This window comes from Aethalodelphis obliquidens, unplaced genomic scaffold, assembly GCF_003676395.1.
Source record: "Aethalodelphis obliquidens isolate GAN/ISIS:26980383/991018 unplaced genomic scaffold, ASM367639v1 scaffold5, whole genome shotgun sequence".
Classification (NCBI taxonomy): domain Eukaryota; kingdom Metazoa; phylum Chordata; class Mammalia; order Artiodactyla; family Delphinidae; genus Aethalodelphis; species Aethalodelphis obliquidens.
This window is the reverse complement of record NW_020837949.1, coordinates 46,741,964-47,030,321: the sequence shown is the minus strand read 5'-3', so window position 1 is coordinate 47,030,321 and position 288,358 is coordinate 46,741,964. Positions and strand designations below refer to the sequence as shown.

Here is a 288,358-nt window from a genome sequence, read left to right as displayed (position 1 = left end):
TTTACTTTTATCAAGTGGCAGCACCTTGGAAGCATCTGTTCTACATTTATACAGTTGTCCCTCAATATCAGCGGGTATTGGTTCCAAGACTGGCCTCAGATCCCGTAATCCGCTTATGCTCAAACCCCATCCTCAGCCCTCTGTATCCGTGGTTCCGCATCCTCAGATTCTGTCAACTGCTAATCATGTAGTATTGTTATCTATGGAAAAAATCTGCACAGAAGTGGACCCGGACAGTTCAGACCCGTGTTGTTCAAGGGTCAACTGTATTTGTAGACGATGGTGCCAAGTACATTATTCCACAAACTATGAACCTATCTTTGTGAATTACTACATAAAGTGGAGATTTGTGGCACTTATCTAAGTAAATCCACAACACCCTGATATTGAGGAGGGAAAAAGTTTATAGACTGAAATTAGCCAAACTAGTTAATGAACCAGTCAAATTAACTCAGTCATGGCCCTAAACTCTATCGCACTTGGCCTCCCTGGGCTGACCTGATCCCACCAATCGAGGACCTGCATTTGCTCTGTATACTTCCATGCTTCCTCCTAAGTGGCATCAGGCAGAAGGACGTGCTTTGTTGAACTGTAGCCCATGAAGAACTTCTTTTGGGAAATCGGCTTATTCTGAGGGCATTTCAGTTTGAAGCCGCTCACCCTGCCACACAGTTCCTCCCCGTGCCTCACGTTCACCTTCTATTCGTGGTCAATGTCAAACCTGAACCTGTAAGATAGCATGGGGACTTCCCTGGCAGTCCAGTGGTTAAGACTTTGCCTTCCAGTGCAGGGGGTGTGGGTTCGATCCCTGGTCGGGGAGCTAAGATCCCACATGCCTTGCAGCCAAAAAACCAAAATATAAAACAGAAGTATTGTAACAAATTTCAATAAAGACCTTAAAAAAACATGGTCCATGTCAAAAAAAAAAAAAAACTTAAAAAAAAAGCCTGAAGAGAATTATTATGAGAGCTAAATTTATTGAGCACTTCATATGTGCTAGGCATTGTTCTGCGTGTTTTGCATGTTACCTCATTTAATCCTCACAACAACTCAAAGAACTCTGTACTATTTTCATTCCCATCCAAGGTTGCTAGAGCTTAGCTGGGTTATGTTACCTGCCTAGAGTCACCCAGTCAGTGTAGAATGGAGGGTCCCACCTAAGTAACTTTTAATAGGATTAAGCTCTTGAGTTAAAACCTAGTCTCTTCAGAAAGCCCCTGGGAAACCTGAGGGCCAAATCAAAGGCAAGCTACAAATTTTCAGGTGAATCCCGTTAAATAATATTATTAATGTCATTCAGACATAACAGAAAAGAAGTGTGCCAGTTACACTGTTGAAAGTGCACGGGGCCTTGGGTTTGTATTCTCTGGTCTTCTTAACATGACTTGGATCCGTCTCTTTCCAGAATGAAGTGTCCATGTTGAAAAACGAGGTGGCACAGCTGAAACAGCTGTTGTTAACGCATAAAGACTGCCCCATAACAGCCATGCAGAAAGAATCACAAGGATATCTAAGTAAGTCATTGACTTGTTTGCTTGTTTTAGTGTCCAGGTTTTTTGCCACCAATTTCTCATTGGATTTATTGAAAGAACAAAAGTAAAGCATAGACTGCACACCCAGGTGGATATCATGCTAGAATTCTTGAGTGGCTGCCAGACTACTGCACCAGAGGGAACCCTTCTTTTCTGACCCCATTCATCACCATGACCGCCACCTCCTAATAATTTCTGGCTAGACGTTCCCTGGCATTCCACATTGTAAAATCCCACCAAATTCCAATCCTGCAGCCAGTAGGAGCCCAGTTACTGGTGGGCTAGCAGTCTTTTATGGGCTGGGAAACAGGCTTTGGGTGAATTATATCCAGTGCCTCAGGATATGCTACATGTTATTCACCAGGCTGAAAAGCTAGTGAGCTTGTCTCAGTTTACCAGTACGTAAAGTGGATCTGTTTTTCTAGATCCCAATATCTGCACCTGGAATGTCAATAGGTTCAATGCTAATTGAGTAGGGGATGGTGGAAGAAGGGGGGATTCATGGCTGAAGGTCAACTTCTTTTCAAATAATTTTTTAGATTGAGCAACACAGATTCTCCCACCACATGTGAGTATTTTTCCACATTTGATATATGGATGGCTCTTTGAAAAGACAAGATGGGGACTTCACATGCCACAACTTAAACACATCAACTCATGTTGCTGATCTAGAAAGCATGGCTTTGCTTGTAGCTATAAACTGGGAAGGCATAGCTTTGTGACTTTAAAATAAAGTTTTGGAATTAACCTCCAGGAGAAAATGTGTGAAACGCTCCTATTTCTAGCAAGCATCTAGCAATATTTTTTGAGTAGTCTCCAAGTCCACCCAGGAAAGAGCTATATTGGTGTGTGTGTATATGTGTGCTTTTTCCTAGGTCCAGAGAGTAGCCCTCCTGCAAGCCCCGTCCCCACGTGCTCTCAGCAGCAGGTCATCCAGCATAACACCATCACCACTTCCTCGGCCGTCAGCGAGGTGGTAGGAAGCTCCACCCTCAGTCAGCTCACCACTCACAGAACAGACCTGAATCCGATTCTCTAAAATCCGAGGGTCAGACCTTGCCTCCAAGGAGAGCTGTCGCATATCCTGCGTCCTTTCTTTTAAGGGCATTTTTAGAATTAACTCAGACCTGGAAGACTCCTCAGCCCTTCAAAGACTGGCTTTCATTTTTATAGTTATTATGGAAATGTTGTCTTTTATACTCAGTTATATAAGCAAAAAAGGGAGTTATGCAATTAATAATCTATCAGCTTGGGAAATGCTTTGGTGCTTTTCTCCAATTTTCTGGTACCAGTTACTTGTTTATAAACTGAACTCTTTCTGTATATAGTCATGGTTTCATTCTTATCAGTCCAACCCTTTGCCTGAAACGTTGAATCTTGTTAAGCCACAGCTTTTAGCCAAAATGAGGCGTACCTAGATGTCCGGTATACAGACTGCAAGGCAACTGGGGGAGAAGTCTGATGATGTCATAGCTTATGTTGAGTTGGTGCTATGATGTCACCAGAATCCCAGATAAATGGAGAGCCTTTTCCACAACCCTGTTTCTCTTACTATAAAAAAAAGTATAAGCTCCACTGATGTCCAAATAAAATCAGCAAGCATCTCACCACCTCTCCTCCTACTCTTGGTCCACTTCCTTTAATGCCCAATTTTCCTTTCCATTTCCACTTTTACCTGGGCTCCCTATTGACTCTTTATTTTTACTTGCTGTTTTATTTTTTCCCCTTTAGCGTTGCATGCAAAGAAGAAAATAATGTTTAAAGGAAAAAAAAAAAAGCGCTAATGTGGACCTAGCCATGGCTTCCCTTGCCCCTGACCCATTCAACTCTTGCTTTTCACAAAAGAGTAACCGGGAGATGTTTAATGTGCCTGGTTTAATGTTTTTAATAATCAGAGCAAATAAAAGGTGGCTTAGCCGTAGGTGAAGCACCGTTGAATGCCAGCTGTGGAGACACTAGGGAAGGGAGCTTTATAAGCCTGAATTGTGGAAGTCCAAATTATGATGCAGAGCTAGAACATCATACCCTCGAATTACAGCTGGTTTTATATGGCCTGTCTGTAATGTTGAAAATCCATGTACTATACAATAATTCAGAAGGGCTCTGTTCACTACACAGATTATGTTGTTCAATCATTAGCTGCTAATAGCCTAAGATATATTATTATTTTTTTCTTAAGCCTATGGAACCGTCTTTGCTGTTCTGGTGGGTGAAAGTAGATGAACTACTGGAGGAACAGAGAGAGAGAGAAAACCTAATGTTTCCATGGAGGTGCTTCCCGCCCTCCCACAGCAGTTAAAGCACTCTGGCTGCTCAAAGTATCCCCTGGATATGGCTACTCCACTCTTCTGAATAATTCTGATTTATACTTTCAGCAACTTTCCTGGACTTGCCCATTATAAAAAGCAGATAGTCTGAACCACAGTTGTGCCTCCTTGAAACAAGCCATTCTACTGTGCTAAGGTTTTAACATCACATCTCACAAATAACTGGGGCTAATGTTCTTCTCTAGTTGTCTAGGCAGGTGCTGGTGTTTCATCTCCATTTGAATGCTTGACCTCCAAACATGAGTGTGTGTGTGTGTGTGTGTGTGTGTGTGTGTGTGTGTGAGAGAGAGAGAGAGAGAGAGAGAGAGAGAGAGAGAGAGCGCGCGAGCGAGCGCGCAAGATAATGGGATTTTAAAAAGTAGTATTTTACAAAAGGTGTAGCTTTTATAAGAGTTCGGAAAAGGGAAGGATGTGGGTTTTTTTTCTCTCAGTATAGTGTAAGAATCTATTTTGGAGAAAAAAAGAAAATATAAGGGTTATGAAGCATGGTTTTTATAACTAGTTTCAGTTTTATCTAATAACTTACTTTTTAAATCAATATTTATCAACAATCTTTTCATGTATGCAGTGCTTTCAAAAAGAAAGTTTTGAGTTTCCAGGGAAACGCATAACTTGGATATATGATCTAAAAAATCAAAACAAAAGCAAAAAAAAAAAAAGAGAAAAAAGAAAAAAATGCAAACAAGAAAAGGATTTTCTATTATATTTTAGACAAACATATCATTTTGAAGTATTTTAAATACTGAATTCAGTTATTTTGTTTTGTTTTGAATCCCAGCTGTAATAGCTGAATGGTTTAACCTAACTGGCTTCCTAAGAAGTTTAAGATTTAGCTAAAAAAGCAGTTAACATTCTTGTCTCTATTTTGAAATCAAAAATAATTTTTTCTAAACTCCTTCCTAGGACCATTTATGTGTCCCTCTAAAAAGGAGAAAGAGCTCATTGAAATATTTGGGTATTTTAATTTTTTAATTTTTAAAAAATTTTTGTTTTGCTTTAAGTGAAAAATATTTTCTTTCTTTACTGCATGCATAGCACTTAATGAAATGGATTTTTAAAAAATCCACTGGTGATATCAGAATGTCCAAGGAGCGGGCTGTCACTGAAATGACGGTTTACTTTACTTCTGTTCCACCTCTTAATTGAAATATTTAGTTGTTAAACCAAAAGCCTCTGCAGTTAAGAACTTGCCTGAGTTTTAATTCAGCAGCTTGACGGTTTGACTGACGTGCATTATAGATAGCTCAATTATGTCTGTTTTTTATGCTAAGAAGGCAAACCACCACACACAGGTTAGCAAACGGGCCTCCACGTATAATTAGAATAAACTTCTTCTTATACTTAGGGCCTTTAGGTATGTTCATTAGCAGTGTGGAAATACAGTGAATGGAGGATGCCAGCAAGTTGTCAGAGCTTCTTGAAATCCTGAACAGAAAGGCTCATTGGTCAAATCCAACACTCGACTTATCATTATTAAATATTTCACTTGAAGGCCTAGCTTTCACCAGACTGTAGAATAATGTCTGCCTGAAAATCTCTCCATTCTTGTCCCACACTTTTTGCCAATCTGGGGAAACATTCTGCCCCGTTCTCCTCTCCCACCCAGCTACTGGGTCATCCGTCCATATGGTCACAGATCAGTTGCAATGACCTTCAGAGCACCCATCCTGAGGAGGGAGGGCCCGCAGCGCAGCACTGCCTCTCCTCGTTCACAGGTGGGTTTCTGTCAGCAGGATCTGCTTCTGAAGTCACTGCCAACCTGCCTGGAAACTTCCACAGCGCCTCCCCTGCCTCCTGTGACAGGAATTAGCAGCCAAGATAGGGACACCTGATAGCGTTTCTACCAGGTCAGTCCTTACCTACACTGAGGCATTCCCATCTTAATTGTTTCTCCTTAAGACATTTCTGAACATATGCCAGGACAAGTAGAGTGAAAATCCTCCCTGTGCATGAATGGACTCGTTTTAACGCCTGGCGTGAGGTCGGATGTTTTCCCTTTACCCTTCCCCGCAGCCCTCTCCTATCTCCACATCAGTGTTTGCCAGTCACAGTCTTAACACGGCCCACGGGGACGAGCAATTTGTGTACTGTCACTGCATGCCTTCTTTTCATTAGGGTGACTTACTTGGAGCAGTTGCTCTTTGGAGCCTGTCAGGTCCAAGAAATCAAATGCAGTGCGTGTTCCGAATAGAGGGGCATCCGTGGTGAATGTGCAGGTGGCTGTGGTCTGTTAGTTCAGAAAATTGTCGTGTGCTAGTTGAGCTTGTCATTAAAAGTCAACCAGCTGCCATAAAAGACCAGCCTTTGGCTGGGGGGGGGGGGGGGTTAAGCATCTGTAACTGCTATAAACCTAGCCATCCAGTTAGGATAGAATGTGCTTCTTTCTGGTTAATAAAAAACCATCTAAGAAAATATATATGTATGTATGTGTGTATACAGTGGAATTCAAGGACCAAAGCAAAATTTGAACAGGAATCTATTAATTTAGAATTTATAAGATATTTATTAATAAATGTTATTTTTAAACATTCCATTTGAACAATATTCTTCTGTAGGATCTACTTGTTTTTAAAGGATTAGTTCATAATAAACTACTCTAGTTGTGTGTATCTTCATTTTACAGGGTTTCTAATGGCTATTCTCCATCATTTGGTGGAAATGTTTGTTTAGACCTCTGTGCATAGAAATTTCAAGGATTTGTATTGCTCTGTGAGTTATTTTTTAATCTATGTTCGGAACAGTTTTAAATCATCTATTTCTTTTTTCATTTTTAAAGTAAGCTCTTTCCTTTAGGAAGCAGAGTTCAGCTAAAGGGAATTGGTAACTATAACTGGAACAGCTCTCTTGTAAAAGTGTAAAAACAGCTTCATCTCTGCTTCTCCCCACCGCACCCCAACTTCCCAGAATGCCTTGCACTATTCAGCTTCCTTAGTGCTCTTCTCGTCCCTTCCCAAACCGTGTGCAGTAGCTTTAAGCCATTCAAGTTCCATTATGCAGTATATCTGAGAAGGGAAAGGAAATAACCCGTTTAAATTGGAATAAAATCGTGCCTATGCGAACAGTAGCAATTTAGAATCACTCTTCTGCTTTTAAAATAATTTATATTTTAAAATTGCACTTTAGCATTTGTAATCCCCGTCAGTTTCTCTCGTTCTCTTTCAGACCTCCTCCCTGCCCTTAAACTTGCCTTCACCCTCCCCTTCCCAACTACCCCACGCTTCCTCTAAGGCTCTGAGCTGCATCATTTAAAATACTTTACGGAATATTTGCACCAGGTACATTTGCGTGCGTTCACCAGTAGCATAGCCAAGACGCATTGCTCACATCAACCTAGATGAAGCCTGCTACGAGAATGCCAAGGAGAAGAGCCAGTATACTCTTTCTCCCTTTATTCACAGCATGTTTTTTAAAAATGTTATATTATGCAACAGATGTGAGGGAGCAGCTATGCTACACTTAAGAATTTTCTATCTTATCCTCCAACCAAAGTGTGCTGAACGAGCCAGGAGACATTCTTTTGTGCATCACCATGCACATCAGACTGTCGTCCTCGCCATCGTCTCTCTGGGCTGCTGAAAAAAAACGGTGACCCTAACTATTTCACTCCTAGGTCGCAAAAATACAATGTTGCCTTGTACCGCAATTAGGGACAGCACCTCTATTTTACAATTATAACCTAAGAAAGGACAAGAAGACGCTGAAGCAATAAACTTACAAGTAAGATCCAATACCAAAACAAAGAAAAAAAAAAAAAAACCCAGCTCGTCATGTTGTGAAAATGAAAAAGTGTATGTCCATTCAAAATATTTTACTATTTCTTGTGGAGTTTTTCAGTGATGTAATGCTTATAGCCAAATTGCTTAAAGAGTGTTTATATATTTTTTTCCTTATAAATTGTCTATTTTTTAAAAAAGCTATTTAACCACAAGTTGAAGAGGGGGGGTAAGGCCAAACTGCCAGCATTTCTTAAAAGATTAATGTTCTTAAGTGGCGCTCTGATGCCTTTCCAAGCTTATCGTCAGAGGGGGCTCAATAATGATCAGCTGTTATACTTAGACCAACTTACAATATCTAGCTCATTAGAAGCCAGGATTTAGAAAGCTCTTCTTAAGCCATTGAAGATTTTCTTGCATTGTGTTTCATTTTATAGAACTTTATAGGATTTTTTTTTTAACAGAATCATTTTAGCCTCAGGACTGAGAATGTGGAACCTGAATACATTAGCTTTAAATACATCATTAAAATCTTATGCACAATAAGCTCATTAGAGTCTAGTTTGCTCCTTTAGAATACCAAGGCTATAGACGCTACAGGACGTGATGAAAGGTATCAGCCATGCTGAAGTGGAGGGGGTTTCAGAGAAAGGACCCTTCCCCACCAGCCAGCCAATAGAACAGAAGAACTGCTCGCCCTCTTTCCTTCTGTGTTCTGCTAAATCACACCTGCCTCATAGAGAGAGGAGTTCTGCCTTTGAGGTTTGTCTTGGAGAAAAGATAAACTTGAAATGTCCTCCCTGGAGAGGACATGGGATTTGGGATCTTCCGAAAAGGCCCAGAAAAAATGGCTCAGTTCAAACACAGTGTTCTAGGACAATTGGAATATAAATATTGTCCAAAAGATAGAACTAAGAGAAAAAAGGTTAACATTGTGCAAAGTAAGTGTTAACTAAGGAAGTCCTCGGAAAAGGTGCTGTCACTTTAAGTTCTGGACTCCGTGGGGTGGGGGCGGGGGGGGGTTATTTGTAATTGTAAACAGCAAAGCATTTGTGTTTGTTTGTCTGTTTGTAAAGCAACCACCTTCCTTATTGGAAGGAGAAGAAAACTGGGGGTACATACATGTAAATACTTGCAGCAGCATTTAATATGTTTCATTTTATGTTAAGCTTTTTGTTGCATCGTGAACACATTTATTGTTACCAACGGACAATGAGTTCATTAAGACTGTTCAACTAGGTCAGATTTTTACATCTCTTTCTAGCAAGAAGAGACAAGATTTTGTGCATTTGTACAAATGTTAATAATATCACTGCAATTCCAATATAATAAAGCACTCAAATGCAAATAATATATGTACCCTCTGTATGATGAAATTTGGGTTGGGGCTTAATGACATCTACTCTGCACAAGGTTTTATTCATGCCTCATAAACCAAGGCTTAGGCTTTCAGGGTCACCATCATCTAGGGACAAAAGCAGGTGAGATTTTCTCCTTCCCAGACCATCACTACTCTCCCACTGCCTCTTCCATCCAACTTCCCAACTGAGGCCACGAGTCTAACACATTCACAGTGGGGTGGCCACATGACTTTGGGATCAGCAGATTTTAACAGTCAAGAAATACAGCCAGTGTAAATTCATGTTTAAGTTGTGTCTGTGAACCAAGAATCACTTGCTGGCTAGTCTGACAGTCACATCCTGGTGTTCTTTGTTTGACCTCCAGAGAAGTGCAAAGGACAGGCTTATTAGCCCAGTATGCATGCACTCTTATAAACATGAACCCCCGCCTTCCTCTTCTTCCTGCCTTCCTTCCTCTTCCTTATTCTTTTATTATTTTTTCTAGTCATGCTCCTCTTTTTCTTACACTCAATCTGATCCATCAGCATGGCCAGAACCCAACCATCCTTTATCACCAATGTTACTGTGCAGTTCTGTCCAAGCTACCAGCATCTCTTATCTGGATTAGTGCAGTGCTCTTCTAACTGGCAGCCACAGGGAGTGTTTGAAAATGGAAGTCAGACTGTATTCCTCTACTACTTAAAACCCTGCAAGGACTTCTCCACTCATTCAGAGCAAAAGCCAAATACCTTACTATCAGGTTCTATAAAGATCCCACCTGCCCTCACCCTGTTCATTCTGAGTTCATCTCTTACCATTTTCCTTCCCCGCTCACACCTCTCCAGCTCCATTAGTATCTTTGAGGTTCCTCAAACATCCTCTCAGTATCCACCGGAGAACCTTTTCACACACTGTTCATTCCCTCTATCCAAGATAGTCTTCCCCCAGGTGTCAGCCTAGCTCCCTTTCTCATCTGTCTCCCTCTCAGTAAAGCCTTTCTATCCTACATAAAATTATATCACTCTCACTCTTCCTTCTCATCTGCCTTGCCCAGACTATACTTTCTATAGAATTTACCTCCATCTAACATAATTTAGTTTTTTTTTTTTATTGTCAGTCTCCCCCAAGTAGAATGTAAGCTCCACAAGAGAAAGGGCGTTTTCAACTTTCTTCACCCTTGCAACCCAAGATCTAGAACAGTGGATACACAATGGGCACACAGTAAACATCTGCAAGATGGGGGTCTATTATTTCCTTTCTGCCTTCTCCTTTGTTATCAGAATGCTCCAACCCATCCACCTGGTTCTGTGGCCACAGCAGTCCGATTTTAAAACCAAGTACCAGGGCATGTCATCTGACACCTCGCCTGACCTTGGGACAGGATATTTGAAATTGGGACAGAAACAACAATTTGGGGTATGGGGCGATGATTGCTGTTCTAATGGCAATCCCATCTGTTACATTTGCATTAGGACCACTCAGTACACACATGGTTCCCAAGAGAGGCTTCGTAATACCCATCCCACACTCATTTGCAATTTTAAAGCCATTAATATTGGTTAAAAAAATTGTTATGATCCCACATTTATACTTTGAGGATAGACGACTCTAATCTCTACCCTTCCTTTCATCCCTGTGTGTCCCTGGGGCTTCATAATGTCCTTTTATCTCACATTTGCTATTGTGGTTGATTATTCGTTGGTTACTGGATCACATTTTAATTTTGCATTCCATATTTTCTTATCCAAGAAAAATAGTTTTTTAGCAAGACAACCTTGTGGTTTGGGACCTAAGTATCTTCATTATGAGATCATAAAATTCTGGAGCACAATGGGCCCCCTTTTTAAAGTAATTGAAAGCAAGACGTTTTGTGAGACCTGTTCCCATGGCAGTAACATCAACTTTAGCAGAACAAGCATGAAAATTTCAGCTGCAAAAGAGAAAAAATACTGATTTTAAAAATATAAAGACAGAGTCTGGGTTTAGATTTGCCCACTTCAGAAGCTACTTCCTTTTAGCAACTGTAGATGATTTTTCAAAATGGCTGAAAGGATGGATAAATGATAACATCTGAAAAATAGTCTTTTAGCTGGTAAACCTAGCAAAACTATTATTGTTATTATTGTTGTTATTGAAAATGGTTATATTTATACCTGAGACTAACACAATATTGTAAGTCAACTATACCCCAATAAAATTTAAAAAAAAGAAAATGGTTATATTTAAACCTGAAAATTAAGTCATAAAACTTTCAGTAACCACTAAGTTTCATCTTATATGTTGTCAGATACTGTGTCTCTGCTCACATCGTATTTCCTTATATCAGCTGGAGGCTGAACTGCAGCAATTGTCAGTAATCTTCCATAAATTTCTTGAGACCAGTATTACTACAACATAGATGCAATGGGCTATAAAAAGTTCTCCCATAAGTCACTTGCACTTTCTCAGAAAGAGATCTGCCTACATGTTCCCTTAAATGAATAAAAAAAGGAAGATCCTACATTCACAATACATTCTAATTCCTCAATACTCTTACAGCAAGAAAATTGTTCTGAGTAAACATGATTGCTTGTATTGCATTTACACAGGATGAGTCCTTGATCTACTAATATTATATTCGAGTTACCTTAAATGGAGCACCCTCTATTTAAATGAGCTCACTGACTTTGACCTTCATCAACTCATCCCTTAGTCAGAGGGGATTTGCTTAAAGAAAGAAAAACCCTGTCAAGTATGCTTGAATGAAGGTGAATTTCTTAGGATGTATGAGGTAGGTCATGGAGCCCAACTAGGTATGGTGGCAACTATGACAATGACTCTGGAAAGTCATTAAATAGCTTATCTCTCTGGTTTGTCTTGGCCTCTGATGCCAGATGTTTTCTCATCCTGCTCCATGTCTGCTTCTCTTTCTCTCTCTCTCTTTCTCTGCAAACTCACTTAATTGCTTCTCTGTGGGCCCATCATTTCTGCTCCAAAGTAACAGCCTCAGCCTCCAGCATATCTATGGTCTTTTAGTTCTAACACCCAACACCAGCTCAGTTTCTGTCTTTCTGTTCCAATTTCTCAGGAGAAAGAATCCGATTGACCATATGGGGTCAGGTTTTTATCCCTGGTACAATCAACTATGTCTAGGGAAGCAGGGTTACATGGAATTATAGCTCCTACTTCTGGGGGCAGAGCAGGATTTCCAAAAAGGGAGTGAGGAGAAAATGACTGCTAAGAGGAATAGTTGTTATTTCTAAAACCACTTCATAGAAACAATTAAAACATACCAAGGGAAAAAAGTGCAGTGAGGAGACAGCATAAAGCTGGGCATAGAGCAGATGTTAACAAACGTTTGTTGAATGAATGAATGGTTAATAAATTCTTATGTTACTGGAAGCTTGGAACTGAAACAAATTGAATATTCATTAAACATTAAAAACTAATTTTACAAAGCAAAGAAATTTTCTGGATATTACGGCTCAGCTTGTAAGGCCATAATATCTAAAATATAAAAATTAACCATCAACAAGAGTGAGAAAGATTTTGCTTGTCATGTTTTATAACTTCCTACTCTCTTGCTTTAAACTGACTGATTACACTTAACAGTTTCCAAGAAAGATCATTGCTATATTTTTCTCATATTCTCCATAAGTGATTCCAGTGTGTTTGTGTTTGTAAGTATGTTGGCATAATGTCTCCAGGGATGAGGTTAGGAAACACTCTTGTCCCCAGACTCCCTCCAGGTACTATAGTAACTTTCTAAAGAAGGCTTTGTGACAAGGAAATAGGGCAGCTCTTAGCAACAAGCCTCCAAGAAAGCAATGAGAACTGCTACCAAGAAGGCTAGAATAAGTGAACATAACAGCCTAGAGTAAGAATGAATAGTTCTTCATTTTCATTCTAAATTGTCTATTGATTTCCTACATGACCTTAAACCAACACAGCTGTCTTCTCCTTACTTGTATCCTTTGTCAGTATAAATATACACAGAGTGAAGTGGGAATTATTTCTGTGGTGGCTACATAAGGAACTCTGCCCAATACTGCACCATACCCTTCTCTGGAAATTTCTCTTCCCCTCACTCCATCCACCCGGCTCTGGCAGGAGATTGATGGCCCAGCCCTCTGGCCATAGCTTCTCAGTCTAATACTCTGCCCCTGGCTCCCAATGAACAATGAGCCCCAGTAACTGGATATAGGGGCAGGGGACCTAGAGAGTCAGCCTGTCTCTCTCTGGTAGCTGAATCTAAAAGATGTAAACTTGGGAGCTACCAGGAGCTAAGTTCCCACCCAGTGAGGGAACTAGTCTGTAGCAAGAGAGAGAAATAAAGCCAAAACAGCAGAAACAGAAGCAAGAGGCAGAAAGAGAATTCTGGTAATGGTCATTTCCTGTTGACGTAGCCCTTAACGGCTCACTCCAACCGTGTCCCTCCCCATCGCATGGTTTTACCATAAAATAGCCCAACATCCTTTGGATAAATCTCTCCTTTCACTTAAACTAGGTGAGTTTCTTGGAGGCAAGAGAGGTCTAGTAAATGCTCTCTCCCCAACGCTGCCATGGGAAACCACTGGAAGGGCTCCTCCAGCCCTTTAAGACTGCCGCACCAACACAGGAAAGGAAATGCAACGTTCCCAGCCGTTGCAAAGCAGACACAGCTTAGTCTCACTCCACATACCAGGGCATTGCCACACTTGAACATGTGTTTGAAGTGGCACCCTACGCCTACAAGCCGCAGGTACTGAAGGATATCCACACCATCTATTTCACAGATGACATGTCAAGTTTAAGTTCTTCTCCTTAAGGAATGTTTGCAAAACTAGCATTACACTTGCCGAGAATGGAATTGTTTTCAATATTTTGTTGAATGGATAAAAACCGCTAATGTCCTTCATTCTCTATGGGTCCTTATATGCACAGTAAAATAAACAGGTAAGTCATATTTTTCACTACAAGTAACAGACAGCTCAACTTCCAGTGGCTTAAACAAATAGGGATTTCTTTTTCTGACATAATAGGAAATCTGAAGATTGAGCTCTTGGCATTAATCTAGAAACTGAATGAAGTCAGCACCAGTAGCTCTGCAGTACTCCTGACCTCTCTCTGATACCTCTCTCACTTCTTAGTCACAAGATGGCTGCTGAAGCTCTAGAGCACATCCCCAGTCCAGGGAGAAAGGATTGGGGGAGGATCAGTACCAGACCCATTCGTTTTTCTTCTCTTTTACTTGGAAAACAAAACCTGTCCCTGAACTACTCCCATCCCTGGTCAACCCAGTTGTGTATCATGGACCAGAACTAGGTCATTTAGCCTCTCTTAGCTTTCAAAGAGGCTGCAACAGTGGGGAGCCAGATCGTCATGCTTGCTTGGACCCAAGCTTCCCAACTAGTGCACTGTGTCGAATAAGGCCTGCGGGTTGCAGTTAAGCCACATAAAGCTGTTCCCCTCATTTCCTGGTATAGCAGAAGCCTTCTGGCTGGTTGTCTTTGGCTATTAGCATGGTCTTCCAGAACTCCTTGCAGGGTGGTGTCCAACGACACGCTCTGTTGTACCTGCAGGCGGTGAGCACAGGGACCAGGTGAGCATGACTGCGAAGGTGCTGCCCCCGGGCGTGTGCTGGAGGAGCCAGCTGCAGAGTCCGCAATGGTGCACAGGGACAAGAGGCCTGTGGGCTGCTGGAGGAGTTTCTAAGGGACAAGCGGTTTCTAAGAGACACCTATAGCAGGCATCTAAGGAGGAGTTTGCATAGCCCAAGGTGTGGTCATTAGGGGTTGGGGATCGATCAGGGAGGTCAAATAGGGGCTTCTGGTGGGCCCCACTCTGGTTGGCTACCCCCAATCTCAGCCTTTACCTCTATCAGGAACTTCTGTCCCTGGGCAATTGATGTACCATTTTAGTAACATCCAACCTACCAGCAGGGCCGACTACACATTCTGAAGATTAGAACTTCATCATGATCTTTAGATACTTGATATGAAAAGTTTTACTGAATTTGAAATACATTCACATCATCACATAAAATTTTAATACTCGTCAAAGAAACATTAGACTTGAAAAAAAAACCTTTTCAACTATTATAATTTTGAATGGTTGTAAACATGTTTCTGATTATTTTTTTTAGTCACCAATTTTGTGTGAGCAAAAATTGTGATGGCGATCAAGAACTTGAAAAGAAAAATTTGGAAGAGAAATGACAGAATGTTTAATTAACCATTTCAAGCCTAAAATCTGATTTTTAAATGTTAGGTTTGTGGAAACACGATTGAGTTTCTTATTTTAAAATATTAGGAAATATCTTATTTGGAAATATCATCCAAATTTAACAATTTGTCTCTCTAAATATTTGTATTTCCTTTTTCTTACCATAATTATATAATATGGAAAGAATATAATAGATTTGTTTTTCTCCAAGCCCCATACTGATGCCTACAGATTCCCTCCAGGTTCGCGCAGCCTATTGTGAAGATTTAATCATTTTCTATGTGTCGAGTCATGAAAAAATGTTTGGAAGCACCGGGTGAGACCATCTACCATCCATCCCCAGAGGTGGGCACGCCACCATCCCAAACACACTGAGGTCCTTTTCGCAAAGAAGACTGGGTGAAAGAATGGCAGCTGGGCAGCCTGACAGCATCTGCCACGATGGGTTATAAGTTTCCATTATATTGAATTCAGAGCACTGAGTAGCTGTGTATGCTCATTTCCTTAGCTCTCATTTAAAGGTAAGCTAAGACTTGGCCCCTTGTACAAAGCAATTAAATGAAGTCCATCTGTGCATAGCTCTTTCCTCCAGGTATGTCCCGGAGTATGGTCCAATTACCTTAATAGCAACATTACAAAATAATTCCATTTTGAATAGACTATTTTGCCAGCCATAAGCCAAGCTTTCTGACTGAACTGGGACGGCTACACTGTTTCTTATTCCTTTGCCATCTTCCAGCCTCTGAGAACAAAGAGTTTCAAGAGAACAATGTCTTCTGCAAAGCCATTTTGTCTGCATCTCATGGGGGGTGCTAAGTCTGCCTTGATCACCTTAAATCTTGTATCCACGGCTCTCCCTTACCCTCACTTTTCTACCTTTTTCTACTTTTCAAATGAATCTTATTCAGTACGCAAAACCCGTGAGTCAGTACAATGGACTTGAAGTCAGCATTTCCAGGCCTGAATGCTGGCTCTGTCATTGGCAGAGTTTTTCTCCTGGGTTATAACCTAACTGAGAATGTAGACTGGTATCTCATCAGTACTTCAAACAAATAAGGTGCTCAATAAAAATGTACTAAACCGTCCTGATGTCTGGATACACATCAGGCATTGAAAAGGATTGAAACTGTGCAAATGAAGAAAGCTGGCGTGTCATGTGAAAAGAATTATCAGATATCATCCATTTTTTAGGCTGAGGGCTACTGGTGATTCAAAGACAGCCATGGGGTTCACCACCTGCTTTGTCCTGTTTCACTTTTGTGGTCCAGATTCAAGGGGAAGTTTCAGAAAACTAGAGTTGACTTCAAAACCCAGAATAATAAGATTCATTTGAAAAATGAAGTCCGACTAACAATTTAGCACAATAAAATGGTGCAGGTCTTAGAGAGATAGAGTTGTAAAATAGCAAAGGGGAGCATTTGCTAAGCCATCTCAAGATACAAAGTAGGCAGTGTCAGGATCACTTAAACAAAGGGAGAGAAAGATAACTCTGCTGGCTTAATATGTGGCAGCAGTTATGCAAGCCAACTAAACATTTGATGGCAGGGCTGTAAGACAAGAGGATAAATCAGAAGAAAGTAATGGGATACTTTAAGGCTTCACCTGAAATGAAGGGATGCACTGCATGACTGCACTGATGCATCCTGTGACCAGGGACCAGCCACATTGGAATCACCTGGGAGCTGGTTAGAAATGCAGAATGTCAGCCCTCACCCCCAGACCTAATGAACCAGAATCTTCATTTTGATAAGAACCTCAAGTCTCTGACGAGCAGTTAGAGTTTGAAAAGCATTCCTTTAGGTAGACCTATTCCATCTGGTGGCCTTGATTTGGAGACCCTGATCATGAAAGAAAGTAACAGGAAAGGAACCAAAGGGTCTCAGAAGACCACATATACTCACTGGTGCTGATACAGGTTTCGTTCACTGGTAAACACACAGCCTCCTCTGCTTATTTCCAATTCAGCTGTTTTCTGTTCCTTTTCTGCCCTCCACTCCAACACTTGCCTCAGACTTTCCTTTCATAAAATAACACCATTTAGTTCTAACTTAGGCCTCCAATCTACATCAAGGGGAAATATTATCAATATTGATTGCTGACTTTAAATGTTTTGTAAAGCAGAAACTCATTCTGCTGATAAACCAAGCTCACAAGAAGTTCAGCAGTCGATTAGCCCTGTTCTTGGGAATAGAATCCAACATTTAAGGTTATAGCACTCTACCACTTTCTTTTTTACTTTTAAAATATTTATTTATTTATAATTGAAGGGACTTCCCTGGTGGCCCAGTGGTAAAGAATCTGCCTTACCATGCAGGGGACACAGGTTCGATCCCTGGTCAGGGAACTAAGATCCCACATGCTGTGGGGCAACTAAGCCCGCGCACCACAACTACTGAGCTGGCGTGCCTCAACCGGAGAGGCTGCGCACCGCAACTACCGAGCCCATGCGCCCTGGAAACTGCGCGCCACAACTAGAGAGAGAAAACCCACACGCCACAACTAGAGAGAAGCCCGCGTGCCACAACGAAAGATCCTGCATGCCTCAATGAAGATCCTGCCTGCGGCACCTAAGACCCCATGCAGACGAAATAAACAAATCAAATAAACAAATAAACGATAAACATAATTGAAATACGTTTGACTTATAACACTGTATAAATTTAAGGTATACACCATGTTGATTTGGAACGATTATATATGATAATACGATTGCCACTGTAGTGGCTGTTAGCTCTGCTGTCAAATCACATTTCTTTTTTGTGGTGGGAATAACTAAGATCTAGTCTCTTAGCAAGTTGGATGATTATGCTACAGTATTGTTGTCTCTAATCACTATACTGTGCATTAGATCTGCGGGATTTTTTTAATCTACTAGTTGTAAGTTTGTACCCTTAAACCACGTCTCTCCTTTTCTCCACCACCCCAGTCCATGGTAACCATCATTTTACTCTCTGTCTTTAGGAGTCTGATTTATTTATATTTCACCTATAAGTGACATCATATGGAATTTGCCTTTCTCTGCCTGATTACCTCACTGAGCATAATGCCCTCAAGGTCTATCCATGTTGCCACAAATACTCTACCACAGGGCTTCCCTGGTGGCGCAGTGGTTCAGAGTCCGCCTGCCGATGCAGGGGACACGGGTTCGTGCCCCGGTCCGGGAGGATCCCACATGCCGCGGAGCGGCTGGGCCCGTGAGCCATGGCCGCTGAGCCTGCGCGTCCGGAGCCTGTGCTCCGCAACGGGAGAGGTCACAACAGTGAGGCCCGCGTACCACACACACACACACAAAAAGAACTCTACCACTTACACTACACAAATAAACTTGTAAAAAATCTACTTTCTAGTAGAGATCAGATAGTTTTCTGATTAATAGGAAATCGGGACAGATTTCATTATTTTGAATTAATCAGTTATCATGACGGAAAAGCCTCCATTGAGTTCATCACATCGTTCAGAGCTACTAAGAGATCTTAGAAAACACCAAATTCAGTTGTTCTCAAAGTGTGGTCCTGGCACCAGCCCAGAAACATCACCTGGGAACCTGTAAGAAACAAAAAGTCTCAGACCCCACCTTAGACTGTTTAAACCAGAAACTCTGGGAGCGAGGTCCAGTAATCTGTGTCTTTAAAAGCCCTCCAGGTGATTCTGACGCCCACTCAAATTTTTAAATTACCGGTATAATTTAAGAACAGATAAATCCGTCAGAAAGAAAGATCAGGCCAAAGGAACCAAGGAGTTTTCATAGAAAAAAACTAAAGCATACTCACAGCAAGTATTTCCAACTAGGATCCTGACTCTCATCCTCAGCGCCAGCTTAGTCAAAGGCAAAACATGTGGGATTGCATTGTTTAAAGAGTCAAGTAGAAATACCTGTTTCCTCAGGTGATTTTAATTGGTAGCAAACATTCAAATACTCATTTATATGAGGGTGTTTTTCAAAGAAGACACTGTTCCGTAATCAGCTAGCAGCCTAGAAACGATCGAAAGGGATCCTGGCAATTTCGCTGGTGGTGTTGCTTCTCTGCTTTTAAGGTTTATAAAAAGTCTGCTCCCGGGTCACATCATTTTACTCTTGTTAACTTACACTTTCAGATTACAAAACGCTTAATAATCAGAGTGGCTCTTCTGTATCCTATAGTGCATTCAGGCCTTTCGGCTAATGGATAAATTTCCACCCCCCCTTTCGAGTGTTCACTTATCATAAGAAGCATTTCAACTCCATTTCGGTATGCAAACAGCCGGGTCCTGCTCAGTTCTCCCAAACCAGGGGCCGCTTAGACACAGGTCAGGACTACAGGATTTTTATGTTCAGGAGTTGATTACACTGGCTAAGGGAGAGGCACTTAAGTAAAGTGCACTATGCTTTAGTAGCTGTCTTTATGGTACAGGGAAAACCAACATCTTAATACCTGCAGTCTTTTTATCAAGTTAATCAAATTTTAATATGAGAATGTGTATTAAAATTAGGTCACTTAGTACAGGCTAAGACCCTTCTTCCTCCCTCCTTGTCTGTTCTGCAGGCCACACAATGCCATGTTATGAAAACTGCCCTTTAAACCTGATAAAATATTTAAGACATGTGTCCTGATAGTGTTATGTAAGCAAATACCAAGAAAAGTCCAACCATTAGTGAACCTGATCAGGCCAGTCTCCAAGGACTGGGAAAACAACCCAGCGATGGCTGCAGAGCTGACCTGCACAGAGAGATTCCGAGGTGTAGATGCCTACAAGCTCAGAGACCAAACGCCCCAGACCCTTCTTGAAAAGCGATCCTCTACTTTATCTCTTGTTACTTTAGTTAGGTTCAAGCAGTGCCAAACCTCGGTAACTTTACTTAAGAAAGATTAAATATTTGTGCCTATAGCATTGAAATCATAGGAAAAAACAAAGAACGGGTGATCTTGAGTGATGGGCAAAGATGATATATTATATATATATATATGTGTTTTTTTTCTCAGCAAAAGAACTACAAGTCACACCAAATGAAATTTTAGGATTGGAGGATCAGATAATTTTATGAGACCTTTTTCCCACAATGAACTTTCTCCTTGAGCCAGCACCTGGATTCACAGATCGCTTTTAGAAGGACAACTCCCAAGTCTATAACACAGAAACCTAATTACTGTCATGATTTCTTGACCCCAATTCCCAGTGCCACTGGAGCTCCATAGCTGTCTTAGTCCATTGGATCCCAGTCCCCACTCAGTGCCTGCAGGCGCTCAATAACGATTTGCCTTGTGCATTAATAAATGGATACATGGATATGCAAAGTGGTTCCTTTTTCTCCTTCCCCATCCCAAGCCAGCCTGGTGCCCTAGAACCCCGGTACCTATTTTGTACACCTTCACCATCATCTGTAACCCTCAGTTCTAATTATTTGGCAAACCCTGGCTACTTTGCCTATTATTTGCATAATAAAACCCAAATCTACCTCCTCTTCACCATGCCCTCGTCTTTCCTGTAGACTTCATTGTTTCTGAGCTGGGTCACTGCAATCCCCTGCTAACAGGCCTCCCTGCTTCCATTCATGTCCTTGCATTGCCCCAACTGCCAACCCACTTCCTTTTTAAGGCACAGATTGCCTCTCCCTCCCTCCTCCTTCTCTCCTCTCTCCCTCCCTCCTGCATGCAGATACACGCGCACGCACACACACACTCACTCACACACACACTCCTGCCCCAACTTATACATCTTCAATGGCTCTTCACTGGGAAACAAGCCAAGTCCAGATTTAGTAACTTGATGCCTCGATAGGATTCCACAGTATCACTTCAGACTACCCTCTCCTTCTATCTTCCCACATCCTCTGTATCTCCTCCCCACTCCACACTCTGTCCCCACCACCCCAGTGATGCCTTTCCCCACACAAGGCCTGAACCTTCTCCTGGATGACTGTTCCTCAGGAATCCTCCCACTGACCCCTCCAACCCGAGTGAGCCTGCCCAGCTCACTCATCCTCTGAGCCCCTGCCGCTACCCGTTCTTCCACAAAGCTTTTCCAAGATATTGCCAACTAAAATGCATCTATCCCTCTACCCTCCTCTCACAGTGCTTTAATCTTATTTTTATCATGGCACACTGTGCTTCATATCAATATTTATATGTGTTGTCTCTCCCACTAGACGATGGTATCTACTGGATCAGTGTTGTATTTTACTCATTTCTATAATCCCATATGGCTTGGCACTCAGTTTACTTAGCACTGAGAAAGAGCTCAGCAGAGCTTGAATATATGCCATGACTTCTATAACAGTGTCAGAGATATACACATTCTCTGTCTCCTGCTTCCTCTCTCTCTTTCATACACGCACACACACACACACACACACATAATTAGCCCCAACCCAAAATAAAAATTTTACGTAAGGACTCTGATATCCACATACAAGAATATTTTGTCCAGTGATGTCCAGCCTAAGGCCTTCATTTTTCTCATGTGACCTCCTCAGGCAATTAGTGAAATCATCAGTCATATGAAGAACATGTAACTTGCAAGCCCCCTTAAAAGCACATGTAGATGGAAACACACAGCACAGCTCCCGGCCATTTCTCTGGTGATGGGCATTAACTCTGCATTGGGAGAGCCATTCCAGGAGTCCAGCAGAGCTCTCTACTCCCACTCCACACTGATGCGCTCCTTCAGACCGTCAAATTGGGCTCCCTGGTTTGCATTCTACACTAATAGTGCTTTCATCCCTTTGATTCAGTGAGTCACTTTCTCCCAAATCAGCCATTTTCTGATTCTGACCCAATAGTTGCCTCAGGCTAACAATCTTTGCCAGATAAGCACGTGAATTGTTGTTGAAGCTGGAAGGAACCTCCTAAGTCTCCACTTGGGTTAGACCCTCTCGTGATCCCACAGACGTGGCTGCAGGGTACTGCTTAGAGCAGACTGACAACTTGCCCTTGTGATCTGGGCATCCCAATCTGTTTACCAACTAGCAAGCACAAGCATTTGTCTACATTTTCCTCAATTTAGCAAATACACTCTTCATTCTAGACACTGGGCAAACCTCAAAGGTGATAAACTGCAGAAATGGATTAAAACATCCCCCAAATTACATTAAAATCCTCTGAGTAAACATGACATTCAATCTAAAGGAAAGAAACAGACACTGGAGACCTGAGTATGGAATTTTAAAATTACTAAATATAAGACCAAAAATATTTGTTTTCATATTTTTCCTACTCCTATTTTCGAGGTGGAGAAAATTATTTTTCTTGCAGATCATTTCCTCTGTAGAGCTTGTGCTTGGCACCCAGAGCAGTTCTAATCCTTTGATTGGTAAGAGCTGTTGAAGAGAATGTGTCTAATTAAATCCTATATTCTAGAAATAAATAGGCTAGTTAGCTGCTATTCACAGCTCTTCAACTTCTCTCATCAGTGGTGTTAGTTGAGGAAGGTGTGGACTTGGTTAACCCCAGATTCCAAGGAGGAAGAGGTCTTCCTGGCCTTGTCCTCAGGTTTTTCTTTTACTGGGTCTTTAGTGAACCTACAAGGCCAAGTTCCTGGAATCAGGGTGACATTTATTCATTTATTAAGTCAATCAACATAATTCAACTGAGCTAAAATTAAAAAACTAAACACTCAGTTAAAAATCATAGAAATAAATAAAATACAGCTCTTGCCTCAATTCACAGACCATCAATGAGGATGGACAGGTAGCAGGAGAACAGGCTGACAGGTGATATAACAGAGGTGAGCCCAGCACTGGAGCCCTGGAAGAGGCATGACAATCTGCCTGGTGTGCTTCACAGAGGAGGGGATGCTTGAGAAGGGGTGACCTGCATGGAAATTCCCAATGGGCACAGATTCCAAAGCAGGAAGATTTACGACAGAAATTCAGCCCTGGATATCGGAATGGAAAATGAAGACTTTATAGGTTATGTCCTAACAACAACAAAACTTTCTCAAGCACAGCCTTTAGACATTTATTTTTCACTGTGACAGATTATAGTTTCTAAAAGGGACAACAGTACCTCCCATCACACATACCCTTCTGCAACATGATCTTGGCCATCTCCCGTTAAAAGGAGGAATCTGTATCCACACTCCTTGAACGTGAATAAGCCCTGGGACTGCTTTCACCAGTACAATTGCATTGAAGTAACACTGAGGTTATCCCAGGCATAGGCCTTCACTGGCTTGGCTTCTTTCACTTCTTACCTCTTGAAAGCCAGCCCCCATGTAAGAAGCGTGCCTCCCCAGCAGCCCACTGTGCTGTGAAAAGGCCAAGGCACATCCACATAGAGACGCCCTGGAGGATGAGATGCCATAGGAAGAGAAGAGAGAGATTGAGAGAGAGAGAGAGAGAGAGAGAAGAAGAAAGAGGAGGAGGAGGAGAGAGGCCCAGGGTTTTCCAGACACATGAATGAAGACGCCATCTTGGAAAAGATCCTCCAGCCCCAGCAGTCCCAGCTGACTTCATGCAGACTAGAGATAACTACCCAACCAATGCTTTCCGGAACGCCCGACCCACAAAACTGTGAGCAAAATAAAACGGTTGGTTTAAGCCACTAGGTTTGGGGATAGTTTTTTGTGTGTGCAGTGAAGCACTTACTGAAATACAGAGCTTCTAAGGTAGGTACATGATGCTTAGGGAAACAGAATCCTAACATGACGTAGGTTGTCATCTTGTTATCCCATAAATATCGAGATGAAAGAGAAACCCAAGTCCCTTTGTGTTCTCTGCTGTTTCATGTGTACTTCCATTCTACTTCTGGGACTGATCTTCTCCCCTTATGTAGGTCAAAGGCAAACAGTACAGCAATTCATAATATTCCTAATGCGTAAAAGACCTTTTGTGGAAGCTACCTGGGTGTTGTCCTCCCCGTGCCCAACGTCCAAGTAAAGGAGCTGTTTAAGTGTTAGCCTGTCAAATAATGGAGAAAACACTTTCCAACCGTTTTTCATCTTTGCTATAAATTCTAAAGGTATACTCGCACACAGGTTAATAAAGACTTGGGTATTCATCACTCATGTGACCCCAGAGGCATGATTACCTGCTTTGAAGGCTTTTAAAATCTCCCAGCGGTGGCCTCCCTGGTGGCGCAGTGGTTGAGAGTCCGCCTGCCCATGCGGGGGTCCGCCTGCCCATGCGGGGGACGCAGGTTCATGCTCCGGTCCGGGAAGATCCCACACGCCGCGGAGCGGCTGGGCCCGTGAGCCATGGCCGCTGAGCCTGCGCGTTCGGAGCCTGTGCTCCGTGGCGGGAGGGGCCACAGCTGTGAGAGGGCCGCGTACCGCAAGGAAAAAAAAAAAAAAATCTCCCAGCGAATACTGTAATACTTCACTGCACTGTAGGTAAAGAGTCACTCAAGTTTTGATGCATGGTTAATATGAAAGAGGGAGAAAATTCAGCTTAGGGCACTGAGATTTGTTTGTTTGTTTGTTTTTTGCGGTACGTGGGCCTCTCACAGCTGTGGCCCCTCCCGCCGCTGAGCACAGGCTCCGGACGCGCAGGCTCAGCGGCCATGGCTCACGGGCCCAGCTGCTCCGCGGCATGTGGGATCCTCCCGAACCGGGGCACGAACCCATGTTCCCTGCATCGGCAGGCGGACTCTCAACCACTGCGCCACCAGGGAAGCCCCAAGGGCATTGAGTTTTACATTAGGCGGGGACTAGTTTAGTCTTAGAAATAGCAGAGTAGGTTGGAATCACTTGCTATGGGACTATAAGTCCACATCTCCCACCAAACACTGAGGTGCCCCATAGAGCTTTCCAAAATGAAATGAACTCACCCAATACATTAGGAAGGTGGGAAAATAGACTCAATAGCTTAACTTTCTGTCTTCTTTTCCTGCCCTCATCCAGCCCCAGCCCCAGCTTTGAGTCCCGGATTCATGGACTCTGATTTCACTCCACTTGGAAATTAGCAAATGGCAACACTGACCAAAAAACTTGTCATCAGGCAGGACCTTTGTGAAATGGCTCTCTAATTAGCCATTTCATATTTTTGTTATTTCTTCTGCGATTCATGTTAAAAATATGTTCCACGGATGCCAGCCCGCTAGGACGCGAGGAGCCCTTGTCACTCAGCAGTAATTCAGTGAAATAATAAATAACCGCATCGGCAGCTCTGCCGCCCACATCAGCTCTTCCCCATACGCTCCCAGGCCAGGGGCCCGGGCTCCCCACACCAGTCTCCATGCTCTCCGCAGGGCACAAGTGGTCACCACAAACGAGGGGATCCTGTCCTCCCAGGAGCCTGCTCTTGGCAAAGAGAGAAGGATTGTGGGTATGTCTCCTGTGTCAGAGGTCACCCAAGGACTCGTGTAAAAAGCTGTCTTCTCTTACACCCTGTTATCACAAGCAGCGTATCTCTTGAGTGAAATTTCAGGAATGGAGGTTCCTAAGGGAAAGGTGCCATTTCATCCACTAAAGCCAGATCAGCTGGAACTGGGAGACAATGGCTTACATCTTCAGAAGAGCTTAGACCAGGACCTTGTGTTCTGTCTGCTTCTAGGTGGGATCCCCTCGCAGGCTCTCGCCAAGATTTCAGCCAGGTCCTCACCCTACCCTGGCCCATATTCGTCTTCCCTGAGCATCTCAAGAAAGAAACAGTAACTTCCCCTCAGAGGCTCACCCTTCCTCATCTGTGTTAGAAAAACAGTAGGGAACTATCAAAATATGACAGAGAAAGATGTTATTCAGACAACCCTGGGCTACAGTCATCATGTTCATGGTGGCAAGCCAAATGTGGCCTGACATACCAGGCAGTATGGAGATGACGGAGAGAGAAAGCAGCGAGGCAGAGAGAACTCAGCCTCCGTCCCCACCCCACAGAAGGCTGGATTCTCATTTAGGGCCAAGGGTTTTAATCCAGCCTATCGCTGGATGTCAAAGAAATAAGAGAATTCCATAGAAGCATTAGAATTTATGTCCACTCAGGGACACTCAGAAACACTCCTGTTCTTTTTAGAACCTTCTGTACACAATGAACAGAGTTCTGATGAGAGATTCTCACTTCCCTTATTTTTTGTACCCTTATTGGCACACCATCCCCAGGGAGTGGGTCTTGGATGCCTTTTACTCCATAGATTTCTAGATAATGTCAATCTTCTGATCTAGCAGCCATAGGTGAATGACAATGGAGACCACCACTGAAACAATCACACCTCCTGTGACAGGAAATGAGCAGAAAGGGTAGAGCAGTTCTGTTATTCTTCCAAGGCCCTGTAGGATGAGATAAAGAATAAAGGCAGTTAGTGAAATGTTCTAGCCATTCATTTTTCTTTTTGCTCTCTTGATTTTTTAAGCAATCATTGTGTGATGTGGACACCCTCAAAACATTAGTTCTTTTGAAAAGTCCCTTATATCCATCATGTATCATTTCTAAGTAAAGAATAGGTTTTTCTTCACTTCTCTTAAACTTCGTCAGTGCTGCCTGCATAAAAGGTAATTGATTTTAGAAATAGATTTTTTCATATAGTGATCTGAGGTTTCGCTGAAATCTCAAATTGTCAGTATTTTCTGATCATTTCGTGTAAGTTTGCTTAGGGCTATGTTTTCTGTATAGGCAGATTGTCTTAATCCAAGACTCATGAGGAATGCAAGCAGAACCCATGTGTTCCATGATTTCTTTTCTCGACACTCCAAACATTAAAGAAATTGAATTTACTTTAGAACTATACACCTTCGGAAGAAGATCCTTGGAACAATCTAGGAAAACAGAACAATGATGTGGCCACAAATGGCCTCTTGACTGTTTGCATGGAGTTTTTTAAACTGGTCCTTTCTGGGGAGGGATGAGGCACAAAGTCACTGTCTTAAAATTGCATTTCATACCAAAAAAAAAAAAAAAAAAAACCCAAAAGCAACATAAATGGCTAACTTTGGAAAGTCAGTTGAATTAATTTTGATATATTTATATGGTGTAATGCTCGAAAGCTTTTTAAAATGGTGATGACTTCTGTATTTATCCATAGCAAAGACGCTCGTGATACATTAAGTGAAAAAGTAGATTAGACTGTATAGTGTAATGCATATTTTGGTTTTTTTAAAGGTGCACGTAGATCCACAGAAAAATATCTGGACAAACATACGTCAAAATAGTGTATGTGTCAAAATGGAACAGTGCTTATGCCTGAGTTTTGGGTGTAATTATGAGGGATATTTATTTTCTTCTTTACACTTTTATTTATGGTGTGACTTTATTTTAATTCAGAATATCTATTACTTTGTACTAAAAATAATGAGATTTTCAATTATAATATTTTTCCTTAAAATGTGGATTCTTAGCACATTTCTAAACTGTGTTATCTCATTCTGTCGTTCAACACTGAAGATTCTGGGATGGCTAGGAAGGTGTCTGCCCTCAGACACTTTTACAGGGGAAGACGGTGCAAAAAAATCTAGAGGTGATAAAGAGATATTCAAGATATAAGGCTGGCAATAAAGAATGCATAGACCACATATCCAGGGTGTTTTTAAATTCTCGACCTAAACAGTTTTTGGATATGTTATAGAAACATTTTATTAATTCAAATCCCACAAATTCAGAACTTGTAAAATGTCTTTAGGAGCTGAATGGAAGTTACCTTTGGAAAGTTATTTATTAAGAAAGACCTATTAGGGCTTCCCTGGTGGCGCAGTGGTTGAGAGTCTGCCTGCCGATGCAGGGGACACGGGTTTGTGCCCCGGTCCGGGAAGATCCCACATGCTGCGGAGCGGCTGGGCCCGTGTGCCAGGGCCGCTGAGCCTGCGCGTCCGGAGCCTGTGCTCCGCAACGGGAGAGGCCCCAACAGTGAGAGGCCCGCATAATGCAAAAAAAAAAAAAAAAGAAAGACCTATTAAACAAGTAATTCTTTAACTTTCGTAAAGAGAGATTTGAATTGTGTCTTCTAGTTGACAAACTGCATCCTTCTTAATTCTTGTGTAAGCCCACTCTGTGCAGTGCAAGACATCATAGGTGCTCGACAAAAGGGTTGTTATTATTATTACTACATTTCATATTACTTTACTATAACGCACTTACAGTTCATTCCTTACATGCAAATAAGGCTATTTCTTACAAATGAATGTTATCAATAGTCATTTTGTCGAATGCACTTGGAAGTAACACTGTGAAAAAGGTTCCTTTTATACCGAAAGTATTGATAATACAACTGCATTCTAGTCAGGCTTTGAACTAAATTTCTTCTGCTGATTAACCTACAAGATTAACAGGTCATATAACTTCAGATTTTTTTTTTTTTTTTTTTTTTTTTTTTTTTTGCGGTACGCGTGCCTCTCACTGTTGTGGCCTCTCCCGTTGCAGAGCACAGGCTCTGGACGCGCAGGCTCAGCGGCCATGGCTCACGGGCCCAGCCGCTCCGCGGCATGTGGGATCTTCCCGGACCAGGGCATGAACCCGTGTCCCCTGCATCGGCAGGCGGACTCTCAACCACTGCGCCACCAGGGAAGCCCAACTTCAGATTTAATTAACAAAATTTAAACTGGTAGTAGAACGTCAAACGAATAGTAATCAAATACATTTCATCTGAAAATTGAGATTCTTCTACATATTTTGCTTCTCCTGACTGCTTACTATTTGATTAGCTTATACTAACATTTTCTTTTCATCCTAATGAAATCAAATAATTCTAATAAGAAATGTCATTTTCCTGCGAAGTATTCTTATGGTGTAACATTCTTTTCATGCACAGCATTGTAATTGGTATTGTTTGCTGCTCATTGAATTACATTAATTATATAGAGGTATCAAATTTGCAAATAAAGAACATTGGGATGCAACAAAGAATAAGATGTTATTCACAATTTCATTGTCAGCCAACAGTGATGATATTCAAAGAGAAAGAAAAGTTGTGTGTGTGTGTATCATGCACACAGTATAAGCCATAGAACAGAAACATTACATCTAAACAATAATGAAACAAATAACTGTGACCAATTTTGAAAAAGAAAGGAGGGATTCACTTCGTTAAATAATATCCTTCTTTAAATTCACTGTGAATAAGATAGTAGAAAAGAACATGTAATATTCTTATCCCAAAGCAGAGGGCTTTCTGCCTCCCCAGTTCTTTTTCTTCCTTTCCCCCCTGTTGCTCTGTCTTCTTTGCCCCACTTCCCAACTCACACTTACACACACACACACACACACACACACACACACACACACACAGCATTAAGTAGCTAGGAATTTACCAAAACATAGCAATACTAAAAAAAAAAAAAAAAAAAATTGAAGATATTTATGCACTCAGCTCTAAGAATAGTCTGAAATGATGTACCAGGAAAGTCTAGATTCAGACCTCTGGCCATGGCACGTGGGGTTTTTTTCAGGCTTCATTGTGTGAAGTCAGAGGTCTGTCATCTATGAAACACTAACACTGACTTGTCACTTAGAAAATAGCCAGTGGTATAACTATTCCCATCTTGATTCCAGATTTAGACAAACAACTGAAGAGAAATGCAGTCCTTCTTGAATTGGAGAATCATAAATGGGACAGGGGCACCAAAAATGCCCCTTCAAACCTCAGTCTTATTTCTATTTTCGTTGTTAACAAATGAAGTCCAAATTGCTATTTAAATATCAAAGGAAGATTATTCCAAAAATTCTGATAATTGAACCTATTTTACATTTTAATTTTGTTTAAAAGTATGAATATTTTCTTCCTTTTATTTATTTAAAAAATTTTAGTACCATGAAGTCAAGGAATTCCAGCATAAACTCTCATCTTCCCCAAACGTTTCATTAGGGTAAAACACGTTTTCTTTGTATTTGAGTTCATTTTTGGGGGGATGGGGGTGGGGGAAGAAAGGGCGAGATTCTGACATAAGAGAATGGCAGTGCTTCCCAGATGCTTTCTGCCATGCTTTAGGGCAGCTTACTTTAAAATGTACGTGGGAGAGGTTTCTAGACTGCCTTTCCACACCTAATAACTCACCCTTCGAGACTTCATGCCCGTACTTATCAGGGTTGGGAACAATTTTTTTTATTATTATTTAAAAGTCTTCCTTGCAGTTACTTCCTCTGAAACAGACCACCTCTTTCATTAGGAATATTTATGGGAAATAATATATTTGTACAGTTGAAAGCATCACCTGTTTTGCTAAGTCAATTCGTGTCTGAATGCAAATAGACTGTTAGAGGGTTTACTCAACAACATTTGCTAATGGAAAGTACTAATCAAAACTTTTCTACAGCAGTAAATTTTTATATTTTTTAACTACTGGATTCCAATTAAATGTATTCAATAGAGCAAGCTTTGATTAAAAAAATTTTTTAAGAGATTATGTATACAGCACTGTGGAAAACAAGGCAGACTAGGTATGCAGGCACTTGTACCTTCTTAATAGAAGTCTTTACCTGAAGGTAAAACCCAATAAAGTGTACCCTATAATGTGCTGTGGACTCTTATGTTGATTTACCTGAGTTACCCTGTCAGCAGAAATCAACTTTACCAGGTACACACTATGCTTATATATTTAGTGCATATAAAAGTGCATATAAAAGATCCTTTTTTCTTTTTATAAAGAAGTACTGAATTTCATTAGGGCACTTGTTTTCTTTAAAAAGTTCTTTGTTAACCATGGGATATACTGATTGCAAATAAAGGAAGTTATGGCACTGTGTTGATGTTTTTAAAGGGAGGGAAAATCCTTAATATGAGCCTCCAATTTCAACGAAAAAAAAAAAGCATAAATATAAGGTTTGGCCTTACTCGAATATACATTAGCAACATCTCTCAAAGAATCTCCTTGATTTCACTGATATATAAATATTTTCCTAAATGACTCAAAAAGATGTTATTTTATTTAATTGAAGTCTGTGAGGAGAGGATTGGGAATAGATGGCTGAAAATCATTTGGGTTTTGGGGGGGTGGAATCCCAATTTTTTTTCTCATCTAAGGATATTTAAACACAACATCTTTACACATTTCCTGTAAAAATTTCACAGACCTTTCATATGTAGGATTCTTGCCCCTATATTTAAGTTTCAGGATTAGTTGCAGTCTTAAAAAAATATTTAATTCTCTTTGCTCTGTGACATGGCTTAATGAATCTAGGTTGAGTTTCTTTAGGAAACATAAGAAGCTTCTTGACAACTGAGAAGTCTCCCAGACACTCATTCCTGTCAGAGTTTTCCAAAACCACACATAAGCTGAGGCCACGAGGTTCCTACATCAGACAAGAAAAGAAGACCGTGGCTTCCCTCCCTGACCTCGGTTATGATTGAGTGAGAAATGTGTTTATTGCTCAGGCTCGCTGAGTGTTTAAATGTCCCTATTGTGCGAATTATGAGTGCTTTGAGTGCAAATTATGAGCAGAGCAGCCACTCTTTATAATTTCCAACTGTCTGATCTACTCTATTTGTCCTTGCTCACCATCCACCCTTGAGAATTGCAAAATCCCAGGCCCATTATTATTTTTAATAATGCCGTTGCATTAAAACCTTGGTTGAAGTCCTCTAGTGATTTTTCTTTCCCTCAAAATCTATATTGCTTTTAAAAGCATTTCATTAAGACTGCGTTTTTAAGGAGGAAAGAGAAAGGAGAGATGGGTGACATTAGTCGGCTGCGGCAGACATCCTTTTTAGTCCTAAGATTAAAGACAAAACCCCCAAAACTACAGAAAAGAACTGCCTCTTTGCCTTGGGCCCCTGACTTTTAAGGGGGTAGCACTGCTGGTGAGAAGCGCAGTTACATAGGAGAGAGATGCAGAACGGGCTGCAACCCTGCAGCAGCCGGGCTGCGCGCGGCCACCTGGCCTGTGCCCAGGTGTCCTTGCGCACCCATGGGAGGGGAGCGGAAGCCAGGTGTCTTCCTCTCGGGACAGGGGGCCTTCCGACGCCCCGAGCACTGAGACACTCTGCCCTCGGGTTTCAGGAGTAGGAGGTAGGGGCCGACAGTTTGACAAATGAGGCAGGAGATACCTCCGGTCTCTCCTCAGTTGTCCTGGGGCTGCCGCCTCTCCCCAGCAAGCGCCCCTTCCCATCCCTTACAAAGGAAAGCGAATCTATTAGCTCTTCGCTCCCAGGAGTCCCGTCTGCCCCTCCCTGAAACATGCACATAAAGAGTGGCAGCCTTGATAGGGGTCCTGGGGAAGGAGAGGTATGAGTGCCAGGGGCTCCGGGTCACCGCCCCAGATTCGCCGGCGTCGCAGCACCGGCATCTTGGCCTCTCCTGGAGCCCCGCGGCGTTTTCCTCTGCTCGTGCGCCCTCTGGCAGCACTATGGAGAGATTCACCCGGCGCGGGGAGCCGTGGGGGGGAAAACATAGAGCAGCTGCGTGCCTTTGGCCAGGAAGAAAGCAAGGTGGGCGTGGATCTGGTGGCCCACCACCTACCTAATACACTGGACTGGGCTCTTCCCCAGTGTGTCAAGGTGATGGAAGCTGAGGTCATGGCTTCCCTGAGCTATATGTTAGTCACCAATGCACCCCAAACAGACTTTCCTAAGACCCCAGATTTGGAAAGGAGAGCAAGGAGGTCCCACCATTTCTGGTACTCACCTCCCCGCCCCCCCGCCCGCCCCCCAGCTCCATCTACACACACACACACACACACACACACACACACACACACACACGCCAACCACCTATTTTCTTTACTCATCCACAGCATCTCCAACACATTCTTAAACCCATGTGATGGCTTTTTTGATGTCGGCTTGGCTAAGCTAAAGTACCCAGTTATTCCATCAGACATTAATCTAGATGTACTGTGAAGGGCGTTTGCAGATGTCATTAAAGTCACTAATCGGTTGGCTTTAAGTAAGGGACAATCTGGGTGGGCCTGACTTAATCAGTTGGAAGCCCTTAAAAGCAGGGCCAAGACGAGAGAGACAGAGCGAGAGCGAGAGCAAGAGCGAGAGCGAGAGAGAGGGAGCTGGAGAAGAATCCCGCCTGTGGACAACAGCTTCAGCCCTGCCTACACAGCCCCACTCTGCTCGTGAACTTCTCTTCCTGATTGCCTGCCCTACAAATTCTGGACTTGCTCCGCTGGCTCCCACGATACTATAAGCCGGTTCCTTGTAATAAATCTCAATATATAAATGTATTGATTCTGTGTCTGAACCTAGATGATACAATTCATATGGCCCAAATCAGAAGAAAGTACTAAGGAAATCCACAGTGCCAGAAGATTACACCCCAGTTCCTCCCAACTGTCAGCCAATAGATAGTTTCTGAATGTCTATTGGTGGCAGGAACAAGGCACTGCACTCTGGAGATGCAACCGAGAGCTGACAGGGTTTCTTCCCTTGGGAAGCTCTCTCATACACACACACCCAGCTCCATATGGCAACTTTGGTCTTTTCAAACCTGGACCAGAAGCTAGCTCTAATTAATGGTTTGTTGTGGGTACCAGTGGCATGCTTGGAGCTATACAAAAATCTAGTAGGAGAACCAGAGCCTTAAGGGCTCTCCGTCTATCAGCAGGAAAGGTGAAATGCTCATTTATCCCATTGCCAAACATCCTGAGTCATCAGCCCCCACGGTGTTTTCTTTGCCCTTACGGTTTCTATATATGGCAAAGGGATGACACTTACTGATAATGGATTGGATTAGAGCTGTAGAATGTTGGCAAAAGCAAACTCAACTCAGGCTGGCAGAAGGGCGGCTCCTCTCTAGATTCATCAGCAGAACCCCTGGTCCTAAGCCAAACTGAGAAGCCCAATAAAAGACCTCATTCCTTCTCCAGCATCTCCTACCCCTGCCTCAAGGCTCAGGGCCTGTCCCATGATGGCAGGAACCCAGTGCATTTCAATCCAACAAATGTTTAATGAGTACCTTCCATGCTGCAAGTTTACCTTCTACGATCTCACGTCCTGAAATAGCTTTTGTAATCACCATTGGCCTGCAAATGAATTGCTATATTGAATGATAATTTCATGCGTATCCTATTGACTTCTCCATGTTGTTCTTTAACCTTTTATTTTCTCCTTGATATTGACACTTTCACTTGGGTTGGGTCAGAACTCTCTCCTGATTTTACCTTCTGTTAGTCTGTTTTGCTTCCTCTCAGCCCCATCTGGAAGGATTTTCTTCTCACCCTAGTCCTCATGATTATAAAGCAGGTGTGTTCAAGGGCTCTGTATTGGTCACTCTGTTGTCTGAATCTACTCCCTCGCCTCCAGAGATGAACCGTACACTGAAGGCCCCATATCTGTACTCATATACAGGAGAGAGGATGGACCTCTCTCCTGAGCCATATAGTCTATTGCTGTGGACACCTGGGTGCAGCACAAGCACCAGTTCCCCCAGAAGAACTCAGCATCTTCTCTCCTTCTTTTCTAATCTGTCGCTCATTCTAAAAGCCATAGCTGAGTTAATGGTGTTGAGAACCGTGTCTACCCAAAAGCCCACTCCAGGAACTCATGAGGCATTCCTGCTTTCCTCTTCCTTACCTTGTGCATTCAATTGGTAGCTGAGTTTGATCAATCCGTTGCAGAATGTCTCTGGTCTCTGATCCTCCGACCCACTGGAAGTGCCTTAGTCTAGGCCTTACGAAGTTCACATCAGGAGCAAATGGTCTTCTAATGATATCCCCGCTTGCATGTCTCTGCTCTCTCCCCCATTCATCTTTCTAAAATGCAAATCCTCTTGTGACACCTTCCCATGTCAGAAGTGTCAGTGGTTTCCTGAAAGCCTTCCATGACCTTCTGCCTTCCCTCCCCGTGCCCGCTCTGAGCTAGCTGACGGGTGGCCCTCCTCTGTGTTCCCACTGCATCCCAATCTCACCCCTATCACGGCACTTAGCACAATGTAGCAGTTTCTTCTTTAAACATTTCAAACAGAGAAAAGTGCAAAAAAAATAATGTAACAACTACCAACATACTCACCACCCAAACTGAACAAAACTTTGATGTACTGATTTCAGTACTTCTTTTTAAAAGAAATTAGCCATGATAAAAATAGTTGAGATCCCTTTGTGACTCATCTATCATTGAAGCCACCGCTGTTCAAGTTTGGGGTTGATTTGTTGCTGAGCTCTTACACCTGATTATTAACTCCCAATAATGGTTTCCCTCTCTTGTTCATCTATGAATCCCCGGGACTTGCCAGATGGAAATAAATAAAGGGAACGAGTAAACATTCATTAAACGATTGTATGAATGCGTAGGTCCACACCCATGCCTCCTGTGGCTCAATCCTCATCACACTGAAATGCTATCTCTTAAAATTCTGCCTAATTAATGTACAATACTTTTAGAGGCATTTGACCCTAAGAAGTTATCCCTGTTTTCTAGAGGTGTTACCCTTAACTAGTAGCTCTCTATGTTGACTGCACGTTGGAATCCACTGGGGAGATATTAGAGGGCTAATATCTGGATTCTGCCCCCAGCGATTCCTATTTAATGGATGAGATGCCTCCTAGGCAGTGGGTTGTTAAAAGCTCCCAGTGCTTATGACATACAGACGAGGCTGAGAACCTCCATTACCTCCTACGAGGCCTCATTATCACTAGCGTCATCAATAGCACCAGCACTGGCCATTGGTGAGTACTAACTTTATGCTATTTATGTACCTTATCTTGTTTATTTCTCACCACAACCTAAGTATTTTTATCATCCTCATTTTACAAAGGAAGAAAGAAAGCAACACTCAGAAGGGTTAAGTAACTTGCCCAGAGTCAAATAGCCCCTGGGCCCTGCTGTTCTCACTGCATCACCAGCTTCCACCATGACCATATAGTCCCATCCCTTAACTTGATGGCTCTTACAAAGCCCAGGATTAACAGAATCTCAAATACCCCTAAAGAAAGTCGTTGAAGCCTGGCATCACCAGTGCTCTCTAAAACCCCGAGCTTTCATTGCTAACCCTGCTTCTTTCTTGAGTCATTTCCTGAAGCTGGCTATAAACTCCTTGCCTGAGCAGCTGCCAGAGACTCAAAAAGGTGGAGCCCCTTCAGCCTCTGCCCACCACACCCTCTTTGACTACAGGAAGATTCCTCTCAATTACACCCTTTAACGCTCTGTTCCTCCCTCCCTTGTCATGCTGGACTGCTTTTTCCTTGTTCTTCCTTTACTGTATTGACATGATACCATTACACCAAAAATACACAAGACTTACAACTCGAGATCACACTACTGCCTCTTTATTCTCCTGCTCTGTCTTTTTAAGGCAAGCGTAGGAGGAAAATACACATCAGTATCTACTCTGTATACTGATTTCTTTATAAGTGTCAGGCATGTGCTTTCAATAGTGTTCACTAGTGTTTTTCAATAATGTTCCAGCAACACGATTTTACTGTAGGAGAGACCAAGGTGCGTCGTCTTGGAATCTTGGAACGTTACGGTGTGAAGGGATCTGGGAGATCACCTAGTCTGAGTGCGGCCATAACAAAAGAACTCAAAATGGAAATCTGTGGCACTGCCTCAATGGTTCAGCGGTGGACAGTGAGGAAACAAATGTCAGACTTGGGGGAAATGCTCCTCCTTGTTATGCAGTCTATTGGCTGCAAGAACGTAGGAGACCAAAATGTAGGCGATCACAGGGTAGTAAGCCTACCACTCCTGGGGAAGAGGTTGCTATTGACTCTGTGTGGCAAAGTGTAAGAAGAAAGAGGTGAGCTCAAGAAAGAACTGACTGTTTTACAAGCAGAAAAGAAAGGAAATACATTCCAAAAATTTGAGGCCTGATAAAGCTGGTCAAGGGACCACTTCCTGATTCCTGATAGTACTGAGAAAAGATTCAAGCAACAAAGATCCAAAGCAACTGAGGGAAAAAAATCAGACTAATGGTATGGTGCCCAATGAAACCTTTCCGCTGGATAAAAAGACCCCAGGTAAAAGCCTATGAAAGGAGTAGCTTTCCCACCAAAGCAGAAAAGCACCATGAAGTTGTGACATGGAGGGCCACGGAGGTAAGAAAGCAAGGAAGTAAAGATTGGATCATTTCTCTAAAAGAACGATGGGCGTGGTTGCTGGCTCATAGAATTGACTGGAAGCAGAGAGATGAGAAAACTGCTATTGGTTCGAAAGAATCTATTTGATATTTAATATTTTGCAAGCAGGAAATGGGCTGAGAGAGCCATTCATCTCTCTAACGGGACATGTCCCCTGACACCTACTTCGTATCTGACCAAGGAAAATAATGAAGAAGGAAGAAACTTCAAAAGGTGGAGCCACACACTGTGAAGAATCTTGAACCCTGTTATTTTTTTTTAAATAGATCTTTATTGGAGTATAATTGCTTCACGATACTGTGTTAGTTTCTGTTGCACAACAAAGTAAAAATCGGCCATATGCACACACATGTCCCCATATCTCCTCCCTCTTGAGTCTCCCTCCCACCCTCCCCATCCCACCCTCTTGGTCATCGCAAAGCACCGAGCCGATCTCCCTGTGCTGTGCTGCTGCTTCCCACCAGCCAACTATTTTACATTCGGTAGTGTATGTATGTCGATGCTACTCTCACTTCGCCCCAGCTTCGCCCTCCCACACCATGTCCTCAGGTCCGTTCTCTATGCTTACCTCTTTATTCCTTCCCTGCAACTAGGTTCATGAGTACCTTTTTTTATTTTTTAGATTCCATATATATGCGTTACCGTACGGTATTTGCTTTTCTCTTTCTGACTTGCTTCACTCTGTATTACAGACTCTAGGTCCATCCACCTCACTACAAATAACTCAATTTCGTTTCTTTTTATGGCTGAGTAATATTCCATTGTATATATGTGCCACATCTTCTTTATCCATTCATCTGTCGATGGACACTTAGGTTGCTTCCATGTCCTGGCTATTGTAAATAGAGCTGCCATGAACATTGTGGTACATGACTCGTTTTGAATGATGGTTTTCTCAGGGTATATGCCCAGTAGTGGGATTGCTGGGTCATATGGTAGTTCTATTTTTAGTTTTTTAAGGAACCTCCATACTGTTTTCCATAGTGGTTATAGCAATTTACATTCCCACCGACAGTGCAGGAGGTTGAACCCTGTTATTGACCAGATACTGCGTTATGTCTTACAATCTTCTTTTTTCCAAAAGGGAGCATGATTTGTGGTTGCCCCATCCCTGTACCACCATTGTATATTGGGCGTGGGGGGAGGGGGCAGATAATCTGTCATTTTAGTTCACACGTCTGGACCATCATGAGCTTTATCCTGACCCAGAAGAGATGCCACATATAGCACATCCCCTGCAGATCCAGGACTTAGAGCTGGATGCAGTGACTAGGTGGGACTTCAGATAATCTCCCTTGGACAGGTGTGAGTTGGTTTATGTGTGTTCAAGGTGGACTGTTGTAGAGACATTTTCCTCACCAAATAGTCATTCACTCCTCCATATTGCAAGCCCCCTTGCAATTAGGCAGAGTCTCGTGGGCAGCTCTGGCTAATGGGCTGTGATCAAAAAGAGTGTTTGTTCATTTTATAATCCCTTTTAACCTGGCAAAGATGTTCACCCTTTTCCCATGTCCAGTTATAAGAAAAGAATGGTAAATAGCTAATAAATTAGAATTAGGTTTATAATTTTATATCCAGGAAAATTACCGGTTTTTAATATGCATTTTAGCTTATCTGTAAATAACCTAAAAGTGATGTTAAGATCCAACCAGGTAAATCCCTTCTGTCATATTCAAGTATAAGCTGGTGGGAGCTGTGTGATAAATGACCACAATGTTCCAAAAACACGCAACATAATGTATCATATATTTTAAATGTTCAGTAAATATCCATTTATTATCCTTTCTTTTTAAAAAAAAAAAGAAAGAAAGAAAAAGAGTCTCTTGCTTCTGGGCCAAAGCATTTAGAAGCTGGTGTGTGAACTGCCGGCTCTCTCTTTGCTAGGAGACCAGGGAGCCATGGATTATGATGGCAGCACGATAACATCAAAACAGTCCAGATAGTGGAAATGCCTCATGGAGAAGAGGTGCCCTAGCGAGTGGCCCAGCCTGCAATGGAGTTTGTGTGAGTAAAAACCTTTTGTTGTCTTCAGCCACTGAGGTTTTCAGAGTATTTGTTACTGCAGCCTCACCTCACCTAGCCTATCTAACACAATGGCTATGACTTCTGGTGTGTCATTCTGTTACCCACATGACTGTGAGGCCCAGAGAGAGACACACAATAATGGGCTGACCCTGAATGCCACTCAGAAAATCATTAATGAGGCAATAGGAATGGACGTGACACATAAATGTCGGTGTGTGAGCCCTCTTTGATTCATTCACTCAGTGGTGTTTATTGAGGTTCTACCATGTACCAAACATTTATAGGTGCTGGAGATACGGTGCCCAAAAGAGGGGAGGTCTCTGGTCTCAGGTAGCTGACATCCCTGTTGGAGATAACCAAGGGAACACAAAGGACAAACAAGATCATTTCAGAGAGTGGGTAACTGCTACGGAGAGAATAATTGGGGCAATGTTGTAGAAAGTGAGTGGGCGGTCAGGGAAGGTCTCGGTGAGAAGGTGACAGCTAAGCTGAGACCCTAATACCAGGAACCAGCCATGCAAAGATCTGGAGGTGCAACTTCCAGACAGAGGGAACAGCAGCTGTCAAAGCCCTGAAGTGGATGAGTTCTTCTTTGGTGGGTTTGAGTTTTCGGTTTGACAGAAGTCTGATTTGGCTGGAAAGGTGTGAATCAAGAGTACAGAGAATGAAATCAGAGAAGTAGACAGGGGATCGTCTAGGACCTTTAAAGACATCTTGAGATGGTTGGGTCTTATTTTAAGGACAGTGGGAAGCTGTCAGATGATTCAAAAGAGGGAAGTTACAAGGTCTGATTGGAGACTGATTAGCAGCAGTGGCAGCAACCCAGGTAAGAGAAGATGAGGCTTCAAAGGAGGTGGATGATCGTGGATACATGTTGGAGAAAAACAGCCCTTGCAGATGGTTTGGATGTTGCAAATGAGAACAAGAGAGAAAGGAATCAAGGATGACTTGTAGGTTTTCAGCTTGAGTAATGAATAGCAGTGGTGCCACGTACAGAGCTGTGAAGACTTGGCGAAGCCTGGACTGGGCATCCGAGAGCATGCAAAATTCTCACTTTGAGATGCCGTGAGACATTCCCATGACTATGGGAGGGAAGCAGGTGGAGTTTCAGGGCAAGGTTTGGCCTGGAGATATAAATTTGGGGCCAATCAATTTATAAATGTTATTTAAAGCCAAGGAACTGAATGAGATCACTTAGAGAGAGTGTGTAAATACACAAGAGGTCCCAAGACTGGGGTCTAGGATCCAACATCTATCTCGAGGTCAGAGAGAGGAGGAGTCGTTCTTCCAGAATACTGAGACCTTTTCCACTCCAAAGGGCGGTTTGCTTTTTAAAAGATGTTCTAAGACATATAGATTTTTCCACATATCTTAGTAATAAATGTTACATCAGAGTCTCCTGTGAGTTTTAAGTCACACGTGTCACTGTGGGGAAGCAGCTGTGGTATAGTGGGAAGTGCATGCAGCCGAGGGTCAGAAAACCCTGGAAGCTTTCAGCCACTTTGCCACTTACCAGTGATGTGATGAGATAAGTCATAGGTTTGGGTTGTCGCCAGAATTAAAGAAAGTAACGGACGTGAACGTATTTTGTACGTTCTCAGCTGCCCTGTCTCTTACAGTAGTCTCTAGCCACATGTGGCTATTTAAATTTAAATCAAATCAACTTAAATACTCAGTCCTTCACGACTAAGAAGACACGATGAGTAACTGCAATGTGGGATCCTGGATTGTTGGATCCTAGGACAGAAAAACAGACACTAGTAGAAGAAACTGGTGATATCTGAATAAAGCCTGTAGGTGAGTTAGTAGTATTGTATCAAGGTTGATTTCTTCATGTTGACAAGTGCAATGGGTTATGTAAGTTGTTGATGTCAGGAGAAGCTGGGAGAAAGATATAGGGAACTCTCTGTGCTCACACAATAAAAAGTTAAAGAAAACTCAGTTTCTCCGCCACACCAACCACATTTTGAGTGTCCATTAGTCACATCGTCATGGACAATTTCCATCATGGCAGAAAGTACTATTGGACAGTGTTGCCTACAGTCGTAAACGAATGTACAGTTTTATTAAGTAGGGCACTTGACCACAGCACTGTGCCTCACAATGATTTCTGTGGGAGAAAGTCAATGGCTTCAATGAAAGGATTAAAGTCATGTCTAGGAACAAAACTCCAGGCTGCCCTCTCACACCCAAATTAACTGTGTTATTTTACACTAGCTTCTGTTTTCTCGTCCAAAATGTGACAGGGTTAAACCAAATGATGTCTGAAGTACCCTTTCCATCTAACATGCCATGGATTGTGAACAAAGAATACTATGAGGAAATAGTTCATTATTTCAGTAACCCATGGAGAAGATGCTTCTGTGGCAAAATTTAAGTCCGCAGGGGTGGGAGGGGAGCAGCAATTCCCCATCCCACCCCTGATCTGCCCCAGTGCCGGGTCATTCAGCCCTGTTGATGGTGCAGGAAGGATCTTGAAACACACCCCCCTTGACAGAGAGAGGCGGCACACACAGGGTTTTGATGAGTAGACAATAGAGGAGAATAAATAGGAAGTACTTTTCTTAATGTTAGAAGCATCTTACTTTATGCTAATTTTTTTGTTCATGACTCACAGTTTTAAAAAGTGAAATAACTCAGCTTAGACTACATAGGGATTTAGAAAACACTATTGACCAAGGAAGGTAGTGACTATTGATTTTTTTCTCCTCTTCATACCCCAGTGAGCAGTCAGTAATAGTAATCTGCTGTCCTAATGAAGCACTTTCCATCCAAAGACATTTAAGATGAAACATGAATATTAACCCATTTATTTCCACCATGTTCGTTGACATTAAGATACGGTATCTTAATCATTGACAATAAGACGTGGTCTGAAATTCTGAGCACTATTTATTTCCTTCCTTCCCTTGTTCTTCATTAAGTATACATCGGTTGGGATTCTTGGCTAAAACTTCTGGCAAATTTAAGCCAAAGGGATTCTTACACCACAGATCTCCTGGGAGACTTGCCCTGAGATTTCATAATTCCCCCAAAGGAAACTGGAGTGCCAATAGGAAAGGGCAGCCAGAATGAGAGAATGCCCACCACAGAGTTCAACCCATTTATATTTTGTGTTTTTTATGCATATTCATTCGTTTTATAAATTAATCATAACCTGAATGCATAAATGTGGAACTTTTATTACTTAAGTTACTGTTATACTCCCCCCCGCCACCAACCCTCTCTCTCTCTCTCTCTCTCTCTCTCTCTCTGTGTTCATCAGAGAAAGTATATGTAGTCATTGATACTCATCATTGTCTTGAATTAAACAGCAAAGAAAGATCCTATTAAGGGCCCTTAATCTCTAAACACTATATTTTCAATAAGACAGATATATGAACAAAGGAATAGATATCAGTATAACGTATCATTTGCCAAGGCTTAATAAATATTGGTTTGATGAGTTAGTAAGTCCTATAATAGAAACTGTTGTTTAAATAACCAACTATTAGGTTGAACAAATAAGTATTAAGAGATGCACTTTCTATCAATAACTTGATAATTAATGATCACTAACCATGGAATATATACTACGGCTAGGAGAAAGATGACAAGAGGATTCTGCTATCTTTTCAAATGCACCCTTGTACCTTACGTGCAGCTAGAATCCAAGTTCTCACTTGTAATGTAATAGCTGGTGCTTATAAACTGGGTCCTGTAATAACCTTTAAGAGTTTAAAAGAATTCTTTCTGTCCTATCCAAGCCTAGAAAAAGGCAATATTATATCTCTTTGTTACAATATTTGAGTTTATTTTCACAGCACTTTAGGGCAATAATAAAGAACAGTGGCTTCATACTTTCTCCATCTACACCCTTGTTACAATCCTTTCCACCAGCCCTTAGAAATGATTAGTTGTATTCGTTAAAGGCCCAACTACCATGGAACTGCATGGTTTTTTATGTCTTGAGATTAACAGCATCTTCTTAAGAGAAATGCAAACAACTGTTGAATTCCAGAGGAAAGGCAGAAAGCAGCCAGTGAGATTCCAGATGGTCACTGAGCATTAAGGTATATTTCTAAGGGAGGGGTGGCACTGTTTGTTTCCACACCCTCTTCTATAGACGGATCATCCAGAACAGACATAGGGAGCCATTGGTGGCCTTGAATTCCGTCTCCTGGGAGAGAGAGGACTGTCAATGACATTGCTAGACAAGTTCAATGTTCCAATCATGTAGAGGCTGTATCAGGGATGTGACTTAAGCATGCTAAGCAGAGACAACCCCCTCCCTCGCACTGCAATATCTTCTGCACCCTTTTAAGAAGCATGCCTTTGGGTTTGGAAATTACTCAGATATTTCTGACAGTGATGTTTTCTGGAGGACTAACACTAAGAGTCTATCAGGTAACACCTTGGCAAGGATTGTTGATGGCTAACCCATGCTGGCTCTGCTCCAGGAACCTAATAAAGTCTGAGGGAGCACCCCCGAGAGGGGGTCTGTGCCGTGGAGAACCAGATTCCAGGTCAGGTCAACCTGGTAGCCGTCGGCTGAGTGTCACAGTCAAGAGATGGCAAGGGCACTGCAGGCAGTCAGGCATAAAGGGCAAGATGAGAACAGCCCAGAGAGAAGGGTGGATGGCCCATAAGTCAGAGTTAAGACAAAAGCAGAGTTAAGGCAGAAGAGGCTCCCCAAAGCTCCTGGTTGCTAGATCCCTTTATATAGGAAACTGAGATCCCTCATGGCTTAAAGGAGCAGAGTCTCCCCCGACCAGGCCCAGGAGAACTTACCCAGAGAAGGCAGGAGAGCACCAATGGGTGAGCAGTAAGAGGAAAACCCCGCATCTGGGGAAGGTTATTTGCATTCCTCTCTAACTGTTCCTCTACCAAGCACGCTGCTGCCTCTGGGCCTTTGAACTTGCTCTTCCTTCAGCCTGGAAGCCTGTTGCTCCAGGATTCACCAGCCTCCTCCCTGGCCTCGTTCAGATCACTGCCCCATCAAAGAGGCCTTTCCTGACCGCCCTATCTAAAAGAGCACCTTCTGTACTGTCTCCCTCTCATCCTCCTTTATTTTTCTACATATTCTAGCACCAGCTTCTACATTAAGTATTTTCAAAAATAGAATTCAAGCTTCCCGAGAGCAGGAACTTAGAGTGTTTGGTCCATTGCTGTGCCCCTAACACTGAGCACTGTTCTTGGTAGTTGCTTAAGACATATTTTTTTGAACGAACGAACCAAGAAATTATTCTTGCATCTTTACATGGGTTTGGTTTACATCGTATAATTCATTCTCTTGTATTGGGGATGTAATTATATGATCCTTCTTTGCTTTTGTAAAATACTTAGGTTATACCTTGTAGTCCCTGTCTCTCTCTCTCTCTGCTTTTCCCGTGCTCCCTTCTATTTCTTCTCTCTCCTACCCACCCACTTCTAAACCTGGCCACCCGTAAAATATTTCTGCATCCTGCATTCATGAATCCATTCAACCAGCATTACTGGATGCTCACCATGTGCTAGGCACAGTGCTAGGTGCTGGGGATTTCATGGCAAAGGAGGAAGAAACAAACTCTGCCACCAGGAAAGTTATGGTCTACTGGAGAAGCCAGGAATTAATTTTTAAAAGCTCACAAATAAATGGAAAATCACCGCTTGATGGGGGTGTCCAGGATTGGCGCGTGTGCTAAGTGCCGTTTGTGGGGGATGAGCTGGTCAAGGAGCTCAGGGAAGATTCCAGTGGGGACACGGTGAGGCTCTACCATGGGGCTGAGGAGCTTGGGGAAGAAAGGCGAGAGGCCAGTGTGGCTAGAGAAGTTGGTAGGAGCAGGTCATGCAGGGCTGGGAAAGTGGCCCAGAGGACTTTGGCCATTATCCTGAGGTCTGAAGAACCACAGGAATCAATCCCCTGACAGGTGTGAGTAAATACGTGGGGCCAGTGAACACCGTGTGGGAGAGAAACACGATCACACTGGGCGGAAATTCAGTTGGGTCCACTCTAGACACTGGGGTTCATTCTTATAAAAAATACAAAGATAAATGAGCCCTGTCCTTAAAAGCCTTTAAAGCCAGGAAGCCCCATTGGCTAAATAAAGGAAAACTTGCATGGTACAAACAAATGATTCCTGGCCAAAGGCTCCGAAAAATAGTTGATCACAAAGTACCCTTGTTGAACCATCTTTCCGATGATCCCTAGATAGTCCCAAACCAATCCATTGAACCCTACTATTCTCAAATAATAAGGGAACATTTTCTTCAAAGATTAAAATGTAAGTTTTCTATGATTCTGAGATGGCAGATGGGGAAGAAACTTACCTGCCATTGCCTTTTATAGGATCAGCTGTGCCCGATGAGATTTTTGTAATGAAAGGCTCTGGGTTTGTTTGATCTGGACAAACCCCCTGGCCAAGTTCATTGCTAGCATTAACTATAATAGAGGAAACTATCAATTTTACTATAGAAGCGCAAGGGCACTTAGCGCCTTCTATGTGAGGGATATTATCCCTCTCTGAAGTAGCTTGGGAAAATAAAAAATGTTATTTTGTGTCAGACTTATTTAATGTATATTTATTTATTTGACTTTAAAGCTATTTAAGGGATAAAGGGGCTCATCTTTAAGTTTCCTCCAGCATTGGTGGAACGTTACCAAATAAATCTGAAAGACATAATAGGTGTGGAATAAAAGGAGGCAGAATTAAGGTGTGAAGAGAGGGACATATCGTGCGTGGTACACTTACGACATTTAAAAACTGGTTTCTTAATATGCTCTCAGATGTGATTACGGTTTATGTGCTTATGATATTATGTCTCCAGAAAAAAAAAAAAAGAAATGGGCTGAGCGTGGAGTTGTGGAAGCATGGGTAGGGAGACAATATACACTCTTCTTTCAACGGGGAGTCTCTCTCCATCACCTGAAGTCTCTTGTGCAAACTAAAGATATAAAGAGCATGGAAACCGTAGTCCAAGCATCCCCACAGTGATGTGTGTTTTGTGTGATGTTTGATTTCATTTTAGTTACTATTTAATATTTTCTTAATCTAGGCTGCCTTTTATCTGACATCCTGGAACATTTCCCTGTACTTTCTCTATTATTTCCTTCCCTACTAATGATGTTTCTGGAACTGAAGTATCCTCTTGATACGGGTTCTCTTCATTAACAAAGGGAGCACTGGCTTTGATTTATCTGTAAAACCCCTGGGATGAATTTTATGCTTAGATGTCAAAGAAATTCTCCATCTCCTTCTTGACCATTAATTTTATCATTATGGAAATAGCTTCCATAATTGATAAAACATTGTCAACTGAGTTTGACAGACTATTAAAACACTTCTGAAGATTTGTAATCTCAAGCTCCTGTCTCTTGGGGCTTGCTTAAAACATTCACACCCATATTTATATTCTCTCTTAAATGTCAGTGGAAAAAAATGTTTGTGATAAGGTCATTGTAATGCACACAGACAGTGATCAAGAATCATTTCCCTCCAGTCCTGGCGAAGTCGTGTTATTATTAATAAAACAGGGTAAGTCATTCATCTTTTCCCACTAGCTGAGAAAGTTGAAGCTTTTCCATAAAGAGGAAGAGGACCACCCTATTAAAGGCATAGCCTGTTGTGAAGTCTAGAGTATCTATTTTTTTAATTGAACTTTTTTATGTTGAGATAACTGTAGATTCACAGGCAGTTCTAAGAAATAATAGAGCTCCCATACGCCCTATACCCAGCTGCCCCTAAAAATAACATCTTGCAAAAACTACAGAACAATATCTCAACAAAACTATTGACATTGATATGATTCAGATTTTCCCTGTTTCACTTGTACTCATTTGTGTGTGCATGTAAGTTCCATGCAATTTTATCACATGTGCATATATTTGTGTATCTACCACCACAGTCAAGTTACTGAGTAGTTTCTATACTACCAGGATCCCTTGTGTTACTCTTTAATAATCATACCTACCTTCCTTCCTCTCCCCTCCCTATATGGTATCTATTTTTCTTTGAGCTTTTTTGAGCTTTTATGCGTAATAAAGAGAATTCAAATTATGAAAATTAGTTGCCTTCAATGAAAGCATTTGAGCTTTTAAAGAAAGGTGTCCCCTTGTGACGGATGCGGCCAGAGCTTGATTTCTACACCTGGTTTCAGCCCCCACTCACCTACCCGGATGGGCAGCTTTGTAAAGGGTCCAGCCTGCACAAGTGCGTGTGTGCTTTGCACTCAATGCGACAACAGTGATAAGAGATGAGGCATTATGTGTTAGTAAGCTTCATTTTTTTGCAAAATGCCATTGACAATATTCCACTGAAATGAGGAATTTTCAGATAAATCATGAAATTGTTGCCAATCTCAGGGGCTTCTTGGAAAGTTATAAGTGGTGGCGTCCAAGGTACACAATTACCTACTAGTTAGGATGAGGACAGTATAACTCTCTGGAATTTATACTTAGATGAACATGGATCACGAGAATTTTCCAAAATTCATTTTTAAACCAATGTGGAAAGTCAGCTCCAGTTTCTCTCTTTTGTTGCAAACTGAGGTTTTTTTTTTTTTTTAAATATGAACTCCCAGGCCAACACTTCGTACCTGCTAATGTAGGCATCTTTGCCCATCTGATATAAAATGCCAGCAAGTAAGTCCTCAAAGCCAGCTCAATGGCTCAATAAAATATGGTCTCCTTGTCACCCTTGGTGCTTAAATCATTTGCTGTCAAACTGGGTGGCTTTCAGAGTTGACATTTACTGCTGTTTGCTGCAAAAGAGATTGTAGCCGCAAGGAGAGGGCCAGAACTGTCATTAAGCACTGCCAACTATGAGAACAAAGGCCTTGGTTAATTTTTTGTGATTCTGTTGCAGTCCTATGGTTCTTAAGACAGATGGTTTTTAAATGATGGATTTTCAACAAGAGACACTCAGGAAGTGTTTACCCAGTGGTCCCAATGGCCTCATGCATATACAGACACTCAAACCCATACAAAGAAACATTATAAGATCTTTTATCTTCCTTCTCCCAACCCCCCTCCTCTCGCTGTCTTTCACTCAGTTCTTTTTCCAAAGTCTCTAAGTAAGTTAGATCCAACATGGATAGGCCATACACATATAAGGAATTCATATCAGCAGTAGGAATGAATTTAAGAAGCTTTCAAAGGTTCAACAAAGATGGTATCAAGTGCCTTATATGTTTGTGGCACTATGACAGTTGCTTTGGTGGACACCAAAATGAGTTTCATCCTTCAAAATGGAAGAAGCTAATACTTATCAAGCACTCATATGAGCCAAACCCTTTGTATTGGTCATTTCATGCTACTCTCATGAAGACTCTGTGATACTTCGGTGCTATGATTTTCCACATCGGGAAGCAGGAACCCAGACAGGTTAAAGGACTGGCCTAAGGTCACAGCTAATAAGAGGCAGAGCTGAGATTCAAGCTAGGTGTATTGGAAATCCATGCTCTTTCCATACTGTGTCCTTTAACTTGCAAAGAAGGGGATAATACAGGTTTGGAAATGCAAGTATACACACAACTGTAAAACAAAGCAGATTACAGTAAATTGTGTAAGAAATGTCAAATCAAAGAGTTACAAAGAGGGACTTCCCTGGTGGTGCAGTGGTTAAGAATCCACCGGCCAATGCAGGGGACACGGGCTCGATCCCTGGTCCAGGAGGATCCCACATGCCACGGAGCAACTAAGTCCGTGCGCCACAACTACTGAGCCTACGCTCTAGAGCCCGCGAGTCACAACTACTGAAGCCCACGTGTCTAGAGCCTGTGCTCCACAAGAAGAGAAGCCACCGCAATGAGAAGCCCGTGCACCGTAAGGAAGAATAGCCCCCGCTCGCCGCAACTAGAGAAAGCCCGTGTGCAGCAGCGAAGACCCAATGCAGCCAAAACTAAATAAATAAAATAAATAAATTTCTAAAAAAAAAAAAAGAGTTACAAAGAAACTCAACATAAGGTTGATGTGGTGGACATTTCCATGATTACCTTTCAATGACAGACTCATTGTCTCAGCTGCTGGGAGTGCTGATGACATACAACCATTCAGCTGTCAGCCCCTTCAGGGACTGTCCCATCTACAGAGTGCTACCTTGTCTAAAGTCATACCTTCTCCCAAGAAGCCACATCTATTGATTGTTTAATGTGGAAGCAAAAGCTTGGACATCTTGGCTCGACTCAGTATACCTCTTAAGGATCATTCTAGCTCCAGAGCTCCCCATGTGTTGCTGCATCTGTTGTTGATCCATCGCTAGAGCTCCTGCTCTCATCCCCTCCCTTCCACAGGGGTTGACCCCAAGGACACTCCTTAATAAACATCCTATATGCTAAGCTCTAACTCAGAGATTACTTCCCAAAGAAACCAACACATGACAGTTGGATAGATTTGAAAATTCTTCACAGGAAACAGCACATGAAGTAGGTCTTGGGTGACAAGTATGATTCCAACAGGACAACCATGTAGTTATTATTGGAAAGGCAATTGTGACTCTGCTATAGAAGGTCTTGAAAACTAGATAAGGAGTTTGTACCTAGCTGAGAAATAGAGCGCCTTTGAAGCCTCTGAGCAGAGATGTGACGTGAAGCAGGCTATAACTTAGAAAATGGTGTGGTCATTTATGAGGACAAATGTTGAAGATGGAGACAGAAGATTGGGAGTTCACAGAGGAGCTGGTGGCCCAGATAACTCCCATCGGCAGAATATTAGATAATTTGGCAGAAGACTTAGGTTTGAATCTTGGCTCTGCCACTTACTATCTGTGGGACTTTTGGAAGTCCCTTTATCCCTCCAAACTCAATTTCTTCTTCTGCCAACTAAGACAATACTTACAGTGTGGAATGGCTGTGAGCTTGCAAAACATTACACACACACACACACACATACACACACACACAGACGCACAAAGCAATCTATAAATCCCTAAACAAATGCAGGTTTTAGCTGTGAAGATAAAGAAAGCTAGCCTAGAGCAGGAGCTAGCAAATAACCCACCATATTCAGTCAGCCTGTCTGGAACACAGCCATGCCCATGCATTTAGGTATTGTCTGTGGCTGTTTTCAGGCTACAATGGCAGAGATGAAGAGTTGCTATATGACCCTGCAGAACCTAAAATATCTACTATCTGGCCCTTTACATTAAAAGTTTGCTACCCCTGACCCTGAGCATAGAAAGAAAAAGGAGGTGACTGATGTAAAAGACAGGACAGAGGCCAAATCTATAAGACCAGTAAATGCTTGGGCTTAGGGAAACAGAGAGAGCAAGAGAAAGGACCAATAACCTTGAGGGTTCTAGCCCAGGTCCCAGCAAGATGGCATTGTCATTAACTACACTGAAGAAATCGGAAGAACAGTTTCACTTAATTGTTGGTTTCATTCTGGACATTCTGAGTTTCAAGTGCTGGTAAGAATGTTCAGCAGAATGATGAAGACATGAACCTGGTCCTCTGGCAAGGGTTCAGAGGTGAGGTTTTGGCTTTTGGAACAGTGTGCATTGACATGAAAAAGAAATGAAGGAAATCTGGTGATTCTGTAGGCAGTATAATTTTGACTTTAGTCTTCCACTTTTAAATGGATTGAGTTCTGTCTCATATTTGAAAAGTTATCCAAAAGACTTAGTGCTTAAATTGGATAGTTAAAGCAAAGCTTTCCGATCATTATTATATTAAGCAGAAAATGAGAAAAAGACAGTAAAGTTCTATTCTTGCTAGAAAGGAAATATTTTAGAACCAGGCAAAGGCTCCTCTGCATGGAGGGCATCTGACCACGTTACTGGCCACTAAGCAGCACTTGAAAACCACTTCTCATGTCCCAACTGATGTGGGTCCCGGGAGATATTTAATGGTTTTCTGCAAATAAAAGGATTTCATGGTTAAACAACTTTGGATAAAACCAGGTAAAACAAAGTTAAGGCTTTCTTTAATTAAAGAACTTCTCAGAGCTTTCATTGTGTTAAGAGGCACTGGAATCCCCAAGAGGTAGACAAAGTAAGTAGATAAGAAAACTGGGGTTTAACGCAGTAACTTGCCCAGGATTACAGAGCTATTAAGAAGCAGAACTAGGAATCAAACTCAGAAACTGCTTCAGTGCTCACAGCAATTACTCTTTCCTAATAATGATGATAAAGGGATGATGATGGTGGTGGTGGTGAGAAGTGTGATTACTGCCAAGTGGTTCCTGTGGTACTTGCTATCCCTTGGAAAGCTGTGGTAATCCTTAGACCAGTGTATCAGTCACCTGGTGACAAAGGAATGTCATATCAACCACTTGAAACTCAGTGACATACAATAGTAAGCATTTATTCTATTGCATGCATCTGCAGGTTGGCTGGGCAGTTTTGCTGATCTCATTAGGGTTTGGCTCCAGCCTGTGGGTTCAGATCAAGTCTGCCATATGGAGCTCTCATCTGTCTCAGATGAGCAGGCGGCCACTGGCAGAGTCCCCTCACGGTGGAGGCAGAGAGCCTCCTTTTGCATCACAAAGTCACATGCCTGCACCCTAGTCAAGGGGCAGGGATTTCCCCTCCATCTCTAGGGAGAACTGCAAAGTCAAATGGCAAAAGGGGTAGATACCAGGAAGAATGAGGAAGAATGAAGAAATGGAACCAACATCTCCCATGACCCAAGTGTAAAATTCAGCTTGGGACCATACAATAAAAAATTTAATCTGTCTATTTAAATAATTCACAGAACGCTGGCACCATGAATTCAAGTTCAGTCAATGCAGTATGTAACAACAAATTTTTTTTTACTCTTATCCCTGCTTATTTAGAATCTGCCCAAGCCTGGGCTAAATAAAGTATACACTCTTGAAACAGCTCTAAGGGTTTACTAAATATATTAACAAATGGTCTGCAAGTCCCTTTGTGTTCCTTTGCCCAGGGTATTAGAACTGTTCACATGGCCTGTCTGCTGATGCTTCTCTGGGTCCTGCCATGCTTGGGGCCTGCTGTCCAACTGCCTCTCCCCAGCGGGTGAGACTAGAGGCTCAAACTGAGGCTGAGGTTTTAGGGGAACTGAGTAGGGCCAGCTTGAGTGTTTTTGAGTGTCCCTGAGCCTGCGAGGATTGCCTGGGCCAGGAGTCCAAGGGGGTGGTCAGAGAGAGGGGTGAACAGCAGAAAACTTGCCAAAAGGAAGGAGATCTGAAGGTGGAGCAGCTGAGAAAAAGTATGGAAGGAGGGTGAGGTTTTTGTGAGAGTCTTGTGGCCTAGTTCTCAAAAAGGAGCGAAGCTGGAGACTGTATCTCTGAAAGCTGTAAGATTCTTTGATGACAGTGATGATGAAATATCTGATACATGAAAGAGAAGATGTGTAATATATATTCACTTAGAAATATAAAATGATACCTGTCACCTCACTGCTCACCTTAGAAACCAGTATATTACAGCATCCACCTGTATGCTCCACCTCTTTCTTGAGGGAAACCACTCTTAGAATGCTGTGTTGATAGCACAGCAATTTGCTTTAAAACAAATTGTCATATCCTGTATGTACATTCTTGAACATGCAGGAGACAATGCTTAGTTTTCCTGGTATTTGAGTTTTATAAATATGGCATCACATTACATGTAATCTCCTGCACCTTGTCATTATTATGTCCCTGAAATTCTTCATGGTTTGGAGTCGCTATGTTTCATTCATTTTCACTGCTCCACAATATACTTTATTAGAAATATACCAGTTTATTCGTTCTCCTGTTCGTAAACATTTTAAGCTGTTTCATTTTTGCTATTATGAACAATTCCATAATTTGGATGTGTTTCCAGATACAGGTACCCAAGAGTTTCTCTGGGATATGTAATTCAGAGTGGAATTTCTGGTTTAAAAGCTTTTACACTGTTGTTTGCAATTTTATTCCAAAGTCATTCTTTCAGTTTGTAAGTCACTAGCAGGGTGTGAGAGTTCTTGTAGAATCACATTCTCAGCAACACTGTGTATTGTCGGACTTCTAAATTTTTGCCAATCAAGCAGGTAGAAGACAAATCCCGTTGTAGTTTAAATTTGTACTTTTTGATTACCGATGAGGTTGAGCATCTTTTCATGATTTAATTCACCATGTATGTTTCTTCTTCAGTGAAATACTCATTTCTTTCTTTTGCTTATTTTCTTATTTCTACTAGGTTTTTTCTTATTGATTTATTGTAGTTCATTATAAATACTAGATACTAATCTCTTGCCAATTATGTATAGTGCAAACATCTTTTCCCATGGTGTCGCTTGTCTTTTCATTCGTTTTATGGTGTCTTTTGACAAACAGAAATTTTCAGCTTTGAGGTCGTCAAAGTACCTCAAACTTTTCATTGTGTTTTCTTAGAGATATATCCCTGCCCCAAGTTTATAAAGACACACTCTTCATTTGTCTCCTAAAAGTCTTAAAGTTTTGTTTCGAACATTTAAGCTTTTAATCTATTTGGGATTTTGGGGGGTGGGGTGAAGCTATGGTGTGAGGTAGGGATCTGAATGAATTTTTTTCCATGTGGATAACCCATAATCTCAACATATTTAATCACAGTGACTCTCCCACCCATCCACCTCATTAATCATCTGCAAGGACACCTCTTCCGGGTAGCAAGGCTGCCTCATGTACAGGGGATGTTGCATTGATCAATATGCCTTCTCCTGTACCCAAACCATACCACCTCAATTACTCTGGCTTTACAATGAATCTTGATACCTGGTAGGACCTCCTGGTAACTAGGTTACAGTTTGACTTTGAGGCAAAGAATGAGGCTCAAACATTCTAACGAAGAGGATAAGAGAAAAGATGTTAAAGAGTTTAGTCCATTGTTTGCTTAAAAATAATATCTGTTATTCTCTTCTGTTCCTTAAGGCTAGACTAAGATTGCTTTCATTAGAAATGCATGTTAGTGATTCTAGCTGATATACAAAATTCAGACTCCCCGGTGATCCAGACGAAGGTGGTGAAATTTGGCTTTTCTCCTTTTGCTTCAAGCCATCAGCTGAGATATGCTGCAAAAATGATCAGCCCTTTATGACCCTTAGAAAATAAGGCCACATTAAAATGTTACTTTTGTGCTTATTCTCAAGTATCTCTAATGCTGTGACATGTCTGCATTTCTTCAAGGTTATTTATACAGGGCTTCATGTTTATAGAGCTAAGATAACTGGATGAACTTGAAGTTTCCTCGGGGCGGGGGGTGGGGGTGGGGGAGTCTTAGGGACTCTGCTATAAACTCTCTGCTCTCTATGGACCACACATTTTATAACTCATTCTGTATAAACAGCCCAAATCTTTTGAGCATTTTCCATCCAGTGAATGTTGAATAAATTCCTTTTAGTGGTGACATTGACTTTTTAGGCTGTTTATTTGGACTTCCTCATTGGAGATATAGTCATACAAATGGAAGAATCTTTTAAATGTGATGGCCAGGATGCACTGTAAGTCATGTTTATAAATGGGTTTTTTTTTTGTTTTGGGGATTTTTTTTAAACAGGACGAGACAAGGTGTAGTAAGTGTCGGGACTCAGGAAGGGCTTCACAGAGGAGATGCTTTTTTTTCAAGAAGATGTTGGGGGTAGGAGTTTATTAATTAATTTATTTATTTTGGTTGTGTTGGGTCTTCGTTTCTGTGCGAGGGCTTTCTCTAGTTGTGGCAAGCGGGGGCCACTCTTCATCGCGGTGAGCAGGCCTCTCGCTATCGCGGCCTCTCTTGTTGTGGAGCACAGGCTCCAGATGCGCAGGCTCAGTAGTTGTGGCTCACGGACCCAGTTGCTCCGCGGCATGTGGGATCTTCCCAGACCAGGGCTCGAACCCATGTCCCCTGCATTAGCAGGCAGATTCTCAACCACTGCGCCACCAGGGAAGCCCATAAATGGGGTTTAATATTCTCCATGAAGGTGCAGAAAGAGAGGCAATATATACTATACACAGTACTCACTATTCAGTCCAATACATGGTAGAGCACATAAAAAGTAGCCCTGGGGGTGGTAAATGTGTATCTATATAAATGTATATTTTAAAGAACTTTGAAAATTGGCTTACAAAGGAATATTAAAGTTGCAAAGAATTAGCAATATACGTTTAAGTATCACCTACTAGAGAACATACTCATGGTTGAAGAGCAGGAATCAATAGCTTAGAAAGAAGAAAGCCAGCCTTCTGGGTTCCTTTTCATTTCCCGTTATCTCTCTTACTCCCTTCCAAGCCCTGATACCCTTGTCTTCCCTTCGCCCACCCGCAGGTAGCAGCATTATCTTTCTTAAACATGCTCATTGAGCCCTTTCTGTCTCTTTCAGTTCTCCTCTCATGTTCCACCCCACTGTGGACCCCAGGCCTGTTCTTCCATTAGAAAGGTCTGTGCATATCCTGGTCCACCTCCTGTTTCCTTGATGGACTAAGAAGCAAACTTCCTGTGGGAGTCCTTAGCTCTCTCAAGGTTTAACCACCATGAGTATAAATGGTGACATGGCTGGTGTACCACTGGAAAATAATAAATCCCCAAAGAAGTTAGACCTTGGAGCAAAGATGCTTCTCTGTTGCCTCTGGCTCTTTTTCCTACTTGTACAAGGGAGGTGCCTGCCTAAGTGTAAAGTTCACAAAAAGCCTTGCCAGAAGCTGGAAGGGCTTTGAGATGAGGTGTGATTCTTGCGTCATTGAACTCCCACACTGGACTTCCTTTGGGCGTGTCACACATCTGCAGAGGGAGGCCCCACAGGAAAGTTTTACAACCTCTAAGGGAGGAACATGAACTAACCTATCTATACAGTTTATGAAGCTTATTTTTTACTTTTATCCATATATTCCCTTTTCTTCCTTTTCCCTCCCTTCCTTCCTTCTTTCCTTCCTTCCTATCTTTTTTCTTGTTCTCATCCTTTCATTCTCAACCTGTTTTTTTTCCCTGACTTAAATCTCTTTAGCTTTTCAAACCAGTCCCCACCTTGGCTCATGGCACCTATAGGATAAACATGATTCTTCCCTTGGACAGTTTTCATATTCTGAAACGTCAGTATTTAAACAGTCCTCTGGAGTCTACTCTCCCTTCTCCAGGCTGATGTGGTTCTCATTATCTTCTGGCCAGGTGTCGTCCCACTTTTATTCCTGCTGGGGTGGTTTTCTTCTCCCCTTTGTGCATTCAGAGGACTGAGAAGAATATACTCAGTGTCACCCAGCTGGTTATTTCATTAAGTTCACAGAGCTTGCTCCATTTTACCTGAAGGAAAATATTTTTCATGGCTAAATTGAAAGCTAGTATAGATTATGGTATATCGGTTGCAGAAATGAAGTTTACAATGGGAAGAGATTCTAATTGGGGGTCAGAAAGCATGATGAAAAATGTTTTAATGGTGTCGTTAGTATTGTAATTTATTCATTGATTCTTGGTTTGTTACTTATGCATTCATAAGTACCTGCTTGATCCATAGCCGTCCCCTACACTGAGAATCTCATGATGAGAAACTTCAAATTGTCTTCAGAAAAGCATGCATAGCATCAATTTGAAATTGATGGTGTATTAGTTAGGGTTATTAGTTAGGGTTAGGCTTCTGTAGCAAAGAGACACCCCTCAAATACAATGGCTTAAATAAGATTGGATTTTAATTCTTTCTCACATAAATAGGCAGCAGGGCGGTTCTGCTCAGATTCATTGAGGGGCTCATTTTCATTTAATCTTGCTGTTGCGCCCGCCATCCTTAAAATGTTATCTTTGTCTAAATGATTGAAACTGGGTTAGTGTTTTGTCTGATTTTAATCCCTTGGGAAAGGGAAAGAAAGGAAATAGAAGGCAAACAATTTCCTTTCAGATAAATGAGGTGGAAAATGCTCACATCATTGAAGCTTAGATTTCATTGGTGAAAAACAGCCACAGAGCTATTCCTAACTACAAAGGAGTCTGGGAAATCTAGTTTCCAGCTGCGAAGCCATATTCCCAGGAAAAAAGGAGGAGGAATTTAAAGAGATAAATAGTAGTCTGTAATAGGTACTCTGAGGTATCAATTTTGGAACCAATTCCAATTATCATCAGTTCTTCAAGGCACTATAGAATGATGGTCAAACGCTCTAGCTCTGGAGGCAGAGCTAGAGTTCTAGTTTGGGCTCTACCATTTACTAGTTGTGTGGCCATAAGCAGGTTACTTAACTTCCTTAAAACCTCAGTTTCCTCAACTGTAAAATGGGAAACATAATGGAACCAGTGTTAAAGATTATATGAGGGACTTCCCTTGTGGCGCAGTGGTTAAGAATCCGCCTGTCAATGCAGGGGACATGGGTTTGAGACCTGGTCCAGGAAGATCCCACATGCTGTGGAGCAGCTAAGCCCGTGCGCCACAATTACTGAGCCTGCGCGCCACAACTACTGAGCCCACGCACCACAACCACTGAAGCCCGCCCGCCTAGAGCCCGTGCTCTGCAACAGGAGAAGCCACTGCAGTGAGAAGACCGCGCACCACAACAAAGAGTTGCCCCCGCTTGTTGCAACTAGAGAAGCCTGTGCAGCAACGAAGACCCAATACAGCCATTAATTAATTAATTTTTAAAAAAGATTATATGAAATACACAAGTGCTCACATGATAAGTGGTCAATAAATGTTTCCTTGACTTAGTTCCCTGAAGGGAGGAATTGACCTCTTGTTAATAATAAGACTTCCAGGCCAATGAGAGGTCATCCAATAAACAGCTTCCTTGTTTCAGCAAAATTGATTTAACAAGAGTCTACTTTATAGAGGGCACTGGGATCGTAGCTATTAATTTATGAGCTAGTTCTGCACCTCAAATGACATGGATATAGCAATAGTCCTTTTCTCATTGAATTTAGAGGGATAAACAAGATACGTTTTTCAAGAGCATAACTCCCTCTCTGGCATATAGTAAGTGCTGAATATATGTTAACTCAATATGATATAAGGTAAATGCTAAATATTGTTACAGGCAGTGCTATGGGAATACAAAGGAAGAAACAATTCTGACTTGGAGGAACAGGGAAGGTTTCAAAGAGGTGATAGAACTTTAGCTGGGTTATTAAGGATGAGTAAGATTTCAAAAATTTGAGATTTTAAAGGGATGATTTCATCAGAAAAAACTACATGAGCAAAGTATGTAGGTGAGCTACAGTGTGGCATGTTCAAGGAGAGAATGTCTAGATCACAGATGCATGAAATAAGAATGGGAGAAGCTGTGGAGGATAATACAGTGTGAGCTCAGATAGTGAATGCCATGCTTATGAATTTACACTTCACTCATGAAGCAGTGGAGAGGTTTCTGAGGAAGAGATTTTCATACTCTGAGCTATGTATGAGGTTGCCCACCTCTGATATCAGAAAACAGGTAGATTAGAGGGGAGAAAAATGGATGAAATGAGAGGCTGGGAGTTCAGATGGGTGACCACTGCAGTAGTCCAGGAAAAGAATGATAGGGTCTGAATCTGGGCATTATCATTGATAATGGAAAGTAAAGGATAGAAAAGAGTCATTGAAGAGGTAGAATCAATAGGTCTTTAAGACTGACCAAATAAGAGATGTAAAGGAGAGAAGAGAGTTTAAAACACATAAGATTTCTGAGTATTATAACTCAGGGAATGTACGATAACTTCAAATAGATCTGCTGAAACTAAAATCTACTTGAACATAGCTATTAAGATTTCCAATATAAATGACCTGAGGCAATGGTACTTCTTGCATGATTGGTGCTGTAATAAGTTTGAGTAGAAAAAAAATGCATAAATCCCCAATGTGAATACCCAATTGTATTCAAAATTTAGCCTGACAGGGTCTTCAAATGTCACCAGAGAATAACATTCACTTTAAGAAACATGATATGAAGATGACTTCTGCTTCCAGTTTAATGACATACCTGGTATCAGACTACCCCTCCTGCTGGGAACAACTGTCAAGTTGGAAAAGATACAAAGAAAAAAATCAGCTGTTTGAAGCTATCAGAGAGTATCCAAAGAAAAGAGGACTTGAGATGCTCAGATCCTAGGGAGAGGAAAAGTACATTGAGGAGAGCCCAATACTCTGTACTGGTTGCCCCTCAAGGTATTTGCTGACTCCTGAGATGTGTATATGTGAGGTGAAATTTGTGAAACTAAACCCAAAGTACTTACTAGGTAGAGATTTTGACAGTTTCACAGCACAAGGAAGACAAAATTAGAGCTCTGAGCCTATAACAAGGAGTCTCCAATGATTTTTAGTTGAGAGCCCTGAAAGTGATACACCTTAAAAGTAAGAGCAAATGAGAACTCTACGGTCCTCAACTGGATCAAGGTGATTTTTTAATATGCTATATGCTTGCCAGAAGAAAATTAATGTCCGGGTTCAGGAAGATAACACAATCCAGATTCTCTACAATTTTGCATATTCAGTGTCCATGATCTTTCATAAAAGATATAACAGGCATTTTCACTAAGATAAGGAACAAGGCAAGGGTGACCACTGTCTCTTCTATTCAACATTGTACTAGAATTATTAGCCAGTGCAATCAGACAACAGAACTCAAAGGCATAAGGAGTAAAATGAAGTAAAATGATCTCTATCTGGAGATGATATAAAAGTATACTAGTAAAGCCACAAGGAATCAATGATGAAACTAACTTAAACAATAAAACAATTCAGTAATGTAGCAGGATATAAAACCGACATTAAAAATCAATAGCTTTCATATATACAAGCAATCTAAAGTTAAAAGCTATAATGGTAGAGGAAACTTCATTTAGCACCAAAAAAGCTAAAATACTTAAGAATAAATTTAATTATAAATGTGTAAAATTTATACATACAAGGAACATTGTAGTAAACTCCTGAAAGACTAAAAAGTAGATCTGAAAAAATGGAAAGACATCTTTTCTCGGACAGGATAGCTCAACATTATAAAGATGTGAGTTTTCCCTAAGTTAATTTACATATGCAGTGCAATCCCAATAAAAATACCAACAAGCTATTTTATGGAGTTAAGTTGATACCAAAGTTTATATGGAAAAACAAACATGCAGGAATAGCCAGGAAACATTGAAAATAAATATTTATGAGGGGGAACTAGCAGACACTAAAACATACTATAAAGTCTCTATAATTAAAACAGTGTGGTACTGGCACAAGGCCAGTAGAATAGAATAGAAAATCAAGAAATAAACTCAAAAACATAAGAAAATTTAATATATGATAAGGGTGGCATTTGAAACCACTGGAGTAAAGATGGACTTTTAAATAAATGATGTTGGACAACTGAGTGGCCCTTTGGAAAAAAGATAAAATTAAATCCATATCTCACATTATACATGAGAATAAACTCCAAATGGTCTGGGGATATAAAGAAAAAGAAATGAAACTATAAAGTACTAGAAGTTTATATGGGTCAATTCTTCTTTAGAGTTAATGTAGGAAAGGCTTCCTAACTATGACTCAAAATCCAGAGGTATTACAAGAAGAGACAGAAAACAAACTTGACTAATAATAATTAAAAGGTTTTTGCATGACAAAAACAACAAAATACAATTTTTAAAAAGCCAAAAGACAACTGACAAACTGGGAGAAATTGTTTCCCCAAAATATAAAAAATACCTAAAATGTGTAAATAAAGGTATTGATATTTCACAATGCATTACACATTGAATTCATTAATTCTCACAATGCTTTTAAGGTGGGTGGCCAGTATTATATGTGATACTTTCAGATGGAGAAAAAGGGGCAGAAATATTAGAAAATCAGCCTAAGTCACACAAAAGACTAAAGTATCAGCAGCCCTACTCCCCAGCTAACGCTCCTCTCTGTGCATATCCTTCTCATTGGGCATACACTCTCAAACCCCAAGTCTTTGTTTCTGTTTTCCTTATACCAGGAACAACCTCCCTCTTTCTGATTATTTCACTTCAATTCCTGGCCATGCAACCACGTCCCAGAAATTACAGTTCAAATCCCACCTCCTTTAGAGAGCTCCACAATCCTGACCCTTTTATCAGCCATGACACATTTTTTAAATGTTGTTTGCAAATTGATTTATCTCCCGAGAATCTTCATGTTATGTTGACATGAAGTTTTCATGGCTTTCTTTCCCAACTATACTCCTCCCTGTGGCAGTTTCTATGGGAAGAAAACTGTTTGGAATTAGAAAAACATAAATCTTAGCTGAATAAATGGTGGCCTTAAAAGTCATACTAGATTGAACAAACCAATCATTTATTTTTACTCTTGATATGATAAGGGTGGCATTAAACTACAGCATGTCTGATAATGACAATGTTATATTACGATCTAAGTTTTTTGAGGGCGACCACACGTATTCAGGCTGTGGTGGATAGGGACTGAAGTTTTGCCAGGCTAGGGTTCCCAGATCACCAGCTTAATTTCCTGCCAAGCTCTGCCAGTTCAAAGCTTCCAGACAAGTGGGGCTTAATTTAAGCCTCAGGGCCAGCTGCTGCCCCAGTCTACTCACTGACAGCTCCTGGGATCACAGGACAGTGGTTGGTGGAGAGTAACCAGAAAGACAGCAATTCCCCCACTAACGACGGTCTCTTTAAAAAAAGCTGGGAGGTGCTTCTCTAGCTCCTCCTCTTAATTTTACATAACTCTGCCAGTTGATCAGAGCATCAATTCACATTCCCTGCGAAAGCAAACAGCAGAGAGCAAAGAAATTGTTAGGGCTGCTTTGGACTCTGTTAGAGGGTGGAATTTTGAAAACATCTTACAGTGTTAAATAGTTATAAATTCTGTTTTGTTCAACCCAGAACTCAAAATTTCCTTTTGTGTATGTGTCATTCTATTAAGTTATTATGTAATTTAGTAATTTATTAAGTTAAGTAATTTTAAAATTCATTCCTATTATAAATTATTCAAGTAAATAGAAAAATATATACAGAGCAACACATAAAGGTCATCCTGCTAAGCCTTATAAAAACATCTTGATGGAAATTTCATTGAAATTAAACTGAACTTTTAGATTAATTTGGGGATAAGATTGTCACTTTTACAACTGATTTTTTCCTATTCAGGAACATGGTACATTTTTGTTTATTTAAGTCTTTTTAATGTCTTTCAGTAAAATTTTATCATTTTCATTTTTAAAGTCTTGCATATTTTTGGTTTCATTTGTACTTAGGTATTTATTTTATGTTTCAAGTTGGTATTTTGAATTGGATATATTTTTCCCCAATAAAATAGTGTATAAAAGCACAGTTGATTTTTATATGTTGATCACTATCTGGCCACTTATTGACCTTATTTGATTCACTTGCATTTTTTTTTTAAATAATGCTTCCTCTCCACAACCAGAGAGTTTATTTTTTTATAAATTTATTTATTTTTGGCAGCATTGGGTCTTTGTTGCTGCGGCGGGCTTTCTCTAGTTGTGGCAAGCGAGGGGCTACTCTTCGTTGCAGTGCGCGGGCTTCTCATTGTGGTGGCTCCTCTTGTTGTGGAGCACGGGCTCTAGGCATGCGGGCTTCAGTAGTTGTGGAACGTGGGCTCAGTAGTTGTGGCGCACAGGCTTAGTTGTTCCGCGTCATGTGGGATCTTCCTGGACCAGGGCTCAAACCCGTGTCCCCTGCATTGGCAGGTGGATTCTTAACCACTGCACCACGAGGGAAGTCCTCACTTGCATTTTTAAGTAGATATTTGTATTAGTTTGTTAAGACTGCCATAATAACTACCACAGAATTGGTAGCTTAAACAACAGAGATTAATTTTCTCACAGTTCTGGAGGCTAGAAGTCTGAGATCAAGATGCTTGACGGGTTTGGTTTTTTTTAGGCCCCTCTCCTTGACTAGCAGATGGCTGCTTTCTCACTGTGTTCGCATATGGTCACACCTTCATCTGCACATGTTTTGGTGTCTCTATGTGTCCAAATTTCCTGTTCTTATAAGGACACCGGTCATATTAGATTAGGGCTCACCCTAAAAAACTCATTTTAACTTACTCAGCTCTCTAAAGACCTTTTCTCTAAATATAATTACATTCTGATGATTAGGACTTCAACATACAAATTTAGTGGGGGAGGAGGGGAATGACAAAAATTCAGTCCATAATAACAATTATATCTGCAAATAGTGACAATTTTATTTCTTCCTCTTGTTCTAGTCATACTTCTAATTTCTTTTTCTTGTCTTACTACATTATCTAACTCCCAAATATAGTGTTGAATTCTATGGTAATAATGGACATCTTTTTCTTTTTTCCAATTTTAATAGGAATACTTCCCAGGTTTCAATGTTCAGTGTGATGTTTGCTCTTGTTCTCTAGTAGATAATCTTTATTAGGTTGAGTAACTTCCTTCTCTTATAGCTTACTAAAGGTTTCGTAGGGTTTTGTTTGGCTGGTTGGTTGTTGTTTCTTTTGTTGTTTTTATTTATTTATTTATTCATGTAGAGCTATTTGATCGTAGCTGTTTGACTTTTCCCCCCTACCCCACCCTGATTTCAATTAAACATTTAAAAAATTTCAACCACCAGTAAGGGGTACATGGAAGAGAGATTTGGAGTGACATTAAGATCTGTTTTCAATCTCACTATTTTTTTCAGTTTTATCCTCAACAAATAATTATGTTTGTGAATGACATGGGATTTATTCCAAAAATGTATTTTATAAATGCAGTGTTTCATACAACCTGAAAGCTAGACAATAGCACTGCAAAGGGTGAAGATCAGACCTCAAATATTCTTTAAACCATGAATTAGAAAACATTCCTTTATACTCTCCCTGCCTAAATCTTCACCATGCCCTCCATTCACCTTTGTCTTTTGGCTTCTCTAAAAGACAAATAGAAAGTCTTAGAGCTAATATAAGATTATCTTTACACATTGAAGTAGGAAAGCCCAAAGAGAAAACTATGCTGTTCAACCCTTTAGCAGTTGTTACTGAGTACCCAGTGATAATGCTAAGTTTCCACTCATTGGGTGCCTCTCACTTCCAGTGTTTTTCAGAGTGCCAGGGAACTAACGATGAGTAAGACACAAAGGGCTTACAGTCCAGTTTTGGAATCAAACTGCTAATGCAGGTTTGTTATATTTTTCCTTAGATTCTGTTCAATATGTTGGCAGTACTTGGGTAAGGACAGATAGCACTTAATTGCAAATAATTCTGAAGCTTCTTGGCAATGCAGAGCTACTTGAAATGAGAGAAAAGCAAGTGTACTTACATGATGAATAATATTAGAACCCAGGAGGCATTTAGAAGATGGAAAAAAAGGAGTGGGTTAATTTTGAACCATTTTCAATTTCCATACCAGTCATTACCCACATTAGTGGATTTATTATGTTCTTTTTCTTTCCCTAATAAGAGCCTTGTAAAATTCCCCACATCATCAGGCAACCTAATAATTACCATATTTAGGGGCAAATGTTAGATCTTAGACAGAGACTATTTATTACGTCCCATTCCCTAAAGTTTGACTGAATGGTCATTTTTCTGCTTCCTCATTAATAATCATAATAAGTAAACTGCAAATAAAGAGGAGGAAAGAACTCAGCAAATCAAAACTTAGAAAACTGGAAAGGTCAGAGCAATAAAGCATCCTGCCATTACTCACAGACTGTGTAAGATATTAGTTATGATTCTTAATTTTCATGACCAAAATTCTAAAGGGAATGAAAATGGCACCAAATGAATCCATTCAATTAATGTGGAAGCTCAGATGGAAAAAAGAGCGAAATAAATAATTCCCTGAATCTGCCTTTTACCAACTCAAGTCCAAAATTGTAGGCCTCCCTGGAGCCTAAGAATCACAAAACAAAAGCTTAATGTGACTGGTAATTTAAGTGTTTGCTAACCTTTTGTCCTTTAAGCTCCGTGGAACAACCAGAAAAACATTGCGTGATGAAGTTGCGCTGGTTGCATGTGCACTGGGTAATGGCATCAATCTTCGAATATTCCCGATCCAGGATTTGAAATACAGAAACAACTCCACCCCGAAGATTTTTTTTTAGAAAGCTCTTTTGTTTCTTTGGATTACACTCAAAGATTTTCTTGCTGATTTCCAAAAGCGCATTATTCATTTAGTAAACTTACCCCTTGCTTCATCACAAAAGATGTTATAGATACCTAAACTCTAACTCAATACAATTACACGTCAAAGAAATATTTTGGAGCTACCACATAATTTTTTGGTTACCCATTGTTTGGCTTTCAATTGAAAATGCCTTTTGCAACAGACATATAAAAGTCTGCTCTGGAAGATTTTGCATTTTTTTCCCCTGCCTTTCTGTTTTCTTATCCAAATGTGAAACCAATAGCTTTGTTCCCATTATAGTTTTCTTTCCTCCTCCTAAAATCTGGGCATTTTGGAGTGGGTGTTTAAGACACCTTCTTCAAGTATTCCCTAAGGCTAAAGCAACAAGAACTCACTCTCTGTTTTTGAAAAGTTAGAACAGTTGGAAATTTTGAACAACTACTTAGTGCCAACACTGCCCTTGATCTTCTTTTTACAGTACATGGGGTTTACACTTTGTGAGCCAGATTCAATCCCAGCGGACCTCTGCTGGAGAACACAGGAAGAAATCTCCCCGCATGTCTGCAGGGAGTATTTTCCGGCCAGAATGCATAAACCATTGAGAATATCTTCCATAGAGTCTGCAGAGAGGAAGATAATCCATTACCCTCCAGGCATTTGGCTGGGGTAAGGGGGTGGGGGGAGCCCCGCCTCCAGTGATACTAATGGGAGTTACATTTGAAAATCTCTCAAAAGTCAGATCCTGGAATACAGTCTTTCTCCCCACAGGTTTTGCATTTCTCTGAAAGCAACATTAGGAGAGCTAGGGAACCAAAAAGTAAATCATAAGCTTTAAGAAAATATATAAATCAAAAGAATGGATAAATATATTCTATTTGCATAGCCGCTCTGAAGAGTTGCATTAGCTAGATCAAGACAAACCTTCGTGCCCCGGTTGCAAAAACCCTTTCCACATTGACCAAATCAAATCAGCCTCTCCTAGTGACCCTCAACTTTAACACTTCAAAGTGACGCACTGAATTACTTTTATTGTTGCCACAGTATTTGACAGCAATCCAGAGAAGGCCAATGAAAACCAGGACCAGAGAGAGTTAAATGCTTTCATGGAAAAGAAATGCCCTTTGCTGACACTGAGTGCCAGCACATCTTTAAGGGAAAGATAGGAGTGAGGCCTTCTTAAGAGCTGACATTAAAAATTGACATCCATTCCGTAAAAGACAGGCCTTGTGTATTTTTTAAAGCCCAAAGCCATAGCAGCTAAAGGGTAATAAAAATTGCATATAAGAACATTATGGTGGTTAGACTGTTCCCAAGAACGCTTGATCCAGGATTTGGTATATATTATATAAATTTGGAATATATCTATATGAAAACTCCACCCAAAGCTAGTGGGACTTTTCAAATTTCAGAGTGGGGAAAACCAACAATCTGATTAAAAAAAAAAAAAAAAAAATGGGCAAGTAATCTGAAAGCATGCTGTTCCCAGAAAATAAGTAGAATACAAATATTTGAAAAGTCCTTGACCATAATTATAATGAAAGAAAATCAAATCAGAAAAAAAAGTATGTTTTTCACCATGAGATAAGCAATGATGAACCAGTTTGGTGACACACAAGTTAAAGACGTAGGGAAATGGCATGTTTATTCTCTATGAGTTGGCTGTGTATTTGGAGATAGTATGAACGGAAATAGACAATCAGTTTGGCAATATTTAGCAGAACAAAAAATGTATATATCCTTTGCTCCAGCAACTCTACTTCTAAGGGTTTACAAATAGATATACAGCAAGTTTTTAGTAATAGAAAACAATCTAAATGTTTAGGACTGGTTACATTAAATACAGTGCATCCATTCGTGAAATACTTGGGGCATTGCTAGATGTAATGAGGCAGATCAACAAATAAATAATGACTTGGAAAGAACTTCAAAGTATAGTGTGAACTTTGTGGGGGTTTATTGTAAGTGTGATAATACTCTCCCCTTTGTGTAAAAAAAAAAGAAAGAAAAAAGAAACATATATGCAAATGTTTATATACTTGCATATACATAGAAAAAATCTGGAAGGATACATAAGAAATCATTAATAATGGTTGCCCCAGGGAATGGGATTGTAATGTGTGTTTGATTGTATGTTTTTTGTAGAGTTGGAAACATTTTATCATATTATTATATATATATAATCAAGAAAAAGTGCAGAGATGCTCAAATTGGGATGAGGTGAATTGCCCTGGTTCTCTTGCACATTGCCCTGGTTCTCTTGTTTAAGTGGCTGAAAAACAATAGGTATCCCTGATGGACAACTTAGACATGGAGAGAGTGTTGTCCTCTAAGAAGCCACCAGAGGACAAGTTCAATCATGTATATATTATACTCCTGGATTCTTTCATAGGAGAAATTGTCCTAGACCTCCTTTTTTAAAAAAAAACTACAGTCACCCGGTGCTTTGTGACCGCCTGGAGGGGTGGGATAGGGAGGGTGGGAGGGAGGGAGACGCAAGAGGGAAGACATATGGGAACATATGTATATGTATAACTGATTCACTTTGTTATAAAGCAGAAACTAACACACCATTGTAAAGCAATTATACCCCAATAAAGATGTTAAAAAAAAAAAAAAAAAACTACAGTCACCAACCATGCTGTACATTACATCCCCAGGACTTATTTATCTTATAACTGGAAGTTTGCCCCTTTGACCACCTTTACCCCCCACTCCACCCACCCCCACCCCCGCCCCCGCCCTGGCAAAACCAATCTGTTCTCTGTATCTATGAACACGGGTTTTGTTCTTTTTTTTTTAGATGCCGCATATAAGTGAGATCATATATTTGTCTTTCTCTGTCTGACCTCACTTTTAATTGATGCCCTGAGCATAAAGAAATGATTTCCATGTTTAGAACTCTGTTTAAAGTGGTAAGTACATCAATTCAAACAAAGTAAATGTTTTACCAGCTTTCGTTTCTCAATGAAAGTACTCCTTTCGACAGAGATTTTTACCAAAGAAATGCTTGCTTTTCAGGCAGAATTTCCATGAGTGTCAACAAATATTTGCAAATGCTGTTGTCTTTAATTAATCAACTTAAGTTCTATGAATTTAATGTGGAAGTATATGGTGTACGTGTTAAAAAAGGAAGAGGAATTGACAACTAATAGACAGTGGTGTTACAGATTTTCATTTTTAAGAAAGCATTTGATGAAACACTGGACTATCATTTTCCATTGAAAATCTATTGTCAGTGTTATATGAAGAAATGACCTGTTCATCCAAACACCAGTCATCAGCAAACCTGGCCACCTATCCTACATCAACTTCATTTGGGCATACTAAAAATGAAATAAAAGGGCTGAAGAACAACAGAGCTATCACAAAACCATGAAAAATGCAAGGTGCATCTTATGTTTGTTCATTGAACAGAGAAAAGAATGAGAAGTGACAATAAGGGGAGGTAACAGAAGAGCATCAAGAATCTCTTCTAGAGGCCCCTGATTTCACGAAAAGATTCCCAAAGAAGCCAACTCAGATACAGGATAGAAGGGTTGTTTGGCTGCAGATTTGCAACCCCATGGATGGTCAAGGTCGATTCCATGTTTTTCTTTCCTTCCTCTGAGCTTCCAAATTGGAGGACGGTTATTCTTCCATTGTGGATATAAGTAGGGTGGCTCCATGGCCGGGTTTGCCAGGGGTGGTCCTGGTTCATTCCTGTAGTTTCTAAAGTCATACCCTCCCCTTTCACTATCAAAACTGCCCTAGTTCAGATGATAAATTATATAGTCACCCTAATATAAATGGATTAAAGTGGGGAATGAGGAACAGGGCCCCTTGGATTATGACTGCTATGCTGAAAACATTTTTTGACCACCTCCTTAAAAGCTAAGTAATTGATGGGATATTTAAAAAATTATTCTTGGAAATCAACTGAATTTCTCTGCAGATACCACTCTACATGGCTCAGAAAAGAGAAAACGATTCTTCTCTGTTATTTGCCTAAAGTATGTTGTCCATAGGGTGGAAACTCATCGTAGTATGTGAAATTCCACGTCCTGGAATTATGCCCTATATAATCCCCATCGCTTGTGCATTCTCATAAAATCCCCTCTCCTTGGCTAGACCAAGTGATTTACTTCTAATCAATCGAATATGAGAAAGGTTGTGGTGGAGGGAGGGTCAAAAGATAAGACTTGGCTTTTGTTAGCACACATACTGTTTTGCTGGTTTTGATGAAGAAAACTGCACCTTTAAGAGGCTCCTGCAGGGCTTCCCTGGTGGCGTAGTGGTTGAGAGTCCGCCTGCCGATGCAGGGGACGCGGGTTCGTGCCCCGGTCCGGGAGGATCCCATGTGCCGCGGAGCAGCTGGGCCCGTGAGCCATGGCCGCTGAGCCTGTGCGTCCGGAGCCTGTGCTCCACGGCGGGAGAGGCCACAGCGGTGAGAGGCCCGCGTACCGCAAAAAAAAAAAAAAAAAAAAAAAAAAAGAGGCTCCTGCCGCAAAAGATTAGGGGAAGCTTCCCGCCAACAAACAGAGACTGAAGTCCTCAACCCAACAGCCTCAAGGATCTGGATTCTGCCAAAACTACACAGATGAGCTTGGGGGCTCTTCCCCATGCAAGTTTTCACATGAGAGCCCAGCTCTGGCTGATATCTGATTGCAGCCTTGGGAGGAGTCCCCGAAGCGGAGGGCCCAGCTAAACAGTGCCCGATCCTGGATGCACAGAAACTGCAAGATGATAAGCCGTTTCAGGCTGCTAAATTGGGGGGTAATTTGTAACCTACACCGATAACGATTAGATTCTGTGTGACGTTGGTAAAAACCACTTAACACCTCTAGGCCTCAGTTTTCTCTTCCGCTTTGTGCAGAGTAAGGCCGAATATATAAATATTCGTGGCCTAGATGAATGTGACACAGAGGTGGACTAGTTAATCTCTAAAACTCCCCCTAATGCAAACACTTGACAACGTATTGTTTAGAGAGGGACAGCTCTTGCTGACAGATTTTAAAATATGTGTTGTACTACTTCTCCTTTGATGCTACATTTTTCAGTATTTTTATATTGCCTTCAATGTAGATGTGCTTTTAAAAAGAACCTCAAAACAGAGGCTTCTTGTTTGAAAGGTTGCCTCACCAAGTTTTTTTGTTTTAAAAATATTTTGACCTGCGCACGTCTGCATAGTTGAGGATCACTGCAAATCTTTGATGTAAATGGTCACACACCCTGCAACTTTTGAGCAGATACGGGTGTGTTTTACGATCACTGTCTCACCTGGCTCCAGAGCAACACCTGCCTCTCATTTAGGATGCAGGGCGACTGCAGCCTGGCCAGAGTGTTGGACACATTTCATTTCACCTTTCTCTGAATTCATGGTAGAACCTTTTTATACATTTTCCAGGTCATTTCCAAGAATCTCTGGTACTAAACTACCACAGGTCTGTGCTGACCCTGCTTTCGTGAGGACTAAACTTTGCTTCGTTGTGGGTAAAAATGGTGTTTTACAGGCTGGAAACAATGTCTTTGATGTTAAAATCATTCCCATGGTGAATCCAAAAATCTTTTTGGAGGCGACACTTTAAGATCTTTACCAAAACTTATTTGAACATTTTAAAAAATTATTTATTTTTTAGGGAGTTATTTAAACAGTGAAAGAAAAATGCTACCATCCCAGCGCCATCTTGCACGTGTACCCATACACAAGTTCCACATATGAGGCTCCAGACAGCCAAACAGAAAGAGGAAAACCAATTATGCCTCTGTCGCCAAGTGCCTGGGCTCAGAGGTATGGAGATAAAATACTCAAGGCTTGGGGCTTATTTTATTTGTATATGGATATTCCGGCGTTGTGTGATGACTCACTGATTATTCTTATGACGGTATTCTACAAAAGGGACTGCTTTTGGTTTAAATAAGTAAACAAAAACACTGCAAAGAAATGTCTCTTTTCTCGGGTAGAAGAGTAGGAAAAACAATATGAAATTTGTGTACATGAAAAAGGTTATAGGTTATAACTTCATGTTTTCCAGAATCACTGATGTCTCCTTAATATCCTTTATATTTTCAGAGAATTTAAACGCTTCCTCTTAACCCCCACTGCAGGATCTTACTTGTCCCCAAAGTATGGCTTAATATGTTAACCACACAGTTTCCACAGAGGCCTTGTGAGATGGCAATTTCTAAAATCTTATAAATAAGTGTACCTAGAGCCGATGCATTAACTCTACCATCCTAACCAATGAAAAGATGCAGAGCAGGTATATTTTGGGTATGAACAAGCACTTCACTGCCACAGTGCCAGGTGTTTCTGGGCAAAAGTCAGATAAAAGAAGTTGTTAGGAAGGAAAGGTCACTAATTCCAAGAACTGTGATTTCTGCAAGCTGGTTTTGTTTTGTGACTTTTTAGTGTAGTTTAAAAAATAATGACTGTACGACATTTCACATAAGCATGAGATTTCTAGTTGTAAGGCATCTTAGAGATCAGTTTAATTCAAACACCTCATTGTCAGAATTGAGGAATCCAAGACCCATTAGTAGGTGAGTGAGTGACTTAAACAAGAACATATATCTAGTGGAAGATTCGAGACTCTGGCTCATAAAGGAGGCTATTACAAGGGTGAGTGAATGACACTGAATAATTTATAAGGAATTAATGAGGATCCAAAGTTGAAAGATGGCCGAAACATGAAACCTCTAAATTTACAGTTTTTGTTACTATTTAAAAATATATTTGTGAGGGAGCACCTTAGAAAGATGTAGTATGTACAGTATTGGAGGGAGAGGTTCTGGTGAGGAAATCTCTCTCAATACTTTATTAGCACCTGTCCTACTTAACAGATAATATGAAATCTCACAGCCATAACCAGGGAAGGTTTTCCATTAACTTATGATGAGCATGAAGCTGGACTGAAAACACCAGCCCTTTAAGCCCAGAGAGTTTGCTAGCAACGTGGAACCAACCTGCCAGATGAAAAAAAGGTAGGAATAGGCTTTATTTCCTCCCTCGTGGTCTGATTCCTGGCTCAGAGGAAGAGACTAACCAAAACATTCAAAAACTATAATTATGATAGCAAAAATATAGTTAACAGTAAAATGATGAAGAGTAAAAATGTTGCTTTAGGACAACAAATCACTGAGATGAAAAAATCCCTTGAAGGACCAGGAGAAAGGGCAAACTGATGAAGAGAAGTGATAGTTATGGAGGCACAAGCAAGACTCAACCTATAAAGCACAGGGATTCCAACCTACAAAATGCAGAAAAGCTCAAGGAAAGCTGCAACAGACTTGATACCAAAGATATGACTGAAAAGAAGTTAATACTTGTGAACTTACTGATTTTAATAGTTATAATTATTTAGCTTTGGGGTGTTTTAGAAATAAGATAAAACAACGAAAAAAAGGTAAATATGAAATAAATAAAAACAGAGACATGAAACTAGGCCAAACATATCAACTATAACAATAACTATAAATGGCTTAGTAAAACCTCTTTTTAAAAGATGGGTTTAGAAAACCTAAATCCAGTTATATGCTGCTAATAAGGGATATGCCTAAGCCAAAAAGACACTAAAAAGTTAAATTATAGGCAATTAAGAGAGTGGGCTACTAGCAGAAGGATAAACAAATAGACCAGGGAACAGAACAGAGAATCCAGAAACACACTTATATAGTTGCTTCATTCACGACAATGTGACACTACAGTGCAGTGGGGGAAGCACAGACTTTTAAATCAATGGTGCTGGGTTAACTGGATAACCATATGGGGGAAAAACCTCATCCATTACCTCACACCATACACCAAGATAATTTCGGATAACTGATAAATGTGTGAAAGATAAAAAAAATTAAGTACTATGGAAAAAAAAAAAAAAACTTTGGAAAATATCTTCATGACCTGGGGGTAGGTAAAGGTTTCTTAAACATGTTACAAAAAAGTACTAACCACAAAGGGACAAATAAGTGTATATCATTAAAATTAAGAATGTCTGCTCATTAGAAGACACCATTATGAGACTGAAAAGGCAAATCACAGAGTGGGAGAAGATAGTTGCAATCTGTATATTGACAAAAGACATATGGAGAATATATACAGAATTTCTACAAATTAAAAGACGACCCAATAGAAAAATGGGCAAAAGTCTCAAACAGGCACTTCACATAGAGAATATTCAACTGGCAAATAAGCATAGAAAAAGGTGTTTAATATCATCAGACATCAGGGAAATTCAAGTGGAAACCATAATGAGATACGACGGCATATGCACTAGAATGACTGAAAGTCAAAAGCCTGACATACCAAGTGATGCAGAGCAACCGAAGCCCTGACCCACTACTAGTGGGAGTGAAGTTGGCACAGCTACTTTAGAAAATGATTTGACACTGTCCACTCAGTCAGAACACCAGCAGATCCAATCACCCTGCAGGCCCATCCAGTTTTATAGCAAAGTGAAATGCATGTGCGTGCACACCAAAGATGGGTACAAGAATGTTCACAGCAGAACGATGCAATTGCCCCAAACTGGAAACAACCCAGATGTACATTACTCTAAAGTGGGTAAATGGTGGTATAGTCATAGAATGGATTCTACTCAGCAATGACAATGATTTTGCTCTTTCTCCATGCCAACAAGTGAATGGATATCAGAAGCATAATGATGAATGGGAGAAGTCAAACACAAAACAGTACAACTGTATGATTTCGTTTATAAAAGGTACAAAAACAGGTGAACCTAATTTTTGCTGTTAGGAGTCAGATTACTGTTTATCTTTGGCGTGGGGTTGTGACAGGGAGGGAGCTTGACGGAACCTTTTGGGATGCTGGTGATATTCCATTTCTTGATCTGGGAACTGGCTACACCAGGCAGTTCACCGTGGCAAATTCCTCAAGTTACACATCCTCATTTCTGTATATACGTTATACTTCAACATAAATTTTTTAAGTGTTAAATGCAAATTATAGGCAGGTTTTTCAAGCAAATACAAACTAAAAGTAAGCAGAAGTCGCAGTCATAATATCAGAAAAGGCCATTTCATGGCATGCAGTATTACATGAATCAAAGAACATCATTTTCTATCTACTGGATCAATCCACCATCAAGGTAATCAGTTGCAAACCTCTATGCATCAGATGAACTAGAATCAAATCATATTAAGTAAAATCTTTGAAAAAGAAATTTACCAAAACAATATTGTTAGGTATACCACGTAGATTCCCACTTATAAACAGGTACATAGTAATTAATGATGGCAGAGGCAGGGTCTACAACTTGAACTTCCTCTCACTAAGGCTAATCGCACGATTGTCACCTCCTTGGTCAGAAAACCTGTAACCTAATACGTTCTGTTCCTCGTGAGGACCAACCAGCTGCTTGATGTCAGATCCAACGTATACGGACCCTCTCTAGAGGGTGGCAATTTGCCCTCACTGTGCACTGTACATCTGGGACAGGAGGTGACACAGAAGAGATGAGGCTGTATCAGGTAGGCCAGAGTGGGACGAGAAAGTTTTAGGGCAACTGGTAGCATTGATTCCTCCCCAAGACCATCACTGATTTTGGTTCATGTGTGCACACTTTGTAAAGTTTGTTGCTTTTAGACCTTTATCGTGCACTCATGACCAAAAATAACTAGAGGGAACGCCGATCTTCAAGAGAATCTCTGGACTTTGAACTGGCCCATCCATTACCTGGTGTGTGAAACTTGATGGACCCAGTACCACTTTCCTGTCTTATGTACAGAAAAACCCTAGAAGCAAAAAAAAAAAAAAAATGTCAGTGCCTACACTTTGGGCATTTGGCCTAATTTTCTAGTGCTGTCTGGGAAAGGAAATGTGGAGGGTTCCACCTACACCAACTCACAACTTTGTTTATTTTCCTTTCAAGACTCCTTTGGAGGCCAAGATGTTGATGAGATGAATAGTCCATTTATTGCCCTGGGTTAGGACATCACAGTCTGTCATTGCGCCATGTGTTTTTATGGGTGAACTTGGATGCTATATGAACCCTTAAAGTGGGGGAGGCAGTAGGGGGATGACAGCCGGTGGGAATGAATGGACTCGTTTCAAGATTGATTTAAAAGATGATGGGGTCGTAGTAGACCCTACCCTGAATATCAGTGGGCGACGGCTGTAAGAAAATAAACAAGTCTAGAATAAAATATGTGGAAGATAGCACTAGCACGCATTAAATAAAGTTGACACATTTAATCACCCGGGGTTCACTTGTGATCTGCGTGGCCAAAGGAGAATTTGTAAATACTGTGAAAAGTCAGAGGAGATGCTAACCGAGTGAAATGGAATAATTGTTATAAAAAATGACTAATGACACCCATCTGCCCAGCTGCCACTTTAAGAGAACAAAATATAAACACACATGCCCTAACTGGGGAGGGGGCACAACTGTATTACTGATCACTAGAGTAGGAACATGCAAGAGTCTTATAGAGCCATTCCACTGAGCACGGTCTGACCCAAAAGAAATGGAGTAAATGTCAGAGCCCTGGAAGCAGAGGGGGAGGCTGGGGTCCAGATCTGGGCAGACAGAAAATGGAGACAACTAAAAACAGATGATGAAAACTTCTGGAGGATTAGCTGACAGTAGCTGCCGTGCCTCCAGCCCAGGATAAAGGAGTGTTTCAGCACTTGTACCCTGTCTTCCTCTGCAAGGGATGAATAACATCTTAAGTTGATCTAGAAGCCACAAGCAGGGACAATTTTTTCTTAACAGCCCAGAAGCTGTTGTTTCTCCTTCACTACTGATTAGTTTGTGTCTTAAGGACCTGGGACTCCTGGAACTTACCATGTTTCTTCTTTGTTTCAATTGCTAGCAAACTCCAAACTAAACCTATGATTCGTCAAAAGTTTCACAGAACTTCATTTTCCTTAGGAGCTCTGTGGGCTGTCTCCAGTCTGGCTCTGTTTTATGTCCCTTTCCTTTTCTCCTTTTGCCTTATGCCTTGTGCCTATTTTTATTTTATGTTATTTTGTATTCTATCTAGATCTCAAAAAACATCTTAAATATTTTGACACGAGGTTCTGGTAAAAATAAAAGGCACCAGGGTGACTTTTCGTAATTGTGCTCTATAAAATAGGATTTGCCTTAAAAAGGACATTTTTGAACAAGATCAACAAATACGGAAATGGCGAAACTGGAACTTGGGAGAAGGAATCCACATTTCTTGCCTTCCGGGGTCATGCTCCTCAAAAGGTAATGAAACTATTTTAGATCTGTGGTCAGATAAGCTCCTCCATTTCACCTTAAGAAGCAAGAAAAATACCAGGGAATTAATACAAATTCTACCAAAACTAATATATATTTAAAAGTTTTATATAATAAAATAAAATACAATATTTCCCTAACCTGTTTACCTTATTTTCAGGGCGTGTTATGTTTCAGATGGGCATATGTTTGGATCTTCATTTTTTTATTTGTATATTTTAAGATTGTTTTATTATGAAAGATATACAAATTTGTGTTAATACATGAATGAAAGATAAAGTAAAAGTCTTCATTCTCTTGCCCTCATCTTCATCTCCAGAGGTTAAGATTATTGACCACTTCATGTCTGTCTTTCTTGAATTTCCTGTGTGTCCACACACACAAATGCACAGATTTGTGATGTTGCTGATACATTACAAAAAGCTTTCCATTGTAAATGGATCCTATTAATATACCACAGTTTGTTTATCCTTTGGGTGATCTAGTTAACGTTTTCAATGTTTGCTCTCATTTGAGTTAACAGCTAAAATGGGAAAACAGACAGTGGCCATGTCAGCCCATGGTCATTGGAGGCATTCCCCATTGAATCCTAACACATCGGTGGAGCTGAATTCACTTGCTGATGATCTCTTTCATCTACAGCAGGAATTTAATGAGAACAAACATGGCCGTACTTCACTGGTCACATGTCAGTGGCTTCAGGTTCCCTGGACAGGACTTGGCACTCACCAACAGGCTTCCTGGGTGCTAGAGATCATTGCTGCCTTAAATTTGTGTTAAATTAGTAACTTCCCAAAACGGCCACCAGAGGGCAACAACCACCCAGAGCATTCAAAGCTATTGAGCCCCTAGCACTGCCAGGCCGGTGTTTAGCTCCTAGCTTAAATGTGTGCTTCTGCTCACATTGGCTAGTTTGTTTTTTTTTTTTAATTCCCTTATAACATTTTAAAGGGACATGACTGACCTCCCCCTCCCCAATTACTGAGTGCAACAATGCAGGTAAAGTGCTTTACACGGTGCATTGCTAAATAAACATTTAGTTATTATTTTCTCTCTTATCCCATGGTAAAAAAACAGAGAATCATCCCTTGCTGTGATAGTCTCCCTAACAAATATATCCTTGTCATGATCTTCCATTTAATATCGGTCAAATGCAGGGTTATTGCGTCATTTCCAAAAGTGCTTCTGCCTTGAACTGTTTGATTAATTCACGTATAGATGAGTGAGTCTAGCTAACTACACTTTAAAACTTTGTTTTGATTCTTATTTCTTGTTAAAGATGTATTACCTTATGTACTCCCTGCCCAATAAAATATATTTTGTGGAATATACACATCATATGTACTTTTTCATCAGCATATTGGGGGAGATATCCTTTTAAAAGTGCATTTTCTTAGTTACCATCATCACAAAGGCAGAATTGTGGCCGAAATTAAGCTTGTTATCACTCACAAACATTATTCAATCACTTTCATGCCAAGGACAAATGAAAACTTCCTTTCACTAACAAGTGGTTCACAAATGCAGCTGAAGGGGGGTTCCACTGAATTTTTTAAAATTTACATTACGTCCATATATTTTATATGTAAATATAGGCAAATGTGTTTTAATTTAAACAGAAAATAGACTTTTGATACTTATCTGCCAATATTTATAATTAGAAATTCGAAGATTTAAATGAGTAGTGAAGACAGTAAACCATGAGACCACACGGTGGCGCTATTTCACAAACTTGAGAAATGCTAGAAACAATCCTGGTGAAAACAGGAAGACCATGACTATGCGCGAATGAATTGCCTTCATAGTATTACCCCAATTAGAAGGAAAGAATCCAGTAGAGTTTAATGTTTTCAATTAATTTCTATAACCTATCTAAACAATAAAGCAGCACCAAAGTGCAAATGTAAGGAGTATGAGGAAATCTCATTGTTGAAAAGTGAGTTAAGAAATTACGCATAACGGCTCCACGATGCTAACTTATACTATTGCTTTTAATAGCAATATCTTATCGCTCTCTCTAGATGTGCAAGGAATTTCCACTTGCATTGTTATATTTTGTTCTTCCAGTGAAGCAGGCAAGGGAGCTTTTGTCCCCATTTTACAGCTAAGGAAACTGAAACATTAAGAAGTTAAGTGATAGCTCCTGGCATTCAAAAATTGCAAAACCTTCTGCAGCGCTGAGGAGCATTTGGGGTCCTAACACCTTACTGATGTCTGAGAGGGAGTATAAATTCCACTGGCGCTTCACCTAAGCCACTTGGGCACTCTGGCTCTCAAGTGCTCCCCAAACCCCACCCAGGCGGAACTGGTTGTATCCTAAAGTTTCCATCCATTCCCCATCGGCCAGCACAGGCTACATCCACAGCGCTGATCATGAAGAAGACCACAGCTTCCACAATCACAGAATCCCCAAGGAGCCTGTCTTCCATCCCAGAAATGTGAAATGATTTATTATCTGCACCCTCCCTTTAGCCATGGAGCAGAAATCTGCATCCTGTGTCTAGTCTCATGATAGGGGACTGCAGAAAACAAAATACCATCCCCTCATTTCTTATTCATAGAGAAGGCAATGTATAATCTGATTACATACATGATGGATTGGATCCGACAGACAGTATAAAAGGCAAGCCAGAGAATATTAACTAGGGAATGGATTTTTCACTGATATTCAATGTCTCCTGTAGTCAACAGTGAAGGGAGACAAATGCAAAGAGGGGGGTGAGACAAATGCAAAGAGACACACAAATAACTTTCCGTTTCAAACTTTCAAATAAATCCCTCCATCAGGCAAAGGCTGTTTGCTCCATGCCAGGCACCTGGTTGTGTGCTTTATCTACTTCACCTCTTTTAATCACCCTTGTTTTACAGACACGAAAAAAAGAGGTTCCAAGAAGTGAAGTGCACAAACAGGACTTGGAACCCATCTTGCCGAGCACACCCAGACCGATATTCTTGACCACGAACTACACTGCCTCTCAGCATGTTTCCGGGACGCACCCTCTGATGCCGTTCAGGACCTTCCTGCATGGCCACAGGCTGCTTTCAGCTGCTGACCATTCTGAGTGATGGCTCCTGAGACTAGATGTGGAATTTGAAGAAGTGAATGAAGCTGAAGCCTTCTTTAGCTCAGGCCACTGTGAGTTCTAGGAGTCACTGAGGACTCCAGGGCACCAGAGGAAGCCAGGTTGCAATCAGAAAGCATTTCTAATTAAGCATCTTTGGTACACTGCCTAAAGAGGTCTTCAAGAGAAAGGACCGAGGCCTCCAAGTTTCTAGTGATTTGCTGCGATTTAGTTTTTCATTCTCAGTAAATATTCTCTATCATGCTTAATTTTGTACTTGTCATTGTATAGCTTTTTTTGGTTTGATTTTTTAAAGAGAGAGTTCCCCAAATTGTATAAGCTTCAGGTTTCACAAAGTCGGGATCTGCCCCTGCCTGTGCCTTTGTTAAATATTTTGCCTCTCATCTCCTAAGAGGCTGAAACAATTTCTCACAAATCTTCAGGCTGTCATGGCTCAACAGAGTGCCTGAAACACAGCTGTCCTGGAAAAGGAGAGGGAAGGAAAGAAAAAAGGAATGGAGAGAAGAAGGAAACGGACAGGATTATACGTAGTTGGAAGTCGGTTTGATCCATGGAGGGAGAGTCAGCACTGTTAAGAGCATTATTTTTTTTTAAAAAGCAACCTTCTAAATAAACTGGATCTCTGCTCTTCTGATAATTCTAGCACACTTAGGACAGCTTCAATAGACTATCCAATAATAAGCCAAAAGGCTCACTTTATCAGGGCCTCTGTATGGCTAGAGACAAAATCTAGACTTTATTCCTGTGATTTTTTTTTTGACATTTTGTTAACTAGAATTACCCGATTATGTTAACCACTCAGGATCAATCATGCATTATTTGGCCCCCGCCCAGTTGGAGGGTCTTGAAATTCCTTAAACAACTCAGCCACTTGTTCTGGAAGTTTGCAGCAGTCCTGTCTCCTTTGTCACACAGTAGCTGCCCCCAGTCATCTTGGGTGCTGTGTTTACAGAGCTTTAACTGTCATTTAGATCCTTGGATCTGAGGATGGGTAATGTAACTGCTATACCAACTTCACTGGCCCACGCTACCTGGGTTCACCATCTATGCTGACCATACTGACAAATTCATTGATGATAACCCTTCTTTTACACCTCCATAGATGTCATCTTTTCTTTTAGGTAGTATCTATCTCCAGAGTATTGGGGCTCAGGCTCATGTCAACTTGGGGTGTCAGAGTCATACTAAGTAAAATGACAAGGGAAAAATGGTTAAACAAGCTTCAGAAATATAAACAAACACATAGGAAATGCTTATTCTTTCCATTTTTTAAGTAAAACATCTGTGCTTGTTTTATGGTCTTAAAATACACGCTGCTGCTTAATCAAGTCATTCACATTAAGAGACAAGAAAAGACAAGGGAAGATTTTTTTCAAATGTGGGGCATTTAAAGGAAGTAGTGGAGTGTCTTCATCTGCTGTATGTTCATATAAAGTAGAAATAAACAAGGGCATGTTTATTCTATTAAGCGTATAAATCTTAAGGAAACCCAGCTGCTGTCCATCCCCAAGGCTTCTACAAATTTCCTGTTCATAATGCCTGACCTTCCAGGTTCTTTGTTATTTGTTGTTCTTTGTTTGTATGGCCTAAACTCAGAACTACATTAATAGCTCTAGTCTACAATTAAACTTCTGGGTCATTTGTTTTACCTAATTGTTAAGAGAAAGTCTAGTTCCCATAGTCTTGAATAAAATTTTATTTTATGGAAATAGAAAACACCCTTTGCAAAAAAAGTAATTATCTATCATGAATTCACCATCCAAGCTTGGGTGGGTTGATGTTTGAGCATTATATTTTGAGACAGGTAAATATATAATTGAAGCCCAAATGTAGATGTAAAGTTACTTTTAAAAATATCCTCCTTGAAGACGAAGTTTAACTCTGTAGAGTAGCTTTCTTTGTCTCCATTCTCTTGGTTTTCATCTTTTTTTTTTTAATAAAGCTACCCTCAAAAGCTTTATAGGATTACTAATTACCCAATGTCACCTATTGACAGAAGAAAGCCATTAGAATGGTCTCTAGTTACCTGAAATTCAAGTTGGCTTGCCAAAGCTCTTAAGGACAAATACATGCATTTGTTGGGCTGCTCCTGTCCCACGGGGTTAACTAAATGATCTGGAGGTGGGTGAGGATACAGGGGCCCTTGCAAAGCAGCGCTCTCCCCTGGGGAGGAAAGACATCCTGGGGATGTCCAGCTTAAAAAAAAACAAACAACAAATTATCTATATTTTTTCAGCTGAATCATATCTTTTCACGTAGCAACTCTCTTCAGGGCATTCATAAAACGCTTCTCGTCGGATATGTCTAGCTACAGGATGCTCTTTTTATTTAAAATGGAAGCAGCTTTGAATTCTCTCCGCAAAGAAGAGGCCCAGAACGCCGGCGGGAAGGAGCAAAGGGTCATGGGCTGCTGGGATGCGCAGGAGTGGGGTCGCAGGAAGGCCGGGTGGCGCTCGGGGAGGAACGGGCGCGGCTGGACGAAGGCGTCCACATATCACAACGAGGCTGAGCCAGAAGCTACAGTGTTCTTTGCACCCGCCCACTTCCCCAGTCCCCTCCTTGGCTTCATTCTTAAAAGCAATTTCAGGAGCGCCTTTCTTCTGCGCGCTACAAAACGAAGTGGCCGCTAGAGGGCAATATGGTGCAAGACAAGAGCTTGGTCTCACCCCGAGGTGAAATTATAGCCATATAGATAAACAAAATAAAACAGACAGGTATTGTAAAGAAGTGTGCTGAGTATGCTTTCCAATCCTTCTTCTCCATACACTCCCCCAAATATCAAAAATTAAATGAGTGATAAAGTACTGTGGACGCTAATCCATCATTTTTTCTCCTAGGTTCTGAGAATTAGAAGGAATTTTAGACAAAATCTCAACTCTTCAACCTCGAAACAGTCTAATTTCTGGAAGCGCTCTCTGCTCATAAACCCAAATTACACGATCAAAGAAGTGGAACTCAACCAGGGGGGTTCTGCTTCTCAAAATGTCGATAGCGCAGAGGTTGAGGAATCCTGGTCCAAGGCGACAGCACAGCTTTTAGATGCATTTCTACCCAGGGATGTAATCTAGTCCTGCAGCATTTTAAACCAGGCACACTCTTCTTGTTGTCTATATGCATCTCCTATGCACTGTGCATCTGTTCCCTAAGTAGACCTGTCAGTGTGACTGAAATGTATTGAGCAGATAAGCTGGTTTTTCAGATCCTTGCCAGACCCGCGAGACCCCTCCACTGCACTTCACTCCTTCATCTCAGGAGTGATGAAGCGCTCGGGGAGCCCTCCATGTCCCCAGAAAAGCTGTCACCAGCTGCCCCCTCACCACACCCGGACTCCTGGGTCCTGGACTGACAGCAGTGGATCCCCTGGCCCTGCCCCTGCAGGTGGCCAAGCCAGTGGGCAGGAGATCAACTCTACCCCAAGGCACTCTGGTCTGGGTTTCCACCACTTGTCGTCTGCGTGACCTTAAACAAGTCACTGAGCCTCACCTGTAAAATGGGGATGATAACAGCACCAGCCCCATAAGGGTGCTGTGAGGAGCAGATGAGCTAATATATGGAAAGCCCAGTAGGTCTGTAAACATGACGGGCATTTCCCTTCTCTCACCCATAGTGCACAATCCACTTTTTGTTTCTTCTCTCCCAGGGCTTCGCCCAAGTGCATGTGCAACTTCTGTCATTGTCTCATCGTTTAACTGTTTAAAAAATACTTATTTTATATGTCATTGCTATATGTTTCACCTTATTATTAGCACTTTCAACTATTTTGCCCAGAGACAGTGCAGAGCAGTGATTGCAAACTTTAGCCCCAGAATGCCTGAGACTGAATCTCTCTCTGCCTGTCTCTAGATTTCTGACCTTGAACAAGTTACTTAACTTCCCTATGCCTCAGTCTTCCCATCTCTAAAATGGGTGTGATAACAGTACCCATTATTATAAGATTAAATTAATATTGTTAAAGTACTTGGCGCAGTGCCTGGCACATAATAAGTACTAAATAAGATATATGTAAGTGAAAACAACAGTGATGAGGTTAATACTATTTCCCCAGTATCTGAAAACAGAACCCAAATGTGCCAGAATAACAAATGATGGAATAGCTGAGGCTAAACTTACAAGGCAAGAACTCTAGGGTCATCCATTCTCTGTGGCGGGGGGGCGGGGGCTTGAGGGGAAAGCTTCCTTTCCATCTACAAACATTTGTGTGCAGGAAATGCACGTTTGGTCCAATCCTCTAATTTTACCAAGAAGACAAATTGAGTACAACGTAGTCAGTGCTGCCTTGTTCAGAGGGAGGAAGACCAGGACCTGGGCTAGACCCGCAGCTGGCTGCCCTTCTCCCTCCATTTAGTGAGTTCCATAACGGTAGTATTGATCTGACACTGTTATGAACCTTCTCCGTGACTTGCAACCCAGCTTCCCCATAGCCTGAAGCAGCTTTATGTTTCTTACCATGTGGCCCTCCGAGGACGTTTGATGTCTCAGGGGCACAAAATTCAAAGTATCTAGAAAATAATAGCTGATTTTTTTTTCTTCTATCAGTGGGTTTCACCTCAAATAGAATACCATTAATACCACAGAAAGAGAAATTAAAAGGAAATAAAATCAGTAAACACACTACAAGAAGAACATTATGGAATTGTTCTTTAAAACTCTGCTGTCCTGGGCTTCCCTGGTGGCGCAGTGGTTGAGAGTCCGCCTGCCGATGCAGGGGACACGGGTTCGTGCCCTGGTCCGGGAAGATCCCACATGCCGCGGAGCGGCTGGGCCCGTGAGCCATGGCCGCTGAGCCTGAGCGTCCGGAGCCTGTGCTCCGCAACAGGAGAGGCCACAACAGTGAGAGGCCCGCGTACCACCAAAAAAACAAAAAAAAAAACCCTCTGCTGTCCTTCAAGGGTCACTGCAATAACACCCTGTACTTCCCAAATGCGTTTCGTATACTGCTGGCTTGTTTCTCTCTCCAGTCTATGAAATTTAAGGGCAGGGACTGTCACCATGAACTCTGTGCCCACAGCAGCCCGAGCACAGTGTCAAGCACACAGCAAATCTTACACATATCTGCTGCTGCCTTGGAAGATGATGTGGACCCAGGCCCAGGAGGACAGCATTTCCCAGAGTGTGGCATGTGGACCACTGCTCTCCCTCAGATTTTAAGTAGAAAGAGAGATGCTTTTAGATAGGACATGGACAAGGTATTAAACAACATTGAATTATATAATGAGAAAGCTATTCCTCTTTCATTCATCCTTCTATCTTTCTGATTCCTTCAGGGGAAAAGTTTCCATTTGTGCTAATATGTTTTAGGATGTCTTCAACTCTTCTTTCTCTCCCCTCCCCCCACCGCCAACATCTCAGACAAACTAAATAAACCTAAGAATCAGAATGTTTAGCAGGCAAAAATATCTACCAAGAATTTAATACACTGTCCTCATTACATCTGTTTATGACCATCCCTTATTCACAGCAAGTGACAACATCGGTTTTCCATTTTCCATCCTTGTGGCAGAAGCAGTTGTGCTTGGCAAGTATCCCACAAAGCTCTGCTCCCCTTCCGTCTGCAGTCAGGAGGGACCATGTGACTGACGTTTACCTGTGAGATGCGGGCGGAAACATCTGAGGACACAGCAGACACGATCCTGCACACTCTGCACATTTAATCCTCAGAGCACACAAATGCAGAAACCGCTGTGTGATTATCCCCTTAACACTGATGAGAAAACCAAGACTTAGCTGGAGAGGGTGAGTGACTTCCTAGAAGTTACTAGAGTCACTCGGTCACTAAGTGGGGGGCCGGAACTCAAAGTCAAGTGCATGTGGGCATGGAGCCCGCAGCCACGACGCTTCCCTCCTCCCGGAAAGGACAGGCTGCTAGGGAAGGCAAGGTGTGGGTTGTTACTAACGCTTCGATGTGGTTCTTTGGACTGTGACACAGCCCCAGATTTTTAAACTAAGTCTGGCTACACAGGGTTAATCTGAATCGGGTAGGGGTGGACAGGCATGCGACAGTCAGCACTGCCAGAGAGCACCACGCTACTTAGCAACGGGGAAAACAAGGGGCTCCAGAAGGAAGGGAAATGAGCCTCAGGGGTGGGTGGAGGAAAGAGGGCAGGCGGGGGGAGGGGCTGGACCCTGCCGAATCTGGGAGGTTGTGAGCGGTATGGGCACTGTGGGCTTTGGCCCTTGCCAGTGAGGAGAGGATCCTGTGGGGAGGTCACCCCCACTGCCAAGGGCTTTCCTGTAAAGCAAGAAAGGCCCTGCTAGCCTTGGAGGATGACGAGGCCAGCAGAGCCATCTGTTTTGACATCCAGACCCTATGTCTCTTTGGTGGTCTCTCCCTGGCCTTATGGAGGGTATAGGTGATACCAGGATCTTGACCGTTTTAACCTGAATGCTACTCACTTAACCAATCTGAACCCTTTCTCCTTATTCTTCTCAACCGGTCACTATGCTTATGAGGTGCCGAGGCCAAAAAGGAAGGCAGAAAACAGAAATCCCTGGTCATCTAAGTTCAACTTAACCCCGGCATATAGGTGGCCTGCAGATGGTGAGCAGAGGAGCCAGCCCTCAAAGGGACTAGACTGTGGAAGCATGGCCTGAGGATGGGCCAGAGAGAGAACGCAACTGTCCGAAGCCAAAGTCTACTGCGACCCCTGACAGGAGAGAACTCCAGATTAGTAAGAAAGCCCCAAGGAAGGCCCACCCATCCGGGAAAAAACTGGGCCGTTTCAAACTTCCAACTAAAATGTGTGAGGAGGTACAATGGATACCCCCATCCCTCCTTAGTGTGGGTTATTTCTGTTCTGTTACACAATTAGAGAGATGCAGAGAAGCTGCACCTCAAATACCTCCATGAAAATTGTATTACATTTCCAAGGAATTATCTTTAATTTTGTAAAGGGTGATAAAGATACTGTGTTTATATTTTTCTTTTTAAAAAGAGGCATTTTGAAGTAGGATAAGATGATGTGATGTCTGGGATAAGCTTTAAAATAATTCAACAGAGAATAAAAAAGAAAAAGGAAATGTTGCAAATCATTGATAATTGTTTATCTGAGTAATGAATCTTTGAGGCTTGTACTATCCCTACTGTTGTACTATCCCTACTACTTTTATGAGTGTTTGAAATTCATCGTGAAAAATAAAACGTATTCATGGAACAGACACCAAAAAAACTTGCCAGTGTGCCCAGGATATATTCCTTTGGTTTGAGTAACTTCAAAACAGCTGAAACAAATTTCCACAAAACCTTCATGCCTAAAATCTCTGTGCTTTAACAGGCACTTTGTGAAAATTGATTAATCAGGTGATATTGTTATTAATGTAGGGAATTAGGAGAATGACAAATGAAGAAAAATGTGTTTTTCAAAGAGAAAATAGAGGCTGGGTACCAGGAAGCTGGTAAAGGAGGATGTAAAGTGCAGAAACCACATTGTGGGTTTCAGGAAGTTGGCAGAATGTCTTCTCAAAGGAGTTCTCTGATGGAAATAAAGTACCACGGATGGAAGACCGGCATACCTGGGCACTACTCTGGTCCTTGCCACTAACTTGTTGTCTGTCTTTGGGCATCTCATTTGTGTATGTATTCATCAAACATCCGCAACACCAAGGTGGGGAGAAAGACCCAAATGGCACCAGCTAGTCCTGGGCTGCTCAGCGTCTCTGGGAGAGGATGCTGACGAACCAGGCCCCATTTAACGTGGTCCAGTGCTGAGCGCGCACTATGGAAGGCATGATGGGGTTGTTGAGGCCCCAGGGGAATGCAGAGGGATGAAGAAGGGAGTGGCATGTGTGAAAAGGAAAGACAGGGTATTGTAGGGGGAAGGAACCGCATGAACAAATTTATGGAAGCGTGATACAGATCTTCACGGATCTTACACGGCTGGAGCGCAGGGTGTTTTAGGGAGGTGCCAGGGGACACAGCTAGAGAAGTAGGTGAGGCTCAGATCCATATGACAATTCACTCAACACGTAACTATTGAGTTCTTACTGTGTACCAGGCAGTGTGCCAGGGATGGGATACGGCAGCGAATAAGTTAGAGAAAAATACCCAACTTCGCAGATATTACCTTGGCGCCAGTGAGGAAAGAGACCATAAAGGAGGCAAATGAAGATAAGAGTCTATCAACCAACAAGCTGACAAGCGCAGTGTGGTATCGAAACACACCAGTGGTGGGGGGCGGGGGCGGAATGAGGGGTGGGGAGACAGATAAGGAGTGTCAAGGGTGTTTGGTTTCAGTTTGAATATTTGAAACGTGTTCTGAAGGAAGAGAGGAATGAGCCTTGCTGGTAGCTGGGGGAAAAACATTCTGGAAAGAGCTTTTAGGACCTCGCATACTAAGAGGGAAACCTTTGTCCTCACAGCTATGGAAACAATGGATTTTAATCCAAGGATCCAAACCGTCAAATTTCAGTCTGTAGAGGACCATTTTCATAGTTCTATACGGCAGGTAGGTAGAAGGAGGCTGGGAGACCAATTGGGAAACAATTCCAGAAAAGACACTCTAAGGGTATAAATTAGAAGGAGTTGGGGAAGGGGGGTGCAGTGCAAGAACATACAGAGAAGAACTCCAAGTTGGTAGGATCCGTGTGACACTGGCTGGGAAGGAGGAGGGAGGATGGATGTTCCGATGACCCCTGTTCTGATTCTCACAGAGGGGAGGGCTATGGGGCATGTTTGAGTTGGCCACCTACTAACCTTGCCCGATCCTTGGTCACATGTCTTGCCACCAGGGACACAGCTCTCACCAGGACAAGAAGGGCCAGTCCACACCCAGGGCTGCCAGCAGCCACCCTAGCACACGAAGCGTTACTCTTCCTGCCTGTGGTCAGCATCTCTCCACGTCACACAGCATGGCCTCACTCCCTGGGGAAGGATGCACCCACACCACCAGCTGGAAATCTTGCGTATTTTGAAAGGAACACCCTATCCTAAAAGGCACATTGCAATGAAAATTTCCAAGGAGAGGAGAATGCCACTGTGTCTGTTAACTACCAGAGCCACGTTTTGTTTACTGGGGCAGGCTGCTGTACAGTTCTGCTCCATTAGGCTAACTTGTTTTCAGATATAAATTAGAGCTGATGTCCCGAACCCACGGTGCTGCCTCTTCACACAAACACCCCGTTCCCTGGTGAATGAGTTAGCAGGTTTGGTAGATGCAGAAGACATGTCTTTGATTTAATATTCAAGCTAAACAAGAAAAACCGCCCACTGGAGCACAGAAATAATGATGCAGTATAATAGCGAGTGGTCCACGCAAAAGCCACATGTCTGGGGCAGGTCAGAGGTCTAACTGCTTCCTGATGTGCCATTTGCTGTTACACTTTCTGCATCAAAAAGCACTTGGCCACTGAGAAGATGCAGCAGGAATCCTCCTGCCCCTGGGCCATATGCAGGAGTGCTCAAAGCGTAGGAATCACCCTGAGAGGCCTGTAGCCATCTGGGCAGGCAGGGCTGGTTAATATAAGCCCCCTCCATGACTGTAATCACCTAGAATGGCAGAAGGTTCTCTGTCCCTGACATCTTTCTACACATCTGCCTGGTTACCACCACCACCACCACTGGTGACTTCATTAAGTTAAGGCAATGGCTCTTGACTAGGGGTCAACAGGACTGGCTACATATTTTGTTGGACCCAGTGCAAAGGGAAAATACGGGGCCCTTTGTCCAAAAAGTAGGGAAAAAGTGCAGTTGAACAAAAGTATAATTTTTTTTCCTTCTTCTCTAGTCTCTACCTCAACTTGTTATGGTATTATTAACTTGCTATTTAACGCCATGCTAAGTAAAGAAAGCTTTAAAATTTAAAGAGTTCATGTGAATTTCACTGTTCATCTTCACACAATGCAATGCTAGTTTTAAAGGCAAATAGAAGTGCATTTAACTCATACATGAAACCATCAAAATTACACGGCTTCCGTTTCATAGCTCGTGCATGCATATGTATTTCATTCTTACCAGAATGGCGGAAATGTTGCACAAAATGAACTCAAATCGCTTCTTGATCACAGGCCTTCTACCAATGCTCTCTGCCTTTTGCTTACTGAGAATTAAGGAAAGAAAAAGGAAATACAGGCTGTCCTGTCTTTCCCTTTCCTTCTCTGTTATTGTGTCCAGGGTAAGTAGTAGCCTCATACAGTTCATAATAACTGATCAGTGTTAGTTTCTTAGTTTTGACAGATGTATCATGGTTGTGTAAGATCATAACATCAGAGGGAAATAGGTTAGAGAACGTATATGGGACCTCTCTGTATTACCTTTGCAACTTATATGTAAATCTAAAATTATTCCAAGATAAAAAGCTCATCAAAAAGAGAAAAGACTTTTGTAGCACACACCTTGTCAAGAATTACTGGGTTAAAAAGGAAAAAAAAAGCATTTAAGGCATGACAGCAGCATTTATCTAACTTGCCTGATAAGCTTCACCTGGGATGAATTCCTATACCCATTTCTAGAAGATTCTGATTTATTCGATCTGTAGCGGGTCCCAGGATCGGATTTTAAAAAATTTTTATTGGAGTATAGTTGATTTACAATGTTGTTACTTTCTGCTGTACATCAAGGTGAATCAGTTATACATACACATATATCAGGATGGGATTTTCAACAAGCCCTCAGCTGAGAAGTCTTAGCAGACAAATTCGGGAAATATCGCGAGAGTGCAGTGGAACTAGTATAGTTTTAAGAGTCAGGCGAACTTGGGGCCACACTCCAGCTGTGTGGCCTTTTCTTACCAGATTTTTTACTTACCAGCTATGTGACCTTTTAAGCACTGACTTAACTTCTTAGAAAATTAGTAGTAATAGGGCCTTACTGTAGTAACATTTAAATGAAGTACCTACAAAAATACCTAGCACAGGGCTTGACACGCCATGTGTTATAATTGGCACAAACACCTTGTATTCTGATTTCTCCTTCTAAGGAGAACGTGAGGTTAATGAACTGTGACCATAGTTCTTTAAACACGTTACACCAAGACCCATGCCTTTTTTCCAGAAGATAACTTAACACCAAGAAAATAGGGGGTATAGTCTCTTCTTCAAGCGTCCCTTTATTTAGAGATTGGCTTGCTCGTTCATTTTCTGGTAGACAATAGAGAGACAGCTGCCCTTCATCGTGCCAAATGACAAGAGAGTCAGACTGGACATGTCCACAGGCTTCTGCCCTGAGGGAAGGTCGCTTGCACAAGCACAGCTGTGGCAGGAGCAGAACCCTCTGTGTGTCCTCCTTCCCCACCGGCCACCCCAGTGCAGGCCCCAGCACAGCTGGGGCACTGGAGGAAATCCCTCCTTTGACAGAGGCCAAGAAGCAGTGTGGGTAAAACATGAACACTGCTTAGCGCTATATCTCATGGGAAATAAAAAGACAGTGAAATCCTTTGGCTGCCTTTTGTCTCCGGATGTCCTGAAGCTTCTGGTCTCTTTATGATGTAAAGAACTGCCCCCTAATTGAGACAAGCCCTAAGGTAGTGTGCCACAAAATGCTGGTTCTCTCACCCCTGATAAAATAATACATTAAATTTGTATCATGTCTGCACATCTTAGAGAAAAATCCTTCGTGGTGCTGAGAAGAGGGACATGTCGCAGGTATTGGCCAAGAAGCAAATGAGGTGAAGAGGTAATGAAGATTTGAAGCTTAAGAGGTAACATCTATAAACAACAAGGTCCTACTGTATAGCACAGGGACTGTATTCAATATCCTGAGATAAACCACAATGGAAAAGAATATTAAATATATATATATATCTGAATCATTTTGCTGTACAGCAGAAATTAATACAACATTGTAAATCAACTAGACTTCAATAAAAAAGTTTTTTAAATAAAAAATGTTTTTTAAAAAAGAGGCAGCACCTGGCACAAGGTCTTATAGAGAGGACACATGCAAGATCTCGGGGGAGACCAAAAGGGAAACGGAGGGTCATCCTTTATAGAAGGTTTCCCCTTCTACAGTAAGACCGCCCTCGATGCCGGGGCTATTCTAACCATCCTTTCGACACATATGGAATGGGGCCTACGTATTCCAAGTCTCATGATAGATAGCCATTCATGACACTGTTCTCAGATGCCATCCAAGCCCAAGGAAATGTTAGATGGTAATGTTGTAGTTTACACACACACACACACACACACACACACACACACACACACACACACACACTAACCTACTGAGAGCAGCCAAAGTAAAAAGGGAGACTTTACTGGGAGACCCTAAGGGTTCCCAATGAAGGGCAATCAGGCTTCACAAGGGTCTGAAAATAGGAAGTGGATAGTCACTCCGAATCAAGGAAGTGCCTCGCCTGGCTCTCCAGGGATGGGCAGTCTCTGGTATCTGCTTCCCTCACCGTCTCTGATTCACGGCAGAATTCCCCCACCCCCTCGCTTTCTACCTCTCTGGACACATGGCTGAAAATGGTGTCCCCGAACTCCAGAGCTCTGCCTTCTCCAAGCTCCAGCCCAACCAAACAACCAGCCCACCTTCCGGTTCCTGGAGCAAGAGTCTACTGTGCCCAGCTTGGGCCATGAGTTGACCAGTCTTGTGGGGTCTCGTAAACTAAGCACGATGCACACTCACAGCCCCTCCTGTGCTATGGGAGGTCAGGACCAACTCTCCAAGAAAGGGGCTTGGTCTCAGTAGATACCTCCAAAGACATTTATTTACTGCAGGTGAAAATGTTGTGCTGCTAAGTCAGAAATTTCTTCTAGCACCTTTGCCCTCTTTTTCATATCTCCTCTGTTCATCAGTTCTGTGTTGCACACTAGGATGTTGGCATCTGGATGAGAAAGGAAATAAAGTGAAGGAAGATAGCAATGACAAACCATTTTAACTTGAAGATTATCTGCGAAACAGAGATATCCAGACTGCCTGCAATGTTTTTTTCTCACTTCATGCGCTTGAAATTCATATTGGAGCAGAAACGTCAGTCAATTCTCCAAGTTCCACTTATGGCATGGAGGAGGGAAAAGGTGCCTTTTCCCCAGGAGTGGACTTCCAGGCCACAACTCACAGGCGGAAGGCACAAACACGGGAGGCTATAAACTGCTCACAAAGGAAGAAAGGCAGAGTGGAAAGGATAGGAATGAAAAAGGATCTGAGGGCAGGAAGGCTGGTTCAAATTAATGAGACAATGCGAGCCTTGACATTCTTGATGGATGTCAGTGGTTAAGTGCTAGCCGGACCTTCTGAGGTTACAACCTCCATTCAAACCTCAGCCCAGGATGGCAACCTGAAACCCAAGGCCATGGGCAGCGAGCATCTGTGAGCCCGGCATGGATTAGTGCCGTGGCCTTGGGAGGCCCCTCCAGGCGGCTGCTTCCTCCCTGTGTACCAATTACCCCCCAAGCCAGGTGTGCTCTGGGGCGGGGGGGCGACAATAATACCAAGTAATTAAGACAAAATGTTCTTGGCTGTGTCTCAGGCATATTCCTTGTGACAAGAACAAAGGGTTAGTTGATGAACTAATTTTTGGTGGGGGAAGCAGCAGCATCTATTATTAAATGAATGCTTAGAATTTTTGTTTGTTTGTTTTTCAATAGCCCCATTATAATTTCAGTTCAGATACTCCAAAGCTCATGTTTCCTAATTTATTATCGCTTGCTACAGTCCTCTGGGATCCAGTAATTGAATTTTACTGGCGTCATTACCATATCCACAAACAAGCGAGTCTTCCTGAACTAAATCAGTCAAAGCCTGTTGGCTGACCCACAGGAGATGTGCCCAGGGTGGGAGCTGATCTCAGCATAGAGAGGCGGGCATGTTTCCCTGGCCAGGGAGACTGGTTACTGCTGGGTGCCAGGGAGGCTGCACGTGGTCAGCTCTGAACATCTGCGGGAGAAGTAGGAGCAGAAGAAAAGAAAAATAGGAGGCTCCAAAGACCAGACCCCCCCAAATAACCAGGTTATTATCCCACTGCAGTCCAAAATAGATGAGCGCTGAGAGGCGGGATCTACATACTTGGTTGAGAACCAGGAAATTCCACAAGGAGATGTTGAAATTCCATCTTAAAAAAAAAAAGCAGATCGACAGCCTACATCCTCTCCTTTTTACATCCAAAACAGGAAAATAAAAATCATAACCTTAGATGCATTTTAGGGCTACATGGACACATGGTGATCATCTAAATAAATCCAGTCTCCTCATTTTACACAGGATGCTCATAGGAAAAAAAAAAAAGAATTCTTATCTCAGTGTGATATTTAAGATTTGTTTTTTAAAAATCCACGTCTTTCAAAGATTTACCTTCAAAAACTTAGGGCAGGACTTCCCTGGTGGCACAGTGGTTAAGAACCCACCTGCGAATGCAGGGGACATGGGTTCGAACCCTGGTCCAGGAAGATCCCACATGCCATGGAGCAACTAAGCCCGTGTGCCACAGCTACTGAGCCCATGTGCCACAACTACTGAAGCCTGGGCGCCCTAGAGCCTTAGAGCCTGTGCTCTGCAGCCAGAGAAGCCACCGCAATGAGAAGCCCGTGCACCGCAACTAGAAAAAGCCCGTGTGCAGCAACGAACACCAACGCAGCCAAAAATAAATAAATAAATAAATTTATTGAAAACAAAAAACAACAACAACAAAAAACCTTAGGGCAGCACGGAGGTGGAGTGCAATGAATACAGACAGAAATCAACTGCTACTTGATGCCTATAAGCCCCCGGGCAAGTCGCTGAACTCTAAGGCTTGATTCCTTCATCTGGAAAATGGGAATAATCATATTATTGGCTTCTCTGAGCACGGACATAATGCATACAAGATATCTCACAAAGCATCTGGCGCCCAGTCTTAGTGAAACATCATTCTACCTTGGCATTTGTTAAGGAAATAGATCACTTATTTTGAAAACACTGTACTACTAGGAAAATAAGTGGCTGAAAGGATAGGACTGTTTTGATGGACCTGATCCTTCTCGAATAGTTCCCACTATATTTGAGAGCCCAGGAAAGGAGAAAGGCCCCTCAGGTGAGCATCACCAAATTTATGAAGGCATCGGGCAAAGACTTTGGGTAACTTTGTCTGGGTGGCTGAAATACACACCACTGGGAGTTTGCAAAAGCTATGGGGACTTTGGTGCTCTGACCCACAGATCATATCTCAACTCAGATACCGCGATGCACAATTAGGGAATCCTACTACTTCTCCCCCACAGGCTTCAGTCTCCCAGGTCCTGATTTTTTGTCAGAAGAAAAAAAGCAACTGCTCCACCATTTCCTCCCCTGTTTCCATGCCCCTTCCCTATATCCTTTAAGTAATAATCAAGAAAAATACTCCCAACTAAATCAACCATCAACACGTTGAATTCTGTTAGGGGCTGAGTTGTGTCTCCCCCTTGACCCCAAAATTCAGATGTTGAACTCCTAACCCCCAGGACCTTAGAACGAGACGTCATCTGGAAATTGGGTCACCGCAGTTGTCGTTACTGTTAAGATGAGGTCATATGGAAGTAGTGTAGGCTTTTACTTCAATATGACTGGTGTCCTCATAAAAGGGGGAAATTTAGACACAGGCAGAATGTCACACGAGGATTAAGTCAGAGGTCAGGCTGATGTATCTACAAGCCAAGGAAAACCCAAGATTGCCCGAAAACCACGAGCAGCTAGGAGACAGGTGTGGAGCTGATTTTCCCCACAGCCCTCAGAAGGAATCAACCCTGCTGACACCCTGATCTTGGACTTACAGTCTCCAGAACTATGAGAAAAGACAGCTCTGTTGTTTAAGCCGCCAGTCCATGGTACTTTGTTACAGCAGCCCCAGCAAAGCAAAACACATGGCAACCCCTTTGTTACGGAAATAAAGCCTCTTTTACCTCCTCAACCTTGTTCCAGGACCACTGTGACCTGAGCACCTAGCGCCCTGCTACCCACACCCCCTTTTCCACAACACCTTCATAGAACAGGCTTGGTGGTATCTGTGAACTCAGGTCCCAGAGTTTGCCTCTAAACTCCAGGCCAGGAAGCAGTTAGTACCATGCTGGTGTAGGGGGCTGGGGGGAGACAGCACCAACACCATCCAAGGTCACATCCCTCACCCCTGGCCTCCCCTCATCAGATGGCTATCATAGCCTGAGAGATGATAACACAGATTATCCATGTTTTGCAGCCTTATTCAGCTCCCTTATAAGGGAGAACTATGCCCCTAGAACTCTTGCAAACTGGAGTAGCTATTATAAATCTGAGCTTGCAGATGAGAGACTGATGTCATCCTCTCTTTTCAGTAAAAATAGAAAAAAGTTAAAAGAGGAAAGAAAATGTAAGAAACCATCTCTAGCTCCCCACCCCCCTCTCTCTTATCAACACACACACACACACACACACACACACACACACACCACCTATACACACAAATTCTTTTCCACTAGCTTGTGTCTCCTTTTATGGATGTGTATTCACAAGAATACACATACTGGTTTCTGTCCCCTGGGGTAATGATGATAAATATGCCAAGGTCAGCAGCTCCATCAGTCATGGAAGCTGCTCGCTCTGGCAACTGCAGATAATCATTTACCTGGTGAGACTGGTTGCCTATACGACAATTCATGCTTCACCATATCGCTGAAATGTCCCTTATCTCACAAAAACACTTGTCTTATTGTGTCTTTCTGGTGCACAAAAAAATTCATAATGATTGTTTTGCTTTGGAATTTTTTTTCAAAGTCTTAGTCATGATTTTGTGGGGGAAGAAGTTACTAGAAAACAGGGACTAGGTGGAAAATAACATCAGGGTGTTGACAAAAATATTCTGTTCCACATCCTAGAAAGCAAAAACTCAGGCTTCAGTAGATCCAAAAGATCTTCGATGGAAAACTCCTCCTAGCCTAACTCTCTTCTAATAGGACTAATGCTTAAAATTAAAAAAAAAAAAAAATCCACCAGCTTTTATTGAGAAACTACTATGTGAAATGCACCATATTAGATGATAGGAATACCAACATAAATAAGACACAATTACAGATTTATTCTAAGCAACATGAAATCTGTACATAGTACACAAAGGGAAGAAATGTATGTTAAATTTCCCAAATGTTCACTGTTTGAGAACTATGCTCCTATATTAAAGGTAGAAAAAGTAGAATCATATGGTACCCTGAGTCAAATATACCATCTTAGAGCACCCATCAGTTTTCAACCATTGCTATATAAATGGACATTTGGATGGAATTACAGCTATTAAATGACTTGCCCCGATACACCGAGTGTATATGACTTACGTGAACAGTCTGGCATGTGTGTCTCAGTGGGAAAGGTTGAATAGCTGCCTTGCAGCACTCGTTAATAAGCAGGTATCCAGGAACTCTACTTTAAGCTCGCCAGGCTCTGTGGAGACACAAAGAGAAATGCAAGATGGGATTTTTGTCCTAAGGGAGCTCACAAACCAGTGGAAAGAACTAACCTCACAGCATAAGACAGTGACCCACCCATGTCAAGACAGAAGGAAGCGATTGTGGCTGTGAGATGGACTACCCGTCTCTCATTAAATATTTACAGATGAATAATGTAACTCTGGGTATTGTCCTTGACGTATAGTACAGATTAAGAAAAAGAGGCATAAATAAAGGCCAAACTACTTACAGATGATTTTTAAAGTGTTGTATTACGGAAGAAAAGAAATGTTTGCAGTGAACCTTGAGAACAATCCCCTGATGTTTTATCAGTTGTCCTGTGTGCATGCAAGGCCCCAGAGCGTCAGGATTGACAGCTAGGACTCGAGCCAGCCTGGCTTCCAATCGAGACTCAAACACCTCCCCACTCAGGGATCTTGGTCTGAACGTATAACTTCTCTGTTCCTCCATCTCTTCACCTCTAACGTGAGGAGAGTAATGGTACCTACCTCAGAGAGTTACTGTGAGGACTGAATGAATCAGTGTAGGGAAAGCTCTTAAAATAGTGCCTGAAACAAAACTAAACGCCCTCTGTCCCCAAATAGTCAATACTCGAGTCTTACATACTCGCTTTATGCAACACTCACTTTAAGTCTTTACATACAGGAAATAAGACAGATATAAAACCATATAGCACGGGGAGATCAGCTTGGTGCTTTGTGACCACCTAGAGGGGTGGGATAGGGAGGGTGGGAGGGAGATGCAAGAGGGAGGGGATATGGGGATATATGTATATGTATAGCTGATTCACTTTGTTATAAAGCAGAAACTAATACACTACTGTAAAGCAATTATACTCCAATAAAGATGTCAAAAAAAAAAAAAAAAGATTTAGACAGGAGAGTCTGGAAGGCAAAAAACGGAGAGTGCATTGCATCTTAAACCAGACAGCTGCTGGATACTGGAGTTAGCTCTTAGAAAAGAGCTCAGTGAAAATAACTGAAGACGGAAGACTAAGTGCCTTTTGGACCTTGCCTAGTTGCTGTTACTGTGTAGCACTTTGGAAGAAAAATATTGTGAAAATTTACTAAATAAAAAAAGCTTTGGCAATGTAAAAAAAAACAAAGATAAAAATCTCAAATAGAGCATCTCCCTTCTGTAAGATATTCCACGTTGTCAGTTAATAATAGGCAATATTAAAACTAAGTTTTTTTTTATTTTCTCTGTGACAATGAGCTATTTTTTGTCTATCTAAAATTTTGAGATCTGGTGATTATTACACAGTATCAGGTTTGCACAATCCTTGCCAGGAGTGGGGCATCTGTGGATTATTCCACTAAACAAGAATCCTACTGTATATAATTCTTTGTGTTCCTTCTCCATCAGTTTGGTTTCAGGTTAAGTATTTGTTTAGAGTCCAATGTGAACAATAGAAAGGCACTGGCTTTTACAAGACAGGCCTTCTTCCTAAGCAAATGAAGTATATAGTAAAATGTCTAATTGAGAATTCATGATACCATGATTGATGATGTTCTCAAGTTGACACTGAAAGCCCCAAACATAGGGCTTTAAAAAGTACACAACTCTTCACTCTCCTTCACTTGAACTCTTTCCGATGCTACCTGCATGTAATCCAATTCATAGAGCTGTTCATTTCAAAAGAAATCTCACATTAATCTTATTTGGAAAGGAGTCTCCATGTTTTATATAACGTTGGGGGGTTAAGAGTTAAGTAAAAATAAAACATATTCCTGGGTGCTAATTTGCATTATATTAACATAAATTATTACACAAACTTAACTTAAAAACATCCAGGTGTATAAAATCTCCAAAAACACAGTCTGTCAAATCAAGGAAATTTCTTATTTACTACACATAATAAATGCTTCTGAAAATAAACAATTTAAAAAATCAAGGTTAAACATGCTGTTTGACAAATAAATCTGCATATGACTGAATAAATTTGAAGTCTGTGGTACACTAATAGCAACAAGAAAATCCAAACTCAGCTCAAATACTGACTTAGTTGATTCAATTCTTCACTGGTATAGCCTAACAGAAGAAGAGTTGTATCCACTTCTGGGCATAAATACTGTTTGTCTCCGTCTTGCATAGTCTTCTGACATGACGTCTAGCATTCATTTATAAGACTTATAAAGCTCAGAAGAAGAAAGCATGATAAAACAGCCTATTGCTTAAATATAAAGCAATCAATAAAACTAGACTCAGATGCCTAGATGTTGAAACTATTAGACAGAGACTTTACTACAACTAAGAATTAACATATTAAAAGATCTAGTGGAAAGTTACACGACACAAATGAACAGACATGGAATTTCAACAGAGAGGAACATTTTTAAAAAGAAACCAGGGCTTCCCTGGTGGCACAGTGGTTAAGAATCCGCCTGCCAATGCAGGAGACACGGGTTCGAGCCCTGGTCTGGGAAGATCCCACATGCCATGGAGCAACTAAGCCCATGTGCCACAACTACTGAAGCCCGCATGCCCTAGAGCCCGTGCTCCGCTACAAGAGAAGCCACCGCAATGAGAAGTCTGCACACCACAGTGAAGAGTACCCCACTCGCCGCAACTAGAGAAAGCCCGTGTGCAGCAATGAAGACCCAGTGCAGACAAAAATACATACATACATACATACATTAATTAATTTTAAAAAGCATTTATTAAAAACAAAAGAAACCAAAGAAAATGCTAGGGAAATAAAAAGGTATCAGGGATGAGTAATTCCTTGAAGGGCTAATTAGCAGACTAGAACCAGTTGGAAAAAGATTAGTAAACTTAAGGATAGGCCAATAGAGATTATCTAAACTGAATTACAAAGATTTTAAACATGTAAAAGAAAAAGGAGTACAGAATATCCAAAAGGTACATAGGACAATAATAAGTGGTCTAACATACATGTAATTAGATTTCCAGGTAAAAGAGAGAAGGAAACCAGAGCAGAAGAAATATTTGAAAAACTATTTCAAATGGCTAAGAATTTCCTAAAACTACTGAAAGACAACCACAGATGCAAGAAGCTCAAAGAGACCTAAGCAGTTTGAACAATGTTTAAAACACATGGACACATCACAAGCACACTGCTGAAAGACAACTTAAAGAGAAAAATCTTGAATGCAGCTAGAACAAAGACAGACATTATATAGAGAAACCAATGTAATTAGAGCAGACCCCTTGCCAAAAGCTAAGCAAGCTAGAAGACAATAGAGAAACATTTCTAAAGTACTGAAAGAAAAAAAAGTCAATGAAGAAATCTCTACACCCCCAAAGAAATATCTCAGAAAATAAAGACATTTTCTGAAAACAAAAGACAAGATAATTCATTGCCAACAGAACTACAAGAAATGTTAAAGGAAGTTCTTCAGGTAGAAGGAAACTGGGACTTACTCTCATAATTATAGAGTACCAGAAATGATTTTTTAAAATAAGAATATATGTATGTATTATAAAACATATAATGTTATATATAAGTACATATATTATTTTATATAAACATATATATAATTTCCCCCAAAGAAAACTGAACTGGCTATATTTTTAGCAAGGATAAAGAGAGACATTACATAATGCAAAGGGTTTGTTAGATAATAAGAAAAAACAATCCAAAATAGAGCTTCAAAATACACAAAAACAATTGAGATAACTGAAAGGAACAGACAAATCCACATTATATTGGAGACTTCAACATTTCCTTCTCAGTAATAGAGCAGATAGACAAAAGAAATCAGCAACGAAATAGAAGAGCTGAACAATACTATCAACCAGCCGTATTTACTTTACATTTATTAGATACTTTACATAAAATAGCAGAATATATATTCTTTTCATGTGCACATGGAACGTTTATCAATATAGAAAATATTCTGGGCCATAAAACAAATTTTGACAAGTGTAAAAGAACTGAAATCTCTGACCACAAAGGAATCAAACTAGAAATCAACAACAGAATGATATCTGGAAGATCTCCAAATATTTGGAAATTAAACAACACACTTCTCAGGAGAAGCCATAATGGAAATCAGAAAATATTTTCAGTTGAATCAAAATTGAAATACAACATAACAAAATTTGTGGGGAAACTGATAGCCTTTATAGTACTAAATGACTATATTAGTAGAACAAAAAAGGTCACAATGATCTAAAGTTTTTACATTAAGCAACTAGAAAAAGAAGAGATCCAAAGCAAGGAGAAAGTTGAGAATGATGATGACGATAAGAGCATAAATCAATAAAACTGAAAAACAATAGTCAATGACATCAAAAGCTGACTCTTTGTAAAGATCAATAAAATTGACAAACCTTTAGCCAAACCGAAAAGGAGAAGACACAAATTTCCAATATCCAAAATGAAATAGGGGACATCACTATAGATTCTACTGATATTAAACGAATAATAGGAGAATAGTCTAAACAGCTTTATGCCAATAAATTTGATAACTTTGATGAGATGGGCAAATTCCTTGAAAGACATAAATGACCAAAGCTTATTCAATAATATTAGATAATCTGAAGAGTCCTATATCTATTTAAGAAATTTAATTCGTCGTTAAAAACCTTCCCACAAAGAAAACTTCAGGCAAAGAAGTGAACCACCAACATTTAAGGAAGAAATAATGCATATTCTACACAAGCTCTTTCAGAAAATAGAAATGGAAGAAACGGTGCTCACTTTATGGAGCTAGCATTGCTCTGGCACCAAAACCAGACACAGACATTACAAGAAAAGAAAACTAGAAACAAATACTCATTATGAACATAAATGAAAAAATTCTTCTTTACAAAACATGGAGAAGTTGAAACTAGCAATACATAAAAATGATAACATATCATGACTAAGTGGGATTCATCCTAGAAATCTGTGATTGGTTCAGCTCAAATATAATCAACGTTAATTCACCATATCCACAAACTAAAAAGGAAAATAATATGATCATTTCAATAATGGAGAAAAAGCAACTGACAAAACTCAACATACTTTCATGATAAAAACTCAGCAAACTAACTTCCTCATTCTGATAAAGGGAATCTGTTAATATATAAAATCTTGAGCTGACATCATACTTAATGTCAGTGATTGACTGTTTTCTCCCTAAGGTTAGCAATGAGTCAAGAAAACCTTATCTCACCACCTCTATTCAACATTGGGTTGCTGTTTCTTTTTTTTTTTTTTTTTGCGGTACTCAGGCCTCTCACTGTTGTGTCCTCTCCCATTGCCGAGCACAGGTTCCGGACGCGCAGGCTCAGCGGCCATGGCTCACGGGCCCAGCTGCTCCGCGGCACGTGGGATCCTCCCGGACCGGGGCACGAACCCGTGTCCCCTGCATCGGCAGGCCGACTCTCAACCACTGCGCCACCAGGGAAGCCCTAAAAACCAATTTGATTTCTATATGCTAGAAATGGACACCTGGGAATTGAAGTTTTTTAAAAGTACCATTTACAAAAGTATCAAAAATGTGAAATACTTAGAGATAGAGCTGACAATATAGGTGCAAGGTTTGCAGGCTGAAATTATAAAACATTTGTTAGAGAAATTTAAAAGAACAAACTGAATTGAGAGATATACTGTATTCACAGATCAAGAGTCAGTATTAAGATGTCAATTATCACCAGCTGATCTATAAATTTAAGGCAATCCAAATCAAAATCCCACCAGGCTTTTAAACTTTTTTTGGTTGCAATAACAAGCTGATTCTAAAATTTTTATGGAAAATTAAAAAAGCTAAACAGCCAAAATCAACTTTGATAAAGGAGAAAATCTGGATGATTCACACAACTTGATTTTGAGAAAATTTGGTATTGGCACAAAGACAGACGTATAGATCAACGGATCAGAATAGAGTGTCAAGAAACAGACCCACACGTAGGGCCAACAGATTGTTTTCAACAAAGTTGCAGAGATTCTTCAATAGAGAAAGTATTGTTTCTTCAACAAAAGTTGCTGGACCAGTAGATATACCTATGCAAAAAAAAAAAAAGTTATGGGCTTCCCTGGTGGCGCGGTGGTTGAGAGTCCGCTTGCCGATGCAGGGGACACGGGTTCGTGCCCCGGTCCGGGAAGATCCCACGTGCCGCGGAGCGGCTGGGCCCGTGAGCCATGGCCGCTGAGCCTGCGTGTCCGGAGCCTGTGCTCCGCAACGGGAGAGGCCCCAACAGTAAGAGGCCCGCCTACCACCAAAAAAAAAAAAAAAAAAAGTTAACTTTGCTGGATTCATACCTCACACCATATAAAAATCAATTTGAAATGGATTACAGTCCTAAATGTAAAGAAAAACACCGCTAGGAAAATGAAAAGGTAAACCACAGACTGGGAGAAAATATTTGCATAACATATATTTGACAAGGGACTTGTATCCAAAACACATATTCTTATAACCTCATAAGAATACAAAGAACCCAATAAAAAACAAAAGATCTGAACAAACACTTCCCCAAAGATACACAAGTGGCAAATACTTACATGAAAAGATTCTCAATATCATCAGTCATTAGGGAAATACAAATTAAACCAAATAAAAGAATACTACACACCTAATAGAATGGCTTTATTGAAACAGGGAAAAACCAAGTGCTGAGAAGTGTGAAAAACAACGTGAAATTTCATACATTGCTGGTGGGAATGCAAAATGGCAGAGAGCAACTTTGGAAAACAGTTTGGCATTTTCTTATAAAGTTAAACACACACTTACCAAACATCCTAGCAATCCCACTCCTAGAATCTACTAAAGAGAAATGAAACACATTTCCATACCAAGACTTGTATGCAAACGTTTTAGCTGCTTTGTTCATAACAGCACCAAATGAAAACAACTCAAATATCCATTAATTTGCAAATAGATAAACAAAGTGTGGTACCTCCACACAATGGAATACTACTCAGCAGCGGAAAGGAATGAACTTCTGATTCACACAATAAAATGGATGTATCTTAAAGCATTATGATGAGAGGAAAAGGCAGGCACAAAATGCAACATACTGGATGATTGCATATATATGCAATTATAGAACGGGCAAAACTATAGGGACAGAAATCAAATCTGTAATTGCCCATGGCTGGAGTCAGGGGGAAGGGGATTGACTAAAAAGGAACTTTTTGTGTCGATGGAAATGCTTTATATCTTGATTGGGGTGGTAGCTACAGGACTGTATGCATTTGTGAAAACGAATGGAACTGTACTCAAAAAGGGTAAATTGAACTCTACGTAAATTATACCTCAATAAACGTTACTTTAAAAAAAAGAAAACAAAATTGAAAAATGGAAAGAGAGGGAGAGAAAGAAAAGAAGAGAGAATAACATGACAACGAAATGCAATGCATGATTCTACGTTGATCCAAGGGGATAATAGCTAAGAAGGGCATTATTATGACAAATGACAAATTTTGAATATGGAATGTAGATTTGACAATAGCATTTTATGAGTGTTAACTTTTCTGATCTTGATAATTGTACTATGGTTATAATGAGTGACACCAACAAGGTATAAGAAAGAACAGCCTAAACAGAATTAAGCACAAGGCAAAAATAAACAGAAATTGGTGTGTGTGTGTGTGTGTGTGTGTGTGTGTGTGTCTCCAGCAATCACAATGGAAATAGAAAAAGCATACAACCAAACAAGGTGTGTGAAAGCACTAAGAGCACATAAATGAGATCTTCCAAGAAGCAAACTATATTCTTCTCAGAGCAAGTCACCCTTTTCCTTGGCACAAAGAGTGTCAGAAAGTCTTTCAAAAGAGATGGGAAGCAGAGGTCAACACCTTCTGAAAAGTGGTTCCAGAGCAGGTGGGGTCAGGGATATACTTAGCCCAGGGATGTACTTAGCCCTTTTTTCTTTGTGGAGCCGTTCCTGAGAATTGGGGAAGTAGTAAGTGTGCAAAGGTAAGAAAAGACACACAAATAGGTACAGTTTAAATGTATGATAAGCAGTCCTAAAGAAGAAATATAGAGATTCTGCACATGTAGCAAGGGAGCAAAACACTTCAGAGAGAATAACTAGAAAATATCAAACTAAAATTGTTTTAAAAGAAACCCTTCCCACTTCCAGCCTCAACACACACACCCAAAGCCACCATCATCAACAATACAACCACATGATGTGGTTACCATTTAAAAGACAAAAGATTGCTAAAAATAAAACTACTATATGATCCAGCTACCCACTTCTGGGTATTTATTCAAAGAAAACAAAAACACTAACTTGAAAAGATACCTGCACCCCCAATATTCATGGCAGCATTATTTACAGTAGCCAAGATATGGAAACAACCTAAGTCTCCATCAACAGATTAATGGATAAAGAAGATGTGGTATATATATATATATATATATATATATACACATACACAATGGAATATTACTTAGCCATAAAAAGAAGGGAATCTTCTTAGTGCCAAATTTTTTGCATTTTCCTGCTTTTTGTTGGCAATTTTGCTGTTTAAAAGGGCTCCCAAGCACAGTGCAGAAGTGCAGGCTAATGTCCCTAAGTGCAGAAAGGCTGTGACGTGTCTTAGGGGGAAAACACACAAGTTAGATACACTTCCTTCAGGCACAAGTTATGGTGCTGTTGGGCATGAGTTCAATGTTAATAAATTAATTATATATATTAAATAAGGTGTCTTTAAACAGAAACACACATAATATAAGGGTATATATTGATAGGTTGATGAAAATGGTGTGACCAGAGGCTCACAGGAACCTAACCCTGAATTTCTCCTGGGAGCAATGGTTCAGTATTTGCTAATTCAATGTTTGCTGTGACCTTATACAACATAACTTCTGTGAATGAGGAGAACTGACTGTTAGAAGGACACATATCCAACTCACAGTGGTAGTTACTTTAGAAGACAGAGTGTGCGGAAGGAAATCAGGGGTTTTGTCAATAAAGACATTTATTAAGGCTGAAAACAAACATTGCAAAATGTTAACTGTCATTGAGTGGTGCTAATATGGGTGTTTGTTATTATTTGCACTCAGTTTAATTTCCTAAAATAAAAATCCTTAGAAAGACACAATTGAGAAAGAAAGGAAATAAGAGGGTGGTCACCATTAAAAGTATGTCTGCACATGGTACAGTGTACATATACTAAGAGTTAAGTATACAGTCAGCTGTAGGGTAAGCATTACTTCATCAAAAACTGTAACTTGGAAAGGTGAATAACTGCTACTTGGCTACAGCTGGTCTAAACATACAACAGTGCTGCCTGTCTCAGCATTAACTATGGCACAGAGCTAGCATTTATAAAACTTTGGTGAGTTTGAAAGAAATGTTATGAAGTTACACAGCCAGGAGATGCTGTTGCTTGCAATGTTGGCACATGACAATTTACTCCTCTAGTGTCCGATGCCAGTTCACAGCCAAATTACAAAGCCACGTTTCTGTGTCCATACGGAATCACACTGCCTGGAGCTTAAAATCTCTCAAACATATGTAATGGGATATTTTGGTAGTCTGCCTCAAGTTAAAGCAACCAGGGTTCAGGAAGCTACATTTTTTCCTAATTATTTCAGTAGTCAATATAAGTAAGTATAATCTCCAAATACTTCAGTCTCCCGTGCAAAATGAGAAGAACACTATTTGCCACATGATAGAGAAGGACGAAGTGACCTGAAATCCCTAGGAAAAAAGCACTTGTGTGTGCAAAGTATCCTTCTGAGTAAACTAAGAGTAAAAGGACACTTGGAAATGTTATCACTAAATTAACAGGAAGAGGGGCCCTATGTAAGCAAGACCATTTACACAGCCTTAGTTCCTATCTAAAGGAAGAATTAACTTACGCCAACAGTTTACTAAACATAGGAAAGTTTGCTCAAGTAGTAGCATATTCACTTCCTTTTTTTAAGTAATGAGAAAGTATTTCAAGAGCTATCCTTCCACACTAAATTATAGAAGAGCCTCAATTAAACAAAACAAGGGGAAGGGAGAGGCACCTTAATCTCATTACATGAATCTTCTAATTGGTTAGGGCAGAATGCCTTGTCCGTGAAACTTCTAAAATGTATCATACAACTGTCATGCTACCAATAATACATCTAATATTTATTGAACACTTGCCCTGTAACCGGTGCTAACACTTTTTACCCATTTATTCCTTAAAATTGCACTATGGAGTCAGGACCCAGGATTCCCATTTTACTGCTGCAGAAGCTAAGGCACAAAGAGATTAAGTAAATGAAAAGAATGCAATCTCAGATGACTTAAAATTCTTTCACCACTTTAAAATCATTCTGAACCTTAGTGATGTTATAATTCTCTGAGATGATGAAGATATGAGGCTGGGTAGGAATCTGTCTTCATCCCGGGTCATGGTCTGGAAGTTTGAATACATTTCTGACATGAGAATGCTTCATTATCACTTATCCCCAACTCTCAGAGGCAAAGGGGGGAGTGGTTAAGTACAAACACCAGGTAATCCAGTGTCTATTGTAATAGTTTCTTAATATACAGTAGCTGCCCATGTTACTGTACTTCTGGTGAAAACCAGGTGTTTGGCAAATCAGTGAAGGTGGTCTGATCACACGCTAATTATTACCTGGCAGCATCACAAAACGATCTGCCCTCATGAAAGCAATAATCTTACTGGCTGAGCCGAGGACCCCAACACATTCCAGACTGTGTCAATGGCTCTTTAATTGAACACTCCTACCTCTTACAAAGTTTATTCTTTTTTTCTTTAGGAGTTTTATTTTTCATGTACTTCGTAATGGCAAAGATGGCCTCCAGTTCAAGGTAATTCCTTCTCATTGACCATGAGAGTCAAAGGGCTTGACTTCTAATTCAGTGTCCTTTAAACAGCTGAATCCTGCTGAGACCCATCATTTTGCTGTCACTGGTGTTTTAACAGCATTTTCACACCACAGCTGACCACCTGCTTTTAGAGTCATCTCATTGTTTCTTTGGCTAGAAGGTCACACAGCATTTCTTAAAAATTAAGTCCACACTCTACTGTGGAAATGGAAATTAAAAGAGTGAAAGAGGAAAGACTTCCAGCTTATGTTTCATTTTCTTTGATGAAAACTGCTGTAGAAAAATGCAGTGTACCATTACGAAGGGTATAAAATATTGGAAACTCCAACAAGAAAACATCTCCATTAGTAAGTGGGTTTATTGACATAACTGAACATAACAATGTATAACATTTATTCATTTCCCACTGAAAGACTTTCCAGTGAAAGTGTTTTTACATGGATTTAGGCATTAAGCATTTTCAGTGATTTTTGCAGTTGAAAGGGTAGGTGGTGGGAAGAACCAGAGGTCTTGTTCAGACTTTCAATGGGACTCACTTTATTACACTACTGTGTAAAAGCAAGAGCTAAGAAATGCAATTGCTTTCTGAATGAAAAAGCTAGGAGTACAAAAGGTGCAAGATAACCAAAAGGCTGCACATAAGAGCAAACAACTACACTTCTCCCAAGTACCAATACGCTTGGAATCTGAAGCAAGCCCTGGCAGCAAACTAAGAATAACAGCCTATTTCCTGTGGTTTATTAAGTTTGGACCCCACAGATAAGACTGCCAGAAAAACAGCTGTACTTTAAATGGTCTGGACATTTACTCATCTGAACATAAACAAAGATCAGCTCATTTAAATCCCTGTGTCCCGACTCAGCTGTTGGGACGACGGCAGGCCTGGCTCAGTGGAGGCCAAACATAAAAGGAGTGGAATGGGGTTGAAGGATCCCTGGACTATGATAGATTCCCTGAGTCTTCAGGACCCTCGGGGGCTTAAGGCCCTAAACAGAAGATTCACTGTTAGCCTTAGCACCTTTGCAGTGGCCTCCCCGGCACCCCACTGCCAATGAATCTACAACCACGGTGAATACAACCATCCTGTACATCTTCCAAGTGACTGCGTTTTTTGACCACACACAAAATTATTAATGTAAACCAAAGCACTACATTTAGTGATAAACATCTACTTCATAAATATCAGGGAATGAAAGTATCCCAAACAGCTGAAAACAACTGAACAAATAAAGGAGCCTAACCCTAAGTTTAAAACAAAAACATTTAAAAGAAATACTGCAATTATTAACTAAAAGATAAGATTTAATAACATGGAAAAAAAACACTGGGTAATGGAGGGATTCATTTGCAAAATATATAATTATTTCACAGTGAGGTTTAAGTACTCATAATCTTCTGGTTTTAGTAGAAACATACAACCACCGATGTACATTTTTTCACATTTTCCCCCTCTACTCTTTCATATAAAGACAATAACATGATCAAACATTATACTATCAATTGCAAGTCACCTTTTGCTCACTTCCTATTAGGAAATTACCTTGATCACTTAACTGTGCAACTCAAGAGAAGTAGGGCACAGTCGACTGCGTGTCACTGATGAAAACGTGAGAGGTACCACATCACATTTATTCCAATCTGGACAGGTTGTCAGAGATGTGGTAAGTGAACTAGAACACTGCCATTCCCTATGGGGTCATCGGTTATGTACACGTTACATTCTTCTATCGAGTCTGGCATTGACATTTCCTTTTCCACACATAGGTTTAAAAAAATAAAATTAAAAAGCCACAGGAGCAACCCTGACAGAGAAGTCTTGCATGCAGCCTTCTCCTGAGAAACTATGTAATCTTAGTTAACCCCAAGGTCAGCAAAAGTTTTTGTGGTGTTAATGTTAAAAGGAAAATAGTTGAACTGCCCGGCTCAACTAAAATAGTCCTTGAGTTTATTGGTCAGTGTGTTAAATGTTAGAGCTCTTCACATTGTTGAAAAAGAAAAATAGCGTCTCTAATTATTTAAACATTAAGTTTTCCTGAATGTGCTATCAACCAACAAAGAGTTCCTCTGCGAGTGTTAAACTTTACCACCTGTTTACAACATCACCCTTCTTGGCCGAGACCACCAGGCCAGGGGAGTCAGTTGCCAAGCCTCCTTTGTAATGGTAATAAGTTCTTTTTTCCTTAAATAGAAACAAAACTCCTCTGTTTGACACTGAACAAACAAAAAAAGCATGCATCCAAATCTCTTTCTGGTCACGTAGGGAGCAAGGAGCACCCTTTTCTATCCCAAAGGGGGCCAGCCTACTGCATTACAATGCCAAAAAAAACCCCCCAAAACATCCATTCTCATAGCTGCACCAATGTCTGCACGTTAAGAAGGCCTCCTACCTCTGGACCCCACCATCCATTTGTCCCCTACTCTTGCTCTTGACCACCAATACCATCCATTTACTTCACAAGTGAGCACTGGGATTGGAAGGTGGTGCAGAATTAGCCATCTGTCCCCTTTGGCCTCTCTGGCAAGCGCACAGAAGGGGGAAAAGAGGTCGGATAAAATGAGATCTTCCCCTGAGGGGGGCTGCGGGGGCCCGCGGAGAGGTGGCTCCCCTCCTCAAGGCCAGTGAGATGGTCTCCACACCCCTGGAGGCCCGGATCTACCTAGTCGGCAAATCGCTGCAGGAGATGGTCCTCCCGCCTCAGGCTGCCGCCCGCGCCGCCGCCCCCGCTGTCCATGAAGCGGTCGCACGGGAACTCGATGAGGTCCGCCTCGCTGAGTGCGCACACGGTGGTGCGCGGCCGGTGCGACTGGAAGCCAGAGAAGTCGGCAGACACGCCGGTGCCCATGGAGCGCAGGGGCCGTCGGGTAGAGTACATGTGGCGAACGTGGACGGGGGCCCCGCCCTTCCGCCTGGCCCGCAGCTTCCTACGCAGCCAGCGCGACGCCCAGGCCGCCAAGGCCAGGAGTACCAGCAGTGCGTTGACGGCCAGCAGGGCCAAGGTCAGCAGTTGGTAGTCGACGCTGCTCTGGCTCCCAGGCTCCGGCAGGGTGACCAGCCCCGCGCAGTGGTCCCGGGGAGCCACCGGGCAGACCCGGTCGCCTAGCACGCCCTCCACGCACACCAGGTAGGGGGTGTCTGCCCGCAGCTCGCGAAGCGTGGCCGAGTCGCTGCGCTCAGGCAGGTAGACGAAGCGGTGGAATTTAGGCTGCTGGCCAAAGCGGTCGAAGAGTAGGCGGAAGCGCGCGCCGCCCAGCGTCCGGGGACTGCGGTGCTCGCGCACCGCCCAGCGCACCGCGGCGCTGTTGGCGCCCACCGCTTCCACGGTCAGGTTGCACAGGATGAACTTGTTGAAGTCACACGGGTCGGATACCAGCGGCGGCAGGCCGACCCCGCCGTCGGACTGGGCGGTGCTCTCCTGCTGCTGCGCAGCCAGGTGCTGCTTCGCCGCGCGCTGCCAGGGGTCGCCGGCTGGCGCAGAGCCCAGCGTGGCCGTCGGGGTGGGCTCCGTGTGGGCTGGATCCGACGGAGTCGAACGTCCCCGCTCAGGCTTCTCGAGGAGGTCCAGGGGGTGTGGCGCCGGGCCCGCGGCAGCAGCGGCGTTGGAGCTCGGCTGCTGGAGGCCCGGGCCCCGCCGGCTCAGCCTTAGGGCGCTGCGGTTACTCAAAAGCTCCCTGGCGGCCCCATCCCAGGTCACCCCTGGCAGAAATCGACCCCTTTGCTGTGGCTGTGGCTGCGGCGGCGGCTGCTCCGCGAGGGCACCTGCAGGGGGCGCCACCTCCTCCCCCGGGGCTGTGGGTAGGGCATGCCGCTTGCTCTCGGCAGTCGGGGAAACCGAAGGTGAGGGATCTGTGCAAGACCCGTTCTGCAGTTGCTGGTCATCCAGGTAATCCAGGTACTTGCCCCGCAGGGCCGGAGGGTGGCGACACTGCACGAAGACGGTGAGGAGCCGGCCCTGCGAGTGCCAGTCACCCATCCAGCGCTTCAGGTCCCTCAGCCGGCAGTCGCAGGTCCAGCCGTTGCCGTCTAGATCCAACCGATAGAGGGCTGGGCTGGAGGCGAAGATGTCCCCGGAGAGGGCACTGAGCGCATTGTCGCGCAAGCTGAGCTCGCGCAGCCGGCCCAGGTGGCCAAAGATAGTGGGGTGCAGAGCGGACAGCTCATTGCCGCTCAGGTCCAGCGCCTCCAGGCTGTGCAGAGGCTCCAGCAGCGCCACGGGCAGCTGGCTCAGCCGATTGCCCTCCAGGCGCAGCTCGCGCAAGGCCTCCAACCCCCAAAAAGCCTCGGGCGCGAGGTGCGTGAGCTGGTTGCCCCTGAGCGAGAGTAGGCCAAGGCGCGGCAGGTGCTGGAAGACGCGCGGCCCGAGGTGCTGCAGGCTGTTGGCCGAGAGGATGAGGGTGGAGAGAGAGCGCAGCGGTGCGAAGGTGGCCGCGTGGCGTAGGGAGGGCTGCAACTCGTTGGCAGAGAGGTTGAGGAAGCGCAGCTTCCCCAGATGGGCGAAGGCGTTCTTGCCCAGAAAACGGATCCGGTTGGACTCCAGATGTAGGTAGAGCAAGTTACCCAAGGGGGCAAAGACGGCGTCCGGCAGCGCCCCCAGGGCGTTCCCGTCCAGCCGCAGCTTGACCAGGCTCTCCAGTCCCTCGAAGGAGCCTCGGCTGAGGCGGCTGATCTCGTTCCCGTTGGCGTAGAGGATGCGCAGCTTGCGCAGCGGCGCCAGCGTGCCCGGGGCGAGCGCCTGCAGGAGGTTGTTGCCCAGGTAGAGCTCCTCCAGCCGCGAGAGCTTCTCGAAGGTCTTGGGGTGCAGAGAACGGATCTGGTTGTACTGCAGGTCCAGCCGTCTGAGCTGCCCCAGGCGGTGGAAGTCGAAGGCCGTGATGTTGGTTATGAAGTTGCCGCCGAGGCTGTAGGTGAGCACGTCCTGCGGGCTCGGCAGCGAGCTGGTCTTGGGCACGGCGCGGAGCCCCCTGTTGGTGCACAGGAGGTGCTGGGGGTGCTGGCAGTCGCAGCGCTCCGGACACACCGGCTGGGCCCGCGGCGGGAGCGCAAGGCAGCCGCACACCACGAGCAGGAAGCGCAAGGCGCGGGCAGCCTCCATCGCCGCCCGCCCTGCGTTCTGCGGCCCGATCGTCCTCTTGGCCCGCCGGCTCTGTGTCTCCTCTGCATTCCCCTTGGCCTGGCCAGAGTCGCTAAATGGCCTCTTTCGGACTTAGCAGCGCCGTCCAGCCCCTCCTCCGCCCTTTGTCCGGTGGCTGGCCCGGGTCTCTGCAGGCGGGCTTTGCCTGGCCAAGTCAGGCGGCGCAGGGCGCTCCGCGAGCTCCGGGTGCTACTTGTTGCATTTTTGCAGAACTTTCTCCGGGTGCGCGTCGGGGGCGGGGGGGCCGTGGAGGGAGGGAGCAAGACCTGAGCTTTTTGTTTGCAGCTTGAGTCCGGAGAGCTGGATTCCCTGGCACGGATTCTCCCCGCCAGCGGATTCCCCAGCTGCAGGCGGGAGCCCTTCCAAGAGCTCCTCCGGGCGCGGCTTGGCTGCTGCGCCGGGGAGGCTCGGCCCCCGCAGCCCGCGCCTCCTCGCTCCCAGTCCGGGACCGGTAGCGCGGCCTGGGTGGAACAGCCCCGGGAGGAGCCGGGGGTGTGCAGGCTGCGTCCGGAAGGGACCCAAGTCTGCGAGTGGCGAGCAAACCGGGCGGAAATTCGTTCTTCCCACACTCTGCCCCCCGGGGATGCAGGCGGGGGGGTGGGGGGGAAGGAGATGGCGGAGGGAGGACAGACCCCGGTAGGGGGAGGAGGAAACACTAAGTGGCTCCGCGTCTGGTCAACCGGAGCCCGGGACGCCAAGTGAGAAAAGTAGGGATTAAAAACAGCTGTACGAGTCGGACACGCCGGGCTGGGGGCGAGGGTGGATTACCGGGCGAGCAAACGGGATTTGCAGACAGAAACCTTTTTATTTTAGACGAGCACACCAGTCGCTTCGAAGCAATGGGATCGTGAGTCGTTTTATTAGTTTTTAAGACACTTGCTCTTCCAGGTGGCCCCCTGCAAGAAGTTGGGGCAGCACGGAACCTGCCAGCGTTCTACGGGAAGTTTCGGGCAGCAACAAGGCTGGCTGCCAAGAGCTGTCGGTGGGCTACTGTCAGAAGAGGCTAAATCAAGACATCCTGGCTGTTGCGTGCTTGGTTTTTGACATCGTTGTACTGGTGGCCAATAGCCGAGGAGAGGTTCCGCCCCTTCTTAGGGATCTAAACTGAGTAGTTGCTTGGCCCTGCTGTAGGCAAGAGCATGGAGAAAGCTCAGAACTGGTTCTGCCACCGTGAGTCTGTCAGATTTAGGTGATTTAGTCCCATTAATCCTCCTCCAGTCTTAGAGCCCTTGGGGCAGGCTCTGCACGTGTGCATGTATATGTAATAACCTTCACAGACCCTCTGGTAACTGCTACCTGCTGGGCCCTCCCCCTTTATGCCTGGACTTGTGGTGATCTTCAGAAGTTTTGCCCACAATTTTTCAGACCTGGTTTACTTGGGGGAGTCTTAACACCTATTATCAATAGGGAGTGGAGCATTTATTAATGGCTCCATTCAGGGCAGCCCCAGCTGAGAAGGAGAATGGGCAAGGAAGAGCTGTTAATTACTGTTTGTTCCTGCAAGCTACCCCCTACCCTCATCCCAGGGTGTTCAGAAAATGTAATTTTAAGGACCTACTGTGTGGAAAATTAAAGGAGAGAGACATATCCTCACCTCAGGAGGCTGACAATCTAGTGGGGAGGGCAAGACAGGAAAGGTCAAATAACAGTGTAAGGCTGTAGTATGAGAAAGCTGCTGAGATGCAAATGATTTTGAATAATTCCAATGTTCAATGGTGATTAATTGCCTCCTTCAACGATTCATATAGGCAAGTGAATTTAAAGAAAAATGAGACCGTTGGCAGCATAGTCAGTGAACACTTACGGATGAGCAGGGACCTTGGGTCCAGGGAGATGGGGCTGGAGAATGGAAGGTAGGTAGGTAGTGAAATGTCCATTCAGAGCACAGTGCACAGAGCAAGTTTGCTTGTGATTTGTTTTGAGATTTCTAATAAAGGATGAACTTGGGGAACCAAGTATCTTTCTGAACAAGGTGAAAGATGAAGTTGCCCAGGCAGTTTTGTAGTTTGGGTTTTAGTTCTCCTTGTGAGAAACCTCTGAAATCCTTTAGTTCTTGACTCCAGTCCTCCTTATGAAGGTCTGGCTGCCCTAGAGGGTGAGGCCCAAGCTTGTACCGTGTAGCACAATTTCTGATCTGGGCCCCAGAAGCTGCGAGGAGGACCTCAGTCCTTGGTGGCAACAGAGGTCATTCGATTGTTCAGAGGAAAGAATACTAAGAAGCTGCTGGCTTTCAAATTGAGCTACTAGATCTACCTGGGCTGCAGCTATAGCAGCATCTGCTTTTGAGGCCCTAGCCTTGGGACGCACAAACGGCCTTCTGAGCGGGAAGGAGGTCGGAAACTTGAGCGGTGTGATGTGGAAGTGGAAGGAGCAGAAATCAGACCCTCCTCCTTTGCATAAGCCTCCTCTTTTCCTGACTCTTACAAGAAAATTTTCAGAGTAAACGAGGCCGGGAGGGGCATTCCCTCAGAGCTCACTACAGTTTGGACTAATCACTTACTCCACCGAGGGTGTTGTTCCTTTGTAGATGCCTCTAAGTAAGATTAACAAAGTTATCAGACCCCTGCAGTTGTTCAGTATTTTTTTTTAATGTCTTGGGTATTATTGTCCAGTGCTTAATATTTCTACCAGTAGTCCTGGATTGCAGGTAAAAATAACATCTTCCATGGTTTCATGTCAAAAGACGATTGGTTTCCCATAACGTTCAGTTTTCTTGAAGTAACACATCTGCCCCATGTAGTTAGCCTTGCTTAAAATAAATAATAGTATGCCAGATTTCAAATAAGTAGAAACAGTTTCTGATAGGTGTCGCTAGCACCCTCAATCTAGTTTCAGTTAGGGTAAAATTTTGAGATCTGCAGGTAAAGTACGTGTGTGTATGGGTGCGTATACGTTCTTTCTGAAAAAGCGTGATTGCCATCTTTTAAGAAATGCTTCCCTTTTTAAAGGCATATAACCTGAGGTCAACTTTACAAATGAATGACATTAAAAAACTTCAGCGTACACATATGTGATATCCATATGTGCCCCCAATGGTCTCCATGTCTGTGGTGCTGTGTGTTCAGGTGTTCGATTTAATCTCAGACCATGTCTCTCTTCAGGAGTTAAAATTTTGCTTGAATTCGGTAGTAAAGAGCTATAAAAGTAACTCCGTATTGCTGCTGGTGATCAGGCAAGAAGCATGTAGTGAGAACTTAGCATGTGCCAAATCCCAGGATGAGCCCTGGGAAGGCAGTGCTGATAAGACACAGGGCCTGACCTTAGGGTGCAACAACGTAGTGCGGAGGCTGATGGGCGGGGAGCCATTGCCGTGGGAGCCCTGAGGAGGTGCACCTGGCTGGACTGAGAGCTTGAGGAAGGTTTCCAGAGGAGGGAAGTGCTGAGTACTACCTATGTGATGGCGAGCAGGGCAGGAAAAGTGCAAGAGACTGACTTAGAAACCTCCAAATCTTCTGTCTGAATCTTTGTTGGTGAGATTCTTTTGACATGTGTTTTTTTAATAGTATCACACAACCTGTTCATACAATGACTTCCAAATAAATAGTCCCTTATTCCCCTTTAAGGCTTTCAGCAGGGAGTTGACATGATCACATTTGCACTGCAACATCAAGAGGTATCTCTGCCTAAACAAAGTAGGTGCCACACAAAGAAAATGTTCTCTCTCTAGTTCTTGCCGCCTCGAACCTCGAAATCTCTGACAGATTTGTGTGGGACATGTGTTGACAGAACGTCCAGACCAAGGTATTCCCTTATGTAACATGCACGCAGGCATTATATAGATACTATAGATACAGTACACTCTTGGACCAGGGCAACCTAGGTCCCTACCCTGGACCCTACACTTTAGAGGGCCATAAGAGCAGGATTTTGATTTCAGGCTTCCAAAGATATGTAACCACCCACTGTCCACATCCCCACTCCTGCTCAGGATTCCTGGGACCCTGGAATTCCTTACTTAATTGCCTAAGTCTGTGCAGGCCTTTTTCCTATCTGTCCTCCTGGAGACCAATCATATCACAAGTGAATACCCCTAGGGCCAAGAGAAGGCTAAAGGGTAGCTGTCAAAAGAATCTGGAGGTGTGGGTTGGGATTTCAACTCTAATGCCTGGGAGACCTCCAGGAGACTCCTGGTAACGCAGGACCCAGAGCTAAGAGGAGGAACCATAGACCAGTGCTCTAACCCCAGCCTTCTCAAACATTGGAGATGTCTGTCCATATGTAGCATTTTAGGAGAAGAAAGTACATGTACTTGGATTAAAGAACAAGGAGAAAAATTACAGGAGTTTGAAGGAAAGCATTTTTTAAAACATAAATTCTACTTTATTATAACATAGCCCATACCTAATTTTCTATAAAAAGCAATAATTTTTAGTAAGAGTAAGGAGAGAGTTGTCTCCATTTAAATGCCTATCTCTTAACTATGTAATGTCTTTGTTTATGGATGGATCCCAGCTTGATCAGGTTCCAGGAGAGACAAGTATTGATTATGCTTAAATGTATAATTTGCATAATCACAAGTAGAGAAACCCAGGAAGGAAAGCTGTTGGTAAGAGAAACAAGAGTTTTGTCATTTCACTTTTGGAAAGTTTGCCCTTTAAATCTCAAGCACTCTGGGGGTGGTTTCAGAGGTCAGAAGCACAAGCAACTTTGGGCTGGTTTCATGATACATATATGTGGCCTAAAGGTTTTCAGCTATTCTTGCCCAGGCATGGAATCTTGGGCTTGCCAGGGATGTACACACTTCCTTCCCAAGCAACCTGTGGTTCCCTTGATCTTCAGATATAGAGGCAGGAAGGATTCCAGGCCATGTCTTCAGCAGCCCCTGGAGCTGGCATGAGTTGGCCCAGGCTGCCCTGGTGCAGGACAGGTTAGGCGAGAAGAGCTCAGGCCTAGCTCCCTGCTGCAGGGAGAAGTAGGCCTGCCACTCGCTGCTGGAGCGGCAGGCTTAGCTGACTCAGGGCAGCCTGCAGAGACGGCAGCTGTTTCCTCATCCCTAGTGAGCCCACCCCAGACAGGCAGTGTGGCCCCTGACACAGATGAAGTAGGACACCAAGAGTCCCAGTGGTTCCTTGGCATGCTATCAAATGACCCCCAAAACTCTCTTTATCCGAATCGAGCCTCATCTTAGCCCCAGTCTGAGAGGCAAGTTTCTTTGCCTTGGGGATTAGCAATGTGAATGAGAGAATCACTGGTTTACTGTGTATCTGCTGATTCTCCATTTTTGCCCTTAAGGAATGCAGATTCCTGGCGAGGTATCAGCCTGATTAAATCAGAATCTCAGGGGGCAAGGCCCCAGCACCTGCATTTATAAGCCACCAGATGATTTTTTTTTCACCAGATGATTTTTAGGCACACTGAAGTTTGAGAAAATTGATAGACACTATTTCCAGAACACCTGTTCATGACTGGCTGATCATATCCTAGTAACAACAGTAGTAACGCTGGCACTGATGTAATGCTGAGTGCCAGGCAGCAGCCTAAACACTCTACATAAGGTAGCTTGTCCATTTCCACACCTACCTAGGGAGGTAGGAACTACTGTCATCCCCATTTTACAGAAGAAGAAACTGAAGAGCTTATTAAAAATACAGGATCCTAGGCCCAGCCGCGGAGAATCTGATTCAGAACCTCCGGAACAGGGCCTAGCGATCTTTATTTAGCACATTCCCAGGTATCGCCTTAGGTATTGTGACTGAAGGAGAATTCTTATGGGCTTATTCAAACATTTCAGTGTCTCCTTTTCTAGGAGCCTAGGGATTGACAGAGTAGACAAGGTCCATGCCTTCTGGGAGCTAAGCATGGCCCGGGAGTTAAATGCATATAAAAATCCAGGAGCATGGTGGCATCATAAACAGGATGAGCACCATTTGCTATGCTCATAGCAATTATCTTTTGGAAAGAAAATAATAAAGAACTAAAACCTTTGTAGAAAGCATCAGTCCACTTAATACTGTATGTGTCCAAGGCCATTTACAAGGTGGAAGCTAGAAGAAAATTTTTGAAATGTTAAGTTGTTATCTTTACACGGTGAGAAGATGAATAATTGTTTACACCCTATGCTTTGGCATTTTCTAAATGCTATACAATTACTACGGATTTCTTTGAAATTAATAAAAAAATTTTAAACAAGTGCTTTCATATTTAATATCTGATTTCACCTCAACATGTCTCATAAGGCAATTAGGTGAGGGATATTCATATCCCCAATTTGGAGGCAAGGATGCTAAGAACGAAAGGAATTAGCTAACTTCTGGAATGATCGACCGCTGTAATGATAGAGTTCAGACCACAATCTAAACTGTTGACTTCTGACCCCGGGATTTTATAGTTAGACCTCGCTGGGCTCCCTGTTGATACAAGCCTATGTGTACAACTATTGAGGCCAGTTCGGGGTGATAGTCAAAACATTTAGCAACTGGTCCAATAAGAGCAGCAGCCAACAAGGTTTGCCGACCAGGTTTGGCGCTGCCTGGTCAGGAGAGACAGAGGCCGGGCCAGTGCCCACCAGCTGAGAGTGTACTCACCTGCACTTGACTAAACTTTTTTTTTTTTAATTTAATTTATTTTATTTTATTTGCGGTGCACGGGCCTCTCACTGTTGGGGCCTCTCCTGTTGCGGAGCAAAGGCTCCAGACACGCAGGCTCAGTGGCCATGGCTCACGGGCCCAGCCGCTCCACGGCATGTGGGATCTTCCCGGACCGGGGCACGAACCCGTGTTCCCTGCATCGGCAGGCGGACTCTCAACCACTGCGCCACCAGGGAAGCCCTGACGAAACTTTTTGAATGGTGCTTTAGGCATCTCTTTTTTCTCTTAATAACTGCATTATTAAAAACAATTTATGTAAGGCTTGGCACAATAATCAGTAACCATGAGAAACAACACACAAAGTTTTCCTGGGTCCACGTTTCTTCCAAACTGCAAACTTGCCTGAGGCCTGGTGCATTGCAGTCACTCAAACCTAACAGCAGGATGTTGGTGAGAGGGCACAGATGATCCACTTTGAGAAAATGCGAGTTTTGTTTTCAATATTTTAATTCAGAAATTGTCTCCCACTGTCTTTGGTGGACTGACAGACACATTTGAAGGGAATTTCATAAAAAAATACTATTTTTCTCACAACTTGATCCGAATTGTTATAATTAATGGCTTAAAAATATTTGTAGGGAAGACACCTCTTTTGAAGAGTATCAACTTCAAGGATTAGCCACTCATCCTGTAAATGTTCAGTGATTTCTTATCAAAATCTGGAATGTACAAGTGGCAAGTACTCCCCACCCAAGAAACCTCCCCCAGAACTGTAGATGTCTCCTTATGCTAACATCACTGTATGGGGCCAAAATCGTGGAGGCAGTTTCATACCCGTGTGGTAATTGGGCACAAAAACCATGACTCTGTTCTGGCAGGAAACATTGTCAATCTTAGTAATGGAAATAATCTTGGACAGTGAAATAATTGACTGTATACAGTGTAAAATACCCTCAAACTATTTGCAGATTTCATCAAAAGACCAAATGTTTTTTACTTAAGACCAGGAACATGGCAGGAAAGGAAATTAGAGGAAGGAAGCATCCGTCCCTTTTTCAGTCTCTGTAATTTCTATAAAGATTTGCACTTTGATTATGCTTAGTAGCACCATATGCTGGAGTGGGACTCAAGATCAAAGGTTCCAGCCACAGCACTGGAGCCTTGCTGTAGGCAGGATCAAACATTACTGTTGGTAGAATGCTAATGTATCTGTAAGGACACTCCTTCAGCTTCTATGCATCCCTATTTAATTTCCAAAATGTAATTGGTATACCTCAAACTTGAATGCTTTTTTATTGTCTGCTATGATACATTGTAGGTTGAAAAAAAAGTGGTTGTTACCATTTAAAGATATTTAGAACTAAAGAATTTTCAAAAGCTTAATGTAAATTGTCAAGTTTTATAGTGTGTATGACTTTAAAAACTGGGGGGAGTGAAGGATGGCTGAACCCTGCTTTGCTTTGGTTGATGAGAGAACAGTATTTTTTTTTTTCCATTCTCCTTTTCTCTGCAATCAAAATTTTCTGCGATGAACATTTTTTAAAAATAAATTTATTCATTTATTTTTTGGCTGCGTTGGGTCTTCATTGCTGCCCATGGGCTTTCTCTAGTTGCAGTGAGCGGGGGCTACTCTTCGTTGCGGTGCACGGCCTTCTCACTGTGGTGGATTCTCTTGTTGCAGAGCACGGGCTCCAGGTGCACAGGCTTCAGTAGTTGTGGCACTCGGGCTCTAGAGCGCAGGCTCAGTAGTTGTGGCGCATGGGCTTAGTTGCTGCTTGGTACGTGGGATCTTCCTGGACCAGGGCTCGAACCCGTGTTCCCTGCATTGGCATGTGGATTCTTAACCACTGTGCCACCAGGGAAGTCCCTGAACATTTGTTTTTGCAGTTAAAAATCTTTGGTAAAAACGTACATGATACCATATTCACTTTTGCTTTCTCCATTGTCCTGCCATGTCTTCCTTCCCTTGTTACAAATTGCTTTTCTCATAAACCTTTTTAAAAAATCAGTCTTAATAACGTAAATCATCTTGGATACAAACAATTTACTATATGCAGTGTAAAAACCCCCAAAGCATTTGCAGTTGTCATCAAAAAGCCAAACATTTGTCATAAACTGCCCATGTGATATGTATGGGGTGATGTGAAGATGGAATCCACTTGCTGGGTCTCGGACCTTGAACCGTGTCACAGTCTCTCTGATCAGTGGTTCATTTTCTCATGTATAAAAGGGACAAATAATACTTGCCCAATATATGAGTTTTGGGAAATATATGTGAAAGCTCTTACAAACTATAAGTGTTAGGAAAATAGGATTGTTGCTAACATTTCAACTTCCTGTGTGCCTTCTCAATGAGAATCTGAGGTCCTCCAGGGCAAGACCTTCAGTCTTATGCACAGCTTTTTGTCATCCTCTGTAACACGCAAGAATATCTTTCTTAAATTGTAGGTCTTTAATAAGTGTTAGGCTGAGCAGAAAGGCAAAGAGGAGGGAGGCACATTCTCAGGTGACTGTTTCTTCTCCCTTTCCTTGTAGGTTCTGTTTCCATCTTTTCATTGTTCCTTTGCTCTACTCCAGGCTGCTCAGGCCCAGGGCACAAAGTCTTCAGCACACGGCTTCTCTCCAGAGAGCTCTACAAACAGGCCTAGATTCTGAGCCAGCTTTGTGATCATTTAGTTCACCAAGTGAATCATTTGGCCGCTCTGGGCATCGTGCTCTATGAAATGGCTATAATACATCGTTGTTTGCCCGAAGGGTTCTTATCACCAGTAATGGCCCTTGTGAAGTTAAAAAATTATAAGGGCAAAAAGGAGGAGCTTCTGTGGTCAGGATGGGTCATATACCGGGTCTTGGTCTTGGAGAGTCACAGTGTACAAGAGCATGTTCAAGGCTTGGGGAAAAAAATCCCGCAGAAAACAAAAGAAAAAAGAAATGGGAGGTGGCAGGTAGGACCATGAATCTAGTCTGAGACACACTGAATTAAAATGATCACTAAGATCCCTTCCAGCTTTAAACATTAAAGAATCCATTGCATTTCTTCCGTGGAACATTATTCAGTATCACTAGAGTTTGTTAATGATAAAGTTCTTCAAATGTGGTGTTTTATTTGTGCTTGACTGATCTCAACAACTCACAGTATCCGATTGGTTTAATATCAATTCACAATGAGCAGGAAGATATATACTGAAGTTGTCTCCAGTCTCTCATCCTCCTGCAAAACTTGTTTTCTTTGCCCTCAGGTTGTCAAACTAGCAAATTATTAGACTCCTCTTTCTAACAGCTTACAGGTGTTAAGAGTCCCATAGTGGTAAGTGCCATTCGTCGTATTGATGATTCTGGGCTAAGTAATTGTTGATGCTTCAAAATTATTTAGCCACTGTACTGGCACTGGTGGGGTGTTTCCTGGGAACCCAGCCATTTGGGAAAAACTCCCAATAGTGAAACCCTCAGGGTAATTACTCTAGTCTCCTGTGGGTGTAAGAACGCTATTGATAATCAGTGCATGACTCTCATGATTTTTAGAGGTGACAGATTATAAGTACCAGTTTAACTAATCCAGAGTGATTTTCCATCCGAGACAGGGGGCTACAAACACCTGCCAGAAAAATAAACAAAAACGACTAGCATTTACAGAGTGTTTGTCATGTGCCAGGCATGGTTCTAAGCCCTCCACAGGCTTTAAATCATTTAATCCTTCAATAACACCATGAGGAAAGTACAGTTATGACCTTCATTTTATAGACAATGTAATGGAAGCAAGAAGAGGTTAAATAACTGGCACAAGGTCGCACAGCTAGTAAGTGATAGAGCTGAGACTTGAACTCACATTTTATGAAAATTGTCATTCACACTTTTCACATGAATCCTTGGTCACAGTGTCCTTGTCATCACTAGAGTCATTTTTCAGATACACAGCATTTTCCAGAATGTCATCTGCCATTTCATCCACGTTGTTTGAACTATAGGATTTTTTAATATGATTCTGTCAGTGGAAATTTTCCAAGCCACCAATACTTATTCACGTATAATTAGGTCACATGTTTTCTTTACTCCTACTATAGGTATACAGCCATGATCTCCAAAATACTACCACTTAATGATATTGTTTCCTCCCCCATCACTATACTTATTTTTCAATGAAGAATAGCCTTTTGTTATTACAGAAGCAGTATATATGCATTGTAGAAAACCAGAAAATACAGAGGGCAACAATAAGAAGATAAATATATATCATGTTCCCACTGTGGTAGGCTGGATAATGGCCCTTCAAAGATATCTGTGTCCTGATCCCCAGAACTTGTGAACATGTTAAGTTACATGGCAAAGGGGAAGTAAGGTTGCAGGTGGAATTAAGGTTGCTAATCAACTGACCTTGAGATGGGAGGGTATCCTGGATTACCTTCATGGAAACCGATTATCACAAAGGTCCTAAAAAGTGGAAGAGGGATGCAGAAGAGAAGTTCAGGGCGATGCAATACGAGAAGGACTTGACCTGCTGTTGCTGGCTTTGAAGATGAAGGAAGGACCATGAGCCAGGGAATGTGGGCAGCCTCTAGAACCTGGAAAAAGCAAGGAAATGGATTCTCCCCTAGAGCCTCCAGAAAGGAATGCAGCCCTGCCAACACCCTGATTTAGCTCAGTGAGACCACGTTGGACTTCTAACTTACCGAAGAAATTTAATCCACCAAATTTTTTGGTAATTCGTGTGCAACAATGGAAAACTAATACACCCACCAACCAGAAACTGTTAAGTGTTAATATTTTATTATATATATTTCTAGATATTTTTATACACACATATGTATTTTTTTAACTAAAACAAGATCATGATGCTGTAAAGAGTTTGTTTTCCTTTAATAATAATCTTTCTCTTTCCCTGTCAATAAATTTTCATAGCATCTAATACTGCAATCATATTGAAATTACCCTAATTGTTCCCCAGCTATTCCCCCAAAGCTGGTTTGTCCAAATCAGGATTTAGGTCTGGGCCATGCATTTTTTTTTTTTTTTTTGGGCCATGCATTTTTAATGGTTTTATGTCCCTTAGGTATTTTTAATCTAAAACAGTCAGTTTTTTCATCTACTAATTTTCCTTCTCAATGTTTGTCTGATCGCTTCCTCATGTGGTCACTTAGCTTGCTCCTCTGTCCCCTGTATTTCCTATAAATTGGAAGTTACATCAGAGAGCTTGGTCGATTCACGTTAATAAATTTTGTCTAGAATACATTTTGGGTGCTGTTGTGTGTTTCATATGGCACTCCATCAGGAGGTACACGCCATCTGGTTTCCACCATTAGATATCGAAACTCAGACTGTCCTCTGGTTATGGGATGGCAGCCCGAGCTTGCTGCTCTAGAGGGATGTTATTCCCTTGTAATCAGAAAGTATTCTGTGTGGATTTACTTTAATACCATACAGATGTGCAGTTTCCCCTCAACTACGCACCTACTGGCCAGCTCCATCGGACAGCCCTTGCCTGAATGACCGTTCATGAGAAATCACAAAATGGTGATTTTTCTAATGCTATCATTTTTTTCTACATTAATTAGCTGCCATTTCTTAGTGAAGAGACTCTTTCCCTAATCAACTAGGTCTGTTTGGTTACCCTGACAAACATTTTGGATTGGGGAAGCATTTTGGACTGCTTCTTCCTTTAGTCATCAATTCTCAAAGGGAGGAATTTAACAACAACCTCAATGATGACAACTAATATTTTTCTGCCTCTTTTCGAGTATCATTATGAGCTCACAGATTTTCACAACATCAGGGCATTTCTCTCTAGAATCCTCCTGCGTGATCATGTTACCAATTTGATGTATGTTTAGGTTTTTCAATTCTAGGATGTTTTTTTAGTTGTAATTTTTTAACAGGTAATGCATTTATGTAATTCAATATCAAAATTATACGGAAAAATACTCCCAAAGAATTCTTATTTCTACCCCTGCTCCCTTCCCTCCTACATAACAATATTTTATTAGTTTCTTATTTATATGTCCAGTGTAGTGGGGTTTTTTTGCATATATAAGTGTGTGTGTGTGTGTGTGTGTGTGTGTGTGTGTGTGTGTGTATGGTGTAGATATACAGCCTTACTTTAACCCCTCTCCAATTCGTATATATACCCCTTGCTTTTTTTCTTCCACTTAATGGTATATTTTGGAGATCTCTCTATATCAGTACACAGAAGCCTTTCTCATTCTCTTTAGAACTTCTTAGAACTTCATTGTGTGACGTCCTGCAGTTTATTCAACCGGTTGCCTGTTGTTGAACTCTTGCATTCTTTCTAACCTTATATTATTGCAAAAAAATGCTTCAGTGAATAAACGTGTACATTTATTATCTTGTACTTGAGCAGATATAAAGGTAATAGATTCCTAGACTTTGCATTGCTGGGTCAACGGGTTATTATATCAGTAATTCTCTTTGTGTTTCTAGATTATCCTGCAAGGACTCAATACTTTTAACTACTATGCTAAATTGCTTCTTGAAGGTCTTGGTGTCATCACACAGATGAGTGCATTAAAAAAAAAATGGAGCCTTAAAATAAAAACATATTAACACTAAGGTGAGACCATGTAGCAACTATCTATAGAACTCTTGTACAATGCTGGGAGGAGCATAAAATGATACAATCATTCTAGGGGACGGTTTGGCAATTTCTATATTAAGTTAAACATGCATCTATCCCATAGCCAAGAAATATCACCTCTAGGTATTTACCCAAGAGAAATGAAAACATGTTTTGAAAAAAGAATTTAAGAAGTATATTCAGAGTAGCCTTATTTCTAATAAATCTAAACTGGAAACGACTCAAATGTCCATCAACAGTAAATGGATTAACAAATAGTGGTATATCTGTAGAATGTCACTCAACCATAAAAAGGAATGACATGTATTGATACATTAATAATGTGGATAAATCCCAAAATAATTATGCTGAGTAGAAGAAGCCAGACCAAAAAAGGACCGTGGGTTCCATTTATATGAAGTTCTAAAACAGATAATGCTAATTTATGGTGATTGAAATCAGAATGGTGGTGGCCTCTGTGAGTGCTGGGAATTGGCTAGATAGGATCAAGGTACTAGGGAACTTTCTGGGGTGATGGCAGTGTTCTATATTTTGATTAAGGTTGATTACGTGAGTGTAAACAATGATCAACAGTCATAACTGAATGCTTAATATCTTTGTAGTCGTTTTATTGTGTCATGTAAATTATGCCTTCAATTTTTAAAAATTTGGTCCTCAGCAAGACTCTTTAAGAAGTGACATAGCCTTCTTCCCTCATCACCCCAACCCTGTCTCCTCTCTTGTTCTGGATCTCTTAATACTCTTTACCTCTCTGACCCAGGCTTACATTTGACTAGCTTTTACTTTTATAGGCCCAAGTCTTAACTCCCTGAGTAGGTTGTAAGTATCCTAAAACAGAGTTAGGATCATGCCACCTCAATACCCTTTACAACAATGGTTGATAACCTAGGCTGCATATTATTAGAATCACCTGGTGTCTTAGCTCAGCCTGCCATAACAAAATACCAGGGGCTGTGTGGCATAAACAACCGAGATTTATTTTCTCACAGTTCTGGAGGCTGGAAGTTCAAGATCAGAATGCCAGCATAGTCAGGCTCTGGTGTGGCCTCTCTTCCTGGCTTTCAGATGGCTGCCTTCTCACTGTGTCTCACATGGCAGAGAGGGAGAGCAAGCTCTCTGGTGTCTCCTCTTATAAGGACACTAATGCCACCATGAAGGCCCCACCTCATCACTTCATCCAAACCCAATTACCTCCCAAAGGCCCCATCTCCAAATACTATCACATTGGGGGTTACAGCTTCAACATAGGAATTTGGGGGGGCCACATTCAGTGCATAGCACTTGGGAACATTAAAAAAAAAATTAGCAGTGCTTGAGTCTCATGCCCAGAGATCCTGATTCTCTTGATCTGAAGTGGGACCTGGACATCTGTATTTCTTTTAGATTCCCCTATAACATGCAGCTAGGGTTGAGGACTACTCTGTACCTTCCTGTTCAAGGTGAGGTCTGTGGACCAACAACATCAGCTTGTTAGAAATGCAGAATCTCTGGTCCCATCCCAGACTGGTGAACCCAAATTTGTATGGTAACAAAATCCCCAGCTGATTCCTTTGCACCATAAAACCTGAAAAATGCTGGTTTACGGCATCTTGCATAGACTCTCATATAAGTATAAGAATGCTTCATCAGTCAATTCCTGTTTAAATCCAAATAGATGAACATTTTGTCAGCAAACCAAATTTCAGCTTTTTTTCATCTTGGAAGCCTGGCAGGGTGCAGATCTTGCCTACAAATAATTGCACCTTAGTGTGAAGCTTTTATATATTGCCCGTATATCACTGTCTATCAACAAAAAAGCAGCAAATAGACCCAATGTTACAAACAAAATCCCAATGTTTTTGCAAATATTTATACTACCATCCCAGCAATTCTATCACAATGAATGATTACTTCCTTAGCTTCAGGTGAGCTTTAAAATTGACAATGAAACAGAATAAGGTACTTGTACTCCAACTGAAAGAGAAGTGGCATTTAGCACGGAGTCTGAATACTGTGTAACTAATAAATAATTCAGTAAACTAGGGGAAGAAAAAACACGCAAGCTTAAACAAACAGCAGAGCATTCCTAATGCTTAAAATATCCTTAAGGTTGGGAAATGAGAAGATTATTATATATGATGCTATTTTGTGGCACAGAGTGCTAGGTTTCAAAAGATTTGATTACAATAATTATGCTTAATACTAAAAATATAGAAAGGAATGCAGTCTTACCTGATGTTTCAGAAGGCACTTGAAGGTCTTGTCATCCATCAAGATCATCAATGTGGTCTTCAATATGAATGTGGCTCATGAAAGTACTGAATAAGAGATTCCAGGCTGACACACTAAAAATGATGAATTTCCACTTTCCCTTTTCAGAAGTATCTAATGGATAGTTCTTTATTTTTAAGAACTAGTAATATGAGAACCTTTGTGCTTAAAATATCCTCTGAATTCAGTATAAATGTGTTTTTAAACTCCAACCTCAAGGATAATTTCTGCTACTGCCGATTGGTCACCTCATTTTCCTTTCTGTTCGTAATTGATAACTTCCTCATTATTAATGACATAATTAACTTGTTTGCTAAATTATATCAAAATAACCTTCTGGTTTAGTTCATAGCACCCTTATGTTCTATCCAATAAACTAAAAAGAAAAAATGCTAATCTATGTTAAGTACACATACATGTATACACACCTACAAATTCACCTTTATTTATTTATTTAAAACCTTACATATTTTTTATTATTTTTTTTGGCAGTGCCACAGCTTGCGGGACCTTAGTTCCCTGACTAGGGATTGAACCTACGCGCCCTGCGGTGGAAGCGTGGAGTCTTAACCACTGGACCGCCAGGGAAGTCCCACAAACTCACCTTTAAAAGAAGGGAGCCTCAATAATGTCTTGTATTTAAATTCCATTTCCCAATGCTTACGGTTGACATTCATCTAATTAGTGATCTGATTCAACCCAAAACGTTTTTATGGGATGCCTATTGTGTGCCCAACAGAAATACACTTTGAAATTAAAAATCTTTTTTTCTTGATTGAATTATAGTTGACTTAAAATATTATATTTGAAACTAAAAATCTTTTATATTGGATAAACATAAAGAGAATTTATATCCCAGTGTTGCAAATATTGACCTTGCTGTTTCAGTAAAAATCAATTTAAAAGGATTTTTTTCCCCATTCCTTCCAAAACAACCTAGAAGATAATGGCATTTCTCCCTTAAACATTATACAAGAAAATCTCCTTTACATTAATAAAGTAAGAGACAGAAGTTTTTAATTTACATTTTTCCTTTTAGCAAAGATTTTTTTCTATTTTTATTAATTTTTAATGAAAAATAATAAATACACTTCTTACAAACAATTGAAACATTAGAAAAGGATATCCAGTGGGAAGTAGGTCCACATCTCTCAGAAGTGTTCCAGGCACATACAAACATGTGTTTTATATCAATTTATAGCTCCATCTTTGCACATCATCTTATTCTCTGCTTTTTTTCACAGGTGCCATGTATTCTTCCGTACCCTGATGTTTTTCACTTAAGTAATTCTGGAGGTTTCCCCAGAACAGTACATGTAGATCAAGCTCATTTTCAATGCTGCATGGTATTCCAGGTATGGATTTAACCATCCACTATCCATATACATTTAAGTTTTTTTTCTAGGCTTTTGATATTATAGACAGTGTTTAATAAATAATGTGAAAATGTGTCCTTGCACCTAGATGCTAATATCTTCAGAATAGAATCTTGAAAATAAAACTGCTGTGTCCAAGAATATGGGCATCTATAATTTTGATACATGATACCATGTTTCCCTTCAAAACGCTTGACCCAGTATGCAGTATCTCCAGAAGTGTTTGAGGGTGCCTGTTTGCCTGTATGGGTGCCCATACATCGTTTTAGCAATTCATTCCTCACTCTCTTATATCATTAGTGTCTCCCGCTCTACTGGATCAGTCGGAATACGAACATGCTCTTGTTTCTTGCATCTTAAAAGAAAAAAACCATTTATTGGCCCCACTTGCCCAGTCCATTACAGCCCCATTTGTCTGGTTCCCTTTTGTGGCAAAACTACTAGAAAAATGATGTCTACACTTACTGTCTCTAATCCTTCTCTTCCCTGTCTCCGGACGCACAGACTCAGCGGTCATGGCTCACGGGCCCAGCCGCTCCGCGGCATGTGGGATCTTCCCGGACCGGGGCACGAACCCGCATCCCCTGCATCGGCAGGCGGACTCTCAACCACTGCGCTACCAGGGAAGCCCTTCCCTGCCTTCTTGAATCTTCTCCAGTTAGGACTTTCAGCCTCACCACTTTACCAAAACTGCTTCCGGCAAGTTGCCAATGACCATTGCTTCAGTAGTGGTGAATTCTTAGTCTTCATCTTGCTCTGCTTGTGAGCAGCCTTTGAGAGGGTTGATCCATCCATTATTCTTGGACCATTTCTCGTGGCTTCAGTGATGCCACACTCTCCTTCAACCATACAAACTGCTCCTTCTCACTTTCCTTTGTTGGTTTCTTCCCATCTCCATGACGTCTTTTCTTTCTTTTTTTTAAATAAGTTTATTTATTTATGGCTGCATTGGGTCTTCGTTGCTGCGCGCGGGCTTTCTCTAGTTGTGGCGAGCGGGGGCTACTCTTCGTTGTGGTGTGCAGACTTCTCATTGTGGTGGCTTCTCTTGTTGCGGAGCACGGGCTCTAGGGGCATGGGCTCAGTAGTTGTAGTGCACGGGCTTAGTTGCTCTGCAGCATGTGGGATCTTCCCGGACCAGGGATGGAACCCGTGTCCCCTGCACTGGCAGGCGGATTCTTAACCACTGTGCCACCAGGGAAGTCCCTCCATGACATCTTGATGTTGGAGTGCCCCAGGTCCCAGTCTTTGGACCTCATCCCTGTCTGTGCCTCTCCTTTGGCAATCCAGTCTACGCACATGGCATTAAATACCTTGTCTGTCTCAAAGACCTCAAATTGTCTGGTTGGATCTGGCCTGGATCTCTCTTCTAAACACAAACTTGTGTGTTGAACTACCTACTTGATATCCCTACTTGCATATCAGAGGGATCTCAAGTTAGACATGTCTAAAGTGTGGTATTTCCCTAAAACTTTTTTCTTCCACTTGTTCACACATCACATCGAACCCACTAGGAAACCTTGTTGGCTCTACCTTCAGAATATATCCAGATTCTGTCCACGTCTTGGCACTTCCACCTGCAACACCCCAGTCCAGGCAGCTGTCATCTCTCACCTGGATTATTTCAATAACTTCCCGCTTCCATTCTCGCCCCCCCCCCCACCATCTGTTCTCCATAGAACAACACAGCAGCCAGAGTGATCTTGTTATTACCTATCAAATCACATCACCCCCTGCTCAGAACCTTTCCATGGCTCACAGAGTTTAAAGGCAGAATGTGACTCTCCCCCCACCCCCTGAGAACATTCCTCTCTGATCTCATCTCCTATTACTCTGCTCCTCTCTCTGCTCTAGTCCCACTGGCCCTTTTGCTGTTCTTCTGGTGCCAGTGCAGGCATAAGCTAAGGGATCTAAGGGAAGAAAAGAACAGAATCCAGAAATGGACTTATCTGTGTATTTAAATGCTTTATTTAAAATGCTTGTTTTAGCATTTACTGAAAAGGGGGGAAATGATATACTTTCCAAGAAATGGTTTTGGGACATTCAGGAATGAAATGCAGGCAGATCTAAAGTCCGAGCCTCCTGGGTGATACTCTGTGAAATTGCATTTCATTTCACCCAATCTCCTAGTTAACACTCAGAAACACAGGGGTTGTTTTGCACCCCATGAGTGTGTAGGCACGTTAGCAGAGTCTCGGGAACAGACAGATGTGAGGCAGGGCCAGGAGGGAATAAAAGCCCACGAGTGTACTTCTAGGCTACAGTGGAACCCTCAGTGCTCAAGACAGTACCATCCACAGCTGCCTATCTCCTTTGGGGACCTGGGAAGCTGTGGCTGTGTCTGGGAGCACGCCGTCTTATCTCTTACCTTCTCTGTGGAGATATAACCACCTCTGTGTTTCCACATCATTTGCCATCATAACTGGTACATTGAACAAGCAGGTCTTAGAAGGTTCAATTGCAAAGCAACATTATTTGTATTTCCAAGTATCTTCTATAATCCATTCCATGGGATAGTTCTTTACCATAGCCTAGATGAAAATTCAGGCAGACCCCTGAGTTGTCTGGTGACTCTTCAATAATACAAATGGATCTGCAGTCAGTCACTTTAAATCGCAAAACCCCACTCATTTTAGTAATTAAATTCCGTGTAATAGTTAAAACCTTGCTTTGCAGATAAACCTTCTCATCCTCTAAGCCTGCAGTAGGGGTGGGGTTGTGATCAGCTTTTTCTCTTTTTGTCCAAGCAGGGCTTCTCCTCTTGTTACCCTATTATGCTAACCACAGTTTCTGGCTTCTCCAGGATGGAGATCTGGGGAGACAGAGTGGTAAGAAGAATGGAAAAGATCTTTCCTGATTGATATTATTGTGGTCAGTCTTCTCCAGACTCGGCAGATATTTTAAGGTAACTCTCTTATGTGGGGATCCTTCAGAAACCCACCGATGAAAGGAGACACCTTCATTAAAACAGACTTCCAGATTTCCATCAGTGACAGGCTTCTGGAGGGGCAGAGCCAAGTGGCAGCCCTTAACAGCCAGCAGCAAGGTGGGTGCAGTTACTATAATGGGCAGAGTGTCTGCAGCAGCAAAGCAGAGTATTTCAGCACACGAGAATCTTTGATGTTTGTTCATTGTCCATGGTGGCCCTAGGACCAAAACAGATCGGAATTCTACTAGGAATCACTTGATTTATGTAACTGGGAAATCTCTAGATCCAGTGACTAGAAACCTGAGCTCAATGTAGAGTCATAGCTCATCACCCAAGTCTCAGATCTGAATCAGCTGAAAGACATAGAAATGTCTGATTTTGCAGCTGGGTCCAAGGAGCAGCGACAGCACCTGGGAATTTGTTAGAAATGTAAATTTCCAGACCCTCCCCCAGCCCTACGGACGCAAACACTCTGGAGGAGGGTCCAGCAGTCTTTGTTTTAGCAGGCACTTCAGCTGAGTCCTGTGCATGCTAAGGTCTGAGAACTCTGACCTTAAGAGAAGGAGAGGCTGGGAAGCCTTAGAAGGGACCCTGTAACATTGCTGTAAGTACCTAGTGTCAATCTTCCTTTAAGTCTTCTCCGGAAGATCTGCAGCCATTAACTAGGGTAACTGCAGTGAGGAAGGGGGACTGTCTAGGCCTTTGGGAAATTTCTAGCGTGAGTTCTGAGTCGATGCTAATCTGTAAAGTTCCAACATGCCTCTGGACCACGGAGAGGGGTTGGGGGTAGGGGTCTCGTGTGGTGATCAAACAATAAATGAAATTTTGGGGTGTGGCTGCCTCACAGTGGGTCTACTCACCCCCACTATGGTTACTTTCCCATCCCTGAATAGAGCTGTAATAGGTGTCCTCAGCAACTAGAAGAACCCCTGTATTGATTCCCTGACCTGGGTGATGAGCCTTATTATGGTAGGCAGGACCATGCAGAAGCCACCTGGAATTTCCTCTTCTTACCTAAGAGTAAACTAAAAGCAATGCCACATCCCTGGGAGAACTGCAGAGATTAGTATTTCCATCTAATATTTGAACAATACAGGGGCTGTTCCACCACATCCTCATTTAACTTATCTGTTTGGCATGACAGAAGGAAGATGGTTATTGGAGAATGACTGTGGATTCTTATGGAATCATTCAGGTACCGGACCAGATGTAGCCTCTTTACTGGATAACACAACACTGCTTCTGGTGCTTTGAAGGCAACCATTGATCTGGCGGTTGCTTTTTTTCCTCAACACCAAATTAGCAAAGATCCCCAGGTGGAGTTTGCTCCCAATTAGCAGGATCAGCAAAACACCCTCCCTGTCTTACCTCAGACCTCTGTGACTCTTCCGCTGTCTGACAACATCCAGTCTGCAGGGGCCTTGATCATCTTGATATTCCCCAGAACACCATGCTAATATATTACATTATTGACACGGTGAGCAGGAAGCAGCACATACTCTCGATGCCCTAATAAGACATATGTAGGCCAGAGGATGGGAGAGAAACGCCAAGAAAAGTCAAAGGCCTACTACCTCAGTGAAGTTTCTAAGGGGTCCAGGGGTCTGAGAAACGTGGGCATTTCCTCTCCAAATAGAAGGGCAAATTGCTATACTTTGTATCACCTGCCACTGAGAAAGAGCTACAGTGTTCTCTATCTCCTGATTTTTGAGATAACATAGCCTCTTTCTGAGGGTATTGTTCAAAGCAACATTTGAGTGATCCACAAAGCTGCCGAGTTTTGTGTGGGGACCAGAGCAGAAAAAGCCTCCCTAGCAGCGTTTCTCAGCATCAGCAGTGTTGACATTTGGGGGACAAATAATTCTCCAATGCGGGAGGCTATCTGCGAATGGTAGGATGTTGTTTAGCAGCATCCCTGGCCTCTACGTCCGGTTGTGACATCCAGAAATCTCTACAGACATCGCCAGATATCCCAGGGGGAGCAAAACTGCTGTCACTTGAGAATCCCTGGCCTACAGCATGTCTAGGTAAGCCTCGGGGTGAGTAAAGCGCTGGCTGACGCTTAACTGCAACCTCGTGAGAGACCCCCGACCCAGATCTTTCTAACTAAGCTATTCCTGGATTCCTGACTCTCAGAAACCATGAGAGATAATGAATGCTTGTTGCTAAGTTTGGGGATAATTTGTTTTGCAGCAATACACTGATCTACCAAGCCATACGGTTGGCGTACACAGCAGCAATTGTCGTCCAGTGTAGGCAGTGTACACCAGACTGGAGTTGAGCAGGTCCTGAATGTGCAGGTGAGCTCCGTGAGCAGGCAGCTCCTACTCCCATAGCATCTCCTCTTGCTGCACTGTAAGTCTCCCTCAACCCACACCTTTGTCCTTTTGGGATTGACAGATGGTGGGGGAAGAAACTGTTTGGACCAGGTTCACAGATGGTCCCTTACAATTTGAAGGCATCAGATAGATGTGGACTGTAGAAGCATTATAGCCCAAAGCAGGAATGCGGTAAGAGAAGTTCTCTCAAGGCTGAACCCTGAGCAGTTGTCCACTTTGTCTGGATGGAGAGATGGCCAGAGTAGGGGTATTTGCCAATTCGTGGGTGACTAGTGGTTTGGTATATTGGTGGCACAGGAGTCTGAGGAAGACGTTTGCAGATGAATCTCTAAATATGGGCACCCTCCTATGTGAATGCTCACCGTAGGGCATCCGGAATGAGGCTCTCAGTAACCAATTGGACGGGATGCCCATTTTGTGGATGTCAGCAGGCAGCCCCTTTCCCAGCCACCCTGAGGCTTGCTCAGTAGGCTCACGTAGGATGTGGCCATTGTGGCAGGAAGCCAAGTCGCGTGTGGGCTCAACAATATGGACTTCCCCTCCGCAAGGCTGCTCTGGCTGTTGTCACTGCTGGATGCCTAAGCTGCTGACAGCAGAGACTAATGCTGAGCCCTGATGCGGCATCATTCCCCAGGGAGACCAGCCAGCCACCTAGTAGAAAGTTTATTACATTGAACTCTTTCCATTGTGGAAAAAAACGTTATTGGAATAGTCACACTCCTTAGAAAGGAAGGTTTAAATCATCTTGCCAGGAAGGAACCCCAAACAACTGAAGTGTTGGTTAAAGGCAAATGGAACGTGGGTTAGACACTGGAAGAAGCTCATTAACGATTATTATTCAACTATTATCATTATCAATCAACTAGTTTTGTTACCAGTTACCAAAACAAGAACTTTTGCAACTCTGCAATTTCTTCTTTGCTTGTTAAGCATAACACTGAGTGTCGTTGGTGGTTAAATTTACAATTTAGTCTTTAGGTTAAGGAATATCCAAGGTGCTATGGTGACTAAAAGAGAAGAACTGACATCACCCAGAGCTCAATACAGTGGCTGAGGCTGCCTCCTTATAGCGGTGCCACTCTGTGTTACCCCCCTTTTGGGGACAGAGTGAGCCTACATTCATTTATATGACGCGGAAGTATGACGTTGGATGGATACAATGGAATGTGTGGATCTGAGTAGCAAAAGAATGGATATACCAGATTGTGTCTCTTGGCTGTTAGGTCCGAATTCATCCTTCTAGATACTCTCCATCCCCTTTTCCAGACTCACTCATCTGGCCAATTTCTTGTTAGGTTCTTCCAATGGGAGGCATAGGTAGTAGGTCCCAGTGTGAGAGAAAGAGATTAATCATTTCCCCGGCTACTGGCAGCAGCAAGATTGTGCAGCTGGGCTTGACTGCTTGTGCTACAAGCTCCACAAGCCTGGGGGTGGTTTCGGCAACACTGGCAGTAAGTAGCCACTCATAGGATCCAGCCGAGGGACAGTGGCAGCTTCCCATTCTAGGTTACAGCTGCCTCCTTTCTCTGCTCCTAGCACTTCCAGCAGTTTTTAACCAGTTCCCTACACTGCAACCTTCTCTGCTTGAAATATATATAGTGGTTTCTACTCTCCTGTTTGGACACCGAGTGCTACAGAGGTCTTTCTGTATCAGAACAAAGTCAGCTTCCTCATTCTCTAGTTTAAAAAAAGAAAAAAAAGTGCACCATATTTATGTAAGAAGACCCAGATAATGGATACTTAAGTTGCTCTCAATCTTCTTTCTTCATCAGTAAGGGCAATAAAGACATTTCCATTTTAGGAAAGTATCGTCAAGGCATATATTTGGCAATGTTTGTCTCTTCCTCAATCTGGAACGATACCTGCTAAAGTTCTTATGCAGGGATCTAAATGGCTGTTATGAGATTCAACTAGACTGTAGAATCTAGAGAGTGTCCATCTGCAGCTAGTTATTTATTGCTTAATAAATATTCTAAAGTACTGTCCACATATATGCTAGTCTTATCTCTTCCAAATGAATTTCAAGCACCTTGAGGCTGGATCTTATATCACCTTTTGAATATGTTAATGGGGTGTGGAGAGAAGTTTTAGTAGTGCCTCTTCCCTTATGATTAATGTCATCTGAATGTGTCATCTGATTGGCAGTCTGGGAAGAGCCCTACATGCCTTCATGCGAATGGGGCTCAGGTTTTCTCTTGAGAAAGAAGCTGATGACATAGCTAACACTGCCACATAGCGTTGTGGCTCAGATCGAGGTCCAGTTAATTTTATTATTGGTCTTCCTCCAAATCCCTTTCCTGGAGGCAGTGCTCCTTAGAAACCATTTTCCCTTAATTATAAAATATTTTAATTGATTTGTGGGCAGTGCTCTAATTCCACCTGTGCGGCCTGTCCCCTTGGTCCACCTCGGGGCTGGAAGGCTGCCCAGCCCAGCACAATGCCCTCGTCCCCACGAGGCTGCCTCAGTCCCCATCTCAGCCATCTGATATTCTGCTTCCGCTAGACGAAAGAATGAAGGCCTCTTTAGCTCTTTGCTAACACCATCCTTCTACTCTGTTTTCTGATTGTATCTTCTTTAATTAAACAGCACTTCTGCTATCTTCTCATCTTTTAGGTATTCAGATCATTCTGGCATTCTACTTCCAGCTCTTAGATTTATTTGAGTTTTCTAAAATGGGAAAGGTTGGGTCCTGTTGACAGTTGCCATGCCAACTCCCAATCAGCCTTTTCCTTGGGAGGATTTTTCTTTAGCTGCTCTACACTTTCACAGCAACTTATAGTGTGACAGGAATCTTCAAACATTCACAAGCAACTTGGCCAATAGGGATGTGGGGCTGCAGTTCCTAAGATGAATATCCAGGCTTTTTCCAGGAGGGTTCTACTTTTATAATCTTCAACATAATCCCTTTAAAGCAAGAATCCCTGGCAAATCTAAGCTGCTATGGTATGAAAATTCTAATTAAAGGCAACAATCAAAGCTGCTTTTGGTGGTAATGCTGTTATACTGTCAACCTCATTGTCAGTCAGATTAACAAAATACACTTCTAATAACCCAGCTAATGCAGGGAGAAGTAAACAGCCAAGTCCGTTTAACTCTCAGAAGCTTAAATGCTGTTAAATCACATTTCCTGTTTATGAGGCTGAATCCGAGAAGATATGCATTAATTATATTTCCAAATAGTCCAAAAACATGATAAGGCATTTTTTATATTTCAGTAATAATCACACATAACAGTGATTTATGATCGCTTCTACTACAGTTAACAAAATAGTTTATACTGAACATTTAATAGATTAAACAGCAGTTATCCAAGATAAATCGTCCATTGATATGCTCATTTTCTCGATAGCCACATCCACAGGCTAAGTCCACAACTGGATCACATCCACATTTCATGGTAATTGGTTTTAAAACTATCAAAACAGGAGGAACATGGAAATTCCATCTGCAAATCCTCAACGGCCCATTGGAGATCTCTTAATGCATGTGCTTTTCTTTTCATGGGAATTCCACATGCAAGTTGTGAAGCAGAGGAAGGTGCTATTAGAAGTACCAGGTCTGACATCAACACGAATTGGTTTTACCTCTTGCTGGTATGTATTCCCTATGCTCACATTCAAAGAAAACCCAGAAAACTCTTAGATCTCCATCTGAATTTCAGTCAAAGGATTCAGCTCTGCCTCTTTCATCCCAGCCCAGTTTTCCTGTCAGGAGCACCACTGGTTTTCTCTGTAGCTGTCAGCACATTTGGAACAGATTTTTCTTTCTGGGAAAAGATTCTACAGCAGTCTAGATTTTAGTTTATAATTTCATTGTAAATAAGAGAGACTTTTAAAGAGTCACTTCAGAATCACTGCACAGCTTCATCTGGGATTTGGCCAACAGTTGTTAGAGTTCTATTAAATCAGCTTTCTTCTAACAGTGAAAAGAAGAGGTGGAAATTTTGTATTTTCTCAAATCCTCAACCACTGCATCAAATAGCTAAGAATGATTAAAAATAAAACAACATGGAGTATTTTGGGACTGTACATTCTACTTTTGTTTTGTTTCCCCAGAGATGAAGAGAATTGAGAAAATGTCATCTTAGCATATGTAATTTGAAGTCTGTCCCTTCTACCCGAGCCTAGAATCCTCTTGTTAGGCATAACATAGGGTGAGGAATATGTTGTTATTACAGACAGGGCTTAGCTTGTAGCTGACAAAGGAGTACTGCTATGACAGAAGATGGAGTTTTTATTTGTAATGGAAGAAAGGGTTGACTTTCTAAATACCTAGTGGTAGATCGAAATTTTAAAGAAAGCTAGATAAAAATCTATTTTCAGAGCCTTGTTGCTTCCTAAGAGTGAAACTAGAATTTCCCTTCTTAACCCCAAGCTAGAGAAACACTTCTGTTTCACACAAAACACCACAAATCAAATGATGGCCAGACTTTCAGTTTCCCATTAGAAAATACCTCGGTTCATTCAACAGTAAATATTAATGAACACTTGTGAAGTGCCAGCTACTCTATTAGAAGCTGTATGAGTCCGGGGTTGAACACAAGAGACCAAAGTCCCTGTCTCTATAGAGCTCACGCAAGCTTCTCGTAAGGGCTTCTGGAGTGAATTGAAACATTAACAAAGCGTTGATATGATGAACGAACTAGTGTTCTTCACTAAATGGGTGAAGTCGCAAATGTGATAAGAATCATAAATTTAAAAATACTACCTAAAGAACTTCTGCGACATTCTTTTCCTTTATGTAGCACCGAGGTCCCTGAACTTCTTCACTGTTGTGCTAATTGTAATGAACAGAACTTCTATATTCATTTGTCCCGTGCAAAGGGTTGTTTTCCGGAAACTATCTCGCTGAAGAGAAAAAAGTCTCTTTTCTGGGGAGGTTCAGACACGGAGCTGTAAATGATTCTGGCAGGATGAGTGCTGAAGGGAGAGGATATTAGCAATTGGAAAATGGCTTTGTTGCCAGAGGCTACATACGAAGGCATTAGAAGCCACATGATAGAATTAGACGGAGGATCTGTACAGGTCTGGTTAAGCTTAAAATGTCTAACAACCCACCAGGAATTGATTGTAGGACAGCCTTAGAGCAGCCAAATGTACCTTTTATTATCTCTGAGAAGGGAGTCTTATTTTGAAATCCAGAATTTTGGGAGAGTGATCATGACTGAAGTCCTAGATGCTTTGCTCTAGTCCACCCACCCCACTCCTCAGTTTTGGTACCCAGCTCCATCCCACTGTGCCTTCTCATTTAAAAGAGCTCCAACCTTGAACGTCCCCATTGCTGAAAAAGGAAAGAGGAGGAGAAAGAGGAAGATAGGAAATACTTCTCTGCTACTGCAAGTGATTTGAAGGTTTGGGACTGTGCTGGGGGATGTATAGCCGCTTCTGTCCTTAGACACGTCCCAACCATCTGGTCACTTGGGCTCCCCCCTCCATCTGGCTCTAATCATCTCAGCCAAACTTAGGGTTGTCTGTTGGTGGCTGTGATTTTCTTTTCTTAAGTTTCTCATTAATTTTGTCCTGCCTTAGTTTTGTTTTCCTTTTAGTAATGCAAGTCTTGAATAAATTAATTTGTTGCTCATGGGCAAAAAAGTGGCTTCAACAACCAGCCCAAAACATCCTCAAGCTATAACAATGTTGATTCACCTGTAAAAATCTGCATTTACTCTGCTCAAACCTAATGGTGTCTTCCTTTTGGGCCATGAACACACCCATTATATTTCTCCAGGGGCTAAGAGGACACCTCAGCACAGGTCCTACAGTTCTTCCAGAAAGAGCTGTCCCGAAAGCAGATGGAAGGATAGGAGGCGGCATCAGAGAAGAGCTTAGGCTTGATTTCTGTTAAGTCTTTCTGATTTTTTTTTTAAACCCATGCACACGTTTATTTAAATAGCTGAAGAGTTTATAATCCTGGACATTGAAAATAAATACATTTTCTCTTAGGTGTTTTGACTTGGTTTGAGCTATGTTTCCTTGTGTTACAAAATGGTCTGGTCTTTTAGGAAGCCACAAGTTGTAGACACTGAATTGAGCTGAATCATTTATCCAGCAAGAGCATTAGGAACAGGTGGGAGCAGTTACTAGAGGTAAAACAGAGACCCAAGAAGAACAAAATGACCCTCTAGGAAATGTTCCAATGCCTCAAGACCAGAGGGACAGGGGGAGAAGTCACAGGCACCATCTCGCTAATGCTGACCACACCCTCTGCACAGGGAAGCCGGGGCATTCCCTGTATTAGAGAGCAGCGGGCATCCTGCAGCCAGGAGACCCATGCTGTCACTCTGTCTCAGTCTACAGGTTTGGTGGCCCGTAGATCCCCCTCCTCATAAAATTCACTGGCTTCTGAGCACCTCCTGTGGCCCTTAAGAAAGAATCAGCCGCTTTGTGACCACTTTGTCCAAGCTGCTGCAACCGGTTAGAGATACACTTAAGTATCACTTAAGTATCTTCAGTGAGTTAGTGGATGATATTAAAAATCGCAGTAGGATTAAGTGAAGACAACAGGACATACTGTTGTCTCAAATGCAAAAAGAAATAGGATCTACAAATAATAAATGACTAGAAGGACTAGTATTAAAAGTTTAAAATTCGTTATATCTGGGCTATGAGCTTATGGATCGTTTTTACATCCTATATTTATTCGTATTTTTATGTGTTATCTATTACTTCTCAACATGGCATAAATAGCGGTGCTTGATGCTTGGACACCCCCCCCCCTTCAGTTAAATACTTCCTGAGCACACACAGTGCGTGGCACCCGGTGGAGGGAGCAAAGCTGAGCACGTTCCAGGGCTTTACCTTGAACTACTGCTTCCGTGAATCTGACAGCACCGGCCCCTCCTCCAGGATGAGATCCTGAGCTTTTATTCCCTTCACAGGCCCAGGACTCCCAGCTGGTCCTGCAGTGTTGGTAGTATACTCTCTCAGGTATGGGCGAGGCTCCCTCCTGCCCTTCCTTCAGACCCAGCTCGGATGTCAGCACATCAGGAGGGCTTTCCGCACCACCCGATGTAATCGTGCCCTCACCTCCCACCACACCGGATTCCGCGTCGTGCTTTGATTTTCTTTATGGCATTTGTCAATATGTATCTCTGTAGGTATGTGTGCACTTGAACGCTGACCTGCCACCAGAATGTAATGCCTTGGAGGAGAGGTCTCCAGGCTTGCTCATTGCTATATCTCTGTCCATCTAGAACAGTGCCTGTCACATAGTGGGCACTCAATAAATATTGTTGAATTGAAGTTCTCTTCCTCAAGGGAAAAGGAGAACAGAGATGCAAAAGACATTGCTGAAGTAGAGTAAACAGGATTTGACCACTGGTTGAATCGGAGAGCAAGGCAGGAGAAGGATGGTGATTGCAAGAATGGGTGTGTTCTCAGCAGACAAAGAAAAACTAAGAGGAGCTTCTGGTTTGGAGGGAAAGAGGACCAGTCTGGACATGTTAAATCTGAGTTTCCATCCGGAAAGTTGGAGTTGTGGGTGAGAGGCTCTGAAGAGAGGTCATGACTTTGCCATGGTAGAAAGGGAATATGGGCAGTGATGTTGCAGCAGCATGTTGGGGTGAAGGAAGAAAACAGGGATACACTGTCGGATCTTTTTGATTGTCTCAGTAGACTAGGAGGCAAGGCCACTCGCTGAGAGTAAGGACAGCAGTCAGTGTGTCATTTGGAACTTGAGCCCAGGCACAGTTTGAAACAACTGCTCTGGTGAACATACAGTCAACTCCTGAGGAACAGCAGGGCAGACCCATGTAGTTTTTCTCTCCAATAAATATAGAATCCTTTTATAGTGGTTTTATGAAAACTATTCAGGAAGATGTGAGAAGGAATAGCCTTGACATTGTATATCCATTTTGAGGCATATATTAGTTTTATCACTCTCTTTGTTTTCTGCTAGACAGTTTTTTTTACATATTGTTATGCCTTTCATTAGGAATTTGTTTTGGGGAATTTATTAAGATGCCAGAATCCTTCAACATCAGAAACATGGAAAAGTAGCAACTATTCATTGCCAACATTCCCAACTCCTCTGCTGTCTTTCCCAGTGTTGAACATCTGTCTCCAGGGAAGCCCATCATCACCTCCCCTCCACTCCTAATACCAAGTTGTTTTCTTTACTCGGTGGCTTTGGGCAGAGGGGAGAAAGAGCTCATCATGAAGACCGGTGGTACTTGGGCCTTCCAGGCCACTGTTGCATCGACAAGGGGAGCAGGGGAGAAAGGGGGACCCTAAAATCCATCTCACTCTCTGGGGAGGGCACCACATGCTGCCCTGGTGGTTCAGGACCCACCCCTATGTACCTCCTTTTGGTCTTTTCCAAGCATGCCTCCCCTATCTCTCTAGATCTGATCTCTTGTTTTTATTTGATGGTACCTCTGTTGGGAATTTAGGGATTTGTGTGGAGTGAGAAGCAGGAAATAATAATAATAATAATTTACATTCCCACCAACAGTGCAGGAGGGTTCCCTTTTCTCCACACCCTCTCCAGCATTTACTGTTTGTAGACTTTTTGATGATGGTCATTCTGACCAGTGTGAGGTGATATCTCATTGTGGTATTAACTTGCATTTCTTTAATGATTGGCACTAGTGTTTTTAAACCACGCAATTCCAGTTTTCATAACTGGGGGTATGCTAATAACTCAAGTTTATTGAATTGTTTTTCTTGTCTTTGTAATGTTTCCAAATTGAATATGTGACTAACAACTCCTTTTACTCTACTTAAGCCCAGGGAGAAAAAATTCCACTAAGGAGTTGAAAATCCCAGAAAATTTGGAATTGGGGTTCAAAATCACATGCTCCCTGGGCTGGTGCATCTTTTTTACTCTCTGACCACCCAGCAAGGGAAGAATATGATCTAGAAGGAAAGCTACATGGAGTATGGTTTATTTAAGAGGCCAAAAGAGAATTACATCTCTCAGTGCATAAGAAACTAGAACTCTTAAAGACCTTAGAACTAGAACTCTTAAATATTCTTAGAACCTGTTAGGTTCTAGGCTAACAAATGTTAAGATTTTTCAGGGGTAGAAGGAGCTCATTCGAGGGAGCCGTGTCTTATTAGAGATCCCTTTCCCTCTGTCCCTCACAACCCTACCCAGGAAAGTATATGCTGGTGAAATTTCACCCTGAACAAACAATTTACTAAACAAAATCCCTCTCCACTATTCCCTCTGTCCTGCCCAAGATCAGCTTCAATTTTCCAGTGCAACACCACTCCCAGTCTTTTTTTTTTGGATAGAATTGATGTGTTTTTTTCACTTTTGTTTATTTTTGCCCCAAAGCTTTTGGCATTTCCCTCCAGTGAGTCACACTCTGGGACCATCTCAAAATGACCTCCTTACAGGATGTTTCTCTTCCCTGGGGAGATGGGAAATTGGTATAAGACAGCCTGTCCCAATATGTTACTGTACAGTGTGTGGGGATTTCAGTAAAGAAATGCCACTTCACATGCCACCAAAGCCACTTGATGGATGGACTTACAGGCAGATAGCCTTCGAAATCTTTCCCCAACTCTATAGAGACAAGATGGAAAAACGAAAGCATGGTCGTTAGGGGTTTACTCAAATCAGTTGAATATGGGAATCAGTCCTTCTACTTTTTCCATCACAGAAGTTTAGAGTAGTTCTTTGAGAATTCAGATTTTGTAACAAAATAATTGAACTATCAGGGGTGGGAGGATAAAAACAGGAGGAGAGAAGGCAGGGGTGCCCAGAGCCTCACCATTTCCCCAGCACACTTGCACTCATGCTTTAGGCAAGCTCAATGCTACTCTTGACCTCTGGACCTCCAGCCTTCCTCCATCCCTCAGTTTGGAAAACTTCTCCTCCCCAGGAATAATTCATCACTCCCTATTCTCTGCTCTCAGAGCGCTTTGTACCTTCCTCTACGAAAGCACTTAGCACTCTGGGACTATGGTTATTTGTGCAGTGGTTACCAACCTTCCCTCTCCCATGCTCCCCTCTCCCCAGTTAGAGGGTCTCAGAGGCAGGGGAGTGTTGGCAAAAATTGTCTCTGTATCTTTAGCACCCAGAACAGGTCCTGTCACCTATGAGGTTTAATATGGCACATCCTAGTGCAAGCATGATGGCAGCCGTGATGGGGCCAGGGATCCAGGAGAATCTCTATTCATAATGTTGATGTATCTGGTTTTCCTGTTCTCTTCCAACAATGCTCCCCCTTCCCCCTCCACAATTCTGTCAGGCACTTACTTCCCTTCTCCCCTTGGATTCATGTAAGAAAATTTTAAGTATCAGCAAAGATTACTAGATGTACATGTGAGTTTTGATTATAAATATTCATTGGGAAATAAGGAAGATTAACAGTGTGTATTCCCACTGTATGTCAAAAGGTAGAGGTTGGCTTTACTCTTTCTACTGAGCTTTGACTTCTGCATATGGTGGACATTTTTTGGCTCTGGGCTGCCTGGCATCCGGGCTTCCTTTCTTCTAGTAACAACACCTTGTTTTGATTTTTTTCGGTGGGGCGGTAATTGTCTTCCCCCATTGGGTGCAGTCTTAGTGGTACTGAGTTCAAGGTAGCCCACCCTCCCTTAGCCTGGGATGAGTTATCAGTGGTCACCACTGGTATGGTGTGGAGTTGGGGAGGGGATGTTTTTACTTAACTTTTGCAATGAACAATTTGCAAATTAAAGATTTAAGAAAAAGAGTAATATTGACCCAAAAGATCTGGCTAGATGCAACGAATTTTCCTGTTAAATCCTTTTGAACAGCAACCACAGGCCTGGCCTCTTCTACTCAATTGCAGAGCCCAGGGGAATGCAGACAGCCCACGTCACACTCCTGAAGTTGCCAAAATTCCCTTTAAAATGATCCAACAGATGTCCTTCCTTGGGGTCGAGCAGATATAAATCACAATGGTCTGCTTTCAATTCCTAACTCGGTGTCTTAGGGGCAGCAAAATCAATCACTCTCAGGTTTGTTTTCTGAATGTTTTTTAAATCTTCTAAATTATAATAGCAATAACTATTAGAGTATGCAAGAAAAGGTAATCTGAGCAGGTAGTTGTATTTCCTCCCAGGGTACAAACTTCCTTTGTGATGGTGGAGTTGAATGGGCCCCCATCACTCATCTTTGCAGCTAGTCCCATGGACCAGAGAGCAACCCCGAAAGTGCTCAGCATGAAGAATGAAATGGTTTCTGAACTTAGAACCAGGGGCTTACATGGCATAAATATCGATACGGCCATGCCCACATACCATCAGCAGTAAGAGGAGGGGTCTTGTCATTCACAGGAAGATAGAAAGGGAATGCCAGACTTTCCCAGACAAATCAGGGCTCAAGTCAAGCAGTTTATTCCAGGATCTGTCTTTGGTTTCTGGCCTTATCTACCACGTTTCTGGTAGCATGAGAAAAGATGGCTAAAGAACTTCATATACATAAGTAATTAAATGAAAGCTCTTAGTACTTTCCAGAGAATCAGGATTCCAATTTAAACTAGTTCCTCTTAGACAACATCTAGTTTCCTATAATCTGGTGTATGTAATATTTAAAAATAAAGCCCATTTTTAATTCTGGTATACACTGTAACCCCAAATGGGGTCACCTGACACTTACCCATTGATGTCATCAGGTGAGAAAGCTTCAGGATCAGGAGGCAGGGTGCCTTCTCTGTGGAAAAAGGATGGAGTTTAAGGAGAGACACATGAGTTTGAATCTGGACTGGCTCTGCCATTGGCTGTAGGAACCTCAGGCAAGTCTCTCTGTATCAATGAAGTTCCATGACCTCCTCTGTGAAATGGGAAAACCATCTACCTGGTGATGTCTTGGTGAACATCTGGCACATTTTAGGGGCTTAAAAAGAATAGCTGTTATTATTACTTCTGATTCACAGAATCAGGTGTCTACAGCTGAAATGAATCCCCAGGGAAGGCCTATTTCGCCTCGTGGTAACAACCTCTTAGAGGTTGAGGCTGGGCCTTCCAGACCTACTCATGGGCCTCGCAATAGACTTCCACTGCAACAGAAATGCTTTTCTGCCTCTTTACAATTGCAACCCAAAGGTCAAATCAAGTCACTCCCCACCCCACCCCGCAGCACAATGCAACGACAGCATTCAGCAAGCTCCCCCTGCCCTACTTTGTGTCTAGTGGGGGTGGGGAGGGCAGGGCTAACACTGCTTCTCATTCCAGATTCTGCAGAACTCTTCACTTCTCTGATCTCAGCAGACACGTTGCCAGAGTCTCCCCCTCTCTCACCTCCTCAAACCCCACCTTTTCTTGAATTTTTTGCAGCATCTCCTCTCCACTGTCAGGCCGCCCAGGGAACCCAAACACTCTTCCTCTGGCCTTCTGCTGAGCAGACTTAGCCATGGACCTATCCTCAGGGCTCTGCTTCCACAGAAACATGACCCAAATGGCAGTTCTTTCTCTGAGAGCCTGGGGCCAGATTTTTAATATTTACATATATAACATAAGCACAAAATGGTATAAAAATCAAAATATACTTAAAAAATTGTCTCTTTCACACCCATGCCCAGTAACACATTGTCGACACTTCCTCCCCTACCGTTATTGGTTCCTTGTTTATCTTTCCAGAGGCTCTATTCCTTACAAAACTTCTGTGTGTCTCTCTCCCTCCCTTATTTATTTATTTGTTTGATTTTATTTCCCTTCCTTCCTTTCTCCCTTCCTTTCTTATAAATGAAACATACTATATTTTTAGATGCCTTGTTTTTTTTAACTTAACAAAATCAGTGCATAGTTTAAGGCCACTGTTAAATGTAGACTTTTTCTGTCCTCTCAGTGTTCTCCAAACCTTTATGCTATGTCACCCCTTTTGTTAAAAAATTGCTGAAGGCATACCAAAATATGTATAATTATTCACTCATTTATAAAGTATAACCATGCCACTACTATACTAAGAACATTTATACTATGAAATATTAATTAAAATGGAAACTTTAAAATGATAAAGGATGAAATTTTAAATACTTAATTCTTAAAAATTGATTTTTAGTAGTACAAAATATTTATACTTTCTAAAATATTACTGTTAGTATTTTTAATAGGAGCAATGTGTTGAATATGCTTTGTCATGTTTGAAAATCTTGGATTACCCTTTTGTGAGATAACATTCAAATGTCTGGTTATATGTTCAGTTTATTTTGACACTTGGTTTCCAAGTCCATCAGAGCTGAAAAAGACACATTCCAGAGATGTAGATCCAAATGGAAGCAATACCTCATTAGATGAGCTTGATTAACTCCCAACATGCATTTTTCAATCCCATCTTTTATGTAAAGACATTTGTTGAAATTTTTCCTGAGTTAAGGATTTTTTTTTTTTTTGGTAATGCACACACAGTAAATGGAAATATTTCCAAACATCTGTTTTCAAAATGCTCTTGCCATAGATTAAATTTCTTTTGAAAAGAAATTACATTCTCACTAATTTTTAAAGTATCACTTCTACCTTGAAAGGGCAGATTATGTGTTTACTTTTTTAAAAACTATCTGCTAGATGACATACTAACAATAGCCACTCACTCATCTGCAAGCCTCGTCTTTCTGTCAAAGAAAGAAAGAATGCAGGACCCATTCTCAGGTTCTACAGCTCCTTTAAATACACTGCCCTGAGATAGCCCATGTGGTACGAGAGACTGACCCGGCCATTTCCCATCGCATGGCAAAGAGTTATAGAGATACTACTATTTGAAGACTTTGTTTTTATGAAATGAACCACAATGATAACATCCTACAGGCGTGTATGTCGCAGTCACTGGCAGTATGCTGGACCCAGAAGCTTGAGAAGATGCCTCACCTGCCCTCACTATAATTCCCCTTGTTTATATAAGTTGTTTGCTTGCAGTAACGGCAGTCATGTGACACTTTCTGCCTGTCTCTTGTCTGGACTAAGGGAGGGCACCTTAATGGACTGGTGTGTCTCATGGAGGATGCCTACCCAACTGGGAGAGTCTTTCCACAAAGGACTCTCTCCAATTAAATTCAAAATTTTGCTTTTCTTTAGTCTCTGAACTACCCTCCCCTCCCTTCTTTTAATGTAAAATTCCTGCCAGATTCAGTCTCCATAGGACTGTAGCCTCAAGGGACTTGGCTAGGGTTGCTCTGGGAAGGCCTGGCATGTTGTCCCCAACAGTCCCCACTGGCCTAGTGCCTGGGACAGGGAGATGATAAAAATGACAACATCTAAAATAATGACAACATCTACCACTTCTACTTATTGAGCTCTGATTTTGTGTTGATTCCTACTCTAAGTGTTCCATAAGAACACTCCATTCTGCCTGTTCACTGTAGATATTTTCTATAACACCTCCCTAAACACTGAATTAGAGTTCTGAAACACTGCTCCCAGGGAAATCCAGGATTTGGTTCCTACTAGCCTTTGGTCACAACATTTTGGTCATCCAATCAAAACATAACCTTGTTTTATGTGTGTTAAAGAAACCTTATTTAACATATATCGTTGCTTCAATAATATTGACCTCATAGCCAACAGCATATAACTCACGCCTAAACGAACCTTATCTAACACACATCTTTTCGCCATAAGGCACATCACAGCCTTCTTGTGCTCAAGAACACTAGCACTTCAGCACTATGCTTGGGAGTCCTTTTAAATAGCAAAAGCACAAAGATGCAGAAAATGTGGCACTAAGTAGACTGCCAAAAGGATGCTTGTTTACATTAGGAGAGCTGAAACAAGAAGGCAGTGTTGCCTCGTTTGACCTCAGCTGAGAATGTGCACATTGGGTAACTCAAATTCGTCATCACTCTGTGCATGTTCACAAATGACCACAAAGTGAGCAAGTATTGATCTGGGGATTACAAGTCAATTTTAATCAGTAGGGGATGCAAATATGGAATCCACTAATAATGAGGCTTGCCTATATCGTCTCATGGTTCCTTGGTGAAACAAACATGGTTCCTTGTCAACTATGACAATGATATATGAGCTGGAAGGAACCTCAGAAATCTCTTCTGGCTATCTTCTTTGAGACTTTGGGAGGCCAGTACAGTGAGACGACTTATCCAAAACATCCAGTGCACGTGCGACACACCTGGGACTAAATCCCAGGTCTCCCAGCCACAGGTGGTGCTCTTTCCACTACATATTATTGGGACCAAATGCAACTATTTAACTTGCATGTGGGGCTATATGCAAAGCTTTGTGCACACTTCCCCCAGTTTATTCTCTGCAATAATTAAAATTTGCTTTTGATCAGAATGTTCAATTTGAGGTCTCACAGTATATGGGCACAATGAACAACATGTATAAAAAAAAAAAAAAGGAAAATCTCAACCCTGAATGAAATTAGGAACAAAATGAGAAAAGAACTCAATAAAATATCTTCAGCAAGAGGCTTTGACTTTTTAAATTTAGTTCCCCAGTGAGCCAATTCATAGATGGGTAATATGAGGGGGAAATGATGTGGAAAAAGCCAAATGTGCTGTAGAATTAGAGATGTGAGCATGTGATGCATAAATAGGAAAGATGTGCCGAGATGTGATATTTTAGTTGGAAAATTACTCATGTATGCATATTTATAGATGTATATATCTTGATGCAAGATGATCTCAAATTTTTTTGATATTCCAACAATTATTATACAAAATTAGGTTATTCTTTATTTGGCTAAAAGAAGTACAGAATTTAAAACCCAAATTAAAAATGGCTCATAACTAATGTGGCCTGCAGGCTGTTTGATAAATGCGTATATTTCAAATGAACCGACAAACTAAAAAAAACAAAACAAAAAGAAGAAAGAAAGAAAAGGCAAAGATTTAGTATGTTCTCTGTCCTCTGCTTATCGTCAATCAGTACATCATTTCTTTTACATATAAGATTTCTAATTCAAAGAATTCCAAGCTACCTTTCTTGCTAAGACTTTCTACATTCCAAAGTCTCTTCCTCACCACTATTATAAGGTCACCCATTCCTCTGGAATGATGTCAGATGTTCTTACCGGATATTTACCAAACACCTTCAGATGCATGGTATGATAAACTTTTCTGTTATTTGTAGAACAAGATGTAGTTACAACTTTATTCATTTACTGCACTTTTCACATCATTTTAGAAGGAATTTAAAATTCCTATTCAAGGCCCCAATATCCCATTTATTTATCCATTTCCGTCTGAATCGGTGTCTCAGAATCCATCCTTTCCATCCCTTAAGTTAAAAGATGTAATTCTAACTCATGCACAGCACCTTCTTACAGTTAATTTTGTAGTGATCCTCCAAAACAGAACCTCACTTGTTTCAAGGATAATTTTTATTGATGAGAAACATTTTGCAGATTTAAAAAGATAATTTTCCTATTTATGTGACATTTTCTGTTTTGAAAATTTTCTTTTCAAAGATTAAAATTTTGACGTTCTCTTTTAGGAAAGTAGCTGATCCATCAATAAGGATCCCATCCTCTTTCAAAAATGAATCGTTTAATCATGTCAAAAGATCTCAAAGGCTGATCATAGGGCAAAATGTGGCCTCCACCTCGAACAATTACCTTAAAGAAGAAAAACAGAAGAAAAACTGAAATCTAGAGAATCAGATATTCCAGATAAATGGAAAGTTTTAATTTGGATTTAAGTATTCTTAAAGCTTACATGAAATAAAGAACATATTATATCAATCCATGCCTTTGGATATGCTGACTGCTTTTGATAGCATTAATAATAGGTACCTTAAGGTAAGAAAGTTTGAAGATTGTGTAGTCATTCAATTTTATACCAAGTTGCGTTCATCTTTGACATGTATAGAACTGGAAAATTCCTCCTTGTCTTTTTCCTCTTGGGGCGAAGCTGTCTGCGCCTCCGTGCTGTGCTGTAATTCTTACCCGGTTATGCACTAAGGTGGGGAGACCTACCCCAGACCAGCTCTGCCTGCAACTGGGTGGAGGAATCTACCTAATTCCACCCTTCAGTTAGCTGGTCCACTTGGCTGTCACACTAAGCTATACCTTCCGCCTTAGCCTGTACCATTAATAAAGGAGATATTTTGACCCTCCAAAAAATTCAAACAATAACAAAAGAGAAATCCTTGATAGCTGAAATTTTAAGAGCCCATTTTTGAGCAGCAAAGAGTTAGAACATTCTATTTCTCCTGACATTTTATTATGAAACATTTTCAAACATATAGCAAATTTGAAAGAATTTCATATATGCACCATTTAGGTATTCTCATTAACACTCACTTTTCTTCTTACAGATGGATCTCACTATTCATCTATTAATCCACCTTATCTTTTTGATACATTTCAAAGTAAAATGGGGGTATCAGTATACTTCTCCCCAAATTCTGTGTATAATTTACATATAACGGAATCCACTAGTCTTAGGGGTAAACTCAACAAGTTTGGATAACAATGGACCCCTCTGTCACCTCTCAGGATATATAAAGCATCCTTAAAACTTCTGTAGTTGAGGTGAGTTCAGACTCACACAAGAGCCTACAAGGGGCCACCCTTAACGCCAGGCTCTGCACTCGGAAAGTCTGGCTTCAGCCAATGTCCCAAGGACCTCTCTACAACAAGGGCAGGACTTCATGATTCAAAAAGGGAAAGAACCGACACTGAGTGCTGGGAGGCCGCATGCAGGAGAGATCCCTGTGGCCTGAGGGGTCCTGTTGCACATGTGGAGAACGGACAGGAGTTAGTAGTGGCTGATGTAAGTGAACACATGCAGTAAAGCAATCACATTCAGTGACTTCTAGCTGCTGAATCACAATCAAGAATTAAAGGCTACTTTAAAAAAGTCCCTTTATTAGGGGCCGACCTTGTACCTGCATCAATCTGAAAAGACCTGAAGCAGAAAAAAAAAAAAATATATATATATATGTATATTTGCATAGTATGTTGATTATATTACCCCCTCCCCCCAACACCCACCATCTTCCAACCTTGCTGTGAGATAAGTGGATCAACGTTATTAGATGAATTTTATTTTGCAGCTTACAGCTGTAGAAGCTGTGCCCTGAACAACGGCAGAGAGCACCCTTCACAGCAGCGTCGAGGAGACTGTTTGGAGCTATAAGGGGGCTTGTCCAGGTCATACAATTGTAAGTGGAGGAAGCAGCTAGAACCCTGGCTTCTAATGCAAACACCAGTGTTTTTAATCAAATTACTTACACAATAATTCCTTACTTTGAACAGAACTTTACGGCTTAGTCACAGAACGTTTCACTCGCCTCTGAACAGCCCTCTGAGGTAGGTGAGGAATGAGATTGGCCTTACCCCTCATATACCACTGGAGACATCTGCTCTATGCTACCCTCCATCAGCCGTCGCCTGTGCCTTGCTGCTCTGACAGTGGCGTCCATCTACCATTTGTGTTCCAGCTTGCATCTGGAAACCCCCCGTGTCCCACTTTTTGTCACAGACTGAAAGTAAACACATCTGTGACAAGAGCCCGTGCATGTGGCTCTGGAGGGAAACTTCTGCTGCCCCCACTATCCCAGGCTAGAATTCTCTTCCTGTAGCTTCTCATCCAATTCTCCGGCCTTGGCAGGAATCCGATGAGCGATTTCTAGGCAGCTTCAGCTCAGCCGAGGACATTTGACGAAGTCATGTTTATGACAAAACCCAGCTGCTTAAGCTGGAAATGAGTTTGGTGGCAACCATCCAGAACAGTAATAAACTGAATACTCAGGAGCTAAAGGTCATCCTGTCTTCCAGACCAGAGCTGCCACTAATCGGGGAATAGCACAGTGCTTGATGGCCTGGGCTCGGGAGTCAAAGTGCAGGAGCACGACCAGAGGCACAGCAAGCTGTGTGACCTTGGGCAATTAACTTCATGTCTCTGAGTTTCTGTTTCCTTAACTGTACAACAGAGAATAAAATATTATGTCCTGGGATAGTTGTATAAGGAATTAATGGAATAATATTGGAATACTTGGCACAGTGCCTGGCCTGGGATGGTCCTTAAGAAATATCAGCCGTTGTAATTATTCTTCCAGTAATTATCTGTATTCAAATTCCAAGATCAAAATGCTTGCATCAACCTAACCAACCTAGAACATTGTGTTCCTACATTAGCATGGAAAAATCTTGGTTTAAGCGCGTTAACACAGTCGTTCTCAAACAAACGTGCATAAAAGCACCTGAGCTTGTTAAAGCAGACTGCTGTGCCCCCTGCATTGGCAGGCAGATTCTTAACCACTGCGCCACCAGGGAGGCCCCTAAGAATTTGTGTTTCAAACAGTTCCAAAGTAATGTTGGTGCTGTTGGTCCAAAGACTACGCTTTGAGAACTGCTATTTAAACCAACTTTCTATTTTGTGAGAAACCAGGCAGTTCTGTTTTTACATCAAGGGAGAATACAAAGAGAAATTTGGTTAACATCTACTCATGACCTCACCTTAGTGTATTTTTTCCTGATCATCTGCTCTCCTGGTGTTTATACACACACACACACACATGCACACACACACACGCACACGCACACACACACACAGTCTCTCGCATACACACATCCACCTTCTACATCCATGATAAACAAGTGGTAAAGAAGAGATGACAGGGGTTAGGTGTTATAATTCTTATTCACAGTGAGTTGCCTGATCCCTGGTCCAATTCTGAGCTGCCATATGTAATGACCAAATGACATCATAAATGATGTCATTAAGATTGGAAAGAAAAGCTCATTTAGGAACAAAGTCTTTTTCACATACCACAAAATTCTCGATGTTCTCTATCAGATTCCCATACAGCATTTTACTGAAGTTAACCTCAGAAATAAATTTATGAGTGCTGAAAAAAAACCCACTCTGCTGTTTATAGCCAAGCCACTCACCACTCACGAATCAAGAACACAAATCACTACAGAGTTTTTGGAGCTGTGTAAAAAAATGTGACAGGGTCATGATTACATATTTAAATGTGACAAGATTAATCTCAAGGCTTCCTGGATAGAAATGGTCTCATCACCAGAAACTGTATTTTTTGGGTGCTTTCACACTAGAACTGAAACCCCTAAACTCATGTGTTCCAGATGTCATGAATTTTCAAAGGGTTATACAAAACACTTTAAAGCTTCATTCCACTTTACGTTTTAGAAAACAATACAATGCTCCCTGCAACTAGAAACGTGGACCTGGCAATAAAGGTTTCTCAGTTGTGCCTTCTGAGATGAAATATAGAGGGAAATTCACAATGGGTGTGTTGACATAGATGTGTCAGGGGAGACTTCCTGGGAGTCTTGGAGGAGCAGATCACCGGACAATGGTGGGTGGGGAGGGGGAAAGGGATACAGTAAAGACAAAGGAAACTGTGAGTTCAAAAACAGTGGGGAGGGCTTCCCTGGTGGCAGTGGTTGAGAATCCTCCTGCCAGTGCGGGGGACGTGGGTTCGAGCCCTGGTCCAGGAAGATCCCACATGCCAGGGAGCAACTAAGCCCGTGTGCCACAACTACTGAGCCTGGGCTCTGGAGCCCGCGAGCCACAACTACTGAGCCCACATGCCACAACTACTGAAGCCTGCGCGCCTGGAGCCCATGCTCTGCGGCAGGAGAGGCCACAACAGTGAGAGACCCGCGCGCAGCAGCGGAGGGTAGCCCCTGCTTGCCGCAGCTGGAAGGAGACCGCGCATAGCAACGAGGACCCAACGCAGCCAAAAATAAATAAATTAAAAAAAAACAAAAGCAAAAAACTGTGGGGCATGAAACTGCATGGCACGTGCAGTAATCCAAAAGAGGTTCCAGTTGTAAAGAGTTAGTGGGAAAGCAGAAGGGACCGTTGAACAGGTAAACCCCGTATGACATGCTGCTGGGATGCATGGACCTTATCCTACAGGATTTGTGTGTGTGCGTGAGTATGCGTGTGTGTGTTAAAATACACATAATATAAAATTATCATTCTAACCATTTTACAGTGAACAATTCAGTAGCATTTAGTATATTCACAGTGTTGTGCAACCATCACCACTATCTAGTTGCAGAACGTTTTCATCACCCCAGAGGAAACCCTATACTCATTAGCAATCACTTTCCATTCCCTTCTTCCTGCCAGTCCCTGGCAATCACTAATCTACTTTCTGTCTCTATGGGTTTGCCTATTCTGGATATATCCTCGAGGGTTTTAAGCAGAGTAGTGATATGCTCAGATCTGCATTGTAGAAAGATGACTTAATATGTAATGAGGGGGCTGATTTGGAAGGAAGTGATACTGGAGTAACGAGGCAAATGAGGAGACTAGATCTTCAGGTGAGAGATGATGTAGGCTCATATGACAGATGGTGAGAAGGGGAAGGGAAGAGAGATGCTGGGGTAGAAATAATAAAATTAGTGATTAATCAGACACAAAGTTTAAGTGAAAGCACCCCCCGCCGACACACAAACATCCTCCCCATTTCAGGCTTCTGACATGTGCAGCTTTGCAAGAAGTGATGTTATTAACCAAGAAAGAAGAAGAGAGGCACATGGCAGAAGCAGATTTGGGAGGCAGGTGATACAGGATAGTTTATAGTCCTTGTTTTCTACTACAGGTTGATACAGACACTCAAGAGAATCTTGTTTGTTAGTTTCTGATTTACACTAAATTTCTTTTATTATTTTTATTCCATTCCACATTTACAAACTCTTATCTTTTTGTTTTCAGACACTAACCCTGAGTAGAAATAAAATAAATATGCACTCAAATAAAAAAACATACTAAAAAGAAAGGGTACTTGGTAATGAGAATAAAAAATAAGCCAAAGCTGTTAGCAGCCACCTCTTAACAAAGAGTGAGGCAAGTCACTTTCAAAAAAAAAAAACCAAAAAACAAAGTGAAGGTCAAGGCTCAGGGCTGCTCCCACAACACTCAGGGAAAATGCCTTCAGATTCACCACTGTAAGTTCTAGGGTAGCAAATAATTATTGAGGGGAAAGGGTGCTTTAGCTGACCTAAATGTAGCCATCGCAGTGGCATCGTTTCTAGAGTAGTCAATATAGAGCTTTGATGCTACCTTACAGTTCCCAAGAGGCTCTCTAGGTGCACCATCTAACTTAATCAGTTGCAACAATATCATAATTTAGGATTTCCACTTTTGATTGTGACACAATAATAGCATGGGTCAAACCAACCCCACTCTATTAAGAACAACAATACAAGTTTAAAGGCATGGACTCAGGATTTAGCAGATCTGGGTTGGAGCCCAGCTCCATGACTTGGGCACAATGACTTAACTAACTCTATTTTCCCATCTGTAAAGTGGAGATAACAATTAGGGTGACCAGTTGTCCCAGTTTTCCCAGGACTGAGGAGTTACTGCAAACATAAAACTTTTAGTGCTAACACTGAAAAAGTGCCAGGCGATCTGGAATGGTTAGTCATGCTAAGAATATTTAACTTTCTGTGAGAATTCATAGAAATAATGCATATAAAATGTTACATGGCACTTGGTCCACAGATGTGTATTAAGCTTGCACCACGTATCATACAGGCAAATAATAAGCACTCAACCAAAGGTCATCATACTATTATTATCTGAATTTTTATGGTCAAAGGAATATGTTTTCCCTTTAAGAGCAGAGAAAGATTAGAAGTTACTAGGAACTGTAAACTTCCTTACTTTTTTAGAAAGGTAGGTTATAATATTTTCTTTAGGAGGGGAAAGATAGCTTATAATATTTTCTTTAGGAGGGGAAATATTTCTCTTCCAGGCTTCTTTTATTTCCGTGCTATGAATCTTTCCTTCCCATGGGAAAGAATGTTCCAGTTAAAGTAAGAAAGCAACTTAAATAAGAAATCAAACCTCTGTCAATAGGCTTAACTGTCTAGAGTGAATTGTATCCCTTAAGCCTGACAACACCAGGATCCATCCCATTCTTTCTACCCCCTTTCACCTCATGCAATGCCCAACACCCTCTTCTCCCCACACAGAAATGTCAAGCAAGCAAGACCTTACTTGTCCCAGCAGAATGGCAAAAGCTGTTGTGTCCTTTTTCCCTTTTAAGAACCCACTTTACAACATAGGGTTTCATGCAATCAAAAAGTAATCAAAACGTTACTCCCTCCATGTCCAGTTTGTATATTAGATATCCGCAAGAGGATAAACAGCACAATCCAGTTCATTAACTACCCTTACTCAATATCTAGCTTTATGATCCACATTTGTAGTTTTCTTTGGGAAGAGAGAATGAGAATGGGGGAGGAGAGGGCAGAGGTTATAGCAGCAAATGCTCTCTGCCAGGAGTGTTGTGAGGACTTAGATCCTGGCTCACTGTCTTCTGGCTAACATGGAAACAAGAGCCAGCCAACTTGCCAAAATTTTGCTTCCTGCAAACAGTAGTGCAGGCTAGCTCCAGCAGTGGTGTGCTGGAATTCTTTCCCACTGGTTTAGGAGATTGGATTATGCACGTGGCTGCCCCACTCCACATTTGGTGACATCATGTTGGTAGCCTGAAATCAGCCATGGTGGGAGCATTTACACCACGGAAATCGGCAAACACTACTGATCAGTGGCTCCCCTCCCTCCCAAGCTGGTTTACTCTCAGACCACTGGTTCTCTGACATTTTGATGTTCCTGGGGAAACATGAGACATTAAGGCATTCTTCCCCTTTCCCAAAATAAATCAAAGAAATATCCGTCCAAATGGGTAAATTATCTTCTCTGAAACTTTGGCGCAGGATATCAGATGGTCTGGGTTTCAAATATTTGCAGGAAGGTAAGAAGGTCCTGTTGCCTGCTTCCATTCCTGCCTGTCCCCACTGAGTTCTAGTATTACTGGCAGTAATAGTTTCAAGACCACACCACCAAGTTGTCAGGATCCTTCTGTGTATCAGAGCCCCTAAGACACTCCAAAGGTGGTCTTTTTGGGGCCACTCCTGACCAGAGAGGTATCTACATTCAACTGTGTTCCTGACCCACAGCCTAAGGGGACCCCAGACCCGCAAATGCCCCCAGGTTCCAGGAATTTAGAAGACAAAATATGGCAAACGGTGCAACATTTTCAATGATGCCATTTGTTGAAACAAAACAAGGCACACTGTCTTTACTGCTAAACGAAAGAGTGCAAGGCAAAAATAATGCCCTTAGTCCAGCTGACAACGTAGCAATACTGCAACACAACTTTATTTTGTTCCTTCATGCTGCCCACTTCTCTACCCAACTCCACGCTCTACCTTGTTTGTTTATTGGCTCCATTTACTATTCCCACAAACAACTTTGTAAATCTGGTTATGCTTCAAATTGAAACAACGAAAAGTTATTGTTTAAAAGGTAACCCCCCATTCCTCTTTGTTCCTCAATAACATTAATTTTTAAAACCTGTTCTCCACGTGCAGATAATACTTTAAATGTTAGCCTTCTTAGTATTTATTCACTTCCCATAATGAAATGGTTCTCAGTTAAATTTCAATAGATTATTGAAAACCACTCAATAGCTAAGAGAAAATTATGCATCATTGCTGAGCTGTTATACCTCAGCAAATAGATCTGCCATCCAATTTATAGTTTAAATAATACAATAAATTAGCCCCCTGAGTATTAACTAAGTGCATATTTGGGTAGCTTAATTTAGTAGCCTTCTTTTTAAGCTCATCAGTCCTCTTTAATGAAATAGAACCACATGAACTAAGACGACTCTTGGCAAATAATCAGAGTAAAATTGGGAGGTGCTATTGTTTATTATTGCTTTTGTTTTCAAGAAGCAAGCTGTATGTTTTTTTCAGAAAAGGGGAAAAAAACCCTCAAATACTGAGAATTCAATTTTTTTTAAAGGACAGGACACACTAGTCAGCCAGTGAGATAATGAAACTTCTACAACCCCTTCCATAAATTTTTTTCCCCAGAATATTTCTCCTTTTTTCTCTTATGTAACACAGAAAGGAAATAGTCTTCAGTGGACATAAACAATGCATCCTTTCGTTTGATGGGCATTGTTTTGAACTATTCATCATCTCAGCATGTCTAGTCTATTTCCTAGAAGACATTCTGGTGTGTACTTGCATTCCTTGAGAATTGTAGTATTTGAATATACACACAAATGAGAGGGGTGTGGGTATAAGGTAGGGGACAATTTGATTTTAATTCTAATTCGCTGAACATTTACTGAGTGCCAGGAACTGTGCTAAGGGGGTTGCTACAATCATAAATCGTACATTATTCCTGTCCTCAAGGAGCTCAGCGTCAAATAGAAGAAGGCGGCAATTGAAGAGGCAAATGAAAACCCAGTGTGGTACATGCAACAGGAGATGTACATAGAGAGAGATGCAGAGAAGGAGGAATTCTGGGAGAAGGGCTTCCTAGAGGTGATGCTGGAACTTAGCTCTGAAAGGCAAATGGGGGTTTTCCAGGCAGTCAGAGGAGTAGGAAAGGCCTTATAAGAAAAGCGGAGGGAATCCATGGGAATTATTGGCTGACAGAACAGTAAGGTGTGCTTGGGGAATTATAAGGTGTTTTGTTTTGTTTTTCAGGATTCTAGTTAAGAAGGAGGGAGAGTGAGAGTCCAGGTTGAGGAAGGAAGCAGAAGCCAGATCAAACATCTTTACTCTTCTATGTAAAGAGTTCAGACTTTATTCTTCAGGTATCAGGGAGTTAGTGAGGGATTTTAAACAAGGAAAAACAGGATCGGACTTGCATTTTGGAAAAAGCACAGAGAGAAGGGTAGGTTGGAGAGAAAGGAGACTAGTTAAGACCAGTTAATGAGGCTATTGTAAAAGGGAAAAAGTTTAAACAACTTAAAAACACATATTCAGAGTGTTCTTGAATAGCATCTTTTAAAATTTGTGGCTTTTCTTAAAACACCACAAGGCAAAAACTGTTTCATTCTAGAATTTATAATGTAGGGTAGCCACTGTTTTTTTATGTCCCCCAAAATGCTGTACGTTTTTTTATTGGTTTGTATAAAATCAGTGTTTTTCTTTTGAAGTAGTTCTTTGTGGTTTCTGTGTCAAGCAGTAGGAAGTGAGTAAATCAGGTCAGTGAGAAGGATCCTATAAAGCAGATGTGAGAAAGGCTAGCTAAAGAACTGGGTGAGTAGTATTTGCCAATTACTATTCTTCTTAATTTTCTGGTAAGACTCAAAGCAAAGCGACTGGCTAAAAAACTTCACTTCCTCATCGTTTCAATGGAAAAGTGATGGAAGTGAGGGGATTTGTGCTGTGTTAGAAAAAAGATTCAGGTTCTTCTCCCTGTGGTCTAGGCCTTGCCCGCAAATCCAGGCTTAAGTTGAAATGCCTATTTTATTAGTTGCTTCTTATACTGAGTCACTGTTGGTAAGCTGAAGTGATAAGGCGTTGAAGGAATAAATTTCTAATTTTTTTTAAAGCTGGTTATTTTGATAGCCAGCATCAGCCCAGGCCATCCAGAAAGAAAAGTGCATCCACACAACCAAAGCAGTACCAAGACTTGGATATGACATGTCCACTCCATCCTTTCACTGGGTGTGGCTGCTACAGTCCTTCAACTGATGGTAGCCAGAGAAGAAGATGGGAAAGAGAGCAAGAGAAAAAGAAGACAGACCATGTTTATTAAACATGGGAAAAGACATTAAGTGCCCCCTTCCACTTAACAAGCCCAGCTGAAAGATGCCTAGAGATAAGTCCAAGAGTTGGCGAAACAGTGGAATAACCAGAACCCTTGTACATTACTGGAAAGAATACAATCAATTTGGAAAACAGTTTGGCATTACCTAAGGAAGTTGAAGATGCTCAAACCCTGTGAACTCATCCATTCCACCCCTAGGAATTATTCTTAGAGAAAGTCTTGCACGCAGGCCCAAGGAGACATTTGCAAGACTGTGTACAGCAGCAATATTTATAGTAGCAAAAAGCTGGAAACAACCCAAATGCCCATCAGCAGTGGAATGGACAAATGATATAATCACACAATGGAATACTATGCAGCAATGTAAAGGAACGAAGCACAATTTTGCAAAGTATTGAAGAGCAAAAGTATATTGCAAAATCATACAGAATAATTCCTTTTATATAAAATTAAACATGAAAAGTAAAATATCATTTATGGAGATGTATATCTGCAGTAAAACTATTAATTTTTTTAAAAAAGGAAAAGAGTGATAAAAAAAATCCAGGGCAGTGGTTTACCTCCAGGGCCAGTGAGGGAAGGGGATGGGCTGCTGGTAATGCTGCATTTCCTAAATGACTGGTAAGCACAAGGGTATTCATTTATCATTGCTTTATCTTACACAAGTATGATACGTATTTTTGGATATTATTCAATTTTTAACTAAAAAAGAAAAGAAAAAACCCACCTACTGATGCTGCCAAACTCACAAAAATGAATCTTGAAGAAATTTAACGTGTTCTCTGTTGTGCTTTTTCCTTCTGCCCAACACAGGGATGATGAGATGAACCCTATATCTAAAAACAATAAGTGGGGAGGATACAGAGAAGCAATTGAAGGAAACAAAGGCAAAAGTGGGAAGTCCCCCTCTGGCAAGTAGCTCCAAGAAGACAGAGCTGGTGCCAGAATAGAAACCTTGGGACTCCGGTTGCTGCATAAAAAAATAAATAGAGGAACAAAAATAACACCCACATCTCCATGCTGGACAGCAGAAGAGCAAGAAGTTGCCAAACATTTGGTTTTTTGTTTTTGCTAGATTATTTTTTACTCTCTAAATCTAAGCTCCTATATTCCCCTTCTTCCCTGTTTCTATATGTTAGAAGCTCAGTACAAATGAAAAAAAAACAAAACCAAACCAAACCAGAACAAAAGCATTAAGGCTGGATGCTTCATTTATTGTCAACAGGGATGTTTCAGATTATTGTTAAACTAGAAGGGACTCAATGCTTTAGAAACATCTCATCACTAAATTTAGTGATTTTCATATACTTTTGTTAGACTGCCATGCAGCAAAACATGGAACACCTCCCCAGTCCCCTCTACTTCTTCCATCTCTCATCAAGACAGTTTCCTTGTTATGGTGAAGGGAAAACTGGATACAACTGCAGTATTTCTAGTCCTATCTGATGAATAATACTCAGCCCATTTCATCATCTGAGCCTTTAAGACATAATATCTCTTAAGGACCCTGTTAGATGGGGTTGGGGGAAGCGTCTTGCCCTGTGAAAACAGATTGATGCTAAGAGAGGTCAACAAAGACAATAAAATAAATATTTATTACATGCTTACTAGATGCCAGACAGAGTGTCAAGTAATAAATGAGCATTATCTTAATTAATTCTAATAATGAATCCTTCTGCAAGAGAGGTAGGTATTAATATCAACCCCAGTTTACAGATGAGGGACCTCTTGGAGAGGTTAAGTAACTTGCCCAAGGTCACACAGCTAGTAAGTGGTAGAGGTGGGAGCTAATCCAGGTCTAACACAGTATTCATTATCTTAATCCCTAAACTATAATGTCACTTGAGTATGGTGATAATAGAAGTAGTGAGAATCGCCAAGGTAATAAAAAATAAATAAAATTCAAGCTCATAACTTCTCAATCTGAGGTCACCAAAGGTAGTCCATGGTTTGGGTTGGGGAGAGTCTATGAATTATTTTCAACAATTCCAATAGTCTAATCCATGGGTTCTTTGTCTTTTGTGTGCCTTGGACCCTTATGGCTATTTAGTGTAGCCTATGGATACCTCTCAGAATAATGTGTTTTTTTGTTTTTCTTTTTTTTCGGTATGCGGGCCTCTCACTGCTGTGGCCTCTCCCATTGTGGAGCACAGGCTCTGGACGTGCAGGCTCAGTGGCCATGGCCCACAGGCCCAGCCGCTCCGCGGCATGTGGGATCCTCCCGGACCGGGGCACGAACCCCTGTCCCCCGCATCAGCAGGCGGACTCTCAACCACTGTGCCACCAGGGAAGCCCCAGAATAATGTTTTTAAATACATGATTCACTCCTATATATATTATGATACATATCATAATATATATACATATATATTATAGATTACAAATGAAGCCATTACATTGAAATGATCAAAACAGCTAAACATGAATTTGTGATACATCAACATACAACCTTCTATATGTACACATATAGAAGAGCAACCTGTGGGTCTGATAACTCCTGTAACTTTAAAGTAGTGATGGTCATAAGCATTGTTTCTAGCTATTTGCAACAGCATCTATTTGATATGAAAATATCTCTGCTTTCTATGGTGACAAAGTCAAAGGCACTGCTAATACTGCTGTGGCTTGTTGCCTACATTCATAATGGAAGGAAATGATGTTTCAGTTAGAGGTTAGTGAAAATAAGGATGCAATTTCTTTCTCTTCTAAGTTCATTGACCCCTTGAATCCTAACCACAAACCCTTACCCCAGGTTAGGAATCTATTAAATAACCTAACGATCACCTAATGGAAGTGCTAAGTTTACTCCTGATAAGGCTTCAGTCTAAATCACTGCATTTTTATTTTTGCTTTGGCATGGAACTAATTGTATCAATCTATGATATCAATAGTGTTTGATCAACAATTAATATCCAGAAACACACTGTGACTGGTGGGCAACATCTGTGCTGAGAACTCCTCTGGATGATGTTTACAGGAGACCCTGCTTGATCTAGTTGTATCTTTGCTGCAAAGTAACAGAAGACTTTGCACATGAGGATCGCATCATTTCAGCATGAGACAGAATGCTGCTGGGAAAAGCAAGCTAATGTTTTGAGTAAATAAAAGAGTTCTTCTACGAGTCTAAATTACCAATGGTCTATCAGTATTTTGAGAGAACAAAGATCACTTGTAAACCTACAATGCATGGCAGGGAACTGAGGTTTAAAATTTAGTTTAAGGTTTTGGCTGAGGATTTCAGAGAACCAGAGCCATACCAGTAAATACTGTTGACTAGAGGACACTTTTCTAAATGTGATGCTTCAGATCAATGGCTGGTTTGTTAAGAGTAAATCTATGTTCTCAGGTTTCCGGTTGGCCTGTAAGTAAGTAAAATAGGTCAGGATTTAGAGCACCCTTTAGGCATCGGAACAGAAGTTTCTCCAAACGTAAGCCACACAGGATTCCTGCAAGATGGAAGCCATTTCCTTATCAATAGAGGAACAAAAGACATCACAGTTTAGGGTTCCCCAAAACCAGATGCATATTAAATTCCCTAAGAAGTCTAAATATTGATGCTCAGGTCTTACCCCAGACCAGTAAAGTTAGAATATCTGGAAATAGGCCTTGGGAATCTATATTTGCAAGGGTTGAGACACAATGGCTTAGGAAAATGTAGTGGACAAGGATGGTTCCAAATTCTTTGCCATTCTTGCCATCAGGAGGAATATGGCCTTATTCTGTGATTTGCTTTGACCAAAAGAATGCAATGGAAATAACAGTCTGGGGCTTTTGAACCCTGGCCTTAAAAGGATGGGCATCTTTTGCTTCTCAGGAGACCTGCTGCTATGCTGTAAAGTCCAGGCCAGGACACTACATGGTTAGAGGTCATATGGAGAGAGCGCTGGAGGACAGGAGATTCCCTTGGAGACTACCTAGGAGACTACCTTACCCAGCTTTAGCCAAACTCTCAGCTGAATGCAGCTGCGTGTGCGACCTCGGCCTACCCCAATCAGAAGAACCACTCTACTGAGCCCATTCCACCCACATAATTGTGAGAAATAATAAATTATTGTTGTTATAAGCCAGTAAGTTTTGGAGCGATTTCTTATTCTGTAATAAATAACTGAAAAAGGGAAATATTTCTTGACAATTCTTGATTCTTTTCCCTGAAAGATCTGTTGTTCCTATCTTGGAATCTTGATGTGAACTGAAAAGCAAGGCTGGATCCATCTTTCTAACGCAGATAGAAGACATGATGACACTAAGAGCTCAAGTGAAAGCTTACATTATGCAAACAAAGGAAGACCAATACCCCATGTGGCCTTAGGCAAACCACCAACTCCTGCTGCTGTCTATTCACCCACCCCCACACAAACCCTGAGAGCTTGCAACTGCATTGTCTTGGTGGCCTTTGTGGTAGACAGATGCATCATCAGATCCCCTTTCAAGGATGGACTTGCGGCCCAGCTGTGGGAAGTCCAGTCAGCAGACGGCCTCCAGCTCCTTCGGGGTCTGCCTCAGCTGCAGAGCACAGCCTTTCCCCAAAATGATGCCCTTCCTGGGGCATCCCACATTTGGTGACTAAGTGAGGCGGGGGATATAAAGGCCTGATCATTTTTGTCTGATGTAAGATGCTCTGATGGAAACTACTCTCTCTGGAGCTCCCTTGCAGGTTGGCCAAGGTTTGTCAGGCCTCTATCATAGTTTGGTTTTCTCCTCTGCCAATTCTGCTTCCTACCCCTTCCTTTCTCAGGTGTTAATCCCTAATAAACATCTTGCACTCCAAACTTAGCCTCAATGCCTGCTTCTGGAGAATCCGTGAAGCTCTTGACGGCAAGTTTTATATTGAGGGCAGGGGTATGTTTTGATTGCTATGTCTGATTTTCTGTCCACAGTCTGATTCCCAAGAGTGGACAGAAGAACTTTCCCCAGGTCTGGAAGATGGAGACAAAGAACCCATGAATCAGGCCATCCCTCTTGGTAAAAATCAAGAGCTGGGAGAGAGATGAAGATTCTGTTTAACAATTTCTGTAACAAAACCAAAACATTTTCCCAGGAATTAGCTGCATTTGGTAATCACTGTCTCAAATCTGTTTAACAGTTACTTTCCTCCATTAAATACTGTTTTAATTTCTCATGCCCTATCAATTAGTTGAATGCAATAGTTACATTTATTGCTCTTTGCTTACTCTGATTTTGTCAGTGCAAACAAGGACTTGCTGAAGACCTTTCTAGAACTGTTGGTTTCTTCAGAAATAGTTTCTAATGCTCACTAAGATGTTTAAAATTCTAAATTAAAAGAAAAAAAGAATTATCAGAAAGTTCAAGAGAGGCAGGTGGCCAGCTCGGTCATTCTCTCTGCATTATCTGTGGACATCATGAAATCCTAGCCTGACCTTCCCTTCCACTCGAAGGACTGTGGTTATTCTTTTCTCCCTTTTTCAGTTGTGTGTAGTCAAAGAAACAAAATGGTTGATGTTAATTTTAGAAAAGCACAATTAAGAAGCCGTAGTTGTTAATTGTTTTCCGTCTGCATGCCGGGCTTATCCCCATCCTCCTACTCCCTGTAAGCACTCTGCTTTTCTTTAGAAAACAGCCTCTTTTTTTTTTTTGCGCTACGCGGGCCTCTCACTGTTGTGGCCTCTCCCGTTGCGGAGCACAGGCTCCGGACGCGCAGGCTCAGCAGCCATGGCTCACAGGCCCAGCCACTCCGCGGCATGTGGGATCTTCCCAGACCGGGGCACGAACCCGTGTCCCCTGCATCGGCAGGCGGACTCTCAACCACTGAGCCACCAGGGAAGCCCGAAAACAGCCTCTTCTATGTGGACTGGATGTACTGCCAAACACAGTGGCCACCACCCACACTCTACCCACCTCTGTCACCACCACCACCAAGGGCAGACTTGTAGCGTTGGTCCGGTGGCCAACCAGAATCTTCCAACCTTGCCGCTCCATGGCCCCCACAGGTACTTAAAGCACAGCAGTGCCGGGGAAAGAGCAAGATGTGGGCTGTCAAATCTCACATACTATTACTATTTGAAGCCTTAATCAAGTTTTCCAGGTGAAACTTCTGTTTCTACATTTATAAATTAGTAAATACAATCCCATAATTTACAGGGGAGCTATGAGTATTCCATAAAGTTGTGGATAAGAAAGTGTGTGGCAGACCACTGGCCTGAGGGCTTGCAAATGCTGAAGGATTGGTAGCCATCCTTAAGGTCTCCTTTGGCCTTCCTGACACCCCTATGCACCAGCGACCAGCCCACAGCCGGTAAGTGGCAAAACTGAAATTCACATAGGTTGGTCTAACTCCACAGTCCACCTTCCTCTCATTACCCCAGACCGCCTCCCATTGGTCACGACTCTCCAAAACAGTCAAGCTTTGAGGGTGGTGGGCTCCTTCCCTTGGTTTCTCTGTATGTAACCCCTAACAGAAGGTCTGATTCCTGTTGGAAACTCAGGGAGAAGCCCTTGAGAAGAGTTTGGTAGAACACAGTCCTGAGGACTCCATAAGCCAAACCTGGGTCAAGGTCAAAGTATAAGTCATGGCTCAGGGCTTGTGCTTTTGGGGGCTGGGGGACTCACTGTGGCTGCCTGAGGAGGGCACCAGGATGACACCAGCATGCCAGGTGCTCCCTGTGGATACCTAGCTTTCAAGCTGGTTTAACTACACAGGAAATACCATGTCTCAAACAGGGATCAGTCCTCACAGCTTAGACATTACAAAGCTCGTCTCCTCTATTTCAGGACCTCAGAATCAAGTATCAAGAAGGTGGTCTCAGAAAGTAGATGGAGGACCTTCTTCCAATACAGCTCCTAACATGACTCCCTATTTCCTGGGGATCCTCCTTCTCTGACCTCTATCTGGCCTGAATTCATCCTATTGCTGCCATTTTAAACTTTCCAAAGCTTTGAAAATGTGTTTAAACATCTTCCACAGCGACAAACACTGTATGCTTCCACTTATATGAGATACTTAGAGTAGTCAGATTCATAGAGACGGGGTAGAATGGTGGTTGCCAGGCTCTGGGGAAGGGGTAATGGGGAGCTGGTGTTTAGTTACAGAGTTTCAGCTTTACAAGAGGAAAAGAACTGTGGAGGGCTTCCCTGGTGGCACAGTGGTTGAGAGTCCGCCTGCAGATGCAGGGGATGCGGGTTCGTGCCCCGGTCCGGGAAGATCCCACATGCCGCAGAGCGGCTGGGCCCATGAGCCATGGCCAAAACAAAAACAAAAACAAAAAAAACTGTGGGGATGGATGGTGCACAACATTATGAATGCATTAATACCACTCAACTGTATACTTTAAAATGGTTAAGATGGCAAATTTTGTTATGTATATTTTATCACAATTAAAAAAATTGGAAAAAAATAACCTGTCAGTGGCCCCCCACTACTTAAACAATGGAACACTCACCCCTTTGCCTACCATCAAGGTCCCATGATCTCTTTCCAGTTTCTCTCCCAGCTTTCATCCTTTACGCTCCAGATTAGAAACCAGACTGTGTGCTCTGCCTGTACCCTGCCCTGTACGCTCTCATTCTGAGGCTCTGCCCACCAGTTTCCTCTGTTCATTTTAGCCAATTTCAGCATCTGTTCTTTTACTAACATTAGAAATTCCCAGGTAAAGCTATAACCTTTCTTAACACTGCATGAACCTTGCCTCACCACTTACTGAGCTCTAGCACCTTTTTAAAAATCCCAATACTCTGTCTGACTATAGAAGGGCACATGCATGTAACTGAACAGCTAACACTGGAAGTAAAATACATTATTTCTCAGGCCTGCCTTAATTATGGCAGATATGTATGCAGGTTCCAATTTTAACTGTACTAGTTTACTACTGCCAATCCATCATTCCAGACGTGGGTGCCCTTGTGAAGTAGAAAACCTCTGGGCTGGAAGACAGGGGGCCTAGAATCTAATCTCAGCTCAGACATAAAATGGGTAGGACACTTTGGAACAGTCACTTAACCTCTGGGCTTCAGTTTCCCCACCTGGAAAATGAGATTTAAAATTTGTTTCAACTGGAAAATGCTACCTAGAATATGGAGATAATCCATCCTGTAATTATTGAATAACCTAAGCTGATATTGATAATGAAAACATAAAATAAAATTAATGATGACTCAAACTGCAATCAGGAAAAGAGAGTTGTTGGAAACAATGCAAAACTCATGGTAGAAGAAGCTACACCCAGTATGATTGCATAGGAATGAAAATTGACCAGGGACTCAAGTCTTCCTTTTAATGTTTACATGGAAAATAAGTAATCTCCGTTAGAATATTTTCATTGAAATCAAGATAGAAAAAATGTTTTCAGAAAATTTAGCTTCATGAAGCTTTTTTCTAGAAAGATGTTTTTAAAGAAATTCATCAGTGTTATTATTCTGATTAAAATTTTATACTCTGATTAAATTTTATATTAAATGTGGCATCAAAAAGTCTTTGGGGTTGAAATGACAATTCAGTGATGTAAGAACAAAATGTCCTGCCTTTCAAAAGCAGTGGCAACATCAAAACAGATCATGAACAGCAACTGTGACATTTGGAGAAAGGCAGAGAAAGACCCCAAAAGGAGCAGCAGGGTGGCCTCGACAGTGATGCACATGGGTTGCCACCAGCTAGCGGGAGAGAGAGGATTAGACCTTTGTTCTATACTGCAACACTACTGAGTCATACAAACACACACATCACACTCTGATGGCAACTATCTATTCTATGTTGCTTGCAAACTGAGCCCCTCCGGACATTAATGAAAAATATATTTCATATCTTTCTTTGAAGATATCTTAGTGATAACTCAGTTCAAACCTAGTATTTTACAGATGAACAAACTGAAGCTCAGAAAAGCCCATGACTTCCCAGATGATATAACAAGGGAGGGTGCAAGTCTTAGAATGGCACAGATTGTGGAGGCCAGGCCAACAAGGGGCAACAAAGAGCACTAATTCTTCATCTGATCTCCAAAGGCTTGACGGAGCTGGTTGGTTTTCCTGGGCCTCCCCTGATGGAGAAACGGCTGCCCATCTCCGTACCTTGACACTCCCCCGGGAGAGCCGTCATTCCTTTAAGTGGACATTTCAGGGAACCATCCGGAGACAAGTCTACTTTGGTTTCGATTTTTAAATTAAGAGCTGTGGAGTTTGGCAGAGAGTGAGTTTTCTTTTTTGGCAGACACATACACAGACACATACACATGCTTCTGTTTTGTGTGTCAAATGCTAAAAAGCCAAGTCCATGGTCGAGGCCCGTTTCTTTCATTATCAGATGCCTGACATCTGAACAGTATCCTTAATCCACAGAGAATGCCTTTGTGAACACCAGAGCTCCTTTCCCTCCTTCATCCCTGCCCCTCCCCCCAATCTCCACACACCACCCCCAATCCTACGCTGAGGCATTAGGGGAAGGAGCGCCGCCAGCACTGTAAAATCACCTACATAAAATGCAGATCCCTCGCTGCTGTGTGGTAAAGCACTTCTATCACAAACACATGTGGGCCTCGCTTCTTTTGTGAGCCGGTTTTTGGCAGCCACAGGAGTGCCATTTCATCTCTCAATGTGTTTTGCATTCACCACAAGAGTCAGCGGGCTCAGTGTGACATTTGCCACAACCTTCTGAGTGGTGGTCAGTCCCTTGTCCCACCTCTACGGCCCAGGCTGCCCTGCAGCCCCAATCTTGCCTCCCAAGCTGGGTGTTCCGTGCCCAGCACCGAGCAGGACACGTGTGATGCCAAGCACTGGAGCGTTTCACAAGGAAGGTCCATGGGACATAGACTAACAGGTGGCTGAGGCAGCCGTCAAAGGATCTGGAGGATAGGCTGAATGCGACTGGTGGGATTCTCATCATAAAGCAGAGCGGCGGACAGGGGGTTAAGGATGTGCCCATCGCTCCCTGGCAGCTCGGCATGCGTGTTTGCCCTTAATGGTCTGAATACTAATACTCCAACTTTCCTCTAAGGGAAAATCAAACATTTTCCCTGATGTTGATTTTTACCATTTATAATTTTCCTTTCTTTTGTGTATATTCTTATAAGTGATCCATGGTAACAAAAATAATAGCAAATGTTTCCTATGAGTCAGGGACTGCTCTAAGCTAATTAGCTTATTGAATCCCCTCAATAATCCTATGAGGATACTCTAGACTGAGTGGCTTAAAGAACAGAAATTTCTCACGTTTTTGGCAACTGGGAAGTCCAAGATCAAGGTGCTAGCTGACTGGGTTTCTGACGAGAGCTCTCTTCCTGGCTTGCAGATGGCTGCCTTCTTGCTGTGTCCTCACATGGCCGAGACAGAGAGAGGGCAAGCGATCTCTCTGCCGTCTCTTCTTAATCCCACAGAATCAGGGCCCTGCCCTTATGACCTCATTTAACCTTAATTACCTCCTTAGAGGCCATATCTCCAAATACAGACACATCCTAAGTTAGGTCTTCAACATTCTAAGTTAGGGAGACACAATTCAGTCCATAACAGGTAGATATTATTACTACCCTAACAGGTAGATATTATTATACCCACTCTATAGTGGTCTCTAACCACTCTGTTACACAGTCTCTACATATTTTATAGGTATACACATGTATAACACACATATACAAACACATATCCATATAACCTAATACTGTATACAGTTTTATTCAGTAACAATGATCATTCCTAAACTAGTCAGCAGTTGAGGTAAAAAAAATCTCTCCAACAGAAAGATGTCTACAAGCAAATTTTTCCTTGTGGGAAAAAAGAACTCAATTAAGAGTGTGTGTGTAGAGGGTCATGATACCAAAGAGGATAGCATGAATATACTCAGAAGTTGCACTGGAAGGGATCTCAAACCAGAGCAAGAAGTTTAGAGCTCTGTCTATGGGATGTGATTAACTTTCTGAGTACAAACTCTACCCTGACCCACCAGGTCCCGTATGATATGGCCACAGCCAATCCTCCATCTTTGCTTCCCCTCTTTCCCTATTCCTCCCTCAGATCCACTGGCCCTCCTTCCTTTCCTCAGGCACATCCAGCTTATTTCTGCCCCTTGGCACATTTAGACATTCTCTGCATGGAAACGCTGGCCCACATCTGCACATGGAGGCTGCTTCATGTCCTACTGTCTCACCTCTTCAGTGAGGCTTCTGGGACCCACCATCCAAAGTAGTCCCTGTACCAGCTCTTTCACATCATCCAGTTTTATTTTCTGGCATTATCTGATTTGTGAATGTCTATATTTGCTTATTTTCTGCCTTTATTTCTTCCCTCCTTTGAGTAAAATCTCCTTGATAGAGTAGACTTTATTATCATATTCAGTCTGCTGATCTTATAGCAGCCAGACCATCCAGTCAGTGAATGGGAGGATGCAATCAGAAATAAAAGAATGTGGGCATTTCATTATTAAGCTAATATTTCTTCATTTCTAGCCACAGGGAAAGCATTACTGTATTCTAATCATGGGAGGTAAGTTTAGAACCTCATGAGTATTGATAAATATCTTTTTTTTTTTTTTTTGCGGTACGCGGGCCTCTCACTGCCGTGGCCTCTCTTGCTGCGGAGCACAGGCTCCGGACGCGCAGGCTCAGCGGCCATAGCTCACGGGCCCAGCTGCTCCACGGCACGTGGCATCCTCCCGGACGGGGGCACGAACCCCCGTCTCCAGCATCGGCAGGCGGACTCCCAACCACTGCGCCACCAGGGAAGCCCGATAAATATCTTTTTTTTATACTGCCCCTAAGGAACGCCTAACAGATGTCTTTCAAACATGTGAAAAGATTAAATAAACAAGTTTTTTTCCTGAGTGCTCCTCTTCTCTTCTATTTAGTTAACATTCTCCACCTTACTGGCTATTAAGTATCAGAGCCAATCTGACAGACATAGGCACACAGGCTCTGGGAACAAACTGAATAAAGTTTGAATCCCAGTGCTGTCATTGGATGATTCTGGATTAACTGTTTACCTTCTCAGAGTCTGCTTCCTCATATGTAAGTAAAATGGAAATTATATTATATAATTTTCAGAGGTTATTCTAATATCCATGAAGTACCTATCACAACAGTCGGCACATATTTAGTGTTCAACAAACGAAAGCTATCTTTATCATCATTGAACTTAAATATAGGTAGGTGAGCCCATCCCTTATAACTCTGATCTTTTATTTGCCTCTTCTTCATTTATTTTGCACACAAAAAATCATAATCTATCTTTTGCCTGATTTATTTGCATAGCTTATGTAGATCAGTAGGACTACTGACACACATGATATTAGTTCTGTACTGGCAGAGACACTTGTTGCTCTCAATCCTCCTCCTAAGAAAAACTAGAAAAGCTGGACAAAATACAGAACACACCCACCTGAAAATCCTGAGGCTCACCCAAGGCAGCCAGGATATAAGGGGTGTATTAGTTTCCTATTGTTGCTATAACAAACCACCACAAATGTAAGTGTTTTAAAACAACAATAATTTCTTATTTTATAATTCTGGAGGTCAGAAGTCAGAAATGGTCCCACTGGACTAAAGATGCTGGCTAAGCTAACTAAGATGTTGGCAAAGTTCCATCCTTCTGGAGGCTCTAGGGGAGAATCTGTTTCTTTGTGATTCCTAATTTCTAGAGGCTGCCTGCACTCCTTAGCTCATGGTCCTTCCTCTGTCTTCAAAGCCAGCAACAGAGCATCTTTGAAACCCTCTCTGACTCTGACTCACCCGCTTCCCTCATTCACTCATAAGGATCTTTGTGATTACACTGGCCCATCTGGATAATCCAGAATAATGTCCCCATCTCTAGGTCAGATGATTAACAACCTTATTTCCATATGTAGCCTTGATTCCTTCTTTCCATACGATACAACATATTGACAGGTTCCAGAGATTAGGGGGAAGGTCTCTTTGGGGGCCCATTATTCTGCCCACTACAAGGGGCCAGGCTTGCAAACTGAAGGGAGGGCAACAAACTGAGTCTGGCATTCTCTGGCCCTGTCCACATCAAAGCAATAGTTGATTCAGCGGCCAAGAGGCTACAAAACCAAGCATAAAGTGGTAGTTAAGAGACTGGAAACTTGAATGGAGCTTTGGGAGACAAAAAGTACAGATTTAAAGTCACTCAATTCCAGACTTGATAAAGGTGCTTGCCTCTATTCTAATTGCCTGACAGAAGCAAAGCAAAATCTCTTTGAAGATAAATATCATCAGCCAGAAACTCAAACTATCTCCATAATTTTACCTGTTTAATGTCTGACATTCAACTGAAAATTTCTAAGCATATCAGGAAAAAGTACCCAACTACCATATAAAAAGAGAAGAAATAAATCTCATGAACACAAAGCTGAGCAAACATACCACACAGGAAAGAGTACATACTGAATATGTCCATTTATAAAAATTCAAAAACTTGCAAAAGTAATCTAGGCTATTAGAAGTCAGGACAGTGGTTACTTCGGGGAGGAGGGGAGTAGTGACTATGGGGCAGTGGGGGGAGGGGCACTGGTTCTATTCTCTTTCTTTATTTAGGTAATAGTCACAGGGGTATGTTCACTTTGTGAAAATTCATTTACCTGTATATTTGTGACTTGTTCACTTTTCCATATTATGTTATAACTCAGTAAGTAACAAAGTAGAATCAACCTTATATTACACTGTTAAAATTATGCAAAAACCTGTACCTGTGAACATATGAATCAATTAAAATGCAATTTCAGATGTTGAAATTGTTGAACTTTTTCTTTTTTAAAAATATTTGAATTGCTATATAACTTGTGTTACTTAAAAAGAGACAAATAAACAACAAAATTAAGTCCAGATTATTTTCTGCAACTGAAGAGCCTCCACTTGTCCAGGAATTTCAATATTTTGGAATCTGTCTTCAGAGTTAACTATTTATTGTGGTCCACAACTCAATACCAGATTCAAGATCGCTCAAGTTTACAGAAGCAGATGGGGCTGACAAGGCACTTCCCATCCTCTCTTGAGATCTCTCTGCATGTAAACAGACACTTCTTTCTGTCCTTCCCTGTCCCATTTTCAGATTTCATATATATACTGCCAGAACTGTTCCTGCTCTGAGACATTTAGTTTGCCATTCCACCAGTAGTTAATTCTTTGGTATAATTTATCTCGATTTAGAAACTGTAACGTTATAACTTTTCAAAGTTTACCTTCACTTGAGCCCAGAAATATGTCTCTCAACTGTTTCCATTGTCCAAGGTAGTTAACATTTTGTGTAATATTTAAATTTCTGTTAAATTTCATGTTATTTAATGGTTAGAATGACCGGGGTAGGGTAGGAAGGCTACCTTTTCACATTAGAATACCCGTAATTTCTGCTGGATCTATCATTTTTTTAAACATAAATGAGTAATTCAGGTGATAACCCAGTGACCCCTGATAAAATACTTTGTGATCTCTCATTTACAGTTCCAAAGCAAAGTATTTTTGAAGTAGTATTCCTATGATTAATTTCTGTTTGGAGCATGGATTTGCCTAAAGGAAAACTCAAGCATTAGAAAGCTATTCTTCCAAATACTTGGAGGTACAGAATTGACGTCCCAGTGTTACCTCACATAAAAAATTGGGGAATAAAATCAAGTCTAGAAGAATACATTTTTCCTCTTGAGACTAACTAAGCAAAACTAAGGGGCTTTCTTAATTTCTCCAGAAACTTTCTGGAGGTAAACAGTGTAATCATTGCATAAACATTAAGGAAGACCTATTCATCTTCGAGGAGCTGAGACCTGCAAACTGGAGGAGCAGTGGACAGGCTTGGCCAGAGTAACATCTGACCCCTAAAGGAGAGGTCACACTAGGGCATCAGATAGATTTTGTCCTGGGGTTCCATGTGTAATACGTGAATGTGATCATAGGTTTGCCAGAGGAGATTACATTGAACCTTCCTCATGTAATTTGTTCACGCTCTCTTTTGTTCCCCAAATAGACTAATTCTCTCATTAATGATTTACCTTTTGGGGTTGAGTATTATCCTTTTTTTAATCTTTTTAATTGTCACCTTATCTCTTAAATAATACCTACACTATTGTCTGTCAACTTTTGTCTTAAACATTGAGTATTTGTATATTAATATGAACTCAGACCACCCTTCCCTGTGGAAAGGAGGGCAACAGAAGACACCTTTTGGTTGTTGTATGACTTTGCTTAAGGCTGACCATGTCTTATGGGTATTCGGGCTTTCATTTCAATCTCATCATCCCATTCTCAAAACCTGCATGCCGGGAAGCATTTTCATACCTGACAGAAGCTATCCACTTGCCGTACATAACCAGCCACTTCAGGATCAGATTTAAGGACCTTCCAAACTTTTCTTTCTGCCTTCTTATAATCCTGGGATCCTTTCCAGTTCATGGCCATCAAGGAGCGCTCTGTCAGGGGAGCTGCCACGATGATGTCCAGTTGGCCATTGTAGATTAGAACCTGAAACGAAATTGAGCCGTGAGCAAATGCAGGATTCAGCAGGGGAAGCCAGTCAATGTATCTAGGTACAGATAGTGCACACAAGAGAGAAAAGGGAATGTTAGCTGCTCTGGGGCGCTGCTCAGAGACGCCAACCCAGGAACTCAGTAGGGTCACTTTCTTCCAGTTGGCTACATACACCAACAACCTGAAATAAACTCAAGCCTTGTCTCAACCACTGCATTCTTCCAGAAGTATGATTCTTCATAGGAATCTGCAAACATCTCTCTTGTTGCAAAAGCATTTGTGCTGTATTACCCAGCAATATAGGTTTTACTTGGATGTATGGCTATGTTAAGGAAGAAGACTGTGGTTACAGTTCAGTGGAACTAAGGAATGGTACACACTGGGATTGTCATGAAGCCTGCATTTGATTATTTTCATTTTTCAGGCCCTGCAGCAGCTGGCAAGCTGGGCATTCCCTCGTGGCTGCTGGTAATCCATGTTGCTTTCCCTTCCTACATTTCAGTGACAACTATAATTTTTTGAGGCAGACAGATAGATGCAGGTGCCTCAAATTTGTTATTTGTTGGAGGCAAACATGTCTGCTATGCCACTTCCAAAGACCTCTTTTCTTAAATAGGATAGCCACTTGTCAAAAATGAGGAATGTCCTTCAAAATGCCTAAGATACATTTTTTTTTAGCCAAGTTGATGGGTACTATAGGAGAAACTCTGAGGCAACTCTGGTCTTTTCTTCCCAAACAGCTTTCAAGATATTCAGATAATACCCAATGCTGCTGAAGTTGTGAAGCTACTGGGGACAGTGTGAATGGCATTATTCTTCAGGAAGGCAACCATCACTTTTTAATGCAAAGACTTTATAATGTTGAGACTTTGTCCCTGTAATCCCAGTTTGTGGAATAAACTCTATGAAAATGAGCCCAAAGAAATAAAAAATATATATATGTAACAATATTCACTGAAACTTTATAATGACAAATTTGAACACAGTCTAAAAGTTCCATATTAGTGAGTGGTTAAATAACCACGGTACAGAAATTCTATGAGATATTGCAAAGCCATTTAAACTGTTGGACTACAAAGTTGTCACCTCATTCTCCTTGAGTCCAGCCTCTTTCACCTGAACTCAGGAGATGGCTCTCTTAAGCTTGTGTTCCTCATCCCATTCTTCATTCCATAAGTGCACATTATGGGGCTCACTGCCCTGCTCTTTGGATCTGTGCTCTTTACCGCCTGTTGATAAAGTCTGAAAATTATTGCCTCATATACTATATCCATCTTATATCTGTTTATAGTGTAAGTGCAAACTCAGTGGATGATAATGCCACAAGAAGAATTCTGATTTAAAAAAAAAATTGTTCATCATCAGCTTTCTCACAAAATAGCTGTGGTTCATTTATTCTCTGTAAATAAAAAAAATTTTTTTTCTTGTAAAAATAAACTGTTGGACTAAACCACGAAGCAATGTGGAAAATGCTTATCACATAATGTTAAGTGTGAAAGCTGAATGCCAAATATATATCCCAATTATGATATATAAAATTGACATACTTATTTACATATATGGAATGAAACTTTAAAAAAAAGGAATAGAGTTGATTAATTTTGGTGGTGGAAATCTGAGTAATTTTCCCCTTTGTTTTCTACTCTCCTTAGGCTATTTTTCACACTTGTTGATTCTCATAAGGTATTGTCACTCCACCACCAACAAAGAGATTTTCTTCAACTCCATGCTACCTTTGATCTATTTGGAAGCTCTGGTTTGACTCAAGTGAAGACCTTCGGTTGAATCCTCAAACTGGATATAAAATGTTTCACTGCATGTTTCCATCTCTGCCCTCCTGGTACAGGCTTCTTAAAAGGCTTATACATAATTAAAAAGCCCAGGACTTTTACACACTCCAAATCCTCAAGCAGCAGTGGGCCAGGATTCAGCCTAAGATGAAAGAGCCCTGGGCCTCACCTATAGGAACACAGGGTCTTTCATGTTACTCAGTCCTCATCACCACATCCACTCTCCTATGAAGAACCCCCCCTTACAGAAAATCCTGATGGATTTAAAGCCTTTTTAAAAAACTCAACTATAGCAATAAAAATTTGCATTGTTTATACAAAGAAATTGCCTCAAAGACCTTGAATACTTATGGCCCATGCAAAACTCCTACAGCTGTTTTGCCAACAGTATGGAAACAATTACACATGATCTGTACCAGGAAACAAGGCTTAAATACTTCACCATCCTAGGAAGGCCTGATTATAGCTGATTAACGAAGATAATCATCTATAAAGTAATTCTTCTAGAATTCAGTGAAAAGATGCTGATTAACTAGCAAACACACAAGTGCATGTAGCCATCTTTCTTCCTTGTGGCTACTCTATGAAGCTTGCATCTTTCTGAGTGTCATCAGGATATTGTTACCTTACTATCATCAGGATATTCTGAAACTGGTTTGAATTTTCATCTTTGAGGGATGATAGCAAACTCCACAGGTTACAGCAAAAACAGGCTGATATGTACAGCATTAGGGTACACGTTTGTTGAAATGAATTGAAACGAAGCCCATCCCTGAGCCATTTCCCTTGTTTTTCAAGACATCATAAACAAGAATACTAACACTCCAGAATGAGGCAGTGAAGGGCTGGACTGCGTAATTTTGTGCATGTGATGTGCAGAAAGCCTACTTTTGGGGGCAAATGGAAATCCTTCCTTTGCAAAGCAAGGAAAACAGTTTTAACTACTAAAGGGCACATAAGTCAAATGCAGCAAAAAAAGAAATCAGGTTAATGATCAAGCGAAGTGATTTCAGAGCTGGCATTTAAGGCTGCCTCAAATATAAGAATTCCAGAGCTTCTATTTTTATCTAAATGTCACATTTACTCTCTTCAGCCCCCACAGGAATATCCCAGTTGGGTGCCTCCAGGGCTGGGTGAGTGGGTGAGATATCCCAGGATCCGGTGACAGTGAGCTGAGAAGCCAGGTGGGTGTAGCACAGGGCTGGGTGGTCCTGAAGCCGGAGGGCACGTGTTGGCCACCCACATCCTGAGTGACAGAGAAGTTCCAGGACAAGGCTTAAACCGCAACGGGTTGGCCACTTACGAAGGATCTGCACACATTCGCCCACTTCTTCCTGGTGGGGTGATCTGTCCCGGTTTGCCCTGGACGGAGGAGTTTCCCAGGATGCAGGGCTTGCAGGCTAAAACTGGGACAGTCTGGGGCAAACCCTCCCCTGAGGCTTGCTGGTATTTTAAGCAACAGGGTGTAAAGACAGAGAGGTGGAGACAGAAATGAATGCAGCTTTTAGCTACGCTTCCCTTGTCAGGAGTGACTCTAACAAAACAAGGGGCAGGGAAAGCGCTGGTTGGAGCAGGTTTCCAGGGACACAGCAGGCAGCACCCCTGAACACCCCTGAGCAACCAGTGTCCTCACTTTCCTTTCTGGCCAGCTGTGAGGCCTCAGTTAAAGAGCAGAGGCACTCTTTTTAGAGAATTTTCTTTTCTTTTACTACTTAGAGGTCTGACTGGTTAGTTTGTTGAAACTGATGGTGATGCGAAGACACGGAAAAATACTTATTAAAAAAATCAATGAAAAACTATGATCCTACTGTTCATGCTCTATAATTACTATATTTTAAAAGGATGCTTCAAACTTGGGAAAAGAATACATCAAAATACTAGCAGTTAAGGTAGTCAAAATATGGGCGATTTGTTTTAACTTGGCTATTTTCTAAGTTTTGGGGGTATGTTGGGAGGCTTCCAAAACGAAAAAATAATAAAAAGAACAATAACACTAAGAGGTTGGACACCTCAATTTGGCAAAAGATGGGTCTTTATTGGGGAATAATTTGTGCTAACTCAAGTATTACCAGCTCTCAGTTCTTTTCATGACAACTAGGTAAACAGCATAACTTTAGTTCAATCATAGATGATCTTAAAAACTCATTCCAGAATTCAAGCATTTACAAGAGATGGCACTAGGCGATTTGGATTACGAGCATCCCTCTCTCTCTCTTTTTTTTTCCAAAAGGAAGAGATGAGAAAATCATTTTTTTAATGTTCTTTACTTTCCAAAGTGTTTTCATGTACACATAGCTTTATTCACATCCAGCTTCACAGGGTGGGGATGAGACGTATTACAGGGCCTGCCTCCACTTTACTGTAAAGGAAATCGTGACACAGGGAGGTGTCAGAATGCATCCTAGATCCCACAATTCCAAACTTCTTCCTAAAACGCCTTAAGAAAGGAGCTAAATTCCTGCAAACAGCAAGCATTTACTGACTCCCCACAGCTACATGTTTAAGTGCTACTCCAAGCCTTAGGAAACAGAGAGTTGGTGGAGAAGGAGACATAGTTCACATCTCCGGTTCAGAAACAATCTCATCTGTTTGTCCAACTCTGGAGACATCTCTCATTCCTCACTTTGACTCTATGGACCAGGATGTGTGCAAGAACATTACTCAGCTGGCAACAGATGCCTGACTTCTGTTATAGGGACTGGCCCTCATTAAGCAGCTGTGGAACAGCATCAGCTCCTGAAGAAGAGAGATCTCTTAGCCCTCACTCCACCTGCAGCCCTTGCACGGTGCCTGACACCCCATAAGACATATGGACACTTGTAGAGTACAGGCAATTATGCTCTTTAAAGGCTTTCTGTAATGCTGTATACTGATTGCCCTTTTGTTTGGCCCAGGTCCACTCCCCCTTCCCCTGGTAACTGTATTCCCATTCCCTCAATGGATACAGCCCTAGTGGAGGCTGGCGATCAGTGTTCTTCCTCCTCTATGCAAGGGATGAGCATGTGACCTAAGCTAGGGCACTCAAATGCTCTCTCCCTAGAATTCGGATTGTGGACAGAATGACACAGGGTTCCCTGATGAGTCTGCCCATTAGTTTTGCTACTTGGATCCCCAGAGTTTTCCCTGGTCCCTATCTTTCCTCACTCTAGTTCTTCAGTTTGTCCATGAATTCTGTGACCTATCCTGTCTTCTGACCAGTTCTTTTCATGCTTCAAGTAACCACAGTTGCTGCTGTTGCTAAAAGCATGAAATCCAAACTCATACACCATTGGACCAGTGCCTCACATGCCCCAGCATGCAGTAACTGGGAATTCTTGGACATGTGGTTTAACCTCCATGAGTTGTGGTTGCCTTCCCTGAACATGTAGATGTAAGACCTACATCTCACTGTAGTGAGAATTAATGAGAAAATATGAACAGGGTTCTAAGCACAGCACTGGATACAAATTGGGGGAGTTAGGTAAATATGGTCCTCCTCTTCAAGTAGGTTGATAATGTGATAATGACTTGGAAGACTGACTCAACAAAGAACTTCTTCTAGAATAAACCTCCAAAATATGCATATGGTCTTTCTGTGTCAAATACTTGGTTGTCAGTCTCACTCTTTTAGACAAAGGCCAAGAGTAGGAGGGAATCCAGCCAGGGTAAACCTGAACTCTATGTACTCAAATGCATGAAATAGCATGCCTTTCATGACTAATTTTACACATATTGGGCATGGTGTCTCAGCAGTCTTTTCTTGGTACTCAGAGCCATAAGTCTATAAATTACCCTTTAAAAGGAACTTGTAATTTTGAAGCATCCCAAGGAATTTCCCCATACCTAAATGCTAGAAAAGTATGGTTAAGAGTATAGCTTTTAAAAGGACATTTGGGAATAGTAGAACTCTCTCATTGTTCTAATTATGTTGCAGGAACTGTGCTAAGCATTTTATATCCATGATTTTACAACACCCCCAGAAGGCAAGTGTTATTTATGCCATTTTAGGAGCAAAGGGACAGAGATGCAGGGAGGTGAGCCAGCTGGTAACAGAGATTCAAGTTCAGATCTGCCTGAGTCCAAAGTGTGTGCTTCTAACCCCTCTTCCACACTGCTCAGTGTATTCCGCTCCCTCCACTGCTCCCCCGCCCAGAGAATACACTGAACAGGTGGTTTATTCTTTGTAATTACACATGCAAGGAGCAAACTTAAATGTAAGCATGACTCTTTGGAATGAAGGATACATGTTTATAGTTAAGAGCACAGGCTCTGTAGCTGGGTTTGAACCTAGCTCTGCCACTTACTAGCAGGATTATCTTGATTAAGTTACATAGCCTGTCTAGAGGTCAGTTTCCTCATCTGTAAAATGGATAGAAGAGAAACATATATGAGAGAATTACACAACATAATGCATGTAAGCTCTTTGTGTCCCAGGCACATAGTAAGTGTTCAGTTAACACGAGCTATTATTATTATTGCATTTGAATAATTCAACATAGCTATTCAAATAGCTCCACAATTTCCAAATGAGATGTTACCTGTGGATTTCAATTGTGATTTTGGAGGTAAGAGTTAGAATAACGCTTAGGATGGCAAGAGTTCTAACGTAACTGCACTAGGTCATCAATTTCATAAAACAAATGGCAGGGGCTTATAAAAGTCGTATGACACTTGCAGACAGGAGTCTTGAGCTCCAGCCCTGGCCCAGTCTCCCAAGGCCTGTGCTACTGAGTGCCTTGGAGCTGTCATCTACTCACTCTGAGCCTTAATTTTCTCCTCTGTGAAGTGGAATATCTATATCCTAGAGTTCTTGGGAGGACCACATGGGATACTAGTTATAAAAATATCCTATAAGCTGAAGAGCAAGGTTTTATTATTGTTTTTGTTACTCTTTATTAAGAATAATCTGAAAAATAAATTTCTATTGTGGTGTGCAAACGTTTTCAATTGGCTGCATTTAGCTTGCAGATACATTCATCTAGGTCCACATGGTGTTGTTATTGTTTTTGCAATTAGATGCTGTCATTTAAATACCCAGACATCTGACCACGCCAGGACTATATTTCCACTCGGCTACGATGAGTGCAGGCTGTGCAATAGTTATCTCCCTAAGACACAGTCCTACCCCTTCCTGAGTGTCCTTCCCTCACCCCCAACAGAGGTGCAAGGGCAGCTGTCATTTATTCAATGCTTATGCTATCGTTCTTCTTAGAAGAGAAACATATTCCTCTGTATCTATGTCTCTGTCACGGGTAGAAAAGAAAGATCAATAGGTCTCAATCCAACTCTACTCATTCATTTCATTTTCTTCAGCTAAGTTTCACTTCCATGTGAAATGGAAAGGAAGTGGCCTTTTGTCTGAGCTGGAGAAAAGAGTTCCTGTTCACTTATACATGGAATGTGTGTGTTTGTTTGTTTAATCTGCTCATGTGAAATTTCTATTTATCCAACAGTAAATCTTTGTGGTGAGCCTAAGGATGGGCACCAAGAGAACAGACAAGAAAAGATGTGACCCTGTCCTCCTTATACTCCAGATATTTTTTTAACTTTTCAATATAGTGAATAATCAAAAGAGGAAAAGCAAGTTTACTCTTTCGTTCTCTAAGTTTTCCTTAAACAGAGGACTTAAAAAGAGTCAGTTTCACTTAAATCTTTCTAAAATCTAAATCATTTTAACATTTCAAACCATAAACTTTTCAGGTTCTGGATGTACATAAATCAGTAGTTTTTTCATGGATTTCACCCTCTCAGCAAGAAAACCTCCCTCTAGGAAAGACCTAGTGAAAAGAATCAGATGATGATTAACCCTTATTTTACACAGTATAAGCTTCTGAAGGATAAATATTTTCCAGGCAGATATAAAGCAACCAATTGTGTCCGCTAAAGACAGCTGCACGCCAGTTTACCTGCCAACTCAACTAAGAAGATCCCACACCCTTTAAACTCAGATTTTGACTTCAAGTAAGTTTGGGGGACAAGGGATGATACTCAAAGGGGAAAAGAGACAACTGTGTTTTTGATGGTGCCTGCGAACACTTGAAAGAAGGGGTTTGGGGCGAAAATGTATATAAATGTGCATTTTGTTATATTTTCATTGTTGCCTGTATTAAAGCATAAGCCTGAAAATAAATCACATTAGGCCCACTTTCTGGTCTAAACTTTACCTTTTTAAAAATCCAAACTGAAACACACGTGTTGCTGACGGAGAACACAAAGCATTTCTCTTTAAATCCCTGATAGCTCCCCTACTTATTAGGAAAATTACAGAGATGCCGCAGAAGGAGGCTTTGGTCTCTCAGCACAACAGGAAAGCAAACTGAGCTTTTGTGAGAAGGCTGGATTTTTGTTGTTGCGTTTTTAGACGAAAGATTTATGCTTATATTTTGGCCCATTTACAATCCATCATAATACTTTGCAGACAAAGTTATGCTCTTTTCCCAATGATCCAGTGACCTTAATCTCTAACATTTTGTGGTTTCCTGTTTGGGGAAACAGCCTAAGCTATTCCAGGCTGCACAGCATTCCCAGTTGGCTGCTGTCTGTCTTAGTTTTGAATGTTCTCCTGTTCGCTAATCAAAAAAAAAAAAAAAAAATTTTTTTTAAAAGAAGCCTTCCCTACAGATGCTAAATCAATGAAACTCCTACAAAGCAGCCCCCCCACACTTCCTCTTCTGGCTGCCTTACCTATCATTCTTCTATTACAAACTCCAACATAGCCAGGAGTTCTCTCTGCCTGGAGCAATGAGCATGACCCGCCAGTAACTTTCTCCCAAATAGAAGAGAATTAATTTCATTAATATCCAACTCAACCCAGGGCAATCCCCAAGGGTTTCTCAAAAGCTCAGCTGCAAAAGAAAAACAATTTCAGCTATATAGTATAACGTTTAGCAATTTTCCCCACTGGAGGCAGAGTTGTTATTCTTCCAGGGACAAGGCCTGGGCCCCAGTTGCCCGTCACTCGCACTTTTGGCCCTACTTCTTCCTGGTGACTTTGCAGGGATATAGGGCTATAACACTCAGGAAGCCTGAGTCCCCTGGGCCTGCCTGGAGGAGACTGTGGTAGAAAAATAATGCCAGCATTGAATGAAACAGTAGTCACTTCTGCAACCAAGCCGTTCTTCAAATGAGACATACTTTGCTTCCAAGTTTAAGGAAGACAAAGAAAGAGAGAAGATGGACTTAGAATAAACACCCCCGTGTTCGTGCCATTCCCCTACCAGCTGGTTTTGCCAAGATGAGTAAAGAAAAACGAGAGTGGGGCAGGGAGTTTGAGTGAGTGTCCAGTGGTTACACAAATAATAGTGAGTGTCCAGTGATTACACTAAGAAAATTATTCCTGCTTTCTTGCAACTTAACTCTAAATAATTTAGTTGCTTTCGGAATGGAACAAGAAGCAAAGCCAACTTGAAAAAAATCCAGTGAGCCATCACTCCAACCCAGGGATCTTTGAAAAAATTTTAACTACCTAGAACAGCATAATTAACATGACTTTTAATAATGACCCAGAATAATATTTTCCTCCCATTTGAATAGAAGAGTCCTGGGGCCCACTCTAGGGAGTCCTTTGCTCTGCTTCTTGTTTCACGGTCTGTTCTCATAGCCCTTTTCTGATCCCCTCACCTCTAACCATCACCTCTCACCTATTGTCCATCCTCAGTAACTGGATTTAATGAACTCAAAGTGCTCCAGGAGCAGGCCTGCCTCTCCCCCAGACAAGTCTCTCCAGAGAGGAGTGTCCTCCCTGGTTGTCAGAACGTCAGCTTCAAGGTCATGCCAAAGGTCCTCTCCAAACACTGCCCCATGCTTGCCAATGTTATCACTCTACTAAAAAAGTGGGCTGAGGAACCAATTTCTTTATCTTTCCACATTATTAAATGTACTTAATTAACCAGTACACATTTGCACATAAACCAAACCAACAAGAAACAGCCCCAAAAAGCAAACAAGAATTGCTATAATTTATAATAGTTAAGTCTATAGGAATTGACTCACACTCATCAATACAGTAGCCACTGGCCACACGTGGCCAGTGAGCTCTTGAAATGTAGCTAGTCCAAACTGAGATGTGCTCTAAGATACACATTGAATTGTGAAGACTTAATACAAAGAAAAGAATGTATAATCTCTCAATAATTTTTAATATTGATTAAATGCTGGTATGATAACATATTGGATATACTGGGTTAAAGAAAAGATGTTATTAAATTAATTTCATCCGTTTCTTTTGATATTTTTAATGTGCCTTCTAGAAAATTTGACATTCTATATGTGACTTGTATTTCTATTGGACAGCAGCCATATACCTTGGATTTGGTATATCCTGCAAAGAAAATTGGTCCCTTTGTCAACAGATGACAGCAGTAACTTCCAAGGACAGCCACACTTAGAGGAGTGATCTGCAGTTCATGAAGCTGGATTAAGCAAATCAGAAAGAATTTCCTATGGAGGAGTGGAAGATGCTCCTACAGTCTCAATCATTACAGCAGGAATAGGTAGGAGCTACAGGAAAACCCCTTGCCATCAAGTCCCCCTGCCAGCTCCCTGTTCCCCAACATTATCAACATCACTCAAGTTCAAAAAAACAATAGTTGTCGCCATAAAATTGAATGGATTCACCAAGGATTTTGAGGGTGAACAAAACCTGAAAGCTGAGCCCCTGCCACTAAACAGTGTCACTGCTGCCCTACTACCCATTGTGCCCAGGCAAGACAGGGAATGATCTCCCTGCTGAAGTTATCCTGAGGGCCAGCTGAGAGCAGAGTGGTCTTGTTGCAGGAGGAATGCTAAACCACCTGGAAAAAGCTGGAAGCTCCCAAAGGAATATAAACAGTGGGAAGGGAGGCCTTAGAGAGGTCGTAGAGTACTCACCAAGCAGCAAGGTGCAGCTCACTTTGCGACTCACTTCTCCCATAATAAACTTTCCTTCTAGCTTGAGAAAATTCTAGTTCTCTGTGGATGAAGATTACTTTGCCTTTCTCTTAGGAGAGGACTAGAGTGACAGTAAGTAGGCCCTCATCCAAAGAGCCAGAGAGGTCACTTCTACAAGTCTAATTCCTACCTGTTGTTATCAATCCCCAGGTGAGTAGCAAAGTCAGTGAAAAGCTTCCAGCCAGGCTGATCTCACGAAAGAAAGCAAGTGGCTCGTTGTACAGCTTACTTTTCTTTATCAAAAAATTTTTTTAAAAGTCTGAGTGGTGCTCTGGCCTCTTTATGTTTTCATCTACATGGGAAAACCTGGTATCAGTCAGGTTGCAAGATTCTCTGCCCCATACTCTCAATAGTGATATTCACCAAGGTCCCCTCATTACTCTGCAATTAGGGTTTTTTTTGGTGTTTTTTTCCTCCCCCAAACACAACTCCCCCTTATTTGGTAAGGAAAGCATCCCTTTCCCTTTTCTTCCTAGAGAACGTCAAATGGTCTCAAAAGGATTGTACACATCCCTGTAACAAATAGGGGGACTGTCAGGGGGCTGAAGAAACAGACTTGAAGGTGCAGTGAAAGGAGCACCAGGTGAGGAAAATCAAGACGGAGGAGGTCAAGGGCTCCTGCCCAGAGCGATTCTTTCGAAAGCTTGGTTGAAGGTTCTTCTGGTTTTCATTTAGTCACATGCCATTCGGCACAAGGACACTGTGCCGGGTGCTGTTACCCAGTGACAACACTAGAGAGCCGCTCATAACGAATAAGTAGATAGCACAGGCTGCCCCATTGTGGGGGGGGGGGGGGGGGTTGGACGACTTCTACAGTGCAGGCCAGGCAAATCCAGTAGGGAAAAGCCCCTAGGAAGAGCCCGAGAGTTGTGAATGTGGCTTCCTTAGGCAGTGGGAAGTATGTGAACGCTGCTCTCCTTACTGGACTACAAGGCCAGGGCCAAAAGCTACGGAATTGAGTCATCCACATTCAGATGGAAGCAGAGGAAACTGCAGTGCAAAGAGCCCTGGGCCTGGAGGCAGATCCTGTGGCAAACAGACTTAAATGATGATGGTGATAACTATGATTAGGAAAACCCAAACCCAAACCCAAACCCTGGCTCTATCACATCTGATGTGACTATCGTAGAGAGCAAATAAGCGCCCTAGTGCCAATCTATCCATTAAACACGAGTAAAGTTTATTTCTTAATTTCCTTTTTTTAAAAAATAAAATATTAATGTACACTATTTTCCCCCCACACCCCAGGGGACGGTGGTTGGCACACGCTACTTTGAAGACCACTGGTTTCCAACAATCCAATCTTTTAGAACATGTTGGCATCGTTTTGCATCTTCTGTTATACTAAGACACAAGAAATAAAGACTGAGAAGCTACTGCAGCGTGGTGACGTTATTGCACAAGAGATATTCCTCATTGTTTCCAGAAAGCAATACTCTTCTCACGCTTTCCGTATTTATCTTTTCAAAGTAAAGTCAACTGATGTAATTGCCTGTGTTTCATACCAGCTGGATTTCATAGCAACTGGATTTAAATGTGCGTTTCTTAGCTTGTTGATTTTTAGGTCCCTGGAATCTACATAACAAATGGTATCACCACTTAATATCTTTCTTCTTGTAACACCCTAACTCTGCTGTATTTGGGTGGCTCCAGATTAAATTCTACTTTTATGTTGCCATAAATCACAAACGTACCTTCTAATGTTTTGAGCATGAGGTACCTTCAAACAACACATCAACAAGCAAAGCAATTTGAAATAAACCAATTCACACAGCAGAATATATTATCAAATGGCTTAAAGAAATAAGTAAGAGTAAATAAAAATATATGCTGGTTCTCATTTGAGTATTTCATCCCAACATCAGCTTAAAGGACAAACAAGAAAAGGCATCAATAGCATGGCAATTTGGGGTGAAATCAAAATCTGTTTAATAATTTATGGGTATGCTTTTTTCCTTTTATTCATTGAAATGCTTAAAAATGAAAGAAGCCCAGGAGAAGCATGCCTCATTAAAAAAAATTACTGCTGGGCTTCCCTGGTGGCGCAGTGGTTGGGGGTCCACCTGCCGATACAGGGGACACGGGTTCGTGCCCCGGTCCGGGAGGATCCCATGTGCCACGGAGCGGCTGGGCCCGTGGGCCATGGCCGCTGAGCCTGCGCGTCCGGAGCCTGTGCTCTGCAAGGGGAGAGGCCACAACAGTGAGAGGCCCATGTACTGCAAAAAAAAAAAACAATTACTGCTGTTCTTGCACTTGGATTATAACTAAAATAGGTAAAAGTAATTCACAAGGAACTCGACAGTGTAACTGATTTTCAAATGCATACTATTTTTATTTGCCTGCAAAGTGATGACTGCTTATTGATAGTATGATTACATAAAACACATGTCCCAGGATTAGCTTCCCTCTCTTCTGTTATGCTTCCCTAAAAACTACTCCCTCCTCACAGAAGTTTTTCACAGAATGGTACTGGCATTCTCTTTACGGTCTTCAAAGGGTTTGAAAGAAAAGTGATCATATCAGATTATAGTCAACAAAGCTAGACTCTTCCCATCACGGTCCGATGGAAGCTCAGAGTCCAACTTAGCAGTTGAATCGGACCCAATTAAGTGTTAAATTTTTATTGATACACTAGACATTTATCAAATCTAGTTTCCTGGCACTATCACCATTGACATTTTGCCATCAGAAGATGTTATGAAGGAAAATGCCACAAGCAATTAAAATGACTGCTAAAATGACTTAGATTTACTAGAAAAATTTACCTTTCAAACTTCTAAGTCACATCCATTAGCCAGGAATTGCCCATTTCTAAAGGAAGAGCTTTTGATAGCCTAGGATAAGTAAATAAAACTCCTGACGACCTGGGTGTTAAGATTTCAGTCTGGTGGTGAAGCTGAGAAGCATTAAGATCCTGAATTCTGAAGATGCAATTAGTTGAAACTTAATGAGCTGCAGAATGATAAGTGACAGGGAAATGTAACTTTATATGTACAATTTCCTGACTAGATGAACTTTTAAACACAGCAAACTAAGCCCTACCCAAGGGCAATTTAACCTTTAAAAGCAAAAGCATATGGAGGTATTAGCCTTTGGAGATGGTACCTCTTAAAACATCAGTGGCCTTCCAGACAACTTAGCAACAAGGGCAACCTCAATCCAAGGGCAACATTTTGCTTTGGATCCAAATGGCCTCTAGAGCTGTAGCTCCTGTTTTTTTGAAATAATGGTTTCATACAGGAAATACACCACACACACACACACACACACACACACACACACACTCACAAACACACACTCACATTCTCTCTCTCATGTACTCTTAGTCTTTAAAAATATAGCTTATATATTTTTAGGAAGGCAAGAGCTGCAACCAAACAGAAATGGAGGTTGGAAACATATTCAGAATCTCTAGCAAGAATCTTCATAAGAAAATGTAACTTCTTTATCATAAAGTACTAAGGACCGGGGGACTTCTACAAAGAACACGGGACTCAAAACCAATAGCTTTCATGGGGTATGGGCTGCATTTCCTAGATTTTAGAGATGCCCTATCCCTATCTATCTGTCCATCTATCTATCTATCTATCTATCCACCCACTACTATATTTTATTACTTTGAAAATCAGGATACATCTTACAATCAGTGTATTTGTTTTTGTTTTTTAAAAAATGCTGCTTAAAAGAGGAAGGAATATAACATACATAATATAATCAATAGTAACTGGAGTGGTGAATTATTTGCACTTACTAAAATTCAAATAAGTTTACTATAAAGACAGCTTATGATGTAAATGAACAGATCATCTGTCTTCTTTCTGTCATTCTATCCTTTCCCCACTCCTTTCCTTCCTTCCATCCCTCCTTCCTTTCTTCAAAGTTTACGGCACACTACTATGTGTTAGTTGCTATACTAGGCAACTAAATCAGAACCTTTGGTGGAGGGGGTTGTAATTAAGTATTTTTTAAAGCTTCCCAGGCACTTCTAATGCAAAGAGAGCAAAGTGAACCACAGCTGAAGTGGAAGAACAGTTTAAGAATGGTAGGAAAAGAGAAGATTAAGGGAAGTAAAATGTTCTAAGCAACATCTACTCTCTGTGAAGCCTTTTATTACTTCCTTTGTTCCCAAGACAATTCTTCTTTCATTATTAACGTTTATTAAGTGCCTACTATGTGCCAGGCACAGTGGTAGGCCCTGGGTACAGAGTGGTGAACAAGAAGGTAAGATGGCTGCCCTTACTCGGTTTGTTGTCTATGAGATAGAATTTTACAGATTAGGAAGTGAAAGGGAGAACTTCAATTCCAGGCAGCTTGACTTCTGACACCGAACATATTTTAACATCACCATCAGGGAGTTGTAACATAATTTGCAAGTAAATTGGCTACCCACCAATGAGCATAGAGAGCCAGGTAGAAAAAGATTATTTTAATTACCTGCTATTTTGGATTATGTAATCAATGTCTACCAGCGAGGAAAACTGATGGAATTCTCTGTGAGAGCAGATCAGTGTCCTTGCCTCCACCACAATGCCTCATAATTCTCTGAAGTATGCTGAGGGACTTTAAAGTCATGGCCATACTAAGCAGTCCACATGCTCACAACATGGTCAATTAAATCTCTGCAAAGCACTAATCACAGTCTACCTCCTTCAAAATTTTATTGTATATATTATATATACACCAAAGAATGTATTATAACATATCTGTAGGTTAGGAAGTATAAGAATAAATATACATTCACAGATGCACCAGCCACCTTAAGAACTAGTATAGTACCAATATCATTGAATCTACCCAGTGAACTTCTCCCCTATCCCCACCCCCGTCTGTCTACCCCACAGAGAGAACCACTATATAATACCATTTCATTTATAGGCAATATCCAAAACAGGCAAATCCACACATACAGTAGATTAGTGGTTTCCAGGGGGTGGAGGGAGGGAGAAAATGGGAATTACTGCTAAAGCATAAGGGGTTTGGGGAGAACATGACAAAAATATTCTAAAATTAAACAGTGATGATGGTTGCAAAAACTTGTGCATATTTAAAAAACTACAGACTTGGGGCTTCCCTGGTGGTGCAGTGGTTGAGAGTCCACCTGCTGATGCAGGGGACATGGGTTCGTGCCCCGGTCTGGGAAGATCCCACGTGCCGCAGAGCGGCTAGGCCCATGAGCCTGCACGTCCGGAGCCTGTGCTCCACAACGGGAGAGGCCACAACAGTGAGAGGCCCGCGTACCACAAAAAACAAAAAACAAACAAAAAACTACAGACTTGAACATTTTAAATGGGTGAATTCTGTATTATGCGAATTATATCTTCAATCAAGCTGCTAAAGAAATAGTATAAAGAAATCTTGCATACTCTTTATGTAGCCTTCAAAATATTAATGTTTTAAATAACCACCATGCAATCATCAAAACCAGAAAATTAACAGTGATATAATACTATTTTCTTGCTACAGATTTTATTAAAAAATTTCCACTTGTCCCTTAATAACCTTTTTCTGATCCTGGATGCAATAAAAGGTCACATGTTATATATATTTAGTTGTAAAGTCTCCTTAATCCCTCAGTGTTTGTGTGTGTGTAGGTATGTGTGTGTCATTCATATCCTTTGACAAGTACCAGCCAGTTATTTTGTGGCTAAATTTTGTCCCCTAATTTGAGTTCGTCTGCTGTTGCCTCATGATCAAATTCATTCATTTTTGGCAACACACATTAGTGTTGTTGTGTCCTTCTCAGTGCAACATATCAGGAGGCACAAGTGTTGATTTGTCCCATTACTGGTGATGTTAACTTAGATCCTTTGGTTCATATGCCAGACTTCTCCACTATAAAGCTACTATTTTCCCCTTCATCATAAATATTTTGAAGGAGGATACTTTGAGGCTATGTAAACATTCTGATTCTCATCATACTTTCACTAACTGATGTTAGTATCCACTGATGATTCTTTCTTGAAGCAATTATTACTGTCCTATTTGTCAAATAATGATTTTCTATTCCATTATTTCTTACACACTTATTAATTGGATTTTTCTCCCATTCATTTTTTTTTATTTGTTTACATCATCATGAACTCTGACTTTAAAGGGAATGCATATTATGTTTTATAGAACAGAATAATGCTTACTGGTAGATTTTTATTAGGTCAAGAAAGTCCCATACTATGGTAGGCTAAATAATGCCCTGTCACAACATATCTAGTCCTAATCCCTGGAACCAGTGAATGTTACCTTATGCAGAATAAATAAATAAATAAATTAATTAATTAATTTAAAAAATAGAGACTTTGCATGTGTGATTAACTTAAGCATCTTGAGATGGGGAGATTATCTAGGAGGTCCTTAAATGCAATCTCATGTATTCTTCTAAGAGGGAGGCAGACGATATTTGACCACAGAAGAGGAGAGGGCAATGTGACCACAGAGGCAGATGTTAGAATAATATGGCCACAAGCCAAGGAAGGCCAACAGCCACCAGAAGCTGGAATGGATTATCCCATTACAGCCACCCTATTGACACCTTGGTTTCAGCCCAGTGAAAGTGACTTTGGATTTCTAACCTCCAGAACTGCGAGAAAATAAATTTTTGTAGTTTATGCCATCAAGTTTGTGGTAATCCATTAGAGCAAGCATAGGAAATCAATACAGATACTACTATTCCTCGTTTGCTAAAAATTTTTATCCTAAGTGGGTTTTAATTTTATCAAATCCACTTTTTTGCATCTATTAAGATAGAAAATTTTTCTCTTTTAACATTTTAGGTGGTAAATTACATGATAGAACTTCTAATACAAAAATATCCTTGCATTCATGGGATCAACCCAACCTGATCTTTTTTATTCACTGGTGGATTAGGTTGTATTAATATTCTGTTTAGGATTTGTACATATATGCTCATAAGTGACGCTGCTCATTGTATTGCCTTTGCTCCTTTGTCAATGATCAGCTGACTATATTTATGTGAGTCTATTTCTGGGCTCTCTATTCTCTTCCATTTATCTATTTGTCTGTTCTCTAGCCAATACTATACTGTCTTTTTGTGTGTGTGTGGTACGTGGGCCTCTCACTGTTGTGGCCTCTCCCGTTGCGGAGCACAGGCTCTGGTCACACAGGCTCAGTGGCCATGGCTCACAGGCCCAGCCGCTCTGCGGCATGTGGGATCTTCCCGGACCAGGGCACGAACCCGTGTCCCCTGCATCAGCAGGCAGACTCTCAACCACTGCGCCACCAGGGAAGTCCTATACTGTCTTAATTATTGCAGTTTTATATTAAGTTTCCAAGTCAAGAAGTGTCATTCATCTGACTTTGTTCTTCTCCTTCAATACTGAGTTGGCTATTCTGAGTCTCTGCCTTTCCATATAAGCTTTAGAATTAGTTTGCCAATACCCATAAAATAACTTGCTGAGATTTTGGTTGAGATTTCATTGAACGTGTAGATCACGTTGGGAAGAACTGACACTTTGATAATATTAAGCCTTCCTATTCATGAACATGGAATATCTCTCTATTTATTTAGTTCTTTGATTTCATTCATCAAACTTTTGTAGTTTTCTGCATATAGGTTTGTACATAATTTGTTATATTTATGCCTAAGTATTTCAATAGTTTTGGTACTGATGTAAATGGCTTTGGATTTTTTTTTTAAAATTATTTATTTCTTTCGTTGCACCAGGTCTTAGCTGCAGCTCCAGAGCTCCTTTAGTTGCAGCTCTCCAGCTGCTTAGTTGTGGCATGTGAACCCTTAGTTGCAGCATGCATGTGGGATCTAGTTCCCTGACCAGGGATTGAACCCAGGTCCCCTGCATTGGAAGCGCAGAGTCTTATCCACTGCGCCACCAGGGAAGTCCCAGTTTTGGATTTTTAATTTCAAATTCCACTTGTTCATTGCTGGTATATTGAAAAGTGATTGGTGTTTGTATATTAACTCTGTATCTTGCAACTTTGCTATAATCACTTATTAGTTCCAGGAGTTTTCTATTGATTCTTTCAGATTTTCTACATAGACAATCATGCCATCTTCACTTACTCATTCTCCAATACTTTTATTTTCTTTATATAGAGCTGAGTTTCCGATCTATAACATTATCCTTCCCTGTGAAGAACTTCTTTTAACATAATTGGCAAGGTAGGTCTACTGGCAATAAATTCCTTCAATTTGTACTTGTCTGAAAACATCTTTATTTCTGCCCCATTTCTGAGGGATAGTTTCATAGGACACAGAATCCTAGGTTGGTGACTTTTTTTCTCTCAACTCTTCAGATATTTCATTCTCTTTTCGCTTGCATGGTTTCTGAGGAGAAGTCAGATGTAATTCGTACCTTTGCTTCTTTATAGGTAAGGTGTTTTTTCCCCTCTCTGGCTTCTTTCAAGATTTTTTTCTTTATCTCTGATTTTCTAAAGTTTACATATGATATACCTAGGTGTCGTTTTTTGGCATTTGTTTGCTTGGTGTTCTCTGAGCTTCCTGGATCTGTGGTTTGGTGTCTGACATTAACTTGGGAAAATTCTCAATCATTATTTCTTCAGATTTTGTTTCTGTTCCTTTCTCTCTTTTCTTTCTGGTATTCCCATTATGCATATGTTACATCTTTTATAGTTGTTCCACAGTTTTTGGATTTTCTGGTTTTGTTCAGTCTCTGTTCCCTTTGCTTTTCAGTTTTGGAAGTTTCTACTGTCATATCCTCAAGATCAGCAATTCTTTCCTCAGCCATGTAGTCTACTAAAGAGCCCATCAAAGGCATTCTTCATTTCTGTTACAGTTTTTGATTTCTAGCATTTCTTTTGTCATTCTTTCTTAGAATTTCCATATCTTTGCTTACATCATCCATCTATTATTGTATGTTGCCTACTTTTTCCACTGAAGCCCTTAGCATATTAATCATAGTTTGCAAAAATTCCTGGTCTGATAATTTCAACATCCCTGTCCTATCTGACTCTGGTTCTAATGCTCGTTCAGTCTTTTTAAAGTGTGGTTTTTGCCTTTTAGTATGCCTAGTAATTTTTTGTTGAAAGATGTACATGGTGCACTGGATGGATACAGGGTACTGTGGTAAATAACCCTTTTGTAACATGGTGGTAAGATGTGGGGGATGGGAAGCACACTAGAGTCCTAGGATTAGGTCTCAGTCTTTTAGGAGCCTATGCCCCTGGACTGCGAACCTCACCAGTGCTTTGCAGTTGCTCCCCCTCACCTCTTAGGTGGGACAGCATAGCTAAAGGCAGCTGGAATTGGGTGTTTCCTTTCCCCCACATGGAAGTCTAGAGCTGAAGTTGAGTATTTCCCTTCCCACAGGTAGATCAGGCTCTGATAACCCATCAGTGGGTTAGGCTGTGGTAAAATAGCTTTCTGAGGGCAGGCCTTGTTACAAAAAACAAAATGCTCTGGTGTATTTCAAGGTGGTTACTTTTACCTCCTCCTGCCATAAGCAGAAGGGATTTTTCACCAGTATTCACTGTGAAGACACTGCAGAACTCCTGGAGATAAAACTACAAAAGTGGGGGCTTCCTCCCATGACTGGATTCCCCTGGAGTTTTTAAGTCTCAGGCTTATCCCCACTGAGCCTCCAGTAATTCATGAATTACAGCTCAGGTTTTCCTATCCTGGCACTGGTTCTTGTGGAGGTTTCTGCTCATGGATTTCTGCTTAGAAAAGTGATTCCCTGTACCCACCTGTCGGTCTCTCCTGTTTGTGAAGTAGTTTGCCCTGTGATGACTTCACTTCTCTCACAGGTCTAAGAGGAGTTGTTGCTTTTTCAGTTTGTTCAGCTTTTTACTTGTTGTTAGGACAGAATGGTAACTTCCAAGTTCCTGACATGCCAGACTGGAAACCAGAAGTCTGTCAAGTCTTTTTTACTTTTGTGTTTTCCATGGTTTTTTGTATAACTTTTGTATGTAGCAGGTGTTTAAAGGCTTCTGCTGAAATGTGCTGAACATCATCAGTAATAGCTTATATTTTCAAGCACTTTCTAAGCACCAGTCATTGTTTTAAGTGTTTTATCTACATAATCTATTTAAACCTCATAAGAACTCACCTGTAAGTACCATTATTATTCCCATTTCACATATGAGGAAGCTGAAGCACAGAGTGTTTTAAGTATCCTCCCCCAAAGGAACATAGCCAGTGAATAGTGGAAACAGAATTCAAACTCAAAATGTCTAACGTGAGAACCCATGCTTATAACCACCATGTGCTATGGACCCAGGTAACTCCTAGAAATCGTGATAATATTTAACCATGATCTGATTTAATCATGAATTCCAATAGTCCAACAGATTATTTCTCACTCTAGTTGTTCTGGAAACTGCTAAAATGATATTTCAATTTACCACCTAAATATTTGAAATTACTGAAAAGAGGATGACTTTGAGTACACATCCCCTGTAGGTCTTTACAAGAAAAGGATTATGTTTTCACATAGTCTGTACAGAAACTGATGTACTACACCCTTGTTCTTTTAGTTCTATTAGTTTCCAGAAACTGATGAAGGTCTTCCTCAGCCCATCAGATATCCCACATTGCATAAAATGAATCTAGTACTAGAAAGAGACTTCCATGTTCCTATGAATAGAAGCATGTGCACTATTTTCTATGACAAATTACTACTGAGTCTTACATAAATATAACCTTGAGGGTACTAATGTTTTAAGCCAACCTAGATTGTTCTGATTCCACTGCATACACATTGAGGTTCACCACCATTAACAGACAAGCCAAGGATAATCGCTGCCCTGTGGGCTATGCCAGCTGTAGCCATGGATATGCGGTCTGTTTCAGCAACAGCCACTTTTTGGTCTGCTCTCAGACTGACTGCATACTTTATTCTCTTTCTTTCTGGAAACATGGTTTATCTGCACCACTAATCTATTCTCTTTTTCTGACAACTGATTCAGAGTTTGAAAGTTTAGAAAACATTCTGATTTCACTGGAATTCACATTGATAGGTTTAGGATACATGGGAAACAGAAACAGATATCTTTAAATATCAAGGTGCAGGCTCATTTTTAATCAGCATATTCTCCCTTATCAAGCAAGTGGACACTGTATGGCGATCAGCCAATACCAGGAGAGTTTACACCATCAGGTGAACTATATGTCTCACGCTATCCTCACTTGGCTGAGAAAGCAATCATACTCTAGTTAAATTTATACAGTGAGAAAACCTATCTTGCAAGGGCACAGAAAAATATACATGGGAACTTCCTTATCTGCTCTCCACTCAAAAAAACCATTTTGCATTCCTTAATGTTACATTATAGCCCAGTGTTTACATCTTGAAAACATAAGTGCTAAGCTCTTTTTGGTTTAATAAATTTGTGGATAATAAATACCTGATGGATTATGAACAAGTTTATTAGATATATTTTTGATAGACCACTAATTTATAGAACTGAATTTTCATTCATTCATTCATTCATGTGTTACTGACATCTGCTCAAGGCTGGTGCTATGACTGACAGCCCACAATGGCAGTACAGTGTGCTAAGTGTGACCACAGCAGTAGAGAGCACATGGTCTGAGACCTCAGAGAAGAGGACAACCTGAAGGTGCTCAGAGAAGGCTCCAAGCAGGCAAGCACTAAGGGCCACTACATTTCCCTCACAGAACCAAACACAAGAGTGGCTGAAATCCTGACCTCATCTAGTTAGGCCCTTTCTTGCCTACAAAGTAAGTATTTCATGAAGTTCTGCAGGTATATAATGGGTGTGTAGACTCTGCATGCCATTGGCCTTAGATTATTTTGAATAAAAGTTGTATGTCTAGGGCTTCCCTGGTGGCGCAGTGGTTGAGAGTCCACCTGCCAATGCAGGGGACGTGGGTTCGTGTCCCGGTCCGGGAAGATCCCACATGCCGCAGAGCAGCTAGGCCCGTGAGCCATGGCCGCTGAGCCTGCGCGTCCATAGCCTGTGCTCCGCAAGGGGAGAGGCCACAACAGTGAGAGGCCCGTGTACCGCAAAAAAAAAAAAAAAAATTGTATGTCTAGGATTCAAACTCTGTGCACTAGAGGCAGGATCAGAAAATAGGTCTTCTAGGTCGGGCATATTCTAAAACACAATCTAGTAAGGGTGTATTAGGTCAAGGGCTCCCTGGGTAGTACTGAAGGTTGTGCACTGAACAATCCCAAGATACACTATTCCTAACTTAGACATTGCTGAAATGTGTTTTCCTTATGTCAGAAAATGGCAGTAAAGAGTCTGGTTCAAATAAAAGCAGTATATTAGGACAATTTTTGGACAGATAGAAATAAAGTATCTTGAGGAGAGGTTGCCTTTTGTCTGATTCATGTGCTGGTTACTGGTTGCCCTGTTTTTTGTTCATTCCAAACATTACTCTTGCCTCTGCCAGGAAACAGAGAGAAAGTGGATCACCTCTGGTGGTGATCTTCTCTATCATAACACACTTATCCTGTTGAGCTACCCCCAGACCATGCCTAGGACATATGCTAACAGTCCTGGAGGATCAGAGGAGGAGGTAAGAAGAGAAATAAAGGGGAAAGAATTGCACAGGATGACTGTCTCCCTGTCACCTGCTCATGGTGTCCTTCCCTCACAGTGAGAATTCGAGGGTCCACAGTTCCTTTGCTTGAACCTCTGGTACCACCAGCAGCAAATCAGGCAGAACATCTCAGTCAGATAACACAGTGATTGACTTTACATGCCTCGAAACAGGGACATTGTCTCATTCAATGCTTCAACCTGACAGACTAGCACAACGTTTGGCTTAAAGCGGCCCTGAAGAAACTGTGATTGAGCAACGTGAATGAATGCAATTATCAAGCAAAAAGCATTTTTGGAATAACCAGTTGATTTCATTTATCCCTGACTTCATTGGGATTAACATAATAAAGCAAACAATAAGGGAAAATTGGCTTACACAAGGTCAGTCATCTTCTCGGCTCTGCTCTCTGTCTATTTTCAAGAAATGATGAGAGGTGTCATGTGCCAAAGAGAATTTCATTTTTAGGAACTTTCGGGGGAAAGTGATTTAATTAGAAGGAAAAAAATAAAATTTTTAATTCAAAGAAATCAAACAATGCAGCAGTTGTTACTTACATTTGTAAGATATCATAAAAGTAAAAAAAGGCAGGAGTCAAATTAAGAATAAAAGAAGGTCACTTCTGCTTTGGGTGATCTGAAAAGTTCCTAAAATAGACAGTAACTAAAGTTAAGTCTCTTACCTTATAATTATTCATGATTTCAGTTAACCATGGTTTCACTGACTTTACTGTATCTTCTCGCAAGTACTTTTCAACTTTGGATCCATCACTAAAAGCCTGGTTTCCCACGTGGATGGCTTGTCTCACTTGTGGGAGGGACAAAAATTTCCCGTAGTAACTTTGGTCCTCAGGTTCCTGGCATCAGAAAAATATTAGGGAAAACGAGTGGGTGGTGGGAACAGTACTCTGGGGAAAGCTTCAAATTTCTCCTGACATGTATCACAATGAACAAGATGTGACACCACTATTAACTGGTCTCTACCCTGAATGTTTTAACTTGGGGGGTTGGGGAAATTCAATTTTACCAAGCAAATCTGGATGACCTGATACTCTTGGAGCCAGTATCCAATTTGCAAATGCTGGATTTTTCCTTTTTGTAACAACAAAACTTTTGTGATCTGTAACTCCAATTAAAAACCCCATTCAAGGCAAAAATAGGAAAAATGAAGAGGCGAAATTATCAAAATCAATTTGCTCCTTGTTGGAGGCTCTCGGAAAAGAAGGTGAAATGCACCACAAGGGGCCAGGGAGGTGATGTGGTGGATTAAAAGCTGAGGATTTCTTTTTCATGTTCTGCCGTTTATTAAAACCACACACACAAAATAATCAGCTGACCACAATTTAAGGAGGAAAATATATCAAGTGTAAGAACAGATGATACCTTATGAAGGACATAAGACAAAAGAGAAGTTGTCCATGAGCCTTATTTTTTTAAAATACTGCATAAAAGTCTCTGTAAGATTCATTACGCTAAAAGAAAAAAAAAAAGGAGTAAATGCTGTTTTTAAAAAGTTACAAAAGGATAAAAAAAAGAGTTTGAAATCAACAATTTTGTGAATCATCAATATTTTTTGCTAACTGTGAATACATTCTCTTTGTAAAGAAAAAAAATTAATCACAAATTTTGCTTCTTTATTGCCTAGCATATGTTTTTCTCTTGGTAGAATCTAAATCCAAAACCACAGGGTTGGCAAATTCCATTGAAATTAGCTTTATATTTTATTTACAAAATAGTTAATAAGTAAGACAATTTTAAAAACAGAATGTATTATGATATCCACTAGACATGGTTATACAAATTCAAATCCCCAGTCTGGCTCCCTCTATCTTATTTGATTAATTCTACCCAAAAGGCATCAAATTTTGGCCCACTTTTATGAAAGAAACTATGTGAATACTTTGAGAAATATTCCAGAGGGCTTGAAGTGAGGGCCGTACTGAATGCATGAAACATCTTAAGTTAAAAGTAAGACAAAGCAAATATTTTCATAAAGGCTTTGGCAGTTTGGGTTATCCAAGCTGTCTTAAGTACAGAACAAATAATGTGGGCATTTTCAAGAAACTCACTACAGGATTGGAGCTCTGGGACCTGATACCCAGAACTGCAACCCTGGCCTGTCTCCTTCACAAAAGAACTTCTGTATAACAAGCTCTAGTGGGGGGAAACTGTGTTAATCGGAGATTTTTTTTGAGTTATCTGGAATATCACACACTCTCAATGGTCAGATTATAATGTATACAACACTGGCAGGGTAAAAAATCCTATAGATTAGTATACCAAATAATGCAATAGGGTTTGGACATGTTTGTCTAGTGTAAAGTCAGCTCTCCTATCTCTTAAATTGGAGGAAGTTTGGTTTTGCCAGAAGTTTTAAGTAAACACTATTATGTTTTTTAAAATTGTTGTCATTACCGTGCACTGCAAAAGGTTGTAGTAATTAGAACATCCTGTAACATTCTCGAAGTAGGAAGGCTCGCTTATTAACTCACCATCTAGCAGCTTATCCAGTAACTAGGTTGGGAGAGAGGGGAGAAAGGAAGGAGGAAAACATCAGGGTGGGTAAAAATATACAGGCATTTGTCATTTCATTTATTCAATAACTGTTTCATTCAACAACCACTTCCCACACATCTTCTCTGCGCTATAGACACTGTCCAAGGCATTGGGGAAACAGCAGTGAACAAGGCAGGCCGAAAATGCTCCCTCATAGAGCTTATATTCTAGAGGGTACGATAAACAAGCATTCACAGGTAAAATATGCAGTGTATTAGAGAATGATAAGGGCTAAGGAGAAAACTAACAAGGAGAAGGGTACAGGAAGTGCCGTGGGTGCCTGTGGGGTGTGTGTGCCTGGGTGGTGGGTGTGGGGGACACTGCAGAGAGGAGGAAACGGGTCTCACTTAGAAGGTGGCATTTGAGTAAAGACCTATTGGAAGGAAGGAAGCAAGCCCGGAAGACATCTAGGAAAAGAACTTTCCAAGTAGAGGAAACAGTGAGCCCAAAGGCCCCGACTGCGGGAGTGAGTCTTGTGGGGAAGGGTTACCGTAACACGATCATTGACCACTCACCCATGTACGAGGAGACAGGGCAGAGGATATGGACATACACCCAGGCGCTTGGAACTGGTGGAAGTTATCTTTGGACTGCTGACATTGAAAACCTGGTCATCAGCTGAAGGTGAGAGCAGTCAGCATAGTTGTGTGCTTTTCTCAGGCCATGTTGAGCTGCACAAAGGCAGGCATGGAGTGGTAGAGAGGGGCATCTAGCCAGGACTGTGGTTTGGCCAAAGGAGTTGGAGGAGGTGCAAAGGGGGGCCGTAGGTGGGGAATGTATGTAATGACTGAGCTTGGGTTTATGTTGGGTAATTAGAGAAATTAAGACCTGCAGGGGTAGGGGACCATGAAGAGGTAGTAGGATCCGTGGACTGAAAGACAATGGGGTTGCAGGACTGTAATTCAGAGAAGTGAGCTGGGAGGAAGGGAGGTGGCAGCTGGGGGAAGACGTTTGAATCTGTTGAATCTGAGATTGTGGAGTAATTGCTGGCTTTTTTGCAGGGGGTAATGGGAATAAGCAGCTAAGGTAAAGAGAACAAGATCACTAAATGAGAGGAGACTAAGAAACTGAGGGACCAAGTATTAAAAAGATCATCCATGTGGAGACTTCAGTCACCAGAAATGATGACAAGAGTAATGCTGGAAAGTGACACTGAGGCAGGAGCCAAAATATTCAGAGAATGAGAAGGCGAACGCCAGGGGTGTGTGTCGGGAGAGAAGCTGATCCCTTCAGCTCCGACTTACCACTCTTTTATTAACTAAATCATTTTAAGGGATCAGAACATCAAAAAGGCTTTATTATTTAGGCTTGAGATTTTGACATTTGTATTCTCTTGGGTTTCAGGATTTCTTGGAGTCTTGTATTGCATAACGTGAAACACATTTTACCACTACTTGATTACTTTCCTAAGTATCATTTCATCTATTTCCTGTGAAAAAGCAAAAGTCTTTTCATTTATCACACAAGATTTTGGACCAGTGGTCACAGAGACATTGCATACCTTCAAGAGTTTTTTTGTTGGGGGGAGGGGTGGGGGGTTTCTCTAGTTTTTGATGAATCTGGTTTGGGAGAGACCTCATGGGTCATCTTGTCATTATCTCTGAATACACACAATATCTGAACTTTTCAACAGTTTCACTAATCCTGTGGACGCTTAGGCTGCTGGATCACGCACCACAGACATCTTTCTGCTTTCTTTATCCCTTTGAGTCTATCAAATATTCTTGCTCTTGACACTGCTTACGTTTGCTCTTGACATATGCTTCTTCAGAAACACATCAAATGTCTCGCTTGCAGATGGGTCTCATGCAATGTAAAATCTCATACTAATTCTAAATTCTGAACGCTTAGTCCTTTTTACCCTTTCTGCCTACCACAGCAGACAGCCTAAAACCGGTCTTGAAAATACTGTGATTGCAAGTTGAAGAATGACCCAACATGTCCCTGATAAGATCCTTCTTCTTTCCTTCACATTTACAATTGCACAAGAAATCCTGAATCCACGCTCTGCAGCCGCATCAAGTGTCCCGGCACAGAAAGGAGAGCCCGCCAGGGTGCTGCGGGGTGGCTCGGGACTTCCTGAGTTCTCCTATTTACACAGCTTGCTGCCGTCAGAACTCCCAACAAGGGCAGTCACTGCCCTGGCACCCTATTTGTAAAATGGAGCACAACTTTGTTACCCCACCCTTCTCCATAAGTTTGTATGTCTCCTGTTTTGATCTGAACCAGCTGACCTACAGCGCCTAAAAGACTATTAATACCAGGCCTCGGCCTTAATAATAACAATGCTGTTAGGTAAACTGTGACAGGCTGTGTTCCCAGTAACAAGATTAAAGGTCTCAAAATTCAGTCCTCACCTCATTTACTAATGTGTCAAACACACAGGCTCTATGGCAAAGGTGACAAAACCCCCCAAGGAAGATTGCTTACACATGATCTTTGTCTGCACTGGCCAAAAATCAAATGAGCAACAAACAAGACCCTCCTGCATCCTAATACTTAGTATAGTCTTACATTTTAAACAACCAAAAAAAAAAAATAAAGGTTGAAGAATATAACTATGTTACTTGGTCCTCAAATTTAATTTTAGGAGAGCGATGTGGCGATATTTACAAATGCCAATGGCTCTTTGTAAAAGTTTCAAGCGACTACCCTTTATACTCTTTGTTCCTGGCACACAGGAACATGTGACATTTGTTACACTGTGGCCACTTCCCCAGCTGGAGCACTGTGTGTGGATATTACCCTCTGAAGGGTTTAGAGCACATGTGGAAGCATATGCATCCACTTTCCAGGTTGCCTTTCTTCTGATTTCTTTATGGTAGGGATGCCTTGAGGGCCTACACAGCATTTCAAGAAATCAAAACAGTTAATGAAAGACACAGTTAGATAAACACCCCGAGGTGATCTCAGGTTTAAAATATGGTCAAAGTAAATTCAAAGAAACCCAGATGGCTCTTTTCTTCCTTACGAGCCCACTGTCTCGCCTCCTGATCTCGGGACGGCACCAAGGAAACACCTTTGCTAACAACAAAGAGCCAGGCCAGGCACCGCAGTGCTTCCGGGACCTTCTCAGATGGTGCTCATTGCGCCAGGGCAGCACAGGCCACAGAACTCACTTCAAAGGCCTGAGACCACTTCTCCTCCTGGATGTATTTCACGCACTGATCGCACTGCTTCTGGAAGTAGTTTCTCTGCTTCTCATCCAACAAGCCAATTTGGAACAGGAATGGTGCATAGCCCTGTATGATCTGAGGAGAAAAGAAGCAAACACAGACGCTGCATGGAGAGAGAGGGATGTGAGGGAAGCCCATCTGCTTGTGAAATAACCCTTTGTAACTTCTCAATTAGCGGAGCAGGACAACACACACACATATACACACACCCCCCGCACAAACATAGACGTACAACACACACAATGCATACACAACACAAAATACACCACACAAACACTAAGACATACACACGACACACACATACACACACACATACACAAACACACACACACCACACACACAATTCGTGTATAACACACAAATACACCATACAAACACATATACACAAAACATACACACACACCACATAACCACACAAACACTCATACAACACACATGTACACAAAATACAAACACACCAAGCACAGGTACACACACTTGTACATACACACACTGACACTTGCACTCACAGCCAACGTAGGCTGACATATAGTAAGTTGACACTGTAAAACATTTGGTAAAAATTAGAAGATTTAAATCATTAGAAAGTCAACTGAGCAACAGTATTTCCCTTGACGAAGTTAGGTCTGTAGGGTAAGAGGAGCGTCCATCTGATTAAAGGGTATTTACTCTCCTTAAGGAACAAAATGGAAAGGAAAAAAGAGTCACCTACTGACTCGGGATCAGAATACGCGTCTCCAAGAGCAATTCCCTTCAGGTTGATCTTCATGGTCATCACGGGGTTGAGCATGTGGATGTAGTGGGCGATGGCTGGCACGTATTTCCCCGCGTAAGACTGAGAAGGGTAGACGTTAAAATGAACCATCACAAATCAATGCTACTAAAATGAGGTGTTTATGCAAATTAAAATCACAATAAAACAGTATTTCCACAAGACACATGTATTTCTTAACCTCGCATTGCAAATTTGACAATAGCACGGAGCTCTGCCCCTTCCTTCTTTTGTCATCCCAAATAGCATGGAGTGACATGCAGGTCACAGGTTAGGAGGGCAAAAAAATAATAAGTGAACGTGTCCTAAGTGAACATTCTAATTTCCTTCCAAAAGAAAGAACATGGACACCAGTGAACACAATTCTGCCACCCTTAGGGTTTTCCTTACCAGAAAGTTCCATTGCAAGCTTTATTTAAAAAAAAAAATCCCAAGGCCAAAATTAAGATTTCAAAATCTGTACAATGATGCCAAAATTTGAAATCAACATGGATTAAAGGAAGAGGAAAAGGATAAATAATATTTATTAGCCACTAAAATGGTCACTTGAACTTACCTCTGTTTCCAACCTTTTCCAATACAAGGCTCTTTTTCAATTTCAAAATAGTTTGCTGACACAAACATGATAATACTGCTTTTAGATTATGCTGAAAAGAGCCACTATTGGTTCAGTAATATTTAAAAATAGTTCTGTGTTTCTTCCATTAAAAAGTTGCCTTCCTGACATCTCCACTTGTATGTCTAATATTAAACTTCCCATGTTCAAAACGAAGCTCCAATCCCCAAGCCCTCCTTGCAGCCTCCTTTCCATGAATGTAAACTCTGTTCTTCTAACTGCTCAGGCCAAAAATCCTGGTGCCACTGTTAATCTCTTTGACTCACACCTCGTGAAAAGTCCATTAGTGAACCTCATCAACTCTACCTATTCTATCAAAACACATCCGGAATCCAGGGTCTTTGCACACACCCCCTTTGTCACCTTGCTCCAGGTACCATCATCTCTCGCCTGGATTCTTGCAGCAGCCTCCTCAATGGGCCTCTGTTTTTACTCTTACCGTCATCCAGTCTAATTTCAAGACAGTGGTCTGTTAAATTAGATCATGCCACTCCTCTGCTCAAATCCTCTAATGACTTCCCATCTCTCTCAAAGCAAAAGTGAAGTGCTTTTTCTGGGGCATAAGGGCTGACATGATCTGGTCACTTCACTCACATTACCCCCTACTATCCTCTTGCTCATTCCTCTCCAGCCTCTCTCAGACCAAATCATAATTGTGATCTGTACTGTTCCTCCCCTTGCATTAGCTCTTTCTGTCCCTGGAATGTTCTTCCCCAGATATCCATATGGTTAACTCCCTCACTTCCTTCAGTGAGGCTTTCTGAGGGTTGCCCTCCATGGCCACCCTATCAAAAATTTTAACACCCCTTTTTTGATATTTTATATTCCCCTTCTCTCCTCTTTCGTCTTAATCTTTATCACTCTCCAACAAACTTTTACTTTTTACCTTGTGTATTGTTATTCCCCTACCCACACTAGAATAGAAGATCCACGGACACAGGGATATCTGTCTGTTTTGTTTATTAGTGTATCCCCTGTACCTGATGCTGCTTGTTATTGCTCAATAAACAACTGCTCAATGAATGAATCTTGAATTAGCCTACATGCATTTGAAAAACAGCAATGCACATATATTCTAGATAGACTAGATACATTATGTGGGTACATGTGGATCTGCAGAACTTTCAAAATATGTCCAAGGCTCTCCAGGGTCCTGAAGTTCAAAGACTGGGAATTCTGGAGAGCTCTCATTTTTTCCATGCCATAATCATATGCTGCAGTTATCATTATTCCCATTTCAACGTAAGGACATTGGGGCTCAGAGAGGTTAAGTGATAGAGTCAGAATTAAACCTGGTCTGACCTACTCCAAATCCTAAACCCCTTCCAAATTATGATGGAAGAACTTAATTGACATAACTCACACAAGATCCCTTCACTGATGCACTCCTCTTGTGAAATAATAATTATTTAGGCAAAGTATTAAATCAAAGCAGCTTATCCATTCATACTCATGACTACTTTTTAGCTTCCATGTCTGAAATTTGCTTTGATGTATAACTTTGCTATATTCTCCTTTTAGGGACAGTACGTGAACATTTATCAAGTAAAATTTCTGTAAATTGACCAAAAAAGCAAATTCTCTTGACTAATCATTTCACTGGTACAGATGTATTATATAATCTTCATTCAATGATGGTTTATTGGGCAACTCTTCTGTCAAAGGTATCATAACAGATACTTGAGTAGACACAAAAATGAATAAAGCACAAAACTCGTAAAGATCACAATATCTTTTAAAAATACATTATGGAAAACTTGACTCAAATGTGATAAGGCAGAGTCTACCATTTCATGGCTTATTATTTCCACAATGTGTACAATAGCCAGCACATAGTAGGTACATAAAAACATAGCTGATAAATGAATGACTAATCTGACATTATTTCTAAACACGTTTTCTCTACTGGAAATCAGTACAAATGCTAAGAAAGTACACCTTCCAGTGATGCTAGCACTCAAGGTGTCTTGTTATAAGACCTAGCAACAAAACACCTCCCTTGACTTTTTCAGAGATGGAAGGGTATGTACTTTATAGGTAGTGATGACAAACTTAGGCTAAAACAGTCACATTTTTATGGCACCTTCCCCCTTGCGACCATCATATGTATCCGGGATTCAGGCAGGAGATTAAAAAGGTACACCCACTCAATCTGAGCATCCACCATCAACAGATTATTTCACCTACTTTAATTCGAGCCAATGTAAAGTTAACATTATCTTCCTATATTTTAAAATGATGAAAACAAAGGTCTGTGTGTTTCACATGCCCACCTGGAATTCTGTCCGGGCTTGGCTGCCTCCACGCTTCCCATTTCTCATATCAAATCACATTTCAGTCAAGGGTCCTGGATAGACTAGGGATCTCTGGTCCCCCAACCTGGGACCCACCCTTGGATTTATCCACTGCACACTTGCTAAGTGGACCATTTAGGAAAATGAGACAGTGAGATGGGTAGTTCTATAACCACATTCAAAACAGATTCCTCAATGTTCAGTCTACATCTACTAACCTAACAGTGATGATGTTTACCTTGGTTTTGGCTTTCTAATGACTATCCCACACTTCCTTGCCCTGTGTCAGTGTGACAAATCCTTCACTGCCGTTTTCATTAATCATTCCACTGGTTGAGCGACTCAGGCTGTCACACAGTAGACAATTATAGGATTATTTTATGGAAAACAGACACCGAAACATTACAATGAAATTTTAATTATTTTCACTCTCCTTGTTGAGACACATTTCTTTTTTCTTCAAGATCAGAGTTGTTTATTCTTCCTGAACCATTTGTTTCTCGATTTAATGATTCTCTGACCACCACGAGCACTTTAAAAGACAACCAGACAAAAAATCAAGTATGTTTGATTTTACCCAGTTTTCCCTTTTCCGGATATGTTTTAAATAGAATAGAATGTCAGACTCTGGGGGAAGAAGTTAGGTGTGGTTCTCTGATGGATCAGAAATGGACTATACGGCCCTTAGGACTTATAATTGTGATCCTGTAATTTTATGAACTCTTGTTTCTTTTGTTCTGAGTTCTGCCCATAACAACAACTAAAGCAATGACAACCACAACTATCAGCCCTGTGGTTTCTCTGATCTCTGGCTGGGGTTCACCAATGTGGTCAGCAGCTGGCCAACGAAGTTCCTGAAGCCTGTGAATTAACGCTAACCTTCTACCCTCAGATCAGACACTGGCCTCAAACAAGCTCTGAACAGCATCAAAGCAATTATAAAAGGAAAGAGGAAAAGTGTGTCCAGAAACTGTTTGAACACATACTATTTTAGAATTCAGCAGTGACCTTCAAATGAGGAACTCAGTCAGACAAATATATTTAACTAACATAATAATTCAAACTAGATTAGCAACCAACACGTCAGGATTTTAGTTTGCCCTTAGTAATTATTCCTTTCCAATATTTAAAGAAGCTGCAATTTCCAACACTATTCTTGTATGGCTCCTTTGCCCCATGGTGACCGTATTTTGAGCTCACCTCTGACAAGAAGGGGCAGAGCCATTAGGGTATGTTCGTATGTGCTTCTATTTGGAGCTTAAAGAAGCAGTAAACCTCCCGTTTTCCTCTGACATCAGAAGGATCTCAAAATTCAGCTCTCAAACGTTTATTTCCCCCATGAGAGAAAAAAGGTCTCAACATCAGAGTTGAATAGTGTTTTTGAATCTTGGTTTGCCATCTTTCTGTGTTCTTACATGATGTTTGGAACAGCCTAATGGAAATCACGTTAGGAGCATATTGTACTTGTAAAAATAGTCTAGAGAGAATGTAATACTTGGTTAATTATCCAGATGTGTAAAAGCAAAATGAAACTGGACTTAAAGAAACTTGTAATTGTGTATTCCATCTGAATCTCTCCCTTCTTACATGTTTCAACAACATTCACAGCCAACTTACTGTACCCCTGCCACCCCGTTACTTTTAAGGGAGTCAAAAAATCCATATCGAAAATCAAGCTTCAATCAGCTCCTCCAGAAGAAACAAAACCGTGTCAGAGAATAATATTATAATGGAAACAATGTCCTCTTACAGAAATATCACATATGTTAGCAGTTACTATTGTTTAAGCTACTCTTAGTCGTCTGCATTTCTTACTGAAGTTTAGTTTAAAAAAAAAAAAGTAGATGCAGCTACATTCACTCTCTGACTTGCTTCTAAATATACCTTTTATGGTAAAACTCGCAGAACCTTTATCAGTGATAATGAGCAATGGCCTTTGAACCTGGTTACCAAGTGTCACTATTCATTGGCCCTCACCTCTGCCTGGAAGTGGAAAAAGGGAGTTGTCATCCTCGGCAATGGCATGTCAAGGATGGTCAGGGTCATTCTATGCTCGTTTCCCTGCTCTGCCCCCAAACCCCCAGCCACTCCAGCTAGAATGAATGTCTCTGAAGAGTTCACTTCGGGGCTGGTGAGAACTCTTCCATGTCCTCCGGGAGGAAAACAGGTGGGCTGCCCTTCTGGAGAGAGTCACATTGGTGTCATGTCCTCTAGCTGTCCCCAAACACAGACTATGGTGGAACCAGCCCCATGTACAGGGGTGGCCAGAGTGAATAGGGGGATATGCTTTGAAGAGAATTTTATACACACATTGAAAACTACAAAACTTGGTGAAAAGCCTAAGTTTAACGGAGTCACACAGGACACAGCAGCCAAGAGGACAGGATTAAGCTAGGGTGACCCTGACTTCATCTAGCCTTGGGGTAGAATCTTACTTCACTTGGCACCATTATTGCTTCTGAGGAGAGAATAGGTGTGGCCTTAACACGGCCAGTTCAGAAAATTAATGAATGGAGAAAACTGGAGCTTTGGTATTGTGGTAATCTCTACAACTTCTTAGACATTGCTAGACCATGTGTCATCTAATTTGACCACACTGCTGTGATTTAAAAAAAAAAAAAAAGGCTTCTAACGAGAATATGACTTTATCTAAACATCTATTTCTCTTGACTATGAGCTTAAAAAGAAATGTAGAATCTACAGGAATACACATATGAGAAAAACATTTTGATGTGTATCCAACTTTTAGTCACATAAATTTATGCAAAAGTATGTACAGCCTTTCAAATATGTTCTTATTTCGTTTTGAGATGATGCTTCTTTAAAAATTAATTCCATCAGTGACAAACATACGTGAAAAGGATGTACCTCGCCTCCCCCCAACTCTAACTTCAGTGCCAGTTTTGGAGAAATTCATACCCAGCTTGAAGCCAGGTGACTTGAACAGATGAATAAACCCTTTTGTTTAGAGATTACAGTTAATTTGACTTTTAAATAAAGAGTGTGAATATACTGGGCCACAGTCAACAAACTGAGTCCTTCACTTGCTCACTATAGATAGAAGTCAGAAGGTTGAAGCTGCATAATAGATATAATTTAGCATTTCTGGTCCCCAGCCTAGACATCTCATCCAATTGGGTACTATTTGTGTCGCCATGCCACTTGGTCTAGCATAGTAGCTCACTTCAGACAAAGCTTATATTGACGTCTGATTTACTCATAGTCTTTTCCACGTAACCAGAGAATCAGCAAATAAGTGTTGATTTGACTTAGATACGCTATCCAAAAGCCCGAGGCCCAATTTTGCAAACATTTCCATATGCCCCTGTTCAGTTCTCCAGGTTGCAGCGTTAACCTTGACTTTTCTAATATTAAATTCATTAAATAGTCACAAATCCGTTTTCAATTCTAAAAGAAAATATTGGCAAGTCAGAGGAACATAACTGAAAATAGACATCTGTCATGAGCTCAAGAGCTAAACCAGCTCAAATGTCATCTAGTCATATTCAGCAAGTTCCAAGCTTGGAGAAAGAATTACATTCTAAGGACTTCAAACCTTTATATCACTTGAAACTTCCATTTACTCCATAAAACTTGATGATCAAAAGACAGAAATATCCAAGAAGCTAGAGAACTTCTTTTCTGTTTGTATAAGGTTAGTAACCCTTAGAGATTCTGTACAAAATATGTAAGGGATGTCCGACTCCCTTGTACAGACAGTGGATCTATTCTGTGGGAAAAGGCAAGTCTTGGAAACAGTGCAGTTTTGAGGAGCCAGGCTCCAGAGAGCATCTTCACGAAGCGGGTTACCATCCTTAGCCCATCCTGTGACTACAGTCTTTGGGTGATGGAGTCTGGCTGCTTAGGTTCCAATCTTGGCTGGGTGAGCTTGTAAAGCCTACGTGACCTCTCTAAGCCTCAGTCATCTCAACTGTAAAATGGGGATGATAATAACAGTGCCCGCTTCATAAGGCAGCTGTGACGATTAAACAAGGTAATGCACGAAACACTGCTTAGCATCACGCCTGTCATATGATCCACTCTCAATAAACATTCTCAAATAAGATCTACAAATAAAACAAGGGGACTAGATACGTTTGAAGGCATCCTTCTAATCACCAAATTTAATGATCATAAGCCTGGACTAATAAGATAAAGGTATGGCCTACATAAAACAATTATAGGCCTATAGTTAGGGTAGTTCTCCCTTCCCACCCCTTCACAGGTATGTCAGTGCGTGAAGTTCCCCTATTACAAGTATCTTTCTATGGCTTAGGCTCTGTCCTCTATTCAAGGACAAGTATGTTGGAAGTACATTTAATTGATCAGATTCTCTCTAATGGATAGTGAGCTGGTAACAAGTCAGAATGGGGGAGAGAAACAGTACAGTCATGATGGGGATGGAAGAAGCATGGGAGAAATAGGACCTGAGCACAGCACAGCCAAGGAAAGGAAGGCCTTGGGTGGCAGGCGGGGCACTGGATGACCCTGGAAAATAAGGGAGTAGAAAGGAGGTTCCCAGGGCCTGGGGTGCAGTACAGGGAGAGAAGAGCCATGAAAAGAGATGTAAAACAGCCAAAGAGAAATATCATTGATATTTTTATTTTATCTGGCAAATGCCTTGTGTGAAGCCACTCTATAACATCCATTCAACACTGTGCCTGGTATTGTATGAAACAAATGAAACAAACCTGGCTCTCACCTCCTGGGAGCCTGCACCAGAACCCAGGACCATGATGATTTCAATAAAGAAATCAGACTCTGTGAGCCCAGCAGGACTTCACTCATGCAGATGAAGATAAAGTATCCTATTAAGCTCACTAATTTTTAAATAGCTTCAACGTTTTGCCTCAGATTCAGCCTTCGAATTAATCACGGTTGCAAAACTGCTTCTAAGGAAAGTAGGCCTCTCCTGCTGATCGGGAGATGCCCAGTTTTAACCACATGCCCTGCCAGTTTGGAAGCGCTCCCACCCATTGGCACAAACGCCTCTACACGCTAAATCTTTCCCATGAGTGGACAGAAAGCCACAGGCTCGGAGGCCAGTGGGCAGACCCCTCCCTACCGTCACCTCCCTGCCTTCCAGCGCCAAGGCTGTTGTGCTTTAAGTTTTAGCTGGGCCCACATACACTTGAGTGGATCCTAAAGAGTGTCTGTACCTCAAGAAAAAGAGCAATCTCACTAATAGTTACTGGCTCGGGAAGGATGACACTTAGGAAGAAAGTTAATGATATGAATGAAATGCAGCTTGTTCCTCTTTTTGAAGTACATTTTTTTCATGCCTTGAGGAGGGTGATTTATAGACACATTTGTCTCTCTTTAGAGAAAATTAATTCCAGTTGGTGTTCTGGGCAGAAATGGAGAGAAGGGAAGGAGACAAAGCAGTTCTTCCTTCTCCGCTGCCCCAACTGCAGGTCTGCACTATGCCTTGCTGTGGCCTCGCGTGGTCCACACGGCAGGGGCGAAGGGCCTGGATCGGTCCCCACACATTTTGCTACCATCCAAAACTTCTAAGCTCCACCATCATTTTCTGATGGAGCAAACAATTTCTTTTAAAGATGATTTCAAAATAAGAGGGGAGACAATGCCATACCCCAAGAACAAGTGAGCAGAGCCTTGTAAACATCTCAGCCCCTGTTTACATGCATTAGGCCATATGCTTTGGAGCCATAACATTTTAATCCAGCTTTTCAACATGAATGGTAATAATAGTCATCATATGCTGGGTACTCACCACAGCCAGTCACTCTGCTAAATATTTGAGGAGGATTATCTAATTAAATGCTCAAAACAACCCCATGCAGTAGGTACTGTTATTACTTCCAGACTCCCTTACACCAAAGTTAGGGTGCTGAACAGCTGTTCCAGCCCCTTTGAGCACCAGGCTACCCTCATTCATAGCACACAAATGTGGAGGATATTTAGGTCTAGTACCTTTGCAATCAAAAGCAGAAAACCATTTCTGAGTTTATGCATTTGTTTTCCAAGAACAATTCTACAAATCTAGCGGCATTATTTGTTCAGGAAATTAAGAGTTCACAAGAGAAAAGATTTCCCTTTCTTGAAAAATCTATTACAACATTTTTTATGGTGGCGGACACAGGGAGGGTGGGTTGGTATTATGTTAAAACTGCAATTGTATACAGATGCTTTAAGAGTACGTCTAGGTAACTACAGTTGAGTATCCAGTAAAGTAAAATATCCCCGGAAGTGATCTAATTTAAAAACCAACCCTTCTGATTGTAAGATGAAAAGCAGAGGCCCAGAGAGGTCACAGAACTTGTCTGGAATCATCCAGAGAGAGGCAAAGCCAGCAATGAACCTCAGGTGTCCTGATTATTAATCCAAAATTCCTTCCACTTCTCCATTCTGCCTTCTAGCCTTAAAACAGAAAGACCAGGTGGGACAAAGCAGACTAGAGAAACACAGCATTCTGCCAATAATAAACCATCAAGGCATTATTTAGTGCTCTACCTTTTAGAAAAAGATGTGCCCCCAGATTTAATGTATCTTGTGTAGTTCTCATGAAGATGCTGCTGCCTGGCAAGTGCATCTCCATCCCAGGCTCTGCCTGCCCTCATTCCCATCTTCCTTCATCACTTGGAAGGCACAGGTTTCCTTAAAAGTATTCATCCTGGCAGCAGAGAATATAAAAAGAAAATTGTCCTTTGCCACACACATTCAGAAACTACATGCATGAAACCACCAGGCAGACATGAGATAGACAAGTCAAATTTTTCATTTGGTATTTGGTAGCTTTGCCGAAAGTTCAACATGATGGTTAACAACATTGTCACATTATTTGCAAGACGAGGAATTACACACTAAGCAGATCACTCTTCTGTTGGTGGTGGAGAACCGGGTGTTTTCCAGGGTTGCTACCAAAATGACAGGAGTGTCACTTCCTCCATCCCCCTGACTCCAGTTATTAGTTCTAGAATGGCCATGGGATTCAAATGGATAATGAGATTCAGGTATATGGTGGAATTATTGGGAAAGAGAAGTTGAGCTGATAGGCTATACCTAGAGCCCTGGAGTGGGTTGGAGAGTCAAGGGCACAGGTGAAAAGAACTTATCTGAGAATGAAATCAGTGAAGTGCAAAGCCAAGTGAATAGATGGAGAGAACGTGAGACAAGATCCTGATAAGGTTTGAGCAACCAGATCCAGCCACACCTGATGCCAACAATTCAATCCCCTGTTTTACTTAAGACACTTTGAATAGGGTTTCTGTCACTTGCAAGCAAAAGAGCCGTGACTAATACACCCATATTTATCCTTCAAAATCCAATTTAATTGCTGTCTCCTCTGTTTGACTTTTCCTGAGGATCCCATATTGAGAGGTAGCTATTTGCTCACCTTACACTATTTGTCTTTACAGCTACTTCTCCAACTGTACTCTTCATTCTGTATGGTTAGACTCAGATTTACAGTAGAGTTAATGTCTGAATCATTGACTTTCTAATACTTGTCCAAAGCCTCAGACATAGTACATACTCAATATATGTGTGTTGAACTGAATTGAATTTGATTCTCAATACTGTTTCAGGGAACACTGAACCCTTCAATGGTTTCCCATTACACTTAGAATAAAGTCTAACCACTCTGCCATGAGCAACAGGGCCCTACACGATCAGCCTGCCTCTCCCATCTAAGCTCCTTCTACAGTGGCTCAATGCTTCTCCTTGAGTGCACCAAGCCCGTCCCTACCTCAGAGTCTTTGCATTTGCTGTTCCTTCTTCCAGGAAAGCTCTTCTCACAGATATTGCAGAGACCACTCCACTACGTCACTCAGGAATCTGCTCAATTGTCTCCTTACCGAAGAGACTTTCTCTGACAATCTTATCCAAAATAACACTTCCATCACTCTCCAGCCCTCACCCTGCTTATCTTTTTCATGACATCTTTTTCAGACATATCGCTGCCTGACCATCTGGTACATATTTATTTCTTTCATTATCACTGCTTTCACCTCTGGAATGTACGAATGCAGGGAATTTTTCTGTTTTGTTCACAACTGTACTCCTAGCACCTAAGAATTTTTGTGTTCTCAAAATATTGGCTGCTATACATTTTTAAAATAACCTTAAATTTAAAAGGATGAAAAATAGCAAACCTTAAGATTGAAACCAACATATGCAAATGAACCGTTCATTAAATTGTAACATAATCACCCTGGAAAAAACCAGAATTAATTCCCTGCTAGGGCAGGGAAAGTACAAGATAATCCTATAACTTATAACTAATTTGTGCCAAAGAGCAAGGAAATGCTCAAAGGCTAACGGGGACAAACGGGGACAATGTGTCAAAAGGACACAGGAGCCAGCCTGAAGGGTTCCCATTGACCAAATATAGGAAAATACAAGCATCAAAAACAATAATGATATCAATAAAGTTTAACACAGCAAACAGAATTTACAATCCATGAGTCCCCAGTGATATTTTTAAAGTACATATCAGAGAAGAGGAAGAAGGAAAGATGTTCTCTACAGAGGAATGCCAGATGATATCTAAAGGAAGATAGATCAGAAAAATCACCATTTTATAACCCCCAGTATAATAACTGATTCAGACAGGAATCATCAGTGGATGCTAAAACTACTTGGTGACATATTTGGTGTGTGTGTTGGGGGAAACAGATGTTCACATGGTCTCAGATTATTTATTAATTTCAAAGGGAAAATGGTACCTTTTCAATGGTGAGATCTGGCAGATACCATCTTGACTAAGTGACCAGTAATGGAACAAAGATGTTATATGCCTTCTGATGTGATTGAATAGAAAGTAAACAACATCCTCTATGCAGTGTTCTTGCCAAATGTTTTCAGTGAATCTAAGCATTGGAAAAGAGTCAGACAAAGTCAGAAATGGGACATTCTACAAGGCACCTTGTCTAGACTCTGGATAATCATCATCACAACTGACAACAACACCAACAAAGACATGGTACTGAGACATGACAACCCACTGTGATATATGAATCTTTATTGGGCACTGAATTTTTAAATCTATGCTATGGAGGACATCTGCGGGATAATTGGAGAATTTTTTATATGGGCTGAATTAATATTGATGTGTGTGTGTATATACTGAATGAATAAACCACAAGTGTCATAATATATTTCAGTCCTGAAGATGTTGGAAGCATGCAAGAAAACATGACTTCAACTCACCTCCCCAGTGGCATAAAAGTCATTGTCTTTATAGTCAGAGAACAACTGGAAAAACTGAGTAAGTGCACTGCAAAAAGAAGAACAACAATAAAAATCACATGGAATCATGCTATGCTACACAATTTCACCCTTGGACAATAGGCTTCACATTTGAGTTAAGATACTATTATGCTATAAGTTCCTGTAGGCATTTTTTCAACGTCTCATGTGCATAACACTCCATACTCTGTGGATGGTTAGAAGAATACTTGTGGGCTTACTTTGTGATACTCAAAGTTGAGACAAATGAACATCAACACTCTGGGAAGGTTTCCAATTCCCTGGGTTACCAACTTGGATCACCCACCTGTTGAGGGGACTCTTGAGCAAAGTGCTACAGGCTTTCACCTATTACTTAGCAATTTGTGGAGTTAGTTCTGCAAACCTTATGACCCCATTAATCTCGGGTTGCGGTGAGGTAATGGGAACCTTAGTTGCTTACCAACCTCTCTCTGTGGGGAAGCTGAACGTTTCTATATTCTAACGGGGCTCCCAGCATTTCAGTGTTTTAATAACCAAAGAACAAAAAAGGTGTAAAATGACTGTAGTCTAAGGGAAAACGACTAAATGGTCACAGACATTGAAGTAAATGCACAGTGGCCTCCAGGGTCAAAAGAATCACATTTAGGAAAGAATGCCAACAGCCACCTTGGTAAGCTGAAATAGATTTAAACAGCCTCCAAAAATTATTTTATAATAAGCAAGAAAAGGGTGGATTATTGAATCATTCTCTACTTGAACAGAATCTTTCAGAAAGGAAACAAAAACTTGTGAAACTCAGAAGCTTTATGAATGTTTTGACCCAGATTGCAATGCCTGAGAAGCTAGGCAGGGTTTCTGTTCCAGTTTCCTGCTGAGGGACTAAAAGCCGTAAACCAGCCAGTGAACATGAAAGGCAAGGAGGCCCTGCAAAACCAGGAGAAAGAGAAAGTTCAAGGGTCACCCAGAGGCAAAACTGGGTCATTACAATCACCGTGATCCTGGAAATACTTAATTTTCAAAGGCTTCATAAAAACCCACCATTAAACTCTACTGTAGAGTTTCAGTTTATTTCTCTGTTTATTATTTATAGTAACTAAAATCTTTGTAGCAACTAAATCTGGGAAGCTGCATTATACAGCGTCCATGTTTGTGCTGGCAATGAGCTAGCTTTAGAGCTGATATAAAAATAGGAGTTTATTCTCCAGCCTTCCCTCTCCAAACTTCAGGCTAAAAACTGCTTGCCTTTCTCTCTGCCTGCTAGTTGGAATGGCAATAGACATTTTAATATAGTAAATCTGAACTAAGCCTTGTGCTTTAGCTTAAAGCTTATTTCCTTAAAGAATTTGTTGGAGGATTGTCAGGGCTGCTAGATTTAGCAAATAAAAACAAAAGATGTACAATTAAATTTGAGGTTCAGATAAACAACAAATAATGTTTCAGTATTAATATGTTCCAAATATTTCATGCGACATACATAGATTAAAACACCATTCGTTGTTCATCTGAAATTCAAATTTAACTGGGCATTCTGTATTTTATCTGACAATCTTAGCTGAAGGAGATAATCTCCTAGGTTGCTTCCAGCCTGAAAAAGCAGGATTATCTAGCTGAAGTTTCCAAGGCAAGGTCCCACTTGAGGAAGCTATCACAGAGATTTAATTTCACAGTAGGATATGAACAAAAATTTGGCTAATCATAGCAAGGCCTTAGTAGGTCTTTCTAAAATGGGAACGAAGAATAAAATAGATAAATTTAGTAAGTTGCACGTACATATATCATTTGCTCATTGAACTGTGTTTTCATCAAGGACTATACCATTATGTGGTGAAGGGTTGTTTCAAAATAATATCTAGAATAATGCTCACATAAAATTGCAAATTTTAGAAGTAGAAATGCCAAAATACATAAGGCATAATACATGCACATGTGTGTGCCGTGCACTCCATGCATTTACTCAGGCACAAGCGCCACATGGCACACAAGGCATGCCTCTTCCAGGTGTTTCCATTTGACGACCTTGCTGGCATTGTGCCAAGGCCTTGTCAATTTGAGTCAAATTTTAGTCAACGGCTACCTGGTGGCAGAAAGGTACATTAAAGGACAATAGGATGAAACACAGATTGCAAGGGTGAATGAGTAGGAGAAAATACTCAGATAATTTTTTTAAAAGGGAAGATGGGTTCAGGGCAGAGAAGATAGACGTAAATGATAACGCATTAGAGATCCAAAGACAACCTTGGACTTTGGTCAGCTCTAGTGGAGTCAGGGTCATAGTAAGTACAAGACATCCAGGAGAACTGAGGTTAAAATAATCTCAGCAGAAGCTCCGTACCAACAAAAGCCAAACAAGGTATAGCTTTTGTTGCTGACAGGCTGAAAGCAGCACAGCAACAAGAATCTCGGTGGTTTCGTTCTGTTGCATCAGATCAGGAGCCATCCTCTGCATTCATTCATTCCACTTCTAGTATGGCCAGGCCATGATCTCTGCCTGCACCCAGCACGCAGTATTGTTCTAATTAAATATAGGAAACTGTTTCATAGTCATACTGCCATGAAGCTTTGTTTAGCAATACATACTATCTCCCATGCAAACCAATACGTGGAATAGAATAGCAGCATTTCCGTCTGGCTGCTAAGAAGACAACTTCAGGCACACTGGGAGAGTGGGGACTGGGGAGCTTGCGTACTACTGTATCAGCAGCACCAAGAACCATGTCGGGCACATAGTAGGCAATCAAAAAATAGTGGTACATGCCGTGGAGTGGCTGGGCCCATGAGCCACAGCTGCTGAGCCTGCGCGTCCGGAGGCTGTGCTCTGCAACGGGAGAGGCCACAACAGTGAGAGGCCCGCGTACCACAAAAAAAAAAAAAAAAAAAAAAGTGGTAGAGGGAGAGTGGCACCAGCTGGTCTACTCCAGTTAGAAAATTTATTATTCTTTAGGAAATTTATATATTTTTCTAAACCAGAGAGGCATTGTGGTCCTAAACACATTCCAAATAGAAAAAAAAAAAAAATTTAAACATCTTGTTAGTGAAAAAGTTTCACTTCCAAACACAAAGAAAAGCAGCCTAAATGTGAATGTCAAATGTCTTTAGGAGTCTCCTTACAGCCGTGCACTAATAATAGTGAAAAGGAATTGGATTTTCAGAAAAAAAGAAAGATGGTTTTCAAAGGGAGAAAAAGAATGTTCTACTCTTTAAACCAATAGTAGACAATTTATAGGTTTCAAAGCGACCTTCTTATTCCAAACACCCATCTGGACAGCTGGAGAGAAGACTCTAGTCACAAAGGGAAACAAATAGTGCAAACCATAAAGGAAACAGCTGAAATCAGTTTTCTGCACTACTCTTGATTAACTACTTTCCAGTTCTAAGAGCCTGAAGCAAAAAGAACTAAAACAGCTATAAACAATGGATGCTTTGAAATAGGTTCTCTTTACATGTCTTGCAAGAGGAGATGAACCACATGTCAGCAGTAAATATCCACTCAGAGGGTCAACTGGAAGCTGTGACCATCTCTGGGGGAGGGGCAAGAGAGCCAGAAAAGGAAGGGCAAGGGTGCAAGGCTGGGGCTTAGAGGGTCTGATGCATTTCTTTAATACAGACCCTCCGCCCTCAGGGTGTTTGCTAGTTAAACAACTGAGGTTGTTTGGATTTAAGCCAAAAGAGGGTTGGAGTAGGAGGAGGGTATGGGGGAGAAGTAGGTTTCCAATCTGAAAAATGAGAGCTCACAGTCAGTGCTAAATGAGAAAGACATGGCGCTTGAGTAAACTTGTAAAAGACAGCCGGCAGGATTATGTCTGTGGCGGGGAAAAAGGAGGTGCCTGAGCTGCGGGCAGGCAAGAGACCCCTGTCAGGATCTGGCTAATCTGCCCCCAGGACCCATTCATTGTATCTGGAAGCAGAAGTGTGCGTCCTATCCAGCCCGCCTAGAAACTGAATGCAAGTGTTAAAATAATGGGACATGTGGCAGATGAAAGTGTGCAAGACAGACAACAACCATATCATTTTCTGGGGCAGCAGAGAAGAGAGAAAAATCTCTGGGAGAGACGCCGGAAGTTCTTCCTTCCTCTCCCCCACTCCCACCCCTCCCAGCCATTGGCCTTGGGGAGAAAGAAGAATAAAACGGAAAGCTTTTGTCAGAGATCAAAAAACTCTGACTCCTATTAGATTCACTTTCACTTTGGGGATTGGTTGGGTTTGCTCACCAAGTAATTAGCAGAATGAGTGTTTGGTAAAAGTGGGGGGCAGGGTAAAGGAGCTAGTTAACTCTTCCTGGCCACTAGGATTCTTTTAGTAAATTATTACAATGCGTAAAGGGGTGCCCTAGTGATCTGAAAGAATCCAGGACTTGGTCTCTAGTAATAATTTACAGACTGAAAAAAAAAATGTGACCGAATAAGAAAGGTCACTTACTTTAAAAACAAGTACTAAAAAATAGCTATAATGAATGTAAGAAAAAGAAAGGAAGACATTATACGTATACTGTTTGATCAGGCTTACAACGTCACATTTTTCTTAATTTCTTTTTTAGTAAAAGAATAATTTTGTAATATGAAGGGAAAAGTAAGAGACTTGCTAACAAGCTGAGCTTTCAGCCTGGAAAAGGCATGAAGGAGAAACACAAGAGTAAAAAACTGCATTTTGTGAAGGCCACAAAAGGAGGAATCCTGGGAAAGAAAACAAACAAAACATCCAAGATGTTGTTTCCTGGCAAGAGCGGAGTTCAATATAATGTTGGAAAGCAAGCAGAAACCTCTTAGGCATCTAGGTGAAAGGTTGGAAAATCATCTTTGGTTGAACAATTCTGCTCTGTTTCCATTGTTTTTCAAAAGCTATGTTTACAAAATTAAAATTATGCCTTAAGATGTCAGTTCTTCTTGCTACTTTCTCTACTTTCATACTTATCAATGATAATGTAATAAAGTGGAAAATAGGCCGTGTGCGTGTGCGTGCACACACACACCTCACATAGAAGTATTCTTAAAAGATCTTCAGGAAATGGACTATGAAGACCAATCAATAATACTTCTAGGGCTTCCCTGGTGGCTCAGTGGTTGAGAGTCCGCCTGCCGATGCAAGGGACACGGGTTCGTGCCCCGGTCCGGGAAGATCCCACATGCTGCGGAGCGGCTGGGCCCGTGAGCCATGGCCGCTGAGCCTGTGCTCCGCAACGGGAGAGGCCACAACAGTGAGAGGCCCGCGTACCGCAAAAAAAAAAAAAAAAATAATAATAATAATAATACTTCTACTACTGGAAGAATTTTCCTGTTGAAATAGAAAAACGTTTGGTCTGAAGAAGGCTGAAAGAGTCAGGGCCTTTTACCTGTATAAGTCTCGTGCCACATCGTCCTCATCCACTGCATATCCCTGGAGATGTTCAGTAAAACTGAAGCCTGTGCCCACCTGAAGGTGAAATAAATAAGCAGGTATAAACATAGAGAAACACATGTCCTGCTGAGAGATACCACCTGGGAAGGAAATCAATCTTATTCCAAAGGCCATGACTTTGACCTCAGATTTTTGCCATCACCCACATGCACTCAGCCGTCCTCACAGGAGGATGCTGCATGTCACCTAGGTCCCCCTTCCCTCCTCCAAGCCCAAACAAAAGAGCAGCGCAAAGCTCTGCCCTGAAGTCAGTGACTGAGCTGTGCTGATCCTGCAGCGGGGACCCTGCCAGATGTTGCTTTAAGAACAAGAAATTCACCTTTCCTGGCTCCTGCTACAGTATCAAAAGACCCCAAGTTGTCTCCTCTCTGAAACCTGGAGGGTGCACTGCTCTGCCTGCTAAGAAGGAACTTAGGCTGGAGATAAAAGATAGTTGTGTGTGTGTGTGTAGTTATTTTTTCCCATTTCTTTATTTATGGGAAATATGGCCACTAAGCTCTTTCACCTTCAGCAGACAAGGGGCTTTAAAATAAAGATTAGCTTTAAACTAATATTTCCTTATACCTAGAAGTTCATGGACAACTGAGCTGTAAATCAATAGAAGAAGCTACTACTTATTTTGGATCAATAATATACATAAGGAATGCACCCCCTCCACACACACCAGTTGTAAATAGTTTTGCTTTTGTTTTTTCTCCAAACACTCAAGAGAACAGGACATTTAATTAAACTTTTATTTAAATATGGTATTATAGACTAGGAAAAAGGATGGTTGACAAAACATGGGGGAGGGCAAGAATGTTGGACTTTTTTCTCCCTATTTTTCTGTTTTATCTTTGAACCATCTGGGAAATGAAAGAAGTTAGAGGAATTAGTTAGAGGACAAAGAAGATACTCCCAATCTGCAGAAGCTGACCCTAAAGTTACTTTCCTATACTGCAGTTTCTAGGATTTAATTTCATAAGAACTTCCCAAGGAGAATTCCACCTTTTGCTCCCCCTGAGATGAGGCATTCTGTTCACTGTGATAAGTGACGGGGGTCAGTGTTGACTTTTTATATCTAGAACTCAGTTTGAAAGATTAGGACTTCCCATACTATATAATAACCCATGCTATAGCGAAACCCATATCATCAGGAGAAAGAAACTAATCCCTTATCCTGGATGGTATAATTCAGTGATCAGGACATTTTATAAGATTAGAAATGAGGGAAGGAGAGAAGGCAGCAAGTAAAATTCCCAAACTTGGATGTAATGATACATGTTAGAAAAGTTAAATTTCAAATGTGTTCTTTAAATAGACAATTATATTTTAAAAAGAAAAAAATTAAATCTGTATTTTTTTCTATTTCTTAAATGTACTTAATGAAAGAAAAAAGACAAGAGAGACCAACACTGCCATTTCACAGGACCCTGGGGATACTCACTGGATTATCAATGTAGAGCATGGAAAATACAGTGGTCCAAGGAAAGTCTCTGGCATGCACTAGTAAAGCAGAGAAGAGGTTTTAGACTGGGTCATTAATAAAACATCCCATCTAATGCCTAGCTCTGGTTAGGAGCCCAACATGCCTACCTGTCCTCTTCAGGTGAGCGAACCCTTGGTGTACCTCTGACGTTGCATTATACTCTCATAGTAGGGAACAGATACCGGCACCTTTTTCTTCTCCCCTCCTCTCCTTTACTTTTCCCAGAACCAGAGTTTCTACATCTAAGATGAACTTTGGAAACAAAACCCCGTGCAACTGGTTCATGCAGAAACACCCATCAACCAGGGATGGAATAAACCCATCTGCCCAATTGGGTGAATCATCCTTAATGTCCAATTCTCCAGAATCTGCTTCCTCCCATGCAATGCTGAAGAGAACCACAACTTCAACAGAATTGTGTACATGAATATACTGAGTCACAAACTGGTTCACCCTCCACATTCTGACCCAGGGAAAGTAAACAGTCTCCCCTCCCCACCAAAAAAATGAGATGGAGGTAAACCTGGGTTAGAGCTGGATGTGGTTCCTTCTCCATTCCTTCCTTCATGCCAGCCCCAGCCCTCAGTATCTTGCTTCCAAGATATCCGATCATTCATGTGACTGAACCGTACAGTGTTCAGTTCATGTGAAGAACTAGGGATATAATTCCACCCATTTGTCCTACGCAAAAGGGCTTACCCAAATACTAATAAATACCAACTGTTTTCATAAGCCTGGGTTGCTTGAGTCAGGAGGAGACTGGCAGAACAAAGCTTGGAACCTTTCACCCAAATTTTAAGGGAGAAAGCAGCCCAGCCAGGACACGCACCCTGGTGCCTCCTCCTTCTTGGACAAACGTTGCCAGAAAGTTATGTTTTTATAATCTGGAACTGTAAAGCTATTACTAGTGGCTCACTGTTCACTCTAAGTTATTTCTAGAGCAGATATAAGGTTCAAATGAAAAACTCTCCATGGGAAAACAGAGTCCAAGCAGCACTTACCGGCCATGTTTCTTGTGACAATATAAGGTCCGTGTTCCACAAAGAGTCCAAACATGGATGAGCCTCCCGGCCCTCCCTGCAGCCAGAGGACGACTGGAGCATTCCACGGCTCTATCTAGAAGGGACAAAGAACCCAGTGACTAAATAGAGTGCTAAGGCTGCAGAATACATCCAAGCAAATTTACCCCAACCCTCTGTCTTTCACAGCCTTGACTCATCGAAGTCTCATCAAGCCTTCTCAGACCCCAGTGACCACTCTCCACTGTCATCTCTTGTTGTTTTGATTTAGTATTTGTTTCATATGCCGGTATCTATCTTGTGCAGTTAAGTCTTTTCTCACTAATGGCCATAAAAGCCACAGATTGTAGAAGCTTAGCCTTTGTGTGCCCCTAAACACCCAGCATACTGCCTAGGGCACGGTTAGATTTTTTTAAAGCTCTTTAAACTTTCTGGGGACTCTTCCATTTGACCAACATATTCCCAAAGAGGCACAACAAAGAATCCATCCTCCTCAGTGACAATTTTCCCCTTTCACTGAGAGCCCAAATTGCCTTTCTGATTTTATTTACAGAGAAGGTGACCACGGAGATAACAGGAACTTCATTCAACATGATGAAACTGAGAAGAACAGAGAGAGGCCCTGAGTCATCTAGTCCATGCAAACAATAGCAACAAAACCCTGAACAAGGTATGGATTTATTTAGGAGATGTGGCTGATGTAAATAAGGAAAGGTCACTGGCAGGGTTGGGATGCTGGAAATGAGCCACTGGTAGTGGTCAACACCGTCACCCCTGATGACAGAGTGGTCTTTACTTCTTTCACGCAGCACCTCGCAGGGGTCGGCACCATGCTAGGAGGAGGTCCTAGCAGAGCAGTGAGTGAAAAAGACAATTCCTTGCCCTCTTCAAGCTGACATTTCACTGGAAATACTGACAGTAAATGAATGAATAAATACGAGGATTAAAGAGTGTGGAGAGGAAATAAGGGTGATGTTAAAAGAGCGAGTGAGGGCAAAGAAAGAGGCATTTCCTTTGGACACAGTGATCAGGGAAGTTCTCAGTGAGATCCTGAGAGTGAAATTGAGACGTAGAAGCTGAGAAGGATCCAGCCACAAGGAGAGCCAGCGAATGATACTGTAGATGGAAGAAATCCTCAAGACAGAGAAGAACTGGGTGGGAGAGCAGTGAGCATGGAGGTTGCCTGGCCCTACGTGAAGCCTTGGGAGCAATCTGAAAGAAGCTCCACTTGGTCTCCACAAGGCTCAAAGCAGAACCTGATAGTGAGTCCTCATTGGATGTCATGGCTCATCTGATGTGCAGTCAGTCAGGTCTGGCAAGAAAGGATCCTACTGCTTCAGCCCAGAATGAAATCCTGCAACCTCTTACTTAGCCCAGTCACACAGAGACAAATCAGTGTTGCATTAGAAGGTCAAAGTGGATTGGCTCATCCATCTGGATGATGTGAGAAGGCCGTGGGCAGAAGGCAAGACGAACTCAAGGGGAGGGGATCTGGGACCCACAGCCAAGAACCTGGAAGAGCTGGTCCTACAGGGTTCTAACCATGAAAACAGCAGGGACAGAGGGATTTCTCTTATCTAGTCACCAAATATCTACAGAGTCCTTTGGCAGCTTTAGGGAGGGGCCAAGGGAGCGGGCTGAAAGAGTGGCAGCGGTCAGAACAGCTGTGAGCTGGAGAAAAGCCTGCCTAGGAGGGGCCACCTGGGATCCACTCTCCAGTGTTAAGGAATTAAATGACATAATATAATATTTGTAAAGCCCTTGGAGCAAAACCTAATGCATGATAAAAAGCACATTAAGCACGAATGATTATTATAACTAAGGAAGCAGGTAGAAAAAGTTGGAGCCCAGAGTCAGACTGGGAACTCAGATCAGGGTTGTAGCTCCAAGTGTCAGCACAGTGTAATGGATAAGTCTTGTGAGCTCTTGTTCCAAACTGGATTCCAATCTGGGCCACTAGCTGTGTGACTTTAGGCAAGTTGCCTAAGTCCTGTGGACCTCCGTTTCCCCACCTGTAAAATGGGGATCAATGATAGTACCTATGCCATGTGGTGGTTGGGAGGACTAAATAAATTAATTTTCATAAAACCCAGTGAGTGGCATATAGTGCCTGTTCTACAGATGTTAGCTATTGCTACTGGGTTGGCCAAAAGAGTTAGTTCGGGTTTTTCTGTACCATCTTATGGAAAAACCCAAAGGAACTTTTTGGCCAACTCAACATAATAGAAAAATACTAGGAATTTATAGACAGTTTTCATGTAAAACATCTATAAATGAGAGAATAGGAAAAGTGGGTCGTTTGCTGTTTATTCTTGCTCCTTTGGACATCTTCCCTGGTCAGTTTTTCGCTAGTTGGTTCTCTTGCCTCAAGTGTTGCAAATGTCTATAAAGAATTCAAGAGAACCAGGAACTTATAAGTTGAGGGAGAAAAAATTAACATCAAAGCTGGACTTTTAAAGCCACTGTAGGGAAGCAGAGTGACCCTGGAACTGGTAGCCAGACAGGTGCTGGTTCTACTTGGCCACGTAATAGCTGCGTAATCCTGGGCCTCAGATTCTTCCAGCCCTCTGCTGCCTCGTCCATCAAAGGGCAATAAATGCTCACCTCACAGGCTTGCCCAAGGACCCTAATGAGAAAACGTATCATGAAATGATACTGTCAACTCTACTGTGCTGAATAAATATAACTACCTCTGCCCTAGACTGCCTGGCCCCAACTGTGTGTTTTGTTTGAACAAGTGATTTTTATCTCCCCTCCAATCCGCTATCTTGCTATTCAATATCACTCCCCAGGACCACCTTCCACTTGTATTCACTCAGCAGTAGGAGAGTATTAGAGGTGGAGACAGGATGGAATCTAGATGGAAGTAGTTCCTGCCTCCCGGGCGTGTGAGATACTGTGAGTCCATCCATTCCAGTGGACCTCCAGCCCCCCACTTTCTTCCTATCGTGCACATGAGCTTCTAGAAGCCCTGGAGAGCTACCCATTAGCCAGTGGTTCTCAACCTTGGACACCCATTAAAATAACTCGGAGAGCTTTTTTTTTAAAAAAAAAACTACTGCTTAGGCCCAAATCCCAGAGATTCCAATTCAACTGGTCTGGGGTGAGGCAGGCACCCGTCTGTTTTAAAAGCTCCCAGGTGGTTAAATGTACAGGCAGGGCTGAAAAATCTGTGAGGGTGATAGAGAGTTTGCCCTCTTGGGTGCCCGGGGCCCTCTGATCTCCACCCTATCCTCCCCTGCTTTTCATGTCCCTTCCTGTGACCTGGCACAATGATGGGACCTCCGGGCTCTCAGAAAAATAGGCTGACCCTGAGAGGCCACACTACAAAGTCAAGTCTAACACCTCAGTGCCAAACATCTTTATTATGCGACTTTGAAGCACAGGACACTGAATTCTTGGAATGCTTAAATAATAGGAGATCTGCACACACCCCTCCAACCTCAGCTGACCCTGCTCCTCAAATTTACTTTCCTGAAGGAGGTGAATGAGCTCAACAACCTCTGAAGAAGCTCATTTTTTAAAAGAAAACTCCACGCACACATCTTCTTACTCTGATGAGCCAACGAACCTGTGAACTAATACTACCCATATCTGGAATGAAATGCAAAAGTCAGATGCTGGAAAAGAAAGGTTCACGTGTACATCGCAAAAAAGTTAAGTTATAACACAGCCTGCGGACTTCTGTAATATGCTGTGACATCACAATGTCATGACATATAACAATAATTATGTCAATAATAATGGCATAAAGTTATTATGTGATAATTCCTTGGGTGATATATTCAGCTCTCAGTTGTGAGAATGAAACCCTTCTCCCACTCGCTACCCCCCATTTAGGAAAGAATAAAAGTAAATGAAGACACCCTGAACAAAACCACACTGCAAAACTTAGGATCAAATGAAGTAAGAAACAACTGCTTTACTTCATTTACAGATTTACAAAATTCAGGACTTTTAAAGTACTTATTATTTTGAAACTATAATTCAAGAGTATATGAAATGAGAGAGAATGTGTTTATTTTTGTCCAAATTTTGAAAAATTTTACTTAAAGCTTTTCATATTATAAAGAAAGTACTTATTCTTAATTTTTTTCCAAAGAGGGTATAAAAAAATTCCCCCTTGCCCCACCAATCCTATTCCCTAGAGATGATCATAGAAATATTTAGTCTTCCAGATTTTTCTCTATACCCCACCTCCCCACATGTACATATACACGTATCTTACAGATGTTACATATGCGATATACATAAGCACTTTTTTTTTTCAAAAATAGAATCAGGCTATACATAATATTCTGTATTTGCTGTATTCACTTAACAACATGTTGTGGAAATATCTTCGTATCAGTACATATTATCATTTGGCTGAATAGTCCGACACTCTGAATTTACAACAATGTATTAATTCATTTAACATATAACATGAACAGGCATTATTCTAGGGCTGGGGATTCAGACCAGCTCCACTCATGGACAGGAAGGATACTTAATGATTAAGAGCATAGGTTTTGGCACCAGACTGCCAGGGTATGAATTCTAATTATGTGATTTTAGAGCTGTGTGACCTTGGGCAAGTTACTTAACGTCTCTGTGTCTCAGTGTCTTCTGCTTGAAAATAATAATAATAATGTCTATCGTACAGGATTGCTGTGCAGATTCAGAGTTAATACACGCCCAGCAATTGAACAGCTCCTGACATGTCTACTTAAGTGTTAGCTCTGATTACTTTTCTGGTAAGGTGGGAAGACAGGTAATAAATAAATAAGCTGGTGATATGAAAGAGCAATGGAAAGACGTTAGATTGAACACTTAAAGAAGTCCTCTGGTGATGGGCTAACATTTGAGCTGAGACCGGAAAGGTGAGTAATCCCCTATTGATAAAAATTTATATATTTAATTAAAAAGAAAATAAAATCTCTACTAATGACATATAGGTCAGAGTAGTGTAGCAAGAACTGATGATCAAAAAGAAGGGACAAGGAAATTCTAAATATAAAAGAAGGGACAAAGGAATCATAAATAGTTAAGTGAGAAGTCTTTCTAACAACAGAAGGGTGGGCACGCAGGTCCCACAAATCTGCCCTCTTCTTGGTGAGCAAGAAACTATGGCTTTGCCTCAGAAGTCCTTTCAATTCTTCTGGTGACCCCTGGTGGCCAATTCAAGAACTTGGACATTCCTCCCTCAGGGTTTGTTCCTAAAGGAACAGCCCAGGAGGAGGCAGGTTATCTACTGTTTTTTAGATCCCTACTGAAGTAAATTTCAGTCTCTTACATTAGTAGATTCCATTATTTATTCACTATGATAGTGAAAAAATCTACCCTATGCCTTAATATATTGTCATTCGAAGTAAGTAAAACATTTATTTGGTTTAACATTCTGTACTTAAAGAGATTCTTAGAAACACCCAGCTTTTTCCTTTCTCCTTGCTTCTAAGTGAGCGAAGAGGAGACTCTATATGGGAACACTAATGAAATGAAACCAGTACTCAACCCTCCTGCCCTACTGCTTCCCACATGGGTAGCATCCCCTTATGTTCTGAGTCTTCCTTTTCATCCCTGCTCCCCATCAAACCATACCCATCTTCGTAGCGTCCTCCCAGGCCCTCCTCTATATCACGTGGTAGAGATAACCTTCTACTCAGGCCTTACACATAATCACTGAAGTAGTACATTCATACATCAGGGCCAGGGGAGCACTAAAGACTTGCCGATTTCAGTACTCTCAGGTAACAACACTGTATTTTACACAGAGGACTTGCTGGAGCAACTCTAGGGAATCTTAGGTACCCAACAAGTATTGGGGCAATATTTTCTGCCAATGCCTAGGGCTGGGTACATATTCTAGCCACCCTCTTCCTGAACCCCCAACAAGGAACACCACACTTTGTAAGAGAAAACAGCAACTTAACCACTATAGACTCAAATCAATGTACCACTTAAAATAAGAAGTACAATTAGTAAATTAATTAAGGCTCCCTTCACACTTCTACATGCAGGGGCTGATCATTTTTGGTTTAAGCAATGTGTTCTGTCATAATGGAAGTCATTAGTACCCCAAGTAAATGTTTTGAAATTCCCCCGAGTATGTTTGAATGGACTCGCATTTTGCCACACAGATCCCAGTTCAGCTGCTACACTAATGGTATTAATCAAGACACAGCTTTTTATTTAAAGCAATTGGTTTTTTGCCTAGAATTGTTAACTAGGTACCTAACAAAATTTTTTAATAGTATTTTTAAATTAATTTATTTATTTTTGGTTGTTTTCGGTCTCCATTGTTGCACGCGGGCTTTCTCTAGTTGCGTCGAACAGGGTCTACTCTTCGTTGGGGTGCACGGGCTTCTCATTGCAGTGGCTTCTCTTGTTGCAGAGCACAGGCTCTAGGCGCGTGGGCTTCAGTAGTTGTGGCACGCAGGCTCAGTAATTGTGGTGCACGGGCATGGTTGCTCCACAGCATGTGGGATCTTCCCAGACCAGGGATTGAACCCGTGTCCCCTGCATTGGCAAGTGGATTCTTAACCACTGCGCCACCAGAGAAGTCTCCCTAATAACATTTAAATTCTACATACATACTCCCAACACATGCAAACAACTTGCTTAAGACATTCAGTGCTTTTCAGGGGAATTTTACTTACAGAGGTTGGTTTCGGCCACTCACTTAAAACTTCCTACACAATGACTGTTGCCACTGCACTATCATACAGGCAACTAACTTTTCCAAACTTTTTTCTGTTTCTGAAGCCTCCTTATATCACTCCCAAGCTCCCACTGACTCTCAACAAGCTTTGAATTGTCTCATTAATTTGAGCCAATTCACATCCCACTAGAATTCTCTTTACCTTTCTCCTCATTAACCTTTCTACCTGGTTCTCATTCCTTCATGAGGTAAATCTGGCTTCTCTGTGCCTCCTTCAAGAAAGCTGGACATTAAAAGGAATGGAGGGAGGGTGTTAGAGAAAAGGCCTGACTTTCCTTGCTTAATGCATAGAAAGAAATTGCTGAAAAGGTTGCTTTCTTCTTCATGTTAAAATTTCATTTCTCGGGGTTTCCCTGGTGGTGCGGTGGTTGACAGTCCGCCTGCCGATGCAGGAGACGTGGGTTTGTGCCCCGGTCCGGGAAGATCCCACATGCCGCAGAGCGGCTAGGCCCGTGAGCCATGGCCGCTGAGCCTGCGCGTCTGGAGCCTGTGCTCCGCAACGGGAGAGGCCACAGCAGTGAGAGGCCCGCGAACCCAAAAAAGAAGAAAAAAAAAAAATTCATTTCTCAAAGGGAATCAGGCATGCAAAGGTTTCTTCAAAGATTGAATATATCTATGGATGGGATAATCTGTAATTTATCTTTTGTAGCTACTTTCTTTTTGATTTGTCTCACTCCACCTACCGTCTACTTTTCTAGGTCTCTGATGCCATTAGTACATAGCAAAGAGAAGATAAACAGTGAAAGTTAAGAATATAAATGTCTGTGACTTCCACAGCTTTACTGTTACTAGTGGATTTGTAGCCATCCGTGGTAGACATATTTTAAGAGATCTGTCCAGACCACATTCCCTTCTCTAAGAATTGATTCTCCATTCACCAATGGAAAGAGCCCATTAGCCATGTTTATTATCACATGACCCAGCAACCTCAGCCTCAGCTGACTGGACCAAGAAAGAACACCTGACCCAAACTGGGCCAATCACACTTTGCCCCCAGGAGAAGTGCTAGTTAATCTCTGTTGATTGTACAATCCAAGGACAGATAGGCTTGGAAACTGTAGGTAGCCATCTTCTGCCAAATGCCTGTAGAAGCAAAGCACATTGATCTGCCACGAAGCACAGATGAGTGATCCATTGGTCTTGACAGAATAAGGCTGAGACAGAAAGACTGGCTGCCCTGGCTCCTGACGCCTTCTCAACAAACACACAGTAAATTTTTCTATTTTTTTAACTATTATTTTTTCAACCTGGAAACACTGACCTTCAATTCTGTTACAAGTTCTAGTGTTTGCCCTGGCCCCCATCAGCCATGAGTATCATATCCAGCCCAGGGCAAGAGTAGGGGCAGAATGCCAGAGGGGTCTGCTCCCCCCTGAGCCACTTCCTCAGTGTTCGCCAAATGCCAGCATGCTAGGTAGGCTTCCTGTGTCCACCAAGGAACAGGGAGATTTTAACATAAAGGGGTATTCATTATAATGGGAGAATAACCATAAATATATAAAGAGAACTCTAAAGTGTATTCTGGGCCGAGGGAGAATGTCCACGGATGGACAAACGCATAAGGTGGGGCACGGCCCTTCCCAAGGCTACGGTCCAGACCTTGTTGGGTAGCTGAGAAGTTCACTGAGGTGCCCAGGCAAAGCTGGCCAACAACCCCTGGGCAAGTAGGAAAGGCCTCCTGGACAGTGGGCTGTGGTGGCAGGGCCGGGAGTGCAGAGGAAGTCAGGATGTTGGGAGCCTCCTTGCCTGAACGAAGGCACAAAACCACGAGTGCACGGTGTCCACATCAGGAGGGCTGTGGGAAGCCACTCTCCGGGATGCAGGTGGTCCAGGCTGGTGAGAGGGTGCCAGAGAAAGCTGGGCTGTAGCAAGCCTGCTCGCTGGCAAGACCTGGGATGAATGGTGTCTATCTTGTGAGGGCCATAGTCAGGTGGTCACTGGGACAGAGTCCAGACTGTAAGCTTGCTGAGGGTCTTCGCGGTCTGGGTGCCCAGCTAAGGCAGAGCGCCACTGGTTGTCCCTCCACACACACTGCTGACAGACTGAGCAGCAGGTCCAAGAGAAAGCAAAACGCAGGACAAGGGGCCAGGAAAAGAAGCCAACTTCCTCCTGCAATGTCCCTCCAGCACCCTCTACTGTCAAAGCTTAATATCGTGTTCACTGAAAATTCAATACACGTTAAGTTGATCAGTTATTATTTGAACATAGGGAGTATAAGAAAATACGTTTGGAGATTACATTAGAGAAAAATGCAGGAACTAGTCCATAAGGAATCTGGTGTGTTTAATAAAGTTGTTTAAAAATTTATAATAGATTATACTTGTTCGTAGAAACCAATCTGGAAAGCATAAAACAGACAGAAAAAACAAGTTTTTTTAATCCTCCTAGCCTAAAATCATTGTGAACATTTTGATAGCATTTGTATTCTTGCTTTTACATTATGATTTAATATGTAAATAAATTTGCTTTTGTCTTCAAAAAAATATATCGTGTTTGCTGAATAGGAAAAATATTTAAAACTCTAGTACTGTGGAGCAGGAAAGAGGGTAGAATTGGAGCCGAGAGGCAAAAAACACAAAAAACAAAAAAAAAGTACAAAAAACACAAAAGCGCGCACACAAACACACACACAACCAAAAGAAAACTGGTACAGTAGTCACCACTCCAGAAGTTCTAGATGTCACAAGATATCACAAACATAGCCCAAAAGTACATGACAAGAGACTCTATGAGCTATCTAATGCTGCATAACATGTCTCTAAAATTTAGGGGCTGAAGACAATAATAATCACTTATTATCTCTCTTGCTTTCTGTGGGACAGGAATTTGGGGCTATAATCTGGCTGGACAGTTATGGCTCAGGGTCTCTCATGAGGTTGTAGTCAAGATATCAACCAGGGCTGCAAGTTGTCTGAAGGCCTGACTCCAATGTTGACTGGAGGGTGGAGGCCTCACTTCCTCTCCAGAAGAGTTTGTCCATATGGCTGTTTTAGCATCCTTCCAGCATGGCATCTGGCTTTCCTCAGAGTGAGTGGTCCAAAACACCAAGGCAGAAGCAGCATTGTTCTTAATGGTCCAGGCTTGGAAGTCACACACCATCATTTCTGCTATTAATGTGTGGGTCACTAAGGCCAGCCTTGATTCAGTATGGAAGGGGACTACACAGGAGAACACATACCAAGAAATGAAGATCACTGGGGACTCTCCTGAAGGCCAGTTACCACAGAGGACACAAATTCAAGAGTTCATTCACAAACCAGAGTTCTCGGATGCTTTTATAACTTTGGTTGCACATTAAGGGATGTTTTGTAGGCAAGCCGACTAAAACTGTAGATACCATAGAATGTAAGGCTGGGAAGGGACCTTAGGAATCAACTTTAACATCTTTATTTCTCTATGAGAAAATGGGGGCTCAGAGAGTATAAATGCCCTGTCCCAAGTTATATAGTGAGGAACCGCAGACCTGCAACTAGAATCCCAGTTTCCTGACCTCTAGTTCTCTCTTCCTAAATTCAAGTGCACGGACAACTGCGCTGGAATCACTGTGGAGCTTGATAGAAATACTGATCCCTGGGCCCTATCCAGATGAAATGAATCAGAATCTCTGCTGGGAGAGACTGCACACTGAGCTGGGGAATCTGTCATATTTGTAAAGCTCCACAGGTATGTCTGACGAGCTGTAGCAAATTTGGGAACTACTGCTCTCTACCACCCTGGCTGTTACTGAAGCAGTCCAGACACCCAGAGGAGGGAGTGAACTCAGTTTGTGCAGAGGCCCCGTGGAGCCTGATTCCATGTCTGCACTCCTTGGGTGGGCTTTTCTACTGGCTTCCAGGGACCCTTGGGGACCTGCTCTCCTGCTCCCAGAGAGAATGCCTTCTGCTTTGGCCATGTGCATCAGAGTGGCTCACTGCCCCTGCACCGCACTGTGGATTTGTGGACCTGGACCGCGTTGCTGGATATCTTTTTCCAATGAAAAGGATGCTAATATCAAAAAATAATAATCCATATGTCTTTATATTCGTGAACATGAAAAATCCCAATTTCACTTTGTAATTTCCTTACCCAGTAACAATTAATCCACATTCTTGGCTGGCATCCAACTCCTTCCAATTTGGAATTGCTCCTTATCTCTTGCTTCTTTAATGTTCCCAATTGTGTCTGATTTTGTTCTGTAGAGTGTGCTAATACGAGGAAAACTAACAATAATGATGATGATGATGATAATGACATAACAGCCACTCTACTTACTATGTATCTTTTTATTTTATTAGTATTTTTTACATCTTTATTGGAGTATAATTGCTTTACAATGGTGTGCTAGTTTCTGCTTTATAACAAAGTGAATCAGTTATACATATACGTATGTTCCCATATCTCTTCCCTCTTGCATCTCTCTCCCTCCCACCCTCCCTATCCCACCCTCCCTATCCCACCCCTCTAGGTGGTCACAAAGCACAGAGCTGATCTCCCTGTGCTATGCGGCTGCTTCCCACTAGCTATCTATTTTACGTTTGATAGTGTATATATGTCCATGCCACTCTCTCGCTTTGTCACAGCTTACCCTTCCCCCTCCCCATATCCTCAAGTCCATTCTCTAGTAGGTCTGTGTCTTTATTCCTGTCTTATCCCTAGGTTCTTCATGACATTTTTTTTCTTAAATTCCATATATATATGTGTTACCATACGGTATTTATCTTTCTCTTTCTGACTTACTTCACTCTGTATGACAGACTCTAGGTCCATCCACCTCATTACAAATAGCTCAATTTCATTTCTTTTTATGGCTCAGTAATATTCCATTGTATATATGTGACACATCTTCTTTATCCATTCATCCGATGATGGACCCTAAGGTTGTTTCCATCTCCTGGCTATTGTAAATAGAGCTGCAATGAACATTTTGGTACATGACTCTTTTTGAATTACGGTTTTCTCAGGGTATATGCCCAGTGGTGGGATTGCTAGGTCATATGGTAGTTCTATTTGTAGTTTTTTAAGGAATCTCCATACTGTTCTCCATAGTGGCTGTGCCAATTCACATTCCCACCAGCAGTGCAAGAGGGTTCCCTTTTCTCCACACCCTCTCCAGCATTTATTGTTTCTAGATTTTTTGATGATGGCCATTCTGACTGGTGTGAGATGATATCTCATTGTAGTTTTGAATTGCATTTCTCTAACGATTAATGATGTTAAGCATTCTTTCATGTGTTTGTTGGCAGTCTGTATATCTTCTTTGGAGAAATGTCTATTTAGGTCTTCTGCCCATTTTTGGATTGGGTTGTTTGTTTTCTTTTGTTATTGACCTGCATGAGCTGCTTATAAATTTTGGAGATTAACCCTTTGTCAGTTGCTTCATTTGCAAATATTTTCTCCCATTCTGAGGGTTGCCTTTTGGTCTTTTTTATGGTTTCCTTTGCTGTGCAAAAGCTTTGAAGTTTCATTAGGACCCATTTACTTATTTTTGTTTTTATTTCCATTTCTCTAGGAGGTGGGTCAAAAAGGATCTTGCCGTGATTCATGTCATAGAGTGTTCTGCCTATGTTTTCCTCTAAGAGTTTGAGAGCTTCTAGCCTTACATTTAGGTCTTTAATCCATCTTGAGCTTATTTTTGTGTATGGTGTTAGGGAGTGATCTAATCTCATACTTTTACATGTACCTGTCCAGTTTTCCCAGCACCACATATTGAAGAGGCTGTCCTTTCTCCACTGTACAGTCCTGCCTCCTTTATCAAAGATAGGGTGACCATATGTGCGTGGGTTTATCTCTGGGCTTTCTATCCTGTTCCATTGATCTATATTTCTGTTTTTGTGCCAGTACCATAGTGTCTTGATTACTGTAGCTTTGTAGTATAGTCTGAAGTCAGGGAGCCTGATTCCTCCAGCTCCGTTTTTTGTTCTCAAGATTGCTTTGGGTATTCGGGGTCTTTTGTGTTTCCATACAAATTGTGAAATTTTTTGCTCTAGTTCTGTGAAAAATGCCAGTGGTAGTTTGATAGGGATTGCATTGAATCTGTAGATTGCTTTGGGTAGTAGAGTCATTTTCACAATGTTGATTCTTCCAATCAAAGAACATGGTATATCTCTCCATCTATTTGTATCATCTTTAATTTCTTTCATCAGTGTCTTATAATTTTCTGCATAGAGGTCTTTTATCTCCTTAGGTAGGTTTATTCCTAGATATTTTGTTCTTTTTGTTGCAGTGGTAAATGGGAATGTTTTCTTGATTTCACTTTCAGATTTTTCATCATTAGTGTATAGGAATGCCAGAGATTTCTGTGCATTAATTTTGTATCCTGCTACTTTACCAAATTCATTGATTAGCTCTAGTAGTTTTCTCGTAGCATCTTTAGGATTCTCTATGTATAGTATCATGTCATCTGCAAATAGTGACAGCTTTACTTCTTCTTTTCCGATTTGGATTCCTTTTATTTCCTTTTCTTCTCTGATTGCTGTGGCTAAAACTTCCAAAACTATGTTGAATAAGAGTGGTGAGAGTGGGCAACCTTGTCTTGTTCCTGATCTTAGTGGAAATGCTTTCAGTTTTTCACCATTGAGGACGATGTTGGCTGTGGGTTTGTCATATACGGCCTGTATTATGTTGAGGAAAGTTCCCTCTATGCCTACTTTCTGCAGGGTTTTTATCATAAATGGGTGTTGAATTTTGTTGAAAGCTTTCTCTGCATCTATTGAGATGACCATATGGTTTTTCTCCTTCAATTTGTTAATATGGTGTATCACATTGATTGATTTGCATATATTGAAGAATCCTTGCATTCCTGGAATAAACCCCACTTGATCATGGTGTATGATCCTTTTAATGTGCTGTTGGATTCTGTTTGCTAGTATTTTGTTGAGGATTTTTGCATCTATGTTCATCAGTGATATTGGCCTGTAGTTTTCTTTCTTTGTGACATCCTTGTCTGGTTTTGGTATCAAGGTGATGGTGGCCTTGTAGAATGAGTTTGGGAGTGTTCCTCCCTCTGCTATATTTTGGAAGAGTTTGAGAAGGATAGGTGTTAGCTCTTCTCTAAATGTTTGATAGAATTCGCCTGTGAAGCCATCTGGTCCTGGGCTTTTGTTTATTGGAAGATTTTTAATCACAGTTTCAATTTCAGTGCTTGTGATTGGTCTGTTCATCTTTTCTATTTCTTCCTGATTCAGTCTTGGCAGGTTGTGCATTTCTAAGAATTTGTCCATTTCTTCCAGATTGTCCATTTTATTGGCATACAGTTGCTTGTAGTAATCTCTCATGATCTTTTTTATTTCTGCAGTGTCAGTTGTTACTTCTCCTTTTTCATTTCTAATTCTATTGATTTGAGTCTTCTCTCTTTTTTTCTTGATGAGTCTGGCTATTCATTTATCAATTTTGTTTATCTTCTCAAAGAAGCAGCTTTTAGTTTTGTTGATCTTTGCTATCGTTTCCTTCATTTCTTTTTCATTTATTTCTGATCTGATCTTTATGATTTCTTTCCTTCTGCTAACTTTGGGATTTTTTTGTTCTTCTTTCTCTCTTACTATGTATCTAATAGCAACTCTACTTACTATGTATCTGACACCATTCTGAGACTTTATCATATTATCTCATTTCTCTCAAAGCCATTGTTCAGAAGGTATTTTGATTCTCACTTTAAAACAAGGAAACCGATGCTCAGAGAAGTTAAGAATGTGCCCAAGGAAGGTCACATTTGGCATAAGGAGTGGAGCCAAGGTTTTATCCAAGCCTGACTAACTCAAGAGCTATACTTTTCACAGCTGTTATCTATTGCCTTTCATGACTAGTTTTCTCAGGATCAACATGGGATGATCAAGAGCAAAGATTTCTCCACCAGAGACCTCATTTTAAATTCTAATTCTGCCCATTTCTAGTTGAGTAACTTGGGGCTAATTATCTAATCTCTGTAATCCTCTTCATCTGTAAAATGAGGACAGTAATTCCCTCCTCATGTGGCTTTAGTACGGTCTTAAGAAGAAAATGCACAGTGCTTTATTAGCACATAGTCAACGTTCAGTTAAGAACAGCTATTTTAATTGCTAACATTTTTATTGGCTTCATTGTACTTTTTTTTTTATAAATTTATTTATTTATTTTTGGCTGAGTTAGGTCTTTGTTGCTGCACACAGGCTTTCTCTAGTTGTGGCGAGCAGGGGCTACTCTTCATTGTGGTGCGTGGGCTTCTCATTGCGGTGAGTTCTCTTGTTGCAGAGCATGGGCTCTAGGCATGCGGGCTTCAGTTGTTGTGGCTCGTGGGTTCTAGAGCACAGGCTCAGTAGTTGTGGTGCATGGGCTTAGTTGCTCCGTGGCATGTGGGATCTTCCTGGACCGGGGATTGAACCGGTGTCCCCTGCATTGACAGGGGGATTCTTAACCACTGAGCCACCAGGGAAGCCCTTCATTGTATTTTTTATTCCACGCAAAATGCCTATTCATTTCTCTTGTAGATTGCATCCCTAACTGCAGACTGATTTCAAGTTCTGGAACCCATTATGCACTGATTTGTATATAATAACAGGGGAGCCTCACAGAAATAACAGGAAAAGAAAATTAATTTCAGAAACAGCAGTCCAAAAAAATACTCAGAGGATATGACAAGTGTGGCATCCTTCCTGGGTTTTTCATTTTCTCTACCTTCAGTTTTTTTAAGGGGTCACTTCTCTCCTGATGATCATATCAGCTGCTTCCCTGTGACAGGCAACGAACTAGTATTTCTGCCAAATGAAAGGAACTCTCTCCCATCTCGGTGACCACTGCTTCTCCTTCTCGCATGCTTTATCTCCTTCACCGAAACTTGCCTGGTCCATAATTTACAGCCTGACTGGCTCCGCAGGAATGGTTGCCTTGAGGCCTTGGAGACCTAACTGTGCGTGTGGGCTCCCCTGTAAGGAGGTCTTGGAAAAATCTATCCCAGCTGCCATGTGGTGACACCTAGTACCGTCTGTGGTGACAGCTGTCAATGGTACCATCTTTTCATCTCTGCCTCTTCCTGAAGCTCAGTCTATCACTTCCAACAGAATACTATGTGCTTAAGCATCTTCTTTCCTGCTGTGGTGGTGTGGTTTTTATGTCTTCTGGGATCATCTTAGAACGTATTTAGGGCTATAATTCTGGGCCCAGAAGAACATAATCTGGTCAGGGGGTGCATAGGTAGGTCTTCATTTAATTAAAAGGGGGGCCCCAATAGCACAGTTATTGTTTACTGCAGGGGGTTTCAGTCTGGAAACCAGGAGTGGGTACAGCAGACCCTAAGCCCACTTCCCTGACTAGCTTTATAGTCCCAGAGAATCACCAATATCCTAGATAAAGCTGTTCACCTCTCAGAGGCAACCTAAAAGGGAAAAGACTGGGTCTTTGTTTGGTTTTCATTTGATCACTTCCCTCAACATTAATTGCTGTTTTCACAAATCTGGATCATTACTAAAAAAAGTCACCATGTAGAAGTCAATGGGGAACTTACTGGTATCATAACCAGCCACCGAAGCAGAAGAGAGAGTAAGGAATCAGGTTTGGCAGGGCTGGGGTGGAGGTGGGAGAGGCAGAGGGTGCAGTGGAGGTGAAGCCCCGGTAGGACTTAGAGGAATAGGAAGCAGGATTAAGAGTGCTGACCCCACTTGCCACCTCAGTCCTCCATTCTAGCCCTCATCCTAGGCGGATGAGTGGGACAACGTACCACCTCTATTGGGGTTTGCCTGCTCTAGGTGTCTCCAATTAAAGAACTGTGGGCCACTTTGGGGCCAGGAGCACTGAATCCAGGGTGGTAGCCTATAGGCTAGAGTGATGGTTTCTCAAGTGTGGTCTACCTGTTAATTCTACAACTTGCTGGCCTCTCCCAGTTTACAAGTCAGAATCTCTGGGGGAACGTGAAAATCATTCCTAAGTACAATAAAATGTGAGGATCACTGAGAGAGAACATACTGCAAATCACTAATCCAGGTAAAATTTTCAAGTGTCCATTTTGCACAGAATAATGGCCTCCAAAGATGTCACATCCAAAACCCCAGAATGTGTGAATACGTTAAGCTACGCGGTAAAGGGGAATTAAGGTTGCAGATGGAATTAAGGTTGCTAGTCAACTGACATTAAAACAGGGAGAGTATCCTGGATTATCCAAGTGGGCCCAAAGTAATCCCAAGGGTCCTTAAATGAAGAGGGAGGCAAAAGACAAGAGGCACGGAAGGTTATATGAGTATGGAGTCAGCCAGAGTGATGCAATGTAAGAAGGATTCAACTCACTGATGCTGGCTTTGGAGATAGAAAAAGGAGCCATTAGCCAAGGAATGCCAGCAGCCTCAAGAAACTGCAAAAGGCAAGGACATGCATTCTCCCCTGGAGCCTCCAGAAGGACCACAGCCTGGCTGACACCTTGATTTTAGGCCAGTGAGACCGGTGTTGGACTTCTAACCTCCAGAACTGTGAAATAAAAAATCTGTGTTGTTTAAGCCACTAAATTTGTGCAAATTTGTACAATAGCAATAGAAAACTAATATAACTCCTATTCATGATAAATGCCTGTATTCATGATAAATGCCTGTATTCAATGATATGGATAGATGTGATATCACAAACCATACAGTATGGTTTCTGAAAGGCATGGAGTTTAAGGGACTTCCAAGAACATGAAGAAAATTTCCACCTGTTAGAAACAGGTCATCTTTCTAGGCTTAATTTATCTCCTCAAGATAGCTGTGCTGGATATTGGGATATTTACTTGGTTGCTTCTGAAGATCCAGTCTCTACTCTGCTCTGTGCCCTGGTAGGCAGATCTCTATGGACCAGACTCCCTTGCCCTTTGTTTTCCAGCTGGGTTCCCCCAATGGGAGGTACCAGCAGGAGAGTCTAGAGGTCACTCAGGTACCAGCCTTGCACTTGTACAACCCTGAGAGTGAGTCTCTCCTTAAATTTTGTGCTCTAGGCACCTTACTTGCCTCACTCAACAGTAACAATGAGGAAGAAATATGTAAGGGGTCCAGGAGAAGCCTTCCCAGAGTGGGTGACAGCCTGAAAATGGCTATGAGCTCCAACTATAAAGTATCTAGAATTCCTCCCCATTTCTTATATGCCTCCTTCCACCCACAACTACCTGGTGAACTGTCAGAGGCTATGGTTGAGAAAGTAGAAATGAAAAATCAAGAAAATATGATCCAACAGTACCAAGAGAAGCAATTTAGTTCAAGCAATTTACCCAGTCATTATATATGCAATGCTGTTATATGCAAATCACATGCAAATATAAATACTACCCTCCATAGGAGGGTAAACATTTTTTGTTTTCTCTGGCTTCTAACGCAAATTCAATTTGGAAAATAAAAATAGAAAACTACCCTGTGTTGGGATAAAATTTGTTTATGCATCTCACTACCTCTTACAATAACCCCAATAGTATCCATAAGCCTAAAGCAGTTTGTTCCTGCTGAGGAATTGTGTGACCTTGACGTGAGCTAAACAGAATTGCTAAAGTACAAGCATATACGAACCTGTGTCTGTATGGATGTGAGAAGGTAAATAGCCCCCTCATCCAGGAAGCCATCCTGGGTCACTGGTCCTCCCCACCCCTCCCCTAAAGGCCCACAGAGTGAGTTCAATTCTCTCTCCTCTGTATCCCCACAGAGCACTACTCAGTAAATGGGTATTGGATGCATGAAGGAGTGAGTGTAAGAATGATAATTGGCACAGCAAAATCCATAGACAGAGCAGCCAAATAAGACTACAATTGACTAAATTTAAACAGGCTTAGACATGCATCACCTGTGAACTTCAGGAATCTCCCCACTCCTTGTCCTTCCTTGGCTCCCCAAGGCCCAACCCTGCCCTCAAGTATTTTTAGAACAAAACAACAAAAAGATAGGAAGAAGACTGTGGCAGGAAGAAGGTGGCAGCATTAATATTCTGAACAAGGCTGCAAGGAATTTAAAAGCCGGACCTCCCCCACTAACGTTTGTTTCCTGCACATAAACAGGAACACCACGCAGAGTCACTGCACTTATTTTTAGAAAAAAAATCGAAAAGATTTAAAAGAAAAGAAAAGCACCCTTAGGTTGGTTGAAGACCAATGTTTCTACCTGAAGCAACAGAGTCAGCTCTTGAGCATCAGTGTCCTGTGAGGGCGCTGTTGCAGGCCTACCTGAGCTGGAAAGAACCAGAAGAAAAGGTTGCTGTTGTAAGTCTTATTCACAGTGATGTAGCCGGAATAACTCGTCAAATTCCATCCTGGGAAAGGAGTCACCGAGCTCAACCGTCTTCCTGGGGGGGGGGGAAATATTTACCCGAGGATTAGACAAATAATAAATACGGGGTGAGCCATTCCATCTTGGCCAGACTTCTCCCAGGGGCCAGGTCTGGAATGAAGTGATCAGAAAGGCTACAAGGGGATTGGTATAAAGGTGTTTACTGGTAGCAACTTCCAGCCTGCCCTGGCCAGTTCCACATATTCAAAATTCACCATTTAGCCAAGGGCAAGTGACATTTTAAACCTTTTTTTTTTGGTTCATACCTTATGAACTATAATAAGAATTTTTTTAAGAAGAAAAGAAAATCACCTATCCTTAGCTCCACTCTAAAGAGTAAACCAAGGTGTTCACATGGGGCCACCTGGAAGGCCAAGGCAGGATAAAGTCACCTAACCCCAAAAGGTGGGGCGGGGGTGGGGGGGAGTGAAAGAGAAATAACAGCTAAGGAGCTCTCAAGCCTGGAGGAGGTCTGTGTTCTCCACACTCTTCTTGTGGTGAAAGCAAAGGGCCTGCTACTTCCACTAAGGGAAATGGACCAGGCATGTGGGGAGTAAGAATGACTGGGGCCGGCTGGGGAGGGTGGGGAGAGGCAGGCAGTGAGACTATGGGTGATCACGTGGCTACTCAGAAGGAGCCAAATAGGACAAGGGGCAGCTGTAGAGGGCAGAGGTCCTGGTTTTCTAAGGGCAGCAAAAGGACAGGGACAGGGAGGAGGAAAGAGGGAATGCTCAGAGAGGTGAAGCGCCCAGGAGTAAACAATACTACTATCAATAGAACTGGGAACACCTACAAGGCCACTATACCAAGGGCTTTACATTACGTGGTAGGTATAATTATTATCTCCATTTTACAGATGAGAAAGCTGAAGCACAGAGAGGTTAAGTAACTTGCCCGAGGTCACACAGCTAGCAATGGAGAGCTAGGATTTAAACCCAGAAGTCGGGCTGCGGAGTTAGCCCCTGCCCCTACCCTGCTACACTGCATCTCAGCTAGAGAGTTAGTCAAAAGGTATGAGAAGCAGGGAATGGAGGGGGAAGCAGTGATTAGGAAAGGAGTGGAGAAGGAACAGTAAACAGGTAGGAAGCAGGGTGTGGTGGGGAAGTCTGGGTGAAGAAGAGTCCTTTAGGGGGAACAAAGCAAGTGTCCCCAATAAAAACAAAATTGTTCAAGAAAAGCTACTTAAGTCTGAGACTTATTAAGTTGGAGACTGTTTAGTAGACAGTAGGTAAGGAAGCTCGATCCTACTCATGTGCCACCAACTAAAGATGTCTTCAGTGGGGTACCAGAGCCCATGGGCCCTGGAGTGCTAATTGACATCTCTTCCCAACTCCGCGTTCAGTGACAGCACAGATAGGATGCAGGAAGCCATGGCGTCAATGTGGATGCTGATTTGCCCACCCTGGGCTTTGTGTGAGGATCAAATGAAAACATGCATATGACCCTTGAGCACAGAGATGGACATAAAATAAGGGCTTAGGCAAAGAGAGGGATGATTCTCATTAGGCTGTGGGCCACCCCAAGAATAGCCTAGAAGACTTTGCCTTTTTGGGGCTCAGTCCAGTTCCCCCAGGAAAGATTGTTTATTCCAACCTCTTTACCTCTTCGCCATTCTCTTCCCAATGAGATCTATCCCTCCCCACCAAAAAAAAAAAGGCAAAGAACAAAGAAAGATTTTAAGAAAGATCACAGAAAGATCACCTCCAGGGCTGGGCAGCCTTTAAAACACTTCTTTTGGCCTTTTTTTTTTTTTTTATTGAGGTGTAATTGACATACAACATGACATTAGTTTCAGATATATATAACATGACTGAATATTTGTATATGTTGTGAAATGATCACCATAATAAATCTAGTTAACATCTCTCATCACACACAGCTACAAATTTTTTTCTTGTGATGAGGACTTTTAAGCTCTACTCTCTTAGCAACTTTCAAATAGCAAGACAGTATTATTAACTACAGTTACCATGCTGTGCATTACATCCCTGGAACTTATGTCTTTTGTAGCTGGTAGTTTGTACCTAAAACACTTTTGAAATATTTTTCACAAAACTATTAATCTTCTCAAAATCCAACAGAGATCCCCCGCAACAAGGAGGGCAGAGAACCAAAGGCTGAAGCATTGGGAATGAGTGAGATGTGAATCCCAGAGGGCTAAGTGAGCACTTGAGAAAAGAGAAAAATGAGAAAGGTCAAAGTAGAATGAGAAAAAGAGAAAACATATAACAGAAAGGAGCTGGAGGGAATGGACTGTGGGAGATGGGGTGATTGAATCTATCTATCTCTCTGAGACCAGCACAACACAAGGTCCGCTGGCCTGCTCTGAAAATGACTCAGATGCTTACCCAGTCCTTCCTTTCTGAGCATTGTAAAGCTGTTTCTCTGCTGCCTTGTACTGACTGGGGTTTACTTTCTACCTTCCCTCCTGGATCAGGGGCTGTTGGGAAGCAGGGAATTTGTCTTGTTTATCTTTGTACCCCCAGGGACACAGTATGCTGGTTTATACACTTAAGACATTCGATACACATTTTTTAATGAATAAATGTGAATGAATGAACTAAAACATGACACACTGGCAATGCACTAGGATTAGCTTACTTCTACAAAAACCTCCTAAGGCAGGCAGGCCTTATTAAGATCTCAAGAAATTTAGAAAGACTTTTCTCTGCCCCACAAAAAAGTGTTTCATCCTGTTTTAAATTTCCTTTAACTAAACCCCAGTAAAATAAAAGCTTTTTCAACTAAATTGATTTTTTGCATTTTCAAATGTCCCCGTTCATCCTTCTAGAATCTATTAATGGAATGTGGAAAATAAACTCCCAAGATGGAGGAGTTTCTTTCTTCCTGGAACCGTGACTCATAATACAAATGTTGAAAACAGTTGAAAAAAGGAAAAAGGTTTTCTTTGAAGCGACTTCACTTCCTACTTGTTATTTACTGTGCTTGTGATAGAAACGCTTTCAAAAAGATTAGAGTATGACCAAAGAAGGGCTTGAACCAGTTAATCAGGTACTTCATATTTGCAAAGACTTGCATCATCATCAGGATGGACAGGACACTACCAGGCCATAAGTAATAATAAATTAAGACCTAATAGCAAAATATTCTTTAAAGTTGGTGAAAAGGCAGTGTCTGGAAACATGCTAAAACTGGCCTCCTACATTCATTTTGTTTCAGAGAGTGAGGATTTATTCTAGCTGCAGAGAAAGCAAACATGCAATTACAGTTACATAAAACTAAGCCAGTTAGTTTATGTTGGAGATTTTTTAAAAAATTAAAATTTCCCTTGTCTTTTTGTCAATTACTGTTTATCTCAAAAATGTTCCATTACGATATTAAGACTCATGTTCCTAAGATTCTGACAGACTTGATAAACAAAAGGGATTCAGTGGAGTGAGCTGACCATCTGTCCAGAGCTTCCTGAACTTTCAGTAAAGCGGATGAATACAATTATCCTTAATTGTGTTGTCAGGACTGCAGTTGAATACCCAGATGTACCTGATTTTGGATTAGTCATTTAAAATTCTGTTCAAAGATTTTGACAGAACTTTAGAAAGTGACATTACACCAGATTTAATATTTTAAATGTTGTCACTCATCAGATGGTGATCTATCAGGCTTAGCACAAAAAAGGACAGAAGATAAAACTATCTCCCTCAGAATCTTTCTTTACTACTGCTGACACCCATGACCGTGAAATGCTTGTAGGCGAGAAATCCAGGAATGGGAGGGATGTGGACAATCTCTCAGGCAGATTTCTCTGTATTCTTTGCACTTGTTCTACCAGATGTACGATTCAGAGACACCATGGCCACGTTGCCTTAATGCTCTGTTTAAGCTGTCTTACTCAGTATGCACAGGCCCTTTCTTATTTGCCCAAATCTTACCCTACACCCTCAAGTCTGGTCACATAGTACAGCGGTTCATACCTCAGGCTCTGGAGTCAGCAGAAATAGGTTTTAATTCCAGATCTGCCACTTACTACCTTTAAATGGTCCTGGGCAAGACACCTAATTTCTCTGGGCTTTAGTTTTCTCATTCGTAAAATGGGAACAGTAAGTATTCATTTTTCATTAGAGTTGCTATAAGGATTAAAAGAGCTAATTTGTATAAAGCATAACGTCTGAAACATAGGTCTCAAATTTAAATTCTACAAATATTTATTGAGTGCCTATTACATACAGCCGCTGTGCCAGATACTCGGGATACAATTACTACTAAATGTTAGCTATTTATTGATATTATTCTTACTACTACTACTACTACTGCTACTACTTTCTATCTGGATTATGCCAACCAACAGGGATAGCTTCCTTCTAAAAATTTCCAGCACGCCTTCCTCAAATGTAATACTTTAGAACTTTAGTATGCATTGCCTGATTCCTTAATTGTTTCACGTGTGTGCATCTGGTCACTCCAAAAGAGGACAAGCTTCTTAAACAAAGGAAAATAAATTATAGCAGGCGAATTACAGAGCGCAAGTCAGAAAATTTGGGTTTAGACTCATCTCTACTATTACCTATGTCCCCTTGGGCAAGTCATGTAAAATATTTGAGTCTCAAATTCCTCATCTGTGAATTGGCAGGGTTTGGTTATGAGTATTTAACTCCTTTTCAGCTCCAAACGAAATGATTTGCTTTGATTTACTGTGAATAAACATAATCTAAGTCATCAGTATCCATGGAAGCCAAAAGGAAGGCATATGATCCAGTTTGGTGGATTTCGGTTAATGATATTTTGCCTCTTCAATTATGCCTAGTGATATCAGCCTATGCCATTGGGCTGCCATCTTTTCATGACTTTTCTACATCAAGCAAAAATGAGTCTTAAAAAAAAAAAGACTACACAGCCTCACTACATTATCACTGACTATATTATCAAAGTTTTTCATCTTTTCTTAGAAAAGAGATGGTGAAACATGGAGCCAATGTATATTTCAGACAAAGATATATGAGCAGGACTCCAATGCACCCTTAAGAGGAGAGAATAGGGCTTCCCTGGTGGCGCAGTGGTTGAGAGTCCGCCTGCCGATGCAGGGGACACGGGTTCGTGCCCCGGTCCGGGAAGATCCCACATGCCGCGGAGCGGCTGGGCCCGTGAGCCATGGCCGCTAAGCTTGCGCGTCCGGAGCCTGTGCTCCACAACGGGAGAGGCCACAACAGTGGGAGGCACGCGGCCCGCGTACCAAAAAAAAAAAAAAAAAAAAGGGGGAGAATATTTTGGTTTTAAATGAAACGGAAGACAAAAATGATGACAGCCTATTGACTATGAGAACTAAAGAAAAGTTGCTTTATTTTAAACTTCCATACAGAGTAAGTACATTTATTTTAGATCTTTAAAATGGTCATTTCCCTAAAATTTCCAGTTTCAGCTCCACATTCCCATGAAATCTACCAACTTATCAGCCTCACAAGCATTAACTCTGCCTTCCCACCTGTGACTAGGGATAAACTCCGAAGCAAAGACCAAGATCTCCATCCATGGATTCTCATCTCCTTCAAGAAAATGTTCCACAACAGACGTCCCACCCCAATCTACTTTCCCCTCTCTACTGGACTATTTCCATCATTACCTCCTACCCTCCGTAACTCTCTTCCTGACCCTTCCTGACTCCATAACTCCCTCCAGCCACCACCCCATTTCTCTGCTCCCTTTTACAAACAGCTCTGCCTATATACCGGTTTATAGTTCAGGAGTGTCCTGAGGTCCAGAAAGATTACATAATTGATCCTACACAGTGATTTACCTAAGCATGAAGAAGCATTAAGGGCAGAGGCACGTCATAATTTTTAGTCTCTGATGACATCAGAAGACACTTTTTTTGTATTAATAATAGAAAAACCCACAAACTCTAAATAAAAGCCATCAGCAAACACTAATATTTAGAGAGCAATTTACAGGTTATAAAGAGTTTTCACATGCATTTCCTCATATGATTCTTTTAACATCCCTGAGACTTGGGTGGGTTGTTTTTTCTCCATCTTATTAATGAGGAAACTGAGTCCTAGGATGTTAAGTCAACTTACCAGGCAAAGGGGCCCAGCACAGTGGCTGTGAGCTTAGGCTTTGGAATGAAGCTATCGGGGTGTGAATCCTGCATCTACCAGCTGGTGTCTGTATGACTCTGGCAAGTAACTTCATCTCCTTCTGCTTTAGTTTTCTTGTGTGTAAAACAGATGCACTTCCTGGCTTGCTGCGATGCTAAAATGATTTTTATATCAAATGCATGGAAGCAGTAACTGACATGTAGTAACCAATTGTAGACAGGCCCTATATTAGTTTTATAAATAGATATGCAGGGACTCAACCACTGGTTAATCTGACCCTGATGAACTTTCATTTTAGCTCTAAACTCTGATACTATATGACACCAAATCATTAATATTTGAAATAAAACAATTGAGTAAAATACTAGAATGTATTTTGGATCCTGTGAGACAACTGCTAAAAAAAAAAACCAACTGTTGAAACTATACCAGAAGGTAAGTTTCTGATTTAAACTTACCTTCTGCAAACTTCCCAGCTTCAATATAAGGAGTTAGAAATAATGGCTGTCCTGGATCTCCTTTACGTGGTGTGGAAACATGGGCGTTTCTGTATAAGGAGCAAAACAGCCCATCACCACCAGGGCTGAGCACCAACAGGGCCAGCAAAGCAAGCGCCTTCCACATGGCACCAACCGTTCTGTCTAGACCTAGGATGGAAACAATAACATTCCACAAATAAATACAGAGTAAAAATTTACCAATCCCCTTTACACGCAAGACATTCATTTAGTTACTCGAAGAAAAATACATATAAAGCTCTTTGCTAAGTACCTTAGATACAATCTAAAAAAGAAAGACCCAATCCTTGCTCACCCTGAAATTAACAGCCTAATGGAAGGCTATTCAAGGGATTTACAATGCAACTAAAGAAACGGTTTATATTTCTAAAACTGTGGTCTGGAAAGTAAATTTGATGAAGGATTACATGAAGCATCAAGACAACAGGGACTCTGTAAATAGATCATGAAATGAGTGGGAGAGACAGTCATCTGCTACAGGCAGAGGACTGAGAACACATTTTAGGCCAAGAGAACCTAGGAAGGCCTTACCAAGGTCGGAGGTGAATAAAAGGTGGGTGGAACTCAGCTAGGCAGAAGAAATGGGGAAGCATCATTGGTGGGAGGCACAGCTTGAGAAAAGGTGAGACCTGAGCTGTCCCTGGGCATTTTGCATGTGATTTCTGGTCACGTTTCTATCTCTTACAAATCACTAAACTTTGCATCCAAGAACAAAAAAGAAAGAGACAGGGAGGGTCCTACAACAATTTTCAGGCCCCTGCCCCTATAGCTAGCTGACAAATGAACTCAAGAGTTAGACTTCACACTTTATTAACACAAAGTTTTCCAAGGATCTTCCACTCTGATGTTTGCTTAGAGTATTCATCTGAGCTGATAATAATAATGGCGTAAAATTTTACGGTGATTTCTCTAAACTTGTAAATACATAAATTGTATTTACAATGGGCTTTCCCATGTATTTTTAGCTGATGTGAACATCCTAATAAATCAAGCAGGAAAGCAAGGATTATTATCATCAATCTTAGACAAAGAAAACTTGACTCAAAGGAGTGCCTTATCCATGGACATCAAAGTAGAGAAATAGGAACTAGTATGCAATCAGGGCCGGGACCCGGGTAAGGTGAGTCTGGTGCAGATGCAGGGTGGAACTCGTCTTTTTTTAAATTTTGAGACTTTGTCTATCGTGGGGTTTTTTGGTACTATTTTTGATTTTTTCAAGTATTGCATTAAATACTATTTATCTTGATTACTGAGTTTTTTGGCACTCTTAAATTTTATATCCAAGGCAGGCACCTCACTTGCTTCCCCTTAATCCTGACTCCGCTAAGTATTATAATGCCTACATCAGTGCTATTACATTACTCTGCACTGCTGCTAGTTAAATGCTCACTCAGATTTCTGGATGCAAAAAGAAATATACAATTTCTGCAAATATAATGTCCGCTTTTGACTGTTTAGTGCTTTAAAATACAAAGCCACTAAAATACCTTAAAAACTCAAAATGTGTAGAAATCTATTAATCACATGCTTATCACAACCCAACTTGGCATAATAGGAAAATATTGCTTGTAGAAAATTTTAAAAGCTTTTCAGCCACATTTCCCCAATAAAATAAAAGTTTATAATTTGATTGAATACATAATCCTTGTCAAGTCTTTCATGGTTAACTTAATAGAACCCCCCAGACTTAATGTAAACAAGCCCAACCAAATAGAGTATGTAGCTAAAAAATGCTTTTCTCTATTATTTACTATAATAAGGAACAAAATGAATTTAGAAACTAAATTTAGGTTCCCAAGAAGCCCAAGGGTAATTTAATGATCACTATGGCACTGATAATACATTTTTTTAAATTATGAGAACTTGTTACGCTAACGTTTTACTAACAGCTACTTTCAAGGAATGCTTGAATCAACAATCTTACTAACAGGTTCGCAGGGAAAAAAAAAATCTGTGGTATTAGAAACATATTGGAAGAAGCTCTTCCATTAAGAGGTTTTTTCCCGTGGGCAGAAACAAGAAACTAATCATACCACCTAATTTCTCAATCTTTCTGCTGCAAACATCCAGCCCCCATTAATGGAAGTCATTAATATTAAAATAACCAGGGTAGTTACAGCACTTCTTCTGTAAGCAGATGTTGACTCAAAGATGTTAAACACAGAAAGGTAAAACCAGTCTCGTTTTAACTGACATAAATCTAACACATAAAAGTAAGAGTTGGGTCAATTTAGGAGCTCCCATTGACATTTAATCAAATAACTATTAGAGTCATGGTTTCCCATGTAGGTGAATTAAAGCAACAACATACTTCATTTCACTGTTTCATTTAATGGTCAGAATTCCTGAACTGTGCTTAGCTGTCATCTCTCCTAATGAAAACGAAAGCCATATCATGAACGGAGAAGTGTTTCTTTTTTTTTAAACATCTTTTACAAATGTTTTTGCCTATCCTAAATTAGCCAGAATCTTTTTATTTATTGAATATTTATTGAGTACTTTCTAAACTAATAAACCCTGTACTGGAAGTTATTGCCCACAGAGAGTGAAAAAAAAAATTATTAACCCTATACTGTATCACGTGTCTACTTGAAGTGATATGAAAACATGCGTGCTATTTCCAGTTCAAATACATCCTACTGAAGGATTCAGGCAAACTGTTCCTCTTAATAAATGTTCAGAAACCTAATAAAATCTAGGCAGATACAAAACAATATTGGCAGACTCAAATAAGCTAAAGGTCAAAACCATGTGATTCACTAAAACTGTCTTACTAAGCCTTAAATATTACAATTGGAAATCATGTGTCTAATGTAAATTTTTTTTGATATAAACAAAGCTATTTATCACAGTGTTATTTAGAATAATAAAAACTGTCAACAATGTAAACAATTTAAGGTAAGTAAGTTACTGTACATCAAAAAGATGGAATTATATACAGCAATTAATATGACTACTGAAGAATGTTTTGGAAAATATACTAAAATATTAGGTAAAGAAAAGCAGACTACTAAAATAGATGTATGGTATTTTCTCCTTATTTAATACACTTAAGAATTTCTAAATTTTCTACAATAATTAACCTTATAATTAGAAGAAAATTATTTTCGGTTTTGCTTTTTTATCACACAGTGAAGCAACTGGTAGGCATGGCTTGTTCCTTATTCCTTATTACTACCTGGTTATGACCTCTCGCGTTTCCTAGGAGTAAGAGTTCTGTCTGTTCTTTTAGAATAAGTTCTGCTCTAACATTCTGTGAAGATGTGTCCTGATCTCCTAAAACCATAGAACCTCAGAGACTCAAAGTAAAGTCTGTCTTTGGTGAATTAGAAGGCTCTACACTAATGTGAGATGTTGTTCTAATAATAATTACTCTTATTATATTTATATTTAGTTCTGCCTGGAGTGGAGTCCATAACGAATGTGCATATAATTGGTACTAAGCAAATATGTGTTGAATTGGTGGGTCTAAATAGTGAATCATGGTATGTTAGACATATGGGCGATAGTACATGCTCGTATGGTTCAATTCCTTCATCTCACAGACTAGACAACTGAACAACTAGAGAAGTAAGCAAGTAACTTATAAGTAAGATTACACCACTGGTGAGCAGTAGGACCAAGACTCAAAGCCAGGACTCACTTATGGCTCTAAATCTAATCTGCTTTCCACTCTCCCATCTTTGGTTATGATTATATATATTCAAATATTTTGACTCTTATTGTCTCAGTAGATAGTAACAGTCTGTTATAGTCCTAAACCCCTTTCATTAGATCATTAGAGCATGCAATAAAAAAATAAACAAATGAATATACAGAAACATTAATAAGTAAGTCTTTCTAGAGAAATTTGGGTTTTAGAAATGATTTGTACTAATTCAGGTTCTAACACGATTCATTCACTGAACCTTGGGCAGGACACTGACTTTTCTGGGTCCCGGTCAATGTGTTAAAACCAATGGTTAGATTTCCAGGAACTGTGAGAGCCAGCTGTTCAACACAGCCATTGTTTAAAATTAAACTATAAAAGCTTACCATTAAATAAGTTATATTAAAAACATAAGTAATAAATATTCAAAACTCATCACTTCTTAACTATTTTACTACATTTTACCATCATCTATGCTCTGGAGTTATATTTCTCATATTTGTCTAATGGACAGATTATATAATGGTTTGCTACTGTGCATTCCTTTCCAACTTGCTGTTCAGTAACATCTCGTAGCTTGAAATCAGCCACAGTGGGAGTATTTACGCCACAGAAATCAGAGACACCACAAGTCAGGGCTTCCCCTGCCCACCCTACCCCAGGGAACTAGATGTTCAACATTTACCTGCTCATGTGAGTCTCACGTTCCTTATTTGAAAAATGAGCTGGAAACTACGTTCCATCAACTCACACCCCAATCTAATGGAAATGATCAGAAGAGACAAAAGGGGAAAATCTGGCAAGTTGTCATCCGTGTGTAGAAGCAACCAGTAACACGCCCAGATAGGCAAGGCTTAGAGAAAAGAAACCTGAAAAAGCCACTGGAAAGTGTGTGTTCTACCACGGAAAAAAAAGAATCAGAAACAAAAACTCCAGAATGAGGACAAAGAAACAAACAGCAAACGTGTCAAGCAGCCCTATGTTTTCCTCTTCTCTCCTTCCCATGTCTCCATTTTACATTATAGATTATTCCAAACAAAGGATAAACATCGTTCATGTAATAAATGTCATAGCTGCAATTAAAACAATTATTTGGAGTTCCCTCACATATTTAACTGGCTTTAATAGCTCCCAACATATGAAAAACATTCCCCTGGACAAACAAACAAAAAACAGGCCAACTAGTAACAGACGTTTCCATGAAATCTGTAATTAAAGAAAGGGAAAAGAAAGTGATCCCTCTATTCAAATAAGACTCAGTCACCTCACAAGATTATTCAGGTATATCCAAAGCATTTGAATCCTGTAATGAAGGGCTATTGTGCAACCCTGAATTAAATACCAACCCAAATCCCAAGTCTAGCTATTTTTGTTAAAGGATTTCCATGCAAACAAATGGTAAAAGAAAACCTTTATTTCAAAGGATCCAGTATTCATTTTCCTTTGGACATCATTTTCATTTCTAAAATTGATATTTGAAGCACTCTTTTCCCAGAAAGGACTAGTACATGACACAAGGTGATGGGCAACCTTTTGCTGAAGCATCACTGAGACTTACATGCCTATCTCCTTTCCACAGGCCACCCCTCCGGCATCAGACAGTGGTGTCTAATCTTGCTAGTTGAATTAGTCATCCCTATCTCTGCCACCATATCCTTGGGCTCACAGGAAAGGGAAACAAACTCGAGTTACGTGGCAGGTAGAGAATAAAAAGAATCAGGAAGAGGAGGAAATAATACTATCTGACACTATAGTAGGGAGCTTACCTTGAAATCTCACTCCAACCAGAAGGAAAATTGGCATGGGGGTAGGAAGTACAAAGTAGACATGTCCCAAAATGTTAATACCAGCTTTGAAACAGAAAGACCATCCCCATGATCCAGGACATCCTCATGAGAACGATACCAGTAAAAGCTACCAATTATTCAATGCACTCCAGGTACATGAACTGTGCTAACTGCTTTCTATTTTTATTTCTAATCTTTACCAGGTAGGTACTATTATCACCCCATTTTACAGATGAGAAATTGATCCTCAGAGAATTTAAGTTACTTGCCCAGGGTCACACAGCTAGAAAGCAGTAGAGCAACGAATTGAGGCCAGTACCAATCAATTTTCAAAGACCATTCTATAGTCCCATACCAGCATCTCCCAAAATGTGCTATGTGTGCCAGGGGCTTATCTCCCTATTCAGGTAAGTATGGAAATACAATACACAAAAATAAAATTTTTGCCAGAAGGTAAATGAGGATGAGAGAAGATTCTTCCCCCATGTTTCAGAGGGAACATGGTCCCACCAACACATTGATTTTGGACTTCCAGCCTGCAGAAATCTGAGACAATAAATTTGTGATGTTTTAAGCCACCCGGTTTGCGGTACTTTGCTATAGCAGCCCTAGAAAACTAATACACAGATAGTTGGGAAGACTGTGGAAGGAGTCAAGGTGGAGGGGATTACAAAGAGTGGAACTTAAACAGTTCTACTTTAAGTTATTATTAAGCATCCAAGCGAAAATTCTGAGAGGTCAACAGTAAAACGGGAAAGGGAAGCTAAATTGAGTTTGCATTTAAGACATGTCTGGCATTCTGGTAAGCCAGGATTTCCCACAGAATCCTTTATGGAATACTAGTTCAGCAATATATAATTAGATTTTATAAGAACAAAACGTTGGGAAAATCTGGGCTAAACAAACTTAAACGGGTTTCTTGGTTACAGAATGAACATTTCCGAGCCTTTCACTTGCTACTGGATAGCATGTGTTTATTTGACTGTGTCACTATCCTTAGGCCCTAAGTTCCGAGATTTATATAAGACATACTCAGATGAGGAAACTAAATCCTAGGTTGACTAGTTTCTCAAGCACTAGGTTTAATTTTCTCAAGCCCCCGACTCAACCACTAGATAGTAAAGCTCGAATTTGAAGCCAGATCTAGATGATTCCAAAGTCCATGTATTTTTCATATATCGTTATATAAATGACATAATACAACAAAATCTGCCTCCATGCAAATTTTGACAAAAGCAGAATTCTGGGTAAACTGGATTACCTTGGCATGCTATTTGCAAAATTTATAGGTGCTGAAATTGCAAGTGATTTAAGGGCACGTTTATTTGCAAAGAAGTGAGACTCACATGACCAGAGATTGCTTCAAAATGAATATCTAGCTTCCTTCTGTTTTGAAAATAATTTGAGGGGATGGATGAAGCCCTCAATCCTCATGGCAAAAGAAATGTCTTCCACTGAGAAATTCCTTATTTTTGGTGAAGTAAATGTAGCCCTATTCTTTTTAAAACGATCCTCCTTTTTGCTATCTACTATGACTAAATTTTCCATACAAAAAATCAGGATACACAGTGTGGCAAATACAAGGATAAGACTGGGTATAATGGATAAGAATATTTTATATGAGGATGATCCTGGGAAATCACTCCATGTTGTCACCTTACCCAGGTGACAGGTAACTCCTTGATTCCAAAAGAGATAATGTTGTCATTGGGAGTAATCTCCATGCAACACTCCCTTAGATTATTCCAGTACTTGCCACATCTCTTCTCTACACATAGTCTCATTGCATCTTCACCACCACTCTTGAAAGGAGTTAATGCAGCTCTTCAACAGAGGCCCAGGTGGATGGAGCAACGTCCCAAGTAATGACACTCTAGTCAGTAGCAGAGCTGGGACAGATTCCAAGTTCACTGGACCAGTTATTCATTTGATAAACAAATAATATTTTAGCTCCTACTATGTGCTAGACTCCAATGCAGGCACAGAAAATAAGAGAGACAAAGTGTCTGCCTTCATGAAGCTTCCCATACAATGGAGACAAGAGAGAGGAAACCTATTAAGAACATCAAAGCAGGGTGAACGGTTACAGAGGGATGGGGTCAAGAAGCGATATTATTTTATTTTATTTATTTATTTTATTTTTTGCAGTACGTGGGCCTCTCACTGTTGTGGCCTCTCCCGTTGCGGAGCACAGGCTCCGGCCACACAGCTTCAGCGGCCATGGCTCACGGGCCTAGCCACTCTGTGGCATGCAGGATCTTCCCGGACCAGGGCACGAACCCGTGTCCCCTGCATTGGCAGGCGGATTCTCAACCACTGCGCCACCAGGGAAGCCCAGGAGTGATATTATTTTAGATTGGGTGGTCAGGGAAGGCCCCTGTGAGGTGGTGACAGGTGAGAGGATCTGAAGGTATTAAAGAATTTCAAGTGACTATCTAGGGAGAAGAGAGTTCTGGGCTCGGGTAAGGAAAAAGAGGAACATAATATGTAAACAAGTGGGACAATGGGAAAAGCAGAAGATTGATGGAGTGAAACAAGCAAGTAAACAAATATAGAAGAGAGCTTTTCTCCAGCTCACTTTAAAAAGAAATCAGCAGAGGACTGAAGGTGTGATCTTCAGGAGAATTAATGAAGTGATTGTTAAACTCAGCCTTAGGGGGTGGCATTTCTGAGAGGGTGTGACTCTTCCTGCAGAGTTAAAGAAGTTGAGTGACACAGACATAGAGAACAAACTTGTGGTTGCTAAGGGGGGTTGGGAGAGGGATGGATTGGGGGATTAGCAAATGCAAACTATTATATATAGAATGGATAAACAACAAGGTCCAACTGTATAGCACAGGGAACTACATTCAACATCCTGTGATAAGCCATAATGGAAAATATGAAAAAGAATACATATATATATGCATAACTGAATCACTTTGCTGTGCAGCAGAAATTAACACAACATTGTAAACCAACTATATTTCAATAAAATAAATTTAAAAAAGAGAAGTTGAATGAAAATAAAATAGGGCAAGAGGGTAGATACCCCACCAATAATAACCAACTGAGCAATTTTGGTTTGAGCTTTCCTTGGAATTACCTACCAAACCAGAGGGATGAAATGAAGGAACCCACATGTGCAAACACCAGATATAATACCTGGCACACAGTCAGCAAGTATTTGGGAAGGTAATACAGTCCAATGGGAGGAGCAGAAAGAATTTAGACACAGCTTCAAATGTGGCTCTGTCACTTAAAAACTCTGTACCACTAGACAAAGTACTGGTATACTGAGTGGACCCACACTACCACTCATTGTTATGGTGACAATGATATCGTACATAAATAAACTCATACCGGGTATAGCAGAGAGATGAAAGACAGTCCCTGCCCTCACCTTCTGAGACCTTAGAACAGTCCCTGACCACAGAAGAGATGCTAATTAAATCTAATTTCCTTTGCCTTGTCAGTGAATTATTATAATAAGATGGGTTTACAGACCTGAATATTTATTCAACACATAGAGCATATATGAAAATATTAATATAAAAAGGGAGAGAGGAGTTTTAGTTGCTAAATATTTGGATAAAGGCTTGGTGACCATGCATTCAGAATGTGTCCCACCTGAGGTTTCATTCGGAAAATATGGCCACCATCACAATAGGTTGTTATGGTTCCCAGATTAAGTAGGCACTGCCTTCTGAAAAGATAGACAAATTCATTAAATTACCTGGCTTCCTGATATTTGGTTGACATGGATAAAGCTCTGTGTACTCTTAAAGTCCAAGATAAAAAATATTTCAGTTTCCCTCTTTCCTGCCCTCTGCCACCTTATTCTCCATCCTCTTTTCACACCCTCCCCCTGTGCCTCCTACAGTGGGAGTAGGAAAGACTCCACTCCATTCATATGGGTACATTTTTTAGTTTGTTATAAGTTATCAAGGAGAACTGTGGCTTCAATAACGCCGTAGATAGAACCATCATTAATATACAAACTGACAATTAACACTTTTTTTTTTTCTGTTTCAAGAACTCTATATATTCAGATTTTCCTCAAGGTCCTGCCCTTTTTCTCTCCTTCTGTACATTCTCATTCAACCATCCCTTGATCACTAACTGCTAGTCCAGAATTTTGTTCCTGACCTTGCTGTTGGGCTCCCCACACTCAGAAGGCTCCTTTGCATGGGTACCCAGTTGGTTCCTCAAACCCATCGAGTCTTATAACAAAACATCAACATCCCCCCTGAACTTCCCCCTCCTCTAACTTCCTGATTCCTAATGACACCCAAGGCTCATGTTAAGTCATTCACAAAATCCCACCTCTCTTCTTTTTTTTTTCCCTTTTGGTTCATAAGTCAACCCTCACTTGCCCTGGGGACATTTGCAAAGCCTCCTAACTTGTCTCTCAGACCTCAGGTCCTCTCCACACCCATTCAGCCTAACACTGATGCCGAAGTGAGCTCTCTAAAGCGCAAGACACTCCCCTCCTCAAATGCCTTCAGTGGTTCCCAACTGCAACCAGAATAAAGTATAAACTTCCTGCCATGTAATTCAATGTCTTCCACAATGTGACTCTGGCATAACTTTCCAGAGCAAAGTGATACGACCCCTTCATAAACGCTATGTTCCAGCCAAATCAAACCCTTTTGTGTTCCCCAACTTTACTCTGCCTTCTATGTCTTTACCTCCAGGCAAATAGTAGGCACTAAATCAATATCAGTTGAATGATAATAGAATTTAGGTGGGAGTATACAGTACACTGTAAAATTCTTTCAACTCTTCTGAATGTTTGAAAATTTTCAAAATCAAACATCAGTAAAAATATTAGTCCATTTAGGATGAAAGAATGAATCTCTTGGGAGGTGGGTTATCCTCCCCAGATACAGGTACAAGAAGATATGTCAAGGGGTCTTTCTGAAAGATGAGTAACAGAATATGGAGTCGCAAAAGGGAAAGGAGGAAGAGCTAGCCCCTAGATGTCTAAATAAATATTTTGGCCAGTAAGCAACCTTAGCAATTTAAAGACAGCCACTAACTAGAATCAGAACACAAAGAGAAGGTTAAGAGGTAAGACCTAAGGATACTGGAAAGATGTGATGCTAAGAATTTGCTTTTTCAGGCTAATGGATCTAAGGACATCAAGACTTATTACCACCACCCTGATCTTGCTCCCCAGATTCTAAGGTTAAAGCAGTAAAAGAAAAGCATGTGGTTTCATGTCCAAGGCAGTACCTGCAATATCTTCTTTGGTTCAGTTATACTCAGGAGCATAGGTTTTATGAAGAAAGCACCTGATCACTGTCCTGTGAACTGAGTCTTGCTTAAAGCTTTGAACTTGCAACTATATAGCATGAAAGTTCAAACTCCATCACTTGTTTTGACCAAGTACAGTTCTCAGCCCTCTGTCCAGGTTACCCCTCTCCCGAATGAATATAGATATTAATGATTTGTTCTTCTAGAACAAATTCTAGAGGAACCTTTCTAATTATGGGAAACTTGTCCTTCTTAAGTTCTTCTTCTAAACCGCCGGGAATGTTAAACAAAAATAATCATGTTTGCTCTTTAAAATGAACTATACTTCCTATTAAGAATGGGTCATTACCTATTTACCTTGGGTATTTGGGAAAAGATAAAGGGGTATCTGGTGTTAGCTGGGGCAGTAACTAAGCTCTTCCTCTCTTACTGTCTTAGTTTCATGCACACCAGGGTAATATTCAACACAATTTTTCTTCTAACAAATCATACACTTTCCAAAACAAAAACAGTCATTAACAAAATACTGTTATGCTGTTTGCATTTTTTTTCTCCCCCCAAGGGCAGCGAACTGATAAGCCCAGTGGACTTCCTAAACACTCTTCTAAGTCATTTGAACTGCCTGTCAGTCAAAGCCCACTTATTTCTCAGGCTATAAAATCAGTCTAATAGAACCCCACTGTAAATTGGTTTATAAGCTGGATTCGTATGTAGTGTTGGGCCAATGACATCCCTCCAAAAGAACCGACTCCTATAAAAGAAGAATAAAACAGCTTCTTGCTAAGAACACTTGCATCACATTATAAAGGGTTTCCACTGGACTTAGATTAGCCTGCAGTACAATTCTAGAAAGCCCAATCAGCTAAGGGGTTTTGACAACTTTTCAGACTTTCATATGCCAGCAAAGCCAGTGCAATCTACTTTTCCAAAAGCATTCCAATTCCTATTTTGAACAGCTTTCTTGAAAGTTATTTTTCAAGTTACTAAAATGTTCCTTGGATTTTTTTTTTCTCCTTACATCTCTGTTCTTCCTCATCCCTCACCAAAAAAAGTAAAAAGCAGTTGTACAAGTATCTTTCAAATGCGGAGACTGAAGCTTAGTAAGCTTAAATAATTTGTTCAAGGTCACCAACTCGCCAAAGGCAGAGCTAGGATTCAAATCCATACATATGCCAAAGCAGCTTTTTTTTCAGGACACCAAGCTGACGTGAAAGACACTGGATGTTTCCATTTACACACATCTCTACGTGTCCCTCTGGCTCCTATGAATTCCCCTGCAAGGACCTAATCCACTTGGCAGAAAGTTGCTTCCACCTGTGCCATGCCCCTGGTTTTCTTCTAATCCTACATTCCGGGAAAAACAGCCTTTTCGTGTGCCTTCCTTCACTCAAGCCAAGTCTCCTTTTGTGGGACACGCACTAATTAAAGGCATTTTCCGCTTTCCTCCACAGAACCCACGAAATAAAACATCCCAAAGGGACTCGGTGAAGGAGAAGGAGGTCGTGTCCGACGCCCACCCCTCGCACTGAGAGTGATGGCGGACCACACAGCTTCGCGCTTCCCTGGAGGGGCGCCTGGCCTGGAAGAAGCCCGGAGGCGACCTCCTCAGATTGTGCCAGAAGCCTTCGGGAGTACGTTCCGGGCTGGGCGCACACAGAACAGAATACCAGGACTCCGATTTGGAAACTACTAGCCGGCCCAAACCACCTGACCCCAATCTCACCTCACCGGGCTTGCTTCCTCTACGGTGCTGAAGGCTTCTGAGACCGCCCTCCTTACGCTCCGTGCGTCCGGGGCCCAGAAATCCCCGCGGAGCCACGCACTTACGCAGGGCACACGGCGCTCCTCCCTGCCTCGCGGTGCGCGGGGACCGAGTCCGGAAAGAGTGAGGCGGTCTCCCTTCGTCGCCCCTCGCAGTCACGCGTACCCTGCAGACCGCGAGTTTTTGAGTGCTTCTCTCAGGAGGAGGAGACCCACGTGACCTACACCTACGGAGCCAAAGGTAAGTCCCCACGTATTTCTCCCCGCGACCTGGCCGCGCCCGGTCAGCGCTTTCCGTCGTGGAAAAAGCCAGCAGTCGCAGAGTGAAATCTTAAAAATGAACAGAGAAAGACTGACCACGGTGCAGCTGCATTTGGTTTGTTTGTTCCTTTGTGTTCCTTTTGACTTTCTCGCCTGCTTTTTTTTTTTTTTTTTTTTTGCGGTACGCGGGCCTCTCACTGCTGTGGCCTCTCCTGTTGCGGAGCACAGGCTTCGGACGCGCAGACTCAGCGGCCATGGCTCACAGGCCCAGGCGCTCCGCGGCATGCGGGATCTTCCCGGACCGGGGCAAGAACCTGCGTCCCCTGCATCGGCAGGCGGACTCTCAACCACTGCGCCACCAGGGAAGCCCTCGCCTGCTTTTTTGAAGCTGCTATCTTAGAATTTCCACCGTATTTTGAAATAATGTCCCCACGCCCGTGCTTGCAAGCCTGGTGTTTGCACCTGGAAGCAGAGTGGGGTTTTACTCCCCCCGTTTAAAAGGCCCACATGCATTCCTGGATAGTTATTACACATGGTAATGGCGCTAACACTGGGGACACACTGAGAGCCAGTACTGTGTCCAGTGCATTATCTGCCTTACTGTATCGGGATGTTAGAGCAACCCGATGTGTTCTGTGCTATAACTATCCTCACTTTGCAGGCGGGAAACTGGAACTTAGAGAGATTAAGGAGCCCATTCAGGGTCATCCCATATAAGTGACCTACCTGAGTAGGTAGTATTAACCACCACCAGGTGCTGGCCACTAAGCCAGACACTGGAGGAAGACAGAGACTTGTTTAAAAAAAAAGAAACAACAGACCCAAAATGGGGTCTCTTGTGCTAAGCCCCTGTCACCAAACCAAGACCTAATACCTAACCTGATTGCAATTCCAGCCTTCCCTATTAACATAATCTTAACCAGTCAGTCTGAAATTTCCTGGTCAGCACCAGTGAGGTAATTCACCTGATGGACCCTTTGTCCTCCAAAAGAAGGCGAAGTTGCCTGAAATAGCCTAAAATAATTCATTTTTTTTCATTTATGACTTCCTATCCCACCCCCACCCCCACCTTTAAAAACTTTTCCTTTTCTGCAGCTTTTTGGGACTCCTTTCTATTTGCTAGATGAGATTCAGATGGGATTCTACCCAGTTCATGACTTAACAAAGCCAATTAGATCTTCAAATTTACTTGACTGAATTTTGTTTTTTAAGACTAAATAGGTAAGGAGATTGCAAGAGCAAGGGGATAAGACAAAATACAGGAGTGTCATCATTCCCATGTCTAAGTCCCCAACAGGTCCCGTGGTTCAGAAAAGGCACAGTTATTAGAGCATCCCAGCCAGGCCACTTGGCTTTGAATCCTGGCTCTGCTATTTAGCTACTAGCTCTGATCCATTGTTTTTAAAGGTGGCCAAAACAACGTCACCATGCTCCTTTGCAGGGTGACTTGGCCGTTCGTCCCATCAACAGGTGAAGTCTCTCTTCCCTCTCCTTGAATCAGGACTGGCTTTGTGTCATGTTTTGACCAATAGAATGTGAGCAAGTGCCACTTCTATCCCAGGAATCAAAAGGCCTTGCAGCTTCTGCTCTGAGACAGCTGCCTTGGGACCACCATGACAAGAAGCAGGTGTGGCTCCTGAAGAGTGAGAGGTCATGTGCAGGGGAACCGAGGCATCCCAGAGACAGGAGCACCAACTGGGAGACTGGTGAGAGAAGCCATTGGGACCTTCCAGCTCAGCCCACCCTGCAGCAGAGTGCAGCTGCATGAGCTAGCCCAGGTGAAACCAGCAGTGGAACAGCCTGGGAAACCCACCAATCAGGGAAAAAAAAAATCACTGTTGTTTTAAGCCACATCAGTTTGGGGGAGTTTGTTATGCCACTAAGGCTAACTGTAGCATTAACTTTCGGATCTGGAACAAATTGCTTAATGTCACTGAGTCTCAGTTTTCTCATAAATACTTACTTTACTGGGTTGTGGTGGACACTAAATGTAAGTCATCTGGCCCAGAGTGTGTGCTGGGTGGCTGCAGCCATTGCTATCTGCCATCATACACTATGCAAGGAAGTACATTCTACACACTTATCTTTTTATGGAGAAAAATTTATTGGTGGGAAAAAATTTTCCTTTAAGACCAAAATCAGACCACCCTTAACAAACTATTAAATAAAATAGGTGCAACCTTCCTACCTTGACAAATATACCTTTGTAATGACCTGCAAGGCCAGATACAAACTCCTTGATGATCTGCACCTGGATGTGGTGATGCAGGGAGAGCTGGTCTCCAGCCCCTGGTCTGCAGCCACTTCCCTTTTTCCCAGTAAGCTCCAGTCCCGGGATACTTTACTGAAGTATAGCTGATTAACAATGTTGTGTTAATTTCTGCTATACAGCGAAGTGATTCAGTTATACATATATATATTCTTTTTTATATTCTTTTCCATTATGGTTTATCTCAGGATATTGAATATAGTTCCCTGTGCTATACAGCAGACCCTTGTTGTTTACCAGTCTTTAAGAAACTTGGAGTTTAGCTGGGGGGGCAGGTGGAGGGAGGCACTTAAATTGATCCTTTAACTGACACTTAAATGCTAAGTACTATCATTGAGGCCTATTAAAATTGCTGTAGGAACAGAGAACCAACTGACTCTGCATAGGAGCCAGGGAAAACCCCTCAGAGGAGGTGACATGAAGCTGGGCATTAAAAATGAATAGACATTGGGCTTCCCTGGTGGCGCAGTGGTTGAGAGTCCACTGTCGATGCAGGGGACATGGGTTCGTTTCCCGGTCCGGGAGGATCCCACATGCCGCGGAGCTGCTGGGCCCGTGAGCCGTGGCCGCTGAGCCTGTGCTCCGCAACGGGAGAGGCCACAACAGTGAGAGGCCCGCGTACCGCAAAAAAACAAAAAAAAAATAATGAATAGACATTGAGGGGAAAGGGTATAGCACAAGCACATAGCATGCCGTCTGTGAATTGATGCTATGTTCTGGGAATGATTGACTGTTTGGAGCTCCTGGATGCATTTGGGATGTATCAGAGGTTGGCTAAATGGAGGTTAAAAATTGGTCTGGGAAAAGCTTGAATGAAGTCTGATGACATTCAGAATTAGTAGACTGGAAAATCAGTTTTCTTAATGAAATAGGATAGAATAGAACAGAACAGAAGAGCATGTGTTTGCCAGGACTGCTATAACAAAGTACCCAAAACTGGGTGGCTATAAACGGTAGAAATTTGTTGTCTCGCAGTTCTGCAGCCTTCAAGTCTGAAATAAAGGTGTCTGCAGGGCCGCATTCCCACTGTAGTAGGAGGATTCTTCCTTGCCTTTTCCAGCTTCTGGTAGCCCCAGGCACTCCTTGGCTTATGGCATCATAATTCTAATCTCTGCCTTGGTCTTCATAGGATGCTCCCCTTTTTTTATAAGAGCACCAGTCATATTGGATTAGGGCCAGCCTAATGACCTCATTTAACTTATTACCTCTGTGAAGACCCTATTTCCAAATAAGGCTGCATTCTGAGGTACCGGGGGGTGGGGGTTGAGGAATTCAACATATCTTTTTGAGGGGACATAATTAAATCCATGAAGATGGGAAAGAAAACATCAGAGTATATCATGTGTTATGAAACTGTTTCAGTGTGTGTACATATGTGTCATGGCATTAGTTTCCTGTTGGTACTGTAACGAATTACCACAGTTTAGTGGCTGAAAACAACTCAAACTTACTGTCTTATAGTTCTGAAGTTGGAAGTCTAAAATCAAGGTTTCAGCAGGGCTGCATTCCTTCTGGAGGATTCGGGGAGAATATGATTCTTTGCCTTTTTCATCTTCTAGAAGCTGCCCACATTCTTTGTCTCCTGGCCCTGTACTTGCATCACTCCAAGCATTGCTTCCATCCTCACATCTCCTACTAATCGTTCTGATCCTTCTGTCTCTCTCTTATAGTGGGCCCAACAGATAATCCAGGGTGTAGGGAGGCAAAATTTGCCACCCCAAAGTGTGTCTCTTGAGTCTCATTTTTCTCATGGGGCCCTTGTAAGTATGTAATTAAATTTGATTTTCTCCTGTTCATCTGTCTCAGGTCAATTTAATTTTTAGACAAGCTAGAAGAACCTAGAAAAAGTATGAGGAATTTTTTTTTTTTTAAATAGGTGGTGTATCCAGCAGGATCCTTCACTGGCTGGAAAAACTGCTTTCCAGAAGACCACTGCAGATAAAGAGATCCTGGGACATCTGATAAAAGCTGGCATGAAGGTAAGATTTCCTATTACATCAGCCTTCCAGAATCTCTGTCTGTGGGATTTGGTAGAGCAAAAGTGGTGTGAATGTTTTCACTCTCTCTTTCTAAATATAGATTAGTAGGAGAAAATATCTGTGGAACTACAATACCTTGGACTTAGTGACTCTGGTCAATTTGGTATTTACCAAATGGCTTTAATGATCCATTTCCTCCCAGAGACAGTCAGTGTTTTTTCTTTGTCCTTGTCTTTTATGTTTGTCATAAGGAGGAAAAACCACAGAATAATTACAGAGGCATAGGCTGTATAGGGCCCTAGAACCTGCAGTTTGAGCCTCAAAGACTAGTGAGTTCACAGTTCTCAGCAGACTGGCATCTGTTTAGACAAACTTTGCTGTGGATTAATAGGCACATGAGGTAAAAGCTGTTGCTAAGGGACATCTTGGAAGCCAAAGCCACAAAATTGGTTGACATGGATCGAGCATTTAAGAGCCATTAGGGTGCTTGCCACCTCAAAAAGGCACCCATGAGAGGATAAGTTGGTCACGGAATGGGTTAGATCAACACTAGATCACCTGCCAACCTCAAGAAAATTTCCATGTAATGAGGTACTCTGTAAAACAACACATAACCCCCAACCCCATGACATATTCCTCCTAGGTACTTCACTTACAGGGTTCCTGGCAGCCTTACCAGGTGTGTAAGGATGGTCACTTCCTGGAAGGTACAGGAACCTCAAGGTATTTTGGGGACCTCGAGAAGAGAAGAATTCACTGAAATGTGTAGGTATTGCATGTGAGTCTGATGGCAAGTCCTTAGCTTGGCTTCCTGGCCTGAAGAGGCATTTAAAAGTCCAATCTGAAATTTCTTAAGAAAAGTTCCAACAAAGCAGATTAAAAGAGTTACATGGTCAATTGCTATTCTTGCTATACTTACATAAACAGGCCAAGTTTTTTGAAACTAAACTTGTTTTGCAAACAAATTAGTCCTAAGTTGTCTACCTTTGGTAAAAATTAGGATGATTTTAGAGAGAAAAATTATGTTTTAGTAATATACTTGTGGCTATAGATTCTAATACTGTCCCTTGTCTTCGAGGTTTGTTTTCTACCTATAAACTGGGTTGGATCCTGAATTCTTCCAGTTTCCTCCAATATTTGGCTACAACTCTCCAAGCTGACATTTCTAATTTTCTCTCCCACCCTTTTGACTTGAAATCATTAAGAACTAAAACTGTCCTTTTTCTGAAGCCATGCAAGCTAAAATTGGACAACCTGATATAAACTTCAGAGAAATCACCACGATAGCTCATATAGAGTCTTCATATCTGTTGCCATATAAGCCACTCAGAAAGATCACAAGAGACATTCAAACTGCAAACTAGGAAAATTTGTCAGTTTGCCACTACCTGCCCTCACTCTATCTGAAAACGCTTTGAGCCAGACATCTAGAAATATTTACTGGCTACCCTCAGAACTCAGAAGCTGGGATTATGTTTTGCTCCAATCACTAGCCGTTATTCTACTTTGTTTCCATAGAAGTGCCTCTTATTAAACACCTGATTGCTTGCACTATAGTCCTGACTCTGGGAGCTCACCTGCATCACCACCTCCTGAAATGAGTTTAGCCAAAGTGACCTATTGTCAGGGCTAAGAATCTGGTTCAGTGAGATAGAACAATCTACCAACTCAACTTTTGGACTGTGAAACTTCTTGGGGAAGTTTCAAAGGCATAACTATAGGGAAGCAAATTTGCCACCCTAAAATGTTACTCTTTGGCATGAGGATTATTTTAGGTTGATTGTCTTTAAGAAACAGAAGACTCAGGAAGTCTTTTTTTTTTTAGCCTCTCCCTTAAGCTGCCTAAGAGAAGTTAGATACTGGTCCTGGAAGAGCACCATCACCAGAGATATCTACAAAGAATATGGGTTATAGGTGTGGTAGGGGGACTCAGCAGGGCCTTAAGACCAAAGTTCTCTCTGGGTCCCATTGCCTTTGCATGGCATAGCAAACGTTTGTTTACCAAACATTTGTTTTTCCATCTCCATATGAATTTCCGTTCTCCCCTTTGAGGTTCCCAAACCCCTACCCCCTTCTCCTTCTCTCAGATGGCATATAAGCCTCAATTACTAACTTGTCCATGGCCCTCATTTTTCTTATGGGGTCCCTGTATATACATAATTAAATTTGATTTTTTCCTGTTAAAGTGTCTTATGTCAGTTTAATTCTCACCAGCCAGAAGAACCTAGAAAGGGTAGAATGAACTTTTTTCTTTTGCCAACAGTGACATTCACAGCTTCTGGAGATTAGGGTATAGACATCTTTGGAGGGAGTGGCATTACTCAGTCTACTATAGTCATAATGCAAACCATATTTGTTACTAGGAGATGAGGTCAAAATAGCTTGAAAACCACTGAACTGGAAGTCTTCTGAATTTTTCAAGTAAGCTATATTGCTTATTTTTTTATTATGAACATAATACATTATCATTATAGAAATATGAGGATATATGAAAAGATCAGATAAAAATCCTGTTGTGACTCCTAAGAGATAACCAAATGATACATTTTTTTCTAATCTTTTCTCTATACAAATATGTTTAAAACAAAACTGAAATTATATTATACAGAGTTATTTATCTTCTTTAACAGGTAGCGTATTATATCCCAGTTATTTTCACACATAGTTAATTCAAAAACATAATGTTAATGGCTGCATAATGTTCACCTATATGAATATACCATAATTTATTCAACCATTTTCCAACATTTGGTCATTTGAATTGCTTCCAATTTTTTATTGCTATTAATTCACTAAAACGAATCCCTACAAAAGATGATGAGGGCTTGGGCCAAATTGTATGTGGTAGTTCCTATATTAGTTTCCTAGAACTGCTGTAACAAATGACCACAAACTGGATGCCTTAAAGCAACAGAAATTGATTCTCTCACAGTTCCGGAGAAGTCTGAAATGAAGGTGTTGGCAGGACTGCTCTCTCTCCTGAAGCTCTGGGGGGAGGATCCTTCCTTGTTTCTTCCAGCTCCCAGAAATCCCCGGCATTCCTTGCCCTGTAGCTGCATCACTCCAATCTCTGCCTCCACGTTTACGTGACTTTTTCTCTGTGTGTGTCTCTTCATGTCTTCGCCTCTTCTTATAAGGATGCCAGTTATGGGATTTAGGGCCCATCCTAATCCAGTATGACTTCATCTTAACTATCTCCATCTGCAAAGACCCTCTTTCCAAATAAGGTCACATTCTGAGGTTTTGGGTGGATATGAATTTTGAGGGGACACTATTCAACCCACTACATTCCCTATGGAAAGGGTACAACTTTGAAAGATATTTAGGTGCATTGAGAGGATTTGGGGACAGCTAACCATGGGATGGGCAAAAAGGATGAACCCGTACATTTTCATGAAATAATCATTTCCGTGTCTTTATTCACACCCACTCTCCAGTGAACTGTGGCTTCTGAAATGACACATCTAGTGAACCCATGAGCAAATTCTGTTTGGAAACGACACTGCAGTGGAGGAGATCATCTGTAGGGTGTGCTTGCATCCAGACTGTGCAGGTATAATTGGCAGCAGCGTGGGAGAGATGATTTTGGTGCGTTTCTTTCCTTAGAGACAAACGTATTCCTTTTCTACACTATTCACTGGCATATTTTGGCATAGCTGGTCAAATATTACTAATACTTTAAAGAGTATTTCTTTACATTTCTCTCCAAGTGACCGTAATTGTAATCAACCTAACAGCTGAAAAATCAAAATATATGACTTGCAGAGGAGGATCAAGCTGCTAGAAATAGTATTTTTAGCCCATTTCTGTATCAAGAGTTCTCAAAGGTAGACAAAAGAATGGCTGTGTAAAAAGATTGGTTAAGCCTTCTTCTCTGATTGGCTTTTCTGAGAACAACTTTAAGTTGGCCAGTTGATCAGTCCAGATTACTTCAGGGTCCCCTAAGCCCTTGTGTTCTCTGCACCTGCATATCCTGGGAAGGTTCTAGTTTGTTAAGCCCTGGTGGTTCACAGCATGAGTTGGACCCAGGTTCAGATCTAGGACCTGCCATCTGGTGACCTCAGCAAGTTACTTAATCTCAGCTTTTTCAACCATACATGGTAAAAATAATATTAGCTACCTCACAATGTTATTAAGAGGGTGAAATGAGAGTGTGTCCAGCAAGTACTTGTCATATAGAATGGGCCCAATGAGCCATAGCTATAGCAATAGTAATGATGAGCATGACAATCTGTGAGATTTCAGTCCTGTGACTGTCATGCTTTTCAACTGTCTCACCCAAGGTACTAAATTGTGTCCTCTCCCCCAGTGTCTTCCATGGTATCTGGACACCACAGAAGAGTGTGTTCCTCACTGACCTACCGCCGGAGCTTTGCAGTATGTCTTACATCCTGTCTAAGAAGATACAGAGAATAGCTCGTTTCCATGTCTCAAGCAGGTAAATACAATTTCAGTCGTCTTGGCTTTCACGTTTGTAGCTGCTGCCGCCAAGATAATGTGGACCTGGAATGAAAACCAAGGGAATTGATTAACCTTGTAGACAGCCATGCCGCTGTTGGAAGTGTCTTTGTCTCTCCCTACACTTGTCATGGCCTCTGCCATTGCTCCTTTGAAGTGTTGTTAGTATCTTCAACAGCGCCTCATGGCTTGAGAACACAGCTTGGAGGCACATCAGAAAGAGGAGTGTCACGGCCTGCCCATTGTATTAACTTGCTCTATAAGCCGGTTGCTTCAGAGAAGAAGTCAGATGTGTCGCATTCACACACTTGCAAAAAAAAAGTCATTGTGCTATGAGGAGAGGAGAGGAGAGTGGATCCAGTGGCTGAGACCCCACAGCTCTTCTGCCCCTTGGCCATCAGCTTTGAGAAGTAGGCCCAGGTGGCGCTGACCCAGCTGTAAGGCACAGACACATGCCCTGATAAATTTATGGAAGTGCTTCAGTCTCCTTACACTTAGTGAGGAAGGGCCACCTCCTAAGACCAGCCACAGGCTACAGCCTCAGGGAAGTTGTGGATAATTACATGGTAATTATTTATAATAAGTGCTTCCACTCTCAGCACGATTATCCTTCCCTGGGTTGCTTGCCTTCTTGTGCCTGGTTTATGTAGGGAAGTAATGTCCAAATTAATCTACATCTTTTGTAAGTGAATCTAGTGTCCTCTGATGATCCAGCACCCTTTGGCAGCAGGTGTTAAGCCTTCCTTACAGAAGGCATATTTTCAGTTTCCCTTTGGTTATAGAGAAAGCCAGGCAAACAAGACTTTGGTGGATTAAGGATGAATTGTGGGATTAATATAGACTTGGTCACTAAGGACAGCAGAGCTGCCTCTGTGTAAAGCCTTGACAAATAATCACAGGGAAGCTTTGCAGGGCCTCATGGTTTGCTGAACACTTTTCATATATATCATCTCTTTAATTTGCACGCCAGCCCTGCAAGGTATATATTGATGTGATGATGAACCTGCCAGTACGCTCACTGGAGTATCTGATTAAGGGCACAGCATGGCTCATGGAGAATACTGATGGGGATTTGAATCCCAGCTCATTAGCGGTGTGACCTTTGCTGTGTTAATTAACCTCTCTAAGCCTTCAGTTTCTCATATATGGAAAGAGGACAGCCCTACAGGGCTGATCTGAGGATTTACTAACTTGCATGTAGAGCTGATATAACAATGCCTGGCCCATTGCAAGCAAGTTATTCATTTGTTGAAGGCAAAAAATTTACAAATGATAAACAAAGATCAAAGGAACCAAATTGGTGAAATGGCATGTGGTGTCTCCTCTTTTTGTTTTATTCAGGTTTTATTTTATTTTCCTCTGATGCCAATTGTGGTTAGTCCAGGGGCTCTCCTTACTAACAAAATATTGTGCCTGTGATTACTTACATGATTCAAAGAAGAGTTGGTCTAGAAAAGGGATTCTCTATTTTTCTGGTTCTGTAACCTCTTGAGGGCTTCCAAGAACTTGAGGAACTAAGTAATATTACCAAATAAAGGGATACAAATGAAATAGGTGAAGGGTGGTCCTCAGCAGGAATGCTCAGTCAATGACATGAAACATCATGTTTTTTTTTTTTGCGGTATGCGGGCCTCTCACTGTTGTGGCCTCTCCTGTTGCGGAGCACAGGCTCCGGACGCACAGGCTCAGCGGCCATGGCTCACGGGCCCAGCCACTCCGTGGCATGTGGGATCTTCCCAGACCGGAGCACGAACCCATGTCCCCTGCATCGGCAGGTGGACTCTTAACCACTGCGCCACTAGGGAAGCCCATGTTGCTTTTTATATAGGGTGGTTCAGGCTAAACTGCTCAGAACCTCCTGCTTGGTTGACTTCTATGGGTTTAAAAGATTCTCCCTTGAATTTAAGATGGCTATACTCTCAGAGCACACAACAGTTGGGAAGAGAGGATGCACTAGAAGACCAGTTCCAAGGTCTCTTCCTTCTCTAGTCTCTGTCACTGGCTACAGCCTGTCTCTCAACTCTGGTTTCCTCATCTGAAAGTGGATGTTGTAACAACTCATCTACTCCATCCACCTTTACTACCATCCTCACCCCAGAGAGTGGTGATGGATGACTAAGTGAGCTGAGGAATAAGAAGAATGCACTGGGCTAATTGTGCAGGGCATGTCGTGGGTGGCACAGTGATCACCAATGTGATATAAACTGGCAGTGCTTAACTGGTCCTCTTCCACCCCACACAGAGATCTGTCAGCAAAAAGAATAGAAAAGGAATGATCCCTTCCTCTTCTCAGAAGAACTCAACACTAGATTCTTCAAAATCTGGGCTTCTTTGCAACCGGAATGGTCAGGAGAGTTAGTAACCCCACTTTTCCTCCTTCTGTGTACCCAGTTGTTCATTTCTCTCAGGAAATTCTTGACAAAAACAAGCAAACAAAACAAAACACAGTCACTATTCATTCTTTGTGGATTCCATATTTGCAGATTCGCCTCCATGGTTTGGATAACACGGCCCTCAGAATTCCTTGCCCAAATGTCTACAAGTCTGATTCCAGAGCCTGCATGCTAATCTTTTTTGGATTCTGGCTCCCCTTGGGGGGTGTCCAAGGAGCATACTTACAGATCTTGTATGTATAGGATAGGGTGTCAAGGAGCAGGACAGGCTAAAAGGCTATCCTGCCCTATACTACCATGTTCTGACATAGAGCATTAGGGAAGGAGTCGCGGAATTCTAAATTCAAATCTCATTTTCCAGGTTGTTATAAAGGCATATTTTTCAAGGTAAGAAGTGTCCAAAGACGGAGAGAATGAAGAGTGCCCACCACTGAACTAAGAAGTTATCTTGAGACTGAAAAATGAGGTAGGCAGTTGCATATAATCAGTGGATCCGTTTATTATAGGATAAGTTACATATAGAGTGGAATTGGGTAAACGGCGATACCCCTGTTTGTACTGTAATTCTCTGCTCCGCTGAGGGGCCTTTGGGACGTTTTTATAGTTAAACTAGGATATGGGGGTGTGTGCTCAGAGACAAGGAGTGTATTCCTAAGTCGCAATCGTATCTGACTTACGACGGGTAACTAGTCTTGTGGGTGCCAGAAATGCGTCAGTATCATTGTTTGGAGACTAACAGAGCATAGAGGCCACCCAGAACTAATGAACATTAAACAATATCTATTAACTATAAAGCCTTTGACAATAGAGAAGAGATTTACTACACAGTACAGTCCTAGGTAGGTTCAGTGGAAGGACAGGAAGAACTGAACAGGCCCAAGATGGTATTGGTTATGCTAACAGCCATACAAGAGGATAGAATGTATTTTGTTCGTTACCTTGGTTTATAACTTTTAAATACTTAGACATATGGTACTTGGGGCTCCATTCATATTTTAGACTTGGAAAGAAATGAACCTTTGGTGAGTCGGGTTACTAATATTTGGGACTATCATAACCTGGTTTATTCTGACTCTTATACCAGGGTAGTGGGTCTCACGGTTTCAGAACCTCTGTAGCCATATGATCTGGCAGCATGGGTGCCAGTAGGGGCTCAACCCAGCAAGTAGTGCTGGGAGCCTCTGAGAACGTGACTGTGTTCTGTGGTGAGGGCTGCCATGGGGGCATGTCTGTAATCTACCTAGGGCAGGGTGCCGACAGATAAGGAGCAACAGTCAGAGCTGCACGGAGTAAGTGACAGAGCAGTAGGACCAGAAAGATTGTGAATCCCGAAGATCAGGCCCCTTCCCTTATATATATAAGGAATAGCTACTAGCATGTTCTAGGATCTAAATGGGAGAAGGGAGATTCCCCATCCCTTCTCCATATCCCTTTAAACCATTCGTTTTTGGACTTCTCTCCAAATTCAGCAAGGGTGAGCTCAAACTGGATTCTTTTTCAACAATATAAAAAGATAGGACATTTCTTACACTCCAGGTATGACAAAACAGTACACATCTGACCAATATATAAAGTACTCTTATTATCGTCTAAACTTGGTTGACACCATTTCAGAGAAAACAAATACATTTTAACGGCCTAAATAAAAAAAGCAATTACCAAAAAAATAAATCTCTTTTCAAAGTTAGAGGGGAAGACAAGGACCCTTTGGTCCTTGAGAAAAAGGTATTCAACTCTAAAAACAAAAAAGGCACTGAGCCCTAAAAAAACAAAAGCTATTAAGCCCTTACTGTTAGCCAAAAGCCATGCTAAGTGTATCACACACATTATCTCATTTAGACCTCACCCTAACCCTAAAAGGTAGGTATCATAGTCTCCATTCCATAACAGAAGTAACTGAAGAACAGAGATGTTCAACAATTGGTCCAAGGTCAAAGAGCTACTAAGAGCCAGAATCAAGATTCAAATTGAGGCCTATCTGATACTAAAACACCCATCCTTTTTACATCTATGTCTAGTGGCCTCCATTCTGGAGCTTAAAATAAATAATTGGATTATTCACATCACCTGCTCTGCTTCCCTGTTTCTGAATTCTGTCCCTTTAGCAAGGTCACCAGTGGACAGTCCTCCCTCATCTGGGACCAGGAAGTTAGGCTGGCTGGAGGGGGCCAGTTGACAAATCTCATCTTTGTGGTGGATTTCTTATAGGGTACAGAGCAGCTGGAGAGGACACTTCTTAAATACCCTCTGTTTGTGTTGAAACAGTATTAGGGCGTCCTGTCAGGCTCTGAGTGCTGGGCAATAAGCCATGAGCTGATGGGTCCATTGGAAGCCACATACCCCTACAGAGTGGATCAAGCATTCACCCTTTGGCTATTGGTTTAGCAGACTTACTTTTACATTCAACCTTGTTTTTTCCTCTCAGATGTAAAGAGGGCCAGGGGTAGAGCAGTGAAGCATGATAAAATGGAAGAAAGTTTAGATACAAGGTTATCCTGGACTTCAGAGAGAGGTGCTTTGAAAATCATGCATGTACTTTGAATTTTTTGACATCACGATCTCTTTTGTCTTCCCTTCCCCTACCAGACTAGTCCATTTTCCCTCTATTTGTAAATTCTCACGTGGCATGTCACCTTCCTTGCAAATCTGTTGCGAAGTAATCACATCTCTGTATTAGGTTCCATTTCTAAAAATGTCAAAACAAATCTCAATGATTAAATGCAATGGATTAAGCTTTAAGCTTTTTACTTCTCTAAAATTGATATGATTTTAATTAGAAAATTATAAATCTAAGCCACTTTATCACCAAACCACCTCCAAAATATGTATAAAGCTCTAACTCTGAAAAAAAAAAAGTTAAATTCTGTATAATGACAGTGATCTTGTTAAATAACCAGCCACATCTCGTTTTATTTCATTTGGGTTGAGATTTTGCCCTGAGGCATCAGAGAGTAAGACATCTCTTATAAAGGTCGTCTATGAGAGAACCTCTGAATTTTTTCTCTGTCTGTAAACTCTAATTAAATATGCATTTATTGGTGTGATTTTGACCAGGGAGCTTTTTATTAGTATAGAAGTGACTATTACTCTCTGGCACAGTTTATCTGTGGCATTATGCTAAATGTTGAGATTTTTCGGTTCTGCATAGCTAAAGACAAAGTCCAAGAAGTCGTAATTCTTTATCAAAACTGACACTTGTTTTATGCATTTGGGGATCTGTGTAGAGAATGCTACCCTGCATTCTCAGCGTTAAAATCCTGTGGCTGCCAGTCACCAATACATCTAATTTTAACGCAAGAAAAAATGTCTAGCAAACATCAAAACAAAAGCTACCCTTTGAGCTTAATTTTCTTTTTCATGCATTTGTCCATTCTGCTCCCTCTTGGTGTCAGCAGGAAGTAATCTCACTTTTGGAAAGGAAGTCAGTATCCTAGCTGTGCTGACAAATTGTAGGGAAATGATTGCTGAATTTTATCCCTCTTTATTTCCAAAAGAAGAATAATGAAGAGCTCTCTTTTCTTCCACTTAACATCCTAATGATCCACATCTGCAGTTTACATTGCAGCTACCCATACCTCTGCACAGGAAGAAAAAAGAATGAGCTGTGACACCCCTCCCCCTCCCGTGCCATACACATTGGAACCTGTCGCTAGTACATCCTTAATCAATCTCTGAAATTGCTCTGGGAACTATACAATCCTACCCCAGTCAATGCCCAGCCCCTGCTGGTTGAGGCAGCTACATAGCTTGTGGTAAACTGCTATCCACTATTCCTCTATATTTAGAACTTCTCTAGAGAAATGGCATTATCTCAGTCACTAAGCTGAAAGCGGCTTAAAGTTAGTTTTTCACAGTTGTTTATTCACAGTCTGTTTCATGCACCCTTCATTCACCTTGCTTTAAAAAACTTCCGATGGATGCACAACCACAGAAATGCAAGCTGTTGAAATATCGCCTCCTAGAAAATTGACTGTGATTTGCATTTTGCTAATGTTGGAGTGGGTCAAAATGTTATTTTTCTCTCTCTTCTCAATAATGTTTCATTAAAGGTAAATTCTACTCCCTTCTACCAGTGAAAAGCCACTCAGTGACCTGAATAAGATCTGGTGATAGGAAACATATTTTCAGTAATACTGAACTCATTTTTCTGCCAGAACAAATTAGTCAGTAGCTATCGTGTATGTCACAGAGGTTTTCAAGAGGCACTTAGGAGGATGCTAGAAAAAAAATCCTTCTGTGTAGATTATTAGAAATGTCATGGTGCTAATGGAAAAATGCTGTAGTAATCTTTTTGTTTCATTCTTCCCTCCTAAACTACTCTTTCTTGTTTGCAATTCAGCTCCTAGAAGATATCTTTTGAAAAATGGTTCCAAAGAGAAGCAGAAAGGAAATTTTATAATTTATCCCGGAAAAGGCAAGATAGAGGGGTAATCAGATAATGGAGGCAAAGATGCAACTGAACTAATCATTTCTCTGAGTTCCCATCTTCACTGAAAACTGAATAAGGAAAGGGAAGTGGGCTGGGTTTAGAGGATGCTTTCCTTAGAGTAGGGTATGTTAGAAATAGAGTGAGTCTCTGAATGAATGAATGAATGAATGACTATAATCAAGGACTGTCTTAATGTTCTTTGGAATTTGAAGGAAAAGCAGTGTACAGCATACGCATAACCCCTTGGGACCTCAGTTTCCACCATCTTGTAATAGAGCAAACAATTGCTACATTTATGGGCTGTTGAGATTAAATACCGTGATGTGAATGAAACATCTAACATGGTGTCTGGTCCATAGTCAGAGAAAACCAGAGTAATGCGTAAAGCTATGCTGCAGGTATGTAGGGGTGGGGATGGCTAAATCATGAAAATTCGGGCAGAAAGACTGACTTTATTTACTGTGTAGCCTGGTCTTTATGTGATTGCGTTACTATCAAAGTTTATCAGAGAGGAAAAGTGACTCTTCGGCATCCTCTGCGTGATCCATTTTCTCATGTGCGGAGTTGATTGTGTATTTGTAGGGACAATTTATGCATTTCCCCCAACTCTCTGTTATAATGAGTTATTAGGCATGATTTGAGTTAACTTTTTTTATATTTATTTATTTGGCTGCATCGGGTCTTAGTTGCGAGAGTTAACAGTTAAACATCAAAGTGTTCCCCGGGATTTTGCTGGTTCCTTTTGGCTTCTACTCGAACGTAACAGAGATTAGTAGAAGTAGTATGTGTGGTTTCATCCTGTCTTAAATATTTACAGATGCTTAACTCTTAGAGAGATACTTTTTGTTTTCCAGCAGATGTAAACTTTAAGTATAAACATTCCTTTGGGAGCTTTCACTTTGTTCTGAAAGTGAAAACTATCAGAGGAATGTGACTTAAACCTGATTTCCAAATGAGACATCCTCCAGCAATTGAAATATCCTATGCAGTTATTATTCCACTGGAAAGTACCCTTTACCCCCAAGGAATGTGCTATAAGAGGAAATTAAAACCTAGCTGCCCAAATTAAAGCCTGTTCAGTCATTAGATGGCTCTTTAGTCTTCGTGAGCCTCGTTTGCCTCCTGGGTTGCGGGGAACAAGAAGGCCTTCCAGAGCAGGTGAGAAGAGGCTACTGCAGACTCCTGTAAGCAGGAGTGTGATTTATCTGAGAATCACAGAATTTAGACCTGAGATGGATCTAGGGCATCATCCTCTTCAGCTACCTCAATTTGCGGACAAGGAAACTGAGCACAGAAGAGGTTAAATGGTTTTTGCAAAATCCACAGCTGTTTGAGGAAGACTCAGAGTTAACCCCCAAATCCCTACAACATCCTGAAATCACAGAGCCCACTAGTCCTGAAGGTAGGGTGAATTTCTCTAGACCCATGTGCTTTGGATGGTGGAATTTGAAAACTCTCTGGGTTGATGGTTGCCTCAGAAGAAATAAAAAAGCTACTCTTTTTAAAAGGTAGAGCAGTTACAATGTGTTTTTTTTGTAACATATCATGTACTATCACTGAGTTGATCCTGAGTTCCATGGTGCATTTAACCTGTATTTTGTATAAACAAACTGCTAGTGATCACTACCTAAAGTTGTTTGGAAAGCAAGGTAATTGAAAATTACGAATTTGACTCTTTTGAAAATGCAATTTTGGCCAAAACAAATGTCACCTTTAAAGAAGCAGAAAGTGGAATCTGTGCATGGCCTGTTGAAACTAATTATTTAGAGTCAAAGGATCTGGGAGCTGGAAGAGATCACACAGATCAGCCAATTCGACCCTTTATTTTACAGAAAAGGACACTGAGGCCCATTGAGTTTACCTAAAGTCACACGAACCAGTGACAAAACTGGAAAGTGTAGCACTCCAAAACAAGACTGATCTCTTTTTCTACTTCACTGGAAAGTCTCACTTAGAGAACATCAGGGTAGAATCATGATGACTTCATAAATGTTCTCTAAATTTTTGTACAATTTATAATTTATCCAAATCTTAAATCCAGTGCATTGATTCAGCTTACCTGTCAAGGACTAATCATTCCCATGACACCGTCCAGGTTACAGTTCTCACAAATAAACATTAACTGGAAAAGTATATTAATGTGATAATAACAAGCAACAATAAAATTAAGGCAATTCGTCCTTAATCACTTAAACACAAGCACTATATTTTGGTGTTAAATGTGAAATGGCAAAGAAATATGAAATCCACATCAGTGCCAAAAATCGAAATGGGCATACAGAGGTCCTCAACTTTGTTTCAAGGAGAAGCAGTGGCTCACTTCCCTGATACATTGAGATCTCTCAGGGAAGGTTTGGAAGGCCCATGTTTCTAGAGGGCTGGAGGCAAGGGTAAGTGCCAATAATAAAGTCCCTCGGTAGAGCAGGGAAATGGGATGCCTGGTATTAGACACAGCCTTCCCACAAGTCCTCTTGGCCATCCTTCACCTCCTTGGCGAGTTTGTTCAGTTGTCACCTTCTCAGTGAGGTGTCCCTGACCACCCTGTTTAACCCCTCCCACAGTGCCCACCCCAAGATTACTGACCCCTTTGACCCTGTTCTATTTATTTTCCATAGCACTTAATCACTTGCTAACTTAATTCACTTTGCAGGCTGTAACTTACTCGTTATTATGCTAGAATATAAGCTCATGGGAGTAGGAAGTGTTTCGTTGTTTTTGTTCGCTAATGTATTGCAAGTACTTAGAACAGTGCCTGATATATAACATGGTCTCAATAAGTATTCGCAGAAGGAACTAATGCTTTCTCCTCAAATGGCATTCTTTGGGCTGTCAAAGGTGCCCACCTTTTTTCTTCTTCCCATTGGTGGTCACCATCTTCTGCCTGGACATGCCCTGTCCATCAACACCCAGTCATGGTGAAGAGCCAGGCTTCATTATTACCTTGCCCTCCTGAAAAATAAACACTGTGGATTTGGACTCTCTGATAAAGATAGCCTACTTTCTTAATATCAGTGTGATTTTTCAGCCCTCATAAATATTTCTACATGTTTAAATCCTACTCAGTTTGCCACCTTCTGCATTCTACATTAACCTGAAATGTGTATTGAACACCTACAATATGCACAGTTGGTGCCAGACATTCAGTGGTGACGGGAAACGTATGTAGTATATTCTGGAATTTATTAGACTAGTGTCCCATAAAGCTTCTCTAACTCCCTGATACTCCTCTGGTCAATTCTTTTGTACTTCTCTGGGGCAGACAAGGTTACTTGCTTATCCATCAGTCATTCCCCTTCCTGTTTGCTGTCTCAATTTAGTTTGGGCAGGGCAACAATGTGCTAGGAGTTGAGTCATGTTTGACCTCAGTCAATCATGGCAATCCCTTTCCCCTTTGGCAGTGACTGTTCTACAAGTGGTCACGTAACCCGGTCCTGGTCAGTGAATTGTAATGAGAATTCTAGTGGAAGGCTTGGGATAGATTTTCCTCCCTGTTTAAAGATAGGGGAAGTTCAGCAATCCCCACTCCAAATCCCAAAGTCTTGATTCCTAATTTGGGTGGTGTCATGTGAGAATGTGATACCTGGTGCTGTGACAGCCATATTGTGACCATGAGGAAAACCATCACATGTGCACTAAGGATGGCAGAGAGGAAGGACTGAAGGTGTCTGGGCTCTTAATGAGATTGTTAAGCCAACAAATCCAGTCTGAGACCACTCTTATCTCCTGACTTACTGACCACATTCACATATCTCTTAATCATTGATATCTCTTAATCACTGATATCAAATCTGTAGTCTTTTCTATTTTTGATCAGTGTGAAAAATTATAGAATATTTTTGTCTAAAAATGTCTGTCAACCTTGGGATAATAATATTAAGAGAAGATTTTACTTTCTTGAGCTTCTCCTCTATCACTGAGTTTTTCTTACTTTTGTTAACTTTATTTTCTCAACCTTCTTTTATAAAATCTTGTTTCTATTAATTTATTTTCTGTACAATAATACCTATAAGCTGTCTCGCTTCTTACGAGATATTATCTTAAGCCCCTTCTTTGTACCTTAATAACAAGATAGGGTAAGGTGCTCAAGATTAGGGGAAAAACTTTAATGTTTTCAACATTATCCCAGACCAGGCTCTCATGGCTGAGAGTTTGGAGAGGGAAACAGGAGGAAGGAGAGGAGAGCATGGTTGCAACATTTCCAGTCCTCTTTGAACAGTGCTACCAGTGAATCTTCCTAAAACACTGCCTGCAGTAACATCTTTCTCCTGTTTAGAAAGTCCCAAGGACTCTGTAGGGCCTGCCAGATAAGGCTTCCACCCTTTTCTTAGTGTTCAGCATCTTTCACAATCTAGACCCAATTGACCGTTCCAGCAGGAGCATCTCTGCTTGTCCTGAATCTCACTCTTTACCCAATTGGATCTGTCTATTTGCCTGTAACTTTCCTTACCCATTCATGCTTCTGGTCCTGTTTATATTGGTCCCTCACCTGGAAGGATGCCCATCCAAATTCTACCCATCCTCTAAACTGTGTTATTTACTAGTTAGCGACAGGCTCCATGTGGGTACCTGAAAATTACATAGTGAGACTGGCCTTTTTATCCAATTTTTAATTTAATTCAATTTGAATTAAAAAACTGATAATTGAAAATTAAAAACTTTTGCTCAGTGAAAGACCCTGTTAAGAGGTTGAAAAGACAAGACACTGACTGGGAGAAAAAATTGACAAATTATGTATCTTATAAAGGATTCATATGTAGAATATGTAAGAACTTTCTGAACTCAACAGTGAGAAAATAAAAAATTATTTATAAAATAGGTAAACGTGTTGAATAGATATTTCACCAAAGATATATGGTTGGCAAATAAGCACATGAAAGTTGTTCAACACCACTAGCCATTAGGGAAATACAAATTTGACTCCTAAAGATGTGTATCAATACACATCTATTAGAATGTCTAAAATAAGAATTATAATAACAAATGTTGGCATGGATGCTGGGAAATTGGATCTCTCAGACATTGCTGATAGAAATGTAAAATGATACAGCCACCCTGGGAATCTGGCAGTCTTATTAAACATATGTTTACCACACAATTCAGCAATAGCACTTAGGCATTTATCCTAGAGAAGTAAAAATTTTAGAGTTGATGCTGGAATGAGTTAAGACTTTTGGGGCTGTTGGGATGGCATGAAAGTATTTTGTATGTGATAAGGACATGAATTTTAGGGGCCCAGTGGCAGAATGCTATGGACTGAACTGTGTCCCCCAAAATTCATATGTCGAAGCCCTAACCCCCAACGTAACCCCAATAGGGTCTTTTAGGAGGTTAAGTGAGGTCATAAAGGTGGGGCCCTAATCTGATAGGACTGTGACCTTATGAGAAGAGGAAGAGAGCGAGATCTCTGTCTGCTGTGTGAGGACACAGTGAGGAAGTGACCGTCTGCACCTCAAGGAGAGAGTTCTCACCAGACACTGACCCTGCTGGCACCTTGATCTTGCACTTCCAGTCACCAGAACTGTGTGAAAATAAATTTCAGTTGGTTAAACAACCCAGTCTGTGGTATTTTGTTATGGCAGCCTGAGCAGACTAAGACAGAGCTTTTCAGATTATCTGTTTCTTCTTGAGTGATCTTTGGGAGATTGTTTCTTTCAAAAAGTTTACCTGTTTCATCTAAGTTGACAAATATGTTGGCACAAGGTTGTTCATAATATTCTCTTATCTTTTAGTATCTACAGCATCTGTAGTGGTATCCTCCCTCTCATCACCATAATTGGTAATTTACATCATCTCTTTTTTCTTATCAATCTAGCTAAAGGTTAATCATTCTTATTGGTCTCAAATAACCAGCATTTAATTCTAATGATATTCTCTATATATTTTTTATTTCCTACTTAATTTTCTATCTTTTGTTTTCACTATTATCTACATTGTTTCCTTTCTTCTCCTTACTTTGAGTTTAATTTGTTTTTTCTCTAGTTCCTTAAGGTGCAAGCTTAGGTCACAGATGAGAGATTTTTTTCTAATGTAAGGATTTAATGCTATAAATTTCTCTCTAAACATTTGTGATATTGTGATTTGTAATTAGAAATATGTATTTGGTCTTTGTCTCCATTCCTGGAAAAAGCTTCTAAAACTTCTGGAATTTCTTAAGTGATAAGAGTGATGAAAGTGTCTTTTTTTATTTAGAACAAATCCTTTTCAATCACACCTGAGTTTGCATTAATGAGATGATTATAGAGAGCCCCTAAAGGTGGGGGCTTTTGCCAAGGGAATAAACCCTGTGACTAGCGGGTTGAACTTTCAGCTCCATCTCCTGACCTCCAGGGAGGGGAGAGGGGTTGGGGACTGACTTAATCACTAATGGCCAGTGATTTAATCAATCATGTTTAGGTTGTGAAACCTTCATAAAAATCCCTGAAGTATGAGGTTCAGAGAGCTTCCAGGTGGGTGAACTCATGGGGGTCCTGAGAGGTGACAGGTCTGGAGAGGGCATGGAAGCTCCACACCCCTTCCCCATACCTTGCCCTATGCATCTCTTCCATAGGGCTGTTTCTGAGTTATATCCTTTGTAATCAACCTGTAATCTAGTAAGTAAACTGTTTTCTTGAGTTCTGTGAGATGCTCTAGCAAACTATCAAACCCTAGGTGGGAGTCATGGGAACCTCCAACTTATAACTGATATGTCAGAAGCACAGGTGACAACCTGGACTTGAAATCGGTGTCTAAAGTGGGGACAGTCTGTGGAACTGAGCCAATAACCTGTAGGATTTGATGCTATCTCCGGATAGATGGTGGTAGAATTGAGTTAAATTATAGGACACCCAGCTGATGCTGAGAATTGTTTGGTGTGGGGAAAAAACTGCTACATATTTGTGACCAGAAGTGAAGTATATTAAGAGCAGAATGTTGTAAGAAAGTAGAGGAGAAGCAGGAGTAATTTTCCTTTACAATACTACTTTAGCAACATAACACAAATTTTGATATATCTTGTTTCATTTGCATTGAGTTCAGAATACTGTCTAATTTCTCATGTGACTTCCTCTTTGACCCATGGGTTGATTAGAACTGTATTTTTTAGTTTCTATTTTGTAACATGCTTCTTCTCCTAAAGGACTTTTTTTCAGTGTTTCGGGTAGTGTTGAACTGCTAGTGAAGTATATCCTTAGCTTTTGCATCTATCAAAAAATCTTTATTCTCCATTTTTGAAAGATATTTTTACTGGGTAAAGAATTCTAAGTTAACAGTATTTTTTCCCAAATACTTTAAAGAGTTTACTCCAGTCTTCTGGTTTGCATTTTTTTTTTTTTTTTGAAGAGAAATCTACTGTAATTCTCATCTTTATGCCTCTGTATGTAAAATGTGTCTCCCTTTCCCTTCCCCAACCCAGCTCCTTTTAAGATTCTTTGTTACTGGTTTTCAGCAGTTGATTATGATGTGCTATGTTGTAGATTTTATCAGTTTAAAAAGTTCATTGAACTTCCTGAACCTGTATATTTATAGTTTTCTTCATATTGGAACAAATTTCAGGCATTTTTTATTAAAATATTTTTCTGTCTCCCCTTCCCATGATCCCCCTGTGACTCCAATTATACACGTATTAGGCCAGTTGGTGTTAATGTATAGACCACTGATGCACTGTTCATTTTTTTCCTGTCTTTTTTTGTGTGTGTGTTTCATTTTTTGCAGTTTCTATGTCTTCAAGTGCACTAAGCTTTTTTTCTGTTGTGTCGAATTCATTAATCCCATTCAGTGGATTTTTATATCAATTATTAATTTTTCATCTCTAGAAATTTGATTTGGGTTTTTTAAAATATTTTTAATTTTTCTCTTCATTGTGTTCATGTTTCCCTCTACCTTCTTAAACTTGACTACTAATTCTACCATTTGTGCCATTTTGTTTTGTTCCTATTGATTGGTTTTTCTCCACAATATGAGAAGTATTTCACTGTTATTTTTGTGTGTGTGTGCGCACAAATAAACAAGAGTGTATATAATGTATACATACAAGTTAAAGAATAAAATAAACACATGTTTAAAGCTCCATTAAAATAATAATAAGCTTATTGTTCCAAAAAATATATTACTACCACCTTATCAGTCCCTCCCTGATCACACCCCTCCCTCAGTCCACTCAGAGGTGACATCTATGTTGAATTGTGTGCTTCACTAAGATGTATTTATTTATTTACATATTTATTTATATTCCTAAAACAATATATTGTTTTTGATTATTTTAAGCCTTTCCCAAAACACCACAGTTCTTGACATGTATTTTTCACTCAATATGATGTTTTTGAAATTGAACTGAATAAAAGTGTATATCTTTTGTTCATTCATTTTCCATACTGAATGGTATCTCATAAATAAATATTCCCAAAATTATCTATTTTACTGTTTCTGCATGTGAAAGCTATTTCCAGTGTGATTTTTATTTGCTTACCAATAGTGTTGCTATAACCACATTTCCAGTTATCCCCCTTTCCAAGCACAGAGAAGGAGGAATTACACTTCCTGACCCCTTGTGGTTGGGTGAGTTCATGTGACTTGTACTGACTAATGAGTTATGAAAAGATGTGTGCCGCTTCCAGCTGGAGCAATTAATTGCTGATGCAAATACCTCCCTGACCCTCTTCCCTCTGGAAAGGAGACCTACAACATTCAGGAAGTGACTGCTGTATGACCTTGGGAACATGAGTGACTATGATGAATAGAGCCTCCCAACTGACCTAAAATGGCTAGTTAGTGTGAGTGAGACGTAAAATTTTGTTAGTATAAGATTCTTGGGCGTTGGCGGCAACAATATAACCTAGTCTATCATGATGTAGGAAATATCTCATTGTGGTTTTA

General features: G+C 41.5%; 3 protein-coding genes and 1 long non-coding RNA gene across 7 annotated transcripts in view; 2 read left to right on the top strand and 2 right to left on the bottom strand.

The window, feature by feature from the left end:
- Window positions 1–10,600, top strand: part of CREB5 (cAMP responsive element binding protein 5) — a 416,133-nt gene extending 405,533 nt beyond the window's left edge. The window contains exons 10-12 of one of the 4 annotated variants that reach the window (XM_027102313.1): window positions 1,406–1,514; window positions 2,072–2,100; window positions 2,408–2,509. In XM_027102313.1, the coding sequence (XP_026958114.1) occupies window positions 1,406–1,514; window positions 2,072–2,076 (114 nt within the window). In that variant the 3' untranslated portion in view covers window positions 2,077–2,100; window positions 2,408–2,509. Of the gene's footprint in view, window positions 1–1,405; window positions 1,515–2,071; window positions 2,101–2,407 lie in introns of all 4 variants that reach the window. The other 3 variants (XM_027102311.1, XM_027102312.1, XM_027102314.1) reach the window with 3 other exon arrangements.
- A 15,298-nt stretch (window positions 10,601–25,898) lies between these two features.
- On the bottom strand, window positions 25,899–113,126 carry TRIL (TLR4 interactor with leucine rich repeats). The gene is made up of 3 exons (XM_027102310.1): window positions 109,817–113,126; window positions 96,291–96,396; window positions 25,899–26,273 (listed from the first exon to the last, which is right to left on the bottom strand). Exon 1 carries the CDS (start codon window positions 112,247–112,249, stop codon window positions 109,817–109,819), a length of 2,433 nt encoding a protein of 810 aa, XP_026958111.1. The 5' UTR covers window positions 112,250–113,126; the 3' UTR covers window positions 25,899–26,273; window positions 96,291–96,396.
- A 15,074-nt stretch (window positions 113,127–128,200) lies between these two features.
- LOC113618279 (uncharacterized) lies at window positions 128,201–150,888 on the top strand. Its single transcript, XR_003431951.1, has 8 exons — window positions 128,201–129,006; window positions 131,828–132,557; window positions 133,098–133,430; window positions 133,911–133,980; window positions 134,147–134,253; window positions 134,354–134,463; window positions 137,719–137,886; window positions 150,655–150,888. It is a non-coding gene; the product is annotated as an uncharacterized LOC113618279 (long non-coding RNA).
- On the bottom strand, window positions 150,532–263,822 carry CPVL (carboxypeptidase vitellogenic like). The gene is made up of 13 exons (XM_027102309.1): window positions 263,786–263,822; window positions 251,225–251,413; window positions 244,614–244,732; window positions 225,778–225,892; window positions 224,735–224,793; window positions 223,244–223,323; window positions 217,897–217,963; window positions 205,756–205,878; window positions 204,987–205,118; window positions 201,727–201,825; window positions 199,995–200,168; window positions 175,928–176,110; window positions 150,532–150,775 (listed from the first exon to the last, which is right to left on the bottom strand). Exons 2-13 carry the CDS (start codon window positions 251,388–251,390, stop codon window positions 150,671–150,673), a joined length of 1,422 nt encoding a protein of 473 aa, XP_026958110.1. The 5' UTR covers window positions 251,391–251,413; window positions 263,786–263,822; the 3' UTR covers window positions 150,532–150,670.
- Between the last annotated feature and the right edge of the window lie 24,536 nt (window positions 263,823–288,358).

What these genes read in the sequence shown, in the direction of transcription:
- TRIL (XM_027102310.1), bottom strand. Translation starts at nt 112,249, where the DNA reads ATGGAGGCTGCCCGCGCCTTGCGCTTCCTGCTCGTGGTGTGCGGCTGC.
- CPVL (XM_027102309.1), bottom strand. Translation starts at nt 251,390, where the DNA reads ATGTGGAAGGCGCTTGCTTTGCTGGCCCTGTTGGTGCTCAGCCCTGGT. An exon ending in TGTCACAAGAAACATGGCCG is followed by an intron (nt 224,794 to 225,777) that starts GTAAGTGCTGCT and finishes CTGCTTTACTAG; the next exon opens with TGCATGCCAGAGACTTTCCT. An exon ending in AAATCATGAATAATTATAAG is followed by an intron (nt 176,111 to 199,994) that starts GTAAGAGACTTA and finishes ATTTCGTTTCAG; the next exon opens with GTTCTAATCTACAATGGCCA.